Source organism: Squalius cephalus (assembly GCF_949319135.1).
Source record: "Squalius cephalus genome assembly, chromosome: 5".
Classification (NCBI taxonomy): Eukaryota; Metazoa; Chordata; class Actinopteri; order Cypriniformes; family Leuciscidae; genus Squalius; species Squalius cephalus.
Genome location: NC_137126.1, coordinates 49,162,985 through 49,451,342, shown reverse-complemented (window position 1 = coordinate 49,451,342; position 288,358 = coordinate 49,162,985). Strand labels below are relative to the sequence as shown.

The following is a 288,358-nucleotide window of genomic DNA, read 5'->3' as shown; positions in this document are numbered from 1 at the left end:
TGTCGATCGCTGTGTAGATGGGAAACGGGTCTTTACTCTTCTGGTCCCACTGATCTGAGAGTGTGTGTTCGTCTATCTGAAGAGAATAATTTCTTCAGTGACAAAAAAATTGTTTTTCTTTGTGGAAGCTTTGCATTTAATTAGCTAATATAATATTTTAAATCAATATTTTGTGTCCAATGCGCTTTATGCCCAGCTGCACTACTTCCTTAACTTCAGCCAGCTCCTTTGTTTCCTGTCTGCCATTATTGGACAAACTGATTAATCCAGGTGTGTCTGATTATTGTTACTGAGGTCAGACACACCTGGATTAATCAGTTTGTCCAATAATGGCAGACAGGAAACAAAGGAGCTGGCTGAAGTTCAGGAAGTAGTGCAGCTGGGCATAAAGCCAATTGTTTACTTTAAGGTGCTATTATGGTTTGCCCTGCTAATAATTACGAAAAAAGTTTCTCGTTATTATGTCTAACAAAATCATATTTTTTAATTTAGTCAGTCATACATATCAATAGCCTACTAAAAATATAGCACTTTTTTATACTGAATGTGAGCAGCTCATTAAGATCATACAGGGATTGTATTATGAATAGTTACAGACCTCTTTCACATAAACTGTAACGAACATCGCTGCCCAGACGTCAGTCAAGCTGAATATGTCTTTCTCCTTGTAATATTTCTTCAGTTTGTCATAAGCATCTCCCCAGCTGACTGCAGGACCGCTGAGTCTCTGGACGATCTTGTCTTTCACAGTCTCTAGTTTGGTGGACCAGTCTGACTCCTGATATAAGGAGGCCATGCACCTTCAGAGGAACAACATATGCTCTCATTTATGACATTCAACCTGTGTATGTGTGTGTGTGTGTGTGTGTGTGTGTGTGTGTGTGTGTGTGTGTGTGTGTGTTACCAGGTGGATCCAGAGACTCCGCTCAGATAAAGCATACAATCCAGAAGACCTGCTTTCTGGAGTTGATCCAGGGATCCCAGCAAACCCACCATGGCTCTTTCTCCTCCTCCAGATCCCAGTAATGCAATGTTTGGCATCTCATTCTGAAACACACACAGTTTGACTTTGGAAACATTTTATGTTTATCAGTTATGACATTTGTAAGAAAAAGGAATAGCCTGGCAGATATAAAGTAGCCTATACAATAAGGTTTTACCTCACTGCAGTGTATCTGAAGCTTCTTCAGGCTTTGCAGAACATCTTTTCTCCTTCTGGCTACAAACTCCTTCTCCTTCTTATTCAGAGAGTATTGGATTCTCACAGAACCACTGCAGCGACAGACAGACAGACCAGTGCTGAATTTAACACCACATACTGTTATTTCATATTTTGATTTTAGAATTTAAATACATTGAAGTCTTAATAAATAAAGAATAACTCTTATTTGCAGAATTATACAGTTTGTAGTTTATGTTAATTGTGTAAGTAATCTGAGCAGAATTACCTTTCCTGGGGTTTGGATCCACTCATCTATAAAACAATGGAGTCAACATTAAAGTTAAAATATATAATTCCAAAACTAATAGACCTTTTGAAAATCTTTTGATCATCTTATATAATTCTGTTGATCAAAATTTGTTTTACCTCAAATGTCAATTATTACGCATGTGTTTTTGTTTTTGTTTTTAATGTAAGTTGCTAACAGTGGAAGTTATAGTGTTTAATAGTTTGCATCAGGCCACTGGTTTTGACAAAGCTTTAATTAAGAATCAAAGCATTACAGTCTAAATTCATTCATACTACCTTTGTCACTTATAATAATATTAAGCCTATTAATTTCCCTGTTGTAAAAGCTTTAAAACATATACTCACTGTTCTTGTACAGTCTTGTAAAACCTATCTATCTATCTATTTGTCTGGGGACAAAAAAAAACATAAAATTACTGTATCTAATCTCTGCGATCTTCAGCGTTAGGCCACATGTTTTCATCAAGATCACATCTGATATCATCCAAGGCGATGCACCTGGGATAAAACTGCTTGGTATGTCGGATCCACCCTTGGAGCCAGCATCCATGGCTTCAAGGAGGGACATCTGCTCATGTGGCTGATGGTCATAAACCTTCCACCTCCACATTACATTTCGTCCAGGTCGACGCCTTTTGGCCAGATTGAATCCTGCCTCATCTATGTATATGAATTCATGAGGGGCCTGTTGGCCTCCAATTCCATAACTCTCAAAACAAAGTTTATGTAAATCATGTCATTACTGTATACTATACTGTACTGTGTAGGTTACCTACTTGCAAAGTGCAAAGCTTATAGAACTGGACATTGAATTGAATATACAGTAGGCTACACTATACCTGGACATATTGTCGTTGTAGCTCCTTGACTCTCTCACTGATATATTGTTTTTGAACTGATATCATTGCAGAAGCAGAGGTTTTTATAAACTTTCATATTGTAAAATATTAGTACAATTTGAAATAACTGATTTCTGTTTAAAAATATGTATGTCATGTAATAAATTGTGTAAAGTGTAATTTATTCCTGTGATGAAAAGCTGAATTTTCAGCATCATTACTCCAGGAAGATGCATATGGACTCGAAAAGCTTGTTTCTTCATGACATTGTTCAAAAGCAACACATTTTGCTAGCAATCAAAATCACATTTTGCAAAAATCATGAAGTTTACAAAAATGGTAAAAGTTTCATGTAAATGGTAAATACAGTAAATATATGCAGTCCATACTGTATCTAAGGTTTGGAATATTGTTTTTGCTATTGTGGGATGTTGTGTGTTAACATTTGTAAATACTACAAAAACAATCCATAATTTTGTTGAGAGGTATAGCTTGTCTGTTAAGAAAATGTAAGCATTATGGAAATGTGTTCACTGACTGCATATTGTGTGAAAACGACAAGAAATGTGTGAATGGTATGGCCACAAAAGACCGATGCTGTGCTAATTGTGTTTAGAGTTTTGAAAATGTGAACGCTGGCTGGACAAACGCTTGTTAGCGACTGAAAAAAACTGTAATGCATGAATGAATGCATAATTCATGCATGAATTTATACATGAATTCATGGTAATTCATGTACCCTTACCGTAAAGTGTTACCAAAGTTTTTTTGTATGAAAAAAAAGTATGAAAAGTGTCTATTTTAGAGAAGTCCACAGGTTCAAACATGCCCATATTGTTGAAGAAACACTTGTAAACTCATTCACATATAGACACACAATACATATAAAATACATATAATATTAATTTCATAATGATTTTACCTGCTTGTACATTCAAATGGATATTTTACAAGTAAGCTATATTGATTTTGATTTGATTTTGTTTGGTTCTGCTGTATACCACTCCTTTCTACAGTTTCAGATAAAGCCGGTTTTGTGTAATTTTCAGTTCCCATTAGAAACTATTCCAGTGGGTTGAGTATTCATTAATATTCATGATACTTCCCCGGTTGTGGGCTTGTCCTCGAGACAATGCGCAAATGAGTGGAACTGAAAGTATTAGTGCAGGAAAACTTGTAGTTCCCTTTCTGTCAGTCACGTTCGGCGTGGTGTCGAACTGACACTAAGGGCCCTATTTTAACGATCTAAGCACATGGTCTAAAGCGCACGGCACAAGTTCTCTTAGGGCATGTCCGAATCCACTTTTGCTAGTTTAACAACGGGAAAAATGGTCGGCGCTCCCAGCGCATGGTCTAAAAGGGTTGTAGGTTGAGTAATGGGTGTGTTTTGGGATTTATGTGCGTTAAACCAATCAGAGTCCAATCTCCCAATCCCTTTAAATGCCAGTTGCGCTCGCGCCATGGCAGATTTGCTATTTATGTGACGGAGTTTGATAGTGGAAAGACCGAACGCGTCTCCAGAGCGCAAACGGATCTGCTCGTGCGCGAGGTAAAAGTTTGCAAGCAGAACATCTACGGGACAAGCCGGATGTACACAATAATAATCTTTTACATTGTAATTCTTTTATTTTTAATATTTGTCATGTTTGTGTGCTGCTGTGCGTCCCTGTGTAATAAGTATACGCGCGTTGTGGACCTGCCTATAGGCGCACATTACTAACGCGCTCTTTAAATAACAAAACAAAAAATGCAGTCTATTTCTGTTGCCTCAAAATAGCAACACGCCAACAATGCGCCAGAACACACCTGGTTCTCAGACCAGCAGCCCATGGGCGCACAAATGGGCGCAAATGCATTTGCTATTTAAACAACGTGGTGCAGGACGTGAAAAAGATAACTGCGTCGGACTGAAACTAGCATAAAACACTTGCGTCACGCTTGGTGCTGCATTGCGCCGGGTGTAAGATAGGGCCCTAAGTGTTATGAATGGTGGTGCTCAGAAATACACACGATGAGGAATAATTTTGGAATGAAGAATTTACTGAACAAACACATTGGAACTAGGAGAAACTGGAGGAAAACACAACCAAACATCAACAAGAACCGACAGAGACTGAGGGAGTCTAACCCTAACATGGGACAGACAAAGGACCTTAACATGATAATTACACACAGCTGAACCAAATGAACTAATGATGACAGTGATGATGGAAACAAGGAGTGGCGGAAAACTGAACAAAGTCCAAAAACACACAGACATGTAACACTAAGGGGTCATTGAAATATGTGAAATTTTTAATTCAGTGAAAGTATTTCTATTTTCAAATCATGCAAACCAGCAATGAAATCAATTTCCTCTAAACTCTCAAACAAAACTAATTGACTATTTATTAACTAAGCTTTTTGATTTTTGTAAATCATTATCTGCAGTTTGAGTTAAAGGTTTGTGCGAATATTGTTATTCATGTGCTACTTAAAACACAAAGGCTATTCATGTTAAACACAATAAAGAATTAATGAAGCCCAGAACATGTGAGCTTGGTTAAGGTTGAAGTTCAGTTATTAACAGGCGATTATTAATGTTCTTGTGGCTGTTTCCACCATCACACAAAAATTTAGGTCACTGAATACATACTAATTATTGGCATTAGATTATTAAATAATACCCTGTATCAAAATTCATGGCATAGATAATCAAACATTCAATTGGAAACATACATAGTAAAATGTAAATATTGATATTTCTTTTTATTATAGGCTAAATAATACATTTATTTAACATTTATATTTAAACTGTTTTAATTTTTAAGATATATAGTCACACAAGGTTGAAGGGAAGGAGAACAAGAAGATGATGATGATCAATCTGTGTATTAAGTCCCCACCGGGATAGCTCACACACACACACACACACACACACACACACACTAGGAGATTCGACTTATTTATGATATCATTGTAATATCTTCCTCAGATTCGTAAGCCAAGTCTTCTGCATATTTATACAAGTTATATAGTGTAATTATTGGTTAAATTTGAGATACTTACCTTCCAGTAACAAAATTCGTCCTTACACCACAAATCCAGTGGAAAACTTTGAATTTAGGGTAGTTTGATGTAAAATGTTAACATTTACTTTCGTCTCACAGCAAGCAGTTCCCTGTTTTGAATTGTGTAAGACGTTAAATTCACCAACACAATGTGATTATGCACATGCTCAAAAACTCCCCTTTAAAGAGAAATCAGTGTCCATGAGAACAAATCTCAGCTCGCTTTAGCAGAGAGAACCTCCCAAACTAAATGAATGAAAGAAATGAATGATTGCAGCACAGCATCAGTCATTCAAAAGAATAAAACAAAATCAAAGCAAAATCCTTATAGTAGGCTATACTTTATGTGTATAGTGAATTAGTATACCAGGGTATCTTTCACTTTGTGCACATTTGGCCCTGTGGACTTGAAGAAAATAAACTCTCTTTTTTAAAACATTTCTTTCACTTTCACAAATTTTATTTTAGAATTAACTTTGTAATTTTTCTGAAAGTCGCATTTTAAATCATGAATTGTTTTTGACAGCATTCTCCACAAACTCCTAGAAAATAAACAATCCAAGGTTCTTGTTTAGTAAAGTGGCTAGATGAACAAATACACAGACATCACCTGAATTAAATATTCCATTACAGTTTAGTAGTAGCCTAATAACTTTATCAATTTATTCACTGAGAAAATTGAAGCATCAGAAATAAAATTGTAAATTTACAAATTTTGACAGCGCTTTATGATCCAGCCTCAATTATTGCCCCTCAAAAACAAAAAACAAATTATATCAGTTGCACCTTTTATTTTTTCACAGATTCTCGTCTTCATCAGCTAGAGCGCTGCCTCACAGAGCTGCAGAAAACACAGTTAATTGGGGGGGAAACAGCCTCTATTTTATTTTTTTACAGTGGAGACGGGTGGGACGTGTCCTCACCACTAAAGACCACCCATTGGCCCAATGACGGAGTCCAACGGCCTGGGCGAAGGGATAATGCGTGTATGTCCTTTCAGCGCTCCAGTGAAGTTCACTTAATTTATTGGAATTTAGTTTCAATATTACTTTAGCTCTAAGTCAACAGTTGGATGTGTCAAAACTTTCTTCAGTTAAACAAAGACAAAACTGAAGTCATTGCATTTAGAAACAAAGATGAAGCTCTCAAGGTGAACGCATACCTTCACTCTAGGGGTCAAACAACTAAAAATCAAGTTAGGAATCTTGGTGTGACACTAGAGTCAGACCTTAGTTTCAGTAGTCATGTCAAAGCAATAACTAAATCAGCATACTATCATCTGAAAAATATTGCAAGAATTAGATGCTTTGTTTCCAGACAAGACTGAGAGAAACTTGTGCATGCTTTCATCACCAGCAGGGTGGATTACTGTAATGGACTCCTCACTGGCCTTCCCAAAAAGACCATAAGACAGTTGCAGCTCATACAGAACGCTGAGCAGAACCAGAACATATGAACATATCACACCAGTCCTCAGGTCTTTACACTGGCTCCCAGTTAAATTTAGGATTGATTTTAAAGTATTATTACTGGTATATAAATCATTCAATGGCCTAGGACCTCAATACATTGCAGATATGCTCTTTTTATTATTTTAATTTCTTCTATGTAAAGCACTTTGAATTGCCATTGTGTATGAAATGTGCTATATAAATAAACTTGCCTTGCCTTGCCTTGCCTACGCTTAATCTGACACCAATTTCAAATGATAATCAAATTTAGATCTTATTTCTTATTAGGAAATAGTCATAAATATTGATTATGAATTCATTTAGATCTTTGATTATTCTGAGCATCCCATACTTTCAATTATTAATTCACTAAGGGACCCGATGCCGCACAGAGTCACACGCCCCGGGTTTACGTGGATCTCACGTGATCTTGGTCAGAGGGTGCAGGGTTTGCTAATTCCTCTTAAGTCGGTTGCTTACTGCTCACTCATACAAAAAGTGTAGTTTATTTAGCCACTTCAGTACAACTTGCCAAATCAGTGATAGACAGAAATCAAAAGGTCTTCAGATGACGTGCCTACCGCTCCGTTCATATGCACCTTTAGTTTGACCTATCCTGGACACAGAGCTGCGGTAGCACCAGCCTCCTCATAATCTACTAAAATAATGATTTCAGAAAACTTCAGAATAAATCAAGACGTAACATTTATTTGTCAGGTAAAAATGTATCATGCCAATTACACAAGTAAATGATTAAAAGCCAATTCAGAAATAATAAATACATAACATCAGTTACTCAAAGATGACTCTAAAAGTAAGCAATGCGTTCCTGACAGAGACACACAGTGGTGTGTGAGTGTTTTCCAATGGGAAAACACTGAAACAGCACTGTATACACAAATCCGCCGCGATCTCTATGGGCGCCGCCATCACTGCGTGCCTGCGAAGTGACGGCGGTGTGACACTTTCCGGTGCCCTCTAATGAATTTCAATGAAAGCAGATCCTGGGGCTTAAATATTGTGATTGTCAAAACATTTTAGTAACTAAACTGAATTTTATTAGGTTTAGTCACAACATGTTGCAATGTTTATATTATATGGTACAATTTTTGGTAAGCTACGTTTTTTTTATTATTGCTTGAAACAAATTTCAGGATTTCAATTCAGTTCACTTCTTGTGATTTGATTTAATATTGACTAATTTGGATAAATATTAGGTACACAAGATGGGCGTTAATTTTTCTCAAGAAAAAAAAATCTCACCTAATGCTGTAAACATACAGAGAGCCTTATCAGTATTAAGGTTAAAAAAAACTCAAATTAACTATAATGCGTTTTTTTTTTTTTTATAATAACAACTTATGATATAACATAATGATATGAGTAAAAATATAATAAATATGTAATATACATATTTAGCAAAATACTCTCTATAGCTCTTTTTTTCTAGCCAACTAACGTGCTATAGCCTATTATGGTCATTAAATGGCTTTCCTTAGGCAAATGTTATATGACATAATTGTTCTCTAGCTGTTTTATTGACCCCTTTCCGCGGTTAAAAAAACACTGATTGATCGATATTATGTATGAGGAATATACATTTCGGTAAGTTGTACTGTTTCTTTTAACATTGTTCATTCGTGTTTATTTAGCCTACTATTAGCTAGAGATGATCGGTTCACGTGCCGCTAGAGATCTGTCACTTCACATTTACAAACGCCAAAACGGTATTTATTGTTTGAATTTCGTAATAAAATTGACAGAATCTGAGAGCTGAGCTTTTTTTTATCTGTCGGTCTCCGTGTCCTCTTTGCCTCGCGATTTTTCTGTGCGTGAGAAAATGGATGTGTGGCGTGAGAGCGTGTGAAAAGTTGTGTGTGTCTCACGGTGAAAGCTTGAGATTTGGCAGCTTACAGGTATTCAAGATTATTTTATTAATCATCTGGCATGCGAGCTTCAGAACCTAAACTACAGGGCATTGATTGAAGGTCAGAATTACATGAGCTCAGGATTGATTGGCCAGATACTGCATACCTTCGCAGATGAGCTCATCACATTAAAAGGTGTCATGAGGTTTTCACAGGCAGTGAACTCGTACCATAATGTGTCAGTAACAATACAGAGAGAAAACTAAAGATGAATAGATAAAAATAACATTTCGTACAGCTATATCTGCTACAGCCGCCTACGGGACCAACACTCTACTTTAGCAGCAAGGCACGCAGTAATTTTTACTTCCGTGTTTCGCCGGATTTGTCTATGGGGGGTGTTCCAGGTTCCAGGCTTCCCCCCCAGACTGCTCTGTCACACGGGAGAAGAGAAGACCCAAGCGCGATATCAGGTACAATAGTCTTTTAATGAAACAAAGGCAATGAGCCGCAAATGGGTTTTCAAACAGAAAAGTTCTTCTTGATAAATGGCAACATAAACAGCAGTAGACCCTGGGCTGGGTAAGCAGGTCCGCGAGAGTTCACAGAGCGAAACCGGCAGCAACAGCAGATAGATGAGGCACCAGACCATCACAGCCTTCAACAGCAGGGTAGCTGGGCAAAGCACAGGTTAGCATACACATAACCAGAAAAGGTCGACGAGACAAGAACGCATCAAACAGGACAAGACAAGGAGAGAGTTAGGTAGAAAGCACTGATGCATACGTAACCATAGTTAATAATCTGGCAGAGGAAAAAGGAGAGAAGGGAACTAGAAGTAGTAATGCTAATCAGAGAGAAAAAGGGGACAGGTGTGTAAGAGATGAGTGTAATAGCAACAGGTAATGAGAAACAGCTGAGTAAGAATGAAGGCGCGTGTGGGTAAGTGTGTGTGTAATGGAGGATGTGTCTGCGGGAGTGTAACAGAGGGGGTGTGTGTGTGTGTGTGTGTGTGTGTGTGTGAGTGTGACTAGAAGAGGGAGGAAGAGATAGAGAAGGATACCAGTTCATGACATGCTCTGTTACCTACCCTTACATACCCAGACCAGAACAAAAGACACTTAAAATGATACCAAACATGAAATGGAAAAACAATAGATTAAAAAATACATCATATGTGATATATAGACATTCTTAGTGAACTTTTGGTGACTTGACTCAGGGGGAGAGGAAGGGTGGAGGGAGAGGGGGATGCAGAGATAAGGAAGAAGAAAAGTTTGGACATGTCCTGTGCTCTGTCTTTGCTATCTTCTGTCCAGGGTGCGTTTTATGGCTTTTTTTTGCAGGAAAATCAGTTCTTACAAGTGTGTGTGTGTGTGTGTGTGTGTGTGTGTGTGTGCGCGCGTGTGTGTGTACGTGTACCAGGTGGATCCAGAGACTCCGCTCAGATAAAGCACACAGTCCAGAAGACCTGCTTTCTGGAGTTGATTCAGGGATCCCAGCAAACCCACCATGGCTCTTGCTTGAAAGAATGCATCAAAATAATAATAAATAATAATAAAAAAGCATCAAAATGCATCAAAATAATATTAAAAACAAATACAATAAAAATACAGTAAAAATATAAACATATATAAATATATTAATTCCAATTAAATGTTCTGTGATTTATACCATTATAATAAAAAGTATTTTAAAGTTTCCATCAGGCACTGTATATTTTAAGGGTTCCATCATGGGATAATTTTATTAATTTAGTTTTAATTCGTTTTTTAATTTTAGTTACATTTTATGCAACTTATAAACAAACTATCATTTGAAAAAAATTAAATAACAGTTAAATATGAGAATATTATGCAATCATTTAAGACATTCATTCTTATATAGAACCTTTTTGGCACAAAGAGTCTTTAAAACGGAGTCAAGAACCCTAGCCTAGAGTTCTAAATAGAACCCAGTGAACCCTTTTCCTAAGACTGAGGTCATTTATTTTTTAATTTAATGGCAATAATATTCAAACATTCAGTGTAGACTTTTTTTTTCTTTTCCGTATACAATGAACTCATGGTAGTGTGTGTGATTTTTCTTCTGTGTGATTGAAACAGCCGCACTGGGAAGAACATTTTTAATTTGGCTGTTCATCATTCAATTTTGGACCATAAACCTGCAAAGATGAAACATTTCATGCTCTTCTGAGCACTTTTAGCAGGCTACTTGACATTAATTTAAACAGTTTATGGACTTTAATGATAAATATGGGAATATGAAAGGCGGGGTTGTTACAGATGTTGAAACGTGTATTACACTAAACACTATATCTCTCTATCTGATTTGCACGATCTGTTTTGTGCAGATGTGGTTATGTTACACAATGTCTTTTCTGCAGGGTTAAAGGTGTTATTGAAAACCACAAAATATCAGCCACAGCACTGCAAAAATACTGATCTATGCGCAAAGAAATGGATTTGAGGTCATTTGACATTAGAATTATGCAGCTAATAAGAGTTATGTACGTTTTGTTTAAGGTGATAAGCATGTGTGTTTGCTGTTTGATATTAAATGACCAGGACAAAACTGTATTTTTAGAGAAGAGTTTATTTAATTGGAACAGAAGCAAAGCTATATAATATTTTAATCGACAAACATGGTTCTAATCCAATCTGAGTTATTGTTGATTTGATTATTAATGATCCGCTATTTATGTGACGCTCAGAAATGAGGATGCAATAATGCAAGTAAAATGGATTTATTGGAAGTTCACAGAAAAGTCAGGTTTAAACAAACACAAAACACAGTGGCAGCAGAGTGGCGCAGGGACCTCGATGGACAGCACGGTGGTGATGGATGTGAGGCTGGAGAGGTGTCCTTGAAGTGCTGGGTGAGTGACGTAATCCAAATGGTGAACGATGAACACAATAAACAATCCAGACAGGAACGATGAATGCGGGGGAGAACATCCAGACAGGAAAAACCGACCACGAAGACGCCAGACAGAAACGGGAACGGGGAGGGGGCCCAAGATGGCGGCATGAGAAGTGGATGCTTTTGCTGATGCTCCTGCCTCACTCAATATAAAACTCATCATTTGTTCAGTTGAGTGCGTAATTTAATGCATTTTGGCAATGTAACCTGAGGTACTATGTCATTAGAAACTTTTTGGCCTGATTCTTTTGTGAAAATGCCGAAACCATCGAAGAAACTCGAGAAAAAGGATCTACCTGAGGGCGCAGCTAGCGAGGATTGCCACACGAGCGACGATGTTGGCCAACTTGATCCAGCGTTATCTAGGGCGCTACAGGAGATGACTGATAAAATCACAAAGGTGATTGACGAAAGGCTTGGGTCGCTTGCGCAGACTATTCAAGCCCATTCGCAACAACTTGAGCAAACGACGGGTAGACTTAATGAAGCCGAGAACAGAATTGCTGAGGCCGAGTCGTCGGTTGATACCGCGAACGCGCGGCTTCAGTCTCTCGCGCGCCAAGTTTCGTCACTCGCCGAACACCTGGATGATATAGAAAATCGAGGGCGGAGGAAAAATGTACGTATCATTGGCCTTCCTGAAAATGCTGAAGGAACTAATCCGACCGCATTTCTTCAGACCTGGATCCCAGAGTTCCTCGGCATTGAGACAAAGTCGGGGATGCTTAAGCTGGAGAGAGCCCATCGCATCTCTATGCTGAAAGCCGACGCCAAGGGTAGGCCTCGTCCGCTTATTGTTCGCTTCCACAACTTTCAAGATAAGCAGCGGGTTGTGGATGCCAGCAGACGCGAGGCACAAAAGGGAGATCTGATGTACAACAGCTGTAAAATATCGTTTTATCAGGATTTTTCCGCTGATGTTCAACGCAAGCGAAAGGAGTTTTATGCGGCGCGGCAAAAGCTACAGCAGATGGGAGCTCAGTATGTCATGCTTTACCCAGCCAAACTCCGAGTTACCATCGGTAAAGTTACTAAAGTTTGTGAGTCCCCTGATGAAGTTCTGGCCTTTATTGACTCGACAAAGTGATCATTTTGTCTTGAATGGAGGTGGACTGTACCTGATGGTTTTAGGTAGGCTTAAATAATTTTATGGATCGTTTTGTTTCCCGCCTGCCTTAGTGGTATGTCTAAAAAAGTAGGCCTATCCTAATTTTTGTTCTGCTTGATTTCGTACTCTCTAATCTGTCAATGAGTGAGACAGGTTGCGTTAAAGTGCATGGTTTCTTGAGTTGTTCAGTGTTTATCAAGTAGCCATATCTCTTTGAGGTTTGCAAGAGCCTTTTGCGCTGAACGGCGCTTTGTTGGTGCGCATCGTTCCCCTTGTTATGGGGGAAATACCCCTTGTAAAAGTATTGTTCACTGTTTTTTTTGTTTCTTTTTGTTTTTTGATGATATTTGTTATAATGTTCACTGTTGAAGCTTGGGCAGGCTCTTTTTCATTTGAGTACTTAATCTGTTACTTTATATACAGGGAGGAGCACTTCCATATATCTGCATTTGCTCTATACATTAAAATTTGCTCTATAGATTAATGTTGGGTAGTAAATTAAGAATATGCACTTGGAATGTTAGGGGTTTGCATGGAACACTAAAATTAAGGAGGGTTATGTCTGTTCTCATTAAGGAAAGGGTAGATATTGCTCTACTACAGGAAACACATCTGGATGATGAGGCACATTTAAAGTTAAAGCACAATTGGATTGGCCAAATCTTTTTTTCATCATTCACAACTAGTAGTAGAGGGGTTGCTATACTTATTAATAAGAACATCCCTTTTAATGTTGTAAAGAGTGACAAAGACCGATTTGGTAGATATGTTTATCTTAATGGGGTTCTTTATGGGGAAGAGGTATCGCTGCTAAATGTGTATTTTCCTCCAAATTTTTCCCCTGAATTTCTCATCTCAACCCTTGTTAAATTCTCTGTATATCCCTCTGAAACACTTATAATAGGAGGGGATTTTAACTGCCTGATGAACCCTTTGATGGACAAATGGCCTGTTAGAAATCCCTTTCATACTAAGCAGTCAAAGGCATTAGTAGCTATCTGTGAAGAACTAGACTATTTAGATGTTTGGCGAACTTTAAACCCGACACAAAGGGACTTTACCTTCTATTCTGCCCCGCACAAATGCCATACAAGAATTGACTATTTTCTAATTAATAAGCTGTTTTTGCAATCGGTCGCTTGCTGTGAGCTGGGTAACATTCTGGTATCAGATCATGCCGCTGTATATTTAGATTTATTAGTTCAGGGAGTCCCACAACGAACAAGAAGGTGGCGTTTCAACACTAGCTTACTTAAGGACTCGGCTTTTCTCTCTTTTTTTTGTACAGAACTCAAAATTTTTCTTTCAATTAACTCTACTGATTCAGTGAGCCCATCTTTAGTATGGGAAACTTGTAAAGCATATGTTAGAGGGCTGATTATTTCATATTTGTCTAGCAAGCGACACAGACAATTGGCAAAACAAAAACTTCTTGAAACTGAACTTGATAATGCTAAGAAGGAATTTAATGCAACTTCAGATTCTAAAATGCTTGAAAAAATATCTAACATTAGGACCTCTTTGGATTTGTTATTAACACAAAAAGCTAATACAAATTTTTTATTTTCGAAGCAGAAATTGTATGAGCATGGTAACAAACCAAGTAAATATCTTGCTCAGCTGACCAAGGTTAGGGCAAAACAACAATTAATTACCTCTGTGTTGGACACATCTGGCAAACGACATTTTGATAATCCTTCAATTAATGATGTATTCAGGGAATTTTATGCAGATTTATATAAATCTGAAAAATGTGTGGACAGTGCAGAGCGAATGTATTCATTTTTTTATAATTTACCCTTAAAAACTCTCCCACAAACTTATAAGGACCTTCTTGATGCCCCAATCAGTAGAGAAGAGGCTATGCAGGCACTTCAGAGTCTCCAGGCCGGTAAAGCACCTGGCCCGGATGGCATAAGTTCTGAATTATATAAGGAATTCCATTATGTCCTGCTGGATCCCTTTCTTGAGATGTTAAACCACTCTTTTGAAAAAGGATTGCTACCTGATTCACTAAGAGAGGCTGATATCTCACTAATTTTAAAAAAAGGGAAAGATCCAGAGGACTGTGGATCTTACAGGCCGATAGCACTGCTCAATTCGGATTTGAAACTGTTATCCAAAATACTTGCACTTAGATTAGAGCAGGTATTGCCAATATTAGTCTGTGAGGACCAGACTGGTTTTATTAAAGGAAGGAGTTCTAGCCACAATGTCAGAAGGCTTTTAAACATAATTAATATCTCACAAAATCAAAAACTTGATACTTTAGTTATTTCATTAGATGCCGAAAAGGCTTTTGATCGTGTTGAGTGGCCCTATTTAGTTTACACTTTGCAGAAATTTGGGTTTGGAGATACGTTTTTGAGGTGGGTGCAGCTGCTTTATAATAAACCCTCATCTGCCGTCATCACTAACAGCATTAGATCTAAAACATTTCTTCTGGGGAGAGGCACTAGGCAAGGCTGCCCACTTTCACCATTATTGTTTGCCCTTGCCATTGAACCCTTGGCAGAAGCAATAAGATATGATTCGGTGATTAGAGGGGTTACAATAAATGACAGACAACATAAGATTTCACTTTATGCAGACGACATTCTGCTATTTTTGTCGGATGCAAATACATCAGTTCCACGATTATTAGATGTTATACACTTCTTTGGAGAATTTTCTGGTTATAAGATTAATTTAACAAAATCTGTTGCTTTACCATTGGGCAGCCTTACCTCGGAAACACAAATGCTCTCCTCTTTCCCTGTTAAATATTCCATGTCAGGTTTTACCTATCTAGGGCTTCACATAACCCCAACATTCCAACTTTTATTTAAAAGTAATTTTGATCCTCTTTTGAAAAAAATTCATAGTGATTTGCAGAGGTGGAATGCTCTTCCCGTATCCTTTTTGGGAAGAATTGCTATAATCAAAATGAACATTTTACCTCGTTTAATGTACCCCTTAATGATGCTGCCTATTTTACTTTCTAGCAAAGTCATTAAGGAGCTTAATGGATGGCTTTCTTGTTTTATATGGAGTAAAAGGAAACCAAAGTTAAAAATGAGCAAACTACAGCTTCCTAGTCATAAGGGTGGTCTAGATGTTCCCAATATCAGACTGTATCAGCTGGCGTGTCAGCTTCGTTTTGTGGCGGATTGGTTGAAGAATGATCCAGGTTCTATTTGGCTTGATCTTGAAGCCTCACAATCTCTGTGCCCTCTTCAGAATCTTTTGTTTGTTGTCAACCCTAAAAAGTTAAAAGTTCTATATGATAGCCCAATCGTACGGAACACTCTTAAAGCTTGGGCGCAGTCGCGCAAGTTAGAGGGTAGGTTTAATTTGTCATCAGCTCTTACACCAATTCAAAATAATCCAGATTTTCCTCCTGGTACTGATGACTCTGGGTTCAACCTCTGGAATTCTTTAGGTATTGTGAGGCTGGAAGATACATTTGAGGGTTCATCACTTATGTCTTTTGAACAGTTGTCTGCTAAATTTAATCTGCCAAGACATCATTTTTTTAGGTACTTGCAGCTAAGGGACTTCATTGGTAAAAAGACCACTTTGGATACTGATAGTTCCAGGACCGAAATTGAGAAAATACTACTAGAAGACACGAGACAAAAAAAGATATCTCATATCTATGTTACATTGAGTTTGACTCTCCCAGGGGACACAGATAATCTTAGACAGATGTGGGAAAATGATTTGGTAGTAAATATCTCCAGAGAGGATTGGGATTTAGTCTGGGATCATGCTAAAAGAATATCAGTGTGTAACAGAGCACGTGCTATTCAATTCAAAATAATACGTCGGCTACATATCACCCCTTTTATCAGGAATAAAATGGACCCAAAACTTTCCCCCAATTGCTCAAAATGTAAAATATCAGTTGGTAATTATATTCATTGTATTTGGTCTTGTCACAAAATTCAGTTGTTTTGGAAGAAAATCGCAGACCACATTGGCAACATTCTGGGAATGACAATTGATGTTGATCCTTGTTCATTTATTCTAGGTCTGCCAGCTGGTATTGTTTTGAATAAATATCATAAAAGGCTTTTTAGTATTTTAACTTTTGCTGCAAGAAAAAACATTTTGATGTTCTGGATAAGTGAGAAGACTCCTTCAATTAAAAAATGGCATAGCCTTGTGAAAGAGCTCATCCCAATGGAATTTTTAACATGCATACTACATTCTTCTACAGACGTTTTCAAACGAATATGGACACCCTATTTAGACTATGTTTCTCTTACTTTGGACAATTGCTTATATTTTTCTTGAAAACTGTTGTAATGGCTCACGACAAGAAGCCTATTCCTGTGAGTATTGATGTATCTTCCCTTGTCACCTATTTATTTTATTAATAATTGATTTGAGAATTGTGTATTTAAGGTCTGCCTGAACTGTTGTTCATTTTTTTCTTTTTTTTTTTTTTTTTTTTTTTTTTTTTTTTTTGCCTTGTCTATTCTGTTGGGAAAAAAATGGAAAATTTCAATAAAAATATTTGAAAAAAAAAAAAAAAAGAAACGGGAACGGGAAACAACACCGGGAAACTCCACAATGATCTGACAACACAAGACAGCGTTCACTGAGCATATAAAGAGGCGTAGATAGGGATCAGCTGGTGCAGGTAATCAGTGGGTGCTGATGCGCGGCTGGCGCTGATGAACAGCGGTAACGGCAGGACACACCCACACACACACACACACACACATACACATACGAGACAAGGAAGAGACAGTGAATTCATGAACCGTGACAGTACCCCTCCTCCTAGGAACGCCTCCTAGCGTTCCCAGACACCCTTACCTGTCCATTGTAATCATCGATAAGGGAGTTATCCAGGATGTCTCTAGCAGGTACCCAACTTCTCTCCTCCGGACCGTAACTCTCCCAGTCCACCAGGTACTGGAATCCCTCCGTCTTGAGTCCAGAATACGATTGAACGAAAATGTAGGTTCCCCATCTACGAGTCGCGGCGGGGGGGTGGGGGGGAACTGGGGCCGGCAGATTAATGTGAGAGTAAAACACGGGTTTTAATTTGGAAAAAGGAAGATGGAATGAATTCTCCGGTACGCAGGAGGGAGTTTGAGGCGGACTGCCACCAGACTAAGGATCTTGGTGACAGTGAACGGGCCGATGAATTTGGGAGCAAGCTTGTTAGAGACGGAGCGGAGTGGAATGTTCTTGGTTGAAAGCCACACTTTTTGACCAACGACGTATACGGGAGGCTTTGACCGGTGGCGATCGGCCTTAGCCTTGGTGCGCGCCCTCACTTAGTCTTGCGGGCTCTGGTCCATGTGCGGTGACACCTCTGGACGAAAGCGTGGGCGTAGGGGACCGCGACTTCGGATTCCAGACTAGGAAAAACAGGTGGCTGGTAACCTACGCTACACTCAAACGGATATAGGCCCGTGGATGACACTGGTAACGAATTGTGAGCGTACTCCACCATTGAGAGCTGCTGACTCCAGGAGGAAGGATTCTTGGATACCAAACATTGCAGCACACTCTCCAAATCTTGGTTGGCTCTCTCGGTTTGGCCATTGCTTTGAGGATGAAACCCTGAAGACAGACTGACACTCGCTCCCAGTAATTTACTAAACTCTCGCCAAAATTTGGACACAAACTGGGGCCCCCTGTCAGAGACCACGTCCATCGGAAGGCCATGTAAGCAAAAAACGTGATCCACAACAGCTACCGCTGTCTCCTTGGCGGAGGGTAATTTAGGCAAGGGAATAAAGTGAGCCGCCTTCGAGAACCAGTCCACTACGGTCAAAACGACCGTCTTGCCCTGAGAGGGTGGGAGGGCGGTGATAAAATCTAGCGCGATGTGGGACCAGGGTCTCAAAGGGACAGACAGCGGTTGGAGTAACCCATCTGGGGGTCGATTGGAAGTCTTCCCAGTGGCACAAACCGAGTAAGCCAAAACAAAACTGTGAATGTCGCGAGCCATTAATGGCCACCAGAATCGTTGCTTGACCAAAAAACTGGTGCGATTGACTCCTGGATGACGAGCCACGTTAGAACAATGCCCCCACTGAATAACGTCAGACCATAATCCCTCCGTCACAAACAATCGATTCGGTGGGCAACCGGGCGGAGACGTTACCCCATCTAAGGCCGTCTTGACCTTCGATTCGACCTCCCATGTGAGAGTAGAGACAAATAAGGTCTCGGGTAAAATGCACTCGGGAGTAGACGGGCCTTCGGAATGGTCAAAAATGCACGATAAAGAATCGGGTTTGATGTTTTTAGAACCCGGGCGGTACGAGAGAGAAAAATCAAAATGACTGAAAAAAAATGCCCACCGAGCCTGCCTAGAGTTGAGTCTTTTGGCGGTTTTGATATATTCCAAGTTCTTGTGATCAGTCCAGATGATAAAAGGTACCCCCAACCCTTCTAACCAATGACGCCATTCCTCCAACACTAACTTGACTGCCAACAACTCTCTGTTACCAATGTTATAGTTGCGTTCGGCAGGTGACAAACAGTGTTGGGCAAGTTACTTTAAAAATGTAATTAGTTATAGTTACTAGTTACTTCTCACAAAACGTAGCTGAGTTAGTAACTGAGTTACATCATTACAAAAGTAACTAATTACCAGGAAAAGTAACTATTGCGTTACTTAAAAAAAAGTTAAATGAATTAAATGGACACTAAATAGAATAAATTATTATTATAAAATATTGTACACTAATTCACACTATTTTAATGTTAATTTGGTGTGGGACATTGTGAGAGACACCTATTACCTTAAATATTAAAATGTTATCTTTACTATAGAGGAACAACAAAACAATAGAAGGTTTAGAACTTTGAATATTTATTGCACAGTCAACAACTGGCCAAGAAATAAGTCTAAAAATAAATGATGCTTCTTAAGAAATGTACCAAAAATAAATAAACAGTAATAAAAAATATACATACACATACACTCTTTGTAGTGCAAATTAAAATGATAAAACTCACACACCTTTACAACTGGTAGACATACTGTAGGCATACTGAGGTTATTTAAGCCAAATTCTAGTCGTGTTTGCCGCACGTGTTCACAACCGGTCAGATGTGTTCTGGGAACGTTCTCTGCAGGTTATTTTGGAGTTTTGTTTCATATGTAAACTAATTAAAACGTTGCAGATGATACCAATATGCTACAGATATTATTCAAATGCTGAAGTGTGTAATTTATTTATAAACAAACTATAGGCTATTATGCTCGAACACATTCGGTCTCTCTCGCGCACTATCGAGCGCGCTCTCCAACACACCGGTCTCTCTCCAACACACCGGTCTCTCTCGGACACATCGGTCTCTCTCGCGCACTTTCGAGCGCGCTTTCGGACACATCGGTCTCTCTCGCGCACTTTCGAGCGCGCTCTCCAACAGTCTCTCTCGCGCACTTTCGAGCGCGCTCGCGTCGTTCGCCTCGCTTTTGTTCGCCTTGCTCTCGCCTTGACTCGCAATGACTGCCGCACATAATTAATTTTAAAAAGTAACGGACAACGCACCATATGGTAGCGGTAACGGAGTTAATTTATTTCAAAAGTAATGCGTTACAGTATTAGTTACTGTCAAAAGTAACTGAGTTACAGTAACGCGTTACTAGTAACGCGTTACTGCCCAACACTGGTGACAAACGATGGGACAAAAACGCACAAGGATGCATCTTGTCATCTGTGGAAGAGCGTTAGGAAAGTACCGCACCTACCCCCACCTCTGACGCGTCGAACTCCACCACGAACTGACGTGATGGATCAGGGGCTATAAGGATGGGAGCTGAAACAAAGTGGTTCTTGAGTTTGGTGAATACAGCCTCAGCTGTATCTGACCACCTGAACGTAGTTCTGGGGGAGGTCAAGGCAGTCAGAGGCGCGGCTAGTTGGCTGAAATTGCGAATGAAACGCAGATAGAAATTGGCGAACCCCAGAAACCTCTGTAGGGCCTTACAGGAATCTGGACTTGGCCAATCTACCACAGCCTTAACCTTCTCAGGATCCATACGCACTCCCTCAGACGAGACGATGTAACCTAAGAAAGGAACAGACTGTGCATGAAAAGCGCATTTCTCCACCTTGACAAAAAGCCCATTCTCTAGCAATTTCTGAAGCAATCGTCTGACGTGCTGAACGTGTTCCTGGAGAGAAGATGAAAAAATCAATATGTCATCCAGGTAGACATATATGAACTGATCAACCATATCTCGCAGCATGTCATTGACGAGAGCCTGGAAAACCGCTGGGGAGTTGGACAGCCCAAAAGGCATGACCAAATATTCAAAGTGCCCCCTGGGGGTGTTAAACACGGTCTTCCATTCATCCCCATTCCTTATAAGAACCAAATGATAAGCATTACGTAAATCCAGTTTTGTGAAGACCGATGCTCCCTATAACCTCTCGAAAGCTGAAGACATCAACGGCAAAGGATAAGTATTCTTTACCGTGATGTTGTTCAACCTTCGGTAATCAATACAAGGTCGCAGGGAACCATCCTTCTTCCCCACAAAAAAGAACCTCGTCCCCGCTGGAGAAGAGGAAGGACGGATGAATCCCGTTGTTAGAGAATCAGAAATATATTTCTCCATGGCCTCCCTTTCTGGAGCAGAAAGCGAATATAACTTGCCCTTAGGCGGAGACTCACCTGGCAGTAACTCTATAGCACAGTCATAGGGACGATGTGGAGGAAGAGAAGCAGCACAGGACTTACTGAACACCTCCTTCAGGTCGAGGTACTCTGCGGGCACGTTAGACAAATCCACTGCCTCCTCCTGAAACACAGAACCAGACACAGATGGACAAGCAGACACTAGACATGACTTATGACACTGATTACTCCATGTGGAAACGGAGCTCTGATGCCAGTTAGGGCTGAAACGATTCATCGAGTTACTCGATTAACTCTATTACAAAATTTCCTTGAGGCAAAAACTCTGCCTCGAAGCCTCGTTAAATTCCTATGACGTGCACTATACGCGCAGGGATCTGATTGTTTCACACGGACCATTGTTCAGTGTTCAGGAAGCACACCATAGCGCGTGATACATTTTGAATTTAGTGCGAAGAGTAACGGTGCGTGTCCACTACAGCGGCAAAACTCCGCTCAGTGCCGCTGGCAACGCTGTAACGTCTTCGCTTTGGGGTGTATCTGTTGCGAGTGTGTTTAATCTAAGTTTTTTTTTTTAACACATGGATAGTATAATCATCAGTGATGCACACGATTACATTTAGAAATAGACAAGCTTTGTTTCCAAATGCACCAAGCAAAGATATCCTTTCAATTTTATAAACTTTTATAAACCCAGCCAATATAATCACAATGAACACATCCAAAATAAAATCTTTAACATATATATAACAACTGCAAAGCGTCTAATTTATAAACAAAATGATTTACGCATTAAATCCAGCATAAACTCCAGCACAATTTAAACACAACACATATTTTTAAACTCTAAAAACAGACGTCACATCCCGAACCTCACAGCAATTGGATTTAGTGCGTAAATCATTTTGTTTACAAATTAGACGCTTTGCAGTTGTTATATATATGTTAAAGATTTTATTTTGGATGTGTTCATTGTGATTATATTGGATGGGTTTATAAAAGTTTATAAAAGTACATTTTGATGTTTGTTTTGAGATTACAGCTGAAAAAGTCTGATTCTTATTTATAATTGTTTTATTTACATTTATTTTTTTTATAAATTGTATACATTGTGTACCTGTTTGGCTTGATATTTTATATTCATTTATTTTTGTTCTCAGGTGGGTAATTTGCAGAAGGTGCAATCCTTTTTTTGTAATGTTGTATTAAGAAGACAAAACTAAGGCCAAATGACCTTTACTATTTAAGTTTGTATTCATAGTTTTACATGCTATACATGTTTTTCAGTAAGTTGACTTAACTGTATTGTTATATAATTGTTGGCACTGGCACTTATAAACACTAAATGGGTAAAAATTGCAATAAATAGGCTTAGTTTTGGAGCCAAATGTTAGAGTTGGAATAAATACCTCTGTTTTTTTTTTTTTTTTTTTTTTGAGAAATAAAAGCCAAATGCTTGATCATTTTACAGCCACATCATTTTCGTTATGCATTATTTGTTTTGGTTGTTTAAAAATACAAAAAAATTTTTTTAGCCGATTAATCGATCGATTAAGTGCTAGATTAATCGATTACAAAAAGAATCGATAGCTGCAGCCCTAATGCCGGTCCACTCTGGGATTGTGTTGGGTTAACCAGGGATGACCAAGGACAACGGGTGCAAGTGGGGAGTCCATGAGGAGAAATGACAATGTTTCGGTATGGTTGCCTGAAGTGATGAGTGTGAGGGGTCCGGTGGTGAATGAGATGTTGGGGAGCTCCTGACCATTAAGTGCGTTGACTGCTATCTTGTGGGTGAGGGGTGTGACAGGGATCTGAAGTCTGTGAGCGAAATTGAAGTCCATGAAGTTACATTCAGCTCCGGAATCCAAGAGTGCTTGGCAGTCGTGCGTGCGTGTTGCCCATCTCAGTCTTACCGGGAGGAGTGTGGATGATGATGAGGTCTTCCTGGCGGAGATCCCACCCGATAGTAGCCTCACTGTTACTATCGGACTTGTCCGCTACGTTTCATCTTGGATATGCGGGCGTCCACCCGCAAGGTCAGCTCAATAAGTCCGTTGAGACTTGTCGGAAGGTCCAGAACGTATATCTCCTTCTGGACACGGTCAGCCAGCCCACGCAGGAACATGTCCCACTGCGCCTCCTCGTTCCATTGGCACTCTGCCGCCAGGGTGTGGAACTCGATGGAATAGTCCGAGACCGAGCTGTCTCCTTGGCGCAGGTCAGCGAGTACCTCTCTACCCGCCACCGCCCGGTCAAACACTTGCCTCATCTCCTCGGAGAGTGCCTGGAATGAGGAACTCTTTAATGTGGTCAACTGTGGAGGCAAGTTATGATCTTACAATGTCCTGAATAAAACTGAAATCTCAACTGTATTCTGATTTAAGTGTGTTAATGTTTCATCAGATAAAATTGAGGAGTGGAGGAAGAAATATGCCACTTTTCAAGGTCCTTACAGCGCTGAGATGATCAGTAAACTGATGGAGGTTGCTGGAAAAAACATCACAAACAACAGAGTGAAACTTCTGGATCAGATCCGTGCGATCACTAAAGCTAAATACATCCAGGCAATGGCACGACAAAATCCAACACTGTGACTAAACTAAATACACACCCAATAAAGACTAAACGGAGTCATTTTACAATAAATAATACTTAATCATCACTTATCAGCATTATTAGTTTTTTTTGCAAAATCTGATTTGTGTGTCAACAATTTCTGTATGTTTTGATATGTTCCTTCATATTTGAATTTCATTAAGCCATAAATAGCAGATCATTAATAATCAACTCAACAATAACTCAGATTGGATTAGAACCATGCTTGCCGATTACTTTGCTTCTGTTCCAATTAAATAAACTCTTCTCTTAAAATACTGTTTTGTCCTGGCCATTTAATATCAAACAGCAAACAACACACATGCTTATCATCTTGAACAAAAGCGTACATAACTCTTATTAGCTGCATAATTCTAATATGTCAAATGACCTCAAATCTGTTTCTTTGCGCTTAGATCAGTATTTCTGCAGTGTTGTGGCTGTTATTTTGTGTTTTTCAATAACGCCTTTAACCCTGCAAAAAAGACATTGTGTAACATATCCACATCTGCAGAAAACAGATCGTGCAAATCAGATAAGCCTGTTATAATCACACAGATGGTGTTATAGAGTAACATGTTTCAACATCTTCCTTTCATATTCCCATTTTTATCTGATACAATTAAAGTCCGTAAACAGTTTAAATGTCAAGTACTAAAAGTGCTTAGAAGAGCAGCAAAAGTGTAAATCCTTCATTAGGAAACTAACATTAGATTTCTCCTCTGGCTGCTTCAGAGACAAATGTCTGTATGTCTGAGTGATTTGAGTTAAATATGTATGATTATGGTTATTCATGTGCTACTTTCATAAAAACAGCTATTCTCATCTCAGTGAAGCCGCCCAGATTATTTCTGCAGGTTTATGGTCCAAAATTAAACGATGAACAGACAAATTAAAAATGTTCTTCCCAGTGCGGCTGTTTCCACAATCACACAGAAGAAAAATCACACACACTACCATGAATTCACTGGAAAGGAAAGAAGGAAAAAAAAACATTGAATGTTTGAATATTATTGCTATTAAATTAAAAAATAAATGACCTCAGTCTTAGAAAAAGGGTTCACTGGGTTCTATTTAGAACTCTAGGGTTCTTGACTCCGTTTTAAAGACTCTTTGTGCCAAAAAGGTTCTATATAAGAATGTCTTAAATGATGCATAATACTTTCATGTTTAACAGTTATTTCATTTATTTTCAAGTGACAAAGTTTATTTATGAGCTGCATAAAATGTAACTAAAATTAAAATTAAAAATTAATTAAAACTAAATGAATAAAATTATCCCATGATGGAACCCCTAAAATATACAGTGCCTGACGGAAACCAAAAAAAATATATATATTCTAATGGTATATAAATAACAGAAAATTAAATTGGAATTAATATATTTATATTTATATATATTTATACTTTTACTGTATTTGTTTGTAATATTATTTTGATGCATTTTGTCTTTGTAGTTTTTTTAATATATTTTTAAATATTTTTTTATTATATTACATTTTTTATTTGATTTTAGTTTATTGAACATTGGCAAAATACTATGAACTGTCGACTAATAAGCGATGGCACCTTTTATAAAATGCACAAGAAAATGCAATGCACTTCTACAAGATTTGTAATGCCACATTTCTTGTGTTTATATTTAATTTTTACACTCTCTGCAATGATATGCAACAGGCCAATTGTTTGTTAATGCCATTATTTATTTGTAAAATAAAAATAAACTGGAAAGATTTATTGTTATAATTGTTTTACCTGTTTTGTGATCAGTTTTAATGTGACCTTCATTTAACAACGAGGCAAATTCTGAAATATGTTAGTTTAAATCAATATTAAACTAACGTGGCTTTAGGATAAATCTTTAAAAAATCACAATCTTGGATGAAATGTGACTTAACCTGTGCAACAGTTTACCATGTTTTACTACAAATGTGCATGAAGCCATAGAGAAAAGACCTTTGAACACGCTGAACAACACAAACTCTTCAGTTTTAACACAAACCTTTCACACCCATATGCATATCTGATGCTTGACTTGCATTCATTCTTCAACGAAACTGCATGGAAGAACATTTGCTCTCTCTATACGATTGTGTAAGTTCATGTTCATCACCTCCACCTCTCACGATGATATCTAGTCCTATAAAAGAGGCTCTTCTGTCTGATCTGAGAGTCGACGACTGCTGTGCTGATATTGCTGTAGCCTCACGATATTACAAGACTATCAAGAACAGTGAGTATATGTTCTAAAGCTTTTACAACAGGGCATTTAATAGGCTTAAAGTTATTATATTTATAAGTGACAACAATATATGAATGAATCCAATCTAAACTTGTCCGATACCAATAACCGTAACGAATGATCTGAGTGTAAAGTTATAGTCCTTATATAGCAACTTATGTTTAAAAACAGTAGCTTTAGAATTAACATTTGACTTTATTGAAGTTCAGTTTTGACTGAATGTAATAAACAATGCTGTGATATTATAATATTATTGTTATTTTTAGGTTTTCCCCTATCTTTCAAATGATAGATTTTAACTTTAATGTTGACTCTATTGTTTTATAGATGGGCGCAGTTGAATCCCGGCGAAGGTACGTAATCTGCTCTGGATAATTATGAGAATATCTGATCAAAAACTCTTACAAATAAAGGATTTTATTGGCATAGATGGTTCCACATTTACAACACACAAAATATTCACAAAAAGTAGAAACACTTTTTTCAGACACACCTTTTTTTTTCATGTTTTCACACTTTTTTTTAAAGAACTGATCACTGAAAGGTTCTGGGGAAATTAAGTTGGTTCTTCTATTGCATCACTGCAAAAACTAAAAAATTTGAAAACTTGAAAATGTGAAGTGAACCACAAAATATTCAAATCTAAAAAGTATTGAAATAGCTGTATATGATGTTAAAATCGGTCCGTCTCTGCAGTGGTTCGGTGAGAATCAAACACTCTCTGAATAAGGAGGAGGAGAAGTTTGTAGTCAGAAGGAGAAAGGATATTCGGAAAAGCCTGAAGAAACTTAAGATACCCTGCAGTGAGGTACTTCATTTATCTCTCTGGATATTAACAAACTGTGTTGTAGCGAATGAACATCAATTGCTTGCTAAATTAAACGGTGTGTGTTTCAGAACAAAGTTCCAAACATTGCATTACTGGGATCTGGAGGAGGTCAAAGAGCCATGGTGGGTTTGCTGGGATCCCTGGATCAACTCCAGAAAGCAGGTCTTCTGGACTGTGTGCTTTATCTGAGCGGAGTCTCTGGATCCACCTGGTACACACACACACACACACACACACACACACACACACACACACACACACACACACACACACACACACACACACACACACACACAGGTTGAATGTCATAAATGAGCGCATATGTTGTTCTTCTGAAGGTGCATGGCCTCCTTATATCAGGAGCCAGACTGGTCCACCAAACTAGAGACTGTGAAAAGAAAGATCGTCCAGAGACTCAACGGTCCTAAAGTCACCTGGGGAGATGCTTATGCCAAACTGAAGAAATATTGCTTTGACAAAGACGTATTCAGCTTGACTGACTTCTGGGCAACGATGATCGTCACGATATATGTGAAAGCGGTCTGTAAAAAGTATATTTGCTATTCATATCATCGTCTCGTAAGTCATAAGAATGACAATTATTATGAGATGATAAATCGAAATTATGACCTAAAAAGTCTCAACTGGAAAAAGTAAAAATTATGACATAAAAGTCATAATTATGTGATCAAAACTTTATAAACCCTTTATCTCATCATTATGACTTTTAAGTCATAATTTAGATTTAGTATGTCATAATTTTATCATTTTGATTTACCAGAGATTTTTTTTCTTCTTATGTTGTGGAAATTGGCTTCCAGGAAATTAAGTGACTTTAAAATAAGACAAATGCATTTTGATTCCTTGTTTATGTCCCAGGCAACTTAAAATAATTTCTCTTCAGATAGACGAACACACTCTCACAAAGCAGAAGAACCGGCACAAAAAAGACCCGTTTCCCATCTACACAGCGATCGACAAGCATTGCAGGCCGAACAACGACAACGATGGAGGTCTGTGTGTGTGTGTGTGTGTGTGTGTGTGTGTGTGTGTGTGTGTGTGTGTGTGTGTGAAATACAGACAGTGTTACTCTGTGTTTGTGTCAGCTGTTATATGGATGTGTTTCTGTCTGCAGACCCCTGGTTTGAGATCACTCCATATGAAGCCGGTTATTCCCTCACTGGAGCGTTTGTGGAAACATCCAAGTTTGGCAGCAAGTTTGAAAATGGCCGTAAGATCAAGAACCAGCCTGAGATTGACATGCTGTACCTGCAAGGTAACAAACTCTGTTACAGGAGAGTTTAATAACCTTTGAAATTAAACAGTTACGGTAGAAAAAAAGAACATTAAAAGGGGTCTGTTCTGATCTTATGAGTTAAACAGCTCATAAATATTCTTTATTACCTGAAACGTGAAAGTATTGTGCAATAATTTAAGACGTTTCTCCTTATGTAGAACCTTTGGGCATAAAGGGTACTTTAAAATGTATTCAAGAACCCTAGAGTTTTATATAGAACCACAGTGAACCCGTTTTTAGATTGAAATTATTCTGTTACATATTTTATTTCAAAATGCATACAATTTCGTTATTTATCTTAAAGGGGGGGTGAAATGCTCATTTTCACTCAATCTCCTGTTAATCTTGAGTACCTATAGAGTAGTACTGCATCCTTCATATCTCCAAAAAGTCTTTAGTTTTATTATATTTATAAAAGAAAGATAGGCTGTACCGAGTCTTTCCGGAAAAAAACGAGCGGCTGGGGGCGGGCCGTGTGGGCGAAGCTTAGCTGTGCTAACGCGCCAAGCTAGTGACAACACACAGAGACATGAAGCAGTTTTACTCACCGAACCTTTATCATTGTGACTGCTCGATCCTTAAGCATTAGACAATCTGCAAATCCGTCGATCTGGGCTTTGTTTATAAAACAATCATCGTCGAAATGCAGGGAACAACAGTCTTACACAACTCCGTTTATGCTCAGGAAAACAAACTCCATCCACGGGTTCCTTAACGCTGGGTTGTTTGGGAATCTGTGCAGGGTTGTCTTGCCCTGGCAACCAAAAACACACTTCTTTGGTGACATTGACTTCCCAAAAGCCGGGCAGGGCGCTTTGATGGCGAACTGCTTTCACTCTCTTGCTCTAGTCTACGAGTGCGCGCGCGGCCGCGATCTTACCGGAGAAGTGCCCTTAGGACCCATATAAGGAAATTCCGCCCTATCTTACGTAAGACAGAGCCATACTCGAAAAAAACTTTACGAAACTTGTGACAAACCGGAAGGAGTATTTTTGGAACAAAAATACTCCTTCAAACGTACAACTTAGTTTTTGAAACTTTGTCCATGTTTAGCATGGGAATCCAACTCTTTAACAGTGTAAAAAAACTCAGTATGCATGAAATAGCATTTCACCCCCCCTTTAATCTTCCTGATTGTGTCATGATTCTAGTCTGTGTTCCCCATTATGTTTAATGTTGATTAGTCTCCCCAGGTGTTTCCTATTAGCCACGCCCTCTTGTTATCTTGTTTATCTTGTCTGCCTCTGTATTTAAGCCCTGTGTCTAGCGTCAGCCTTTGTCAGTTCTTAATGTTGGTTCCGTTCCTGAGTCTATATTTGCGTAGTTTTGAGTGTGAAATAAAGAATGCTGCAGTGGATCCTGCTTCCACCCACCATGACAGATTGTTGCTGTGTTTTCTGCAGGTCTGTGTGGCAGTGCTTTTGCTGATATGCATAAGAACCTTGAAGTCATCATCTGGACAGCAGTAAAAGGTGCAATTGCATTTGTTCTGAAGACTCAGCCTAAAGCTGACAGTCATTTCATTACCATAAGTCTGATTCCATTTTATTTTCTCCAGGTTTAATTAGTTATTTATCGTCTGGGATTGAAACGGTGTTGTTTGAAGGAATGGAGGAAGGTAAAGCATTTCTTATTGCTTTTGTGAGTCAGAGCATCTTAAATGGGTTTTGGGTTTCTTCAGCGGGTCAGGCTGATGTGAGGCTCTGAAAATAATCAATCTGATGGGGGAAGAGATTTATCAAATCATTGCTTTGCAAACATTCAACAGTGGGGTTTGTTCAATGTGTGTCGTCTTCAACAGATCCAAACCCCACACGTGAAAATGATTGTCTCCAGGTGCTCAAGGATGTCGCGGACATGAATCTCTCGATTTTGAAAGGCATTGATCAGTCCGATCTCGATGAATCCATCAGAACAAAGCTGGATGGTAAAGATTTCAAATGGGCTGCGTTTACACCTGGTCTTTTCACGATCGGATAGCTATCCCATCACAGAAAATGTATGAAGTGGTCAGATGTAAATCGCCCCATTAAGTAGCCTCTGTATGTGGAAAAATTATCAGATTTCTGTTTCTTACATAATATTTAAATTAGGTCTGTGGCACAACACCAGATGCAGATTAAGAGTAGCCTAACGATGATACAAATTAAACAATGTCCCTTTTGCTTTCCCTCAATCTCCAGTCTTAGATCAAATTAAGTTTTTTGAGCGAATGAATACTTCCAGAGTTGATCATAAAAAAATAACTGGGTTGATCATGTTAAAGGGATAGTTCACTTTGAAAATACATTTTGGTATGTTTTAGCTTACCTCAAGGGCATCCAAGATGTAGGTGTCTTTTTTTTCCGCAGTAGTTTCAATTTGGATATTTTTAGGTCAAACCGTTCTTGTCTGTCAGTCATATAATGCAGGTCTATGGTCACTGTTTCAAAGAGCATGCACAAAGTCCAAATTAAAACAATTCCCCATCGTCCAAATGAAACAATTCCCCATCATAAGTACACATTGATGGCCTAAGACACGAAACGAGCGGTTTGTGTGAGAAAACGAACAGTATTTATATCGTTGTTATCTCTTGAACACAGCCGCGTCCAAATGATCTGAGGGCGCGCGCGGGTATAGATGTATACATAGATGTCGCCTTGGCTACGGTTTCGTTCCAATGAACTGCAGTAGCCAAGGCAACATCTATGTATACATCTATACCCGCCCGCGCCCTCAGATCATTTGGACGTGTGCTGTTTTCAAGAGATAACAACGATATAAATACTATTCGTTTTCTCACACAAACCGCTCGTTTCGTGTCTTATGCCATCAATGTGTACTTACGATGGGGAATTGTTTCATTTGGACGATGGGGAATTGTTTTAATTTGGACTTTGTGCATGCTCTTTGATACAGTGACCATAGACCTGCATTATATGACTGACAGACAAGAACGGTTTGACCTAAAAATATCCAAATTGAAACTACTGCGGAAAAAAAAGACACCTACATCTTGGATGCCCTTGAGGTAAGCTAAAACATACCAAAATTTTATTTCAAAGTGAACTATCCCTTTAAACAAGTCACATCATTGATCTCATCTGAGTTTAAGGTTATAGCGTGCAATGACTATATTGACCGAAATGGGAGATTGATGAACCTGCTGAAACAAAAACATTCAACATTTAAAACATTAAATTCCGATTATTCCTCTGGCAAAGCAGCGTGCAGCTCTTCATTAAGATATCATGACTGACTGTGATTGTATAGGGACGTCACGCCATTTGGAGCAGCCATTTGGAGCAGCCAATAATTTCACTTAAACGGCAATTAAAAGGTCATTTTCAATGCCATTTAAGTGAAATTACTGAACTTATATATATACAAGCTTCATAAAAATGATCATTCTAGGAGGAAATTTCAGATGGCATTTAGAGGTTTTTGCATCTGAACTCTTCATATCTATATCTATATCTATATCTATATCTATATCTATATCTATATATCTCTCTCTCAAATACAATAAAGTATACTTTTTTCACTAGGGTAGGAATGGGAACGTTACTTTTGAATGTTCTCTAAACATTGTGAAACAAGTAGCAACATTTTAAAAATGTTACAGGAATGTCCAACTAAGGAGTTTAATAAAAAAAAAAAATTGGCCTACATGAACACGTACGATTGGTGTTATTGTGCTAATGTTTTGAGAATTATTAAAGACCAGATAACTTTGAACAGACATTCATACCTGCTCATAACTTTGAGAGAACCTTGCCAGAACATTAGCTGAAGTTTTGAGAACATTCCCGGTTAGCAGGAAGCTTTGATTCTGAATGACCAAAGTAAAGATGCAGAGTCATTTGAATAAACATTAAACTCCGCCAGCCTATTCACTATTCACAACACCATTTGGCCAACATAATAAAACAATATATGCAATGTAGAGTTCCATGTTGTCGGATAAGAGCTCAATAGTGTTCCCTTCTTCCACAGAGATCTCTGGAGGCAATGTTCAGCTGACTTTTCAAATGGAAAATCTGAATTTCGCTGATAAAGAAGCTGCAAAACTGATTATGAGAAAATACACCTTGGATGTATGCAAATGTTTGGGTGAATTTGCAGATTCTTTCGATTTCCATTCACTCCGTAAGTTTGAATGGTCTCTAATATGCACTTCACATTTGATTTTCTAGCCATAAAACTTCCAGTCAGAATCATAAAGTGTTTTTCAGCCTTATGCCATACAAACCTTTTCACATTCCACCAACCTTCATTATTACAGATGTTTGCTTGAGCGTTTGCGAGTGTGCGGTTCGTTGGACCTGGGGCAGGAAATACAACTTTCTTCACAACATGAAAGGTGAAAACAGACCCTGGCAGATAACTGGCAATTCAATATGAATAATTAATAGCCTAATTTAAATGCTGTGATCGCTCACTCCAATGCTATCAGACAAAGCAGTGCCCTCCGCTCTTCAGGAAAGTGAGACGAGAGACTATATAGACGCTGCAGTGTTGCTTAACTCCCCCTACTTCTCAGTGCTGAGACAAGAGAGAGACATCGACCTCATCATTTCACTGGATTTCAGTGAGGATGATCCTTTCGAGGTATTACGCATTCTCTTATAGTGGTTAGGGGCTATATGTAAGAAGTTGCACTATTAATTGCTTTTTAATTGCCAATGTATGAACAGCTTGTAACAACTTAAATGACGTTTCCTGACTTCTTAGTTTGTCTCTAAAAGCCTGTCGACTGATTTTTATGTGAAGGACTCACAGATGTGATTTTGTTCTGTTCAATTACACATGAAACTAATGCTTATACAATGTTCAGGATGATGCTGAAAGAGCCGTTCTGGACTGTAATGTCAATGTGTCGTGCGAAGAAAAGAGATTCATTCAAACTACAGTCTCACAGAGTCAGATCTATATAGTCTATAGTCTCAGATATACTTTATAATCAAACTATCATAACAGTGTGATGTTAATGAGCTCATCTGTCAAGAACATCTCCACATCTCTATGATCAGATGCTTTCTGAACTGATGTTTCTCATTTCTGTTGTGTGTTTATTGTGTTATTGAGAGGAAAGAGCAGCACATTCACATTCATCTAAACGTTGCTCTCAGCAGTCGATGGCTTTGGGATGTTTGTTAACTGTAAATCACTGCAAAGAGAATATTGGGGCCTTGAATCACTTTGAATCTTGTGCAACCTTGAATGTTACTGGAATAATGTTTGTTCATAACTGAGAGAACCTTACCAGAATGTTAGCTAAAGTCCTGAGACAATCCCTGTTTGCTGGGTTGATATTTTTTCCTCATGACATTCACAGAGGTCGCACTGAGCAGAAAGTTTATGATGGGTGATTTCAAAAAGTTATTTTGTGAAGCTTTGAAACCTTTCCGACTCATTTGTTTTGAACCAGTGATTGTAATTGCTAATTCATGTGATTTCAGTAAACAAGTCTTTGTTACTGTATGAGGCCTGCAAAATTTGATAAAATAACACATTGTACAGACACTTCATATTTAATGACATCAGATCATTTGTTAATTGCATAGATTACACGTTGCATTACACTGTTTTGACCAGCAGGTGTCAGTAGCGTGTGACGTCTATTATACAATATATAATTTAATATTTTATATATATATAAAAAAAAAAAATTATAAGTCTATTATACCTATAGGGAACTATTCATTAGCATTCTCATTCATCTCATTTGGGGTTTCTTGGCTGGTGCATGAACTACACAACCTGACAGTCAATAACTTAAATTTGAACTTGAGATTTCAGTCTAACCATTTTTATCAAATGATGCTGTGCTGTTTTTCCACTGCAGACAGTGAAGATAGCTGCTGAAACATGCAGGAAAAAAAACATCCCTTTCCCTGAGGTCCGCATTCCCAATGGACACTCAGAGAAACCGAAGGACTTCTATGTGTTCAAAGGCAAAAACGCTCCAACTGTGATCCACATCCCTCTCTTTAATGTGGTCAACTGTGGAGGCAAGTTATGATCTTAATGTCCTGAATAAAACTGAAATATCAACTGTGTTCTGATTTAAGTGTGTTAATGTTTCTTCAGATAAACTTGAGGAGTGGAGGAAGAAATATAAGACCTTAAGAGTTTCTTCTTACAGCGCTGAGGAGATCACTGATCTAATGGAGGTCGCTGGAAAAAACATCACAAACAACCGAGTGAAACTTCTGGAGCAGATCCGTGCGGCCATTGGGCAAAAAGATCCAGAAGCCAACGTGAAGAAATCTAACAACAGAGTGAAACTTCTGGAGAAGATCCGTGCGGCCATTGGGCAAAAAGATCCAGACGCCAACATGAAGAAATTTAACGAAGACTGGGAATCTGAATACAAACTAATCTGATCTTCATATCAGTGATTTTTCAATTTTTCTTTTTTTTTTGTCTTAATCATCACTTAATATAAATCAGCATTTTTTTTCTTTTTTCTTTTTTCTACAAAGTGTGATTTGTGTGGCATTCGAAGAGCTTGAGATGCTGTTTTAATTATATTTCTGTTTAAATTGTTCAAAATGTTTCTGCTATTTCTTCATGCTCAACATTTATTCAATACCATAGTTTGGTAGACTGCTTATTAAACTATTATATTGCTTCTGTTGGAATTAATTAATAAACTGTTCCTCTAAAAAAAATATGATTTTATCCTAAAATGCAGAGTTCCAGTCTAAAACACACCAGCTACTGTGTATTATCTTTTATGAAATAAAATGTTTTACCTTTTGAAATGGTTGTTTTTTATGAACTATACACACGGGTTTCTTGTATACAAACAATACCGGATGCGCGCACATCCAGGAGGCAAAAAAAAAAACGCTAGCTGTTATGCCGAGTTCTGTAAAAGAACATTGTAATTAACGTAGATTTCGCATTGTTTGTAATTTCTTGTCTCAATAATAAACTACAATTTCAGAGTTGGATCTGTTTGTTTGTGTTTCATATTAATATAAGATTATGTAAAACGTCCAACTGTTTACGAATCAAAATCCGGACATACTGTGATACATGTATGAATTATCATGTTAGTTAGTAATGTAATAGCCAATGTTAGCAGTGCAGCATCTATAGAGCCCGAATTTGCTTTTATGTAAGTTAACCTTGTTTACGTTACTTTACGACCTGCAACATTTCATGACTGCACACATATAACGTTATTTTACTGTAAATCAAAAGATTTGACGATGGATTATGTGGGAAGCCTTAGTACCTCCGAACGTGGCGATTATATTAAAAATAATAAAATTTATAATAAAATTATATTTAAAAAACTTACTCTCAGCAATGGTGAGATCTTGCCGGATCCCTACGCAATACATGACGATCTTTGGATCTTTGGATTGTGGATGACAAGAAGTGGCCAGCAATTGTATGGCATGATATATATAATTATCTTATTCAGACACCAAGTGTGTATACAAAATAATTATTAGAGCGTACAAATCCCTTGATGCATACAACTGCGTGCTATGTGGTGATGCAGCTCGTCAAAATACTTTGATACTGCACCGGATTTTTGCGTGTTGAGGTTAGATGGTGTGCTTTTTATGGCTTGAAGCCATAACCTCCGACGGTTTTTGGCAAAACCATGCTTCCCCCTAGGAATGTTGAACATTAGGCACCCAGCAATGGCTCGGTTGGTGCCTCAAACGCCACAGAAAGAGGAAGTGTAAACAGCGCTACAAGACAAAGCTAATTTATCAGTAAAAATGGCAAGCAAACTTTTGTTATACATTATTTCGTTAGTTTGCGGTAATTAGCTGACATGGCCAACATATGGGAGCACACTATTTCTGTGCTGCGGTGGTCGGATGGTGTAAGTGCATTGCATCCTTCAAGGATCGCCATTGGCGACTGGGAGGATGACATGAGGAAGTGGTCAGAAATAATGTACGGGGATATATTCAATTATTTTGTGCTGTCCCTTGGAGTAGATGGTGCTGCTATGAAAAGCTACAAGAGCACTGAAGCCTACCAGTACCTTCACAGTGGTAAAGTGGGTTGTGTGTTACTCCACCAAGTATGTCTGAAAGACCTGGTGTTTTTGAAGTCTGATGTTCAGCCTAGTCAGTCCAGCAAACCAGCACACTCGGCCTGGGTACTGGTGACAAACCTGGGAGCTGTAGAGACAGCAAGGTGTTCTTGCATCGCTGGCCTCGGCAAGTCACGTAGCCATGCAGCTTCAATTTTATGGATATATATATATGGAGAAACTATTGGCCCACGTGATGTAACATGAATTGTGTGCAGCTTTACAAATTCATACCATTAGTATATCAGTACATTCATATTAATAGTATAAAATGTAGCCTTATGGGTAATGTGGATTATACTAACATGCTATTTGTGTATCACAGACTTGGAGAATTGTGGAGAATTTGTAAGTATCTAGTGAGTCAAATCTCATATTGGAGGAAGAAGGTAAGTACATAGTATGGAGTCAAGGTTAGCTACAGATCTAGTCTACACCAAAGCATGATACATTCAGTATATTTTACTCAAATCGTACATGGTGAAAAAATCAGCTCTTGGACTCATACAGCATAATCTGTAATATTTAATATCTACTGTTGTCACTTTTCAAAATGATAATAGTCTAATCAGTCGCTGTTTTGGTGTCAGTTTCTCCAGACATACAGTAATAGGCTGGATATGTCACAGTAAGTACAAGTCTAATCATATAACTTGGATCCAAAGTAAGTTTATTACTAGTATATTCAGATGTCTGCATTTTTAATCTTAAAGATGTATAATTGCTGTACAGTATATTGATCCAATTGCTCCATTTTTGCTTGAAATTAATATCTTTATGGGCCCTATCTTACACACAATTTTCTTTATATTATATATAAAATGTATATAATATATTTATATTATATATAAAAAAGTATATTATATATAAAATATATATATTTATATAAATATTTTTTAGACCATGTGCTTAGATTGTTAAAATAGGGCCCTACATCTTTATATATTTAATATTCTGACTGTAATTGTCTCTGTGTTAGGTTCAGAATACTGTGTCCCAGGGACTCACTGGTATAGCGTGCTGATGAATGCTACTGGAATGCTGGAACCCACAGGAACCTTGCCCCAAAGCGGTCAGTGGACATCAGGTTTGCACACCATAGAGACACTGACCAATATCAGCACATAGAAGCAAGGCCACAATGCCCACCTCTGCCTCCCACCCCTGCATTTCAATCCCATGAAAAGCTGAGGGAGAGCTTGAGCCACCTGAAGCTGCCTGTAGGAATGTCGTAATGCTCAACCAAATGAAGAGCCATCCCAGCCAGATTTCCTCCCACATGGGGTACATGATGTTCCAGCCACCTGCCAGAAATGTTTGTTATTTGACCTGGCCAAATCTGCATCACTAGAGCGCATCCCCAATGAGCAGAGTTCCTCACACAAATGGCATGAAGCTCGTAAGATTCGCATCACTGCTAGCTCTGCCAAGAGGGTTCCAGTCAGAGCCAGTCCTGAGAAGTTCCTTAATGAGCATCTCTACCCAAGGTTCCACAGAAATGCAGCTACACGCTATGGGAACGAGAGTGAGCTCAAAGCTTGCCAGTGGCTCAAAGGCTGCGGCTACTCTGTCATTCACAGAGTCACTGTGGTCAGCACAGAAGAGCCATGGCTGTCGGCAAGCCTTGATGGAGTGTTGGACACAGAAGAACTGTTAGAAATCAAATGTCCAGTTTTTTTAGTCTCTGGAAGACCTCTTCATCATCAAGACATCAGATGTGAAGATAGTGGATGGGGCACATCAACTTCAATGACATGGTCCACGTGGCTATTACATGCAGGTGCAGCTGGGCATGTTCTGTACTGGACTGACCACTTCGAAGCTGCTCATCTGGACCCCATCCCAGCAAGCCTTGATCAGTATTAAATATGATGCAGATTTCTGTGCTGACATTGTGCTAAGGCTTTTTATTTTAAAGGACTGAAGCATTGTACCACATATTGTTTCCTTTGGAAGCCAAGGAATGTATTCCCTCATATTCTCTTCCATGAGGTCAATCCAGTAGCTTAACACTCGGCTGACGATGCTCTGGGACACACTGAATCTTTCAGCCAAGTCATCCTGGAGCAGATTAAGCTTCAGCTTCATCAAAGCCAACAGAAGCTGGTCTGTTGGGTCGAGCTGGAAGTTACCTTTGTAGAGAGGTATGAGGTGTTCAGCCACTGAATAAAAGGCAGCACGTGACAAGCCCACATGGAGCAAAGAGAGAGCTTCGGTCCTAAGCAGTCTTGTGGAGAAGTTTGACACATTGTGTTCGCTGGTCAGTAATGGTGGACTTGAACAGGAGTTATGGTCACCAAGTTAGCGGTCCTCCCACTGGGTCCCAACATCTTTATGGGAGTCATCCAGTGGCACATCCACTAGATCAGTGGCCTCATTCTCCATGCTGAGTATTTCATTGTCATCTAGTAAAATAATAAAATGGCTCTTCATTTAGTATCACTCGGAGCTCAATTGTGAATGATTTGTATGTTGGTAAGCCATATTTTATTCAGTGTTTTCGCTATCTTCGGAGCGTGTGTGTGTCCCAGTTCTTTCACATAACGGTTTGATCCTAGTCTGTATTCCCATGTGATTGGCCACATAGTGTGCCCATCCAAATAAAGTCCCGCCCCAGCTGGCTCATTCGCGAATGACACATAACTACTACGTACCTGACTGCCTAACTAAAGGCCAATTTATACTTCTGAGTCGGGTGCGCGCAGTAGGTACGGCATAGCATACACATAGAAGTGTATCATACATCGTACCCTTCGCCGTACCCTGACGCGCACCTCCTCAAAAATGTAACTACACGTCGTGACGACGCGGACCGCAAGATCTGTGATTGGTCGGCTTGGTAGCATCGCATTTCCTCCTACGCATTTCCGGCGTGTTCTTCTGCACTGCCAACTAGCGTTTCGGCGGCGTAACTGCAGAGCAACACAGACATAACGCAGAAGTATAAATGTTCATGACGGTGTCGCCTACGTGCGTAGCCTACGACGTACACTCGACGCAGAAGCATAAATTGGCCTTAAGTTAGCACCCGACGTGGCTACTTCAACAGAGCTTCATAGCCAAGCCACTTTTCTGGGTAGGGATGTTCTTCAGTTGGCTTTCCATCCACAAAGTGGAAGAAACAAACAAAAGCACGTTTGGGTGGGGTTTTCAGGTACAAAGCCTTCCACCAGAGTCGCAGCGCTTCTTTCTCCTTCGGAGGTGGATAAAGGTTGTACGTGGCTCCACAGGTACAATCACATCGTAGTTGAGGTCGATGTTCAAAACATTCCTGCATCAAAAACTTCCCTCGTTTCTTCCAATTATTATGGCACCCTCTAACTGAACACATAACACTTGACATTGCCGAAATGAATAGTCAAGTCAAGTCAAGTCAAGTTTATTTATATAGCGCTTTTCACAACATGGGTTGTATCAAAGCAGCTTCACAGTAATAAATTAAAACAATATATCAATGTTTGTTTCTAGTGGAACGTCTACGTTTGGTAATGCTGATCAATAGTATCGTTGATTGATTAATTAAATTAAATATCCCCAAATATCCCCAACTGAGCAAGCCAAAGGCAACAGTGGCAAGGAACCGAAAAACTCCATCAGGTGACCTAATGGAGAAAAAAAAAAACCTTGGGAGAACCCGTGCTCAGTCGGGGGCCAGTTCTCCTCTGGCGTTTATGAACTAGAGGTCGGATTTAACTGTAAGATTAAAAATATTATATGAATGCCTGGCTGAAGAGATGCGTCTTTAATCTAGTTTTAAACTGGGAGAGCGAGTCTGAGCAACGAACAGTATCCGGAACACTATTCCAGAGTTTCGGTGCTAAATGTGAAAATGCTCTCCCTCCTTTGGTGGATCTGGATATCCTAGGTATGACCAAAAGCCTCGAATTTAGTGACCTTAAAGAGCGCGATGGATTATAGGGCGATAGAAGATCCGTTAAATAGACTGGAGCTAAGCCGTTTAGGGCCTTATAAGTCAGTAGCAATACCTTATAATTAATACGGAACTTTATAGGTAACCAATGTAGTGATGATAAAATCGGTGTTATATGGTCATATTTTCTTGATCTAGTTAGAACTCTAGCGGCGGCATTTTGGACTAACTGTAGCTTGTTTATTGAGGATGCAGGACAACCGGCTAACAACGCATTACAGTAATCTAGTCTCGAGGTCATGAACGCATGAACTAACTTTTCTGCATCAGAAACAGATAGCATATTACGTAGCTTAGCAATGTTTCTAAGGTGGAAAAAGGCTGTTCTTGTAACATATGAAATATGATTTTCAAAAGACAGGTTGCAGTCTAATATAACACCCAGGTCTTTTACTGTAGAGGATAAAGTAACAGGACACCCTACTATGTGAATAGCAAAATAAATCAATAAAACAGAACACTCGCATCTAACTAATCTATCTAACCTAATAACACATATTGTACAGACACTTCATATTTAATGACATCAGATCATTTGTTAATTGCATAGATTACACGTTACATTACACTGTTTTGACCAGCAGGTGTCAGTAGCGTGTGATGTTTATTATACAATATCCATCCATCCATCTTCTTCCGCTTATCCGGGGCCGGGTCGCGGGGGCAGCAGTCTAAGCAGAGAACCCCAGACTTCCCTCTCCCTAGACACTTCCTCCAGCTCTTCTGGGGGGACACCGAGGCGTTCCCAGGCCAGCCGGGAGACATAGTCTCTCCAGCGTGTCCTAGGTCTTCCCCGGGGTCTCCTCCCAGTGGGACGCGCCCGGAACACCTTCCCGGGAAGGCGTCCAGGAGGCATCCGGAACAGATGCCCAAGCCACCTCAGCTGACCCCTCTCAATGTGGAGGAGCAGCGGCTCTACTCTGAGCTCCTCCCGGGTGACTGAGCTTCTCACCCTATCTCTAAGGGATCGCCCAGCCACCCTGCGGAGAAAGCTTATTTCGGCCGCCTGTATCCGGGATCTTGTCCTTTCGGTCATGACCCAAAGCTCATGACCATAGGTGAGGGTAGGAACGTAGATTGACCGGTAAATCGAGAGCTTTGCCTTGCGGCTCAGCTCTTTCTTCACCACGACAGACCGGTACATCGACCGCATTACTGCAGAAGCTGCACCGATCCGTCTGTCGATCTCCCGTTCCATCCTTCCCTCACTCGTGAACAAGACCCCAAGATACTTAAACTCCTCCACTTGAGACAGGAACTCTCCACCAACCTGAAGTGGGCAAGCCACCCTTTTCCGACTGAGGACCATGGCCTCGGATTTGGAGGTGCTGATTCTCATCCCAGCCGCTTCACACTCGGCTGCAAACCGTCCCAGTGCATGCTGAAGGTCCTGGCTTGATGAGGCCAACACAACAACATCATCCGCAAAGAGCAGAGACGAAATCGTGTTGTCACCAAACCTGACCCCCTCCGGCCCCTGGCTGCGCCTAGAAATTCTGTCCATAAAAATCATGAACAGAACCGGCGACAAAGGGCAGCCCTGCCGGAGTCCAACACGCACCGGGAACAAGTCTGACTTACTGCTGGCAATACGAACCAAGCTCCTGCTCCGGTCGTACAGGGACCGGATAGCCCTTAGCAAAGGGCCCCGGACCCCATACTCCCGGAGCACCCTCCACAGGCCGCCGCGAGGGACACAGTCGAATGCCTTCTCCAAATCCACAAAGCACATGTGGACTGGTTGGGCAAACTCCCATGAGCCCTCCAGCACCCTGTAGAGGGTATAGAGCTGGTCCAGTGTTCCACGGCCCGGACGAAAACCACACTGTTCCTCCTATTATACAATATATAATTTAATATAATATATATAGTCTATTATACCTAAAGGGAACTATCCATTAGCATTCTCATTCATCTCTCTGTTACCAATGTCATAGTTACGTTCGGCAGGTGTTAATGATGGGACAAAAACGTGCAAGGCTGCATCTTGTCGTCTGTGGAAGAACGTTGGGAAAGAACTGCACCTACCCCCACCTCTGACGCATCAACCTCCACCACGAACTGAAATGATGGATCAGGGGCTATGAGTATGGGAGCCGAAACAAAGTGTTTCTTGAGTTTGGCGAATATAGCCTCAGCTGTATCCGGCCACCTGAATGTCGTTCTGGGGTAGGTCAAGGCGGTCAGAGGCGCGGCTAGTTGGCTGAAGTTGCGAATGAAACACCTGTAAAAATTGGCGAATCCTAGAAACCTCTGTAGGGCCTTACGGGAATCTGGACTATCACAGCCTTAACCTTGACAGGATCCATACGAACTCCCTCAGATGAGATGATGCATCCTAAGAAAGGAACAGACTATGCATGAAAAATGCATTTCTCCGCCTTGACAAAAAGCCCATTCTCTAGCAACCTCTGAAGCAATCGTCTGACGTGCTGAACGTGTTCCTGGAGAGAAGACGAAAAAATCAATATGTCATCCAGGTAGACATATATGAACTGATCAACCATATCTCTAAGCACGTCATTGACTAGTGCCTGGAAAGCCGTTGGGGAGTTAGACAGCCCGAACGGCATGACCAAATATTCAAAGTGTCCCCTGGGGGTGTTAAACGCGGTTTTACATTCATCCCCATTCCTTATGCGAACCAAATGATAGGCATTATGTAAATCCAATTTTGTGTACACGGATGCTCCCTATAACCTCTCGAAAGCTGAAGACATCAACGGCAAAGGATAAGTATTCTTTACAGTGATGTTGTTCAACCTTCGGTAATCAATGCAAGGTCGCAGAGACCCATCCTTCTTGCCCACAAAAAAGAACCCCGTCCCCGCTGGAGAAGAGGAAGGCCGGATGAACCCGGATGCCAGAGAATCAGAAATATATTTCACCTTAGCCTCCCTTTCTGGGACAGAAAGCGAATATAACTTGCCCTTAGGCGGAGACTCACCTGGCAGTAAATCTATAGCACAGTCATAGGGACAATGCGGAGGAAGAGAAGCAGCACAGGACTTACTGAACACCTCCTTCAGGTCGAGGTACTCTGCGGGCACGTTAGACAAATCCACTGCCTCCTCCTGAAACACAGAACCAGACACAGACAAACAAGCAGACACTAAACAGGACTCATGACATTTGTTACTCCATGTGGAAATGGAATTGTGACCCCAGTCGACTCTGGGGTTGTGTTGAGTGAGCCAGGGGTGACCAAGAACTACGGGTGCAAGTGGTGAGTCCATGAGGAGAAATGATATTGTCTCAGTGTGATTGCCAGATGTGATGAGTGTGATGGGTTCTGTGGTGTGAGAAATGTTGGGAAGTTCTTGACCATTGAGAGCGTTGACAAATATCTTGTGCATGAGTGAGGTGATAGGAATCTGGAGTCTGTGAGTGAGCTTGAAGTCCATGAAATTACTTTCTGCTCCAGAGGAGCATAAATGCAAATTCAAAAAGTCAGAAAGATGGAGAGACTCAAGAAGAAGTGACATGTAGAGGCAACAGGACTTCTGTCAGGACCACTATCGTTCAATACGATTGACAATTAGCATACAGTTTGGATTGGCGGTATGGTTCTGTTCTGGGCAAGAACTCCCTGCGCATCCATGCAGCCTAGCATAGATATGAACAGCAATAACCCCCCTTAAGGTAAACAGAACAGAACCAACATGAATGTATTGCAGATATCATTAATTCAAGATTTTAAAGTACAACATGATTAGAGAATTTATTCTGATTCAAGGGGAATCAGAATGCCAAATCCTGACTGACGAGAGGAGGAGCTGGGGAGGGAGGAGGGTAATTAGCTCCTGAGAAATGCGATAGCTGCTGATAATACTGAAGGAGCTTATATATGAATACAGTGATATAGGCGTCGTATTCCTATAGGTAGACGTGGATCAGCTGAGAGTCACTGATGCGAGCTTGACTAATGTGACCTGCCAGAACTGACGCTATACGCTTGATATTTATGAATGGTTAGTTGATGAATTTATGTAGATTATGTGTAGTTATCTTCTAGTCATTGATTAGCATATTCTGTCTTGATAATCTATAAATGGTGTTCACGGGGGGCGGGGTTTATGTAAATTCTAGGGTTGGTGATGTCACTAACCCGGGAGGAATGTGGTGTAGTCTCTACCAGCCATCTGTTGTAGTCCTTAAAAAGCGATTTCTTTAAAAGAAAATATCTCCCTTTGCTTTGAACTTTGAGCATCGTAACTTTGCAAACATTAGCCTACACACTAACTAAAGTTAGAAAAGTGAAATCATAATCAACCATATTCTCCTTTGCACTATTAATATGCCTCGCAAAATAAATTATAAATAAGAGCTGACTTGATTTGATTTATTCTATTGGGATTAGCATTGTTCTGAGTTTATATATGCTTAAATTGGACCCATAGAATTGATTGTGTTTAATTTATCCTTGGGGGAATAAATGTGCATCTGAAGACGGAATATGTGTTTTTAAATAATTTCTCATGGTGTGGTTATTCGAGGGAAATTACTGAATTAATATTTCAGTTAATGGCACGGCAGCCGGTGAATACACACCAAACCACGGTACATTTGAGCGTAATATTTCAAAGAGTCAGCAGTCTGAGTGGCCGAATAAGTTACCTTATTTCAGTTGTAGGTTATATAACAACAACTTGGAAAACAGACAAAACACAAAAGGTAAGAAACGTTATTTAAGAAAAGAGCATACTAGTATAATGTTTTATAGCGGAACTAACTTTACCCTGCGTGACATAGTTTATATTCCATGTGAAAAAGGCTAATTATTTTACTCAACGTTCAACCATCTAACATTAAAAGTAACCTAAATTTAGAAGTATAAAAGCATCAACAAAGTAGGCCTACTTTCAACAGAACATGAATAACCCCAAAAGTGTGATTCTTTCCACAGCAATATTAATAATTGATGACAGGCTGTTGAAAAAAAAGGTGCTTTATTCAGCATTATTATTAATTTATTCCGCTTGTACTACAGTTACCACACCTCAAAACATTGTTCAGATGATGTATTTCAAGACATTTGTCAGGTTGTTGTCCTTAAAACGCTCTTGTGTGTATAGGACTATATAGCTTATATATATTCTGCTTTTGGGCTTTTGGGGACTTTGGAGCTTTATGGAAGCACAGGACATTTTTGAAATCCGATGGAATTCCAGTTCTGAACCATTCTCAAATATCTATTTATTTTTATTTATTTAGAAAAGGGACAGTGTACATTAATAGTGTGATGTTATTTGGCCTAAATGTTCAGCATTAATGTTCACATTGTTTATTATGAAGAAGCCATTTCTTAAAATGATGCTTAAATGAGTTAAACGATGAGCATTCTCTAATTGAGTGTGGTCTGAATGAAAAAATAGCTTGACCAAAGGAAGTTCTCCTACGTGGAATCATACAATCCGCTCTAATTGCACCTCTTGTTACTCTGTACTGAAATCTGACTTATTGCATGCCGTTCTTCCGCCCAAAACTGTAGCAGTCTGCAGGTGCACGGCTTACTCAGCAGAGCGAGAAGTAACTGCAAAATCTGCAGCTTCTAAACCACTATATTGCTCTGTCCCCATGATAACCCTATAACCACTTCCCCTTCTGAATCTATTCTAGAGAAGCAGTCATTCTCCTCTACGGCAGAGAAGCAACAATGGAGAAAAGCAGGCTGTGCTTTAAAGAATGGCGTTTGGTGGGACCCTGCTGGCAAGCCCTGCCTTCCAAAACATTTTTTTCCAGCACTATGCTAAATTAATACATGCGGAAGACTATGAATCAAAACAGGGAATGATAATTGACATAACAAACATTGGTTCACTAAGGGGTTCACTACTTACGCTGACATTTTTTGCCGATCATGAATAATCTGTTCCACACTCAACGTTGGCAGGGGAATAGCCACACACCCACCACCAGAGAAACCATTTGATGATCGATTTCATTCGTTAACACCAAGTCTAGGGAAAAAAAAATCTGTCTTGTGTTGCAGTCAAAGTGTGGAGAGGCGTTCCCCACATCAAAACAAGACAGCGCAGCAGTGGCAAAGGCCCTGCTAACAGAAAAAGCTCACGATGGGAGGCTGTCCTTCTCTGCAGAAAAACTCTGTCTGTCTGTGAAAGACTATTCCTGCAAGAATAAAATACTTAAAGGCATTTCCTGAGTGATTTGGTTAATGTAGTCACCATCAAATAAATAATTTCCACAACAGAACTTTGTTACTGTTGCACTGCAATAAATTTCATCGAGATCTTTTACAATTGAAAGGGTCAAACAATATATAAATGTACAGTAGCAGAAATAAATTATGTGGGCATAAAGAGAAGACGTTTCTGTAAGTTAAAATCAAAATGATCCCCTGGGACTGTGACATAAAAGTGGCTGTTGATGGAGACTGTCCTCCTGCGAAAAACGACAGTATAAGTCGTTTGTACACACTGCGTATTACGACCTATAGTTACATTTTAAAATTAGGCAACATCTAGTGGTCTTATAAATAACGACAGTGCCGTTTATCAGGTGTATCGTCATCAAATGACCTTTGACCGTCGTTGCCAAAAAAAAAAAAAAATGCAGTGAGAGGAAAGAGTGACCCTGAACGTCAATCCAGGTGGGTTTTTATTTTATTTAATGTTCTTTTTAAGCTATCGTTCTGATTGTCGGTCATTCATGTGTAAGTAAGTGCAGTTTGATGTTTTCTTTACAAATCAGTTGCGAATGCCACTAAACGAATGTGATTTTACCATAGTAAATGAAGCTTCATCTTTTTGCAATTTTTTTCATCTTTGCATTGCAAATCAAGGTCAATGAAGTTACCATATGAGCACTTGCCTGTCTAGAGTAAAAGAAATTACCATATAAATTGCCCCATAAAGGATTATATAGTGTTATTTAAATAAACTCCTGAAGTACTCAAACTTCACAATGCCTCGTTTTATTAGTACAGAATCTATTTGTACTACTGTATAAGTTTGGTACCATCATGGGCATTATTAGTGGGGTAATTTACCAGATACAGCCTTGGATCCATTAGCGCCTACACAAAGATATCTGGCTGATATCTCAAAATAAGTTTTAACTGTAATAATGTTCGACCAAGGGAAAAAAAGCTTCTGGGGGGGTGTTTGGCTTGAGGTCATGGTGCAAAGGACCCTAGATTGAAATTACTCCGAACCATCCCTTTCAGATTTTGCAAAGCGATGCCTGGGAAAAGCTGTTAAGATATATTAAAAAAATCAAGTGGTGGTAAATCTGTGCCTTTTTTTGCAAATAAAATATGCAGTTAACACAAAAAAGCTGTGGCAGCTGCTACAAGGGCTTTTTAATTGAATGATTATTGTATAAATAGTTTTACATACATTTTTAAATTTCCATACAACCAGAACCACAATAAGTGTGAGTGTGTGACTGTGCACACATGGGGTGTCACGGTTCCGCACAAGGAAGAGAGCAAGATGGATCCAAAGTGCAGTAGAGTGAGGTTTATTAAAGGGTATCCAAAGTCGTGGTCAAAAACAGGCAGGGTTCAATATCCAGTCAGGCAGTACAAAAACAATAAACAGGCTCAGGTAGGAAACACAGGAAACAGACACGGTGTGACATTAACAACGATACACACAGAACATGGAACAAACAGGGAGGATCAGGGGGAGGGATGGGGGGCCAGGTCCATGAAGGGAAACAGAAACAGGGGGTAACAGACTCAAAGGAGGCCAGGGTGACACAGACAGTACATCGGGGAACAGGGCAAAGCAAACAGTCCATGCGGTGGCCGGGGCGAAACAAACAGTCCATCGGGCGGCCGGGGCGAAGCGAACAGTCCATCCGGAGACCAGGGGAAGCACCCAGTCCATCCGGCAGCCGGGGCGAAGCCAACAGACCATCGAGCGGCCGGGGCAAAGCGAACAGTCCATCCGGCGGCCAGGGCGAAGCAAACAGTCCATCCGGCGGCCGGGGTGGAGACTTTCCCTCGGGCGGCCAGGGCGGAGACCTTCCCTCGGGCGGCCAGGGCGGAGACCTTCCCTCGGGCGGCCAGGGCGGTGAAGACCCCTCGGGCGGCCACGGCGCAGGAACTGGAACAGACACCAATGGCTCAGGAACTGGAACTGGCACCAACGGCTCAGGCACGGGAACTGGTACCACCGGAACTGGCACTGGAACTGGCACCACCGACTCAGGCACTGGAACTGGCACCACCGGCTCAGGCACTGGAACTGGCACCACCGGCTCAGGCACTGGAACTGGCACCACCGGCTCAGGAACAGACACCACCGGCCCAGGAACAGACACCACCGGCCCAGGAACAGACACCACCGGCTCAGGCTCAGGAGCAGACACAGGCTCGACGGCGGCCATCTTGTCAGGGGACACAGGCTCGGCAGGCGTGACGTGAACAGGCTCGGCGGCGGCCATCTTGTCCGAAGACACAGGCTCGGCAGGCGTGACGTGAACAGGCTCGGCGGCGGCCTTCTTGTCGGAAGACACAGGCTCGGCAAGCGTGACGTGAACAGGCTTGGCGGCGGCCTTCTTGTCGGAAGACACAGGCTCGGCAGGCGTGACGTGAACAGGCTCGGCGGCGGCCTTCTTGTCGGAAGACACAGGCTCGGCAGGCGTGACGTGAACAGGCTCGGCGGCGGCCATCTTGTCCGAAGACACAGGCTCGGCAGGCGTGACGTGAACAGGCTCGGCGGCGGCCATCTTGTCTGAAGACACAGGCTCTGCAGGCTTGATGGTGAGGTGCAGGTTCAGGTCTGGATTGAATTAATGGCGGATGGAGCTCTGGGCTGGGCAGCAGCGATGCATTCTCTGGGCTGGGCAGCGGCGATGCATTCTCTCGGGTGGGCAGCGGCGATGCATTCTCTGAGAAGGACATGACAGCCATCTTGCTTGGAGACGCAGGCGAGGCTGGTGTATCCCATTGGCTACGATGGTGTAGATACGTAGTAAACCCCCAAAAGTCAAGGATCTCCAGTCCCTTCATCTCCCATTGCGGCAACGGGTCATCCAGGCAGTGATTAAAAAGGTCCTTCAGGGTTGCATCATTATAGTTCATGCCTCTCGATAAAGTCCAAAAGGTTTGAGACAAACAACTTACTGTCTGACCCTGCTGGCGTAGGGCCATTAAATTTTGGAGTCTTCCCCTCCTCTCCTTCTCAGTGGTAGGGGGAAGGATACGAAACCCCGTACTGCTGGATCCATACATGGTGTATCGTTCTGTCACGGTTCCGCACAAGGAAGAGAGCGAGATGGATCCAAAGTGCAGTAGAGTGAGGTTTATTATAGGGTATCCAAAGTCGTGGTTTAAATACCTAAGAGTGTCCCTGTTTTTATTTGTGTGTGTGTGCCATTTAACTATAATAAAAAAAAAACATACATTCATTAAGGCATATGTCTAAAAATGGACACTTGCTAGTCTTAGGTGAACGGGGCATATGATCAAATATGGTCCATTTAGTTTTCAGCCAAACATTAAGCTAATTTTTACAAATGCTATGCAAATAACAACAATGTTAATCTTTAACACAACTATTCAACCAAATAATTTGTGAGTTACATCAACTTACCATGTTTAGTTATGATGTTATTAGTATAGCCGTGGGAGAAGCCAGGTTCAAAAAAGCAATATTTATGATTTCTGCAAGATGGCTGTGTTAGAGGTGCTCCAAGCCACTGCTGATTGGTCAGATGCCTTGATGTCAATATCTGTCAGATAGCTTGATCTCACATGATTGACTGAGAGAAAACCACATGACTCTACAACTCCAAATGCAGGCAGGGGGAGGACATTTTGACTTACTTGCCCCATAAAGGGTTAATGTCCCTTATCTTATGTCTATATTTGGGAGTGGTTTCAGAGCACTTCCTCAGTCTGTTCTGAGAGTCGACGGCTGCTGTGCTGCTACCGGTGAAGTCTCAGGATTTACTCAACTATACAAGAACAGTGAGTATATGTTTTAAAGCTTTTACAACATCCTTAAAAGAAGCTTTTATGAAAAAGTGAAACTTTCATGAGTTCGAATCAAATTATTTATAAATTTTAACTAATGTCAATTGTTTTATAGATGGCTGGATCCAATTCAAGGTAATTCTGCTCAGATTCATAGAAGCAGTAAAATAAGTAGGCTACTGTACTGCAATACTTTATACTTACATGATTAAATGTCTCTTAAAGTTTATAGAAAAAAGTTTATATACAAAACTGGAAAAAAATCTCAGAATAACTGATGTAAATGAACTGCTGGCTAAATTGTATTTTTAATCTGAAATCAGAAATGTATGAAACAATAGAATGTGATGTTAAATTCAATATGTCTGTCTGTGTTGCTGCAGAAACCGTAAAGTGAGAATCGGACACTCTCTGAATAAGAAGGAGGAGGAGTTTGTAGCCATGAGGAGAAAAACTGTTCACCAAAGCCTGCAGAAGCTTCGGATAAACTCTGACTTGGTAAAAAATCGTATATTTCATATATCTGTCAGCATCTTCTCGAAATGACGTAACTGATGAACATCAAATGTTTGCAAAACAATCTGTGTGCGTTTCAGAGGACAGTGCCAAACATTGCAGTACTGGGATCTGGAGGAGGAGCAAGAGCCATGGTGGGTTTGCTGGGATCCCTGGATCAACTCCAGAAAGCAGGTCTTCTGGACTGTGTGCTTTATCTGAGCGGAGTCTCTGGATCCACCTGGTACACACACACACACACACACACACACAGACACACACACACACACACACACACACACACACACACACACTCTCTCACTCTCATACTCTCTTATTTTCACACACTCTCATACTCTTACTTTCTCTTTCTCTCTCTCACACACACACATGCACGCACGCACGCACACACACTCTCTCATATTCTCTTACTTTCACACACTCTCATACTCTTACTTTCTCTTTCTCTCTCTCTCTCACACACACACACACACACACACACACACACACACTCATACTCTCTTACTTTCACACACTCATACTCTCTATACTTTTTCTCTCTCTCTCTCTCTCTCTCACACACACACACACACACACACACACACACACATATTCTCTTACTTTCACACACTCTCATACTCTTACTTTCTCTTTCTCCCATACTCTTACTTTCTCTTTCTCTCTCTCTCTCACACACACACACACACACACACACACATTGGGAAAACATTTGAGAAATGTTTGCAAAGTGTTTTTGTCTTAGTGTCTTATATTTGGGGCGTGAGGTCAGAAAGTGCAGCTCTGTCTCTGCCTGTCCCCTGTCACACTGGGAGCAGAGTCTCTCTCTCTCTCTCTCTCTCTCTCACACACACACACACACACACACACACACACACACACACACACACACACACACAGCTCTGTCTCGACCTGTCCCCTGTCACACTGGGAGCAGAGTCTCTCCTCTTGTGGGAGCCAGCTCTGTCTGTGGCGACCCTTCTCTATGGCCAGGCTGTGTTCACTCAGTCTGTATGTTGTCAACATTTTTCTTAGTTTAGGACATTTTATTGTACTCAGGTAATTTGCCAGTGTCTCTTTTTAGGGTCTGATAACATTGATAAAATTTACTTTGTGTTTTGGTCGTTTCTTTCCAGTATTCAATATATTTTTCTTTCTGCTTGTTGATAATTTGGTTCCTCTGAAGGTGCATGGCCTCCTTATATCAGGATCCAGACTGGTCCACCAAACTAAAGACTGTGAAAGACAAGATCGTCCGGAGACTCAGCGGTCCTAGAGTCAGCTGGGGAGATGCTTATGCCAAACTGAAGAAATATTACAATGAGAAAGACAAATTCAGCTTAACTGACTTCTGGGCAGCGATGGTCGTCACAACATATGTGAAAGAGGTCTGTGACAATTAATTACACAGCTCTTCATGACTTTATGCCCTTTATGATCTTATTAAAATCTGAGATTTATAAACTTTTTTATCCTGGAAATAAACAATGTTTCAACTCATAGCCCCAACTATGACTAAAGATACTAAAAGTTGAGAGTTAAAAATTCCAAACTTTAGGCAGCAAAAGATAATACTTAAGGTCAAACAATCATATATCTTTTTCTCTATCTGGGAATGAAATGGTGATCAAATTAACTTGATTTTTGATTAGGAAAATTCTCTATATAAAATCTAACTGAATAAAAGTAAAATAGAGTAAAAATAAAATAATTTTTGGGTTCCTCAGATTGCCACAATGGTACTTTATAAAGAGAACATGTTAGGTTTTATGAGTAGGTTTTATCACTTGAAGTTGTTGATAGCTGAAGAAATTGAAGTTGTCTTACAATAAAATGATGCTACAAAAAATGTTTTCTTCAGATAAATGAACACACACTCTCAGGTCAGTGGAAACAGAAGAGTAAAGACCCGTTTCCAATCTACACAGTGATCGACAAGCAATGCAAACAGACCAGAGAAGGAGGTCTGTGTTTGTGTGAAAGAGACAGAAATTTAAATGACTTATGTTGTCAGTGTTTGTGTCAGCTGTCATATGGATGTGTTTCTGTCTGCAGACCCCTGGTTTGAGTTCACTCCATATGAAGCCGGTTATTCCCTCACTGGAGCGTTTGTGGAAACATCCAACTTTGGCAGTCAGTTTGAAAATGGCCATAAGATCAAGAACCAGCCTGAGATTGACATGCTGTACCTGCAAGGTAACAAACTCTGTTTTAAAGGAGAGTTAATTCCTATTATATTCTTATTCTCAATATTAGATTCTACAGATTCTCTAGTACACTGTACGTTGAACTGAATTAGAGAATATAAAATAGATCAATGGTCTCTGTGATGTATTGATCTGGAGATCTGGGGCCTCATTTATAAACGTTGCGCACGCACAAAAGAAGGCGTACGCCGCTCTCTACGCAATAATTGGTATTTATAAAAAGCAAACTTGACGGGAAAATGTGCGGTCCTTCACGCAAACTCTAACCCAGGCGTACGCACAAAAACGGGTGAAATGAGAAATGGCGACACCGTCGGCAGATGGAAGAAACTCGTGAAACTGTAGACCGTTGTGTAAAAGAAATGGCAATACTGCCTCTCATAAATAACATGAAGACTTCACAAAGCAAGTTTTACAATTAACAGCCTACACACACACCCGTTTGATCGATCTGCAGTGTAAAACAAACAAAATCAAACGAAGATTACAACAGAAATGCAAATTAACACATATTTGCAAAAAGAAAAGTGAAATATGTTCTGCAATAATATTGGCATGTTATGCAATTCATCCTCATAACACATCTGTAGCTTGTCAGATGCAATCAAATGTATGGTAATAAAATGCCATGATGCCGTCACAATGCGTAATGACGCACAATGGCTGATCTTGCGTTACGTTTCTTGGTTTTCCTCTCTGTGTTTGCCATGATTCCGCAATCGATGAATATTAACTTGTGGGCGTTTCCCGGACTATTTATGGGCAACTATGGGCGTGACATGAAGCCGCAAAAGCTGCGCTACATTTACAATTGATTGTGATTTATTAAGGGAAAACTGCGTATGATGTGCGTGCGCACGGTTTTATAAATCCAAATATTTTTGTGTGCGTACGCACGTCCTGTGTTTCATCCGTACGCCATTTCTGACGCAAATCCTACGCAAAGTTTTATAAATGAGGCCCCAGGTCTGTATTTTCTTATTTTCAAGTCAAAACTTAAATATAAACTAAAACATTACAATTAGAGATGTCCGAAATTCAGTTAAAAAAGCAATTATTCCTCCTGAAAATTAAAGGCTCAAATTACATAATTTATGCATCAGTCTGCTTCTCATTATGAGACAAACATAAATGAAATAAATGTCCAGTTCAAAGAATATGAGATTCCTCCTCAGTTCAAATCCATCCTTTTCTTGAGCTGTGTCATAAAAATAGTGGGGTCAAAATAAGCCATGGCGAAATGCGTTGAGGATATGTCCCACCCGTCTCCACTGACATTAGATTATATTAGCCTACATTTAAAAATTAGAGGCTGTTTTCCCCCCAATAATTTTAAACACTTAAATGTGTTTTCTGCAGCTCTGTGTGGCAGTGCTGTTGCTGACGGAGATGAGAATAAGAAATTCGTGTTGGAAACACTAAAAGGTGCAATTGCATTTGTTCTGAAGATTCAGTTCTGCCTAAAGTTGACAGTCATTACATTATCATGTGAACTCTGAAATTATTCATTTGATTTTTGTTTTCCAGATTTCTTCACTCAGCTTGGAGGTAAAATATTTCTTATTGCTTTTATTTACTGATAAATTGATCTGTCTTTTATGTTTAAGTAAGTCCAGTGTTGATGCATTTTTGTTGTAAAAAAAGTTATTAATTTAGTTCATGTATCTATACTCAGCTCAGAAGAAAAGATGGATGTCACCATTCTGCTCAGATCAGTGGTTGGGAAAAGATGGGGTTTCTTTAAAAGATCTTGCAGACGAATGTGATCAGGTGCTCATGAATCTTGTGGACCTTAATATTGCTGTGTTGAATGGCAAAGATCCTTCTGCTCTTGATGAATCCATCAGAACAAAGCTGAAAGGTAAGATTTTCTTAAAGTGTGCTAGACTTCATTTAGAGGTGTAAGGCTGGAAGCTTACGCTGGTATTTTGAACCAACAATCAGAACAAAAAGCAGTTGAAGGATGACGTGCATAATTCAGTTATTTATCTGACTCCAATATCATTAATCTGCCTCCATTTAAGCTGTTGTTATTCTTTAACCTCTTATTCTTTAAAGGTAAAAGTCTTTCTTAGAACGGATTGGAAAACGTAAGATTTTACCTGAACGTTTAGATAATGAAAGTTAAAAATCCCTTTAGCTTTCAAAATTAGGCAGGAACCCTAGTTCGAGTTGCAGGCCTCAGCCTCAGTGTACCACGGAGGAAGCGAGTTATCAGAGGGTCCCTTCCTAGGGATGCGTGAAAGCCACAATGGCCGCCATGTATACTTTCAGGGTAGAGGGATATAGCCCTGCTGAAAAGCGATCTTGCAGAAACTCAAGTACTGAACCAACTGGGCAGTTAACTGGATCCCACTGTCACCCATTGCACCAAGAAGTGAAGACCCTTCACTTCAAGGCGCATAGTTTTCTATACACTCTGGAGTGAAGTATGGTCTTTACAACCTCAGTTGAGAGTCCAGCATCTATGAGTTGAGCCCCCTGAGAGGCCAAACCCACAGGTTCCATATTTCTGGACCGGGGCGAAGGATTGTGCTCCCCGCCTGAGACAGAAGGTCCCTCCTGATCGGAATCTCCAGGGGAGAGCCGTCGAGGAGAGACACTAGGTCCGAGAACCAAATTTGGCTTGACCAGCGTGGTGCTACAAGCAGTAGACTTATTGGCAGGGGGCTGGATGTGTGAGGGAGAACCAAAGTGGACAGTGCATCGTGTACTGAGACGAAAACAGATCCACTTCCGCTTGGGCGTAAACTTCCCACATATGCTCCACCACCTCAGGGTGGAGTCTCCAATCCCCTGGTCTCAGCCCCTGCCTCAACAGGATGTCTGCTCCTATGTTTTGCATGGTACCCTGGGATGTACACTGCCCTCAGGAAGAGCATCTTCCCTATAGGGAACACAGGAGGATGTGGTGCACCAGTTTGCATAGTGGACGTGAACGCAGAACGATGTGTTGTCTGAGCAGCCGAGCACATGATGGGCCCTTAGGTCTGGGAGGAAGTGCTTCAGTGCCACGAAGACTGCCATCATCTCCACGTAATATATATGCCAAGAAAGATGATGACTCCTCCACAGAACCTAAGCTGTGGGGGCTTACATTACAGCTCCACAGCCTGTGAGCAAAGCATCTGTCGTGAGAGTAACTCAATGACACTGAACTCCTAACACAGGACCCTGGGACAGGAACCAAGGTTCCTTCATAAAACCTTTGGCAGTCTTCGTGGCACTGAAGGCAAGGCAAGGCAAGGCAAATTGTATTTGTATAGCGCATTTCAAACACAGCAGCAATACAATGCGCTTCACACAAAAATATAAAAATAAAAATAACACTAACAATATGGAACTACATACAATTTTATAATATATAAAACACCAACAAATAAATAAATATAACTGCAGAAAGCATCTGAAAAAAGCTTGGTCTTTAGTCTAGTTTTAAAAATTGTGATAGTTGGAGCGTTTTTAATGTTTTCTGGATGCTGGTTCCAGAGATGAACGCCAAAATAGTTAAAAGCAGCTTCCCCTTGTTTTGTTCTGACAATAGGTTTTAGTAGAAGCTGTTTATGTTGTGATCTAAGGGGTCTTGGTTGTGTATACTGTTGAAACATATCATGAAGGTATTTAGGTCCCATCCCCTTTATTGACTTAAAAACTAATAAGAGTGCCTTAAAATTAATCCTGTATATAATTGGTAGCCAGAGTAATATGATCTATTCTTTTTGGTTTTTGTAAGGATCCTGGCTGCACTATTCTGTACCATTTGGAGCGGTTTTAAAGTCTTTTTAGGGAGTCCTATTAAAAGCACATTACAATAATCAATCCTACTAGAAATAAAAGCATGTATGATCTTTTCAAGATCCTCCTTAGACATGAATCTTTGAAGTTTATTAATATTTTTAAGATGAAAATATGCTGATTTTGTGATTGTTTTTATGTGACTATTAAAATTTAGATTATTATCTATTAGGACACCAAGGCTTCTTACCACTTCCTTTGCTATTAAGCCCTTTGTTTCTAGCAGGGTAGAGATTTTACATCTTTCCTCATTTCTTCCAAAAACAATAACCTCAGTTTTATTTTTATTGAGCTGGAGAAAGTTCTGTGATATCCAATCTATTTCTTCAATGCACTGACAGAGTTTCAATGGGGGTATAGTCATTAGGCATTAGAGGTAAATAAATTTGCGTGTCATCAACATAACTATGGTAAGAGATTAAATTCTTCTTTATGAGTTTACCAAGTGGTAGCATATAAAGATTGAATAACAGTGGACCCAAAATTGAGCCCTGGGGAACTCCACAGCTCAAGGATGTTAATGTTGAGGAACAATTTCCAATTTTAACATTAAAACTCCTGTCACTAAGATACGATTTTAGCCAGCTGATCACAACACCGGTGAAGCCAACCCAATGTTCCAGTCGATGAAGCAATATGTAATAATAATAATAATAATAATTCATTACATTTATATAGCGCTTTTCTCGGCACTCAAAGCGCTTTACATAGAGGGGGGGATCTCCTCAACCACCACCAATGTGCAGCATCCACCTGGATGATGCGACGGCAGCCATATTGCGCCAGAACGCCCACCACACACCAGCTTAATGGTGGAGAGGAGACAGAGTGATGAAGCCAATCAGTATATGGGGATGATTAGGAGGCCATGATGGACAGAGGCCACTGTGCAAATTTGGCCAGGATGCCGGGGTTACACCCCTACTCTTTCGAAAGACATCCTGGGATTTTTAATGACCACAGAGTCAGGACCTCGGTTTTACGTCTCATCCGAAGGACGTTGTTCTTTGACAGTATAGTGTCCCCGTCACTATACTGGGGCATTAGGACCCACACCGACCACAGGGAGAGCACCCCCTGCTGGCCTCACTAACACCTCTTCCAGCAGCAACCTGGTTTTCCCTGGAGGTCTCCCATCCAGGTACTAACCAGGCTCAGCCCTGCTTAGCTTCAGTGGGCAACCAGTCTTGGGCTACAGGGTGACATGGCTGCTGACGTCTAATGTAGTAATTAGAGGCTAATGGTCAACAGTGTCGAAAGCCGCACTGAGATCCAGTAATAGTAAGATGGATGCCTTGCCTGCATCTGTATTTAGCCGGATGTCACTTGTGACTTTAGCAAGAGCTGTTTCTATACTATGGTGAGTCCGGAAACCTGACTGAAAATCGTCTAGGCAATTGTTTAGTGTTAAAAAAGATGTAAGTTGATTAAAAACTTCTTTTTTTTATATAATTTTGCCAATGAACGGTAGGTTTGAAATAGGCCTATAATTGCTTAATATGGATGTGTCTAAGTTATTCTTTTTGAGAAGTGGTTTTATAACAGCAGTCTTTAGGGATTTAGGAAATGATGAATTTAGATGAATTTATAATGTTAAGCAATTCTGGTGTTAGAATATGAAAAACATTGGTGTGATCATTAATAATAATTTTTTCTATCATCACAGAGCTGTTAGACTTATGAGGAGACATGGAAACATCAAAGAAAATGCAGGAATGATCAGACAATGCTAAATCCTTTACAGTCACAGAAATATCAATCCCCCTTGTGATCACCAGGTCAAGTGTGTGACCAAGGGAATGTGTTTTAACCTGTACATGTTGAGTTAGGTTAAATGTGTTAAGCAGTGAGAGTAGTTCACTGACATAGTTGTTATCTGGATTGTCGACGCCGTGCAAATTGAAATCCCCAGATATTAAAACACAGTCAAACTCTAAACAAATAAAAGAAAATAGTTCACCTAGTTCATCAAGAAAAACTCTAGGGGAATGCTTTGGTGGTCTGTAGATGATCAGTAATAGAATTTGAGGAGAACCCTTAATAATTCCACTCAAATACTCAAAAGAAACAAACTCGCCAAAAGATAACTGTTTGCATTCAAAAGATGAATTCAAAATTGTGGCTATTCCACCTCCTTTTTTGTTAGAACAAATGGCACTCATAAAATTATAATTAGGGGGGCGCTGATTCAATGAAGGTAGACACATTATTTGCCAGGTCTAATCACGTTTCAGTTAGAAATGAGAAATCAAGGTTATATGCACAAATGAGATCATTGATTAAAAAGGACTTATTAAGTAAAGATCTGATATTTAAAAGAGCAAATTTCACTATGGTGATCTGCTTTAGAAATCTGAGTTTGTTTAGTTACTCTTTGAAGATTTGCCAGATTTACCCCATAGGCTGGATGTAATCGATTTCTCCTATCACTTATTATTACTGGGATAGGCCAAACACTAGGCAGCTGGACGGCCGGGCCCCTATCTCACAGCGACCCGGGTCCTGTATTCATCCAACCCCTAGCAACCCCTAGCCGAAGCCTGGAAGGCTATCCCCGAAATATCGAAATGGGTGTTGAACATAATAAAATGAGGTTACTTGCTCCAGTTTGCTCGCAGACCTCCGCGCTTTCGAGCCAAGGTCGAGACAACGCTCAAAGAGGGCGTGGCCCACATTCTCCGTACCGAAGTGTCAAAACTGTTGGAAAAGGGGGCTGTCGAAACAGTTCCTATGTCACAGAGCGAGTCAAGCTTTTACAGCCACTCTGGCGGTCTCAGACCCATTCTAGATCTCAGACACCTGAACAAAGCGCTTATGATAAGCGTCCCTTCAGGATGTTGACAACCAAATAAATTCTCACGCATATTCGCCCGGGAGATTGTTTTTTCTCAGTGGATCTGAAAGACGCCTATTTTCATATCCAGATAGTGCCCCTTCACAGACCATTCCTGAGGTTTGCATTGGAAGGGCAGGCTTATCAGTACACAGTACTACCATTCGGCCTGTCTCTAGTGCCCCGTACCTTCACAAAGTGTATGGACGCGGCGCTCGTCCCCTTGAGACAGTGGGGCCCGTGTTCCCTTCAAGAGATTCCAGAAGATGCTGGGTCTCATGGCTTCGGCCTCATCAGTACTCCAACTAGGACTGCTGCGAATGCATCCTCTTCAGCGCTGGCTAAAACCACGGGTCCCAGCTCATTTGTGGCGATCTGGTCACTTACAAATCAGAGCGAGTCACGGCTGCATCAGAGCCCTGACCCCCTGGAAAGCGACCGACTGGTATCGGTCTGGCGTGATATTGGGTGTGATCTCAAGGAGAAAAACTATCTTGACAGATGCCTCCAGCTTAGGCTGGGGGCCCTTTACGAGGGCAGGCCCGTCTCTGGTCTGTGGTCAGACCCAGAGAAACACCTACATATAAACTGTCTAGAGATTAAGGCAGTAGCCTTAGTCCTTTCTCCCTTACTTAAGAGACCACCAAGTGAGAGACGGACGGAGGTCGACCTCTTCGCCTCAGAAGACAACACTCACTGCCAAATATTTTTTACAAAGAACAGGGACACGCTCACCCACGACTGGCCGAGCCACCCTCTGTACGCATTCTCCCCTGTCACGATGCTACCACAGGTTATCGAAAGGATCAGGGAGTGCAGATGTGCAGTGCTGTTAATAGCCCCCCTGGAGAACCCAGTTATGGTACCCAGAGCTGTTACAGCTGCTGAAAACAGCCCCATGGCCGATTCCACTGAGGAAGGACCTCCTCACACAGGCGAACAGAACGATTTCGCACCCCGTCCATTTCGGAACCGATAGCGCCCTCAACAAGGCGCCTGTACGCTCAGAATTGGGCAGTATTTTCTAGCTGGTGCGCTACACAAAATGTAGACCCTCATTCATGTGAAGTACCGAGTGTGCTCTCATTTTTACAAGAGCTACTGGATGCGGGTCACACCCCCTCCACGCTCAAAGTCTATGTGGCAGCCATAACAGCTTTTCACGCTCCGGTAGCCGACAAACCACTGGGAAGAAACAACCTCATTGTGCGTTTTCTCAAGGGCGCTAGGAGGTTAAACCCTCCGCGCCCCCTGTCTGTGCCTATCTGGGACCTCTCTAAAGTCCTGGAGGCCATGAAGGGTCCCCCATTCGAGCCGCTTCGGCCTGTGGACCTGAAGTCGCTCTTGCTCAAAACTGCTTTTCTGTTGGCACAAGCGCTATCTATGAACACCTCCTGCCTGGAATTTGGGTCAAACGACTCCAAGGTCATCCTTAAACCGAGGCACGGTTATGTTCCTAAAGTGCTCTCCACTCCATTTAGAGCACAGGTCATTTTACTGACGGCTCTCTCCTCGCCAGATGATGAGAGTGATGCGTATTTACTCTGCCCCGAAAGGGCTCTCAGGATTTATCTGGAGCATTCTGCCTCATTTAGGCAGTCAGAGCAGCTCCTTTTATGCCTTGGCGGCCACAATAAAAGTTTAGTACAGGCCAAGGTTCTCTCAGAGTAAAAGTGTTAAGCAGCTCTGCCTTAACTGGTTACTATGTATCCCTTATGACCATGAACTACAGTTACTAACGTAACCTCAGTTCCCTGAGATGAGGGAATGAGTATTGCGTAACCCGCCGTGCTACAGTGCTAGGGATCAGGGGATCGCTTCAGTTGTTTAAAATCTGGAGCACCTAGGCGAGGCACGCCAATATATAGCCTCTGACAACGCCCATACTGGCGGGCTCTGACGTGCCGGGGCACCACACGTCCTGATTGGTTCTCGTGTCAAATCCGCCTCGCCATAGGTTTGTGCAGTTGACGCAGCACAGCCAATGACCGCTCTCGCACTCAGTTGTGCTCGGTGTGCAGCTCCACTGCGTTTTATAAAGTTTGCTTCAATATTCTCGAGAAAAGAAGGTTTTCCCATAGCGTAAGCTAGCCTTACGCAATACTCGTTCCCTCATCTCAGGGAACTGAGGTTACGTTAGTAACCAAATAGTTGTTGGTTGTTAATTAATCCTGCCCCTGTTTCTGTTCAGGTTAATTATTATCTCTATGTATTTAAACCATTTAATAATTAAAGGCTGTTTGTTATTTTAATCTCTTTTGTGTAAGTTGTCACACTGGGAACCTGCTATTTATTGACACTGATTTGAGAAGAATACCTTTTTTTTTATATATATATATATAAAATATACTATCAAAGGCCATATTTCAGACCTATCTATATTTTAAAACGTACAACGCCTTTTCAACACGGTTTTAAGCAGTATAACAGTTGTGAAAAACTATTTAATGAAACAGAAAAATGGAGTTTTGGACAACAACAAAAATGAATAGAAAAACACAGACTATATTTCTTTGTTGTTGTATAAGAAGCACTTAATAATGTTTCCTTCTTTTACAGAGATCTCTGGAGGCAAAAGTCAGCTGAAAAAGCTGGATCTCTCTGATAAAGAAGCTACAGCTCTAAATTTGATGAGTTACAACACAGATGTACTCGACTCATGGTTTAGTACAGTCAAAAGTTGGGAGTCAGTTGGTAGGTTGAACTGTCTCTAATATAATACACACTGTACATTGTACTTCACTTTTGATTTAGTAAACCACTTTTACCAACCAATAATTTTTGTCTTCTAAGCAACTGAGGTGTACTTTAGTCTAAGTTTCCGTAAAACTGCTCCCGCAACTCACAATAGTAATTATTAAACAGATTACCAGGAACACAATACCTTCTGCTTAATTTTCAGTTGAAGTGAGACGAAGATCACTTAAAACTAGGGATGGCTGACGCAAAACCAAAGAGTATTCACCTTAGTCTGTTTCCGTAAAAGGAACACAATACCTTCTGCTTAATTTTCAGTTGAAGTGAGACCAAGATCAACACTTTCTGTTAACACAGGTCACTGCTAAACTCAGTTAATCACTGCTAACTCACAACTACTGTCTCTGAATGTCAGAAGCAAACAGATTCCACAATTGAGATTAATCTGGAGCAGAGGAGAAGTGTGTCTCACTGCTGCAAACACTGGACTGCCCCATTATACTCTCCATCTCAGGGCGCTTTCACACTAGCACTTTTGGTGCGCACCCTGACCCGAGTTCGAATGACGTCAGAGTTCAGTTTGTTTGGATGATGTGAAACAATCAAATCAGGGGCAGGGGCAGGGGCAGGGGCAGGGGCAGGGGCAGGGGCAGGGGCAGGGGGAGGGGGGAGCAATCGAACTCGGGTTCGGAACAGGCAGTCGAACCAAGTGTGAAATCGCCCTCAGGCACACTTTCACAAATGAGTTACAGGTGGTGATGATTTTGCCTGAGAGCAGACAAAAACACAGGGCACACAACCATACCCATAGAAGTTAAAAAGAAAATAATAATAATAATAAATAAGTCCTTGGACATAACAACATTCACCACAGTAATTTCGATGTGTGTGGAATGTTTAATAAGGGCTCTATACAAATTTCTGAATATCTCAAAAAATGTATACCATTGACTATATACAGTGGAACAAGCTTGTAAGCTGTCAGTCAGTAACTTGCGCACATGATGCGCAGTGTTGGCACGCGTTCCATAGGGTGCCGACCCCTGCATTAGGGATATCAAAATTAAAATATATTTCCTATTCAAATATGGATCTTACATAACCCGCCCTTAAACAGACACCCACAAGCACAACTCAGCTCTGTTTAAATAGGAATCACCAAGATTTATTGATGGCTTTACACAAAAGTATATGATATCAAGTCAAGTCAAGTCACCTTCATTTATTAAGCGCTTTTAACAGTATGGATTGTTTCAAAGCAGCTTTACGATTGGGTCGATGTGTGTGGAATAACTTAATAACGTTTCTTTCTTTTACAGAGTTCTCTGGAGACAAAAGTCAGCTGATAAAGCTGGATCTCTTTGATAAAGAAGCTACAGCTCCAAATATGAGTTACACCACAGATGGACTCGACTCATGGTTGAGTACAGTCAAAGGTTGCGAGCCATTTGCTAGGTTGAATTGTCTCTAATATAAAACACACTGTGCATTGTACTTCACTTTTGATTTAGTAAACCACTTTTACCAACCAATAATTTTTGTCTTCTAAGCAACTGAGGTGTACTTTAGTCTAAGTTTCCGTAAAACTGCTCCCGCAACTCACAATAGTAATTATTAAACAGATTACCAGGAACACAATACCTTCTGCTTAATTTTCAGTTGAAGTGAGACCAAGATCACTTAACACTAGGGATGGCTGACGCAAAACCAAAGAGTATTCACCTTATTTTAGAATGCGGAAGTAAATTTGGGTCCAATTTCCGTTTTTTTGTGCGGCACTTCCGTTTCCTCGCTTCCCTGGGCTAACTAACGATATCAATCGCGAAGGATTATGCAGAGTTGACAGAAAAATGTTACACAAGCCGTAGCAGATGAATACAAGAAAGAACTAAAGCCCCCCCTCACCCAGTTCGAGTACCGGACCTGGTTGAAAACACTCATGCATCTACCTGGCAGAGTGCCAAAACTTCGCCGCCTTTAAACACGGTCGAGCCAACGCTGGACTAATATATCTATAGAGGTATTTTGTCATGTCAAATGTATTTAATGCCATCAGAATGCAACCAAAGCACAGGATAGCAATAAGGAGATGGCTATAAATAATTGTTAATCATACTAAATAAATGCCATGATCATGATCATGCCATTATGCCATGATGACTAGATTTTATACAGGGGTTACTATAATGATTTTGTTTCTCCTTGGAGTTTTTATTGAGACTTCGTAGCCCGCCAGTTTTCTGGTATCGGGTGGTCTTCTGTAGGTCTTGTGTTCACGAAATGAAAAGAACAATACAGTCGTTTTGGTGGTTTCTTCAAATGTAAAGCTTTTAACCACAGGCGAAGGGATTCCTCAGGCCGGCGACACACTGGCTGCGTGGCGTGTCCGTTTTTATTTCGGCTCCCATGTTAACGCGCGTCTCAGGCTCGTGCCGCGCGGAAAACGCGTGCATGCTAGAAATAGAATCGATATGGCAAGCCAAGAGGCTCAGAAATACTCCATAGATTAATCGCGTTTTAAGCCAAACACCGTCAAATACGGCGTTTTATACCGTATTGGACGCCGTAAAATACGCCGTTGTAATTAAAAACGCTGTAAAAGATGCGCAAAATACGTCAATGACGCCGTATTTGACGGCGTTTTAGTGTGCATGGAAAGCGCCGCTTTTTACGCCGTTCATCTCGCCATATGACGCCGTAAAAAACACAGTTTCGGTTGAACAGAGCGCGCGCTATTTTACGGCGTTTTGCTTATAGTATAATAAGACACGCCCACTGATTTCCACAGCCAGTAAGTTTGAACTGTTCTCTCCCAATCAATGATGAACTGAGTCAGACCAGACCCAAATAGTGACCTTAACCCGACCATAACCCGAATATTGACAGCTTGTAAACATAGTCACTGACAAGTTATTGCTTCACATCAACAGCTTTTTTCAGGTTTCATTTTTTCACATTTCATAGCTGAACTTCAGAAGAAGATACAGATTTACCAATATTGACCATATTTCATCAATAAACAAAAAACAACTAGCCATACACAGTAACACATTGTGCAAGTGGAAAATAAGTGTAGTTTATAAAAAAAGTATACCTACCAATTTAACGTACTCCTAGGACTTTTATCTTCACGGCACTGTAGGAAGAAACGGCCAGAAAATGAACGCTGGCTCAGATATTCTTATGGAAACATGTTTTTCATTGTCATTAAGTACTGTATTTAGATTTACAGTAGGCTAATATTTTCCCAGAGTGCATTGAAACAACCTTAGTAACAGTACAGTACAGTAACAACAGTATACAGTATGTTACAGTAGGAAATTGTTAAGAATACAGTAATATTACTGTGAAAAAACAACAGAAATCATTTTGCATTTGTTGTAGCCTCTTTAGCACTTTGCTGGAACATTGTGAAGTGTATAAATCACTGGATCTGGGGCAGGAATAATAACTTTCTCTACAACATGAAAGGTGAGTTAACAGAACTATTAACTGGCAATTCAACATGAATAACAAATGGACTCATTTCACACTGTGATTGCTCACTCCAATGCTATCAGATAAAGCAGTGCCCTCCACTCTCCTGGAAAGTGAGACGAGAGACTATATAGACGCTGGACTGTTGCTGAACTCACCCTACTTATCAGTGCTGAGAAAAGAGAGAGACATCGACCTCATCATTTCCCTGGATTTCAGTGACGGTGATCCGTTCATGGTATTATATAATTCTCTCTATATATAATAATGCTCACATACTCTCATAAAAGCTCATAGCCTTTGGGATTGATTGACAAGCGCATTTGCTTACAGGTGAGTCTCAAAATGTCCTGTTCACACAACGAATTACAGTAGCGCCTCAAATACTTTTTGTATGAATGTGCAACAAGAGTCAAGCCCGTATTCTCTTACCAGAAACATAGAGACAGTGACCAAAGTAATATCAAAGTTGGCAATGTACATGAACCTGAGAAGTCTTGAGTTGTGCATAGAACACAAAACGGACGGGAGCAGCTCCGGTGGAAAATTGTCATCATATACTCACCCTGAAGTTTTTCCAAACCTGGATTTCTTTCTTCTGCTGAACACAAAGGAAGATATTGTGAAGAATATGACAGTTGTTGGACCCCATTCAAGTCCATAGTATGGGGTCCATCAACTGTTTGATGATGTTGTACTGTTTGACAACTTGTAATAATGTTCTTCAAAATATCTTATTTTGAGTTCAGCAGAAGAAAGAAATTGATACTGGTTTGGAGCAACATGAGGGTGAGTAAATGATGACAGATTTTTCATTTCTAGTGGATCCATTCCATTTAATGTTCACACTGTCTATTTTTTGGGATTGACAACCAGTTCACACAACTTTAATTTGAAGTGAAATCTTCCTCTAACCCTTTTAATGAACTTATACTGCAATATTCTCCCACTGCAGACAGTGAGGGAAGCTGCTAAGACGTGCGGGAAACTAAAGATCCCTTTTAAAGATCCCAACATTCCCAATGGACACTCAGAGAGACCGAAGGACTTCTATGTGTTCAAAGGCCAAAACACTCCAACCGTGATCCACATCCCTCTCTTTAATGTGGGCAACTGTGGAGGCAAGTTATGATCTTACAATGTCCTGAATAAAACTGAAATATCAACTGTGTTCTGATTTAAGTGTGTCAATGTTTCTTCAGATAAAATTGAGGAATTGAGGAAGAAATACAAGACCTTTCAAGGTTCTTATAGCGCTGAGATGATCACTGAACTGATGGAGGTCGCTGGAAACAACATCATAAACAACAAAGAGAAACTGCTGGAAGAGATTCGTGTGGTCGCTAAAGAAAAACAGTTAAAGGAGATGATTAATGTTTTAACTGAACTAGTAGTGAGAGTCGACAACGGCGTCAGCGGTAGTTTCTGTTCAGCTCAATAGCCATGGTTACTAATTTATACCTATTAGTGTTGATCAGTTCGGTAACTAACTAATTATCAATATGCCTCTTAAAGGTGCAGTATGTAAAGAATGACAGCTAGTAGGCAAGTTGAGTTGATTTATCAGCGTTTAAATATGCTCTCGTTCATTGAGAAAGTGAAGATTGAGTTATCAAAATGAATCAGTCACTCCTTGCTTATAGTTTGTATATCCGCAGTCCAAGTTCCAGTTCCTTTTGAGTGATGAATGCTATTGCCACCTGCTGGTGTTGACAGTTATTCCTCTCATGCAGGAGCAGATGTGCTTGCTTGTTGCTGTAGTCTTGTGCTAAACCTTCATCCGTGCAAATTGTCTTTTAATAATCTTTGCTTAAAATCTTTCCCCTGCAGTAGACAACTGCTGTGAGCTAGAGATGAGAGATTGAGGTTTTCTCTTCAATTATTCTCTTCATTTGGAAATACGTCACAATACTGAAGTAATGTCGGTTGGCAACTTCCGGTTCATGCAGACTTAAGCAACACATGCCATCAATAAAAGCTGGATGGTTTAATGCAACAAGCGTGATGCCGATACCTAGATATTTAGGCATGAATATGTAGATTTGCATGAATTCCAAATCACTAGACAAGTTATATTTGTTGACGTGTACTACGAACACTGTCGCCTGTCAATGACGTCATAATCCTTGTTATACTTGATTGTCGTTTTACTCCTGCAGAAACTGTAAGGACTGATTTTCCTGCTAAGACAAAACTCACCCTGCAATAAAGCCATAAAATGCACCCTGGACAGAAGATAGCAAAGACAGATCACTGGACATTGTCCTGCCCAAACGTATCTCCTTGTCTCCTTGTTTGACTTCAGCTCATCCCCCCTCTCCCTCCTCAAGTCACTGAAAGTTCACTAAGAATGTCTATATATCACATATGATGCATCTTGTGAATCTATTGTTTTTCCTTTTCATGTTTGCTATCATTTTAAGTGTCTCAGTGCGATTGGTAAAATGGTCTTAATTTCATTGCAGTCATTGGTTTAATGAGAAAGATTGAGAACTTAGGAGAATCCTGTTCTCCTCTCTGGGTGATGTCTCTTCAAGATATCTCCCGAGACCAGGTGCTATCCCCTGGGGTACATGAATTGACCCAAAACAACTCTAAACAATATTTGTATAACTCTTTTGTTCTGGTCTGGGTATTTAAGGGTAGGTGACAGAGCAGACTTTGGGACCCTTTACCAGGATCATCCCCATACAGTGTGGCTTCAGTGTTTTCCTGTTGGAAAACACTCACACACCACTGTGTGTCTCTGTCAGGAATACATTGCTTACTTTTAAAGTTCAGTATTAATTACAAGGTATTGCTACTGACTTATAAAGCCCTAAACGGCTTAGCTCCAGTCTATTTAACCGATCTTCTATCGCCCTATAATCCATCGCGCTCTTTAAGATCACTAAATTCAAGGCTTTTGGTCATACCTAGGATATCCAGATCCACCAAAGGAGGGAGAGCATTTTCACATTTAGCTCCAAAACTCTGGAATAGCCTTCCTGATACTGTTCGTTGCTCAGACTCGCTCTCCCAGTTTAAAACTAGATTAAAGACTCATCTCTTCAGCCAGGCATTTATATAATACTTTTAATCTTACAGTTAAATCCGGTCTCTAGTTCATAGACGCCAGAGGAGAACTGGCCCCCGACTGAGCCCGGGTTCTCCCAAGGTTTTTTTTTTTCTCCATTAGGTCACCTGATGGAGTTTTTCGGTTCCTTGCCACTGTTGCCTTTGGCTTGCTCAGTTGGGGATACTTAATTTAATTAATCAATCAACAACACTATTGATCAGCATTACCAAACGTGGACGTTTTACACTAGAAACAAACACTGATGTACTATTTTATTTAATACTGTGAAGCTGCTTTGATACAATCTGTATTGTGAAAAGCGCTATATAAATAAAGTTGACTTGACTTGACTTGACTTTTAGAGTCATCTTTGAGTAAATGATGTTATGTATTTATTATTTCTGAATTGGCTTTTAATCACTTGTGTAATTGGCATGATACATTTTACCTGACAAATAAATGTTACATCTTGATTTATTCTGCATTTTTCAGAAATCATTATTTCCTAGTAGATTAAAGTGTAGTCTGGTGATTCCACAAATCTCTGTCCAGGATAGATCAAACCGAAGGCACTATGAATGGAGCATGGGGCACATCATTAAGGAGACCTTCCGATTTCTGACTATCACTGACTTAGCACGTTGCATCTTGCGACTATTAAAAAAATTACACCTTTGTTATGAGTCAGCAATGAGCGGCCGCTTAGGGTAAAATAGTTGCACTGCACCCTCTGACTATTTCAGGACTGGCTAGTTTGTGATCATGAGCACACATTCGTGACGTGACGTCTCAAAGCGACACCGGGTCCCTTAATGAACGAATATTTGAAATTATGAGATGCTCAGAATAATCAAAGATCTAAATTAATTCATAATCAATATTTATGATTATTTTCTAATCAGAAACACGATCTAAATTTGATTATCATTTGAAATATAGGAGTCAGATTAGAGATGGTCCTCACTGCAGAACATGAAATCCACGGGGAGGAGTCGGATCCAGATCCAACTCCTCCCACCTTACATATTAGGCTTGTTCGACTTGAACCGGCGCTGCACAGACCAATCGGTGAATGACATCAAAGTACCGCGAGAGCGAATAGAAAGTAGACGGCTCCTTATGCTTTTGAATTGCTCTCGCGGTACTTTGATGTCATAAACCGATCGGTCTGTGCAGCGCCGGTTCAAGTCGAACAAGCCTATACCTAAACCTACCCATCTCCACCCCTTAATCCCTAAACCCACCCCTAAACCTACCCATCTCCACCCCTTAATCCCTAAACCCACCCCTTAATCCCTAAACCCACCCCTAAACCTACCAATCTCCACCCCTTATATCTGAATCCGCCCCCCCGGATCTCGTGTACTACATTGAGGTGCTACTGTCAGATTAAGCGCAGAGCTAAAGTAATATTGAAACTAGAGGGTGGATTACCTGTGTCTAGCAAAGCAATGAAGCTGTGAGTTTAATTACTCCTAAAACAGTGACCCTTAGAGAAAAATAAATATCCTACAATATTTCTGAAATTAATTTATTTTATGCTAGGTACACTACTAATACATTTACATATTTATGTACTTAATATAAATTGTACTTTAATATAACAAATTTTGTACTTAATTAGTTATCCAGAAATAGTGCTGAGGTCCAACTAAATATATACTTATATATACTAAGTATATTTGATTATGCTAAAATGGAACTATTGCACATATACTTTAGGTACACTTTAAAATATCCTGCATTTAAAGAGTAAACACTGATATTACACAGAAATCATACTATCCTTACTAATAATGATATTAAAACACAGTTTAGGCTTAAAGGTTGTCTAAGCGATCCCGGGAGACGTTTCTTCTTGTTGACATTCGAATTGTTGTCAAACAAAACGGAGGCTGGCTAGACCCTCCCTCCTCCTCATCCCGTCTCCTCCCTCCTCCCCTCCCTTCCGGCATAAAGGAAAGTCAAAATAGTCACTACAAAGTTAAGTTTTACTGATACTTCATTCAATGTGTAATGTCGCCAAGTTAGATAAATGCTTTTATATATTGCAGAACAGAATGCAGAAAAAGAGAAAAATTATCTTAAAATCGTTTTGCCACCTGAGGTTATAAATAGCTCCCATACAAGGACGCAATGATAGCAAGATAACGTTAGCTTCGCGTTTCCCAGTGAGCATAAACAACGGAGGCGTTGTAAACCAATTTAGTCAAAGTTGTCAATAGCCTATAAATGAACATTCAAATTCACGACAAACCGTGGGTGAAAACAACCCTCAACTTACACAAATTGTCGCCCTACTGTGAATTTGCCTGATCATTTACAATAGAGATTGGTCGCTGCTAGAAACATACATGTTGTATTCACCAAAGTTAACGCTGACAGCATAAATCTAGCTAATTACATCCTTGTGTTGGTTTGGCGAACATGACCGTCAGTTTAGAAAGAAAAGTGGATTTACCTGTTCTGCAAAAACAGAGCAACTGAATGTCGGATAGTAGCTAATCCCTTCTGCCGGCGGAGGTCTCGCCACATTTCAAAGGTTTTTCCGATGTAAATTCGGGACTTCGCGCGTTCCTTATCCTTGTCCCTCTTGCAAGTTGTTCTGTTCATCGGAACGTCGTCTCTTTGGTCGTGTGTCAGCCATAATTCAAACTTCCCTCTTCATCTCTCTCCTCCACACACCCACCTCATGTGCACGCGCACTAACCCCGCAAACGCGCAAACCCCACCCTCCAACACTTCTTGTCGGTGATTGGCTGGAGCTCTGTTTGTTATGTTTCGTGGTGCGGGTGAGCACAGTTTGTTTTTGTTGCCGTTTGTGGAGCCTGTGGTTTCTACAGAGACCGCGTTTTTTTACAGTGTGTTCAGGGGACAGGCAGCTAGCGGATAGTGAGGAGATGTTTGCTGTATGTGACAAAAAATGTTTTGGCCTCACATCGCTTAGACAACCTTTAATTTTAAGAAATGTGCAATATCGAAAGTACTCCAAATAAAGTTTAATTATAATATTTATAGCGATATGTCAGTAAATGTTAATGGATTTGTAGTATAATTATGAAATAAATGTATGTTAAATACATTTTGGCATAGGTTTTTTAGTACCACCTCCATAATCTAATGTAGCGATTCAGAAGTGCAGTAATTCATTAATATAGAACGGTGATTAAACTGACTTGGAACTATCTGTGCATTTTAAACCATGGTCTGTCTGAATACTCGATTCTGATTGGCTGGAAGGTGTGCAATAAAACTGTTCAATGCACAAGTCAGTTTAATCACTGAAAAAAAGGTAAGTAACAACTTTAATGTCCACTGAAATATATAACACTTTTAATAGAGTGATGCTGCTTTATGCTTTTCTACCACAGACAGTGAGGGAAACTGCCGAGACGTGCAGGAAACTAAAGATCCCTTTCCCTGAGGCCAACATAGCCAGTGAACTCTCAGAGAAACCGAAGGACTTCTATGTGTTCAAAGGCCAAAACACTTCAACCGTGATCCACATCCCTCTCTTTAATGTGGGCAACTGTGGAGGCAAGTTATGATCTTACAATGTCCTGAATAAAACTGAAATATCAACTGTGTTCTGATTTCAGTGTGTTAATGTTTCTTCAGATAAAATTGAGGAGTGGAGGAACAAATATGCCACTTTTCAAGGTCCTTACAGCGCTGAGATGATCAGTAAACTGATGGAGGTCGCTGGAAAAAACATCAGCAACAACAGAGTGAAACTTCTGGATCAGATCCGTGCGATCACTAAAGCTAAATTGATCCAGGCAGTAAATAGCTGATCATTAACAATCAAATCAACAATAACTCAGATTGGATTAGAACCATGCTTGCCGATTACTTTGCTTCTGTTCCAATTAAATAAACTCTTCTCTTAAAATACTGTTTTGTCCTGGTCATTTAATGTCAAACAGCAAACAACACACATGCTTATCATCTTGAACAAAACGTATAACTCTTATTAGCTGCATAATTCTAATGTCAAATGACCTAAAATCCGTTTCTTTGCACATGGATCAGTATTTTTGCAGTGCTGTGGCTGTTATTTTGTGTTTTTCAATAACACCTTTAACCTTGTGAACACAGATTCTACAGATTCTGCAGAAAGGACATTGTGTAACATAACCACATCTGCAGAAATCAGATAAACCTGTTATAATCACACAGATGGTGTTATAGTGTAACATGTTTCAACTTCTACCTTTCATATTCCCATTTTTATCTGATACAAATTAAAGTCTGTAAATGGTTTACAGTTTTTTACAATCACTTTGCTACTATTTTCAGAACCTGGATGTCATTTTTCAGAACTCTAGACACAAAACTCAAAACGGTTATCACTTGTAACACAGGCTGTCTAATGTTCAAAACATTGCATTATGCATTCACATCTTTAAAGAAATCTTGCACTTGCACAATCATTGGTTCAAAAAACAAATTTACTGTGAAATACCATTGAAACATAACTATAGATCACCCACACACAAGCAACTGATAGTTTCACTGTGTCATTGTTCGTACAATCATTAAATATTGTAGAACAAAATAGGTGATACAGGTTTCATTATAGTACTACATGTACAGTAAATACATCTCTGTAAAAGTACTGCAGTAGTAGAGAGAATACTACAGACACAGTGGAATCATTGAACAAAGTTTGTAATATTTTGATGCAAAACACTACAGTACAACCACAGCATAGGTTTATTTGAATCAAAGCAAAAATAATTAGCTATGAAATAGAAAAGAAAAGACAGTACTGTAAAACATCAAATGCAGTGTTCCTCAGCTTGCTTGCTTGTACTGTAAGAAACAGAACAGGAGTGATTATCTATACAGTGCAGTGCTGTCAATACTGTACATAGTCTGAAAAGGTGGTACAGTATTTGGGACCATACACTCTCAGAAATAGGGGTACAGTAGGAGTCCATTTCTGTTCCCCAAGGTACAATCTACACTAATGTACCCCATAGGGCTTATTTATTGGACCTCAAGGTACATATATGTAGCTTTTTGAGTGTCAAAAAGCATTAAAAGGTACATATATGTACCGTTTCTTTTAAAGCTTTTAAAGTTCTTTAAAAACAATATTGTACCCTTGAGGGTACAGCCCCAGTGACAAGCCATTGTACCCTAAAGGTACAATTATGTACTTTATTTTCTGAGAGTGTAGACACAGTGTCTGATGAAGCATTATGATAAAATATTAGGCTACATCTATGGATATTGTAATCTAATTAGTTCATGCTCCACGCTAATTAGTGACAATGAATCTCGTTATCTTGAAACTTTCATGATTTACAGTAAACATGGAAGATTGTTTGTCTGTTTCCATACAACTATGCATTAAGAGTAATGCAACAGTTACTTATCATTTTGAGCAGTTGTATCAGTTGATAGTTAGATCATTGTAAGGAAATGAATAGACACTCATCTGAAATGTAATGTGTGAATTGCCTTTTGAAATAGTAGTACTTTGATGTTAAGTTGTGTCATATTGAACAGGTGATTTTTGTTGAATGAACAAATGATCTAAGTTTTATGTGTATTGTATCCAAGCAATTGAGAAAAGGGTTAAAGTTTTGAAAAATGTGCATTTTGATCATTGGTTGTGAGTTTTGTGTCTAGAGTTGTGAAAAATGACATCAAGGTTCTGAAAATAGTAACAAAGTGATTGTAAAAAACTGTAAATGTCAAGTACTAAAAGTGCTCAGAAGAGCAGCAAAAGTGTAAATCCTTCATTAGGAAACTAACATTAGATTTCTCCTCTGGCTGCTTCAGAGACAAATGTCTGTATGTCTGAGTGATTTGAGTTAAATTATGGTTATTCATGTGCTACTTTCATAACAACAGCTATTTTCGTCTCAATGAAGCAGCCCAGATTATTTCTGCAGGTTTATGGTCCAAAATTCAACGATGAAAAGACAAAATCAAAAATGTTCTTCCCAGTGCGGCTGTTTCCACAATCACACAGAAGAAAAATCACACACACTACCATGAATTCACTAAAAAAAAAAAAAAAAAAAAAAAAAAAATCTACAATGAATGTTTGCATATTATTGCCATTAAATGAATAAATTAATTACCTATATAGAATAAATTCTATTTAGAACTTAGAAACGTCTTAAATGATTGCATAATTGTTTCATGTTTAACAGTTATTTCATTTCTTAGTGATAGAGTATGTTTATGAGCTGCATAAAATGTAACTAAAATTAAAAATGAATGAAAATAATTAATTAAAACTAAATTAATAAAATGGTCCCATGATGAAACCCCTAAAATATACAGTGCCTGACTGAAACTTTGAGGTTCTTTTTATTTTAATGGTATGAATCACTGAACATTAAACTGGATTTGATATATTTATAAATGCAGATGTTTACATTTTTACAGATTTTTTAAATATTTTTTTATGCATTTTATCTTTATATATATATTTCTGTTATTATATTCGTTTTTTTTTTTTTTTTTTTTGATTTTATAGTTTAGTGAACATTTAGATTCCAGTGTACAAACATTTTTCTACAAAATTGAGATTTGTGTGGCATTAGAAGAGCATGGGATATTATGTCTTCGTTATATTTCTGTTTATTATGTTCAAAATGTTTCTGCTGTTTCTTCATGCTTGACATTTACTCAATAACATAGTTTGGGAGACTTTTTATTAAAATTTTGTATTACTTTGCTTCTGTTCCAAGTCATTAATAAACTGTTCCTCTGAAGAATAAATGTTATCCTAAAATGCTGATTGTAATAGAACTGATAGTTTGGTTTTATGAACCATAGGGTCAAGAAATGTTATAATTTCCAAATAGAAATTTCTGACACACACTAAAAAGAGTTCAATAATATTGAGTAGATTCGAAAATACAGAAACACGTAGAGGGTCGAGCACCGGAGCTATCAATAAAACATTATGAGTTACAACAGCAAAAGATGGAAGCGGCTCAGGTGTGATAGGAGACAATCTTTCATTCACAAGTTAAACAAGAGGGCGCCAAAGCTCAATCTTCTCTGCTTGGATACCATTGAAATGAGATGAACTGTAGAATTAATATTTTAATTTATGTTTTTATGTTCAACCAATTATATAAAATAAAAATATAAAAATGTGATTTTTTTTTTTTTTTAAATGAATATTACATAAAAGGATAAAATGGAAAAGACAGGTCAATGTAAAATGTTATAGAATATAAAAAATATAAAAATTTAAATATATATCTATTAAAACATACTACCAATTTAATGTTTAGTGGTTTAAAAGTTTTGCCATGAATACTAATACTTGGTAATGCATTTATTAATCTAATGCCGATGATATACAAACATGGCATTTATTATAGACCTTTTACTTCAGTTTACAATTCAGCTTAAACATGCAGAAATATTCTGTACTTTATTAACACTTTGTTTGTAATGACAGTGGCCCTGTCCCTAATGGCTCACTTCATATGGATTTACGGTCGTGTGGACTTTCAATGGTTGCCGCGTGTGCGTGTCCTTTAAGTCCATGAGACCGTAGGGCACACGTAGGGTTCCCCTGCTTCTAAACAAACTATCAGCAGATGGATAGTAGAGGCTATTTCCTCAGCTAACGAGGCGCTACTTGCCCTCGCCTCTCCTGATAAGAGCCCACTCAACTAGAGGAGTGGCATCCTCTAAAGCCCTGCTAGCAGGTGTCTCCCTTCAAGAGGTCTGTGATACTGCTGGCTGGGCCTCTCCACACACCTTCATAAAACATTACAATACGAAAAAACGCATTTGAAAATGCCGGACGAATGCAAGGACCTTTAGTCTTTACTCTGGTTTTCATTCTCAGAGCAACGGCCAGATGGAGCAACCTAACCAGGACTTAGAGCGAGTGTTACAATGTTTGGTGTCCCAAAACTCTCATGGGTTGAGTATGCACATAACTCGATGCCAGTGTCGTCCACGGGCCTCTCGCCGCTTGAGTGTAGGTTACCAGCCACCCATTTTGCCTGTCTGGAATCCAAAGGTTCAGTCCACTCACGCCTTCATCCAGAGACTCTCCTCCACTTGGGAGTGCGCACCAAGGCTCAGGCCGATCGCCAAAATATCTAATTTTTTAATTTAATTTAATTTATTCTGATTTAAAATATCTTGAATGTAACTCGACACCCTTGCCTCATTTAGTATACGCAGTTCTATGAATATGCAAATGAGCCCCGCCTCCACTCACTCACTCAGCTCAGAGATCCACTGGTTGACGATCACACGTTGATCTGATTGGTTACAAGGTAGTTTGTGACGTCAGAAACACCAGCGATTTCAAAGCGTGTTTTTGAGACTGTCTTTGGTTCACTGCAGTTTTAAGGAGGAAATACTCAGCAATGCTGTCGACTTATGAACTTACACATGGTTTGTCTTAAAGCAGATTAAAAACACCACATAGACACATAAACAATATTAAAAGCTGGATTTTCAGCACAGGGGAATTTATGTACTTCATGAACTTTATTCATAATTTGAACTTTAATGTTTCTCAACTCGTGAATTTTTTTTCATTAAATTGGAACAGAACCAAAGTAATACAATATTTTATTCAGCAATCATAGGTGTAAATCAGTCTGTGTTACAGTCGATTTGATTATTAATGATCAGCAATTTATTACTTAATGAACAGACTGAAACATGCAGAAACATTTTTAACATATAAAACAGAAAAGTAACATGATTGGCCTATTGCTCCGTTCACACAATAAATCTCGCTTTTCGTTTTTTACTCACATTCTACGTGTGTCAAAAATGTGTCAACATTAAGTGCAACTGGAACATTAATTTACATATGAAAAAATCCCCATTAAAACAGGACTTTGGAAATGACTGCCTTTTTTCAGAACGCTGCACACCTCTGATATTTATCTTTCATTATTTGTGCTTTTTTATGGTGTGACGAACCTGCTCCAGCAGATTATCTGTGTTGTTTGTGATGTTTTTTCCAGCAACCTCCATTAGATCAGTGATCATCTCAGGCTTGTAAGGACCTTGATAGGTCTTATATTTGTTCCTCCATTCCTCAATTTTATCTGAAGAAACATTTACACACTGAAATCAGAACACAGTTGATATTTCAGTTTTATTCAGGACACTGTAAGATCATAACTTGCCTCCACAGTTGCCCACATTAAAGAGAGGGATGTGGATCACGGTTGGAGTGTTTTGGCCTTTGAACACATAGAAGTCCTTCGGTTTCTTTACGTCCTCATCAGGAATGTTGACCTCAGGGAAAGAGATCTTTAGTTTCTTGCACGTCTCAGCAACTTCCCTCACTGTCTGTGGTAGAAAAACAGCACATTATTGTTTGAAAGGGTTAGACCATTTAAATTTAGGTATAGTCATTCAATGAAATCATCAGGATGAGAACCCCCCCACCGCCAGCATTTTTAATTATCTGTTAATGTGTTTAAAATCCTGTACATTTTAGGTTAGTGTGAATTCTGGTGGTCAATAAGAATGAAAAAAGCAACAAGATTATTATAAAAAAAAAAAAAATCTCTTGTTGTGTTCTACAGAAGAAACAAGTCATGGGTTTGGAATGACATGATATGCGTATATATATTACAGTGAAAGGTTCAGTTCCACTGAAATCCAGTGAAATGATGAGGTTGATGTCTCTCTCTTCTCTCAGCACTGGGAAATAGGGCGAGTTCAGCAACAGTCCAGCGTCTTCATAGTCTCTCGTCTCACTTTCCAGAAGAGCAGGGGGCATTACTTTATCTGAGGGATCACAGCATTATTATATTATTCACAATGAATTTCCAGTTAGCATCTGTCTATGAGTTTCTGTTCTCACCTTTCATGTTGTGAAGAAAGTCATATTTCCTGCCCCAGATCCAATGAACCATGCAATCAAAAATACTCGTCCAAAGACCTGTAAAACATATAGTGGTTTTTAAATTCAGTAAATATTCTGATGTTGTTTTATATTCTGTATATATTTTTAGTTGACTATATGTTTCTTTGGAGAAAAAGCTTTTCATGTTTCTTCATTTTTAATCTTTAAAGTACCTTATTGGATGTCTAAAGGTTCTTCTGTGGCATCAGTCTGTTAAAACCTTTTTTATTAGTACTAATTAGGGATGCACCGATACCACTTTTTCCAGAACGAGTCCGTTACTTTCATTTTTTTGGCACTCGCCGATACCGTTACCGTAACCGAATACCTGTATTTTCACTGCATTTGTAATTTTTATTGTGGAGAAATATGTCTTTTTTTCCGCAGTAGTTTCAATTTTGATATTTTTAGGTCAAACCGTTCTTGTCTGTCAGTCATATAATGCAGGTCTATGGTCACTGTCTCAAAGAGCATGCACAGAGTCCAAATTAAAATAATTCCCCATCGTCCAAATTAAACAATTCCCCATCGTAAGTACACATTGATGGCCTAAGACACGAAACGAGCGGTTTGTGTGAGAAAACGAACAGTATTTATATCGTTTTTAGCTCTTATACACAGCCACGTCCAAGTGATCTGAGGGCGCGCGCGCATCCTGCTGTGTGACGTGTGCGCAGACTGGTGCATAGATATATATACACTAGATGTCGTATAAAAGACATTCGTTCCAATGAACTGCCGTAGACAAGGCGACATCTAGTGTATATATGTCTATGCACCAGTCTGCGCACACGTCACACACCAGGATGCGCGAGCGCCCTCAGATCACTTGGACGTGGCTGTGTACAAGAGTTAAAAAACGATATAAATACTGTTCGTTTTCTCACACAAACCGCTCGTTTCGTGTCTTAGGCCATCAATGTGTACTTACGATGGGGAATTGTTTAATTTGGACGATGGGGAATTGTTTAATTTGGACTCTGTGCATGCTCTTTGAGACAGTGACCACAGACCTGCATTAAATGACTGACAGACAAGAACGGTTTGACCTAAAAATATCAAAATTGAAACTACTGCGGAAAAAAAGACACCTACATCTTGGATGCCCTTGAGGTAAGCTAAAACATACCAAAATTTAATTTCAAAGTGAACTATCCCTTTATGCCTCTCGTCTATTTACTCAGGTATATGACTCTTCTGGTTCCTTAACTAAAATTCCATTGGATATCAATTATGTTTTTTCTCTTACTATTCCAATCTTTATAAATCAGAACCACCTAAAGATGATTCCATCATGGATAGTTTCTTAGATAGTTTTAATATTCCTCGTATTGATTCAGCAGTAGCAGATGATCTTGACAAGCCCCTAGAGTTAGATGCGATTCTGAAAGGTCTCCAGCTTATGCAAAGTGGTAAGGCAGCAGGTCCAGACGGCTTTCCGATTGATTTCTACAAAATGTTTGCCAAAAATCAGGCACCTTTGTTGTTAGATATGTATAATGATTCTTTAGCAAATGGCTCTCTTCCCTTAACTCTCACTCAGGCCTCTATTTCACTCATACTCAAGCAGGATAAGAATCCAGAAGAATGTGGCAATTGGAGGCCCATAAGTTTGTTAAATTCTGATGTCAAACTATTGGCTAAGGTGCTGGCTTGTCATCTGGATCCCTGTCTTCCTAAAATAATCTCTGAAGATCAGACCGGTTTCATTAAGGGGCGACAATTATCATCAAATATTCGACGGCTCTTAAATATTATTTTTTCTCCATCCACCTCTTTATCTAGTGAGATAATCATCTCATTAGATGCAGAAAAGGCCTTTGGCCGGGTTGAGTGGAATTACTTATTCAATATTTTAGATAGATTTGACTTTGGCCCCTTTTTCACGTCATGGATACACCTTCTGTACACTGCTCCTGTTGCTAGTGTGAGAACAAATTTTGTGTGTTCCCAATATTTCCCACTCTCAAGAGGTACTCATCAAGGCTGTCCTCTTTCCCCTCTATTGTTTGCTTTAGCAATAGAACCTCTTTCCATAGCTCTGATAAATTCCCCTCTTTTTTCAGGTATTGTTAGAGGAGGGATAGAACATCGTGTCTCGCTCTACGCTGACGACCTTTTGCTTTTTGTTACGAACCCTGTCGGCTCAGTCTCAGATCTTTTTAATATTTTTAACAATTTCGGTTCTTTTTCTGGTTATAAGCTTAATATAAACAAAAGTGAATGTTTTCCAGTAAACAGCATGGCTAAACAAATCCCAGTGGAGGCCCTGCCTTTTCATAAATCCTCCTCAAACTTTCGTTACTTGGTGGTAAATATTTCACACTCATTTGATCTACTGTATCAATATAATTTCTCCAAATTGCTTACTCAAGTCAAATTAGATTTGCAACGTTGGGATAAGCTACCTCTTACTTTATTTGGTAGAATTCAGACAATCAAAATGAATGGTTTTTGTTCCTTTTTCAGACCCTTCCAGTGTTTTTACCAAAGTCCTTCTTTAAACTGCTGGATGAGGCTATTTCTACTTATATATGGCAGGGCAGACCTCCAAGGCTAAGTAAGCATATCTTCAGAGACATAAAAAGATGGGGGTCTTGCTCAATGCTCTGCCTATTTTTTTTTATTTATTACTGGGAAGCAAATATCAGCAAAATTCACAGTTGGTATAATTCTTCCCATATAGATTGGTGTGTATTAGAAGCGCAGTCTTGCTCTTTGTCCTCGCTCTCTGCTTTGGTGTGTGCTCCTTTGTTCAATCGCCCCTCAAATTACACTTCAAGTCCAGTTGTCTGTTCTTCCCTTAGGATTTGGAGTCAATTCAGACAGCATTTTAAACTTGCGGCTGCTTCTCTTTATGGTCCTATTTGCAATAATCATTTATTTGTGCCCTCAACCTTAGATTTTGGTTATGTTTTATGGAAAAATAGAGGCCTCTCATATTTTTCTGATTTATTTATTGATGGAGTTTTCACAACTTTTTCTGATCTTGCAAAGAATATACCACAGTCTAACTTATTTCGTTTTTTTCAAGTACGCAATTTTGTTCATTCGCACTGTCCTTCCTTTCCAGACTTGTCTGAACCTTCTTTATACGAGAAGTGCTTAATACAGAAACATGGCTCTATATCCATTTTATACTATTAAATTCTTCCTTATGTCTTGCCTTCTTCTTCTCGTTTTACACATCAATGGGAGACAGAACTCAGACTTAGTTTGGATCAGGAATGGTGGGAAGTGGCTGCTGGCAGGGTTAATTCTTCCTCATCCTGTGCCAAACTGAGTCTGATTCAATTTAAGGTTTTCCATAGAACTCATTTTACAAACGTCAAACTAAGCAAGCTATTTCCAGGCGTGGATGTCGCATGCAATAGGTGTTCTCTGGCTCCTGCTGATCATACCCACATGTTTTTTACTTGTCCAAAGCTGGAAGATTTTGGCACTCCTTTTTTGATACTTTTTCTAAAATGCTTAAAGGAGAACTCCGGTCAATTTTAACATTGAGCTCATTTTTTTGTAAATTTGGAGTGCTGTCAGTACAGAGAACAACGACAAAAATCGGCATTGCCTACACCGTGTTATCCTCTTTTTAAAATTTGCACCCTGTTGACTTCAATGGGGCAAGTTTTAAACCTGCTTTTTGCCTCCTAACATCCTTGATGTGTCATTACAAGTGCACCAGCCATGTGAGTGATTCCTTCAGAGTGAACACAGTGAATCTGACTGCAGTAGATGTGAAAGATATGAATAAAAGTGATGTTAATTCAGCCAGCGCTCATACCTGTATTTACATCCTGTTTTCGGTCGAAGTCCACAGTAGTCGATTGTCCAGTTCACGCGCGTGATCATAGGTAACTAAACCTATGCGCGTGAACTCGACAATCGACTACTGTGGACTTCGACTTCATGACACATAAAGGATGTTAAGAGGCTAAAAGCAGGTTTAAAACTTGCCCCATTGAAGTCAACAGGGTGCAAATTCTAAAAAGAGGATAACACGGTGTAGGCAACACCGATTTTTGTCGTTGTTCTCTGTATTGACAGCACTCCAAATTTACAAAAAAATGAGCTCAATGTTAAAATTGACCGGAGTTCTCCTTTAATACTTCCATCGAAACATGCCCTCTGATTGCCATCTTTGGTGTCAAAAATATTTTTTTACGCAATTTAAAACACGCAGCGTATTCATTCAGCTGCATTTTCTTTCCCTGCTCTCCCTCCATCTCTCTGTCACTCACGCGTCTCTCTCACAAGCAATGTTTTGTCTCGCCAAAGCCTTATTTGATCGGTGAGTGATGTACATGACTGCTGCGCTTCATGGGCGGATCTACAGGGGGGCAAGAGGGGGCAGGTGCCTCCCTAACTTTGATGATCCAAAAACTGTACTTGTAAAAACAACCCGCCACTATGTCCACAAGCTTCTCAAAACAGCGAACTAAACAATACATTTACCAAAAGTGAACAATTTAATTTTTAATTTTAAATGTATTATAAGCCCTCCCCCCGCCCCTCAAATACTTAGCTACGTCCCTGATTCAAACGTGCAGAGCAGCGTTCGCTCAGTCTGGCTCACACACAGCGAGTCTGCTGCGGTGCGGTGGCCCTGCAACCCGACTGGAGAGACTGAGCTGCCCCAGAGCCTCTGATGGTGAATTCAGTTTCCCCAGGTGTAGTTTAATCACACGTTTAACTTAAAGTTACATTTGTAATGAATGTATTGTATGCTAAAGACGATTCAGCATCAGCAAAAACAGCGAGTCTATTACGTTAGCCAAAATCAGCGGTCAAATCACTCCCTCGTGATTTGTAAGAGCAATCTTCCCTTTGATTAGCCTAATTTTGATTTTAGTAAAGACAATAACAGCTTAATAAAAAATATAACATTTTGTTTGTATCCATAACTTTTAGTGATGGTCGCCGCGTTAAGCAGACGTATGTAACGTTACAACAATACAGTGCCAGTTAGGAGATCGATCATTTGATTAGCTAATCAGTCCTATTAAATCCAATTCCTCTCAGATATCACAGCAATGAAACCAGGTTACAACTGGATAAATAACAAATACAATAGGATTAAGTATGGGCGTTAATAGTTGGGAGAAAATATGATGCGTAATAATGATTAGATCTGCATTTGGTCTTAAAGAGGCAGCAGTCTAATAAACCTGCGCTGCCGTTTGCTCCATTAATGTGAATCAAACAACAAAAGGCAAAGAGAAAATCAGTCGCAGCTCTTGAATGATATAAGCTTTAATCTATCTATGATAAACTATGCAGTGTTATATTAAATCTGACTTTATTAGATGTCTTTTTAGCCCATATTACTCCTGAACAGTAATGTCAGTAGACATTTTTTGTTTGACCATGTGTTTGTACTTTGTTTTTGGTGTCCTATGTCTTCTGTATATAAAACACAAACGCCCCTTCTGCACCCTTCTGCATAACATAGCCTACATGTTTTATTTGTTTTGTTAAAGCATTGCTTTTTCTTTTGCAATAGATATTTATTTTACATTTCAAAATATAAAGAAATGCACTTGTGAAGTCGAACTGCCTCGGACATGGATCTACACAAAATAGTAGCTTTTTACTTTTATTTGGGCTTTCAACAAAAAGAAAATTCGAGGTGCCAATCTACCATCATGCATTACCATGGCGTTGCCTATATATAGACTATAGACGAGCACACAGACTCCGCCGGAGTAGGTTCACAATCTGATCGAAACTTTATGTGGCAGTGTTTTTGACGTGTTTTCGTGCTCGTCTATAATAGGCAACACTATGGGTCGAGAACACTTAACAGTAACTACACTGATTCCCTCTTCACCGTTCTGGATACATTTTAAGTGCATCATTCTGTATCCAATCATGTGGCCGGATCCCGTTGTTTCCTCAGATATAAAGCTGGCTACCTCCATCCAGTCTGAAAAGTGTTTTCGCCTAAAGTCTATTCCGGCGCAGTATATTTTGTAACGTCCTAAGACAAATGGTAATGCCATGTTGGTGGATTAGCACCTGTAGAATGTCCTTTTGTTGAAAGCCCAGATAAAAGTAAAAAGCTATGTTTAGATCCATGTCAGAAGCACTTCACGAGCGCAGGTCTTTACTAAAAAAAATTACGACTTTATTCTCGTAATGTTTCGACTTCAATCTCGAAACATTTCGACTTTAATCTCGAAACATTTCGACTTTATTCTCGAAACATTTTGACTTTAATCTCGAAATGATAGCATTTTTTTTTTTCAGATTTTTTTTTTTTTTTCAGATTTTTTTTTTTTTTACGTTGCGGTTCGACTTTAATCTCGAAACGTTTCGACTTTAATCTCGAAACGTTTCGACTTTAATCTCAATGATAGCATTTTTTTTTTTTTTTTCAGATTTATTTCTTTTTTTACAGATTTTTTTTTTTTTTTTACGTTGCGGTTCAGGGCTTCTGTAGGTATCAGTGATTTCAGGCCCAAAAATATATATATTTTTTTCCTAACGATCCTCTAGCTGCCCGTTTGCTGTTTGTTTGCTGGCTTAATGAATAGATGCTCAGCTTCTCATCTGCGGTGATGCGTGTTCCAGTAGCGTCGTCATATCTGGCTATAATATTACATAGCCTATTACACGCTCTCACACGTTTATTTTTTTAGCATTTTTGGGAGGACTACAATTTACATATGTGGTTTCAACAACCAGATGCATTTACACTTGTCCAGTTTCGTCTGGAATGCGGCCCAGACCTCCTCCTGAAGTGGTTTGAGCGATCGGATTCAAATCCGTCTCGAATGCGTTTCGAGGGCATTTACACCTGGTCTTTTCACGATAGGATAACTATCCCATCTGAGAAAACGCATGAAGTGGCCAGGTGTAAACAGCCTCCATCCATCCATCTTCCTCCGCTCATCCGGGGCCGGGTCGTGGGGGCAGCAGTCTAAGCAGAGATGCCCAGACTTTCCTCTCCCTAGACACTTCCTCCAGCTCTTCCGGGGGGACACCGAGGCGTTCCCAGGCCAGCCGGGAGACATAGTCTCTCCAGCATGTCCTAGGTCTTCCCCGGGGTCTCCTCCCAGTGGGACGCGCCCGGAACACCTTCCTGGGAAGGCGTCCAGGAGGCATCCGGAACAGATGCCCGAGCCACCTTAGCTGACCCCTCTCGAGGTGGAGGAGCAGCGGCTCTACTCTGAGCTCCTCCCGAGTGACCGAGCTTCTCACCCTATCTCTAAGGGATCGCCCAGCCACCCTGCGGAGAAATCTCATTTCGGCCGCCTGTATCCGGGATCTTGTTCTTTCGGTCATGACCCAAACTCATGACCATAGGTGAGAGTAGGAACGTAGATTGACCGGTAAATCGAGAGCTTCGCCTTGCGGCTCAGCTCTTTCTTCACCACGACAGACCGGTACATCGACCGCATTACTGCAGAAGCTGCACCGATCCATCTGTCAATCTCCCGTTCCATCCTTCCCTCACTCGTGAACAAAACCCCAAGATACTTAAACTCCTCCACTTGAGGCAGGAACTCTCCACCAACCTGAAGTGGGCATGCCACCCTTTTCCGACTGAGGACCATGGCCTCGGATTTGGAGGTGTTGATTCTCATCCCAGCCGCTTCACACTCGGCTGCAAACTGTCCCAGTGCATGCTGAAGGTCCCGGTTTGATGAAGCCATCACGACAACATCCGCAAAGAGCAGAGACGAAATCATGTTGTCACCAAACCTGACACCCTCCGGCCCCTGGCTGCGCCTAGAAACTCTGTCCATAAAAATTATGAACAGAACCGGCGACAAAGGGCAGCCCTGCCGGAGTCCAGCATGCACCGGGAACAAGTCTGACTTAAGCCGGTCGCACACCGGACGCGCAGCTCAGCGCCGCGCAGCGCAGCGCCACGTCTTTTAAATTCGAACACATTATTCTCTATGAGAGTACACACACCGGCGGCGTCTGTCCGCGGCGCCCAGCAACGGCTCAGGACCGTGTTCAAAACCCTGCCGCGCCACACAGCGCCATTTACATAGTTTTATATTAAATTTATATTTATGTGTCTCAAATCGTAGTTAATGTATATACGGACTTAACCCCGTGCTGCAATATACATTTAGTTTTAAATTTATTTACAGAAATCAGAAAATTGCTGATGCTAACGGATTTTCACGTGACAGTTGTCCTAGACGTGGCGTGGCACGGCGCTGAGCTGCGCGTCCGGTGTGCGGCCCACTTTACTGCCAGCAATGCGAACCAAGCTCCTGCTTTGGTCGTACAGGGACCGGACAGCCCTTAGTAAAGGTCCCCGGACCCCATACTCCCGGAGCACCCTCCACAGGCCGCCACGAGGGACACAGTCGAATGCCTTCTCCAAATCCACAAAGCACATGTGGACTGGTTGGGCAAACTCCCATGAACCCTCCAGCACCCTGTAGAGGGTATAGAGCTGGTCCAGTGTTCCACGGCCTGGACGAAAACCACACTGTTCCTCCTGAATCCGAGGTTCTACTATCGGCAGTATTCTCCCCTCCAGTACCCTGGCATAGACTTTCCCAGGGAGGCTGAGAAGTGTGATCCCCCTGTAGTTGGAACACACCCTCCGGTCCCCCTTCTTAAAAAGAGGGACCACCACCCCGGTCTGCCATCCCAGAGGCACTGTCCCCGACCGCCACGCGATGTTGCAGAGGCGTGTCAGCCAAGACAGCCCCACAACATCCAGAGACTTGAGGTACTCCGGGCGGATCTCATCCACCCCCGGTGCCTTGCCACCGAGGAGTTTCTTGACTACCTCGGTGACTTCAGCTTGGGTGATGGACGAGTCCACCTCTGAGCCCTCAGCCTCTGCTTCCTCAATGGAAGACGTGACGGCGGGATTGAGGAGATCCTCGAAGTATTCCTTCCACCGTCCAACAACATCCCCAGTTGAGGTCAACAGCTGCCCACCTCCACTGTAAACAGCGTTGGTAGGGCACTGCTTCCCCCTCCTGAGGCGCCGGACGGTTTGCCAGAATCTCTTCGAGGCCAGCCGATAGTCCTTCTTCATGGCCTCACCGAACTCCTCCCAGGCCCGAGTTTTTGCCTCCACAACCACCCGGTACCCGTCAGCTGCCTCAGGAGTCCCGCAAGCCAACCAGGCCCGATAGGACTCCTCCTTCAGCTTGACTGCATCCCTTACTTCCGGTGTCCACCACCGGGTTCGGGGATTGCCGCCTCGACAGGCACCGGAGACCTTACGGCCACAGCTCCGACAGGCCGCTTCGACAATGGAGGTGGAGAACTTGGTCCACTCGGACTCAATATCTCCAGCCTCCCTCGGGAACCGGTCGAAGCTCTGCCGGAGGTGAAGATCCCTCTGAGAGGAGACTCGGCCAAACGTTCCCAGCAGACCCTCACAATACGCTTGGGTCTGCCGAGTCTGTCCAGCTTCCTCCCCCGCCATCAGATCCAACTCACCACCAGGTGATGATCAGTTAAGAGCTCCGCCCCTCTCTTCACCCGAGTGTCCAAGACATACGGCCACAGGTTAGATGAAACGACCACAAAGTCGATCATCGACCTACGGCCTAGGGTGTCCTGGTGCCACGTGCATTGGTGGACACCCTTATGCTTGAACATGGTGTTCGTTATGGACAAACTGTAACTAGCACAGAAGTCCAATAACTGAACACCGCTCGGGTTCAGATTAGGGGGCCGTTCCTCCCAATCACGCCCCTCCAGGTATCACTGTCACTGCCCACGTGGGCATTGAAGTCCCCCAGTAGAACGACGGAGTCCCCAGTTGGAGCACTTTCCAGCGCCCCTCGCAGAGACCCCAAGAAGGCCGTGTACTCTGCACTGCCGTTTGGCCCGTAGGCACACACGACAGTGAGAGACCTATCCCCGACCCGTAGGAGCAGGTTAAACGACCCTCTCGTTCACCCGGGTGAACTCCAACACATGGCGGCTGAGCTGGGGGGCTATAAGCAAACCCACACCAGCCCGCCGCCTCTCACCATGGGCAACTCCAGAGTGGTGAAGAGTCCATCCTCTCTCGAGGAGTGTGGTTCCAGAGCCCAAGCCGTGCGTGGAGGGGATCCCGACTATCTCTAGTCGGAACCTTTCAACCTCACGCACAAGCTCAGGCTCCTTCCCGCCAGCAGGGTGATGTTCCACGTCCCTAAAGCTAGATTCCGTGTCCAGGGATCGGGTTGTCGAGGCCCCCGCCTTTGACTGCCGCCCGATCCTCTCAGCACCGGCCCCTTACGGTCCCTCCTGCAGGTGGTGAGCCCACAGGAAGGCGGCCCCACGTTGCTCCTTCGGGCTGAGCCCGGCCGGACCCCGTGGGGGGAGGCCCGGCCACCAGGCGCTCGCATACGAGCCCCAACCCTGGGCCTGGCTCCAGGGTGGGGACCCGGCTGCGCCATACCGGGCGACGTCACGGTCCTCGGTTTAATTTTTCTCATAAGGGGTTTTTGAACCGCTCTTAGTCTGACCCGTCGCCTAGGACCTGTTTGCCTTGGGAGTCCCTACCAGGGACATATAACCCCGGACAACATAGCTCCTAGGGTCATTCAGGTACTCAAACCCCTCCACCACGTTAAGGTGGCAGTTCAAGGAGGGGTGTAACAGGCTGTAAACAGCCTTTTAGTCATCATTTGGGTAGCACACATATTCTGAATGCCTTCGGCAGAATTCAAATGAGCCATTTTAATCTAGATTAATTCCAAGATTACAGTGAGATTAATCTAGATTAAAAAAATGAATCTATGCCCACCACTAATATATATATATATATATATATATATATATATATATATGTGTGTGTGTATATGTGTGTATGTGTATGTGTGTGTATTGAAGACTCAAATTTCGTCATTTAATGTTGTTTTTACTATTATTATTACTTTTTATTAATATTCATAATCATTTGTACTTATTGTATTTTGTGAAGATGTAAGAGAAAGGGAGACTTTGGACTTTGAATGTGTGCTGGACTGAAATGTATATGCAGTGTTTCACCAAGCATAGCATAAGGGTATACATTCCAACATTAATGGAAACCATATTATATTATATGTTTCTCTGGTAATGTACTGTATGTGTTCCTATGGTGAAGTAGTTTTTTCCTTGGTTAGAAGTATAAAGACTGAGCCCTTTGTCCGAAAGGCAGAGAAGATGATGAGAAACTAGAAAGAGGACTTTTGTTTGGTCCATTGCCTCTTCTCCCGATGACTTATATAATTAAATAAATAAGAGATCTCTTGGCAAAATCACTGGTGTCTGTTATATATATATATATATATATATATATATATATATATATATATATATATATATATGCCTACTTTTGGCAGGAAGGATTTGGCAGGAAGGATTGTGGGTGTTTACGTTTTATTCTTCCCCTTATTTATTCATTTTTATTATTATTGTATTATTATTATTGTATTATTTATTTATTATTATTTTTAGCGCAATTTTCCTACGGACAAAATTGCGATTGTTAACTCATGATTTCTGTTCTGTCTGTGCGCACCAATCTTGCACTTCTATCTCCTCCTCAACCAGACCACCTAGAGACTTCGGGTTTTCGGCATTATGTTAAGGAAGGTCTAATCTCGGGAACGCACAAAAAAAAAAAAAAAAACATAAAAAGATTTACTATCTCTTAGTGTTGTGATCCCATGACGTCAGAAAATTGCGCTAAAACACTCACTGAGTTTTTATTACTTGTTTTCGTGTGTAATTCTGTTTTATTTTCCTCCTCGGGGTGGGTGGGGTTGGGGGTTGGGTGGGACAAGGTTTACTGAGGGTTATAGATTGTTCATGTTTGTGTCCATCCTTAGTAGTTGGGGAAAAAAAGGAAAAAAGGAATGTATACATTTATTAAAATTGCTATACCCTATGTATATGAATAAAAAAAACTCACTTGCACACGTCAGTCGTCTTAGCTGCTCTGTTTTTTAATCGCTCTGTGCTCTGGCTGTGTAATTTCTCAGGAATTTTGCTAGCTGTATTTATCAACCTCCACCCTACAGAAGATAAAACTTTTCCCAGAAACATCTGTTATTCAGCTGCCTTTCTTTACTTCACACTCGATCACCTCTCTTCCTTATGGAAGACCATTTACACTGCATAAGAAAAGAAAAGTAAATCATAAAAAAAGACATAATTATTACACAATAAGTTGAATTTATGAGATATTAATTCTTATTTGTAAGATAAAGAGCCATAAATATGAAACAATATGCAGTGTTTCCCCTATTAATTTTTCCAGCAGCGGTGCTGTTACGTGGCGGAGGTTGTTACCGAAGCCCCTCGCGGGGGGTCCGGGGGCATGCACCCCCCTAAATTTTTTTTTTAATAACCCCTTAAAGATACATCATCATGTAACTAGTACTTTTATTTATTTGATCCTGTTGACATTTGGAACATTAAATCCAAATGAAACTTTTCATTAGTTTAAAAGGTGACTAGCTTGCATTGCCTATTTTACTTCACTAACCTCCAAGGACGTGCAAAGAGTTCATCTGGGGGGCAGGGGCTCAAATGTAAGAAAGGGGAATTAATCGCATTTCCCCCAAACTTGTAGAATCACTAATTAAATTAAACAACACACAAAAAAGGGGAAAAAAGAAAAATGTCCACACAAATTGGACAGAAAATAGCCCTATATTACAATATAAAACATCAGTATATTATTCTTCATTCAGTTCTATGCAACATAGGCTACTCAGATTTAACAGATTTATTTTTTGACAAATTATCAAAATAAAGTATAGTCATACAAAGCTCAATTATTACCAGAGCATGTGATCATAATTTTTCCATTCTTGCCCAGCATGGCTATACCAGCTCAGCAAACAGAAGTCAAAGAAATGTCACGTTATTTGAGCGGAATTTGCTTTTCCAGTGCATGATCGGTAGCCTAGATGATTGGAGCGTTTGGGCCATTAAGGAGCAGAACGCGCAGCGCAAACACGGAGCGGAACATTGAGCAGAGAGTGCAGTGCGCCGACACACACTCACACACACGGAACGGAGAGCACGGCGCAAACACGGAGCGGAAAAGACCCGCACGTGAAGTTACTACACAAGCTGCGCGAGAATGAAACCTGATCGCCGAACACGGAGGGGCGGGACGGCATATTTTCCATAGACAGTAAAAAAATGGACACAGCGACCCCATAAACTTCAACGAGAAAAGTTTTACTGCTTTCTCCTTTTCACGTTTCCCTTTCGTAAAGGGAACTCCCGCTGCATCGATACTCGATACTTTGGGGAATGCCTTCGGCATGAAGAGTCTGAAGTCAACTATGGAACTATTCCAATCTTGATTGGTGCAACGTCACCCGTGACGTCGCATGTGACGGTGATCCGGAAGCTACAAAAGATCAGATCAGATTCAACTTTATTGTCATTGCACAAGTACAACCTGTACAACGAAATGCGAAAAAGTACAACCTGTACAACGAAAAAGGGTCACAGGAACCAGGAAATGTTAGCTTCTGGTCTTCAGCAAGCGCTCTATGTCATCTTGCCTGTTCTATTTGGTGTTGTTTGTCCCGTGAAAAGAGTATTATTTATGGCAAATAAAGAGAAGCTATTCAGGCAGTGTGCGTCCCCTTGCCCACGTTATTAAAGCGAGGGTGACACACACTCGCTTTGTGTAGTTTGTCTGGGAGTGGAGCATGCACGGGCGGTGCTCGAGGGCGCTGTCTGTGCAAACTGTTTTCAATGAAAAAGCTCCGCTCCCGTTTGAGCTTGTTCGATCAATTAGATCAGGCTCGCGTTTCCAGTGGATCAGGTCCCGCGTCTGTTGAGGCAGCGCGCCGCTTGTGTGCATGGGATTCGCACGTGGGGCTGGCATATGATACTGAGACGGTTGCGACCCTTTCTCAGTGTTTATTAACCAGCTCCACTGGTCTCGCGCACGGTTCGGAAGCCCGCGCTGCGGCTTCTTCCGACCGTGTTAAAGACACAGCGTTTAATTTATCTGGCTCCGAGGAGTTAGATATTATCTATCAACACTGAATCACGTGGATATGGGGATTCGCCACCCCATATTCCCGTTAGTGAGGAGTTGCTGGAGGTTGTTGCAGGGCAGTGGTTAAATTAAATGTTAAATCACCATATAATAAGCAGGAAGCGACTAAGAAAAATAAAATGAATGAGCGCTTCCTGCAGACCCAGTCACAATCTTCGTGTCAGAGCCTTCCCTTTTTTCACTGATCTCCATACTGAGGTATCAAGATCGTGGAAAAATCCATTTTCATCTCAATTATTTTCCCCCATGTATATATTTACTCATCCATTAGGGAATCTAATGAAAATGGTTATGAGGTGATGGCTCTGGTTGAGGAATATTTTGCGAAATATTTTTTCCCCGACATTGCATCACCCCTGATAGCTCAGACACTTCCCTCCAAATCTCGTACATCGAATTTGTTAGGGAAAGCATATGGCGGTGGTCGAGCCGGTGCATGCCCACACACGATGGGGTTATTACAGGCATACCTGGCTGACCTCCTCAAGTATGTGGATGATAACTGGGAGGTCTCACTCAATGGTATTAATGAATTTCGTAGAGTAGCTGACTTATCTCTCCGTATTATTAAAGAGACGGCCCGTGCTATTGGCCGTTCTATGGCAGCACAGACATTTATGGCTTAATCGCTTGTGGATCATGGAGAAAGACAGGGCTTTCCTTCCCGATGCTCCCCTTTCACCTTCTGGCCTCTTTGGCGACGCGGAACAAGAACCGTTGTCGAGAGGCTTCAGAAGGCAGAGCGACAATCAGCTATCCCCAGTTGTCAGTCCAGGTCTCATGGGGTCGCTGCCAGGGGGCAGCCTTATGGGACAGCCGCCAGCTCCTCATATTTTGAGAAGGTTTCCTCTCGTGCCCCCCCCCCCCCCCCCCGTATAAGGCTTGGGGCCAGAAGAAACATTCTCGCACGAAGCTCTCCATACCGAAGACAGGTCTGAGGACCGTCTCTCAGGCTAAGAGGGCTTCAACTAAGAGGTCTTGTCGTAACACGCAGACCCTTATGGGCGTTCCCCCAGGAGAGCGAGTACAGGAGTCTCGCCCCCTTATGCAGCCCTTAGGAAATCGATGTTTGCTTCCCGCTGCTGATGGCACTTCGGGACACATCGGCTTCCAGCGAACACAAATCGCAGTATCTGCCCGAAGACGTTGCGGCCCTGTCGAGTTCGCCGCCTCTCAGGAGGTCTGTAGAGAGCATATTTCGGTTAGTTCCTGCCAGTTAGCTGCTTCAGGTCACTGAAGCCATTTGGAAATTTATAGCCGAGGCCAGTATCGAGGGACTGGTCCCCATAATGGCATATTTAGACACCCCGAGGGGGTCTTCAAAATATAGCCTAGGGGGTCCTGCTTACAGTGGAGCTAATATACAAATATTATCTACTAAGGGTGGTTCACATGTCAGCCAGCCCTGAGCAGGGTCGGTTTTTGGAACAGGAAGTCTAGTCCCTCTTAACACAGGAAACCTCAAAGTGGGCTCTTCCTTGGTTACGGGAGCCCGGGTTCTACAGCTGGCACTTCATAGTTCCTATGAGGGGGGGAGTTAGGCCTTATTTTGGATCTCAGGGTACTGGATCAACCTCCGAGGGGGTTCAGATTTAAGTTACCGACTGTTAGTCAGACCAGCTCCGAGGACTGGTCTGTCTTGATAGATCCACAAGCTCCCTAACTCCTCTTTCCCTTCTAACCCCATCACAGGAAGTTTCCGAGATCCGCTTTTTGGGGGAAGAGCGCATCAGTTCTGGACTCTTCCAGTCGGCCTAGCCTTATCCCCTCGCACCTTCACTAAATGTATGGACACGACCCTTGCTCCATTGAGACTTCAGGGGGTCCGTATCTTATAGATGACTGGCTCATTTTGGCTCAGTCGAAAGGAACTAGCAATTCAACATCAAGATGTTGTTTTGCGTCATCTGAGGGGCGTGGGGTTGAGACTCAAGGTGAAGAAAAGTTCCTTAACTCCTCTTCAGAGGACTACGTCCCTGGGAGTAGAGTGGGACTTAGTCACGATGCGGGCACAAGTGTCTCCTGCTCGTATAAATACTATCTTAAACACAATGAAGAGTATTAGGTTAGGCCAGGCTATCACTGTCAAACACTTTTAAAGAGTTTTGGGTCTTATGGCTGCAGCTTCCACGGTAGTACCCTTTGGTCTGCTCCATATGAGGGCCTTGCAGTGGTGGCTCAGGAACAAGGGATTTTCTCCTCTGGGAAACCCTTTTCGTATGATCAGAGTTACGCGCAGTTGCCTTCGTTCTCTTGTCATATGGAAGGAACCATGGTTCCTGTCTCAGGGCCCGGTTTTGGGAGCACCATGTGAGAGAAGGACTCTGACCACGGATGCGTCCCTCACGGGCTGGGGTGCGGTTATGGAGGGCCGTTACACCCGAGGTACTTGCAAGGACCATCATCTCACATTGCATATTAATCGCTTGGAGATGTTGGCCGTATTTTTTGCCCTGAGGCACTTCCTTCCTACCTCAGAGGCCATCATGTTCTTGTTAGGACAGATAATATGTCGGTGGTCTCTTATATCAACCGCCAAGGAGATTTGAGATCTCGCCCTCTTTGTAGACTGGCGCATAAAATTCTTCTTTGGTCCCAGGACAAATTTCTCTCTGTCAGATCTATTTATATTCCTGGGTTGAAAATATGGGAGCAGACATCCTGTCGAGGCAGGGGCTGAGGCCCGGGGAATGGCGGCTCCAGCCTGAAGTGGTTGAGCTTATATGGAGAGAGTTTGGCCGGGTGGAGGTTGACCTGTTCGCTTCTCATGAGAACTCTCATTGCCCGCTCTGGTACTCTCTCTCACATCCAGCTCCTTTGGGCTTGGATGCCATGGTACAGATGTGGCCGAGGTCACGTCTGTATGCTTTTCCCCCGATCGGGGTGCTCCCTGGGGTTCTAGAAAGGGTCAGGAGGTACGGAGTGAGACTACTCCTTTTAGCTCCGTATTGGCCGGCCCGAATTTGGTTTTCGGACCTTCTTAGTCTCTTGGAGAGTCCTCCATGGAAAATTCCTATTAGGAGAGATCTTCTGTCTCAGGCTGATGGTACATTATTTCATCCTCGACCAGAGTTATGGAGACTATGGGTCTGGCCCCTGAGGGGGTCCCACCCATAATTAGGTTGCCCTTTCCACCGAGGTGGTCAGGACATCCATACTAGAACCCCACTCTACTAGGAACTAAACAATTAAGTTAGGGAGGGCACTGAACCCAGTTTATTACTGCCCACTGGCTTCAGTACTGGTGTTCCATCCCGCTCTCTAACGGGATCTCCTGTTCATGCTTAGGGCCTCTGTGGCGGCCTCAGTGCCCTCTGCAAGCCTCTAAGGGTGTTCTCGAAAGGACGTTCCCACTGAAACTCCATGTTCCTGTAGATTGGAGGATGAATCCTTTTCATCCAGCCTATTGGCATCAGGCTGATGGGTTATCCCTGGCACCCATCATGTCCTGTGGGTGAGGTATACGAATATATATTTGAGATATATAAGTATATATAGGAGAATCTATTGAGTCTGCTTCCTGCTCGTCTTACTCCCTGGAAGAGTGGTGGTGCTGCCCGCTCTTACTTGCTAGTGTGGGAGCCACTCAATGTTATTTTTGTCCGGTACTGAGGTACCTGTAGGCAATGTTAAGATTCTTCGGGTATTCGTTCCTCCTTCGCATGTGTCGGATGGTCAAGGTCGTAGCCTTTGAGGTTCCTACATTAGGCCTCAGGCTGAGAGGAGTCAGTCCATCTAGTTATGCATCAAGGGTTAGGAGCTATTCCCTTTATTAAGAGTACAGTTGGTTATCTAAAACCACTCATATCTGAAGTACAAGGTGCGCTTTTGCCTTCACCTCTCATCTAATATTTTCTACTGTCTGGGGCTCCCATCCATGAGGTCAGTCGAGCCTCCAGCTCCAGACCTCCCCTTCTTGCACCAAATCTTATGACAAGCTAGTTTGGATCTGCCCTCTACTCATTCTATCGTCCGTGAGTGTACCAGATGCTTTATACCAGGGCGTTTTTTCTCTCAGTGTGGCGGCGTGGGTGTTCGTTCCCCAAAGTATCGATGCAGCGGGAGTTCCCTTTACGAAAGGGAACGTCTCGGGTTACGTATGTAACCCTCATTCCCTGAGTAGGGAACGAGACGCTGCATCCCTCGGCCACACTTGGCCCCTGAGAACGACTTGCTTTGACCAATTAGAAGCTAACATTTCCTGGTTCCTGTGACCCTTTTGTAGCTTCCGGATCACCGTCACATGCGACGTCACAGGTGACGTTGCACCAATCAAGATTGGAATAGTTCCATAGTTGACTTCAGACGCTTCATGCCGAAGGCATTCCCCAAAGTATCGAGTATCGATGCAGCGTCTCGTTCCCTACTCAGGGAACGAGGGTTACATACGTAACCCGAGACGTTTTTTTTTCTTTTTTTTTTTTTCCTTTCCACGCTTGCTCACTCTTCACTCTCCCGTGGCATCTGTCGTTGTGGTGCCGCGTCACTTTATGAGCCCGCTTGCCGCGAATGTGAATGGCCCCTTATGGCAACATGACATTAGCCTAATCAAAAATATTTCCATTTGTGGCTCTTTCCTCCTTTCTTGTCAACAATTGGATTCAGAGCCATCGCATTAGCAGCGCCGCCGGTCGCCATGTTTCAGTGTTTTTAGGTGTGCAAGTGAATGTCGTGATATTACTGATGAAGATTTTGCAGCGGCGCTGAAAGTCCAGCGGTGGCGCTGCGCCGCTGCTTAATACATTGTAGGGGAAACACTGATATGATGTTTTATTTAAAAAGTTCGGGAGGAGCACGTTCAGATAATTAACACAAGTGGAGAGCACTCAGCAATCAATGATAATAAGAGGTATATATAGATACAGCCGTCTCACCTCAATCCATTGACAGTTTAGCAGCATCCCTCCACCACCCCTTCTCCACACTTCTAGTCCTAACCTTCAGGAGAAGGCAGTGGATTTGTCTAATGTGCCCGTTGAGTACTTTGACCTGAAGGAAGTGTTTGATAAGTCCCATGCTGTGTCTCTTCCTCCGCATCGACCCTATGACTGTGCCATAGATTTACTGCCAGGTAAGTCTCCGCCTAAGGGCAAATTATACTCGCTTTCTGGCATTTTGAATACTTGGTCATTCCTTTCGGCCTGTCCAACTCCCCAGCAGTTTTCCAGGCACTCATCAATGATGTGTTGAGAGATATGGTTGATCAGTTCATATAATGTCTACCTGGACGACAATATAGATTTTTTAATCTTCTCTTCAGGAACACGTAAAGCATGTCGGACAAGTGCTTCAGAGGCTGCTAGAGAATGGGCTTTTTGTCAAGGCGGAGAAATGCGAGTTTCATGCACAGTCTGTTCCTTTCTTAGGGTACATCATCTCGTCTGAGGGAGTGCGTATGGATCCTGACAAGGTTAAGGCTGTGGTAGATTGGCCAAGTCCAGATTCCCATAAGGTTCTACAGAGGTTTCTGGGGTTTGCCAATTTCTATCGGTGTTTCATTCGCAATTTCAGCCAGCTAACCGCACCTCTGACTGCCTTGACCTCCCCCAAGACAATGTTCAGGTGGTTCGATACAGCTGAAGCTGTCAGGGTCCCCGCGGATCCTTAAAAAGTCTTGAAAGATCTTAAATTAGATTTTTTAAATTTAAGGCCATAAAAAGTCTTAAAAATGATTTTTTTTAAAAATTTCTTATTTTTACTTATGAAAGGTCTTAAATTTTAGATGACACTTGACTTAGACTTATCTAAATGCTTTCGAAATTAAAACTATCTAATAGCGTTGGCCTACGTATTATTTTTTTAATTCTATCTTGGTGGATTTGCTTGTTCACGTGACAATTCGCGTCACTTACGGCAGCATATTAGCCTACGTCTGTCTCCTGAGAGGAGAGAAGAAAACGAGTAAATGTCAGTTCAATTGTAAGTTCATTCTTTATGTGCTTAGGAGTGTGCGATATTGTCTATGAACTATGATGATATTGTAATCATTGTTTTAACTCTGTACAAGGCACTGCGAGGGCGAGCTGGCATTGCGTTTGTCTCATGCTTGCTTTCACTGCGTGATGTCAGTGCAGTTATAGATGTCCCCAAATGAGTTTTTGTCTTATATTTATATCATATTATGTTGTTATATTAGAATATCACATGAGCAAGAGTGCCGTTTTCCTGTGCACAATTGCAAATGTGCTATTTATTTTATACAACAGTTAAATTAACAATAAAGTTAACATTGTGAGTTACTTTTTGGACACAATATTGTCAATTTTCACTTTATATCGCCGATGAGAATTTCAAAATGAAGCCGTGGTCCAACAGACAGCGTTTTTTTTTTTTTTTTTTTTTTTTTTGAAATCCGCGTTTTGAACGAATCATTTTAAAGGAGTCATAATGTTGTTTTAACTTTGGTACCCAATGCTCTATTATAGTCTTTCAGGCACTTCTAAAAAAGAAAAGTGGAAAAAAAATCAACACAGAGCCCCTCAGACCCTTATTTCTAAAGGCATTATTGTCTCGCGAGATCTGATGCGATGTTTTGGCTGTCGTGGACGGTCATTATAATAATGCAAATGAGGAGCGCGTTGATTGGTTGCAGGAAGGAGGGGGGTTGACACCGCAGGTAACTCTTTAGCATATCATTACAAACTGACATGGCGCAAAGTGTCAATGAACCCGACCCGGCCGCGACATATGGGATTCAACCGTACATGTTTGAGCCGGACTCTGAACCAGAGCTGGAAAGTGAAGATGTAGAGTCGATGGAAGGACGTTCTACATCAAGATGTCTCTGAATGGTAAAGACAATCATTTTGACTGAGACATACATTAACATCAGTAACGAGCAAAAACGTGTGTTGCTATTTTCTCCCACATAAATTTACCTTTTATTTAATGTAGATTACATTAACGGAGATGTAGTTTTTTTTTGTTTTTTTTTATCAGCTTACAGTGGTTTTGAGATTTTTACTATCATGTGGTGTTTTTGCCTTGTTTCACGTTGTGGTTATTTAGACATTCAATATTTTTCTTCTTTAGACATGCAACGTGATGTTATACTTGCATTTAAACAGTTTTAGCCACTGAGCATGGACTCCTGTACCGTCACTACTGTAGATGCTAGTGTAAAACAAAGTGGAAAGATGTGGCTAGCATTCGTAGAGTCCATTCCCCGTGTTTATCTCGAAGGTAACGTTACATACAATAGCCGCATTAGCAGTTAGCTGCTATTTGTTAACCACAGTAGAGCAATACAAACACAGTCTTACCTTTTCAATTTCTGGCAAGTCCCTGATGGTTGGGATGGCACCTTTTCCCAAACGGAGCTTCGAGGCCAAGTTCGCCTGATTTTGCCCCAAATTTGTAAATGATTCCGGTGTAAAATGTTTATCACACACACCTAACGATACGCCACTTGAAAGAGTTGTTGGGACAGCGTCATTAAAAATGAATTTCCTCCACTGTTCCCTGATAGTTTCGTCCGTTTTTGGTAGATAAAACACATTTGCATGTTGTTTGTGGCAGTCACCCACAGAGCATCTCAGGTGTAGGCTACACTCGGTTTCTCCATCTTTCTCGAGTCGACTAAACTGAATCTGAGGGGGAGAGGGGCGGGCTTCCCGCGGCATAGGTTTGCGGTGTCCATATTTGGTATATCCTCCCCCGTCTTGACGTCAAGAGGGGGAAGAAATCAAAATCTCGTTTTTTCGTGCCCGTGCACGTGGCCTATTTTACAAACCCTGAGGTAAACAAACGCTTCACTTTTAAATATCGGCTTCCCGGCCAGTGTACAATCATTATGCAATCATAACATACATTGATTCTCGTGGAAAAGTGAAATTTCTACATTATGACTCCTTTAACGATTCAATGAACAATAACTTGTTTTTTGAATGAATCAGCCGTTTGAGCAAATCGGTTGAATAAATTACTCCAACGACTCGCTTATTAAGACAGTGACTTGCCGCCACCTACTGGTGGTTTTAGTTTCATATTTAAAGTATCCTTTAAAACGTTAAAATTATAAATAATTTCATATTTAAATATTGAATAGCTTTATTTGTGCAATTGTAAATGAAGTGTAAATATAGTAGGCTAATGCCAGTTCTGATGCCGCTTCTGTTCTGTGTCTCCTCTGCACTGCAAGGATGGATTTTGATTTAATGATTTATTTTGACATTGGTACTGTGCTATTCTAATATAATTTAATTTAAATGTTAGAATTTGACATAAAAGGTGATATACCTCTAAATACATTTAGAAACAATGTCCATATATAGGTGAAAATGCCCCTGGAAATCAATTTAAAGGGATACTCCACTTTTTTTGGAAATAGGCTCATTTTACAACTCCCCCAGAGTTAAACAGTTGAGTTGTATCATTGAAACAAAGAGTTTCGATATTTTTCCTATTTAAAACTTGACTCTTCTGTAGTTACATCATGTACTAAAACCGACGGAAAATGAAAATGCAGCAGGCGTAATGATATGAAGCAGCGCCTGATAATAGGCTACCGAGCTGGGGACTATTTTCAGGCACTGCGTCATATCATTACGCCTGCTGCACCCATGGTACGGCAGCAAAGTTTCTTGATTATTACGCAGGAATGAGAGTTTAGTTCCTAGCCATATCAGCCTAGAAAATCGCAACTTTTCATTTTCCGTTGGTTTTAGTACACAATGTAACTACAGAAGAGTCAAGTTTTAAATAGGAAAAATATCTAAACTCTTTGTTCATTTTTTTGAGAGAGATGCTAATGGTCCTGTCCGGTTCAATTCATTATGCTAAGCTATGCTAAAAGTGGTACCCCCAGACCCGGAGATCAGCTGAATGGATTCCAAAATGATAAAACTCAACAGTTTAACTCTGAGGAGTTGTAAAATTAGCCTATTTCCAAAAAAAGTGGAGTATCCCTTTAAGGAGGCAAATATTGCCCCTTAATAAAAATGTTAATTTCGGTCTCTACTGTGAACTGACCACTGCATAGAATATGAAAAATATGAATATCTTCGTGAGTCTGCTGTCAACAACAGGCCTAAACCAGCCAGGATACCAGTACAAAAACACAATCAGTAAAATATCATCTAATTATTAACAAAACTTTGAAAATATCTAGACATATTTTTGTCAATATTGTGCACCCCTAATGTACGGTATTAATTTTGATTTTGTCTTAAAAAGGTCTTAAAAAGCCTTAAATTTGACTTTAAAAATTGTGCAGATACCCTGGCTGTATTTGCCAAACTGAAAGGCCGCTTTGTTTCAGCTCCCATCCTGATAGCCCCTGATCCATCATGTCAGTTTGTGGTGGAGGTCGACGCGTCAGAGGTGGGGGTAGGTGCAGTTCTTTCCCAACGCTCTTCCACAGACGACAAGATGCACCCTTGTGCGTTTTTTTTCTCATCGTTTATCGCCGGCCAAACATAATTATGACATTGGTAACAGAGAGTTGTTGGCAGTCAAGTTAGCGTTGGAGGAATGGAGTCATTGGTTGGAAGGGTCGGGGTACCTTTCATCGTTTGGACCGATCACAAGAACCTTAAATATATATACAATCTGCTAAAAGACTCAACTCCAGGCAGGCTCGGTGGGCACTTTTTTTCGGTTGCTTTGACTTTACTCTCTCGTACCGCCCGGGCTCCAAGAACATCAAGCCCGATTCTTTATCACATATTTTTGATCAATCTGAACGCCCGTCCACTCCCGAGTGCATTTTACCTCACCCTGACCCGCCTCAGTGACTCACTTACACACGTCAGTCATCTTAGCCGCTCTGTTTTTTAATCGCTCTGTGCTCTGGCTGTGTAATTTCTCAGGAATTTTGCTAGCTGTATTTATCAACCTCCGCCCTACAGAAGATAAAACTTTTCCCAGAAACATCTGTTATTCAACAGCCTTTCTTTACTTCACACTCGATCACCTCTCTTCCTTATGGAAGACCATTTACACCGCATAAGAAAAGAAAAGTAAATCACGCTTTGGTAAATCATAATTATGTCACAAAAGTCTACTACTGTACTAGTCATAGTTATGAGATAAAAAGCCATAATTATGACACAATAAGTCAGAATTATGACGTACAATTAGTCAATTATGACATAAAAAGTCATAATTGTGGTAAAAAGTAGAAATTATGAGATAAGTCATAATTTTGAGATAAAAGACAATTATTACACAATAAGTTGAATTTATGAGATATTAATTCTTATTTATGAAATAAAAAGACATAATTATGAAACAATATGATGTTTTATTAAAAACGTTCGGGAGGAGCACGTTCAGATAATTAACAAGTGGAGAGCACTCAGCAATCAATGATAATAAGAGGTATATATAGATACAGCCGTCTCACCTCAATCCATTGACAGTTTAGCAGCATCCCTCCACCACCCCTTCTCCACACTTCTAGTCCTAACCATCAGGAGAAGGCAGTGGATTTGTCTAATGTGCCCGCTGAGTACCTCGACCTGAAGGAAGTGTTTGATAAGTCCCATGCTGCTTCTCTTCCTCCGCATCGACCCTATGACTGTGCCATAGATTTACTGCCAGGTAAGTCTCCGCCTAAGGGCAAATTATACTCGCTTTCTGTTCCCGAAAGGGAGGCCATGGAGAAATATATTTCTGATTCTCTAGTGGCTAGTTTCATCCACCCTTCCTCTTCTCCAGTGGGGACCGTAGTGGACCGGTTCTCGAAGACGGCTCATTTTATTCCCTTGCCCAAATTTCCATCTGCCAAGGAGACAGCAGTGACTGTCGTAGATCACTTCTTTCGTCTACATGGCCTCCTGATGGACGTGGTTTCCGACAGGGGGCCCCAATTTGTGTCCAAATTTTGGCAGGAGTTTTGTAAATTACTGGGAGCGACTGTCAGTCTGTCTTCGGGGTTTCACCCACAAAGCAATGGCCAAACCAAGAGAGCCAACAAAGATTTGGACCTGTTTGCTTCCAGTGTGTGCTGAGATTCTGTTTCGTGGATCACTTACCAGTCTCTGTTTCCTGTCTCAGTGAGTTCTCTTGTTTGGAGATTCTGTTCCTACTCTGAATTCTACTGACTCTTTACCTGCACATACCACGATCACCGGGTTGTCCATCGAAGTCCCTACTGTGACACTATATTGGGGTTAAGAGAAATACACAAATTTATTTTATTTTACCAATGTGAGGAAGAATATTGAACGTCAGACACTGTGTAAAATATGTATAGGGATGACTTAATTGGTTTCAGGCCCTAGTTGAATTTCTCTGTCTTTTTTGTATGTGGGACTTTTATGTGTGGGGGAGAAACATCTTGGGGTGAGCAAAATGGACTTTTATTTTGATAGGAGAGCACCTAGAGGAAGGAAGGCCTTCTTTAAGAGAAATGCCCAAGCAAGTGGGAAGGAGCGATGTAAGTTGATCCTGTTTGAATGAAATGGATTGGTAATTTTTAGCCTTCTCCTTTGAAGTTGCTTATGGATTAATTACCCATCGAGATTCAAGAGAAGACTTGTTTTTTGGGGGTGTTTTTGCTATTTCATCACATTTGGAGGATTATTATCATTTTTCTTGGACATTTTGATAAATTTTTTGGGGCTCAAGGACTACGGATTCACACATAAGGACAATACTTCTCAAGCATGGACTATTTGATCAAGGACTCTCGGATAAGTGTCATTTTTCTGATTTGACTATTGAATTATTAATATACCTTGTTGGTTAACCTGCTTATGACTATATTTGTCTGATTACAAGGGTTTATTCAGTTATTCCCCTTATTCATTAATGCAATGTGAGTACCCTGAACTTTTGAGTGACTAATGGTTTATTTAAATTACTAGTCCAGTTTGTTACACTACGTCACTGCTTGTAGACTACTGCTGCATTTTTGACTTTCTACTTGTTCATTATTTACACTCATTAAACTGCTTTTACTTTTCATTGTGTCCTCCACTAATTGAAACATGACAATTACAGTGAGCGTTCACCGACGAGACCACCTCCTCAGGCCCCTCACTCCTCTAGCGCATCGCAAGCATGTTGAGACTGTGTTCGTGGTTGGTTCATGTTCTCTCAGGAGAACATGGCCACGTCGGTGCGTTGAGGGCTGTGATACTTTGGAAATGATGATGCTGAGCAGTGATGCGCAGGTTGATCCAAAATGAGCGGGTGAAGCTCCGCAAATACACAAATAGAAAGAGCAAAGTGTGGGAGACATTTGCCGAAATAATGAAAGATGATGACCAAAGTGCTGGCTTTGTCATGTGTACTTGCGATGCTATTTACACATTTGATAGCCACAAAACTGGCACGACCAAACAGGCATGGCGCCAGGATTCCAGTTTTGGATGGGCCAGACCAATTGTGGGTGGGCCTTAAATTAAAAACCTCAAATAAAAAAAAGAGGTGCTGAGAGGCAGAGGCGCTGGCGCCCTCCTAGCAACAGCGTTGTTTTTGGTAAAACATGATTTTGAGGACTTCATTAAGTTTTGCTTTATAGAAAACTCTTTTTAAAAGATTTTTGTTTTGTATAAATTGTATCTTAATTTTGATCAATGTTTTATCAATCAATTGCCCCTATTTAATAAATAAGAAGCAAATATATAGCAGACAATGTGCACGATCACTTGCATTGCATGTGAACTGGAGGGCGCCGAAACTCTGCTTGTTCCTCACAGATTTGAGAAATATAGGCTATATCTACTAGTCAACTAGAAGAAAAAAAAATTAGTCGGAGGCTGCCCTTATTCCACATATTTGTTGTTTATACATTGACCCGTGCATAACTGATGCTGAGCTTCCCATTAGAGTGGTGTGTGCTCATGCCGAGTCTTACGCAACGCGTAAATCGCCTTGTCCGCCTCAGTGCTGTTTTCCTGGATGTGCGTGAAGAACTTTGGCAGTATGGGAGCATATTGGTGCCAATATGGCAAGCCAAACATGCCTAAATCTGCATAAAAAGTTTTTTCTCTCTCACTACCCTCGGTGGTGGGGTGGCAGTGCTAAGCACAGGCCACCTCTACCCTGCATGTGATGGCCACCCTGAAACTATGGAAGGCCAAAACACTCAATGCAGGAGGGTAGTTCTGGCGTCATGGCGTTCTGCCAATGGCGTTGTTCCGCTGCAAAAAAAAGGGTGGGTGGGTGGGGGGGGGGACTCCGCCACAGCTAGCTCTACTGTGACGTTGAGCCTCGCAGAGAAATGAAGCCATTCGTCTCAGCCACTGAGTGGTCAGTGAAAAATCACGAGCAATCCAGACCGGGATGAAGCTGCTCTTTCCCCGGAGGTGGGCCGGATGCAGAATTTAACAAAAAATTTCCACCTCTGCCGGATCAGCCAGCGGTACCCACACCACAATAAAGAGCAGTTTCTGAAATCTCTGGGTGCCACGAGAGGGTGGGGACGATAGCGTGCGCCGCCATTACTTGCCGCTCTCGTTCCCCTCTCCCCAAGAAGACCAGAATGACAGTGCACAACGCTATGCCTCGTCACTCTCGTTCCCCTCTTCACAAGAAGGCAAGGCAGACAGTGTGCGCCATTAAGAAACCTCGCCACTCTCATCCCCTTCTGCAACCGGCAGTGGACAGCAGCATGCGGTTCGAGAATGCAGTCAAGCCTTCCCACGTATCCTCTGTCCACCCGTTAGGCCAGGTGAGTGTTGCAACGCAGACCCCACTCTGAGCCGCCTCAGTGCCTCTCGGGTTGGGTCCCTGTCCTCCATCTCGCTGCCCCTCCGCGGTACATCTGTGGTTCCGTTGGTCTCGCTGGTATGGTCTCTCGGAGCCTTGCTAGTGCTCCCCAGACCATCCCACTGGCTCATCCACACCATCAGACTCGGCTATGGATTCAGTTCGCCCGGCGCCCTCCCAAGTTCAGGGGCAACCGGTTCACCACAGTGATGGCTACTGGTCCTCCTGTCTTACGGGCAGAGATCAAAGTCCGACCGGCGAAGGACGCGATCGAGCCAGTCCCTCCAGCCGATATGAAGTAAAAGTTCTAGAGGCCCTACTTCATTGTACCCAAGAAAGGCAGTGGTTTGCGGCCAATCTTGGACCTGCGAGTTTTGAATCGGACCCTGCACAACTTCCCATTCAAAATGCTCTTGCAGAAACGCATTTTCGAATGCATCCGTCTCCAACACTGGGTTGCAGCGATCGACCTCAAGGACGCGTACTTTCACATTCCGATTCTTCCTCAACACAGGCCCTTCCTGCGCTATGTTTTTGAGGGGCAGGCACATCAGTACAAAGTCCTTCCCTTTGGGCACCTCAGACTGTTTGGACTTCGGGTCAACTGGGACAAGAGCAAACTCTACTCTGCGCAGAGGATCTCTTATCTCGGTATGGAACTGGACCCGTTCAACCAGGCAGCATGCCTCACAGAGGAGCGCGTCCAGTCATTGTTGAACTGCTTGAATACGTTCAGACGCAGGACAACGGCCCCACTGAAACTTTTTCAGAGGCTCCTGGGACACATTGCATCCGCAGCCGCAGTAACGCTGCTTGGGTTGCTTTATATGAGGCCACTTCAATACTGGCTTCATGGCCGGGTCCCGAGATGGGCGTGGCAGAACGGTACGTACCTGGTTTCCATTACCCAGCACTGCCGCCAAACCTTTAGCCCGTCCACCGAGGGCTATCCAGCGGCACCGCCAGGTACCGCGGAGAAGATCGCCAGCTGGTGGAGGGCCAGCTGGTGGAGGGCCAGATGGCAGCGCGTTGTGGGAACCGGACCAAGATTTTTTTTCCCTCTCTCCCCTCTCTTGTCTCTGTCGCTCCTCATGCTTCCGTCTCCTTTTCTCTCACCTCGTCTGTCCATACCCCCAGGTACCGCAGCCTCTGTGTCTGGTCTCCCCGGAGGAGGGGGAGGGGGGGAGTAGAGCGCAGTCTCGTGGGTACCCCCTGATCTGCGTGGGGCGATGGGGGTATGTGGCAAGCAGGACGAGGCAGAGTTGCTGTGAGAGGGCGGCACAAGGCCGGTAGCGTGATTACTGAAGAGCGACACCTGCGCAACGCCTGCGCAGTTCCCTTTGAAAGGGAACGTCTTGGTTATGTATGGTAACGTTCGTCTCATCGCCATGTTGTTGTACCATTGCTGCAGATGGCCGGGTCCCTGGCTCGGCTCCTCAGCGAAAACCAAAGTTGCGTTGCACTTTCTGCTCATTATATACCCACGCTGCGTGATAGAATATCAATAGCAGCTGGTGCAATTATTGCATGTCAATGTGCATTGGCTCGTTTAGTTTCTCTCGAAGTAGATTGGTCTCTGCAAAGATCCCATTTCTGTTGGATCCCTCCAATGAGCGTCTCCGTTCCCTCTTTCAGGGAACGTGGGTTACCATACGTAACCGAAATGTTTGTGTTTGTGGTGGTAAAAAATGGCAAAGCAGCCACTGTGATTTTAGGGTCAAATCTCAAAATGTAAATTATAGTGAAATCACTGTATCATGCACATGCCTTCTGATGCTTAAATTTAGCATGTACACTTTAACCCTCTGGGGTCTGAGGTGTTTTCTGGGTCCTGGAGGTGTTCTGACATGCTCTGACATTTGTGCTTATTTCTGTTACTTGTGACATTTTCATGGTTAAAGTCTGATTACACTGTATTTAGCACAAACTATGCTACAATAATATGTCAGCAGCATGTATGTGAAAGTTTGTAGTTTTGAGATAATGACATTTATGCGTGGTTTGTGAAAAAAACAAAAAAAAACAATTGTCACTGAAATAAGGTCATGAAACCCATACTGATTATTTCATCACAAGACTTTTGAAAATTGTATCACGTAGCCTAGAATATTTGCTTCAAAACTATGTGAAAATCATCCTGACTACTCATTCAGATAAGACAATATATTGATTTAAAATTTGTAAGACGTGTTTTGTGTGAGAAAGCTTTATGCAGGGAGGCGTAAACGCATCCTGAATATGTATGGTTTTCACACCTGAGAAAGACAAAGACCCTCCCATAATAGCCCTATTAGGAGATATCAGGCCCTGTCATTCTGAGCAACCTTGCACAAAGAATGAGGTGATTTAAAAAAAGGGCTTTTTGGTTGTTTGGATTTATTTACAACACAACATAATCCAAAAATACACAACAAATGACAAAAAAGCACATTATTGAAAACAATGATCCAAAGACAGAGACCTTTGTGCCATTCCTAAAAACATTGTACATACCTTTCATTTCCAAGGTGTTAGATTTTCACTTTACCATGTTCATGTACAGAGAGTCATGTGAATGTTGAAGTCAGCAGGACTCTTCAGCTCCTCAGTGGGGCATCTGATCCCTGTAAAAACAAAACAAACAAAAAAACAACAACCTGTGAACATGCTGATATCAAGATAAACTATAGGGCTGCACAATTTTGGGAATAGATTTTAGATTTTTCTGGTAAAATTGCTTTTTAAAATACACACAAATGTTTCCAACAATAATGAACACCAGGTTTGTTGTGCCTTGTAGGCATAGGCTACGCGCAGTGCTGCATAAAATAATAATAATAACAATAACCTATAGCAGCCTATAAATCTTTCAAAGGAACACTTCAGTAACACTACACTAGAGAAAAATATATTGATTCAAATTTTACCATTCGTTATGATGTTATGAAATTAGATTGGAGTAAAAAAAAGCCTAATGTTTGGTACATTTTGCTTTTCAAACGCACAGCGCGTTTTGAATATGAAACATTCAAATGCACAGCGCTTTAAAATATGATACATTATGGTTACTATATTATAGCCTACATATCTACGTTTGAGTAGATATCCACAAACACAGTATTTAACTGTAAACACGGGTCTAAATATTATAATATTCACCATATATCTAGCAACAGTTCAACTGCAATGTAAAGATTATGCAACAATAACATTAAAGGTATAGCGGAGGATTTTCCCGAATTTTAGAAAAGAACCGCCCTCTCCACTTATTGAAAAAATGCACATGCACAACACTCTACCTGCTCCCGAGAGGGAACGCCTATTAAACGTGTGCACGAGAGAGCATGCACGAGCCTAGTTCTCCTCGTGCACGTTCTGTTTACAAGTTGCTGTTGGCATGGCTCATACAAGCCTACTTTCCTTTACCTGTCGAGTAGAAACTTCACGACTGAGGCATCAGTGGGAAGCCCAACCTGTGCTTTTAGCGCACGCCAGAGTGTTAAATATTCTCCCAAAAACACTCTGGTCTTGTTTATTTCTTCAGAGGCCTTTCTCTTCTTGTCATACAATTTGTAGACACTTTTTCTCTTGCGACCCTCAGACATTTAAAAAAACACGGTGAGAGCGGGCGAGCTTCAATGAATGGCTGAAACCATAGCTCACAACTCACATACACCCGAAAGTGCGCATGCGCAAAAAGCGAAAACTACCTAGGGACGAGCGCGTATGACGGCCTTATGTAAATGTAGCAGATCCCATTCTGCACATAACGAATTTCACACAGCAGACAACAGGATGGCTTCAAAACAGCTGAATTTATTGATCCGCCCTGGAAACATATGGGACAATTTGATCAATATTTTTCGTTGCGCCAACCTCTTCCCACATCACACACAACATTAAGTAGGAAGAGCGAGAGAAAATAAGTGCGTCTTTCCTCGCCAGCGTCCATCCGCAAACTGAGGATGACGTAACTCACGCACTCCAAACGCATAGTGCGCAACACTGATAAATGTCCCACACAACAAACATCCCAACCGATAGTTCCCAACCACAAAGAAAAATAGTTTTGGGAAGTTCATCATACAAACCCAAGACACAATCAATACTTTTCTCTTCCCAACTTGCTACATTCACCCCCCTGAACTTCACAAAACTAAGCTAATACTAGTGACTAATCGACATTGGGGATGTGATCACACTCTGAAAACCACAGTATCTGCACGCAACAACCCTGTTACCCAACTCACTGGGAGAGTGACAAAAGAAAGTTGGCCAGACTCTCAAGTGCCCACCCGCAAAAAGAAGTGCCATAAACACTACTCCAAAGATACTCAATGATCAACACATATATTTTACCCCAAATTAATTATTCTGACTGGAGAACTCAAATGCCACTTAAGAAGTTTTTGACCATAAAAGGCTAAGCGAAGGGCTACGGAAGAGGGTTTTCTGGGTCATAATTTGGATCAGTCTATCAACTGGTCTAATCAATCTGCCAGCCCTAGTTCTGACTGTGTGAGTCATATCAGATGAAGGCTGAACTACTTCTCCAGGAACTCCATCAGTTGGTTTTGACTCTTCCATGTCACGTTCAACTTCCTCAACATTCATATCATGAGGGTCAGATGCGGGACTCTGAACTTTTTCCCAACTCGCAATTTCATCATCTATTCCATCAAGGACATGCTCCGATCCTGATCTGAAATCTGAATCTCTGGTCTCCTCTTCCATTGAAGGGCTCAATTGACAAGGTGGAGAATGAACTGCTCCATCGGAAGGGTCAGATTCTGAACTCTGAACTTCTCCCTGACTCTCACTTTCAACGTCCGTTCCATCAAGGACATGCTTCGATACTGGTCCGAAACTTAGACCTCTGGTTTCCTCTGCATTTGATGGGGTCGACGGACAAGCTGGAGAATGAACTGCTCCATCAATCTTGTTTCCAACATCCTCTAATTCATTTATAGTTTTGTCAATCATAGAGTCATCTGTCTCAAAGTCCGACCCGGAGTCTTCGGAAGCCGGTTCAACACAATCCTTCCTCACGTCAACAGGTAAGAAATTTGCACGTAAAAGCAAGTTCCTGTGAACCACCTTCTCCTGATTGGTCCTGGTGTTCCTTACATGGTAAGTATGACACCTTGTATCCACAGATACCACAACATGCACAGTTGAGTCCCATTTGTCTGCCAGCTTGCGCCGTCCACGCTCTCCTTTATTGGCAAGCAACACATAGTCTCCTTCCTCTATATCTCGGCCTTTGACGTCTTTGTTGTAATGCTCAGATTGCCGTTGTTGACTCGCAGTGTTGTTGGCCTGAGCAAGTAACATAGCTTCCCTCAGATCATCCTTCATTTTTTTCACATACTGGTCATAGTCTGTGACGTTGTTATCCCGATCTACAGTCTGGAACATCAAATCAACGGGCAGCCTAGGAATTCGACCATACATGAGGAAAAAAGGGGCAAAGCCAGTCGACTCATGGGCAGTACAGTTATAAGCGAACGTCAGGGTTTGCAACATTTGTGGCCAGTCCTGTTTGGCTCTCGGAGGCAATGCTCTGATCATATTGCCGAAGGTGCGATTGAACCTCTCGACTTGGCCGTTACCCATCGGATGATATGCCGTGGTTCGTGACTTCTGTACGCCAGCAATCTGCAACAGTTCCTTGATCAACCGGCTTTCAAAGTTTGCTCCTTGGTCCGAGTGGATTCTTAGTGGAAATCCATAAACACAGAAGAACTTGTCCCATAATTGACGAGCGACTTGGGATGCTGACTGGTTCCTGCACGGAAACGCATTAGCCATTTTCGTGAAGTGGTCCGTTACCACAAGTACATCAACACTCTTGCCAGAAGAATCCTCAGCAGACCAGAAGTCTATACAGACTAATTCTAGTGGATGGATAGTTCGGATGCTCTCTAAAGGGGCCCTTCCCTCAGGTTCAGGGGTTTTGCTGACCACACAACGTTGACAGCGTCTCACATAATCACGGGTGTCACTCTCCATTCCAACCCAAGAAAACCTCTGTCTAGCCAAAGATAACGTCCTTCCTTGACCTTGATGGCCTGCCTCATCGTGGATGCCGCGCAAGACTTCACTGACCAGTGAATCAGGAACTATGAACTGGTAACGTGTAAACTTAGTCACTGGATCCTTGCAGATACGGTACAGGATGCCATCCAACAACTTCAATCTGTCCCATTGCTTCAACAGTTTCAAGGCCTTGAAAGGTTCCTTAGCTCTTTCTCTCCGAGACAGTCTCTTACCTCTGCATACATAGAAGAGAACTCTTGAGAGCACATGGTCACCTTTTTGCTTCTCCCGAAGCTCTTCTAGTGAGAAGACTGGTAAGGGGTTCTGACCAGCAGGCATAATTTGTTTGTTTTCTTGAGCAAGCCAAGAAAGGACTCTCCCCTCTGCTCCCACATCCCACTTTGCATGAGCTTCGAAGATAGCAGAGACCTGATCAGAAGACAAGGAACATTGTTCTGACGAATGTCCAACACTTTGGCTATTTGCGCTGAGCCTAAAGGAATCCTGCACTGTGCCTTTCCTTATTTGTTCAGACTGTTCAAGCAAAAGGTTGTAGGGTTCTGTCACTAATCTATGGCTCACAAGACTGGGAACAAACGGCTGACGGCTCAGAGCATCGGCAACCACATTCTTTGTGCCCGGTATGTACTGGATGTCAAAGGTGTACGGGGCCAACTTAGCTACCCACCTCTGTTCGCACGCGTCTAATTTCGGCTTTGTTAAAATGTAGGTCAACGGATTGTTGTCCGTCCAGACTGTGAAAGTATTTCCCTTTATTATTAAGAGCAGGCGCGCTCAACTCGCAAAATAGTTTATGGGTGCGAGTAATAAAAAACGTTTATCAAAAGTAAAGATGAAAAACCGCACTCTCAGGTTCTATTTTCATACATTTATTATTACCATGTCCTCACAGACGCGCATATGGGATGTTGTGTTATTCCTGGTGTTTCCACAATGTTGGTAACTTGATGCACCTGAAGGTGCTGATGATTTGCGGAATGAGGTTCACCTGCGATGTGTTTCTTTTTAAAAAACAATCTTTTCGGTGTTTCATAGTACACACTGATGATGGCTTAGGCCGAAACGCGTCTGTGAGGACATGGTAATAATAAATGTATGAAAATAGAACCTGAGAGTGCAGTATTTCCCTTTAGCCAATGGCTAAATTTATCGCAGACTGACCATTTTAATGCCAGAAACTCAAGACGGTGCGCAGGGTAGTTGGACTGAGCTCGTGTAAGAGCCTTACTTGCAAAGGCAATAGGTCGTGCCTTGGACTCTCCTTCAAGGACTTGTGACAATACTGCCCCTATACCATCCAAGGAGGCATCTGTAGAGAGGATAAATGGCCGGGCGAAATCGGGGTGCGCTAACACTACAGAGTCCACAAGAGCCGACTTAAGCTGTTCAAAGGATAAGGCACATTCTCTAGTCCAATCTGAAGAGCTGAGTTTCCTAAAAACAGCACGACCCCTTGAAAATCCCTTTTTCCCTTTGGTTGCAGCGGTTAGTGTGAAGAGCGGTTTGGCGATGCTGGAACAGTTGGGGATGAACCGTTGGTAATACATGACCATACCCAAAAAGGACTTGATCTTTCTTTGGGAAGGTGAGACCCCATCATCCATCATGAGATCCTTTTCAGTGACAGCCGTAATGGCAGCAACTTTGTCAGGATCAGTCGCGACTCCATTCTCATTCACAACATGGCCGAGGAACCTGACGCTCCTTCTAAGGAAGTAGCATTTCTTTGGCGCCAACTTCAACCCGTGAGCACTCAATCTCTCGAAGACCATCTCCAACCTTTCCAAGGCCTTTTCTTCAGTGGGAGCTACAACCAGAAGATCATCCAAATAACAAAGCAGGGTAAGGAAGTTTTGGTCGCCGAATATACTCATCATAAGCCGCATGAAACTCGCTGGGCTGTTGCATAGTCCCTGTGGAAGACGATTGAACTCATAGAGCCCTAGAGGTGTGGTAAAGGCTGTAAGTTTCTTGTCTTCCTCACACATGGAGATGTTGTAGAAGCCGGATGTAAGGTCCATTGCGCTGAACAATGCATTCCCTCCCAAAGCAGCGAGGCAGTCGGCTTGATGAGGAAGAGGGTGTGCATCCTTAATAGTGCGTGAATTTAGCCAACGGTAATCAACGCAGATACGTAGGTCTCCACTCTTCTTCCACACGAGAACCAAGGGGGAGGCCCACTCGCTGCTGGATTTACGAATGAGATCACGCTCTTCCATCTCTGACAGTACTTGCCGTAACTTCTGATAGTGCCCTGGCGGCACACGCCGATAGGGCAAACGGAAAGGCCGGTGGTCAGACAGATGGATGCGATGCACAAAGTCTCTAGCTCTCCCGCAGTCTAGCTTGTGTTTTGAGAATACATGTTCATACTTCTGGACCAAGCGCAATAGCTGAAATTTCCATTGAAGTGACGCTTCGCAAGAATCAATGTCCAAGTCACTCAATCCCATTTTCTCTAAGACATGCTGGAAGTCTGGGTTGTGTGATCCGTCATGCACAGTTTGACTCTGGACTTTAACAGTATCAAAGGGTTGTTCCCCATCCATTTCCAAATCTTCTAACGCCACACATGTAGAGACGTTGACTACTTTAGAATTCTTCCTCAAAGTGATTGGCTTGTCGGTTGGGTTAAGCATCCTAACTGGCACCCACCTGTCAGCAGTCATAGAAACCACCACACGTCCCATGATGACATCCTTCTTATGGGTTGGTGACTTAGTCGGTTCAATCAACACTGCACTACCCTCCGAAATAGGTGTTGTAGGAGGGAGCTTGGCCCACACCAGGTGCTCCTGCCTTGGCAGCAACGTGACAGCTTGAACCAGTTTGGCCGTGCCAATGATGTCAGGCATTTTATCACCTCTCCATCTGTTAAGACCAGAAAGTACATTAACCTGTTAAGCTTCACCAGTGCGTGGGCGCACTGAAGCGTTTTTTTATTTATATAGTTCAAAGTTACTATCAGATTTAATGTTATACCTTGACAAACTATACATCATTAAAAAGATATAATACTCAAGTTTCAGTATTTGACCACTATTGTATTCTGAGAAACTTATAGTGACAGTTATGTCTTAATTTGTGTCAGGAGTTATGAAATGAAAAAATGAGTCGATACCTTTAATATGAATTATGCGCGTCAGCCGCTTCCATTCATAAAAAACTCCCGTGCTGTCGTCATGACAGCGATACACAAAACAACGTCCTTCAGGGCTTTTAGCTCAAAAATGTGCAAACTTGGAGAAATATTGATACATTCTCATAGATTCACGTCATATTTCTAAAGACAGGAATAATATTTATTGAATTTATACCCAAATGCGTCGATGTAATCATTATGATCGCTTCTTACTGAGATGTGCAGTGTTTTCAATTCATACCAATAGCCTGAGGGCGCTATATGCACAAAAAATAATCCATATATGGGACATGAAGAAGAGCCATAATCATGTGACATTCCAGGACGTCACTGCTACACACAAAGCTACAGAGATCGCTGTAATATGCAGATAAAAGATGTTTTGAAGACAATAAACATGTTTGCTATGATATTTGATTTGCCTGTGTTCTTCAAGCCATGCCAGGTATTTTATATTTTATATTATATTTATAATGTAATGCTAATCGATATAGACTTTATCATCGTGCATAAAACTATAAATAATGTTTTCTGTCAGATTTTTTTTTTTATCTGAAGCCAAATTAGATCACAGAAGATTATTTAAAACACTCGATTGCGTTATGAAGTAAGTTTGGAGCACAAACATGGTTTTAATCTCATAAATGGTCGTGTATTGATGGTGTGCTAAGCTAACATGCTAGCTAGCCCAGGTGCACCTGCCACCAGGGGTTATTCTTTTATGAATTTTGTTCTAAATAAGAATGCTTACTGATATGTTTTAGTGCATTTGACCACTATTTAGTGCACTTCAAATGTGAAGTGAGAACTTTGATAAAAGAAATTAGGGATTAAAACCCTGTGAATAGCCAGTCGTTAGTAACTATAATGCAGACAAAAGAAATGCATATTTCGAGCCATAACCAGTCTGGAGAGGTGTGAATGTGTGCAGGGGGAGACTGAGACTGAATGGGGCTCGTTTGCACCACAAAACAATAGAGACAAAAGACTGAATGGATGCTTAGACGACGACTAAACATCAGTAGCATTTTTAGAGTAGCCTAATCAAAATAAAGTCATGACATGATCTTGAAAAACATTTAACTAAATACAGAGTTTTAGACTTATTATCTTCATATTTTAAATATAACATGGTCAGACATGTGGCTTTAGCTGTAGTGCATTTCTAGATTGCTCCAGTGCCAACTTCAATTTTATTTTCATTAATATGTTTCATAAAAAAAAAATTCTAATAACTTTACAAAACTTTGAAGCTATTTAAAAAAAAAAAAAAATCATTATGACAATAATTAATTCTACATTTACAATAAACTACCAGGTGTCAGCTTTCAAATGAGATCATACTTGTGCTTTTAGTGCAAAGGGTTCATGAACTGTATCTGTTTCAGTTTGGGTATGTCATTTCTGGGGATTTTTCAAAAGTGGGGTTGCAGCTTAACAGGTTAAGGAACTGCTCAACCTCAGCATCTTTCGTTGATTCAGGCCTATTTACGACACGCCAGTATGTGGGTCTCTGCTTAAACTGGCTCAAGATGAATTTAAGGACGTTGGTGCCCAGAATCAAATCATCCCACTGTCCTGTAACAACCAGCGTGGGTACACTGACTTCATACTCGTACACTCTCATCTTCAGCTGATATATACATTTCGGCGTAACCTGAACACCACCACATCCAATCAGCATAATGTTGGCCTGCATCTCACACTGATCCAGAGACATACCTGCGTCCAATAAGCGAGATTCTGCAACTTCACTGATGGTGCAAGCCATAGAGCCACTGTCTAACAATGCTCTCAAGGGAATGCTGTCATTGACTAGAACGTCGGTGTAGAAAAGGCTGTCTGCCCGTGCCAGCTGCGTCACATTCTGAAACAGGACCACATTATCACTAGTAACTGTCTTACAAGTCGACTCATATATGTTTGATGCATCATCTTGGAGGGTCTGAACTTCTTCACCCACACCATCCCCTCCCAAGTGCAGGTGTGTCAGTTTCCCTGAATCTGGGAGCGGCTCCCATACTCAGCACTTTTCTTAGGGCAATCCCTGCGCTGGTGACCGACTTCTAAGCAGTTTAGACATCTTTTCTCAGACATGCAGTGAGACCGTGTGGAATGGGTTCTCTCACCACAAACACAACATTTGGATGGACGAGACCAAGAAGGCATTTGTGGTCTATCAGAAGCAGCCTGTGCATTAGTGCGTTCAAGCACTCTTTCCAGCATGCTGAGCACTCGCTCTAATGTACCTGTGTCAGTCAAGGCCGTGTGTGGAGGCACTGTGGCGATCTCAGGCTTTGTGTTATGGGTACTGGGGATGCACGCTGCTGAGTTAACTGCAGTGTTGTCCACTGTAGAGGTTTCAGTGTGGCTGACGGCGGCAGTTGCTACTTGAAACGAATTGCCAGGGAGAGAGTAAGGATGTGGTTTCTTGGTTCTCAGCTCCCTTTGATGCTCGTCAATTGCTTCTTGCACCTCTGCTGATGACCACTTCGTGATAGGCTTGTACCTGAACATACTAGAAAGTTCAACATTAGGGCAGTTTCTAATGAACATCATTGCAATTTCCCGTGAAATGTTCTTCATTCGACTACCCTCTTTCTGCAGGTGATTATCAGCGATTTCGGCCGCATTATTGAGACGGACCCAATAGTCGACAGGGCTTTCTTTGGCATATGGCATTGTAGAATAGAAGTCTGCCAGTGGAAGACAAGATTCTGAGGTCTCACTGAAATAGCGTAAGAGCATTTTGTAAATGGTTTCAGGGGTAACAACCATGTCAGGTGAGTGATTACTTTTTAGCCCCACTTTTACAATGTTTTTAGCTCTACCCAAAAGGTGGTTCAAAATCTCAATGGAATGCTCTGCTTTCGAGCGATCACACTTCTGTAAGTAAACCTCCATTAACTCTATCCACTCATGAACAGTATGTTTATCCGTACCATCACCACGGAAAATAGGAGGGCTCCTATTGTCAGAACGTACAATCAGATTCAACCTGGATAAGTCAAGTGTAGTGCTAGCTAGATCGCTTTTAGCTGGTTCGGGGGCAGTCTGATGCCCCAGAGCAGAAGGACTACGATCAGCTAAGAGCCGGTCCAAAATACTATCGCCAATTTGGCTACCAAGCTCTTCAAGTAGCTCTGTTATCTGCAAACGAGAATCATCACAAATTGGGGCAGGTGTAAAAGATGAAGCACCAGCGTTGACTTTTCCTTCCATTTGTGAAGAGCCTAAATTAATATCGCGAATCTGATCATTTTCTTTACGTCTCACAACACCATCTGAGCTGATGAAACCTCTACCCCTCCCCAAGACTGGTGTAGACATATTGTACATCTCACTGTCCAAATTGGTCACTATCGTATAACAAAATAAATTGACTCAATGTCTTAATTCAATGTTCGAAAGTCAATGTTAAGAATGTAAGAGAACTGTATGAAACAAGGAAAGTTCATTAGCTGACAATGGAAGGCAGGACCCGATCCACGGCTTGACACCTGGCAGACGACTCAGGCCGGCTTTCTGAATCCAGGGAAGGCGCAGCAACAGTTCCACGTAACCGAACAACACCCGGCGATCGGCTGTGGCTGATCAGTTGTATCCAAGAAGGTCACGGCACCAGTTTTATGTAGCAGATCCCATTCTGCACATAACGAATTTCACACAGCAGACAACAGGATGGCTTCAAAACAACTGAATTTATTGATCCGCCCTGGAAACATATGCACTCTAAAATTGGCTGGGTTAAAAACAACCCAATTGGCAACCCAGTGCTGGGTAAATATTGGACAGAACACATGCTGGGTTAAATTAACCCAGTGACATTTTAACCCAGCAGGCTGGGTTGTCTAGAAACCCAAGATGTAGTAATTTTTTTACCATTAATGGATTTGCTATTCTGGGTTATTTTGCTATTCTGGCTTGGGAGAGAATTTAAACATCTCCAGGGCGGGAAGCTCGTGAAACAACCCAGCGTTGCGACCCAGCAGGTTTAACCCAAAAACTGGAAAATTAAAACTACCCATGTTGTGGTTAATTCTTTTCAGGGGAATGACTTCAAAGATATTTGACATCAGAAAAAATTAGACTTTATTAACAAAACAAAGCCGAGTGCCCCTCTGCAGAAAGACCCTCCAGAAAGACCCTTCAGCAAACATATATACCTACATCCTTCTCCCAAATATGGTAATGCATTCTATAGATTATTTTGAGAAATAGTTTGTACCATGTGACTTTACTGAAATAGAATTTTCTGCTGCAACAACACAGCTTTCAGGTTCCAAAGTCAAGCAAAAGTCACCCACAGACAAGGAAATAATAGTGTACAATGTGTAGTTAAATTACTTATTTTCTAAATAATAAAATCTTCAACATTCCCTCCTCTGGGGCTTATTTAAGCCCCACATTCGCTATCCTTTTCCAGAGTGTAGTTTCAAAATCCAGTCCCCTCAGTTATACTACCTTAGTGACTAAATTAAGTCACTCATTCTTATTTCCAATGACTGAAATTATGCCACCACACTCCTGGAGGAGCAATCAAGCCAAACATCTTTCTCCATACATTTTTCTTTCTTTCAGTTGTTTTTTCTTTTTCAATGGAGAAAGTAAAAGACTCGAATCCTCCCTAATCAAAAATCAAACATTGTTACAAGTGTGTTGATGAAATTGGTTCAGCATTGTCTGTTATTGTCCCAGTTATGTAGAACATGTCAAACACAAAAATCCCTTATACAATTAAAAGTTCTTCTTGCGGTGTAGATATCCTCTTCGACCCAGACACCCAGGATCTGGCTTATTCATTTTCTTCTTCATCCTTATTCGAGGTACTTCAATCAATGTCCAATGATTGTAAATCTTAATTTGGTTTATAAGCTCAATCTTAATAATATATGATTTATTTGCCCTCTAAAATTAGTTTTCATTATCTTCTTAATATGGGAAGTACACAACTGAATAATAACCCTCTTTTAATATTGCAACTCCAAAAAACATTTCTTATTTAGCAAACCATAACTCTCCAAAATCAGGTTTTCCTTAATTTTTTACTTAATCGTATTTGATCATTTTTCTCCCCTGTGCAGTATTTATTTTATTTATTAACTTTTAAAGTGCCCACTAATCTCCAAACATAAGTCATTCTACTTTTTTTCATGTAACTGTTTTCATTATAATAAAGGCAAATCATTATAATAAATCTCTGCTGATTATAGTAGAATAATTGATTCAGTTTGCGTTTTTATTTCGCATAATCCATAAGAATTTTGATTTAATATAGAAGTGGGTAAAAATAACTTTCTCTCTTTTTTATTCGCTTCTTATTTTTATGAAGGAATATCAATTCACTTATTTTTAAAGAATCAATCTTTTAGTCAGTCATTTTTTAGTTGATGAACAACCATAACACTGTAGTGCAGCTACATTAAATCACAATTTTCTTTGTTATAACGTTTTACATTTCAAATTCTGTCTACTTCATTATCAAATTTAAACAATAAATATCTCACGTGTTGCAGCTTTTTCTCATTATAGCTCCTCAGTTCAAGCATACCTTAACTGAATACCTTTTCCTTACTTTCTACTAATTTCTAAATGAACTATCATGAATTAACTTAATTATGTCACATGTAATCACTCAAACTAAGAAAGCTTTAAGAGCAATGTTACATTTACTTCATAAAAGTCATTCAATAAACTCATTAGACAATTAGAAAAAATACTCTCGAAAATAACTTTTTATACTATCTTACATATTCATTGTACGGTCATTTCTTTTTCTGTATATCTAAGTTTTTTCCTCAACCATTTCAAACATAAAGCATTATAACTTAATTATTGGTAAAACTTCCTTTCTGTAATTTACGTTTCTGCACACAATTAATTTTAATCTTCAATTTTTTCTGGAATGACCGCTGACCCATTATCTAAACTTATTTCTGATAGAATTTCAAATCTAAGGAATACTTCTCTGGTAATATTTAATTACTTCTCCTGACCCTCCTCTGTTGATCTCATTGCCTTTACCCATCTCTATCTTGTTCATATAATCCATTACCAAGTGTTTTATTAGTCCTTCTGGTACTGATATATGGCCTATTTGTGTCACTGTTCCTTTCCTACCTTTATTTTTGTCGCAAATTTCTCTTGTGTACAGTCAAAAATTGCAAAAAATGCCTTTTATTTTTCCTTATTCTTTTTCCTTATTCTTAATTTAGCCTTTTAATTATTCTCCTTCCTTATTCTTTAATCCCTCCTTACTCCCCCCTTGCGCAGGTGAATACCATGCGCATCTGGATTGAGAATATTCAAAAAGTATGTTTTTGTGCAATAACCTGTCATTCTTACCCTCCTCTGATACCATATAAATTGTTCATAGGGCCTGTTTGTTATTGAGTTCGAACAACTTACAATTGAGGTGGTCGTTCCATTAGCACCATTTAAAATACATTTAATTAGTCAATAGCATATTGAATCAAATCATAATTCAAATCATAAATGAAATCAAATATTTGTTAATAGCCATTGTTAATCTTTTCTTTAATTTTCAACTGTAGCCTTAAATTAATTATGTATACCCGTTTTATTGACAAATTGCGTCCGAGTACCCATTATGATCTGTTTTAAAATGTCATTTAGGTCGATTTGTATTTTCCTTCATGACTTGTCTTAATTCGCACTGTGCTATGACAGTTACTTGAATTAGTCGCTTTTCATTCATTACTTTTATTTCTTTTCTGATTTTTCATTATCGTTTCTACGTTGTTTTTGATATATTCTTTAATTCAATATTTTTTCCTTCCTGTGGGGTTATTATTAAGTTGCTACTAGTGTATTCAAGGGCTTTAACATTAAATTTAAAGAAGGTTTGGTTGATGTTGACTATTATTTGAACTTGTACTCATCTCTGTTGATTCTCTCTTCTTTGCACAACTCCTTGTGAGCTTTCCCACATTCTGCAACTTTTCATTTAAAGTTCTTCTTGTCATTTGCTTCTTTTTCCATTCATGTTGATCATTGTGAGTTGTTGTAATTGGCTTTTTCCTTTTTTCTCATTGGCAAGGGAAGGTCATTGCCAGCATGTCCTTGAACCCTCACTTACTGTTGTGGGGGGTTCCTGGAGTCGTTTAGTGTATTTTAAGTTGAGAGCCATGGACTCAAATGTCACTTTGCTGATCAAGGTTCAAGCCTTTTCTGAGATGACAAAGCACAGTCACTGGTTCTTTTTGTTTGAATCGTCCCAGAAACCTGAACTCTGCGAATGCAATCTTCATTATTTCTTTTAGTTCTGTTAGTTACAACCACATATATTAGATCATCTGCTCATCTGCTCCATTGTCCTTCTTGGTGTCACCTGTAAAATGATCATGTGGGCTGAGTGGTGTTCTGGCCTCTTTTGTGTGTTTTCTGCTCATTAGCAGTAGGGCTTTACCCCTATATTACTTTTTTACAATTAGTCAATTCAGCTCAGTTATCTCATTGTTTTGAGTCCCACTATCAGCATAGTTATCAGGCATCTTAGACAACACTCAACCCACTTTGCTAAAAGACAAAAGTTACAAGACTATTTCAGTCTTTTGACAAAGAGTCAGCTCCATCATGATATGCTGAAAAGAAATTCAAATGTGTTATTCTCCATCATGATATTCTGAAAGGAAAGTCAGATGCGTTATGCTCCTTCATATTCTGAAAGGAAAGTCAGATGTGTTAGGCGCTGCGCAAAATATAGTACTGTTTTGTTTTACAATTTTTTCCCATTTTCTTTTTCTATTGTCACTACAGTTTTGACCAGGAAATTAACCAAATCCATCTATGGTCATTATTGGGCAGAATATGCCCTGTGGGCCCACATATGAAATTTAGATACAGCTGTAGGCAAAATAATTGTTTTGCCTTGGTGTACACCATCTCTCACTCATTCATAATCAGTCACTCATCGGCCATCACACATTCTTCTTACGCAGGTTGTGCTCTAAATGCAGAACTTACAAATTTAGCTGTGGAATTCCAAAGGTCTGACAGACAACGTCACAACAGCTATACAAACACTATTCAGAAGTGTCAGTTATCTTAATGCTTAGTTTACCACTGTTGTTATAATCCCTTTTTTCTTTTTTTCAAACTCTAATAGATTAAATATTTCAGAATAATAGGCCTAAGCATGGTGCAGTTTGAGAGTAAGACAGCCAATTGTAATTTCTCAAATGCATTTTGTAATTTGTTTGGTCTACTTTTTTAATATTCTTTTGGTTTTTGCTCATGAGCTGCTTTAAGAAGAACATTGGAGATCTCTACTTAATCTTGGATCCATGGCCAATAACATTTCCATCTCATTATCCCAGTTTTGACATCATTGTTTATTTAATATTTTTGGACTTTTGGAGTTATTTATTCTTCTCCAATCTATCTCTATAAAAAAATATTAAAACAAGATGGAGTGACCAGTGTTTTTGTTTTGCAAGCAAAAATAATAATTCTTTGACATTTTGTGTCTTTTTCTTTGCCAGAGAATAATTCTATCATGCTTTTAGCCCTATAGACTAATATAATAGCCCTCACTATACCAAATCCAGCCTCAGTTTTAACTATTTTGTGAGTTGAGCACCCACTTCTCTGTATTTTCTTTTCTTATAGAGCTGGACTTGTACCTATTGAAAAAGCAGAGAGGGTTAGTTTAGCAGAGAATATAAAGAATTGCTATGAGACCAGTGAATAATCAGAATGAATTGAGTTAATAATAATGAACTAAATTTGAAACAGTCTCTAGAGTGTTCATAAGGTTTGTCACACCTGTGGTGCCTGTAAGGGTCAGTTCTTCTTTTTTTTTTTTTTTTTTAGATTAGTGTCTGTTGACATGTTTTTCAGCCTTGCTGTCACTCAAAGGCCATTGCAGAGTGGAATATAGGCTCTGTTGTTTCTCTGTCTCTTCTTAGTTTGGGCTTTTGATCGATCCTGCCAGTTTTACATCTCAGGATTTCTTTTTGTCCTCAGGAAAAGTCTCAAGTGAAAGATTCACCTTTTCCCGCATTAATTCAGTCTTTCTGAGTCTTTTTGAGTGGTCAACTTCAGGAGGGGAGCTGAGAACCCCTCATCCACTCTCTGTTCTTCTCTCTGCATTTGTGTCTCTGCATTCATGTCTTTGCCCTTTGCCCTCTTGTTGCTTCCACAGGACACTGAAGCCATCTGCAATTTTGAACACTCAGAGATCTGCATGAGTCAAATTGAACTTTTACATATAAGCTATTAGCTCTTTATATACATTCCACTTTTTAACCTGCATCTTTTCACTATTTCTTTTATATAAAAATCTCACTGGTTGACCATAGCATTTCCCTCATTCTATTAGTAAGCAGTTCTTCATTGCAGGAAAAAAGCAAGCTAGTTCTGTTTTTCTATATCAGCAATAATATAACTCTGAGATTATCTGAAAATAATACAATTAAATAATCTTCCCTATCATAAAATCAGACTTCAATCTTTCTTCTATATTTGCATGCTGTGTTCACAATAATCTAGTATGTTTCTCAACAAACATCAATTAATTCCTCTTATTTATTTACTCTCATCAACTTCTGTAAAGTATTTTTGACTTTTGAAACTTGGTCACTCAATCTTGCTAACCTTCAGCACACTGCACCAGTTATTTTTTTCTTAACACAAACTTATTTATCTGCAATGGAATACTTTTCCCACTCTGTCTTCAGGGATAACGAGATACAAATTTTAGACGTCTTCAGATATAATATATAATATATTAAGCACGTGCAATCTTATTTGTATTCACCTATTAATATTTATCATTACATTTATTGATTAAATATATATCTTATTATTTTAACTTATTTTATACTACAATATTCTTTATAGTTAATGTCTTGAAACAATTGTTTTCCCTTACTTTTCTTTTTTTTCTAATACACACCATTTCAGTCCCTTCATTCACACATTCTCTGTCCCTTCAAGCAACCAGGGTCAGAGGTCACTTATTTTCAACCACAGGCACAGTCACACAAGACACAGGATCCCACAAACACTTACACACACACACTATTCTGTACTCCCTGTCAGATCTGAACAATACATTAACAGATTCACTCATCAACACAGTGACACTTTTAACTATCCTATATAATTTTAGTAACCCGAGCAGTCCCTCGCATTCGAGGCGGTAACCGTTACTCTAAACCTATAGACTTTTAAAACCTTTATTTTTCCAGCTTCACCCGAGCAGTCCTTCGTTAAAACTTTGTTTAACAAAGCGGTAACCGTGAGCTAACCATCTGTGCACATGCTATACTTATCAAAGTAAACACAGATAAACCACTGATATCCTTATCAGTACACTTGCCATCCTCTAGGCCCTCTTGACAAGTAAATACAAATTAACTTATATCCTTATAAATCCCCTGTGTGCATGCTTTTTGCTCATCATCCTTCGAGGCCCTCTTGATGAACAAACACAGAACCTTACGTACGTACGTCAAAACTCTTTGCGCTAAATCAGCATCACCAGTAGTTATAGAATCCACTCAGGATTAAACAAGCACTAGCAAACACTATCGGGAGCTCCCCCGCGCTTTTACCAACTACTTGACATCTACAAAGACAATGCATGCAATTTTTCTGATATCAAACACTCCTTTTCACTTTTTAAGTTCTTTAAATTTGGAGAAGCTTGTCTTACCACATCCGGGCCACTGGTGACTTACACACACACCTTATTCAAAAGCAAAAACTGCTCACCTCAAAGTACAGCGGCCACTGTTGTCTGTGTCTGTGTCAGTCACCAGCGATCCCTTCGTGGCTCCTTCAGCTCCTAAGCCACGCCCCACGTTGGGCGCCATTTGTTGTGGTTAATTCTTTTCAGGGGAATGACTTCAAAGATATTTGACATCAGAAAAAATTAGACTTTATTAACAAAACAAAGCCGAGTGCCCCTCTGCAGAAAGACCCTCCAGAAAGACCCTTCAGCAAACATATATACCTACATCCTTCTCCCAAATATGGTAATGCATTCTATAGATTATTTTGAGAAATAGTTTGTACCATGTGACTTTACTGAAATAGAATTTTCTGCTGCAACAACACAGCTCTCAGGTTCCAAAGTCAAGCAAAAGTCACCCACAGACAAGGAAATAATAGTGTACAATGTGTAGTTAAATTACTTATTTTCTAAATAATAAAATCTTCAACACCCAAAGGTGTTTAAAATGTGATAAAATAACCCAACAAAATTACCCAACAGACTTGACCCAGCATTCTGGGTTAAAAAACAACCCAGCATTTTTTAGAGTGTGGGACAATTTGATCAATATTTTTCGTTGCGCCAACCTCTTCCCACATCACACACAACATTAAGTAGGAAGAGCGAGAGAAAATAAGTGCGTCTTTCCTCGCCAGCGTCCATCCGCAAACTGAGGATGACGTAACTCACACACTCCAAACGCATAGCGCGCAACACTGATAAATGTCCCACACAACAAACATCCCAACCGATAGTTCCCAACCACAAAGAAAAATAGTTTTGGGAAGTTCATCATACAAACCCAAGACACAATCAATACTTTTCTCTTCCCAACTTGCTACATAAACATATCACCAGAATGATTGACAATTAGTCTTGATGATCCACACGGAAAAAGAAAATCCTCTGCAATACCTTTAAATAATATAATTAAGAATTTCTTACCTTACATCTTTCTTGTCTTCAAATCGCGTTCTTCTTCTTCTTCTGAGGTAAATCCAGTGTAAGCTTACTGCGTGTCTTCCAAACTCGACGAAAAGCAGAGACTTATGAATTTTGGTGCTTTGTTTTTGAGGTAACGAGCGCGTTCGTGTGAGGCGTGGACGATTTGCATGTCAATCTCTTTTGCGCGTGTGGTCGTGGTCAAATTAAAAATAATGAGCAAGCGCTTGAGAAACTGGACATCTTGTTGGTTTTATACAAATGACTTAAGCAGAGAATATTTGTTTTCAGTTTGAATCCGATCATTTAAAAGTACACACTTAAATGTTTATAAAGATATATGGCTCATAAATGATTAGAGAGTCATTTGTCATTTGCTCATTGATTCCTTTCTGTCCTGTATTATTGTCTCTGTGTATGTGCATGTGCTTGATTTGTGTTACAGGTGGGCGGAATCTGGTGATAATTTGTTTGAGGCTGCGATTGACGCATGCGCAAAATTCATTTGCGCATGCATCACGACTAAGCGTTTGTCTGTGTTTGGACCTCCGTCGAATTGATTCCTAATCCTTGATTTTCTTCTTTCACATTTATTTATAAATCAAAATTTTCTAATTTTACAAGCGTGTGAACATATCTCCGATACTACTCTTTATAAAAAACAATCAGATTGCTTTGATATTGCTACTTATATCCAACTTTCCGAACTTCCTCTACTAGCCTTAGCCCGATAGCATTGCACGCGTGGTCTCGCCTATCGATCGTCTTATTTACACCCGTATCACTGAAAGCTATAATTCGGATATAATAATATATAATATATATAATATATAGGATGTGCGTCTAACGTTACCTTTGAGTGCAGGTGAGGATGCGTTCGAGCTGCATTCGGTGCAGTTAGAGCTTGAGTCCGTCGAGAAGCAGATCCGCGACCTACTAGAGAGGCAGGCCAAGCTGCGAGATCGGCGATCCGCGTTTGAAACATCACGCGCCGATGCTCACAAGTCAGTGGTTAGTATTTTTTTGACTTCGTCCTCATCTACTCCGTGTGTTTCTCTGCACAGGACCCGAGCACCGATTCATTTCATTCACTCCGGCACCGACACAACACCACAGACCCTGGGTGATTCCACAGCGGAAGACGCGAGCCAGGACCAGAGCAAGGACCTCTCCGCCCCTCCCGGTCTTCGAGATCTCCACCCGGAACCGCTTCTCCCCTCTACATGAGACGGAACGCAACGCTGTGATCATCGGCAGTTCCATCGTCCAGCATGTCCACGCTACCTCAGGTAAAGGTAAGGCGCGCACTCGATGTTCTCGATGTAGCTGTGCAGGTTCCCAAGATCCTAAGCGGTGACGAGCGCGTCGGAGCTGTCGTGCTGCACGCGGGAACGAACGACGACATCAGGCTGCGGCAGACGGAGGTTCTGAAGAAAAACTACAGGAGCCTAATCGAGACGGTACGCAGCACATCGCCAGAAACAACGATCATCGTGTCTGGACCGCTTCCCACATACCGACTAGAACATGAAAGGTTCAGTAGATTATTTGCTCTAAATGAATGGCTAATGACATGGTGTAATGAACAGAGTCTGCTCTTTGTAAATGATTGGAATCTGTTCTGGACCTAGGCTCTTCCGTGCTGATGGCCTTCACCCCAGCAGAATCGGAGCGGCTCTTCTGTTGGACAACATCTCCAAGGCGTTACACACCATATGACTAGTAAGTCAAAGTTCAAATCACAGTCTTTGCTGTCCCAACTTAATTGGTATAAGTACCAATGTAGAACATTATATAGAAACTGTGTCTATTCCTCGTTTAGTGAGGTCAAACATTAAATCTACTGTAGGATCTAGGAAAAATCTAATTGTGATTAAACCAGAAAATCTCAATATTAGTGAACAAAAACAATTTATAAAGCTAGGTCTTCTAAACATTAGATCGCTCACACCTAAGGCGGTTATTGTAAATGAAATGGTCACAGATAATAGTTTCGATGTACTTTGCCTTACTGAAACCTGGCTTAAACCAAATGATTATTTCGGTCTTAATGAGTCTACTCCACCAGGATACTGTTATAAGCATGAGCCCCGTCTGATTGGTCACGGTGGCGGTGTTGCAACAATCTATAGAGATATTCTTAATGTTACTCAGAAAACAGGTCACATGTTTAATTCGTTTGAAGTACTTGTGCTAAATATTACGCTCTTAGATGTAAGAAAGAAATCCCTATTATCTCTAGCCTTGGCTACTGTATATAGACCTCCAGAGCCCTATGCTGATTTCCTAAAAGAGTTTGCAGACTTTCTCTCAGATCTATTGTTTGATTGGCGTTAGGAGCTGCGTTTACAGATTTATTAAACTCCTTTTGGGTCAAGCAAAACGTCACTGGTCCCACTCATCGTCTTAATCATACGCTAGATTTAATTATATCACATGGAACCAATCCAACCGATATAGATATTATACCGCAAAGTGATGGTGTTACTGATCATTACATGGTAACTTGCATACTACGTACTGCTGAAATTTGTCATGTTGTGCCGCGTTATTGACCAGGCAGAACAATCCTTCCAACCACTATAGATAGATTCTCAAATAGCTTACCTGATCTAACTCAGCTGCTCAGTGAACCCAAACAAACAGATGAACTAGAGGAAATGACTAGCACTATGAGCACCATTTTCTCTAGTACTTTAGACATTGTTGCACCAATTAGATTAAAAACGGTTAGAGAGAAAACTAAAGCACCATGGTACAACAGTGCTACGCATGTTATCAAGAGAGAAACTCGTAATTTAGAGCGTAAATGGAAACATACTAATTTAGAGGTCTTTAGAATTGCGTGGAAAGACAGTATGTCACATTATAAAAAGGCCCTAAAAGCAGCCAGGGCTGAACATCTCCGCAAACTAATAGAAAATAACCAAAATAATCCAAGGTTTTTATTTAACAGCTGTCAGGATGCAGGCACGGAGACAGAGGTAAGTGAATCCAAACAGCTTTATTCAGGTAGACAATAGTGCAAGGTGAGTATTCAGAGAGTTCAAGTGCAGATTCAGTGAAGATCACTCGGTGCGGGGCAGACAACAGGTGAGCACGTTCTCTTCAGGTTAGTTAATGTCAAGCAGTCACAGTTCATTAATACTTGTCTCTTCAGATGCAGTCGCTAGCAAGCAAGCAAGCTCAGAGGAAACAGGAATCTCAAGAGGATGCAGGATCACAGGTAACATGGAATCGAACAGGAATTCTGGAGACAGCAGAACAAAGATACAGAGCTTAGTGTTTCACAGGTGAGTATACATTACTTCTTGGAATCTTGATGCATCAGAGACTCGGGAGACAATGGATCATGGACTGTTCCTGTTGGAGGCTTGACAAAGACTGAAATCACAGTGAGCGTTTTATGAGTTGGCTGATTTGTAACCTAAGAGTAAACGGTTAGTTTACATTTTAGTAAACTAAAATGTAACCTATAATTGATGATGAACAGGTGTGTGGGATTAATATTCTGGAGAGAGTGATCTTTGAGTGGTGGATTGAAACAAGCTTGATTGATCCCTGACAACAGCGTGGCTAGACTAACAAATAAACAGACATCACCTAAGCAAAATATTCCGTTACAGTGTAGTAGTAATGAGTTTATGAATTTCTTCACTGAGAAAATAGAAAGCATCAGAAACACAATTGTAAATGTACAATCTTTAATGGTGTCTTATGATTCAGCCTCAATTATCGCCCCTCAAGAACAACTACACTGCTTTACAACTATAGGACAGGAAGAGCTAAATAAACTTATCATCGCATCTAAACCAACAACAGGTTTATTAGATCCAATACCTACTAAACTACTGAAAGAAGTGTTACCTGTAGTGGAAGAGCCTCTTCTCAATATTATTAACTCGTCTTTATCTTTAGGTCATGTTCCAAGAATATTCAAGTTGGCAGTTATAAAACCTTTCATTAAGAAACCGCAATTAGATCATAATAACCTAGCAAATTACAGACCCATTTCAAATCTTCCATTCATGTCTAAAATACTAGAAAAAGTTGTGTCCGCTCAATTGTGCTCTTTCTTGCAAGAAAATGATATCTATGAAAAATTTCAGTCTGGATTCAGGCCGCACCATAGCACTGAAACTGCACTTGTTAAAATTACAAATTATTTACTTCTAGCTTCTGACCAAGGCTGTATCTCAATACTAGTTTTACTCGATCTTTGCGCTGCGTTCGACACTATAGATCACAAAATACTCTTAGATCGACTACAAAATTACACTGGTGTTCAAGGACAAGCATTAAGCTGGTTTAGATCGTACTTATCAGACCGCTACCATTTTGTCTGTTTAAATGGGGAAATATCGAAGATAACGTTAGTAAACTATGGAGTGCCGCAGGGATCTGTGTTGGGCCCTCTGTTATTCTCAATATATATGCTGCCACTTGGAAATATTATAAGAAAACATGGAATTAATTTCCACTGTTATGCTGATGACACTCAATTATATATTTCATCACGACCAGATGAAAACACTAAATTATCTAAATTGACAGAGTGTGTTAAAGATATAAAATACTGGATGACGTGTAATTTTCTGCTATTAAATTCAGATTACTGTAATGTTTTATTAGCTGGTTGTCCTGCATCCTCAATAAACAAGCTACAGTTAGTCCAAAATGCAGCTGCTAGAGTTCTTACTAGGTCAAGGAAATATGATCATATAACACCAATTCTATTATCTCTATACTGGTTACCTATTAAGTTCCGTATCAAGTACAAAGTATCACTACTGACCTATAAAGCCCTAAATGGTTTAGCTCCTGGGTATTTAACGGAACTTCTATCGCCCTACAATCCATTGCGCTCTTTAAGATCACTAAATTCGAGGCTTCTGGTCATTCCTAGGATATCTAAGTCCACTAAAGGAGGGAGGGCGTTTTCACATTTAGCTCCTAAACTCTGGAATGGCCTTCCTGATATTGTTCGAGGCTCAGACTTGCTGTCCCAGTTGAAAACTAGATTAAAGACGCATCTCTTTAGCCAAGTGTTTGCATAATACTACCTTTTATACTACAGTTGAATCATATCAAATGCATTAATATTATGAACAGCAGCTATGCTAATTATTTCCCATCTGCTTTTTTGTCGTTATCTCAGGACGCTAGTCCCGAGGTGAATAGAGTTTGTCAGTTCCAGTTTGTATCCAGCCTCACATGGAACCTTCAGATGCCCCAACACCCGTGAAGAGACGACTCGAAGCCTGTGAAGAGACGACTCAACACTGGCGATATATTATGCCCTAAATTAATACATGATTAACTAACTGTATTTTTCTATGTACATTTCTGAAATGCACTTTCTGTAAAGCTGCTTTGAGACAATATGTATTGTGAAAAGCGCTATACAAATAAATTTGAATTTAATTGAATTGATTGGTTCTCCTCCACACCTGATCCAGAGCTAAGGCCACTATTGTGCCATCGTTGATTGTAACCACTTCCCTATTGTTTTGTATCATCGTCTATTCTAGAGTGTCGTATCAGAGAGATTGTGAGTGTTTATTTGAGATTGTGCTGTGAGTGATATTTTGTGATTGTGATTTTGAACCTCTTGTTTATCCTTGTTAACTGACCCACACCTGTTTGACTACGATTTTGGATTCTGTTTTGCATTGTTTGCTACGGACTTGTACATTTATCTCCTGTAAATATTTTTTTATATATTTTTGCCAAATTAAGGGAGGTAGGGGGTTTGAGGCCATTTTATTTTGTATATCTTATCACATTGTTTTTGGTTTAGGGAGGTAGATAAGTTTAAATTATATTTAGTTTTTCTTTTGTTTTAGGAATTGTAGAGTTTAAACAAAAGATTGTTTTTGTTTGTTATTTTGGCCTTGTCTGCCCCTGAAGCTAAACACTTTTTGAAATAAACGCATGTATTTTTGATTATCAATTACCATTTTTGATATCTCTCTGGTAGTGAGATTCATTCCTTTTCCTGTTACGGCTGACCCCTAGTGGTTCTAACAATAGATGGGATTGCAGAGTGAGGCAGAGGCGAGGACAGCACAGGAGAGTAGGGAGAGGATGGACAGGCTGTTTTCTCTTCTTGAAAGAATGATTGAGAAATACAGTGAGGAAAATAAGTATTTGAACACCCTGCTATTTTGCAAGTTCTCCCACTTAGAAATCATGGAGGGGTCTGAAATGGTCATCGTAGGTGCATGTCCACTGTGAGAGACATAATCAAAAAAATAATTTCCAGAAATCACAATGTATGATTTTTTTTAACTATTTATTTGTATGATACAGCTGCAAATAAGTATTTGAACACCTGAGAAAATCAGTGTTAATATTTGTAGCCTTTGTTTGCAATTACAGAGGTCAAACGTTTCCTGTAGTTTTTCACCAGGTTTGCACACACTGCAGGAGGGATTTTGGCCCACTCCTCCACACAGATCTTCTCTAGATCAGTCAGGTTTCTGGGCTGTCGCTGAGAAACACGGAGTTTGAGCTCTCTCCAAAGATTCTCTATTGGGTTTAGGTCTGGAGACTGGCTAGGCCACGCCAGAACCTTGATATGCTTCTTACAGAGCCACTCCTTGGTTATCCTGGCTGTGTGCTTCGGGTCATTGTCATGTTGGAAGACCCAGCCTCGACCCATCTTCAATGCTCTAACTGAGGGAAGGAGGTTGTTCCCCAAAATCTCGCAATACATTGCCCTGGTCATCCTCTCCTTAATACAGTGCAGTCGCCCTGTCCCATGTGCAGAAAAACACCCCCAAAGCATGATGCTACCACCCCCATGCTTCACAGTAGGGATGGTGTTCTTGGGATGGTACTCATCATTCTTCTTCCTCCAAACACGTTTAGTGGAATTATGACCAAAAAGTTCCATTTTGGTCTCATCTGACCACATGACTTTCTCCCATGACTCCTCTGGATCATCCAAATGGTCATTGGCAAACTTAAGACGGGCCTTGACATGTGCTGGTTTAAGCAGGGGAACCTTCCGTGCCATGCATGATTTCAAACCATGACGTCTTAGTGTATTACCAACAGTAACCTTGGAAACGGTGGTCCCAGCTCTTTTCAGAATCAGAATCAGAATCAGAAAGAGCTTTATTGCCAAGTGTGCTTGCACCCACAAGGAATTTTTCTTGGTACTGAAGCTTCCAGTGCACATATACAAATACAAATACAACAAGAACCATAGTAATACAAATTCTAAGAATAAAAATATATAAAAAAATAAATAAAAATAGTATAAAAGTAAAAAAGTAGGGTCACAGTTGGGTTTAGTCCGAATAAACATTTACAGATTATGAACATATTTACAGTATTTTGAGTAGTATGAATAATATAAATATAAATATCACCTGAGTTTATTGCACTAGACAGTGGGAGTATTGCACTTACAGGCATATGCTTTGGGGGGCATGTTAAGTGTTTAGAAGGGAAATGGCCTGTGGAAAGAAACTGTTCCTGTGCCTGGATGTTCTTGTGGCCAGTGATCTGTGTCGCCGTCCTGATGGTAACAGTTCAAACAGGGGGTGTCCAGGGTGAGTGGAGTCTGTGATGATTTTACCTGCTCTCTTCCTCACTCTGGAAGAGTACAGGTCCTGGAGGGTTGGCAGGGGGGCACCAATAATCCTCTCTGCAGTCCAGACTGTCCGTTGTAGTCTCCTGATGTCCGATTTGGTAGCTGAACCAAACCAGACAGTGATGCAAGTGCTTAAAACAGACTCAGTGACGGCTGAGTAGAACTGGATCAGCAGCTCCTGTGGCAGATTGAACTTCTTCAGCTGGCGAAGGAAGTACAGTCTCTGCTGGGCCTTTTTCACAATGGAGTCAATGTGATTTGCCCACTTCAGGTCCTGGGAGATGGTAGAGCCCAGGAACCTGAATGACTCCACTGCTTCCACAGTGCTGTTCATGATGGTGAGACGGGGAGTGCTGGGGTGTTTCTCCTGAAGTCCACGATCATCTCCACTGTTTTGAGTGTGTTCAGCTCAAGGTTGTTATAACTGCACCAGACAGCCAGCTGTTCAACCCCCAGTCTGTAAGCAGACTCGTCACCATTTTGGATGAGACCGATGACAGTGGTGTCGTCTGCAAATTTCAGGAGCTTGACAGAGGGGTCTTTAGAAGTGCAGTCATTAGTGTACAGGGAGAAGAGCAGTGGGGAGAGAACGCACCCTTGGGGGGCGCCAGTGCTGATGGTGAGGGTCCTGGATGTGAGTTTCCCCAGTCTCACTAGCTGCTGCCGGTCCGTCAGGAAGCTGGATATCCACTGACAGATTGTGGATGGCATGGAGAGCTGAGTCAGTTTGGCTGTGAGAAGATCAGGGATGATGGTATTGAAGGCCGAACTGAAGTCCACAAATAAGATCCGTGCATAAGTCCCAGGTCTGTCAAGATGTTGCAGGATATAGTGCAGTCCCATGTTGACTGCATCATCCACAGACCTGTTTGCTCTGTAAGCAAACTGAAGGGGATCAAGCAGGGGTCCAGTGATGTCCTTCAGATAGGCCAACACCAGGTCTGTAGTCATTAAGTCCAGTGTTTTTAGTTTTTTTGGGAACCGGAATGATAGTGGAGCGTTTGAAGCAGCAGGGAACTTCACACTGCTCCAATGATCTGTTGAAGATCTGCGTGAAGACTGGGGCCAGTTGGTCAGCACAGGCTTTTAGACAAGCAGATGAGATGCCGTCTGGGCCTGAAGCTTTCCTAGTCTTCTGTTTTTTGAAGACTCTGCTCACGTCCTCCACACAGACCTTAAGCTCAGGTTGGATGGCAGAAGGGGGGAGGAGAGGGGTTGCAGGAGGTGATGGTGGATGTGTGAAGTGCACATCAGAGCGGGTGTGAGGTGTGAGTCTGGGCTTCTCAAACCTGCAATAGAATGCATTGAGAGTGTCAGCCAGTTGTTGATTCTCCACAGATGGGGGGGATGGTGATTTGTAGTTGGTGATGTTCCTCAGGCCTCTCCAGACTGATGCCGGGTCGTTGGCTGAAAACTGTTTTTTCAGCTTTTCAGAGTAGCTTCTTTTAGCAACTCTGATCTCCTTTGTCAGTTTGTTTCTGGCCTGGTTATACAAGATTTTATCCCCACTTCTGTAAGCATCCTCTTTGGCATGACGAAGCTGTTTGAGTTTCCCAGTAAACCATGGTTTATCATTAGTGAATGATAAGAATGTCCTGGTAGGAATGCATGTATCCTCACAGAAACTGATATATGATGTTACAGTATCTGTGAGCTCATCCAGATCGGTGGCTGCAGCTTCAAAAACAGTCCAATCAGTGCAATCGAAGCAGGCCTGTAGATCCTGCTCTGCTTCGTTCGTCCATCTTTTTACAGTCCTTAATACAGGTTTAGCTGATTTCAGTTTCTGCCTGTAGGTCGGTATAAGATGAACCAAACAGTGATCAGAGAGCCCCAAAGCTGCCCGTGGGACGGAGTGATACGCATTCTTTATCGTGGTGTAACAGTGGTCCAATATATTACTGTCTCTGGTAGGACATGTAACATGCTGTCTGTATTTTGGCAGTTCACGGGAGAGATTTGCTTTGTTAAAATCCCCAAGAATGATTAAAAGAGAGTCTGGGTACCTTTGTTCCATTTCAGCTATATGTTCAGCCAGCTGTTGTAGCGCCGCGCTCACACACGCGGAGAAGAAGTTCGTCCATTTTGTTAGGAAGAGATCGGAGATTTGCAAGATGAATACTGGGTAGTGCAGTGCGGAGTCCGCGCTCGTGGAGTTTAACCAGCGCGCCGGCGCGCTTCCCGCGTTTGCGTCTGACCGCGCGTTTTAACAACACCGCTGCCCCTCCAACGAGAATGTCCAGTAAAACGTCTGAGTAATCAAAATCTGTAAAAAACTTGTCTGGTGTGTGTTTCCTAATGTCCAGAAGTTCGTCTTTGGTGAAACTGATAGGAAAAGAATGACTAAACGCAGAACAAACGAACAAAAACAACACAATGACTGGAGAGCTCCACACCGAGGCAACCATCCGCGGCGCCATCTTGTTGTTTTATCAGGTCATTGACCAGCTCCTCCCGTGTAGTTCTGGGCTGATTTCTCACCTTTCTTAGGATCATTGAGACCCCACGAGGTGAGATCTTGCATGGAGCCCCAGTCCGAGGGAGATTGACAGTCATGTTTAGCTTCTTCCATTTTCTAATGATTGCTCCAACAGTGGACCTTTTTTCACCAAGCTGCTTGGCAATTTCCCCGTAGCCCTTTCCAGCCTTGTGGAGGTGTACAATTTTGTCTCTAGTGTCTTTGGACAGCTCTTTGGTCTTGGCCATGTTAGTAGTTGGATTCTTACTGATTGTATGGGGTGGACAGGTGTCTTTATGCAGCTAACAACCTCAAACAGGTGCATCTAATTTAGGATAATAAATGGAGTGGAGGTGGACATTTTAAAGGCAGACTAACAGGTCTTTGAGGGTCAGAATTCTAGCTGATAGACAGGTGTTCAAATACGTATTTGCAGCTGTATCATACAAATAAATAGTTAAAAAATCATATATTGTGATTTCTGGATTTTCTTTTTTAGATTATGTCTCTCACAGTGGACATGCACCTACGATGACAATTTCAGACCCCTCCATGATTTCCAAGTGGGAGAACTTGCAAAATAGCAGGGTGTTCAAATACTTATTTTCCTCACTATATATATATTCTTGTTTAACTCTTTTCACTTATATTTCTTAAAAGGAAAAAATTATAATTTCTGTACATTATTTTTATGCTACATTAAATGCATAAATAAAAGAGAATTCATTGCTCTGGACATTGTTTATTTTTGTAATGACAGTCATAATTTCTACATTAAACAAATTCTTCTATACCTTTTTTTTTTCCAATTCAAAATGGTGAAAATGAAGATAATTTGTTCTAGGTTACATAACAGTACTTTTCCAAACTATTTACAACATACATTAAACATCTCAAAATCAACATATGTAGACTTTTATTCAGCTGAGCAGGAGACCCTGGTGTGCTGCTGGACCGGGATGGGTTCCACAATACCCAGCCAGCACAGCCATGTGGGGCCCAAATGGGTTTGACCTGGGCTATCTAACTGGGACCCAGCCAGTTTTGTCCTCGGTTTCCATGTAGGCCCCACATGGGTTTGCCCAGATGAAATGAACACTGCTTAGTGTGCACAGTACAGCCTGCTAAATGTTACACTTAATCAGTGTTGGAGGTAATGAGATAATTAAGTGATTGAATAATGATTGTGCATTATTGATGAACACCTGCTGTTAACAAGCAGAATCACTGAAGGAAAGAGAAACACAAGAACTACTTCCAGCCACAACCTTGGATGAAATCAACTGAAGATAAAATACATTAAATCTCTCAAGATCTGATTAAACAACTCCACAAACAGCATTACCAGCTTCACTTATTTCTAACCAGACTGACTTTATTTATGTCAGACGTCTACAGAAAAGAATTAAGAAGAGGCTTAGATGTTGATTACTTATTTGAAAGTAATAGTTTGATTTGATGTTACCATTGTGGCGATCACTGTGTGCTTTAGTCAGGCTCTTGACTTTTTAACATTAGATATTCTCTGGCAGCTGTGTCTGTTTGTTATGGTGAGAACAGCAAGAGAAAATATAATCAGATGCTGTAAGCTGATTGATGATAAGAGTATAATCATCATGTAGTGGCTTAGCTCATTGATTATGTGTGAGGTTTATATGGGTAGTATGTTATTCATTTTGTTTTATTGTTGTGATTCTACAGCAATAGAATAATATAATTTAATCAGAACGTCAAATGATTTTTAACACACCATTTACATATTTTGGGCTCCTGTGAGACTTACTCGCACACAGACACCAAGAATCAGCATATGAATCTCAACAATGGTGACATGCTTCATGCTGCAATGCATTCTGGGTGCATCATACGAAACTTATCCATGGCTCCCAGAATGCATTGCAGCATGAAGCATGTCACCATTGTTGAGATTTATATGCTGATTCTTGATGTCTGTGTGCGAGTAAGTCTCACAGAAGCCCAAAATATGTAAATGGTGTGTTAAAAATCATTTGAATCACAACAATAAAACAAAATGAATAACATACTACCAGTATAAACCTCACACATAATCAATGAGCTAAGCCACTACATGATGATTACACTCTTATCATCAATCAGCTTACAGCATCTGATTATATTTTCTCTTGCTGTTCTCATAATAACAAACAGACACAGCTGCCAGAGAAAAGCTAATGTTAAAAAGTCAAGAGCCTGACTAAAGCACACACTGATCGCCACAATGGTAACATCAAATCAAACTATTACTTTCAAATAAGTAATCAACATCTAAACCTCTTCTTAATTCTTTTCTGTAGACGTCTGACATAAATAAAGTCAGTCTGGTTAGTAATAAGTGAAGCTGGTAATGCTGTTTGTGGAGTTGTTTAATCAGATCTTGAGAGATTTAATGTATTTTATCTTCAGTTGATTTCATCCAAGGTTGTGGCTGGAAGTAGTTCTTGTGTTTCTCTTTCCTTCAGTGATTATGCTTGTTAACAGCAGGTGTTCTTCACTAATACAAAATCATTATTCAATCACTTAATTATCTCATTACCTCCAACACTGATTCAGTGTTACATTTAACAGCCTGTACTGTGCACACTAAGCAGTGTTCATTTCATCTGGGCAAACCCATGTGGGGCCTACATGGAAACCGAGGACAAAACTGGCTGGGTCCCAGTTAGATAGCCCAGGTCAAACCCATTTGGGCCCCACATGGCTGTGCTGGCTGGGTAGAGACCCTGGTAAGGCCTCCTGCTGGTGGGACATCATCTGGGATGGTCTCCAGAGTGTTTGAGTGGATATTTCCACTATCCACTAAGTTGTCTATACCAACAGGTTTGCAGGGCTGACTCATGGAATAAACATTGAGATACTTTATTAGGTATTAAGTACTTTTAATAACCACTAATACCGCATTGGGGGAAAACTACTAGTCATATGTTTCAAACCTTAGTTAAGCAAAATTATCTTGCATACTCTAATGTACTTAAGTATCAAGAGTAAAAGTAAAGGTATGTATTCCGCAGGGAAAAAAAACTCCTTGTCAGGGTTTTTATGATGGTTTTGCATTTATATTACTGCATTACTGCGTACGTTGCATTTTACTTCTGAATATTTTCAAGGTTGATACATTTAATCTGTATACTTTTGTGTAGTTTAATGTAAAACAATGCATCATATATTGTAAAATAACATAATTTTGTAGTGTTGCTGTCCTGTGTGGGAAAAGTAGCCTACTTCACATTTGTACGTGAATATTAATGAAGTATGTAGTTCCTTACATTCCATCACTGGTTATATTCAAAAATTAAAGTAACAAAATGTAGGCCTATTGTCACAATATTAACAAATTGTTGCTAACAGCTGCGTCCCATATCAAAGGGCGCATCTGAAGCGCTCGGACCGGTCTAGCCTACGGACGATTGTTCTTGTCGCCTAGCAACATTTGCACTGGACTTTTTATATTCAACTGGGTTTTATTTTCAAATAGGGTTGAAAACCTGTGTAAATATGTAACCCTTTTCTTAACCCTAGTGGTTTATTTAAATGTTTCAATTTTTTCCCAAACAAGAAAACCTGGATTCCCGGCAGTTGAATGGTGAAGTGGCCGGAGTTTTTTTCCTCTTCTCAGACTAATAATAAGCGCACGGTGCCTCCACCAGGGAATAATAAAGTCGGCTACTGTAATAAATTTACTTATAATTTACTTCCCCAGACTTTTAAATTCTTGTTAGCTTTTCCCCCAATTAATTGAAATAATAAATCAGTACAGCAATTCCAAATGGGAAAATAATAACAATGATTTATTATTTAAACACTAATATGAAACACTTTTTGTTGGAAAAAATAAATACAATTAAAATAAAATAACAACTGGTGTTTCAAAGCGTAAAATAAGAAATGAAAAAAAAAATTTTGTTCAGTTGTATAAAAGTTTTTCACTCCTTACACCATTAGGTACTCAATAGCCTCAATCTCTCCGAGTATTCTAAATTATCACCCTAAACAAAAAAACAATATACACTCTCCCTTCTTATTTTAAGTGAAAAATAAAATACACCGGATAATTATTGAAAACTCACAATTACTCCTTTGAATCGATTTACACACTTCACAGAGTCAACACAAAATTAACTCAGTAACAACACAATAGATTAGTTTGGTCACAGTCTCTTATGAAAAAAAAAAAAAAAACACTCTTTTGGCTAGCCATTGGGGCCCAAAATCGTTGATGCACTTTCAAGGGAAATGAATTAAAGTAAACCTCAGTACATCCAGAGAATTTGTCGAAACAATTTCACTTACATTCCATCCAGGGAAATTACGAAGCAATGAATAGTGATCACTTACAGCACGAGCCGCGAATAGAACACTCACGCAGTTACGCAGCCTCAGAGCGGGGTGAAAGTCCAGTCCAACCGCAATGACAAAGCAACTTGCGATGAATCTCGTGAATCTTGAAATTATACTACAGTAAAATAAAAATAACACTTGAAACAAACAAAATCGAGTAGATGAAAGTCTTATCTGTCACTTTGGGCCTGTACTATAAGTAATGAAGTCTCCATGACGCTCACTTTCAGTAACACGAGGACATGTGCTGCAGTCTCTTCGCCATGTCGTCTCTATAATGTAACTTAACAACGTGCATCCGTAAACTTTAAACAATCTCAATGCTGATTGGTCAACATTCATACACTTCAATTCAACAGAACACCTTTGACTAAAGGAAAACAGTACAAATGATAAAGAAACAAAGAATGTTGGTACATTTTGTTACATCACATTGTCAAATAAACAAAAAACAAAATATCAAAAGTACATGTTTTAATACTCTACAATTTTCAAAATAAGGCGTATTTTTAAGGCATATTTTAAGGGGTCCCTACAAAAATATTTACTATGGTCCATTTATGTACGTAATAAAAGAATACACTAGCCTACAAAATTGCATCAAGGTAAGAAGGTAAGAAGAACTGATAAGAATGTAAAAACTGCGTACCTTGAAATGCAATGTAAGTCGCTATGGATAAAAGCGTCTGCCAAATGCACAAATGTAAATGCAAATATATAAAAATGACCTTGTAAGAATTGATAAATTAGGAAATTCTGGACAGTCTGTTTCGGGGGTGACCAGACCCTGAGAGGACAAAAGGACCTCTCTGGAAATTACCATTTGAACTGGCACTCGTGCACCATCGAGACGAAAGTCTCACCTCCAAATCAACTTCATCTACATCTCTTTCCCTCTCCCCTCACCCCCTCTCTCTCATGCTCAGATGATCACCTGAAGTCACTCAAGAAAATGTATAGTTTAATGTGAATGATTATCACAGAGTATTTTCATGTTTGGTATCATTTAAAATGTCACAGTGCGACTGGTACAAATGTCATATTTCCAAACAAGTAAAACAAAAGGTAATAAGGTTTTTGAAGGTTTATGGAACACTAGCATTCAAGGAGGGGTTGTCCTCTAGACAAATGGTCTCCCTACACCCAGAGGTGCTACCTCTGAATGCAAATTTCTTTTGATAGCACATGTTTCCATGTGAAAGAGGTCTGTCTATTTAATGAAATTCAGCAGGGAGTTCGGGGCCTTTTCTGTACTTCAGATTGGCCCGTGAGGCTGAGAGAGCGATCTCTTAGCCTCACGTATTTCTTAAAGTTGGGTTTGCATCTCCTCTCTATTGCAGAGCATTTGATGTTTTGTATCGATTATCTTTGAATTGATTATGAAATTGGCATGATACATTTACCTGACATAATAAATTGTTACATTTGATTATTCTAACTGACTAACTGACATTCACTCATGATTAATGATCCGCAGATATCATTAAAACCTTTCATTCATGGAGTCAGATGAATTAACGAGTAAATACATATGATTAATGTATTACAAATTTAACCAACCAATACTTTGCATGAGTGAGGACAGAACACGTGATACCTTCCCCGTGTATTGGCGAACTGGCAGATTGGACCAATATAGCGGGCCTTACAACCTCAAATCCGTTCCTTTGCACATGGATCTGTATTTTTACAGTGCTGTGGCTGTTATTTTGTATTTTGTAGTGCCTTTAACCATCTAATTCTGCAGAAAAGACATTGTGTAACATAACCATTTTTGTTCCTTAGGTGAAGCCGACTGAAGTGGTTCGAAGGGGGCCAGGGATAACCCTTCAAGAACCACCGCCAGATCCCAGGCAGGAACTCTGGTCCTGGTTATCAGTCTCATCCTCCATGTACCACGGAGAAAATGTATGACCAGCTGGTTCCTCCCCAGCGGCCCATCACTTAGTGGTGCATGGAGAGCCGCAATGGCAGCCACGTACACCTTAAGTGTGGAAGGGGTGAGACCAGCAGAGAAACGATCTTGGAGAAACTCCAGAACTGAAGCCACTGGGCAGTTAACTGGGTCTAACTCATGTTCTCTACACCAAGTGGAAAACACATTCCAGGGAGGAAGCTCCTCAGAGCCCTGAACACAGCCAACATCTCTAGGCAATTTATATGCCAAGAGTGATGATGGTCCTGCCACAGACTCCTGGCAAAGCAGCTGTCCATGACCGCGCCCCAGCCAGTGAGGGACTGTCGACATGACACTCCTAACACTGGCCTTTGGGACAGGAACCAAGGTTTCTTCCATATTAATTTCCATATTAATTTCTTCCATAGTAATAATGCGCGTGACCCTGATTGTACGAACGGATTTCCCCTCGGTGAAAACCCCTTGGCTTTCAACCACCACTGAAGGGGCCTCATGTGTAGAAGACCCAAAGCTATTATGTTGGATGCCGCTGCCATGATTAAATTATTAATTCGTTACATTTATATAGTGCTTTTCTAGGAACTCAAAGCGCTTTACATGGAAGGGGGGAATCTCCTCAACTACCACCAATGTGCAGCATCCACCTGGATGATGCGGCGGCAGCCATATTGCGCTAGAACGCCAACCACACACCAGCTTATTGGTGGAGAGGAGACAGTGATGAAGCCAATCAGTATATGGGGATGGTTAGGACAGTGGTTCTCAACTCCAGTCCTCGGGACCCACTGCTCTGCACATTTTGTATGTCTCTCTTATCTGACACACTCAGTTCAGTTCATGGAGTCTCTCCTAACGAGCTGATGATCTGATTCAGGTGTGTTAAATAAGGGAGACATACAAAATGTGCAGAGCAGCGGGTCCCGAGGACTGGAGTTGAGAACCACTGGGTTAGGAGGCCATGATGGACAGAGGCCAAGGGGCAAATTTGGCCAGGATGCCGGGGTTACACCCCTACTCTTTTTCGAAGGACATCATGGGATTTTTAATGACCACAGAGAGTCAGGACCTCGAGGCCCAGCAGTCTTTGAAATTGCTTTACAGTGATGGCCTGGCCTAGCTTTATCCCGGACACCATGGCCAGGATGGACTTGATATGCGTGGGAGACATTGTAACGCGAGCCTGGCCAACCTTGTCAAAGATAGCCAGGCGGGAGCGCAGCACTCTGATAGGGAGTGATTCATGTAAGGGTGGAATTCCTGCAGTGGTTCAGTCTGCAAGAAATGCCAAATGACTAAAGAAATGTTATTAGCAAGATGGTAGAAAACTGCACATTTCCTGTCTATTTCACCCACTGCCACTTATACGGAAATAAGCGCAGTTACAATAGCTTAATATTTGTGGGAGAGTGTTGCTATAGAGAGTGATGATATTGTATTGCAATATGTAGCACTTCAAAGTCAATACCAAATCAAAGCTAGTTAGCACATTAGTTGTAATTGAAATGGTTTAATGACAAAATATGGTTATGGTTACACTTAAAATAGTTACAAAATAGATGTATGAGATGATGATAACTTATATTATTAATTGTACCCAGCATATATGAAAAATGTTACCTGAGAGAGAGAGAGAGAGAGAGAGAGAGAGAGAGAAAGAAAAGAGGAGCCAAGAATAAGAAGAGAGCCCCAAGAATGGGACCCAGAGAAGAAGAGCCAGAGAAGAAGAGAGCCAGAGCAACAGTTTCCAACGTTCTTTTATCCTTTCCCTGACCATGTGACTAAAACCCAAATGTGAGACATTCAAACTGAACAATCAGATAATTACACTTCGCCCACTGTACTAAAGGTGTGACAATTCATCGACCCCCAAAGTACAAACATGTTACCCTACAGGCCTAGATCACTATCAGAAACCTCTGTGCCTTTAGGAACTCCAAATGGTCATTGTGGTAGGAAGAGGGGGTAGAAAAACAGTCAAGCAAATATCTTTGTTCATTTAAAATATCTTGGATTATTTTCAATTCTACATTCACAATGATCGCAAGCAGCTCCCTCGAGAGCTGCCCGGGTGTGCTGCACTTCCAAAGAATAACACACACGAACAAATAAGTCATGCGTGTAATGTAAGTTCATGTTTATCACCTCCTCCTCCCAAGATGCTATCTAGACCTTCAGAGTCCTATAAAAGAGCCTCTTCAGTCTGATCTGAGAGTCGACGGCTGCTGTGCTGATATTGGTGAAGCCTCAGGATTTTACAAGACTATACAAGAACAGTGAGTATATGTCTTAAAGCTTTTACAGGGAAATTAATATATTAAGCCTATAGGCTTAAATTTATTATATTGTGACAACAATATATGAATGAATCCAGCCTTTTTCAAATTCTAATTTAAACTTGTCTGATACCAATGACCTGCACACAATTAATTAACTAATGATGTGAGTGCAAAGTTGTAGGGGTGAGCGGGACACAAACTAACGCGGGGCTAGTTGTAACACATGGTTTTACTCATGCTAGCATGACGAAACTTAGTGTATTTACTAGTTGCCATATCAACACTATACAGAGAAAAAATGTAATGCCAAAATTAAAAAAATCTTTTGAAGATATCACTGAACATTTATTTAACCATAGCAAAAATAAATTTCTTACTGAAGTTAAGTTTTGTGTTTATTTAAAATTAGACAAACCTGATATTATTTTAATCTTATATCTGTTATTTAACAGTTGAGATAATTCATTAATGCTGATCTAATCAGCAGAAGACACTAGTCGGGTTTAAATCCCAGTTGTGCAGGCGGGGCATGTTGTCACACTGCGTTACAATGAGCCACTATTAGAACTATTGCTATTCTACTCTATACTTTTATGAATTCTATTGAGAAACCATGAGAAAAAGTGAATAAAGACTGAGAGTCAATGTTCAGAAATGATTAATTATTATTATGTTTTGAACTGTGCTGTATAGCTGTGTATTGTAGTGTTTGTTGTCAAACTCAAAAATCACTTTATTTTAATTATTAAAAAATGCCCTTATTTTATATGAAAAAGTTAATAATTCAATTTTATTGAGAAAATATTTTAATTTGTCTTGTTTTTTTATTAGAACATTTTAATCTGTCATGTTACAGTGTACCTCACCTATGGGGCATGTTGTCACATTTCACTTCCATTCTTTCTGGGTAAATCAAGAAAAAAATACACTGTATTAATGAAACACAATCACATAATTGTACTAGACTCAAACAGTGTTCTCCCTTACATAGCAACTTATGTTTAAAACCAGTGGCTTTATAATTAACATTTGACTTAATGGAAGTTCAGGATTGACTGAATGAAATAAACAATGTTATAATATCATTGTTATTTTTAGGTTTTCCCCTTTGTATCTTTCAAATGATAAATTTAAACTTTAATGTTGAATTTATTGTTTTAGATGCCCGCATGTGGATCCTGGGAAAGGTACGTAATCCTGCTCTGGATAATTCTGAGAATATCGGATCAAAAAAAGGATTTTATTGATGGTTCCGCCTTTAACATTCATAGAACCTTTATAACGCACAAAAAGTTCTTTAAAGTAGAACAATTTTCTTCAGATAATTAAAATGTTTTTCACACTAAGATTTTTAAAAAAGGTTCTTTAGGGAGCTAAAAATGGTTCTTCTGTTGCAGCGCTGCAAAAACTAAAACATTTGAAAGCTTTATTTTTAAGAGTGAAGTGAACCACAAAATATTCAAATCTAAAAAGTATATATAAGTAAATATCTGTATGTGATTGTTAAATTCTGTCTGTCGCTGCAGTGGTTCGGTGAGAATCGAACACTCTCTGAATAAGAAAGAGGAGAAGTTTGTTGTCAGAAGGAGAAAGAAAATTCAGGAAACCCTGAAGAACCTTAATATATTCTGCAGTGATGAGGTACTTTGTTTATTTGCCTGGATATTTACAAACTGATGAACATCAATTGCTTGCTAAATTAAACGGTGTGTGTTTCAGGATGAGGTGCCAAACATTGCATTACTTGGATCTGGAGGAGGAGAAAGAGCCATGGTGGGTTTGCTGGGATCCCTGGATCAACTCCAGAAAGCAGGTCTTCTGGACTGTGTGCTTTATCTGAGCGGCGTCTCTGGATCCACCTGGTACAACACACACACACACACACACACACACACACACACACACACACACTCACACTCACACACACAAACACACACACACACACACACACTGTCATAGGCTAGTAAGAGCTGTGTGTGTAAACCTCACTCCCCTGGGGCCTCATTTATAATAGATATATTATAAGATAATTTCTCAAATGTGCGTAGGTGTTATTCCGAAAAAATAAAAAAACGTGCGTACGCCTGTCTTACAGATGTGAAATCTATAAATCGCAAATGATCTTGGAACTGTGCGGAGCTGAATGGAAACTGGAAAGGGTTTTTGTATTTGTGTATACTCACAATAAAAACTAAATATGGTGCTTTACAGTTTTTTTTACAATTGCTAGGACACATTTATCAATACTTAGTTTAGTTACTTTTTTAATCTCTTCACAGTCAAGCAACGCTCAACTTGACACAGTTCATTTTACATTAAAAAACTATTAAAACACTTTAAAACACAGATCAACTTATCCTTCCTGCAAACACTAAAGGTTTCACCAAACAAACACACTCATAAAAAATACATTTAAAAAAAACATCAGTATATTTACATTTTCTTTACAAAACAAGAATGACACTCTCTACTGTTTAGGTCTATATGTTACGGTCAGGGGTTGCATTACAGTACAGCATTTCTTACAGTTCACAAGTTTCCCCCATTTGATAGATGGTTACATCTAATTGCTTTGGTAGTATTTGATTTTTTAGATTCAGAATATTTTTCAATATGGTATTACTGTAGAAATGGTGCAAATTATATCTTATTAATTTTTTTGTTGTGTTAGGTTTTGAACTTGTGCTGAACAGTTTTGAAGTATGTAATTATGTGCAAATTGGCCTGTACATAAAGTTTGCATCTAAGTGAGAAATTGAAAGATGTCAGCATTGAATGGCTTTTGTGCTTAAAGCAAAGATAAATGATCCACAGTTTAGCTCACATTGACTGCTGTTGTGATCACAGTTTTTTTTAAAAGTGACTTAAGTATTGAGAAATGTGTCCTAGCGATTGTAAAAAAAAAAAAAAAAAGTTATTTGTAAAATAAACAAACATGATGAACTTTCAGCCATCTCGGTTTCCTTTGAGTCATCACAAAAAACTGACCTAAACTCGTAACCTATACACTTGTCACAGTTTTTTTCTTTTGTTTCTTTTGTTAGTGTTAATTATTTAAGTGAAACATTTTGTGTAAGCTTATTTATTTTATAATTTTTCTAATAGTAAATTGTATGTGTCCATCCATCCATCCATCTTCTACCGCTTATCCGGGGCCGGGTCGCGGGGGCAGCAGTCTAAGCAGGGATGCCCAGACTTCCCTCTCCCTAGACACTTCCTCCAGCTCTTCCGGGGGGACACCGAGGCGTTCCCAGGCCAGCCGGGAGACATAGTCTCTCCAGCGTGTCCTAGGTCTTCCCCGGGGTCTCCTCCCGGTGGGACATGCCCGGAGCACCTTCCCGGGAAGGCGTCCAGGAGGCATCCGGAAAAGATGCCCGAGCCACCTCAACTGACCCCTCTCGATGTGGAGGAGCAGCGGCTCTACTCTGAGCTCCTCCCGAGTGACCGAGCTTCTCACCCTATCTCTAAGGGATCGCCCAGCCACCCTGCGGAGAAAGCTCATTTCGGCCGCTTGTATCCAGGATCTTGTCCTTTCGGTCATGACCCACAGCTCATGACCATAGGAGAGAGTAGGAACGTAGATTGACTGGTAAATCGAGAGCTTCGCCTTGCGGCTCAGCTCCTTCTTCACCACGACAGACCGGTACAGGGACCGCATTACTGCAGAAGCTGCACCGATCCGCCTGTCAATCTCCCGTTCCATCCTTCCCTCACTCGTGAACAAGACCCCAAGATACTTGAACTCCTCCACTTGAGGCAGGAGCTCTCCACCAACCTGAAGCGGGCAAACCACCCTTTTCCGACTGAGAACCATGGCCTCGGATTTGGAGGTGCTGATTTTCATCCCAGCCGCTTCACACTCGGCTGCAAACCGTCCCAGTGCATGCTGGAGGTCCTGGTTTGATGAGGCCAACACGACAACATCATCCGCAAAGAGCAGAGATGAAATCGTGTGGTCCCCAAACCTGACCCCCTCCGGCCCCTGGCTGCGCCTAGAAATTCTGTCCATAAAAATTATGAACAGAACCGGCGACAAAGGGCAGCCCTGCCGGAGTCCAACACGCACCGGGAACAAGTCTGACTTACTGCTGGCAATACGAACCAAGCTCCTGCTCCGGTCGTACAGGGACCGGATAGCCCTTAGCAAAGGGCCCCGGACCCCATACTCCCGGAGCACCCTCCACAGGCCGCCGCGAGGGACACAGTCGAATGCCTTCTCCAAATCCACAAAGCACATGTGGATTGGTTGGGCAAACTCCCATGAGCCCTCCAGCACCCTGTAGAGGGTATAGAGCTGGTCCAGTGTTCCACGACCGGGACGAAAACCACACTGTTCCTCCTGAATCCGAGGTTCTACTATCGGCCGGATTCTCCTCTCCAGTACCCTGGCATAGACTTTCCCAGGGAGGCTGAGAAGTGTGATCCCCCTATAGTTGGAGCACACCCTCCGATCCCCCTTCTTGAAAAGAGGGACCACCACCCCGGTCTGCCAGTCCAAAGGTACTGTCCCCGACCGCCACGCGATGTTGCAGAGGCGTGTCAGCCAAGACAGCCCCACAACATCCAGAGACTTGAGGTACTCAGGGCGGATCTCATCCACCCCCGGTGCCTTGCCACCGAGGAGTTTCTTGACTACCTCAGTGACTTCAGCTTGGGTAACAGACGAGTCCGCCTCCGAGCCCTCAGCCTCTGCTTCCTCAATGGAAGACGTGACGGCGGGATTGAGGAGATCCTCGAAGTATTCCTTCCACCGTCCGGTGATATCCCCAGTCGAGGTCAACAGCTGCCCACCTCCACTGTAAACAGCGTTGGTAGGGCACTGCTTCCCCCTCCTGAGGCGCCGGACGGTTTGCCAGAATCTCTTCGAGGCCGACCGATAGTCCTTCTCCATGGCCTCACCGAACTCCTCCCAGGCCCGAGTTTTTGCCTCCACAACCACCCGGGCTGCAGTCCGCTTGGCCCGTCGGTACCCATCAGCTGCCTCAGGAGTCCCACAAGCCAGCCAGGCCCGATAGGACTCCTTCTTCAGCTTGACGGCATCCCTTACTTCCGGTGTCCACCACCGGGTTCGGGGATTGCCGCCTCGACAGGCACCGGAGACCTTACGGCCACAGCTCCGAGTGGCCGCGTTGACAATGGAGGTGGAGAACATGGTCCACTCGGACTCAATATCTCCAGACTCCCTCGGGATCTGGTCGAAGCTCTGCCGGAGGTGGGAGTTGAAGATCTCTCTGACAGGAGATTCGGCCAAACGTTCCCAACAGACCCTCACAGTACGTTTGGGTCTGCCGAGTCTGTCCAGCTTCCTCCCCCGCCATCGGATCCAACTCACCACCAGGTGGTGATCAGTTGACAGCTCCGCCCCTCTCTTCACCCGAGTGTCCAAGACATACGGCCGGAGGTCGGATGAAACGACCACAAAGTCGATCATCGACCTCCGGCCTAGGGTGTCCTGGTGCCATGTGCACTGATGGACACCCTTATGCTTGAACATGGTGTTCGTTATGGACAAGCTGTAACTAGCACAGAAGTCCAATAACAGAACACCACTCGGGTTCAGATCAGGGGGGCCGTTCCTCCCAATCACGCCCCTCCAGGTGTCACTGTCGCTGCCCACGTGGGCGTTGAAGTCCCCCAGTAGAACGACGGAGTCCCCAGTCGGAGCACTTTCCAGCACCCCTCCCAGAGACTCCAAGAAGGCCGGGTACTCTGCACTGCCGTTCGGCCCGTAAGCACAAACGACAGTGAGAGACCTATCCCCGACCCGAAAATTGTATGTGTCTGATAGCCTATTCTGTTGTCTGATTTTTTCACATGTAAAACGTGTAATAATAATAATAATGGTTCACAGACATTTATCTATTTGAATTAGAATATATTTATCTGTCAGGAAAATTTACGTAAAAGACTGTTTTCAAAGACTGTGATCAAATCTGCACGTACGCACGTTTTATAAATGAGTTCCCTGATCTCAAGAGGCACTCTTGACTCATGACTGATGCTAGAGGCTGCGATCTTTAGCCTCCTTGTTAGCGCGCCCGCCTCACACGACGGAGACATGTTTCGAATCCCGCTCGGAGCAGGTCGAGTAGAACCGGTTACACACACTCTCTCTCTCTCACACACACACACACACACACACACACAGACTGAATGTCATAAATGAGAGCATATGTTGTTCCTCTGAAGGTGCATGGCCTCCTTATATCAGGAGCCAGGCTGGTCCACCAAACTAGAGACGGTGAAAGACAAGATCGTCCAGAGACTCAGCGGTCCTGCAGTCAGCTGGGGAGATGCTTTTGCCAAACTGACTCCGAAACTTTCTGACCCAAAAGAAATCAGTTTAACTGACCTCTGGGCAGTGATGGTCATCACATTTGTGAAAGAGGTCTGTAACAATTTATTACACAGCCCTTCATGACTTCATTGATTTATATGATATTATGTAAGATAATAATTTAATAATAATTTATTATTTTTAATAGATTGTTGATAACATGACTTGCCCTTGAAAGCTCAAGGGAAACATTACTGTAACACTACTGTAACATTGATCTAATAACAAACTGAAGATCAACCTTGCAGGAAACATACACAAATCTGAGATTTATAAATCTTTTTTTATCCTGGAAATAAACAATGTTTAAATTCACATCTACAACTGAAGATATCAGTGATAGTGTGAACAAAGTCAAGCATGTTCACTTTTAACCAACAACGTACCAAGAATTGAGAGTTTAAAATTTAGACAGCAGAAGATATACTTTAAAATAATTTTTGGGGGATTTTTTTTTTTCCTTTTATAAAATTCTCTATATAAAATCTCTCGAAAAATGAAGTGATACTTGAGGCTCATTTTGGGTTTCCCAGATTGCCATACTGCCACTTTATAAAGAGAACTTAGCAGTGAACAAGTTAGGTTTTATGAGTAGGTTTTATCACTTGAAGTTGTTGATAGTTGAAGAAATGTAATGTCTTACACCTGTCTTACAGTAACATGATGCTGCAAAAAATGTTTTCTTCAGATAGACGAACGCAAACTCTCAGATCAGTGGGACAAGCTGAGTAAAGACCCGTTTCCAATCTACACAGCGATCGACAAGCAATGCAAACAGAGCAAAGATGGAGGTTCACTCCATGTGAAGCCGGTTATTCCCTCACTGGAGCGTTTGTGGAAACATCCAACTTTGGCAGCAAGTTTAAAAATGGCCGTAAGATCAAGGACCAGCCCGAGATGGACATGCTGTACCTGCAAGGTAACAAACTCTGTTACAGGAGAGTTTAATTGATTCTTATTGTTAATATTAGATTCTACAGATTCTCTAGTACACTGTACGTTGAACTGAATTAGAGAATAGTCTAAAATTGATCAGTAGTCTCTGTGATGTATTGATCTGGAGATAAGGTCTGTAGTATTTGATAATTTTCAAAACTGAAATATTAACAATAAAATTAAAATTATAGATATTTAAAACTCAGTTAAAAAAAACAATTATTCCTGCTGAACATTTTAAGGGCTCAAATTACATAATTGTATGCATCAGACTGCTTCTCATTATGAGACAAACACAAATTAAATGAATGTCCAGTTCAAAAAAAAAAAAGAGATTCCTCCTCAGTTCAGATCCGGCCTTTTCTTGAGCTGTGTCATAAAAATAGTGGAGTCAAAATAAGTTGTAGCAAAATGTGGTGAGGACACGTCCCACCCGTCTCCACTGTAAAAAAATGACAGGCTGTTTTTACCCCAATTATTTTAAACACTTAACTGTGTTTTCTGCAGCTCTGTGTGGCAGCGCTCTAGCTGATGGAGACGAGAATTACAAATTCCTCTGGGAACTACTGAAAGGTGCAACTGATATAATTTGTTTAAACATAAAAGACAGATCAACTTATCAGTAGATAAAAGAAATTAGAAATGATAATAAGCAAAAACACAAACTATAATTCTATGTTTTCTGATAAGAAGCACTTAATAATGTTCTCTTCTTTTACAGAGTACTCTGGATATAAAGGTCTGCTGGATTCTCTGGATGGTTGTGCTTTACCGCTGATCTATCTCCTCAGAGAAAGAGTCTGCCATTGTTTGGGTCCATTAAAAGGTTTTGGCCCTAGTTTAATCTTCTGGCCATTCGATAGGTTGAACTGTCTCTAATATTATGACAGTACAGTAATATTATACTGTACATTGTACACTTTTGATTTTGTAAACCACTTTAACCAACAAATAACTTTCATCTTGTAAGCAACTGAGATGTACTTTATAAGTTTCCATAAAACATCTGACCGTGATCAGAACCAAAACCAGTTTTACAGCCTGATGCCAAAGAAGAACCTTTTACAGGCTCGTTTTTTTAACTGGCAATTCAGTGAAAATAATAAACAGACTCATTTTACACTGTGATCTCTCACTCCACTACTGTCAGATAAAGCAGTGCCCCCCACTCTTAAGAAAAGTGAGACGAGAGACTATATAGACGCTGGACTGTTGCTCAACTCCCCCTACTTCTCAGTGCTGAGAGAAGAGAGAGACATCGACCTCATCATTTCACTGGATTTCAGTGACGGTGATCCTTTCATGGTATTATATAATTCTCTCTATATAATAATGCTCATATACTCTCATAAAAGCTGATTTAAAGGAATGTATCCACTAGAAATGTAAATTCAATTATCCTTTATTTGTCCTCATGTTGTTCCAAACCTCCAAAAGTTGTTTCAAGAGTTTGAGGCAGAATTTTCATTTTCTGATGAACTATCCCTTTAAGCAGTGGTTTGCCAACCTGTACTGGGGACCCCTCCCTCACCAATGCACATTTTGCATGTCTTCCTCACCTAACACATCTGATTCAACTTATCAGCTCATTAGTACAGACTGCAAGACTTGAACTGAGTGTGTCTGATGAGGGAGACATACAAAAGGTGAAGCGGCGGGGAGTCCTCAGAACAGGTTTGAGAACCACTGCCTTTAAGGACTAAAATACAACCGTATAAATCTTATTCAGAGCGCCACCATGACAGGTATGAAAGAGAGGCTGTGAGGGATAGAGACCCTGATTACTTATAACTTTTCACCGTCTGTGTTGTCTGAAACTCATTGGCAAGATATTTTTGCTGTTTCGTCAGCAGGACAATCCAAAAATACATTAAATAACAGTACAACCCACCGAAGAGATGTATGTCAATCCCTCACAGCCTCGCTTTCATTACCATTAAAAATCAAAGATGGCGCTACAGTGAATAAGGTCTCTTCTGCTGCTGTGTGAACGTGGCCATTGCGAGAGAGCCGCTCTGCGCAGTGCAAACGCATGTCTACAATGTGTTGTGGGGTTTTGTGTGTGGTTTCGGTAACTTCAGATCCAGTTACTGTTCTTCACCGGAGCTGCTCCTTTTAGGTTTTTTTGTGCTCACTTAAATGCTGAAATGCTAAAATTTATGTTCACACTGTCCATTTATGGGATTGACAACCATATTGAAATGTTCCATTCACACAACTCCACTAACCCTTTAAGTTATACTGAAATATACATTTCAACCACAGACAGTGAGGGAAGCTGCTGAGATGTGCAAGAAACGAAAGATCCCTTTCCCTGAGGTCAACATTCCTGATGAAGACGCAGAGAAACCGAAGGACTTCTATGTGTTCAAAGGCCGAAACACTCCAACCGTGATCCACATCCCTCTCTTTAATGAGGTCAACTGTGGAGGCAAGTTATGATCTTACAATGTCCTGAATAAAACTGAAATATCAACTGTGTTCTGATTTAAGTGTGTTAATGTTTCTTTAGATAAACTTGAGGAGCGGAGAAAAACATATAAGACCTCTAAAGATTCTTACAGCGCTGAGATGATCACTGAACTGATGGAGGTCGCTGGACAAAACATCACAAACAACAAAGGCAATCTGCTGAAAGAGATTCGTCTGGCCACTGAAAAAAAAAAAACTGTAAATAGATTTAATTAAAAGATTTTAAAAGCTTTAGTTTAATAAAGAGGTTTTATTTAGAGACACCATTGTTAGTTCCCAGCATGCTTTGCATATGGCTGGAAATGGAGAGTAAATAGCACAACATTTTTTTACAGTGTAGTTTTTTATTGAACTAATGAGAATCTGAATATAGGCTAAACTGCTCTTCATATCAGTCATTTTCACATTTACATTTTTACATTTACATTTATGCATTTATTACATTGCAATGTAATGCATTTATTACATTCATTTACATTTATTTTGGCAGACGCTTTTATCCAAAGCAAGGTACACATTTACATTCTTATCAGTTTTATAATAAATAGTTTTATAATCAGTAGCCTACTTAACATGCGTTAGCACTATTACTTTCTTCTGCAAAATGTGATTTGTGTGGAAATATCAGATGTTAATCATTTCTGTTTAAACAATATGCTACATATGTTAAAAATATTTATGCATGCAATTTGGCCATTCTGTCTTTTCCCCCCGAAAGGCATCTGGAAACAAATTTAGCAGTTTTTAAAGTTTATTAGAACCTTTAGCAATTATTGAAAGGTTACTCAAATTCTAAAATTCACACATTTTTCCACTAAATTGCATAAAAACAACTTCTCTGTCACACAACACATGGTCATTCTGCCTGGCTGCAAAACTGCATTGTAAATGACGTCAGCAGAAAAATTTCAAGTCATGATCGCATGGTAACAACACACACACACACACACACACACACACACACACACACACACACACACACACACACACACACACATATATGTTACTAATTTATACCTATAAGTGTTGATCAGTTTGGTAGCATGTTAACTAATTTTCAATATGCCAATATATCAATGTATCCATAAGAAAATACATAAAATGTAGGCTAATTGTTCAATAATATGTTGTATTCAATAAATCGGACAACAAAAATGTTGATAATGCTTATTATTTTGCAACTTTTAGCAACAAATCTGCCAGCCTGTATTTGGAATACCATATTAATCTGCTTCTGTTACATTATATTAATAAACTGTAAAAACAAGGTTTTGTCCTCGTCATTTGATATTATACAGCAAACAGCAGAAATGCTCATTGTTATAAACTGATGGTTTTGGTCCTAGATGCTGATTGGACAATACAGAGTTTGTAATAAAACAGCTACTGTGTATAAGCTATTACTTATTATTATTGCTTATATTTATTTAAGCTATTTCCTATTGACATTTTGTTAGTATTTTGGACATACACTATTTTAAATATGTGGTCTTATTAGTTTCACAAGCATCAAGATGTTAATTCTTTAAATAGAGTGTAATATCCCATTATAAAAGTGTTCAATACACACACACACACATTTTTTTTTTTTTTATAATCATGTTTGCAAAATGCATTTATTCAAATTCCTTAGAATCAGCATAAATCTGTTCATTGTGAAAACGATTAAATCAGTTAAAAATATGAATGGTTTACATGTCTTGCTGTGGAACAAGCAAATGCATGAGACTTAATAAATAGATTTAATGATAAATATATAAACCTGTTGATTGTGTATTTAAAACATTCAGTTTATTAGTACTACTACATAAATCTCATTCTCATTTATATTTTGTATGACAAATTTGTATGACAAATTATGTTTATTATTAGTCTATTATACTATTTAATCCAAATGGATGAAAATTTTATGTGAAATTAAAATGCATCTTAAATACAGGCCTAATATGTTTGGAGGTAATAGAGTTCAGAAATTTGGAAGCAGTAAAGGGTTAAGTTGGAAAGATCTCATTGTACCTCAAATTACGTTTTGACCGTTACACAATGCATCCTCTTAAAGGCCCCCTGAAATCAAAATTTCTAATCTAATCAAAAGTTTTTTAGCTTTTAGTATGAAATGTTAGCATTAAGTTTATGAATTAGCTGGTGTGTTCAAAACCAATGACAAAATTCGTATTTAGCATTCAAAATTACAGTCCCTCACTTCCGCTAAAATGGATCATGGATTTTTATGACTTCCCCACGAGCTTCAGCTTCAGCTTGTTCATCCAGTAAACTACTTCATTTCATTCGTTTGTCAAATAAGAGGTGTTCACGCGTGTGTGTGTGTGTGTGTGTGTGTGTGTGTGTGTGTGTGTGTGTACCAGGTGGATCCAGAGACTCCGCTCAGATAAAGCACACAGAAGACCTGCTTTCTGGAGTTGATCCAGGGATCCCAGCAAACCCACCATGGCTCTTTCTCCTCCTCCAGATCCCAGTAATTCAATGTTTGGTACCTCATCCTGAAACATTAAGCATGTGTCATTTTCACAATCTAGAGCAGGGGTGTCCAAACTCGGCCCTGGAGTTAGGGTTAGCTCTAACCCTAACCCTAACACCATACCTAGAGATTGGCATGGGGTACTTTCCATAAGATCATCTCTCAATGCAAATCAAACTAGCTATTAGGCTAACTTAAATAAAACCATGCCAATCTCTAGGTATGGTGAAGGCTATGTGATGATGTGGGGCTATTTTAATTCCAAAGGCCAAGGGAACTTTATCAGGATGCATATCCTAAAAAAAAAATAAAAAAAAAATACTTAAAAATAAAAATCTGCCTGCCTCTATGGGAATTTAACATAGGGGTGTCCAAACTTATGCACCCTGTATTTTAAGGAAGAACATTTATTTATTTACGATACATTATTCATTCACAAAGAAAATTGGTGTCCTTAAAGGTTGGATTTTTCCTAACTTTTTAAATTAAGGCATTAAGTTCAGTTTCCAAAAGATGATTTTTTATTCCTCTTTTTAGTCAACTTTAGTATGGGTGTCTAAACTTATGCATAGCACTGTAATTAATCATAATTTGACAATAATAATAATTATTAGGGATGCACCGATACCGGTATCGATAGGGCTGGGTATTGTTCAAAATCTTTCGATCCGGTGCTGGGTAGGGATGGGTATCGAAAGCCGGTATTAAACGGGCCCCGGGGCTGAATTTTGAAAGACCGCTGTATCGATAAGCTCGGACGTTATCGGTTCTGCTGTCGCTACTTGGAAAAATACACGTAATGTTATTATTGCTATAAAGACGTTTTTATCTCGCCAGCCATTTATATATACCATAATATTAAACCATTTCGAGAGCCCTAATGAGTGACGATGGAGGACAGAACTAAACATTCAAACATAGCCTGGTTACACTCACTTCAGATTTGTGATTAGTCTGATTTTATTTTAGATTTTGGCTTCCAAAGATTATAATAATAATATATTTGAGGTAAAACCATTAAAAACTATAGCTGCATTCCCTTCGCAGCAGTAGGCTACGCTCTCATTTTTCCCTAAAACTCAAACGTAACGACAGAATCAAATTCAGCATTCAGTGATTGTTGTAAAATGCAGTCTAGCTACTGTTGCTAAATTGCGGGACGCGTTTAATAATAAAAGAGCTATTAATAGCACAAAAATATGCTCATGAGATGCTGTTCCCAAGGCGGCGCGCGCACTCCAAAACACACCGCAACGAGATGAGCAAATTATACTTTCGGTTTCATGTGCGCGTAACGATCAAATATACACATGTCTAAAATGGACATAGTTATGGAAATAGTTGGGAGAAAATATAGTGCATCAGTCGCCTATTAGATCTGCACTCGGTCTTAAAGAGGCAGTGTCTAATAAACATGCTGACGATTGCACCATTACTGCGAATTAAACAACAAAAGGCAAAGAGGAAATCACTCACAGCTCTTGAATGAATAACTTAAGCTTTAATAAGCATTAATCTATCTATGATAAACTATGCAGCGTTATTTTACATTTGATTACTAGAATTCTGTTTAGACCATACCTGAACAGTAGTAGACCTTCCTGAAATTAAAGCACTGTGTAGACCTATATAATGTGTATCTTTTTTAATTGTTTATCTTTTGTTATATATATATATATATATATATATATATATATATATATATATAGGCTATATATATATATATATATATATATATATATATCAGGGGTGCAAACAGCGCGCTTTTCGGCGCCTCACGCTTTTTTCACGTCAGTTTGGGTGACTTGTGTGAATCGTGCAGATCCGAAGAGTTTTTTTTGAGAGGGTCTGATTATAATTTAACCAACAGTAATTCTGGATTGCGTCCACCAACAAGTAAATAGGAAATAAGCGAATCAGAACACTGCGCGCCAAACCAGCAGTATGTGCGCAAGCGTGAACCACTAGTGTTTCACATTTCACATTTCTCTCTGCGTGGCGTGGAGTGTCCGTTTTTATGTCGGCTCTCATGTTAACTGGTTAGAGCTTGTGTTAGAGCACAATGCCTGCGTGACACACACACTACTGGAGCCGCGCCAAAACCGCGTGCTAGAAATAGAACCGCAACCGACGCCTATTTTTCACGCGACACGCAAGAGTGTTGGAAGTTTTCAGACAAAATAGAAGGCGCAAATAGCAATACAGGCTGCCTAAATTCACATTAGCCGTTTCAATAGGGAATGTTTAAAATAAATAGATTGAATATTTGCTCACAAGAATGTAAACGAATAAATCTAGCCTATATATTTTTTACATTTAGTCAAATTCATTGTCAATGTGAGTAAAAATAAGAGATCAAGACTCGACCTACATCTCTCTCTCTCTCTCTCTCTCTCTCTCTCTCTCTCTCTCTCTCTGTGTAATTAAAGGGAGGAATTAGCAATGAGACTTGATCTTACAGAAGCACGGGTGCAAGTAAGGGTTGGGGATGGGTGGCAATGTAGTATCTGGATATTTGCCGCGGGACGAGGGCTTCGATTACCTCTCTATTTGAGAGGTAATCCCTGATATATATGATATGATCCCTGATATATATATATATATATATATATATATATATATATATATATATATATATATATATATATATATATCAATCAAAAAGTACCGACAAGAATACCGTTAAAGTACCGGATCGATAAGCAGTATCGGTAAGAGTAGTAATACCATTAAAACCGTAACGATTCAGATGTTCCAATTCGATTTCGATTCGCAAGCTTTCGATTCTCGATTTTAAATTAATAAAGAAATTAAGAGCCACAAACCTGTATATTAAACTCTTTTTATTTTAGGTACACTTGGGTACATTAAAACAGAACCCAACTCTATATTTCAAATGAATAGACAGGATTTTTATGCAAGTCAGAACAGTCGCTTGCCTTGATCAAACATGATCAGGTTATTTTATGTTTAAGATTAAACATACATAAAATCTCACAGCATTAGCTGTGGAGGCTGCAAGCCTATGAACAGTGTAGGAAAACGTCTCGGGTTATGACTATAACCCTTGTTCCCTGAGAAGGGAACGAGACACTGCGTCGTTGAAAACGACTCTTTGGGGGACGCTCCCTTAGCGTGCGCCTCTGAAGTATGAATGAAACTAATCCAATCCTGATTGGTGTTGCGTCATGACGTAACATGTGACGGCATAACCGGATGCATAAAAGTGACGCTGGCACACACACACATTAGCCTCGCGATGAAGCAAGCCGCTCTCAGGCACTGAGGGGTGTGGCAGGACGACGCAGTGTCTCGTTCCCTTCTCAGGGAACAAGGGTTATAGTCATAACCCGAGACGTTCCCTTTCGAGGGAACTCGCACTGCGTCGTTGAAAACGACTCTTTGGGGAACGAATGCCCACTAGGCCACGCACCGAAAAAGGCCTGCCCTAGAGTGAAACTGATCTCAGACACTCAGCTAGGACTAGAGCATACGTGCGCCAGGCGTACTAGGGAGGTGCAGACTATAAAACCTGATAAAATGTGCGGGGTAGCCCAACCGGCTGCCTCACAGATCTCCTGGAGGGGCACTCCCGAGAGGAGGGGTCTAGAGGACACCATGCCTCTAGTAGAATGAGCCCTTACAGCCAAAGGTGAAGGCAAATTGCGCACCTTGTAGGCCCACTTATGGTTTGTTTAGCCGGGAGCCCCTATTAGGTGATCCAAAGCACACTGCAGTAAGTCCGACCTCCTCCAAGAAGAGGACCTCTCAAGGAAATACTTGGAACTCTGACTGGCAGAGCAAGGAACCTCTCTCCTCTTCTGCCGACACATGTGGTGGAGGATGAAATGTTTGCAGGACCATGGACCTAGCCATGTTAGATTGCACTTAAGGCACATAGCTGGGTCGCGGATGCAAGATGGCCTTAACTCCGCCGGGGGCAAACCCCAAGCAAGCTGGTACTAATGCCAGGGCTTGGAGATCTCCCAGTCTCTTTATAAGAAGTAGCTAAGAGAAAGGCTATCTTGAACGTGAGGTCCTAGGCAAAGCCAACTGAAGGGATTCGAAGGGAGCCAGGGATAGGCCTTCGAGAACCACCGCCAGATACCAGGAAGGAACCCTGGACCTGACTGTCAGTCTCATCCTCTATGTACCAAGGAGAAATAGTATGACCAGTTGGTGCCTCCCCAAAAGGCCCAATATTCAGTGGTGCATGGAACGCCGCAATGGCATCCATGTGCACCATACATGTGGACGGGGAGAGATTCGTAGAGAACGATCTTGGAGAAACTCAGAACTGAAGCCACTGGGCAGTTAACTGAGCCTAACTCATGTTCTCTATACCAAGCGGAAAAACATTTCCACTTAAGGTCATATAATCTCCTAGTAGACGGAACCCTAGAGATAAGTATGGTTCCGTGCACCCCAAATGATAGAACAGCATCTAGGTACTGAGCCCCCTCAGAGGCCAGACCCACAATTTCCACAGTTCTGGCGAGGATGGAATATAGTGCCCTCCGCCTGAGATAACAGATCCCTCCTCAGAGGAATCTGCCATGGCGGAGCTATCAGGAGTGAAATTAAGTCCGAAAACCATACTCGGGCCGGCCAAAACGGGGCTACCAGAAGTCGACTGATGCCCTCCTGACGGACCCTCTCCAGGACTCCCGGGAGCAGAGCAATCGGGGGGAAAACGTACAGGTGAAGCCTCGGCCAGGCCTGTACCATGGCATCTAACCCCAGCGGGGCTGGATGAGTGAGGGAGAACCAAAGTGGACAGTGGGACGTCCCTCGAGACGCAAACAGCTCCACTTCCACTGGTCCAAACCTCTGCCATATAAGCTCCACCACCTCTGGATGGAGTCTCAATTCCCCGGGCCTCAGCCCCTGCCTCGACAGGATGTCTGCTCCCTGATTCTGAACCCCCGGGACATATATTGCTCTTATAGATAATATTTTCCCTTGGGACCATAAAATAATTTGATGCGCCAATCTGGATAGAGGGCGCGATCTGAGTCCCCCTTGTCGGTTCAGATACACTACCACTGATGTATTGTCCGAACGTATCAAGACGTGGTAACCTTTGATGTCTGGGAGGAAGCTCCTCAGAGCCCTGAACACAGCCAACATTTCTAGGCAATTTATATGCCAAGAATGATGATGGTCCTGCCACAGACCCCTGGCAAAGCGGCCGTATAACCGCGCCCCAGTCAGTGATGGAAGCGTCTGTCGAAACGGTTTTCCGGCGACATGACGCCCTTAATACTGGCCCTTGGGACAAGAACCAAGGATTCTTCCATATTAATAGGAAACGAAGGCATCTGCGCGTAACCTTTATTATACGGAACGGATTCCCCTTGGGGGAAAAACCCCTTGGCTTTGAGCCACCACTGAAGGGACCTCATGTGAAGAAGGCCCAAAGGAATTATGTTGGATGCCACTGCCATGAGGCCCAGCAGTCTTTGAAACTGCTTTACAGTGATGGCAGGCCTAGCTTTATCCCTGACACCATGGTCAGGATGGATTCGATACGTGCGGGAAACATACGTGCCTGCATCGTAACCGAATTCCATACCACGCCCAGAAAAGTAGTTTTCTAAGCTGGTTCTAACACACTTTTCTTAGTGTTGAGTCTCAACCCCAAATTCTGAATGTGGCCAAGAACGACATCTCGATGCCGAACTTCCATTTCTCGATACTGGGCCAATATGAGCCAGTCATCGATATAATTCAGAATACGGATGCCCTGAAGCCTCAGTGGAGCCAGAGCTGCATCCATACACATAGTGAACGTGCGGGGAGAGAGTGCTAGGCCAAACGGAAGAACCCGATATTGGTACGCTTCGCCCCCGAAAGCGAACCTCAGGAACCTCCTGTGACATGGAAGGATGGAGACATGAAAATAGGCGTCTTTTAGATCTATCGTGACAAACCAATCCTCGGATCTGATTTGATTCACGATGATGGGAATAGTGAGCATCTTGAACCTGAATCTCCTCAGAGAACGATTCAACTGCCTCAAATCTAAAATCGGCCTCAGCCCGCCATCCTTCTTTGGAACTATAAAGTACCGGCTATAAAAACCCAGACCCCCTGTCTGGTAGGGGAACAATTTCTATGGCCCCTATGACCAGTAGAGTCTGTACCTCTTGTTCCATAACCCGAGCCTGTTCTGGAACCACTGCAGTCGGTACCACCCCAGCAAACTTGGGAGGTCGGTGACTGAACTGCAGTCTGTACCCATATTTTATAATATTCAGGACCCATATAGATATATTCGGAAGGCTTTGCCATTCTTCTACAACATCTACTAAGGGAACCAGCCCCTCGAGACTGACCTCGGGTGATTTCGAGCACTATTCTCGACCTCCTGAAGCGGAGGACCGACAGGAAAAAGTCGAGAAAGATTTTGTGACCACAGTTGGTGCCCTGTTCCAAGCTTTTGGGGCGAACGCCACGGTGTGCGTTCGCTGGAAAGCGATGTGGCCTGAAGCTCACTTTATGGCAGGATACAGACATCGATTTCCTGAGGGCTCCCCCAGAGGGGAGGCTCTTTCGGTTTCGTTCTCGACACCCTGAAGCGGAGGACCGGCAGGGAATAATCGAAAACAGTTTCCAATCTGCGGACAGGAACACTGCCTGGCCGCAAGCCTTTTTGGGCGGGCATTACAGCGTGCATTAGCTGAAAACCGATGCGTCCCGAAGCGCAGTTGACGCTGGATACAAACATCGATTTCCTGAGGGCTCCGCAGAGGAGCGATTCTCGCTCGTCCCTCCACAGGGGGGACAGCCATCTTCGTCTCGTTTTCGATACCCTGATGCGGAGGACCGGCAGGGAAAAAATAGAAAACGATTTTCGACGTTCGCTGCTCATCTTAATTCTTCAGAATTAAATGCAGCCAAAAACACTGGATAAGTGAAACACAGTCTAGATGGTAGGCTGAATTAAAATATCTAACTTCTTAAAGTGAGATAATATATTCCATCATTTCAATTCCATAATTTTAACTCATAGAATTAAATGCAGCCATAATCACCAGACAATATACTGTTTTTATATTTATTTACACGGTCTCGTAATCTACACGCTGCCTTGGCAAACGCGAGATTCGAGCCGTTATAATATTTGGCTTTCATCCCTCGAGAAGAAAGTCATCAGGTGCGAGGTTGAAACATCCAAAAGCGCACGGAATTTAGCACGCGTGCCCGAGATATTTCTCAATAAACACTGCCAGCACTCTCAGGAGCTGATTGTGAATGCCTCGCACCCAAACAGTATTATTTCACAGATCGCGTGTATCCCTTTTATTGCAGACTCGTAATCTACGCGCTGCCTCAGCAAACGCGAGATTCGAGTTGTTCACAATATATTTGGCTTTCATCTCTCGAGAAGAAAGTCAACGGGCGCGAGGCTGAAAAACCCCCGAAACGCACGGCTGTGTGCGTCGAGATATTTCTCAATGAACACGCAGCCAGCACCCTCAGGAGCTGACTGTGCATGCCTCGCACCCACACAAAATCTTGTTATTTATCTAATATAGATTCTGTATTGCAATGCAGTGGGACAATTCTTTATTTTTGGGTTACAAACAACACCGGCGAGTGTGACTCATGTTCCTCGATCCCAATGCTGAGCACCTCCACTCCCTCAGAAGCAGATAGCTCGAGCATCGGGCACTCGTCACGGGCAGAAGAAACCACATCGCGGGCTTCTGCGTCGTGAGCGAGCGTTATAGAATCTGCGGATGATGAACGAGAAAGTGCCTCGGCAGTCTCGTTCTCATCCGCGAGATCCTTCTGCGATCCCCACGATCTAAGCCGCCGCGCCGCCTCAACGGACGCGGGACCCGAACCGCGGGGATCGCGAGCCTGGCCTTTATCAGAAACCAAACGGGAGCGCAGCACTCTAATCGGAGTACTTTCACAATGTTCACAGGCAGCCCCCTCGAGAGCTGCCTGTGCGTGCTGCGCTCCTAAACAGTATACACACAACTGATGCGTGTCCCCACCCGTGAGAAATATAGGGCAGGGGTGCACACACTTAGTGTATCTTCCACTCGCATAATATAGTGGTTTTCAACAGACAAACAACACCAAATAAGACAGACAGTTTCACAGAGAACGCTTGCTGAAGAGCAAAAGCTAATGTGTGTGTGTGCCAGCGTCACTTTTATGCATCCGGTTATGCCGTCACATGTTACGTCATGACGCAACACCAATCAGGATTGGATTAGTTTCATTCATACTTCAGAGGCGCACGCTAAGGGAGCGTCCCCCAAAGAGTCGTTTTCAACGACGCAGTGCGAGTTCCCTCGAAAGGGAACTAATATCGGCTTTTGGGTGATAGATAAATATCAGGGCCTGAATTTCTGTGATATTTTTTTGGTTGATTTTAAAATGACTGATTTGGTTTTAGAATCTGTGGATTAATATACTCAACCTACAGGCTAAAGTGAATCAATGTTTGCAGGAATTTACCGCATTATAAGTGGGAGACCAACGGGAATGATTAAAATGATGCGCAAAATACCACGCCGAAATTAGAGCCTTGAATATGGAAAAAAAATCGATTCGTGGTCCCTAAGAATCGATTTTGAATCGACCACATTTTAAAAAACGATTAATCGAAAATCTAATTTTTTTGCCCAGCCCTATTAACATACAGCCGTAAAACTTGAAAATCAGTGTTTCCCACACATAGACTAATTTGTGGCGGTGCGCCACAGGATCAACACCGGCTGTCTGCCACATTGCGTTTCGTTATTCATTTAAAAAAAATTAAATAGTGTTAAAAGAAAATGAATAACTCTCCCTCCATTTCTCTCAGCCGCCAAAGCGAATTTTTGTCCCGCTAAAGCCATTTGAATGGTGTGATGTAGATGACTGCTGCACTTGTGACAGGGCGCATGTTACTGATAGAACGAGCAGAGAGAGAGAGAGCCCTGGCCGCGCGCGCACTCACCTTCTTTAAACTGTCTTGCTCTCTCTCGCTCCCTCAGGCATAATAATCAAAAGCAATTGAGAATTGACACAATGGTAAAAGATCGGAAGACCGAAGTTCATGTCGAGCATTCAGAGATTTGTTTATTTTTTTCCTGAATTACCGCTGGGTGTGAATTGTGCTAAAAAAACGTTGCCTCATGTACTCTGAAAATTGTTACGCATCAGCTGAAATAAAAACACTTTCAATAAACAAACAAAACTATCCAGTGATGAAATGTTTCCTGTGTTGACAAAAATCTTGTGCAATGTCCTAAACTCCCGGGATAATAAAACGCGTGCCATAGTCCGCTAATGACACGTCCGATTCTCAAACTAATACTCCTTTGAACCGATTACATTTAATGAATGGTTAAAACAACTGATCTGTCCAACACTGAACTCACGAGACGTCTGAATCGGTGTATAACAAATTGGTAACACTTTACAATAGGGTTCCATTTATTAAACTCTAGTTAACTACATTAGTTAACATTAACTATTAATAAACTGCACTTCTACAGCATTTATTAATCTTTCTAAATGTTAATTTCACCATTTACTAGTAGCCTACATTATTTAAATAAAAAGTTGTATTTGTTAAAAGAACCTTCCACTTTTTTTGGAAAATAGGCTCATTTTACAACTCCCCCAGAGTTAAACAGTTGAGTTTTACCGTTTTTGAAACCATTCAGCCGATCTAATGTGTTTTCTTTTTTAATTTCAGGGCTCCAACTAGGATTCTAGGTCTCCAAGGTCAGGGCATGCAAGAGGTCATAGACCTTTGTTAAGTGGCAGGGGAAGTTTATTTTCCTTTCTGTTTTAAATGTTAAAATGTTTTATTTTTTAATGTTTAATGTTTTATTTTATTTCAATATTGCCATAGTGTTATTTATTGCTCTTTAGAATGTGGTAATAATCAGTTATTTGGCCGTATTGTATCAATTTGCATTATTGTTCCGTCATAGCAACCAGTCAAGCGGAACTAGTGAATGACCTAGTAACAGTTTGCTCTGTAACTTTACAAAACTTGTAATGTAAGCCTCGTTTTGTAAAATTTTCTTCAGTCGAAAAGTAAATTTAGCAACAGTAGAATAAGCGGGATAATAGACTTAACGCCATTAGACTATCCAAAGTTAACACACTCTGCTGGGCGTTGTGGCTGCATTACAAACATAGAATGTGCATTAACTTTGGATGGTATAATGGCATGTTGTCCAATGTCCATTATCCCTTTATGTTGTACCTGTTTTGTCATTCCTGTTCACCAAATGTTTTTAAATAAATAACTATTAACAGTTTTCTTATTGTCTGCAGTTGATTGCAATGTTTTAGAATATGGGTGATTCTTTTAATGATGGTTAATATTAAATCAGAGTGATACAGTATTTAAATTGTACAGTGAGAAACTGAATTTACAGTGATTAACTGTTATCTACTGTTTATAGTACTGTATTGCATACAATACATAACAGTGCTTAACTGTTTTTTGTATGTAAATGCAATTGAAATCAGTTTATTTTTTTCTTCTACAGTAAAACAATCAATACTGTAAATACAACTAAAATCAGTGTTTAATTGTTTATTTTACAGTGAATACACAAAATACTGTAAATGTAAGTACAGTACCCTTACTGTAAAACGTAGTCACAGTAACTTACTGGCAACAACTAAAATCAGTGTTTAATTGTATTTTATTTTACAGTGAATACACAAAATACTGTAAATGGAAGTACAGTACCCTTACTGTAAAACGTATTCACAGTAACTTACTGGCAACAATTAGCCAGTAAGTTACTGTAAATACAACTAAAATCACAGTATTTAACTGTTTTTGATTTCACAGTGTATTCATAAAATACTGTAAATAGAAGTACAGTACCCTTACTGTAAAAAGTATTCACAGTAACTTACTGGCTAATTGTTGCCAGTAAGTTACTGTAAATTTTACGGTACATTTTTTACAGTGTATGCACACTGTACACTTTTGATTTTGTAAACCACTTTAACCAACAAATAATTTTCATCTTGTAAGCAACTGAGATGTACTTTATAAGTTTCCATAAAACGTCTGACCGTGATCAGAACCAAAACCAGTTTTACAGCCTGATGCCAAAGAAGAACCTTTTCACCGGAGGTGGCCTTTGCATTCGGAGGCCAGTTTTATCAGGCAATGACTTTGTAGGCCGTGTTTGCACACAAAGGTACTACCTCAAAACTGATTTCAGACAGGCTTCTGAGGCAGCACAATGCTTTAATGATCTACAACAAAATAGAGCAAGCAAATATTTACTTGCCACAATAGTAATTACTTGCTAGAAATAACATCAAAAGTGGAAAAAGTTGGTTAAACGCATACATTTACACGCAATCTCCGAGAGGAGGCCCCTTCGGTTTCCAGACATTTCAAGTGAAACACAAAGGCTGATACTGCTTTCCACCAAGATGTTTTTATGTTCTAATTCCTTAGAAACCAAACATGTAATTTCCAAAGAAACATATTGCCCATTGAGAAATATTATACAGCCGAAAATGGTTTTTAATTAGAACCTTAAAATAATCAAGAGATTATTCTTAGAATAATCTAAGAACCTTTAATCTGATGAGTGTATTTGTTGTCGGCATTACAGGTGTTGACCTGCAGAAACTGTGGACCTGGGGCAGGAAATATATCTTCCTTTACGGCATGAATGGTGAGAAGAGACTCGTTTGTTAACTGGCAATTCAGTGCAAATAATAAACAGACTCATTTCACACTGTGATCGCTCACTCCAATGCTATCAGATGCAGCAGTGCCCCCCGCTCTTAAGAAAAGTGAGACAAGAGATTATGAAGACGCTGCACTGTTGCTGAACTCACCCTACTTCTCAGTGCTGAGAGAAGAGAGAGACGTCGACCTCATCATTTCCCTGGATTTCAGTGGCGGTGAAGATCCTTTCGAGGTATTATATAATTCTCTCTATATAATAATGCTCACATACTCTCATAAAATCTGATTTAAAGGAATGGATCCACTATAAATGTAAATTCAATCATCCTTTATTTGCACTCATGTTGTTCCAAACCTGTATACATTTCTTCAGTGGGGCACAAAAAGATATTTTTTACATTGACAGGTTATTACAAACACTGTGCATGATTTACAGTAAAAACAAGAAAGAAAACCGGTTTCATTTTAGCCATTTTTATGTGGCATATCTTAATGAGTTCTAGGCCTAATACCTGGAGAGCTTATTTCCATTATGGAATAAAAAAAAAGTTTAAAATGTGGCCACATTCACACAGCAGAATAATACGATTGTCACTCAGTACTGTATGAGTCCTTAATACGGTTACATTCACACACATCTCAGTTATTTACAGGAGTGACAACTGCATTCTATGGCTATGTTCACTGTCATTTTTGACAACCACATTTACTACAGGTGTGTGAGCCTCAAAATTCCCTGATCTTATTACAGTAGCCTCTCAAATACTGTCTGTTTGGATCTAAAGACTGGATCTGAAACCTTTAGATGACACACAGCTCATATCTCCATCGCTGCAAGTTACCGAAACCACACATGAAAACCCGCGGCACATGGTAGACACGCGTTCCCTATCGCTCAGTAATGTTCGACATTACGTCAGAACGACTGATGAATTGGGATCTCACAATAACCTTCGAGTGGTAACAGAACAAGCCAATGCACATTGGTGAGAGAGATTTACATCGCAAGCCGCTCCCTCACTTCCGGGTATATAAGGCAGCGTGCAAACACTCACACCAAGCCTTCGCTTCGGAGCAGAGCAGAAGTTGTTTCGAGAGGTTGAGACAGAATTTTCATTTTCGGATGAACTATCCCTTTAAGCAGTGGTTTGCCAACCTGCACTGGGGACCCCTCCCTCACCAATGCACATTTTGCATGTCTTCCGCACCTAACACATCTGATTCAACTTATCAGCTCATTAGTACAGACTGCAAGACTTGAACTGAGTGTGTCTGATGAGAGAGACATACAAAAGGTAAAACGGCAGGGAGTCCCCAGGACAGGTTTGAGAACCACTGCCTTTAAGGACTAAAATACAACCGTATAAATCTTATTCAGAGCGCCACCATGACAGGTATGAAAGAGAGGCTGTGAGGGATAGAGTCCCTGTGATTACTTATAACTTTTCACCGTCTGTGTTGTCAAACTCATTGGCAAGAAATTTTTGCTGTTTCGTCAGCAGAACAATCCAAAAATACATTAAATAACAGTACAACCCACTGGAGAGATGTATGTCAATCCCTCACAGCCTCACTTTCATTACCATTAAAAATCAAAGATGGCGCTACAGTGAATAAGGTCTCTTCTGCTGCTGTGTGAACGTGGCCATTGCGAGAGAGCCGCTCTACGCAGTGCAAACGCATGTCTACAATGTGTTGTGGGGTTTTGTGTGTGGTTTCGGTCATAGATATCATATAAAGGCTAGATGGCTAGAGTCACTTCCGGCATTACCGGCGGCCATCTTACCACAGGGCTCTGTGAATTAAGGTGAGTGATCAGCACGCACATAAATCCTCTTATCTCGCTGAAATTTTGACGGATTTACAAACAGTTTGGTTTCTTTCAAACGTCATTAACGTTATAGTTCGAATTACAAAGGGACAGAAATATCAGTTTTGGGGGGGTCAGATAATTTTTCTGAGATTGTGAAAAAATATAATTACAGTTACAATACAAGTCAACTCCTATTTTCACTGTAGGAACATTTTAATGTAAAGCGATTTCAGACACCCCTATTGTGGACCGTACCATTTTTAACCACCGCGGCTAGAAGCAACGGAGATAGAGAACGACTTCAACTTCTCAAGCAAGTGTCAACGTTGAATGACAAAACGCTAGTTTCATAAAATATCATTCTTTTCAACATTCCTTATTTGTATATTCAAAAATATTTAAAATAATCTAATTTAATACAGTTATAATTTTTCAATGTAAATTATTTAATTTGATTGGTAACAGCCTAGTGTCTAATTTTTTTAATTGAATATATTTATAAATTTAAGTTTTGAAATGAAAGATGGAGCATACATTTAATAAAAGTAGGGGGAAATGCCCTTTATAAAGGTACAAAAAATTATTCTGAGTGTTTTCAAACAGTGATGTAATGAAACATTGACAATTTAAGCTTGAAGGGAGTAAAGCCTCTGTTTAGGCTATTAAGGAAATGTAATTTTGCCAAAAGAAGAACTTTTATTTTAAATAAATGTTCATTTTAAATCAGCCTACTTCAGTGTGATACCATATTATCATGCTTAACACTAAGAATTTGAATAATTGTAATGTGATGATCAGATGCAGATATATAAATCAGGGAATATGGGTGGTTTGCGGGTGGATTTATTTATTTTTAATAGTGGATTCGGGTGACTCAAAGTGCACCAAAATAATGAATTTATCTTTAAAATGTACAAAATTTTCTATCCCCTAGGGGTTCCAGGCTCCACCGACAAAAAAAAAAATGTGAGAAACACATTAGGCTATATGATGATCTACAAAAAAATACACATTTAATTATCTTATTATTAAAATACATTATTATGATTTTACCACCTCCGCCTCATTTTGAGCCAGGAGAAACCCTGAAATAGGCAATAGGCTTCTTGTAAAGGTATTACTTTTACCAGTAATTAGAATGGCATTTCAGTGCACTTAACTTCTAACTTTTGGGAGTTGATCAAAACAGTTCTCTTTTGGATATATAATAACAATGAGATATGCTGTAGCCTACTCATTATCAGTTTGTCGCATGTTTAGACCTTGTATGTGTGTTGCACAACACATGTTGCACTTGGCGATCACGGTGGAGATTGATATGGTAGTGGACCATGATGGTCATAGAAGAAGTGAAGCAGTAGTACCCCCCAATTATGGCGGGGTAATTCGCACTCTGATTAACGTGGCTATAATTCTTTCATATGGAAGTCCATTGTTATAATTATTAATATGTATGCAGTGTCATAGCTACATCTCTGACGTTTATAACAAACCAAACCGTTTGAAAATCGGTAGAAAATGTGTGCGGACGTCGACCTCCATTGGCCAGCAGCGCGGACAAGACATCTAGCCTTTATATGATATCTATGGTTTCGGTAACTTCAGATCCAGTTACTCTTCTTCACCGGAGCTGCTCCTGCTAGTTTTTTTTTTTTTTTTTGTGCTCACTTAAATGCTCAAATGCTTAAAGCTATGTACACAGTACACACTGTCCGTTTTTGGGATTGACAACCACTTTGAAATGTTCCATTCACACAACTCCTCTAACCCTTTAAGTTATACTGCAATATACATTTCAACCACAGACAGTGAGGGAAGCTGCTAAGATGTGCGGGAAACTAAAGATCCCTTTCCCTGAGGTCAACATTCCTGATGACAAAAAGAAACCGAAGGACTTCTATGTGTTCAAAGGCCCAAAAACTCCAACTGTGATCCACATCCCTCTCTTTAATGAGGTCAACTGTGGAGGCAAGTTATGATCTTACAGTGTCCTGAATAAAACAAATATCAACTGTGTTCTGATTTAAGTGTGTTAATGTTTCTTCAGGTGAAGATGATATTGAGGAGTGGTGGAAAACATATAAGACCTTTCGTGTCACTCCTTACAGCGCTGAGGAGATCACTGAACTGATGAAGGTCGCTGGAAAAAACATCACAAACAACAAAGAGAAACTGCTGGAGCAGATCCGTCTGACCACTGAAAAAAAAAACTGTAAATAGATTTAATTTTAAAGATTTTAAAAGATTTAGTTTAATTAAGAGGTTTTATTTAGAGACACCATTGTTAGTTCCCAGCATGCTTTGCATATGGCTGGAAATGGAGAGTAAATAGCACAACATTTTTACAGTGTATTTTTTTATTGAACAAATGAGAATCTGAATATAGGCTAAACTGCTCTTCATATCAGTCATTTTCACATTTACATTTATGCATTTATTACATTCATTTACATTTATTTTATTTTGGCAGACGCTTTTATCCAAAGCGACTTACATTGCATTTCAAGGTACACATTTACATTCTTATCAGTTTTATAATAAATAGTTTCATAATCAGTAGCCTACTTAACATACGTTAGCACTATTACTTTTTTCTGCAAAATGTGATTTGTGTGGAAATATCAGATGTTAATCATTTCTGTTTAAAAAAATATGCCTCATATGTTAAAAATATTTATGCATGCAATTTAGTCTTTTCCCCCCTAAAGGCATCTGGAAACAAATTTAGCAGTTTTAGAAGTTTATTAGAACCTTTAGCAATTATAGAAAGGTTACTCAAATGCTAAAATTCACACATTTTCCCACTAAATTGCATAAAAACAACTTCTCTGTCACACAACACATGGTCATTCTGCCTGGCTGCAAAACTGCATTGTAAATGACCTCAGCAGTAATTTCTGCTCAATAGCCTAGCACAAGTCATGATCACATGGTGACAACACACACACACACACACACACACACACACACACACACACACACACACACACATATATATGTTACTAATTTATCACTATAAGTGTTGATCAGTTAGGTGACATGTTAACTAATTTTCATATGCCAATATATCAATATATCCATAAGAAAACACATAAAATGTAGGCTAATTGTTCAATAATATGTTGTATTCAATAAATCGGATAACAAAAATGTTGATAATGCTTATTATTTTGCAACTTTTAGCAACAAATCTGCCAGTCTGTATTTGGAATACCGTATTAATCTGCTTCTGTTACATTATATTAATAAACTGTAAAAACAAGGTTTTGTCTTCGTCATTTGATATTATACAGCAAACAGCAGAAATGCTCATTGTTATAAACTGATGGTTTTGGTCCTAGATGCTGATTGGACAATCCAGAGTTTGTAATAAAACAGCTACTGTGTATAAGCTATTACTTATTATTATTGCTTATATTTATTTAAGCTATTTCCTATTGACATTTTGTTAGTATTTTGGACATACAATATTTTAAATATGTGGTCTTATTAGTTTCACAAGCATCAAGATTTTAATTCTTTAAATAGAGTGTAATATCCCATTATAAAAGTGTTCAATACACACACACACACACAAAAAAAAAAGATTTTAAATAATCATGTTTGCAAAATGCATTTATTCAAATTCCTTAGAATCAGCATAAATCTGTTCATTGTGAAAACAATTAAATCAGTTAAAAATATGAATGGTTTAAATATGTATTGCTGTGGAACAAGCAAATGCATGAGACTTGTTTAATAAATAGATTTAATGATAAATATATAAACCTGTTGATCGTGTATTTAAAACGTTCAGTTTATTAGTAATACTACATAAATCTCATTCTCATTTATATTTTGTATGACAAATTATGTTTATTAGTCTATTATACTATTTAATCCAAATGGATGAAAATTTTATATGAAATTAAAATGCATCTTAAATACAGGCCTAAATATTTTTGGAGGTAATAGAGTTCAGAAATTTGGAAGCAGTAAAGGGTTAAGTTGGAAAGATCTCATTGTGCCTCAAATTACCGTTGTCCGTTACACAATGCATCCTCTTAAAGGCCCCCTGAAATCAAAATGTACGTTTTTTAGCTTTTAGTATGAAATGTTAGCATTAAGTTTATGAATTAGCTGGTGTGTTCAAAACCAATGACAAAATTCGTATTTAGCATTCAAAATTACAGTCCCTCCCTTCACCTGGCCACAGTGTATCTGAAGCTTCTTCAGGCTTTGTTGAACAGCATTTCTCCTTCTGACCACAAACTATTCCTCGTTTTTATTCAGAGATTCTCACCTCACTGCAAAGACAGCCAGACAGACAGACCAGTAATGAAGTTAACATGACTTATTTGATATATTTAGATATCAGATTTTCTAGATTTGAATACAGTTTAGTCTGCAGTTCATTTTAAACAGTTATTGTCTGAATGTTATAGACTTTGTGCATTTTGTTGTATGGAAAATAGAAAACTGTATCACTCTGAAATACGAATCCCCCAAATAATTTTTCACCATAATGATTGTGTATTTATGCACTTTTAGTTTAACTCTTTTTATCGATGCTTTTCAATCAGAGAGTTAGCTTACTAAAAGAAAGACAATACAGCATTTGTTTCGACATATGGACTAAGAAATCAAGATGAGATTAAACAAAAGTATTCCTTCAGTTACAAAAGAGTCAGTTACAAAAAAAGAGAAAGAAAAGGATTATAAATGCAAGCTCCAAAATATACTACATTACAATACAATTAAAATAATATTTAATTACAATATATTCGTACTACATATATACAGTGTATTAACAATATAGACAAAATACAGCAAAAATTTAAACATTACCCCCCCCCCCATTTAAACATTTTGCTACTAAAATCTTTGAATGTTCGCCGGTTCCCGCCTCTTTCTTCCCATAACAACGAACCTTGTTACAATTATTTACGGCCACATTGATTTCCCAGTGTTATTTAGATTTAAACTAGGTAATGAGTTTAATTTCCTGAATTGAATCCTGAACTGATCAAATATAGGTCTATACCTTGAATGCAATATAAGATACTTTGGATAAATGCATGTAATGTAAATGTAAAAGTTGGTACTTGTTTACCAATCAGTGCAGTGAAGAGCCTGAGATGAAACATGAGATGTGAAGAAAACAAACTTGTGAACAAAATTTGTGTGTATAAATTCCAGTCAGTCTGCAAAAAGTGATTAAAAATTATGCAAAATGTGTGAAAGTGTATTTATGGAACACACAGTTATTGATTTTATCACCTTGAACAAAACGAAGAATCACAAACAAGTTTTTTTGCCAATTTGTAAATTGTAAACAATTTAATGCCACCAGCATGTCTTTGGATTGTTTGGGAAACTGAAGCGCCCGGAGAAAACCCACGCCAACATGTGGAGAACATGCAAACTCCAAGAAGAAAGGCCTCCGGGCTCAACCAGGACTCAAACCAGGGACCTTCTCGCTGTCAGGCGACTGTACATGTTTACATGTTACATCGAACTACCTTGAATTCAATGTTTTGCTCTGGATTGATGGTTCTAAGGACAAATTTTGTAAGTGGAAGGTAAGTATCTCAATTTTAACCAATAATTACACTACATAACTTGCAGAAGATTTGGCTAACGAATCTGAGGAAGTTTTTGCGATAGTTTCATTTGTAGATGTTCCTTGCCTGAAAGAACGCAGTTGTGTACATGTTTACAAAAACTGCCACAAAAAATATACTGAAATAATCTATTCTAATATAAGACCCATAATAATGCTTAAATGTCAAATTATTATCACTCAACAAGAACAGTGTATCATAGATATTTGGTAGTAGTTTAAAATCTCCTGGATCTTTTCCTAAGTTGCTTAAAAAGTGGAGGGGAAAAATTTGGAGGAAGATCTGAAGGCCAGAGCAGGGAAATTGGGGTGTTATTTAACATCAAATAAAATAAATAAAATAATTAATGTGTAAGTTATTTGTTCTGATTGGTCTTGCCACTGGCAGTTTCTTGGATGGCACACATGAACCCCTGGACGTTCTGAGTGAATAACAACTTTAATGTCCACTGAAATATCTAACACTTTTAATAGAGTGATGCTGCTTAATGCTTTTCCACCACAGACAGTGAGGGAAGCTGCCGAGACGTGCAAGAAACTAAAGATCCCTTTCCCTGAGGCCAACATAGCCAGTGAACTCTCAGAGAAACCGAAGGACTTCTATGTGTTCAAAGGCCAAAACACTCCAACCGTGATCCACATCCCTCTCTTTAATGTGGTCAACTGTGGAGGCAAGTTATGATCTTACAATGTCCTGAATAAAACTGAAATATCAACTGTATTCTGATAAGTGTGTTAATGTTTCTTCAGATACAATTGAGGAGTGGAGGAAGAAATATGCCACTTTTCAAGGTCCTTACAGCGCTGAGATGATCAGTAAACTGATGGAGGTCACTGGAAAAAACATCACAAACAACAGAGTGAAACTTCTGGATCAGATCCGTGCGATCACTAAAGCTAAATACATCCAGGCAATGGCACGACAAAATCCAACACTATGACTAAACATAATACACACCCAATAAAGACTAAACTGAGTCATTATACAATAAATAGTGTTTCATTTCTTTTTCTGTCTTAATCATCACTTAGCATTAATCAGCATTATTACTGCAAAATGTGATTTGTGTGTCATCATCAGAGGTTAGTTACGTTTGCGCTTCACAATTTCTGTATGTTTTGATATGTTCCTTCATGCTTGAATTTCATTAAGCCATAAATAGCAGATCATTAATAATCAACTCAACAATAACTCAGATTGGATTAGAACCATGCTTGCCGATTACTTTGCTTCTGTTCCAATTAAATAAACTCTTCTCTTAAAATACTGTTTTGTCCTGGTCATTTAATGTCAAACAGCAAACAACACACATGCTTATCACCTTGAACAAAACGCACATAACTCTTTAGCTGCATAATTCGAATATGTCAAATGACCTCAAATCCGTTCCTTTGCGCATGGATCAGTATTTTTGCAGTGATGTGGCTGTTATTTTGTGTTTTTCAGTTGTGCCTTTAACCGTGGGAACACTAATTCTGCAGAAAAGACATTGTGCAAATCAGATAAGAGATAAACCTGTTATAATCACACAGATGGTGTTATAGTATAACACACGTTTTAAGATCTGTAACACCCCGCCTTTCATCCCATATTTATCTGATACATATTAAAGTCCATAAACTGTTTAAATTAATGTCAAGTAGGCTACCAAAAGTGCTCAGAAGAGCAGCAAAAGTTTAAATCCTTTAACATTAGAGATAGAACCTCTGGCTGGTTCAGAGTCATGGAGAAATGTATTTTTTGACTCAAAGATTAGTAATCATTTATGATTATTGTTATTCATGTGCTACTTTAACCACAACAGCAAATGTAAGATTTGTCTCTCCAGAAAATGCAATGCACTTCTACAAGACTTATAATGCCACATTTCTTAGGTTTATAATTCACGTTTAGGCTCTCTGTGTAATGATTAGTCCACTGGAGGCAAGCTTGGAGAACCCAAATGCAGTTTATTCAAATAATTCTAAACAAAGGCATGGCATGGCACTCTAAATTTAACATAAGCAGACAACTCACCAAAAATTGGTTACAGGTAACAATACTTGACAAAGACACATGGCAAACATGAGGGCTTTAATACATAGACTACTAATGACAAGACAAGGGACACCTGTGCACAATCAAGACAATAACCCAATGAGAACATGACGACATAGAACACATGATGAGGGGAGCACATGGCAGGATCACATGATTTACAAAGTAGATGAAACATGAACATAAAACAAGGTAACTCATGTTACCGTAACATCATGTTCCCTCGAAAGGGCACGTCTCGGATTTCGACTGTAACCCTTTCTGAAACCCTGCCTTGTCAGAGCTCTCAATTTTTATGTTCAGAGGTCCTCTCAATGGCGGAAGTTGCCAGTGTGGACCATTTGCTGGTGTGTTTCGGGTCTTCCCGCATCCAAACAGACCATCAGCAACTGGATAGTTCAGGCTGTTTCTCTGGCCTATCAGTTGCACAGTTTGCCTTCACCTTTGGCCATGAGGGCTCACTCAACCTGAGGCATGGCGTCCTCTAGAGCCCTCCTCTCAGGGGCCCCTATCCAAGAAGTGTGTGATGCGCTGGATGGGCCACCCCTCATAATTTTACAAGATTCTATAGTCTGGACCTTCCTTCTACACCGGGTGCACGAGTGCTCTCGTCCTAAGTTGTGCATGTGACAGCTTCACACTAGGACTGGCGGGGTTCACTGTGGCATAGGGGGCATTCATTCCCCAAAGTGTCGTTACTCATGTTCCCTCGAAAGACAAGTTGTTGTCTAATAAAATGTTGTCTAGTACATCATTCCAAATGCAAATTGTATTTGCAAAAAAAAAAAAATGTTCCTGCATGCTTGAATTTCATTAAGCAATAAAAAGCTGCCATTAATAATCAAATCAACAATAACTCAGATTGGATTAGAATCATGCTTGTCGATTAAAATATTATATAACTTTGCTGCTGTTCCGAATAAAACTCTTTTCTAAAAATACAGTTTTGTCCTGGTCATTTAATATCAAACAGCAAACACACATGCTTATCACCTTGAACAAAACTTGCATAACTCTTATTAGCTGCATAATCCCATGACCTTGGCGTTGCACGCACCAACGCTCTACTGTTTGATTACCAGGAAAAGCAAGAACTGATAAGAATGTAAATGTGTACCTTGAAATGCAATGAAAGCCGCTTTGGATAAAAGCGTCTGCCAAATGCACAAATGTAAATGTAAATATATAAAATGAAATCCGTTCCTTTGCACATGGATCAGTATTTTTACAGTGCTGTGGCTGTTATTTTGTGTTTTTCAATAACGCCTTTAACCGTCTAATTCTGCAGAAAAGACACAGTGTTTCCCCTACAATGTATTAAGTAGCGGCGCAGCGCCGCCGCTGGATTTTCAGCGCCGCTGCAAAATATTCACATGATCAGTAATATCACGAGTCACGACATTCACTTACACACGTTGTCATAAGGGGCCGTTCACATGCAAATATTTCAAATGTGGTCGCGCGGAAAGCGCACTCATAATAGAAGCGACGCGGCGACAGACACAACGACAGACGCCACGGGAGAGTGAGCAAGCGTTTGTGGAAAGGAGAGAGCGGTACGAACTTTTCTCCGTTTAAGTCTATGGGGTCACTGTGTCCATTTTTTTACTGTCTATGGAAAATATATCGTCCCGCTCCCGCCCCTCCGTGTTCGGCGATCAGGTTTCATTCTCGCGCAGCTTGTTTCGTAACTTCACGTGCGGGTCTTTTCTGTTCCGTGTTTGCGCCGCGCTCTCCGTTTCGTGTGTGTGTGTGTGTGTGTGTGTGTGTGTCGGCGCACTGCGCTCTCTGCTCAAAGTTCCGCTCTGTGTTTGCGCTGCGCGTTCTGCTCCTTAACGGCCCAAACGCTCCGATCATGTAGGCTACCGATCATGCACTGGAAAAGCAAAGTCTGCTCAAATAACGTGAAATTTCTCAGTAGTAGACTTCTGTTTGCTGAGCAACAATGGTAAAATTACCTGCTCTGATCACATGCTCTGGTAATAATTGAGCTTTGTATGACTATACTTTATTTTGATAATTAGTCAAAAAATAAATCTGTTAAATCTGAGTATGTTGCATAGTCATAGAACTGAATGAAGAATAATATACTGATGCTTTATATTTTAATATAGGGCTATTTTCTGTCCAATTTGTGTGGACATTTTTCTTTTTTCCCCCTTTTTTTGTGTGTTTAATTTAATTAGTGATTCTATATTTAAATATTGATGATTACAAGTTTGGGGGAAATGCGATTAATTGAGATTAATCACAGCAAATTGTCTTTCTTACATTTGAGCCCCTGCCCCTGCTGAACTCTTTGCACGTCCCTGAGGTTAGTGAAGTAAAATAGGCTATGCAAGCTAGTCACCTTTTAAACTAATGAAAAGTTTCGGAGTTTTGGATTTTAATGTTCAAAATGTCTACAGGATAAAATAAATGAAAGTTCTGGTTACATGATGATGTATCTAAGTGCGAAAGTGTGTTACAGAAAAAAAGATCAGTAGTGCAGATGAGGGAGGAAAGAGTTTAATTTTTCCACTATAAATTTCTACCTTACATCTGAAAATTAACACAAAAGAAAAACATGAATAATCCTGTCCTAATCCTGTTTGTGACCAGTTCAAGGTACATGCTGCAATAATCATGCCTTCTGTTGATGGTATGTCTCAAAATGTCAATTTCTATCCACAAAACTTGCCAGAAGTCATGGTTTAAGGGGTTATTAAAAAAAAAAAAAAAAAAATCTTGCACCCCCGGACCCCCCCCCCCCAACTACAACCCCCCCCCACCCCCACCCCCACCCAACCTCCGGCACGTAACAGCACCGCTGCTGGAAAAATTTATAGGGGAAACACTGTGACATCATGTAAGATAACCATATCTGCAGAAAACAGATTGTGCAAATCAGATATAAACGTGTTATAATCACACAGATGGTGTTATAGTAATGTTTCAACATCTGTAACACCCCGCCTTTCATATTCCCATAATTATCTGATACAAATTAAAGTCCGTACTAAAAGTGCTCAGAAGCAAAAGTTGAAATCCTTTATTAGGTAACTAACATTAGATTTCTCCTCAGGCTGGTTCAGAGACATAAAAATGTCTGTATGTTTTAAGTCAAATATTTTTTATCATTTATGATTATTGTTATTAATGTGCTACTTTAATCACAACAGCTGTTGAATGAAACACACTACCATGAATTCACTGTAAAGGAAAGAAGAAAAATAAGTCTACATTGAATGTTTGAATATTATTGCCATTAAATGAACAAATAAATGACCTCAGTCTTAGAAAAAAAGGTTCACTGGGGTTCTATTTAGAACTCTAGGGTTCTTGACTCAGTTTAAAAGTCTCTTTATGCCAAAAAGATTCTATATAAGGAGAAACATTTTAACCCTCAAGCCGTGTTCGGGACAAATTGTACTTTCCTTAATCTGAGCAGTACAAGACTTGGCTACTTTTCCTAGTTTGTCACCTGAACAGACACAAAACATTTTTTTACTCAATTCTACAATGTTAAGTGGGTGGAAAAAAACCCTCCTTAATCTCGCCTTCGTGGACAAAAATGGGCACCCATAGGAATGAATGGGAAAACTGTAATTCAGAGCATTTTGTTTTTTATTTGTCAAATAAAAATCAATAGATCCAACACAATGCAGATCATACTACACACAATTGAAGGGATGATCCTGTACAACATTCTCAATGTGGCAAACACTCACATTCACACTCACACACACAAAACACTCTCAAACAAAGCATTCAATTAGCCTATAACAGAGCTGTTTTTTGTTTTGTCAAATAAAAAGTCACTCACACATACAAAAACAAAGAATTGTTTTTTCCAGTGCCCTGCGTAAGTCTGAGCTCCCTGTCGTAAGACTACCACGGACGAAGGAGTGCTATTAGTGCCTGCCCGAAGGGGGTTGGGGGTTGGGGGGGGGGGGGGGGTAGGCTTACAATACACATATGAGCCGGAGGGGGGTTCATATGGAAAAACACTGGGGTGTCCAGCCCGCAGGGTGGAATGTTTCAACCCCAGGGGTGGCAAGGTGGCCTGCCAAGGGAAAGACACATTCTCAGAGAGGGGGCACGGTCTACCTTGCTGCTGGTAGCCAAAGCAATGGTGTCAACTAACCAGTGAGACAACCTTTGCTTGGAAAGAGCCTTTCCCTTCAGCTTCCCACCATAACAGACAAAGAGCTGGTCAGAGGTCCTGAAACACTGCGTTCTGTCCACGTAAGCACGGAGGGCGCGTACTGGACAGGGCAGTGCCAAGGCTGGGTATGCCTCCTCCAAGGGCAGCGCTTGCAGGTTCACAACCTGATCTCGAAAGGGAGTGTTGGGAACCTTGGGCACATATCCATGCCGGGGTCTCAGGATCACGTGAGAATAGGCCGGCCTGAATTCCAGGCACGCTTCGTCAACGGAGAATGCCTGCAGGTCGCCTACCCTCTTAATGGAGGCCAATGCCACCAGGAGCTCTGTCTTCAATGACAGGAACTTAAGCTCAACTGATTGCAGAGGCTCAAAGGGAGGACTCTGCAGGGCAGTTAAAACCACTGAGAGGTCCCAAGAGGGAACGAGAGGAGGTGAGGAGGATTCAGTCTCGCTTCTCTCAGGAACCTTATGATCAGGTCCTGCTTTCCAACGGACTTACCTTCGACTGCGTCGTGATGTGCGGCGATAGCGGTAACATACACTTTCAGGGTGGAGGGAGACAGCCTTCGCTCCAACCCATCTTGCAGGAAGGAAAGCACGACACTGATCGGACATTTTCTGGGGTCTTCTTGGTGAGAAGAGCACCATTTGACGAAGAGGTTCCACTTCAATGCATAGGCATGTCTCGTGGACAATGCTCTAGCGGAAGTGATAGTAGCCACCACCAAAGATCGGGACGAGAGTGCCATAGGGTGCCCTGTCCCTGAGAAAGCAGGTCCTTCCTCAGAGGAATTGGCCAGGGAGGTGCTGTCGCGAGGAGTACTAGTTCGGAGAACCAGGTCCGGCTGGGCCAATGAGGCGCAACCAATATGACCTGCTCCTTGTCCTCCCTGATCTTGCACAGGGTCCGTGCAAGAAGGCTCACTGGGGGAAACGCCTACTTGCGGAGGCCCCGCGGCCAGCTGTGTGCCAGTGCGTCCGTGCCGAGCGTGCCCTCCGTCAGGGAATAAAACAGGTCGCAATGGGACGAGTCGTGGGAGGCAAATAGGTCTATCTGTGCGTCCCCAAATGTTGTGGTGTCAATCTTTTCAGGGAAATGACTTCAGAGATCTTTGATGCCAGAAATATTAGACTTTATTAACAAACAAAGCCGAACGCCTCCTCTGCAGAAAAGGCACTCTTGTTCTGTGTCCAGTTTTTACATATATACCTACATCCTTGTCTCAAATATGGTAATACATTCTATAGATTATTTTAGGGTGAGAGTTTGTACCATGTGACTTTACTGAAATAGCATTCTCTGCTGTGTCGGTATTCGGGCCTTAAAGGCTTCCAAAGTCAAACCAAAGACACACACACAGAGGAAATAAATAATAGTGTACAAATATATAGCTAAATTACTTATTTTCTAAATAATAAAATCTTCAACACGAACTGATCCCAAATCAGCTGAACTGACTGGGGATAGAGTTCAGTTGGAGATTACAGTTAAAGGAACACTCCACCGTTTTTTGAAATAGGGCTTAGTCACGTTCTTTCCTACATTTAGATATGTGGGCAAATGCATTTTTGTCTCACTGCATGCATTGTTTTAGTTTGACAGGGTCGGTGCAAGCTTAGCTTAATGAATGGAATCCTTTGTTGCCAGTTAGCATGTCCTGAGTAAAAGTGATCAAAAAAACACCTAATTACTTATTGTGGCCTGCGTATTCACAACAAGTACAAATAGTGATGCAGATTAACACTAGGTGATTTCCTAGGCAGATATTTACTTTGGACTATATTGGGGGAAGCACAGGCGAAGCACTGCTACTTGGGCGCAGAGATATCACGTAAAACATGAAATCCCACGACTTCTGTCAACATACCGCGTGAATAGTAGCAGGCTATTTTTCCTACAGTAACGTTACATGAATGGCGATGAACATGGCGGATTTTGTGAGAGTCAAAGAGGGTGACTTCTCATACAGTCAAGATCCAGAACCATACCTCTATGAACCAGAGTTTTCAGAAGAGGAGCTGCGTGCTTTGGAAATAGAATGACTGGATGAGGAGGTTGCGATCGCTCAACAGCCTGAGGACGTGAGGATGAGAGCCAACACGAACTGGTGGTGTGAATCTGGGGGAATATGCCAATCTATGCCGACTGAAATAGAGTGTCTGTGCTGTGGCGAGTGGGACAAGTTTCTGCCATCGATGACCAGGCTCAACGCATCAGACTGTCAAACTAAAACAATCCATGCACTGAGACAAAAATGCATTTGCCCACCTATCTAAATGTAGGAAAGAAGGTGAATAAGCCCTATTTCAAAAAACGGTGGAGTGTTCCTTTAAGGGAACGTCTGCCAAATCCACCAACTGCGGTAAACGTAGCCTATAATTTGTATAATTTAAAATTACTTTTAACATTTAAAGACAGACGTTTTCAAATTCCAAAGTTTGCAGAAGGCTCCTAATGGCAATACTGACTTAGGCTACAGCTTTCCTGGTAGCCTTGAGTAAATTAACTTGTCTAAGAAAATGATTCTGCTTGTGTTTTGTTGCCCAGGAAATTGTTAATCCGGCCCTGACTGGGTTTTATATTCAAATAGGGTTGAAAACCTGTGTAAATACACTCACCTAAAGGATTATTAGGAACACCATACTAATACTGTGTTTGACCCCCTTTCGCCTTCAGAACTGCCTTAATTCTACGTGGCATTGATTCAACAAGGTGCTGAAAGCATTCTTTAGAAATGTTGGCCCATATTGATAGGATAGCATCTTGCAGTTGATGGAGATTTGTGGGATGCACATCCAGGGCACGAAGCTCCTGTTCCACCACATCCCAAAGATGCTCTATTGGGTTGAGATCTGGTGACTGTGGGGGCCATTTTAGTACAGTGAACTCATTGTCATGTTCAAGAAACCAATTTGAAATGATTCGAGCTTTGTGACATGGTGCATTATCCTGCTGGAAGTAGCCATCAGAGGATGGGTACATGGTGGTCATAAAGGGATGGACATGGTCAGAAACAATGCTCAGGTAGGCCGTGGCATTTAAACGATGCCCAATTGGCACTAAGGGGCCTAAAGTGTGCCAAGAAAACATCCCCCACACCATTACACCACCACCACCAGCCTGCACAGTGGTAACAAGGCATGATGGATCCATGTTCTCATTCTGTTTACGCCAAATTCTGACTCTACCATCTGAATGTCTCAACAGAACATTTTTCCAGTCTTCAACTGTCCAATTTTGGTGAGCTCGTGCAAATTGTAGCCTCTTTTTCCTATTTGTAGTGGAGATGAGTGGTACCGGTGGGGTCTTCTGCTGTTGTAGCCCATCCGCCTCAAGGTTGTGTGTGTTGTGGCTTCACAAATGCTTTAGTGCAGTGATTCCCAACCCCCGGTCCCCGGACCGGTGCCGGTCCGTGGACCCGTTAGTACCGGGCCTTGAAATATTCCCAGAATAATGTTTCTTTATTTCTTTTTTCTTTTTTTATAATAATAATCATTTTCTTTTTTATATGCTTTTTTAAGTGCTATGACGTCATGTTATTTAATCCAAAACCTAAACAATAAATAGATTAAAATGTGTTTCTTTGAGCGCCTTCTTGCGATTGCTTAGCAACGCGTCATATCTGAACGGACTGCAAAAAAACGCGCTGCACCTGAAGTGACAGGGAAGTGGAGAGATGAGCGGGCCGCGATATTTTTTTCAATGGCTAATTTCATTGCGGACAGTTCTGGTAAAAGGAAAGGCGATGACCAACTCGAAAATAGCGAGAGAGAAAAAGTCACGCTTCATAAATACGATACCTCATACATTAGGTATGGATTTATGACAACAGGCGATTCCGTGGCGCCAAATCCGTTGTGTATTATTTGTGGTGAAAAACTGTAAGCTGGTTTTCGTTCATATTTGTAAAGCAGACCTTTTTAAATTTAGTTTTATTGTATCCTGGAATTTTTGTGCATTGTTTTGGATGCATATGTTTTTTAAGGATGCTCGGAAGAACAGCTTGTCTTGTGCACAGCTACAAATATAGTAATATCAATAAGCAGTTCATGCTCACATTAAAATAGTTTTGTTCTCATTGGTCTGATTTGGTATTTTTTGTTAAAGGTTAAAGTTTAATCTCTAATTTTATACTTTTAAAAATGATTGGCTGAAATCACTAAGTTATGTGTTTGCTATTGTATTCTGAAACTGTCTGATTGTTGAAACTGGCACTTATTTTCATACAATTAGCCTTTGTTGTCACCTGTTGGTGTGTGAAAACACTAAGTTGCTGTTGAAGTGATTGTCTTTAGTGGTTCTGGAGAGATTTGACAGGTGAAATGGACTGGTATTTTCATACAATTTGCCATTACTGCCACCTGCTAGTGAGTGAGTGCTGTGTGAGTTGCTTTTGAAGTAGACCTAATTGTATGGCAGTAAAGGGAAATATTTTGTGAACCGGTCTGAAAGTTTAAAAAGATTGGTATATTCATACAAGTAGCCTTTGGTGCCATCTAGTTCATTATGCAAATAAATGATAGGCTGTTACTGTTTTACACAGTGATATGTTCCAAACGATGCATCTTAAAATTGACAACTGGTCCCTGGAATTTTTTTTATGAATATGCTGGTCCCTGGCACAAAAAAGGTTGGGAACCCCTGCTTTAGTGCATACCTCGGTTGTAACGAGTGGTTATTTCAGTAAAAGTTGCTCTTCTATCAGCTTGAATCAGTCGGCCCATTCTCCTCTGACCTCTAGCATCAACAAGGCATTTTCGCCCACAGGACTGCCGCATACTGGATGTTTTTCCCTTTTCACACCATTCTTTGTAAACCCTAGAAATGGTTGTGCGTGAAAATCCCAGTAACTGAGCAGATTGTGAAATACTCAGACCGGCCCGTCTGGCACCAACAACCATGCCATGCTCAAAATTGCTTAAATCACCTTTCTTTCCCATTCTGACATTCAGTTTGGAGTTCAGGAGATTGTCTTGACCAGGACCACACCCCTAAATGCATTGAAGCAACTGCCATGTGATTGGTTGATTAGATAATTGCATTAATGAGAAATTGAACAGGTGTTCCTAATAATCCTTTAGGTGAGTGTATATTTACCATGGTCCATTTATGTACATAATAAAAATAATACACTAGCCTACAAAATCGCATCAAGGTAAGATAGCTAAAGCAAGAACTGATAAGAATGTAAAAACTGCGTACCTTGAAATGCTATGTAAGTCGCTTTGGATAAAAGCGTCTGCCAAATGCACAAATGTAAATGTAAATATATAAAATGACCTCAAATCTGTTCCTTTGCACATGGATCAGTATTTTTACAGTGCTGTGGCTGTTATTTTGTGTTTTTCAATAGTGCCTTTAACCGTCTAATTCTGCAGAAAAGACATCGTGTAACATAACCATATCTGCAGAAAACAGATTGTGCAAATCAGATATAAACGTGTTATAATCACACAGATGGTGTTATAGTAATGTTTCAACATCTGTAACACCCCGCCATTCATATTCCCATATTTATCTGATACAAATTAAAGTCCGTATACTAAAAGTGCTCAGAAGAGCAACAAAAGTTTAAATCCTTTATTAGGTAACTAACATTAGATTTATCCTCAGGCTGGTTCAGAGACATAAAAATGTCTGTATGTTTTAAGTCAAAAATTTGTTATCAATTATGATTATTGTTATTCATGTGCAAATGCAGAACCCAAATGCAGTTTATTCAAATAATTCTAAACAAAGGCATGGCATGGCACTCTAAATTTAACATAAGCAGACAACTCACCAAAAATTGGTTACAGGTAACAATACTTGACAAAGACACATGGCAAACATGAGGGCTTTAATACACAGACTACTAATGACAAGATTTGCTCTCTCTAAGTGATTAAATAAGTTCATGTTTATCACCTCCTCCTCACACGATGCTATCTAGACCTTCAGAGTCCTATAAAAGAGGCTCTTCTGTCTGATCTGAGAGTCGACGGCTGCTGTGCTGATATTGGTGAAGCATTAGGATTTTACAAGACTACACAAGAACAGTGAGTATATGTCTTAAAGCTTTTACAACAGAGCAATTAATAGGCTTTAATTTATTATATTGTGACAACAATATATGAATGAATCCAGCCTTTTTCAAAATTCTAATTTAAACTTGTCTGATACCAATGACCTGCACACAATTAATTAACTAATGATGTGAGTGCAAAGTTGTAGGGGTGAGCGGGACACAAACTAATGTGGGGCTAGTTGTAACACATGGTTTAAAAGTTTCCACTCATGCCAGCATGACAAAACTTAGTGTATTTACTAGTTGCCATATCAACACTATACAGAGAAAAAATGTAATGCCAAAATTAAAAAATCTTTTGAAGATATCACTGAACATTTATTTAACCATAGCAAATTAAAATTCCAAAGTAAATTTCTTACTGGTTAAGTTTTTCATCTCTTTACATCTTTTTTGTGTTTATTTTAGTGCTGGGCAAAGATTAATCGCGATTAATCGCATCCAAAATAAAAGTTTGTGTTTGCATAATATATGTGTGTGTACTGTGTATAATTATTTTGTATATATAAATACACACATATGCATGTATATATTTAAGATTTTTTTTAATTTATATATAAATAATTTATATTTATATATAATATAAATTATGTATAAATATATATACAGTATATACATGCAAATATTTCTTAAATAAATACATGCATATGTGTGTATTTATAGATACAAAATAATTATACACAGTACACACACATATATTATGCAAACACAAACTTTTATTTTGGATGCGATTAATCGCGATTAATCTTTGCCCAGCACTAAGACAAACCTGATATTATTTTATTATCTTATATCTGTTATTTAACAGTTGAGATCTTTCTTTAATGCTGATCTAACAGCAGAAGAACGCCAGGTTTAAATCCCAGTTGTGCAGGCGGGGCATGTTGTCACACTGCTTTACAATAAGCCCGTTAGAACTATGATATTCTATTCTATACTTGTATGAATTCTATTGAGAAACCATGAGAAAAAAGTGAATAAAGACTGACAGTCAATGTTCAGAAATTATTAATTATTATGTTTTGAACTGTGCTGTATAGCTGTGTTTTGTGGTGTTTGTTGTTTATTTTGTAAATATTTTAGTTTGTTTAGTTTAGAACATTTTAATGTTACAGTGTACCTCACCTATGGGGCATGTTGTCACATTTCACTTCCATTCTTTCTGGGTAAATCAAGAAAAAAGTATACACTGTATTAATGAAACACAATCACATAATTGTACTAGACATGTGTGAAATAGGGAAAAAAAGAAATACTCTGAACCCCAATTTTTGTGATTTTACACAAACTGAGAAAGTCAGAAAGTGTTCTCACCTAGTCCTTATATAACTTATGTTTAAAAACAGTGGCTTTATAATTAACATTTGACTTTATGGAAGTTCAGGATTGACTGAATGAAATAAACAATGTTACAATATTATTGTTATTTTTAGGTTTTCCCCTTTGTATCTTTCAAATGATAAATTTTATCTTTAATGTTGAAACTATTGTTTTAGATGGACGCATGTGGATCCCAGCCCTGGGAAAGGTACGTAATCCTGCTCTGGATAATTCTGAGAATATTGGATCAAAAAAAGGATTTTATTGGCATTGATGGTTCCGCCTTTAACATTCATAGAACCTTTATAACGCACAAAATGTTCTTTAAAGTAGAACAATTTTCTTCAGATAATTCAAATGTTTTTCACACTAAGATTTTTTAAAAAGAACTTAAAGGTACAATATGCAAGAATTTTGCATTAAAATATCCCATAATCTCCAGGCCAGTGTTATATATTTTGTTAAGTTGATTACTTACAATATCCCAAATGTTTCCAACTATTTTTAAATCGTGAGAAAATTGCGATTTTAACCAAGGAAACGGGGCGTTAGAGCAGGGGGGAGCTGGGACTCGCCAGTCAATTGCGTCATATCCGCGTTACCCTCGGTTTCCGCTCGTACTGCGTGGAGACCTGGACAAATGCGGAAGTTGTAGTTGTAGCGTCTATCAAGCAACAAACGTTAGCTTGTTTCGTGCAGTCGTTATGGAACACAATTATTCTTTACCGATTGCAGCTGGTTCTGTCGACAAAGTATGCTTAATTTTATATTTTCCAAATGTAGCATTCGGTAATAGTTATGTTTATGTAAGGGAAGTATTATTGCTTTAGGTTTGTGTTTAGTTTATTGACATCATTTATCACGTCTGGGGCCTATACCATGAAGCCGGTTTAGGTGGCTAGCCAGCTATGTTTCAGTTTAGTTTCCGCCAACCCTGGGTTTTAGGTACTATGAAAGTAGCTCGGCTTTAATCGGTGTTCGTTGCCAAGGTATCTTACACTGCACGGCTAACCTGCTCCGGGGCAGGTTATGTTCTGGATTCAAGATCTCAGACTGAAGTTTGACCAATCAGCTGAGAGCAAAGAAACATATAACCAGTGTCTGTTACAATGACTTCACCTTTTCTTCCAAATCCTGTGGACATCTCAGCGCAAATTGTTTGACGAGCACTTCGTAGAGAAAGAGTTTTTAGCCAGACAAAATCCCCTTGCCTTTCCTGATAGTTACTTGTATGAAAGATACAGATTTTCCGCGCAAGGAATGTCTTATCTTTGCGAACTTCTTGAGCCGCACATAAAGAATTTAACACATCGAATTCATGCACTTACTGTACCGCAATACCATTGCGTTGCATTTTTTTGCAAGTGGTACATACTTGCACGGTGGGTGACGCACAGAAGCTAGGGGAAAACACGGTTTGTCGAACCATTCACAAGGTGGTCCTCGCTCTGCAGAATAGTTTCATTAATAGTGTTCCCCGGACATTTATCGACCATGTCCATAAAAGAGGGCTTTTATAAAATTGCCGGTAAGATATATTGATAGGGTGACATCACATGAACACATTTCAAAGGAAAGCATATTTTGCAGCGATTTTTGTGTGAGCATATCAGTGGACACCCCTGACCACTCGGTGAGTTTCACGTCTTTGTAAACGAAAGTTTAATGTGTTTTAGGAAGGAGTGTTCGAGTGCACCTATACACCCAGTCTACTGGTGGGGGGGGGGGGGGGGGGGGAACGAAAGAAACCTAAAATTCTCGGGACAGCAGCATTTGTCCAAAATTAAATCTTAACCGTTCTATTTCATCAGAAACTATCTGTAAACAGGGCTTTAAGTGTAAAATACCAAACTTGTCCTTTAAAGACAGGTACACAATTCGTACAGAGCGGCAAACCGATGCTTTATTGCGCCGTGTTCTATTTGCGATGTGTGGGCTCAGTAATCTACAAATATATGCTATCCCTTCCCTCGAGAATCTATACCGCTCATGCAGGTAGTAGTCAGAAAAAGCCAACGGGTCTGCCCTGTCCCTGAAAGTACGTTCTCTTTGAAATGCCCTGCGTATGATTATCGCTCCCTCATCCACCACCTCATCAATGAAAGGACACGCCATGACTATGCGTCCTCCTACACATATGGGTGGAGCTCCCTATTTATAGACATTTAATTGATTCATTACAAAAATCACACCAACTAAACAAATAGGCCTACCTTTACTTCTTTACATTTGTTTCACTTTTTGTATGTTCGAATGTATTACATTTATTTTTAAAGTGCATTTGTTTTCATTGTTGGACTGATAGTGGTTACATGAAATAAAATGGCAGCATGCCAGAGAGTCCGATGTAATATGGTCAGTGTTAAAACGGTATTCTGGTTAAGCATCAACTCAGGCTTAGCCTGACAGTTAGCCTGCCCCGGACCAGGCTAGTTTCCCAGCATAAGTTTCCAGGGTAACTGAGTTTGAACTATTTTAAGTTTGCTTTATGAAACAGAATTCACCGACAATAAGTCTGACTAACCAAAATAAGCCTGGCTTATTTTCTAATCTTGTTTTATGGAACAACCCTCAGCTCCTTTAGTGAACAGTCTAGTTCAAGTCTCCTTTAGTGTGCAGTCTAGTTCAAGTCTCCTTTAGTGTGCAGTCTAGTTCCAGTCTCCTTTAGTATGTAGTCTAGTTCAAGTCTCCTTTAGTGTGCAGTCTAGTTCAAGTCTCCTTTAGTGTGCAGTCTAGTTCAAGTCTCCTTTAGTGTGCAGTCTAGTTCCAGTCTCCTTTAGTATGTAGTCTAGTTCAAGTCTCCTTTAGTGTGCAGTCTAGTTCAAGTCTCCTTTAGTGTGCAGTCTAGTTCAAGTCTCCTTTAGTGTGCAGTCTAGTTCAAGACTCCTTTAGTGTGCAGTCTAGTTCCAGTCTCCTTTAGTGTGCAGTCTAGTTCAAGACTCCTTTTTTACAGGGCCCTGACTGAGTCTGTTTCCACCTGAAACATAATTCCACCACAAACATGATCATTACAAGTTTTCTGGAGGCTCATCAAATCACAAAAAGTTCCTTGACTTCCTACAAACACAGGACTGACTGTAATTTATGTCAAGGGTTTTAAATCCTTACACATTTCTTCTGAAGGCCATTGAGGTAGAGGCCTCAGTTTCTGGGGCAGGTTGTGAAAAATCCTACAATAAAAGAGATGTGTAAGGGCCAGTCCCTTTTTTATGCCACACATTCAAATGTTTGCCATAATAAAAAGCCCAGTGCATTCACATCAGCAACTGTCTGAGAACACACAGACAGAGTGTCTTCATCATTTCCTCCACCCTAATAAATAAAAATAGGCCAATGTAAAGCATAACTGTTATAAAGCAGGTTATGTTTGGTGTTCTCTCTGCTGCATACTGACCTCTGTGTGGGAGTGTGTGTGTATGTATGCTGGCTTCAACAGGGACACTGTATTTCCCTCTACTGCAGAACATACAGTCAGCCATATTTAAAACTTAAAAAAGTAGTAGTGTATTGCACACGTTCCCAGTATTACTTGCTTAGAGGAGCCAGCACCAGGGTCAGATTGTACAGCACCTGTAATCACATCCGTAAGCGGCTGTCCATTATTGCTACTCAGAGCCAACTCCTCCGCCAGTGTTTTCTGAATTTAACTCTATTTCTGTTTGCTGCAAACAAGTGTTTGTGATAAAATGTTCACAAAAATAATAAAGGGTTGTGGTAAATACTCACCACTTTGAATTATATTTGTATATTTTGTCTTTATCTGCTGCCAAGAACATTTGGAGTTGGGGTTGCATCTAAAAAAAAATCAATGAATATTAATCTTTCTTAGTACATACATGCACATTTTTTATACATTATAAAAATAGGCTATATTACACATAGGCTACACATACATATACATAATTTTACATAAATATAGAACGTATTTGTTTAACTTACACATTAACAATCAGCAATCTTTCTCCAACAGTCTTCTCTTGCTTTGGCCGCAGAGACCGTATTGTTTCGAGCTTGAAATACATATTTAAATTCATCGTAATTCTGAATGATTATCTCTTGCTCCTCCGCGGAAAAATATATCGCTCTCGCTCTACCCGCGATTGGTTGTTCAGTGTCGACGTCACTCTTTTATGTGCACGCGCGCGTGGAGTAATCATAGCTTGAGGATCAAAGCCTGAGTTGACAGAGAAAGTTGATGAGCTGCATCATGGTACCAATAAAGCCTGATTGCATCGGTTTGGTTTTGTCAACTCAAAACTTATCCTGTAACCCCGAGTTTGTTCAGCTACCTTCATGGTACAGGCCCCTGGTGTTTATGGCCATGTAAATAAATATAGCATGTGTTATACATAAAGATTAATCAGTATTTTGGCAAATGAATAGGGTATGTTCGAATGTACTTTTACAACAATTGTTTAGAACACGTAAAACTGCACCGCATTATCACAACAATGAATTCGACATACAGTAACATCTATGATAACCAATTTAGTATTAAACCTTACTTTTCTTGCGGTTAATTCATTTGAATGAAATAAAAGTGTGATGAGGTTCAAGAGTCAGGAAGGAAGAAGACAGGGGTCGGCGTGACTGGGACTCGTACTTTATTAAAATAAAGCAAAACAAACAAAAGTCGTGCACAACGCGCATTCACCCTGGACACCGCGACGGCACAAAACAGTTCAAAAATGAGAGCTCGGATCCACCGGTTTTCTTTCTCTGCGTCCAATTTTCTCTTCAGTCTCTCTCTCGTTCCAGCGCGCGGCTTATAAGCGGTCTCTCCATGGGATCACAGCAATAAGACACAGGTGTTCGTCATTTGCACTTGACCTACTTGCGTCCCGCTCGTCTCTTCTCTCTCCCATTACAGACCGCGCTGAACCATGCCCCCCTCGCCACAAAAAGCATGTCATTATAAAAACAGAACTTAGCCTCATCCATGAACATGATTTTTCGATTCCCGTCTGACTGATTTACATCCACGGTGGAGTTTAAAACGACAGTTCCCATCATTCCACGCTCCTTCACATCGTCATCAAGCTACGCCGTTGTTGTTGTTTGGAATGTAGCGCCCTCTAGCGGCAGAAAATTCTTGCATATTGTAGCTTTAAAGGTTCTTTGGGGAACTAAAAATGGTTCTTCTTTTGCAGCGCTGCAAAAACTAAAACATTTGAAAGCTTTATTTTTAAGAGTGAAGTGAACCACAAAATATTCAAATCTAAAAAGTATATATAAGTAATCTGTATGTGATTGTTAAATTCTGTCTGTCGCAGCAGTGGTTCGGTGAGAATTGGACACTCTCTGAATAAGAATGAGGTGGAGTTTGTAGCCAGAAGGAGAAAAGATGTTCTGCAAAGCCTGAAGAAACTTAAGATAACCTGCAGTGAGGTACTTCATTTATCTGTCTGGATATTTACAAACTGATGAGCATCAATTGCTTGCTAAATTAAACTGTGTGTGTTTCAGGATGAGGTGCCAAACATTGCATTACTGGGATCTGGAGGAGGAGAAAGAGCCATGGTGGGTTTGCTGGGATCCCTGGATCAACTCAAGGAAGCAGGTCTTCTGGACTGTGTGCTTTATCTGAGCGGAGTCTCTGGATCCACCTGGTACAACACACACACACACGCACACACACACACACACACACACACACACTGTGAAATCTATAAATCGCAAATGATCTTGAAATTGTGCGGAGCTGAATGCAAACTGTAAAGGGTTTTTGTATTTGTGTATACTCACAATAAAAACTAAATATGGTGCTTTACAGTTTTTTTTTTTTTTTTACAATTGCTAGGACACATTTTTCAATACTTAGTTTAGTTACTTTTTTCTAAACTCTTCACAGTCAAGCAACGTTCAACTTGACACAGCAGTTCATTTTACATTCAAAAAACTATTAAAACACTTAATTTATGTCTCAAATCAACTTATCCTTCCTGCAAACACTAAAGGTTTCACCAAACAAACACACTCATAAAAAATACATTTAAAAAACATCAGTATATTTACATTTCATTTACAAAACAAGAATGACACTCTCTACTGTTTAGGTCTATATGTTACATGGTCAGGGGTTGCATTACAGTACAGTATTTCTTACAGTACAGAAGTTTCCATTTGATAGATGGTTACATCTAATTGCTTTGATAGTATTTGATTTTTTAGATTCAGAATATTTTTCAATATGGCATTACTGTAGAAATGGTGCAAATGATATCTTATTATTATTTTTTTGTTGTGTTAGGTTTTGAACTTAAAGGGTTAGTTCACCCAAAAATGAAAATTCTGTCAGTAATTACTCACCCTTATGTTGTTCCAACCCCATAAGACCTTCGTTCATCTTCGGAACATAAATTAAGATATTTTTTATTAAATCTGAGAACTGGATCACTCCTCCATAGGCTTCTAAGACATTATAACTTGCTGGCCCAGAAAATGCATGAAAGACATTGTTAATATAGTCCAAGTGACTACAGTGGCTCAATCTTAAGTTTATAAAGCGACGAGAATACTTTTTGTGCGCAAAAAACAAACAAAAATAACGACTTTATTCCACTATTCATTTCCTTCTCTCTGGGCCTCAAGTTTTTTCACGTAGTATAACTGCGTAGCGCTTCTGTGTTATACGTCACACGCACCACACACATGACCAGCGTCGGCCAATAGTGAGCCTACGTGTGACGTATAACCAGAGAATGTCTAATAAGGGGAGAGCTTCCACTCTCAGTAAACTTCCGGCTTCTGAACTGGTTGCAGTTCCACTCTGGCTCCACATGAGGGCGCTCACAGGACGAGTGCAGAATGAATGGAGGTCTGTGGTGCTGTACTCCTCAAAATCCACTTTACTCAGGATATAATTTTTTGTCTAGTAATTTGAATGTTGTATTCGAAAGGAGATGCAAAGAAATTACACATTTTTTAGAGTCACTTATTTGCTTTAAAAAGTCTTTTAAAGTGTCAATGACGTAATACATATCGTAGGACCAGAATTACTGCTTAACGGTAGGGCTGAACGATTAATTGCATTTGCGATAATATCGCGATATGATGAAACGCGATTTTCTAACCGCAAAAGCTGCGATTAAACTTTGGTCACGTGACACGCGAGAGTAAAGCAGTCTGCACTACGGAGGAAGCATCAACTTGGCACGCTACGCATAGACCTGGCATAGGCTACAGGAAAGAACAGTTTGTGTTTAATTTATGTGATATTGTGTTATAGATTCTCTCCAACGATTTTGTATCTATTCAGATAATTTCAGAATAGAGTCTGAGCTTAGTTTTAAACACAGATACGTGATGGCGCTGCGTGTGCTTTATAAACAACCATATTCTGCTTGCTTCTAATTCCTCTGTCTCACACACACACGCACACACGACACCACTCGAACCTTCCGAAAAATAATCTTTCATAAAGTTCGGAAAAGTTGAAGCGAATTACAAGGACATTCGTGGGCTGCATTGCACAAGATGCGCTATAAGATACGCGTGTTTTGCTTGATGTTACTCCTGTAGTCTCGCCCGCCGGTATTTTCCTTACAAATGCTCTAAGAAGGCATCATATGTCTTTTGGAATGCAGTTGGCTTATATATTAAAAATATGAAAATCACCGACAGAATAAGCTGCTTTCAATTTCAAATAGTCACACGCGCTTTGTGAAGAGCGCTTGAGCATGCGGCTGTGAGCGACTCCGTCTACGTGGCTAAATGTACTTGCATCTCAAAATGCTTTAATGACGCGAAATTAATGTAAACGCTGTCAGTTATTTTAACAGACAGGACAAACCACATCTTATATTTCAAAAGAGATGAAAACGTTAAGACAGCCTACCCTTAAATACTGAAAGCACTCTTTGTTTATTGCTTGTAATGTTTTTAATGTTTTTATTTTATTTGCTTTTATGTTTTGAAGCTATATTAGTTAAAATTCTTAACATGTAGTTGTATTTATTTTTAATGTGTAATTCTTTTTAAAAGTAGCTACTTATTAATAAAACTTAAAATATTTATAATTATAAGATTAATTAATAAGAAAAAATTTTGATCGGCTTCCCATCCTATTTTACAATGATGTATTGCTTGTTTTTGTTGAAATGATAGAAAAGATAAAGAGCTTACAAAATAATCGCATATTAAATCGCAATCGCAATATTGGTAAAACTAATCGCAATTAGATTATTTTCCAAAATCGTTCAGCCCTACTTAACGGCAATCCTTCAGTCACTTTGGTGCGTTCGCGCTCTGCACTTTCTTTTCACTCAAGGCATCGACAACACAGCTGACACAGGGAAACACGATGCCACGATGCCATCAAGCGGCATCTCTGGTCGTAATCAGTCCTTCACTGACCAATCAGCGTTCATTAGCAGAATGCTAGCGTGTTATGGGCAACAACAACTCAACTTGTAAGAAATCGAAAGGACATAAGTACTCGTTCATTCAACTATCGACCTATAACCCATGTTGAACTTGCAAAACCTACAATCAAATCTGAGATTTCTCAACGGCAATCGTGTGAAAGAGACAAATTTAGCCGTCTAGCCCCATAGACTCCCATTCATTCTGCACTCATGGGCCCCCAGTGGAGCTCTGGTGGAACTGCAACCAAAATTTGGTACAATAGGGCTTAATAGGGAGTGGGCAGGCTCTCTGTAGACGGGCTCTGGTATAACACAGAAGCGTTACGCAGTTATATTACGTGAAAAAACTCGAGGCCCAGAGAGAAGGAAATGAATAGTGGAATAAAGTCGTTATTTTTGTTTGTTTTTTGCGCACAAAAAGTATTCTCGTCGCTTTATAAACTTAAGATTGAGCCACTGTAGTCACTTGGACTATATTAACGATGTCTTGGACACTTGGACTATATTAACGATGTCTTTAATGCATTTTCTGGGCTAGCAAGTTATAATGTCTTAGAAGCCTATGGAGGAGTGATCCAGCTCTCAGATTTAATAAAAAATATCTTAAAGGTGCTGTATGTAACTTTTCTACTAAAATGAATCCTTTTTTATTGCCTGTGTGTGAAGGGGTTGTAATCTCACATTAAAATGATCCACTTTGCGGGTTTTGCTATAACCTCGGAAAGCAAGTATTCTTATTTTTATGTGAAGGTGCCGGGTCGGATTTACTGCGAAATCCAGTGACGTGACCTGCACGCGCGCTCCCGAGCCTCTCGCCTCGTCTACTGACTTTGCACTCAACAGCGACGAGACTGCAACTTATGACATGGACTTATGACTTATGCAACTTATGACATGTCTGATTACACTACGAAATGACCTGTGTCGTACAACACAGACTCCAACACAAAAAAAAATTCTGCTGAAGCTCGTAAGGCCAGACGTGAATCGGATCAACTTCTGGTGAAAAAACACGGCTCAACATCGGCAGGGCATTTGAATCATGGAGAAACATTATCTACAAATCTAGAATGTACATTTCCTGAAGAAAATGTGAAGTGGTGCTTGCAGTGGCAAAATTCGTCACGGTTGATAGGGTTCCATACTTATCATGGTACGAGCATGGAGCATTAGTTCAACGTCAAGCTGATAAAAGTAGCCTATTATTGTAACGTTGCAGTGGGAGTTTACCTGAGTTTCCAGCATGTTGTGTGATGCTTTCTCCGGTGTGTTGCGTCTCAGTCTGGAAGGTACCCACAGTGCTGTTTATATACTGTCTATGCACAGTGCTCGCTCATAAATTCGAGCATGTGCAAGAGCACGCGCTTGTAAACTTATTTGTTGCAATCTGAAACATCACCGCTAGAGGTCGCTGAAAACTACATACAGCACCTTTAATTTATGTTCCGAAGATGAACGAAGGTCTTACGGGGTTGGAACAACATAAGGGTGAGTAATTACTGACAGAATTTCATTTTTGGGTGAACTAACCCTTTAAGCATAAGTTCAAAACCTAAAAAAAAAGAAAAAAAAAAAAAGATATAATTTGCACCATTTCTACAGTAATACCATATTGAAAAATATTAGTTCTGAATATTAGAATACTATATTAGTGAAAAAATATTCTGAATCTAAAAAATCAAATACTATCAAAGCAATTAAATGTAACCATCTATCAAATGGAAACTTCTGTACTGTAAGAAATACTGTACTGTAATGCAACCCCTGACCATGTAACATATAGACCTAAACAGTAGAGAGTGTCATTCTTGTTTTGTAAAGGAAATGTAAATATACTGATGTTTCTTAAATGTATTTTTTATGAGTGTGTTTGTTTGGTGAAACCTTTAGTGTTTGCAGGAAGGATAAGTTGATTTGAGACATAAATTAAGTGTTTTAATCGTTTTTTTGAATGTAAAATGAACTGCTGTGTCAAGTTGAAAGTTTTTTTTTTTTCGTATTGTTTTGCGCACAAAAAGTATTCTCGTCGCTTTATAAACTTAAGATTGAGCCACTGTAGTCACTTGGACTATATTAACGATGTCTTTCATGCATTTTCTGGACCAGCAAGTTATAATGTCTTAGAAGCCTATGGAGGAGTGATCCAGTTCTCAGATTTAATAAAAAATATCTTAATTTGTGTTCCGAAGATGAACGAAGGTCTTATGGGGTTGGAACAACATGAGGGTCAGCAGGGTTCTCAAGTCTCACGCATTGGCCGTGAGACACACACGCAATTCAACCAGTTCACACGCTCACACGCCACACAATGTATTTCTCACGCTGAAAAGGCAATGCCAACCAAGTTGTCCTACTATGGAACGCCAAAAGGGTCAAATCTCGCCACTAACAAAACGCCTTTCATTCTCAAATGCCGGTTTACGGCGTTTAAGACGAAAAGATGGCGCAAAGTACGCGTTCTGTGGTACAAACGCCGCAAATTACGGCGTTTGCAAAGCAAAATCGTCGTCATTATCGCCGTTTTTTTGATCCAGTCAACAACGCCGTTTCTGACGCCGCAGGCCATCCATAATGCGCCGTAATTTGCGGCGCTTCTGTCTGACAAAGACGGCGTAAAAGCGGCGTTTTGTATAATATTATAATCAGCCCCTCCCTTTTCTTCAAAGTTCAGCCCATCTAATGAAGCAAATGGAAAGACATATGTAGTAGATTGGCGATCTGAATGATCGGGTTCTGTTTTTCTAACGTTGTTAGGACTAGTGTTTGGACTTTTATCGTGTCATATTTAGGCGCTTTATTATTAGGCGCGTGTATCCCCCTTTTTCCTTTATCATATGTGGGTAGATTTTAGCCTCTGTTTATATTCATGTCTGTGAAATACATTAGATTTCTCAGCAAACTTACTACCTTTAATAGGGCATTGGTCTGCGTGCACAGGCAGCGGTGTCGTTTTGCTCTATAGTGACAGGGGTTCGAATCCAAGGTCCGACCGTATTATTTTCTTTCCGTTTCGTTTATTGGTCTGTTGGTGTATGTCTTTTAAATTTCGGAAGACTACCCGATAGCTGACAACTGATCGAGTAGCTGGCGGTAGGCTACTTATACGGAAATGACAGACTGCAAGGCTTAGGTGTAGCAACTGTTTTAAGCTCATACTTTAAGCTCATTTTAAGCTCAACTGTTTTGTAGCAACGCTTTTTAAGATCATAAAGCTCTGGACTTTTAGCAGTTCCCAGGATAGCTAAGTCCACGAAAGGAGGTAGAGCCTTCCTAAACGATTGAACTATTAAAACAAGAGATGACGCCAGCCCAAGCGAGGACTACCGCTGCTCTTGACCATCATACAAGACTGTAATATATTTCACATATAAATTATTTATTATCACGCTGCCATTGCCTTAAAATGGACATTAATATTGCTAATGTAACCCTTATTACGAAGTAGTAGAAATAATGTACATAAGGTTTAATAGTCTAAAGTAGTCGTAGAGGCTATCATGAATATGATTTGGACCAGAATCAGAAGACGCTAAATTGTTAAGAGCCTGAGAATTGAATATCAATATAAAAAAAATGCCACACCAGAATGACAGTTTAGATAACCTGTATTAAATTCACAGGGTGGAACATACATACAAAGAAAGAAAACACATTTATGAAAAATAACAAACTAAAATAATAAAGTGCGCACGTAAACAAAACAAAACCCTCCTTTTCAGTATCTTTGAGCTCAGTTCGTCCTCGGTTCAACTTGCCTTGGTTGACAAGAGTTCAGTTTCACCGTTGGGGCCCTTTTTTTTAGTTTGAGTTAGTGTTTGTCCTACCACAACAAAGATGAAGAGGATGATCCGGGCAGTTCGTCTAAAGCAATTTGATTCGTTGTCAAGCACGATTGGCTCGCCACCCAGCCACCCGGACTGGGAATCGATGACTCTCTGGAAGAACGTCTGGAACGTCTGGATCTGTATCACTCCATGGAAAGGATCTCTGCACGATGTTCCCAACTCTTACCAAAACCTGACCTATAAAAGGCCAAATCATTTCTTTCAATTACCATTCAGTGAATAATTGGACTGCTACGGGATACTACAAAATAAAATGAGATAATATTTCAGTACACCCATAATGCAATATAAAAATATTTCTCTCGTTGTACAACAGCTCTTATGTTTCTTCTCAGGTATCAAAACTATATGAATTTCTCTCTAGTATCAAAAATAAATTTACATAAATTGCATCCTTCATAAAGACACATTTCAAATTCAAGTTTTATGAAACCTTACGGTAGTAACATTAACAGTATGAAGAATAAAACTGCATGAATTGCATGTAAACATTAATCAAATTGTATCACTTTAAATTAGAGGCATTAAGGCATTAGTGTGCTTATTTATCCCCCTCTGCACCGGTAACAGTGGAAAGAAAGCACTAAAAATTTACCTCTTTAAGCTTCAGTGACCACAATTAAATCCACAACCAGTATTTCGCTAGCCTATTGTGGCTAATTACCTCATTAACATATGCACACAGCAGGCTTCACACCTTTAGCTTTACACAATGAGCACCTTTGCATTGATTCACCCATTAACACAGATTAACATAGATGCTAGCGAACTCATAAACTCAGCAACTAGGTTAAATACAAAAATGGGCATCAAAAGCCTGGCCTGTTAGCATGAATATTAGCGAACTCAGATGCCTAGATAAACAACTCACCATTTTAACGGAATTCACTGCCTTTAGCTCCGTGACAACAGTGGATTCAGGCACAGCTTTCGTTTACACTCTATATTACAACAAGGTATAGTCAGTATAAGCAATAATGATTACAGAACTTGTTTAATTCACTCCATTTTGTTTTCTCATCTTACCAAGCAGATAACGCAGCCTCCTATGCTCAAGTGTGCAAGCGCCAAAAGAACGTGCAGTGACGCAAAACTAGAGGCGTAACTGTAACGGAGCCTAGCTGGCAGCTGATTGGTCAGCTCAGTGCCTCATAGAATTCCCCCATTGGCTCACTTACCAGTCCATCAAAGATACAAAATAAAAGTTAACTCTTTCATGACCGGGTTAGACAGCTAAATAGGGTTTCTCATTATTAAACCTGGCTACACTAATATGGAGGTAGATTTGTGTCTTTATTATTCAATCAAAAAAAAGGTTGCTTCAATCAAAAAATATATTTTCAATCAAAAAAACCCGTTTCAATCAAAGAAAAAAAGTGTTTGAATGCAAAAATATATTTGAGACTCAAAAAAATGCATTTGAACACTATTTTTTTTTGCTTGAAAATGTTTTTTTTGATAGAAGTGAAGGTTTTTTTGTTTGAAGCAACTTTTTTGATTGAAGTATTGTTGTTTTGTGTTTGGGCCATATTATGGGTAGGACATTTGTGTCTTTATAATTCAATCAAAAAAGAAGTTGCTTCAAACAAACAAAACATATTTTCAATAAAAAAATCACTTCAATCAAAAAATAAACCTTTTCAATCATAGAAAAAATGTTTTTGAATGCAAAAAAATATTTGAGATTCAAAAAATTGCACTTGAACACTTTTTTTTTTATTGAAAATGTTTTCTTTGATTGAAGTAATCTTTTTTGTGTTTGGACCATGTTATGGGTAGGACATTTGTGTCTTAATTATTCAATCCCAAAAAAGTTGCTTCAATCAAAAAAAAAACATTTTCAATCAAAAAAAAATAATTTCAATCAAAGAAAAAACTGTTTAAATGCAAAAAAAAAAAAAAATCATTTGAAGTGTTTTTTTTTTATTGAACTTTCTTTTTTTTTGAATGAAGTGAAAAAAGTTTTGAAGTCGTTTTTTTTTTAAATCATTTTGACACAAACGTACCGCAGTGGGGGCGGGTGCTTCCCCATTGGTCAGACATGCTTGAGTGACAAGTGTCTACACCAACGACGTCTTTCTGACAAGCAAGTCATGGTCGCCACTCGCCAGCGAGCCAGGAAGCAGTGGTGGAGTTGTTGGTAAGTAGATAAAACCGTATTAAAATGATTGGTGTCACGTTATTAGCCTACTCTGTTTGATATTTCGATTAAACATACAGCTTGCTAACTTAGCTCACGTTGACTAATTTGTGTGATGGTGTTAGATATCTGACGCCTCATATTGTCAGGCAGGCTAGCAGGGTGCGCTAACGGCTAATTGAATTGTTTATTTCACTTAAGTAACGTTACAGAGGCTTGCTATGTGCTAGTGCTATATTGTGTTATAATACGTAACGTCATTAGTGGTCAAACAACAGTCCACAGGCCAACTGTTGCCCACAGCGCTGCCTGTTTAGCAGCAACAGGTCATGCAGAGCCTGAGTCTATCTTCTCACACAGCCCACAGGATTACAGCTATTTGACCGTCCCGCTCTCTCTCTCGCTCACGGGTAGTGGTCTCCCCACCATCACAGTCAAATGCTCGCAGACACAGAGGCAGATGCTGTTATTTTGAGAGCGGGGCTTACATATGCCGTCCCGTACGGAAAATAATGTTGCATACCACCGGTAACATGAATATATATTCCGTTGCTCGGTGCGCAAACTAGCTGTGTCAGGCATTATTTATAAGTAGCCTAATGTCCTGCACAACTCCACATGGAAAACTGGCAGTTCAATGAAGTGATGCTTATTGTCTGACATAGTGTACAAGTAGTTACTAGCTTAAAGTATTGTGCCAATAATGATCCTTCTGGTAAATTTGGCATTCAGTTGAGACACAAAAGCTCTTAGTTTAATGAAAATCTTTGGAAAAGAAGACAAGATGGTTTGTTTAATTAGTATTCATTTATTTAGATTTCTAATATCATATAGTATTGTCCTGTCAACCCATTACAAGTCTTGCCTTATTCAGTGTTGATTTATTGACATGTTTATGTAAGATGTTTTATTAGAAGGTGTGTGAGTGAAAGTTGTCTGAAGTTGTATTTTTCTATTTTATTGCAATGCTGATTGATAATGTAGGACTCTGGTCCTGGCTTGGCCTAAGTTTTGGTGTCTCTAGGTGCTGTGCTCTGTAGGCATGACACATTAATTTCTTTATGTGATACTTTATTTTTTGCATCAAATTATTTGAAGTATTGATAAGCAGTATTGATATCGATACAGGTATTGCTGCACTCTCAATTATAACTGCTCAATAGTGTCGTATGGTTACTTTTATTATACAAGCCATCAATTTTGATGGCTTGTTAGTGTAACCGTTAAGCATAATGGCATTAATGCTATATATAGCGTACATTTAGCCAGATATTTTTTATTTTGTTTTGTTTTTTTTTTAAAGTAGCTAACTAGCTAAAGCCTTAAGTAGCTGAAATTAAGTTGTCTCGTGTCTCTGTCTGCAGCAACACACACACACACACACACACACACACACACACACACACACACACACACACACACACACACACACACACACACACACACAGACAACGATAGCTACCTACATTAACTGCAACATCTTTCCAGGCAGCAGATGGACTAATTGTTTTTCCTGTTGATCAAATTATGTTTTTTTAGGCCAAGAACTCCACTAAAACTTTTTGGAACAGGATTGCTTAATAAAGGTAAGAATGGATGGGTAGATTTTATTTATGGTTTTGCTCTTTTTATGTGTCCGGTGTATTGTAGGTCATAACCATTTTCACAACAGCCATCTTTTCTCCCTCCCATTTAGAAAGACCAATACTACACATCACCTCTTGTGCATGTCTTCATGGCAAGGCGATTATCACATACTCAGGTTACACTCCACTTGCTGTTAACTGGATTCACACTTTTTAATCTTTTTAAAAATATATATATATATATATTAGTCTTTTTAGACTCTACCTGCTTCATCTAAAGTGATTGATGGTGTTATTGTTGATAACAGTGGTTAACTTAGGATCTAATCTCTCATCCCAGTATGACGAGCAGGCAGCCACTGCCGCTGCGCAGACTTTTCTGTCAGTGCTTAATCGCACCATAGAAGAACCCAGGCAGAGGAGTCAGGACATGCCTACTCCTTCAACTGTACAAAACGAGATGTCCAGGTAGTGTAGCCAGCCAGCAGTAGTGCATTTATTTTTCAAGTCAGCCATGCGGTATCAGAGCTGAGGGTGTAGCAACAATAGTCTTGACTCAAATGCACGACTCAAACACAGCGTTAGGCAGGGTAACAGTCTTTACTGGAAAAACAGGTTCGGTACACAAGTAATCCATCAGCGGGGGCAAACAAACCAGACAGGGATCAGGCAAAGGCGAGGTCAACCAGAACACAGGCAGGGGTCAATACCAAGGAACTAGAAAATACTACAGAGCAATAAAGGCTATGAAGTAACGCACGGGGACAAAAAGACGAACTGGCAACGGACAGGGGAAACACAGGGACTATATATACACACACACAGAACAGGTGAAAGTATTGAGGGTGGGGACAGACAATCAAGGAGGAGGACGAAACCACACGAGGAGGGAAGGGGAATCTGAAACGAGAGGAGAAGTCAATACAACAAGATGACACAGGAAACAGAACTATAACATGGACCGAGTCATGACATGCAGGTTGTAGGGGATTTGTGAACTTGTAAGTGTAAGTGTATAAGTGTACTTGTATGAGATAGTCAGTGCATTACCTGCAATAGATAATGGGGAGCACAACCCCAAAATGGAGAATCAGCAGCAGAGGTGATGTGTAGTATTGGTCTTTCTAAATGGGAGGGAGAAAATATGGCTGTTGTGAAAATGGTTATGACCTACAATACACCAGACACATAAAAAGAGCAAAACCATAAATAAAATCTACCCATCCATTCTTACCTTTATTAAGCAATCCTGTTCCAAAAAGTTTTAGTGGAGTTCTTGGCCTAAAAAAACATAATTTGATCAACAGGAAAAACAATTAGTCCATCTGCTGCCTGGAAAGATGTTGCAGTTAATGTAGGTAGCTATCGTTGTCTGTGTGTGTGTGTGTGTGTGTGTGTGTGTGTGTGTGTGTGTGTGTGTGTGTGTTGCTGCAGACAGAGACATGAGACAACTTAATTTCAGCTACTTAAGGCTTTAGCTAGTTAGCTACTTTAAAAAAAAAAAAAAAAAATATCTGGCTAAATGTACGCTATATATAGCATTAATGCCATTATGCTTAACGGTTACACTAACAAGCCATCAAAATTGATGGCTTGTATAATAAAAGTAACCATACGACACTATTGAGCAGTTATAATTGAGAGTGCAGCAATACCTGTATCGATATCAATACTGCTTATCAATACTTCAAATAATTTGATGCAAAAAATAAAGTATCACATAAAGAAATTAATGTGTCATGCCTACAGAGCACAGCATTTAGAGACACCAAAACTTAGGCCAAGCCAGGACCAGAGTCCTACATTATCAATCAGCATTGCAATAAAATAGAAAAATACAACTTCAGACAACTTTCACTCACACACCTTCTAATAAAACATCTTACATAAACATGTCAATAAATCAACACTGAATAAGGCAAGACTTGTAATGGGTTGACAGGACAATACTATATGATATTAGAAATATAAATAAATGAATACTAATTAAACAAACCATCTTGTCTTCTTTTCCAAGGATTTTCATTAAACTAAGAGCTTTTGTGTCTCAACTGAATGCCAAATTTACCAGAAGGATCATTATTGGCACAATACTTTAAGCTAGTAACTACTTGTACACTATGTCAGACAATAAGCATCACTTCATTGAACTGCCAGTTTTCCATGTGGAGTTGTGCAGGACATTAGGCTACTTATAAATAATGCCTGACACAGCTAGTTTGCGCACCGAGCAACGGAATATATATTCATGTTACCGGTGGTATGCAACATTATTTTCCGTACGGGACGGCATATGTAAGCCCCGCTCTCAAAATAACAGCATCTGCCTCTGTGTCTGCGAGCATTTGACTGTGATGGTGGGGAGACCACTACCCGTGAGCGAGAGAGAGAGCGGGACGGTCAAATAGCTGTAATCCTGTGGGCTGTGTGAGAAGATAGACTCAGGCTCTGCATGACCTGTTGCTGCTAAACAGGCAGCGCTGTGGGCAACAGTTGGCCTGTGGACTGTTGTTTGACCACTAATGACGTTACGTATTATAACACAATATAGCACAAGCACATAGCAAGCCTCTGTAACGTTACTTAAGTGAAATAAACAATTCAATTAGCCGTTAGCGCACCCTGCTAGCCTGCCTGACAATATGAGGCGTCAGATATCTAACACCATCACACAAATTAGTCAACGTGAGCTAAGTTAGCAAGCTGTATGTTTAATCGAAATATCAAACAGAGTAGGCTAATAACGTGACACCAATCATTTTAATACGGTTTTATCTACTTACCAACAACTCCACCACTGCTTCCTGGCTCGCTGGCGAGTGGCGACCATGACTTGCTTGTCAGAAAGACGTCGTTGGTGTAGACACTTGTCACTCAAGCATGTCTGACCAATGGGGAAGCACCCGCCCCCACTGCGGTACGTTTGTGTCAAAATGATTTAAAAAAAAAACGACTTCAAAACTTTTTTCACTTCATTCAAAAAAAAAGAAAGTTCAATAAAAAAAAAACACTTCAAATGATTTTTTTTTTTTTTGCATTTAAACAGTTTTTTCTTTGATTGAAATTATTTTTTTTTGATTGAAAATGTTTTTTTTTTGATTGAAGCAACTTTTTTGGGATTGAATAATTAAGACACAAATGTCCTACCCATAACATGGTCCAAACACAAAAAAGATTACTTCAATCAAAGAAAACATTTTCAATCAAAAAAAAAGTGTTCAAGTGCAATTTTTTGAATCTCAAATATTTTTTTGCATTCAAAAACATTTTTTCTATGATTGAAAAGGTTTATTTTTTGATTGAAGTGATTTTTTTATTGAAAATATGTTTTGTTTGTTTGAAGCAACTTCTTTTTTGATTGAATTATAAAGACACAAATGTCCTACCCATAATATGGCCCAAACACAAAACAACAATACTTCAATCAAAAAAGTTGCTTCAAACAAAAAAACCTTCACTTCTATCAAAAAAAACATTTTCAAGCAAAAAAAAATAGTGTTCAAATGCATTTTTTTGAGTCTCAAATATATTTTTGCATTCAAACACTTTTTTTCTTTGATTGAAACGGGTTTTTTTGATTGAAAATATATTTTTTGATTGAAGCAACCTTTTTTTTGATTGAATAATAAAGACACAAATCTACCTCCATACCACTAACAGTGAATAATATATTTTGTACTACCTTTAACGGTTCATTCTGATGTCATATAATATAACGATTATAAGACTGTTTTTTTTTTGTTTGTTTTTTTGGTAGGCCTAACAATAAATTATTTGTTTTCTGTAGAATCAGAATCAGAAATTCTGGTGTTATTTTTAGGGGACCATTGTGGAAAAGGGTAGCCTGACTACGTCAGACTTCTTACTTCCGCTCAATTTCATTTCGCTTCTGTACTCAGTCTGAGACAGCGTAATAGCTTTCCGTTTTCCTCCGGCCTGAAAACAGCCGGCCAATCAACGAACAGAGGGCGGGCTGAGAGCCGTGACGTAGACGCTGATTGTACCGTGGATGCGTAGATTTACTTCACATAATCTGCAAAAGTCGTTCACAGCCATGTTCACTCCGGTATTTCGCTCGATGGTTTTGTTTTCGCATCATACATGTGTTTACAGTGGAAGTTAGATGCGGCTGAGCATGCGCATAACACACGCCATAACCAAACGTTATGTGATTGGCTTACGGGTAACCAATGATTTTAAACTTCAGACAAGCGCCCCCCGCGAGAAAGAAAACGCTTTTCAATTATGCCATGCCAGACTCTGACTACGAAGCAAAGCGAAGTAGCAGAGTTTGGTATTACCAGGCTAGGAAAAGGGGGCTAGAGATGGAAAATGTAATGGTCATTTTTGGCAACAGACTTTTTTCAGTAATTTTACGGAATTTTCCGTTAACCTTAAAACACAACACAATACAATGCCTCAGTAAAAATACATGGGAAAACTGTAAGAAATATCTTCTCGTATTATAGCCTAATAGGCCTATGCCCTATTTTTATGGACTGTAAATAATAAAGAGTTGTGCGATGTCTGTATTTCCATAATGGCTAATGCTACTTATTGTATTAGGTTTTTCTTTTAAATGTGTATTTAAAAAAAATAAATTGTATTGTATTTTTCTAAAATAAAATCTTAAATTTAATTGTTTTAGTCAAACTTGGACTCAACACATTTGGAATTGCCTATTTACTGGAGCAATTAAAAACTTTTTTTTATTAGGCTATTATTTAAATAGCCTATATATTATTCTGCGGACGTCTTGTTCAAGCCATACAAAAATTTAAAAAAAGTCTGGTCTGATCATATGATGTGGACCATCTCTGCAGTTCAGCACTCTAAAGCCTAGTCAAGTCGCACCACGTTTATTTATACCACTTTATACAATACAGCATATTGCTTTAAAGCCACAAATATCATAACTAGGCTTACAATAATTGAGACATGCAAGAAATTCATTAAAATCAGAAAGACAAATGCTATTGTTTCGGCCTCAAAGGCCCCGGAAACATGGTTTGTTTGTTACTTAGGCCTACTTTAATCCAAACCCGATCTTTTTGGTTTGCTTCTTATTTATTAAATCCAGGCCATTTGGTTGATGAAACATTAAATAAAATTAAGATAGAAATTATACAGAATGAAATTCACTTTAAAGAAAGTCTTTCAAAAAACAAACTCCTAATGCTGTACACTATTCATAATCAACATAATAAATGAAATAAAATAACAATAGCCTATAATAATATTTAAACATAAATATGAAACTAAATAAGAGTGGAGCGATCGCTTGGGCTGTGAGCGATTGAGTGTATAGTGCACTGGAAAAGAGTGGATATTGAGCGGAGAGTCATGGTGAAAAGTAACTTGAAACTTTTTTAAATGGGAAGCGTCTTGGTTCACCCTCCACATATCAGAAAATTCATATCTAACGCTTTATTACACAAAACATTATTATATTTATATCACTATCACCTGGAGAATAGCCGATAAAAAAAATTGTTACACATCAATATGCTACAGATGTAGGCTTCATATTTTATTGCTATTTGGTATGTATTGTTTTTTATCATTGTGTTGTTGGAGGAATTGAAAGTTTTTGTTCCTCGTTTTTACGAAGTAGGCTAGGCAATATGTAGCAGGCTAATACAATATTAGCAATGCTAGCAATATTAATGTCCATTTAAGGCAATGTCAGTGTAATAATAAATCATTTATATGTGAAATATGTTACAGTCTTGTATGTTGGTCAAGAGCAGTGGTAGTCCTTGCTTGGGTTAGCGTCATCTCAGTCTCCACTGGTAATGGTTCATCTTCATAAGAGGCTGGATCTCGACGGGCATCGTCGAGATCTGAAACTATCCCTGCAACAGTAACAGGGATACTTGCCTTATAGCAAGCTCACCGCCACTATCCTCTGGCCGGGCTGGGCCGGGCCCTTGATCAAGAATTGTTACAAAATGCAACACGTCATGTGTCATGCGCAGCATCTAACGCCATACTCCACTAGCACGCATCACACCGGGGCGGGATACTAGGCTTTAAAAATATATATTTTGTTTAAAAATGCTATTCTAAAACCTTGTTGAATTATATTAGAGTAGCCTAGTAGGCATACTCCGGCCATTCAAAGTTCATTCTTGTTCATTTTCTGCACCGTTCACGTTGTGTTTTTTTTTTTTTTTTTACGTTTCTTTATTCGGATCCATTTGCAATACATTCCATTCTGAATAAACAAATCAGTTTACATGCTTCGTCCTTGTTGCATTATTCATTAAGATATAATTAATAAATGGACGCACATTTATCCGTGCACTTGATAAATGTTGCAGATATGTTTTACTATGCACAAACAAATGCCTTTCAACTTATGTGTGCAAAATTCAGAAGTAAATGAATGTGCAGCAATTTGTACAAATAGAGAGTCTGTAGGCCTACTATAGCCATTCAATTAGCGCATTTAGTTTCATATTTGTTAAAATATTATAATGTTATTTTTTTCTATATGTTGATTATGAAAAGTGAACCGCACGAGCAAAATATGATGCGGAATATATCGGGAGACATAGAGTGGGTCAGACATGATTTTGACCACTTCATTAAGTTTTGTTTTGTAGAAAGCTTTTCTTTAAAGTGAATTTTGTTTTGTATAAATTGTATCTTAATTTTAATACATTTTTCATCAACCAATTGCCTTAAAGGAGAACTCGGCAACTCTAGCGAACTCTAGTCACTTCTTCGCTGATTTTTCCTTTTGTTGTCGCATGTTTTCCCCACGAGCTCCCCCTACAGCTGTGGGGGGGGGGCGTATATTTCACAACACGGTCGTAAAAAACTCACTTGCGGCGGCCTCCTCCCCCTCTCCACCGCTGCTCATGTGCGTTTGTTTTGATCGGAGCAAGCCAACTGTATCGTGTGGAGCTATGTCTACCGAGGTGGGTAATCTGGTAATACATCATACATGCATGTGTGTTTATGTCGAATTGCCGTAAAGCAATTCGTGTTTCGCGCTCGTTCTCGTTCTCGCTTCTCACGAGACTTCCAATTTCTATCTTACCGGGACGGTAGTCCCCAAGTTGCAAGGTTGGTTTTCCGCCTGGGAACGCTGGGGGGAGCGGGGAAAGTCACCAATATCACCAGAACAGGGGTGCGTTTCCCGAAAGCATCGTTGGCCAACTATGGTCGCAAGTTCATCGCAATGTCCATTGAACTCTATTGGTAACGACGGAACTTGCGACCATAGTTGGCCAACGATGCTTTCGGGAAACCCACCCCAGGTTGTTTAACCATCCAAATGATTTCTAGACAGTTTTATTAAGTTAAAAAAGTTACCAAGTTCTCCTTTAATAAATAAGAAGCAAAATATAGCAGCAGTCAGTATAATCCTGACTGAGGCGCCGGCGCGGTCATTGCATCTCATCATATAAATTAACCGAAACTCAGTGCATGCCCATACAGACATGAGAAATATATCTAAAAAAAAAAAGAAAATAAAAGCTTGAAATGTCTTAAAAAGACACAATTCAAAACGAAAAGAAATAGGCTACTCTCTGATCATGTAATCCATTATGTGCATTTATCTCTAGCCGGGTTCAGAGATGGCGATCGTCAACTTCATCTTTGCAGCCACTGACAGAAAACACTATTTATTAATCAAAATCAATGCATGCGTGTCAACGGATTTACAAATGCACATCTTGTTTATTTAGGGCTCGGAGCCTCGGACACAACGGGCTCGGGTAGGGTCGGGCACTCGGGCTTGATTTTATTGGGCCCGATCTAAGCTCTAAGATGGACTATATCGTGAAGCATCTACCTAGGCCAATCCAAATCATTATAATCAGCAATAGAAACGGACCCACAACGGCCACTGTAAGCAGGCTTAAAAAGTTGCGCATTTTATGATCTTTAAAAGCGAGATGGACTATATCGTGAAGCATCTAGGCCTATATAAATCATTATAATCAGCAATACAAACGGACCCACAAAGCAGGCAGTACAGTAACAGTTGCTGCACGCATTAAAGCCTTACTAGGCTATACCAGCTGTCATTTCCGTAAAAAGTAGCATATACCACCTGCTATTCAATCAGTTGTCAGCTACCGGGTAGTCTTCCAAAATTTAAAAGACATACAGCAACAGACCAATACAAAAGAAACGAAACGGAGAGAAAATAATATCGTCGGACCTTGGAGTCGAACCCCTGTCACTATAAGAGCAAAATGACACTGTTGCCCATGCACGCAGACCAATGCCCTACTGAAGTAAGTTTGCTGGGAAATCCAATGTATTTCACAGACATGAATGTAAACAGAGGCTAAAATCATTCTATATACCCATATGATAAAGGAAAAAGGTGGGTACAGTGAGGTCACCCAATGAAGAAATAAAAATATGACACGATCAAGTCCAAACACTAGTCCTAATAACGTTAGAAAAACAGAACCCGATCATTCAGATCGACAATCTACTACATATGTCTTTCCATTTGCTTCATTAGATGGGCTGAACTTTGAAGAAAAGGGAGGGGCTGATTATAATATTATACAAAACGCCGCTTTTTACGCCGTCTTTGTCAGACAGAAGCGCCGCAAATTACAGCGCATTATGGATGGCCTGCGGCGTCAGAAACGGCGTTGTTGACTGGATAAAAAAAACGGCGATAATGACGACGATTTTGCTTTGCAAACGCCGTAATTTGCGGCGTTTGTACCACAGAACGCGTACTTTGCGCCATCTTTTCGTCTTAAACGCCGTAAACACCAGCGTTTTGAGAATGAAAGGCGTTTCGTTAGTGGCGAAATTTGACTCTTTTGGCGTTCCATAGAGCGGAGCGAGCGTTTTCAATTCATTCCTATGGAAGTCGAGCTTCACGCTCGTGCAATGCATTTTGGGATTGACAGCGGACCGGCGAAAGCGTTGAGAGCGACCGAGAGCGTCAAAAGGTTGGGCAGTTCTCGACTTTATGCAAATATCAAGCGAAAAACGCGGTTGACAGCCAATTGCTGTGAGGTTCGGGATGTGACGTCTGTTTTGAGAGTTTAAAATATGCAAATTGTGCCGGAGTTTATGCTGGATTTAGTGCGTAAATCATTTTGTTTACAAATTACACTTTGCAGTTGTTATATATATGTTAACGATTTTATTTTGGATGTGTTCATTGTGATTATATTGGCTGCAGGTTTATAAAAGTTTGTAAAATTGAAAGGATATCTTTGCTTGGGGCATTTGGAAACAAGCTTGTCTATTTCTAAATGTAATCGCGTGCATCGCTGATGATTATACTGTCCGTGTGTTGAAAAAACTTAGATTAAACACACTCGCAACAGACACACCCCAAAGCGGAGACGTTACAGCGTTGCCAGCGGCACTGAGCGGACTTTTGTGCTGTAGTGGACACGCACCGTAACGCGCGTCAAAAACGTGCGTTTTCGGTGACCCAAAAGCGCACGTCCAGAACGTGTGTTTTAAATAGCAGATCACACGTCGAGGACGCGCGTTTTGATGCAAAAAATTTGACGTTAAGACCGCGCGCTTTTATGGCAAATCGCGCATTTGGCTGTCGAAACACACGCTTTTGACGTGCCAGTGTGCAATCAGACGCCTGACCAGGAGTTTATGAATACTTTGGCTTGCCATAGAGAAATGACACTTCGTGTCAATCGTCGGTGTACCTTGCCGTGACCAATGACGTATGATATTGTGGGTGTGGATAAACGTCTGGATAACGTGCGTGTGGATAAACGTGTGGATGAACGCCTGGATAACGTGTGGATAAACATGTGGATAAAGGCTGGATAACGTACGTGTGGATAAACGTCTGGATTAATACTTATATTCTATTATCTTTACTATTGTGCATTTTTAATTTTGGATATGATCATAACACACACGTTTTCATGTTTTTGTGGGTTGGGCAACAGTGTAGACACTATCAATATGATAATAATTAGTATAATTATATTTACGCAAGATTTAAGATTTTAATATAGTAGGACTGCAACAAGTGTTAACTATATGCCAGTTAGATAAAGGTAAATCAATTAATTAAATCTTGCAGTTGGTATTTGACAGATTTTACTGCCTACAGCAATTTTATACATTTAGTAAACATGTCTAAATGAAATGCCTAGTTTAAAAAAGGTGTTAAAGGGGATGGGATCTGTATCGGGGTGTTGGATTTTTAACAACATCCCAATAGTAACCAGCCCAAACAAACGACACTCATTTACAGATTATCATAAAAAATGAATGAGGGGATAGTTATATGTGAACACTTTTTGTATCACCCAATACATGGCAATTCATAGACTTTGCAAATATTATGCAATTTAATATTGATAACAAAATAACACTGTCACCTTTTGTGTTCCCGGTCAAAAATGAATAAATAAATTGTGGAATATTTTTTGTTAATTTCTCAGCTTATGTGAATTATTATTTAACCTTTACATTATTTGTTGAAACCATGGTATTAATAAAAACTAGGCTACACAATAGTAAGAGCTGAACTGTTGCTTCATTTATCCAATTTGGAAAAAGTGCTAATTTGGAATTCCACCATGGAAAAAGTGGGCCGGTTTTGGGCCTGAAAAGTGGCCCCACTCCGGCCCTCGTACATGTATCTATTTGAATTAGAATATATTTATCTGTCAGGAAAAATTTACTGAAATGCACATCCCTAATAATAATAATAATATTAATAATAACTATTATTATTGCTTCTATTTTCCAAATACCTGAAGTACTCTGACTCTACCACAAGGGAAAGTTTGTACACTGCTCAGTCCCTGTCGTGGCACTAAGCACTTTTCTACGTCAAAGACTGTTTTTATAAATATGAAAGTTGGTGTGGATTTTAGCGTACTCTGAGGTCAAATCTGCGCGTATGCACGTTTTATAAATGAGTTCCCTGATCTCAAGAGGCACTCTTGAGTCTTGACTCATGACTGATGCTAGAGGCTGCGGTCTTTAGCCTCCTTGTTAGCGCGCCTGCCTCCCACGCCGGAGACATGGTGGTCGAATCTCGCTCGGAGCAGGTCGAGTAGAACTGGTTACACACACACACTCACTCTCTCTCTCTCTCTCTCTCTCTCTCTCTCTCTCTCTCTCTCTCTCACACACACACACACACACACAATCTCACAGATGGGTTGAATGTTATAAATGAGAGCATATGTTGTTCCTCTGAAGGTGCATGGCCTCCTTATATCAGGAGCCAGACTGGTCAACCAAACTAGAGACTGTGAAAGGCAAGATCGTCCAGAGACTCAGCGGTCCTGCAGTCAGCTGGACAGATGCTTTTGCCAAACTGATGAAATATTACAATGAGAAAGACCTATTCAGCTTGACTGACGCCTGGGCAGTGATAGCCGTCACAGAAATTGTGAAAGAGGTCTGTAACTATTCATTACACAACCCTTCATCATTTATGTAAGATAATATTTTAATAATAATTTATTATTTTTAATAGATTGTTGATAGCAGGACTTGCCCTTGAAGCTCAAGGGAAATATTACTGTAACATTGATCTGATAACAAACTACTGAAGATCAACCTGGCAGGAAACATACACAAATCTGAGATTTCTAAATCTTTTTTTATCCTGGAAATAAACAATGTTTCAATTCACAGCTACAACTGAAGATATCAGTGATAGTGTGAACAAAGTCATGCATGTTCACTTTTAAAGGGGTCATATAATGGTACATGCACTTTTACAAGTTGATTGTACTGAAATGTGTGTTGGCAGTGCCTGTACACAACCATCATAAAATGATAAAAATCCATCCAGTGTTTTTTTTTTAATCTCCTTATATGTTTTCCCCTGTCTCAAATCAAGCCGTTCGATTTTGTGACGTCACAAAATCGACGCCCCTCCCACGATTGTTGATTGACAGCAGCGTTTCAACACAGACCCGCCCTTACTCGTGAGCGAGCTGTCAATCATAGTCCGCGCCAACCGGCGCGTTCATTGCTGATAGCTGGAGCACTGTCTATGAGCAGAATGGCGTCTAAGCGATTGTGGTGTTCTGTTCTTGGGTGTAATAAGGAACACAGCATCATTTTGATGTTCCTAAATCAGAACTGCTGAAGACGCAGTGGCTGAGTTTGTTTTCGAATGGAATATTCCCCACGATCAACGCCAATGCTTTCATGTTTGCGTGAATCATTTCACACACCAGGCTGCTTTACAAACGAGGGTCAGTAAAAAGTTGTTTTTGCTAAGAAGCTGCTCCTGAAAAAAGGATCAGTACCAACTATTTGTGTTCCTGCTGCACCTCCAGAAGAAGAAGTGAGTGTAACGTTTTATTAACCTTTATATTAATATTTATATTAATCTTTGCAAATCGCTAGCACGCTTCATGATGAATGCGGCTGTTTACACTCAGGGTACATTACGGCATGTTTTCTATGTACGACGTTCTCAATATAATTCATAATCCCACGTTTATAATGAACACCGCGTAATGTTTATTGTGTTATTGTGTTACAAACGGTGTCCGCACAGAACAGAGGGGCGGGGCGAGCAAAGCTCATTATCATTTAAAGACACATGCACTTGAACGGCGTGCTGAAAACAGAGCTGTTTTTGACCAGGTAAAATTAGTGTTTTCTTACAATACTAATGAGAATTTTTTATTAAAGTATATTACAAACTTTTAATTTAGACCCTAAAGAATCACATTAGCTTGTACAAAAATGGCATTATATGACCCATTTAACCAACAACGTACTGAAAATTGAGGGTTTAAAATTTAGACAGCAGAAGATATACTTTAAAATAATTTTGGGGGGATTTTTTTTTTCCTTTTATAAAATTCTCTATATATAATCTCTCATTGATACTTGAGGCTCCATTTTGGGTTTCCCAGATTGCCATACTGCCACTTTATAAAGAGAACTTAGCAGTGAACAAGTTAGGTTTTATCACTTGAAGTTGTTGATAATTGAAGAAATTTAATGTCTTACAGTAACATGATGCTGCAAAAAATGTTCTCTTCAGATAGACGAACACACACTCTCAGATCAGTGGGGCCAGAAGAGTAAAGACCCGTTTCCAATCTACACAGTGATCGACAAGCACAGCAAACAGAGCCAAGAAGCAGGTGTGGGTGGGTGTGTGTGTGTGTGTGTGTGTGTGTGTGTATGTTTGTTTGTTTGTGTGTATGTGTGTGTGTGTGTGTGTGTGTGTGTGTGTGTGTGTGTGTGTGTGTGTGTGTGTGTGTGTGAGACAGACAGAGTTAATGTGTTTGTGTCTGCTGTTATATGGACGTGTTTCTGTCTGCAGACCCCTGGTTGGAGATCACTCCATATGAAGCCGGTTATTCCCTTATTGGAGCGTTTGTGGAAACATCCAACTTTGGCAGCAAGTTTGAAAATGGCTGTAAGATCAAGGACCAGCCTGAGATGGACATGCTGTACCTGCAAGGTAACAAACTCTGTTACAGGAGAGTTTATTTGATTCGTATTGTTAATATTAGATTCTACAGATTCTCTAGTACACTGTACGTTGAACTGAATTAGAGAATAGTCTAAAATAGATCAATAGTCTCTGTGATGTATTGATCTAGAGATCAAGGCTGTAGTATTTGATAATTTTCAAAACTGAAATATTGACAATAAAATTAAAATTATAGATGTTTTAAACTCAGTTCAAAAAAGCAATTATTCCTACTGAACATTTTAAGGGCTCAAATTACATAATTTTATGCATCAGACTGCTTCTCATTATGAGAGAAACACAAATTAAATGAATGTCCAGTTAAAAAAATATTAGATTCCTCCTCAGTTCAGATCCGTCCTTTTCTTGAGCTGTGTCATATAAATAGTGGAGTCAAAATAAGTTGTAGCAAAATGTGTTGAGGACACGTCCCACCTGTATCCACTGTAAAAAAAATGTACAGGCTGTTTTTCCCCAAATTATTTTTAACACTTAACTGTGTTTTCTGCAGGTCTGTGTAGCAGCGCTTTTGCTGAAGGAGACGCGCATGAAAAATTCTTCTGGGAACAAATAAAAGGTGCAACTGATATAATTTATTTAAAGGTGATATCAGTGATTTCAGGCCCAAAAATATTTTTATCACATTCATCTAATCTTTCCTAACGATCTGCTAGCTTGCCCGCCCCATAAGCATGCCGTCAAAAAACCGCGTCTCTGCAGGCAGCCTAGGCTCTGAGATCTGCACACAAAAACAAATGGTTTAGCCAAACAATCAAAACCAAAACAAATAGTGTTCCAACCAATCACCGACAGGGGGAGGGTGTTGTGAGGTTTTGAGCCAGCTTTTTCTTCAGCTCTGACTTCGCGTGCAGCCGTTCACGAGCACAAAACCTCACAACACCCTCCCCCTGTCGGTGATTGGTTGGAACACTATTTGTTTTGGTTTTGATTGTTTGGCTAAACCATTTGTTTTTGTGTGCATATCTCAGAGCCTAGGCTGCCTACAGAGACGCGTTTTTTTGACGGCATGCTTATGGGGCGGGCAGCTAGCAGATCGTTAAGAAAGATTAGATGAATGTGATAAAAATATTTTTGGGCCTGAAATCACTGATACCACCTTTAAACATAAAAGACAGATCAACTTATCAGTGAATAAAAGAAATTAGAAATGCTAATAAGCAAAAACACAAACTAAAATTCTATGTTGTCTGATAAGAAGCACTTAATAATGTTCTCTTCTTTTACAGAGTTCTCTGGATCTAAAAGTCAGCTGGATAATCTGGATGGTTGTGCTTTACCGCTGATGAATTACCTCAGAGAAAGAGTCAGCCATTATTTTAGTCCATCAAAAGGTTTTGGCCCTAGTTTAATCTTCTGGCCATTCGATAGGTTGAACTGTCTCTAATATTATGCACACTGTACATTGTACACTTTTGATTTTGTAAACCACTTTAACCAACAAATAATTTTCATCTTGTAAGCAACTGAGATGTACTTTATAAGTTTCCATAAAACGTCTGACCGTGATCAGAACCAACACCAGATTTACAGCCTGATGCCAAAAGAAGAACGTTTCCACCAGAGGTTCCACCTTTGCATTCTGAGGCCAGTTCTATCAGGCAATGACTTTGTAGGCAGTGTTTGCACACAAAGGTACTACCTCAAAACTGATTTCAGACAGGCTTCTGAGGCAGCATAATGCTTTAATGATCTACAACAAAATAGAGCAAGCAAATATTTACTTACCATAGTAGTAATTACTTGCTAGAAATAACATCAAAAGTGGAAAAAGATGGTTAAACGCGTACATTTACACACAATTTCATTTACACGCAATCTCCAAGAGGATGCACCTTCGGTTGTGAGACGCATCAAGTGAAACATAGCAAAGGCTGATACTGCTTTCCACCAAGATGTTTTTATGTTCTAATTCCTTAGAAACCAAACATGTAATTTCCAAATAACCATATTGCCCGTTGAGAAAAAATATACAGCCGAAAATGGTATTTAATTAGAACCTTAAAATAATCAAGAGATTATTCTTAGAATAATCTAAGAACCTTTATTCTGATGAGTGTATTTGTTGTCGGCATTACAGATGTTGACCTGCAGAATCTGTTGACCTGGGGCAGGAACTATAACTTCCTTTACGGCATGAAAGGTGAGAACAGACTCGTTTGTTACTGGCAATTCAGTGCGAATAATAAACAGACTCATTTCAGACTGTGATCTCTCACTCCAATACTGTCAGATAAAGCAGTGCCCGCCGCTCTTCAGGAAAGTGAGACGAGAGACTATATAGACGCTGGACTGTTGCTCAACTCCCCCTACTTCTCAGTGCTGAGAGAAGAGAGAGACATCGACCTCATCATTTCACTGGATTTCAGTGAGGGGGATCCTTTCACGGTATTATATAATTCTCTCTGTATAATAATGCTCACATACTCTCATAAAAGCTGATTTAAAGGAATGGATCCACTATAAATGTAAATTCAATTATCCTTTATTTGCACTCATGTTGTTCCAAACCTGTAAAACTTTATTCAGTGGGGCACAAAAATAGATTTTTTACATTGACAGGTTATTACAAACACTGTGCATGATTTACAGTAAAAACAAGAAAGAAAACCATTTTCATTTTAGCCATTTATATGTGGCATATATCTTAATGAGTTCTAGGCCTAATGCCTGGAGAGCTTATTTCCATTATGGATTAAAAAAAGTTTAAAATGTGGCCACATTCACACAGCAGCATAATACGATTGTCACTCAGTACTGTATGAGTCCTTAATACGGTTACATTCACACACATCTCAGTTATTTACAGGAGTGATAACTGCATTCTATGGCTATGTTCACATTGTCATTTTTGACAACCGTATTTACTACAGGTGTGTGAGCCTCAAAATTCCCTGATCTTACAGTAGCGTCTCAAATACTGTCTGTTTGGATCTAAAGACTGGATCTGAAACCTTTAGATGACACACAGCTCAAATCTCCATCGCTGCAAGTTACCGAAACCACACATGAAAACCCGCGGCACATGGTAGACACGCGTTCCCTATCGCTCAGTAATGTTCGACATTACGTCAGAACGACTGATGAATTGGGATCTCACAATAACCTTCGAGTGGTAACAGAACAAGCCAATGCACATTGGTGAGAGAGATTTACATCGCAAGCCGCTCCCTCACTTCCGGGTGTATAAGGCAGCGTGCAAACACTCACACCAAGCCTTCGCTTCGGAGCAGAGCAGAAGTTGTTTCAAGAGGCAGAATTTTCATTTTCGGATGAACTATCCCTTTAAACAGTGGTTTGCCAACCTGCACTGGGGACCCCTCCCTCACCAATGCACATTTTTGCAGGTCTTCCTCACCTAACACACCTGATTCAACTTATCAGCTCATTAGTACAGACCGCAAGACTTGAACTGAGTGTGTCTGATGAGAGAGACATACAAAAGGTGAAGCGGCGGGGAGTCCCCAGGACAGGTTTGAGAACCACTGCCTTTAAGGACTAAAATACAACCGTATAAATCTTATTCAGAGCGCCACCATGACAGGTATGAAAGAGAGGCTGTGAGGGATAGAGTCCCTGTGATTACTTATCATTTTTCACCGTCTATATTGTCTGAAACTCATTGGCAAGAAATTTTTGCTGTTTCGTCAGCAGAACAATCCAAAAATACATTAAATAACAGTACAACCCACCGAAGAGATGTATGTCAATCCCTCACAGCCTCGCTTTCATTACCATTAAAAATCAAAGATGGCGCTACAGTGAATAAGGTCTCTTCTGCTGCTGTGTGAACGTGGCCATTGCGAGAGAGCCGCTCTGAGCAGTGCAAACGCATGTCTACAGTGTGTTGTGGGGTTTTTGTGTGTGGTTTCGGTAACTTCAGATCCAGTTACTTTTCTTCACCGGAGCTGCTCCCGCTAGTTTTTTGTGTGTTGACTTAAATGCTCAAATACTATTCCCAAAAGTTATGTTCACACTGTCCGCATTTGGGATTGATAACCACATTGAAATGTTCCATTCACACAACTCCTCTAACCCATTAAGTTATACTGCAATATACATTTCAACCACAGACAGTGACGGAAGCTGCTGAGATGTGCAAGGAAAGAAAGATCCCTTTCCCTGAGGTCAACATACCAAAGGAAGAAGTAAAGAAACCGAAGGACTTCTATGTGTTCAACGGCCAAAACACTCCAACCGTGATCCACATCCCTCTCTTTAATGTGGTCAACTGTGGAGGCAAGTTATAATCTTAATGTCCTGAACTGAAATATCAACTGTGTTCTGATTTAAGTGTGTTAATGTTTCTTCAGGTGAAGTTGGTATTAAGAAGTGGTGGGACACATATACGACCTTTCGTGTCACTCCTTACAGCGCTAAGGAGATCACTGATCTGATGGAGGTCGCTGGAAAAAACATCACAAACAACAAAGAGAAACTGCTGGAGCAGATCCGTCTGGCCACTGAAAAAAAACAACTGTAAATAGATTTAATTAAAGATTTTAAAAGATTTAGTTTAATTAAGAGGTTTTATTTAGAGACACCATTGTTAGTTCCCAGCATGCTTTGCATATGGCTGGAAATGGAGAGTAAATAGCACAACATTTTTTACAGTTTACTTTTTTATTGAACTAATGAGAATCTGAATATAGGCTAAACTGCTCTTCGTATCAGTCATTTTTACATTTACATTTTTACATTTATGCATTTATTACATTGCAATGTAATGCATTTATTACATTCATTTACATTTATTTGGCAGACGCTTTTATCCAAAGCGACTTGCATTACATTTCAAGGTACACATTACATTCTGATCAGTTTTATAATAAATAGTTTTATAATCAGTAGCCTACTTAACATATGTTAGCACTATTACTTTTTTCTGCAAAATGTGATTTGTGTGGAAATATCAGATGTTATTCATTTCTGTTTAAACAATATGCTACATATTTTAAATAATATTTATGCTTGCAATTTGGCCATTTTTGTCCACACACACACACACACACACACACACACACACACACACACACACACACACACACACGTTACTAATTTAAACCTATAAGTGTTGATCAGTTAGGTAGCATGTTAACTAATTTTCAATATCCCAATATATCAATATATCCATAAGAAAACACATAAAATGTAATTGTTCAATAATATGTTGTATTCAATAAACCGGATAATAAAAATGTTGATAATGCTTGTCATTTAGCAACTTTTAGCAACAAATCTGCCAGCCTGTATTTGGAATACTGTATTAATCTGCTTCTGTTACATTATATTAATAAACTGTAAAAACAAGGTTTTGTCCTCGTCATTTGATATTATACAGCAAACAGCAGAAATGCTCATTGTTATAAACTTATGGTTTTGGTCCTAGATGCTGATTGGACAATCCAGAGTTTGAGAGCTATTCTCAATCCAGAGCTATTACTTATTATTATTATTGCTTATATTTATTTAAGCTATTTCCTATTGACATTTTGTTAGTATTCTGGACATACAATATTTTAAATACGTGGTTTTATTAGTTTCACAAGCATCGCGATTTTAATTTTTGAAATAGAGTGTAATATCCCATTATAAAAGTGTTCAATACACTAAAAAAAGAATCATGGCATATATTTGCATGCATTTGATTTTACATAATCATGTTTGCAAAATGCATTTATTCAAATTCCTTAGAATCAGCATAAATCTGTTCATTGTGAAAACAATTAAATCAGTTAAAAATATGAATGGTTTAAATGTCTTGCTATGGAACAAGCAAATGCATGAGACTTGTTTAATAAATAGATTTAATGATAAATATATAAACCTGTTGATTGTGTATTTAAAACGTTCAGTTTATTAGTACTACTACATAAATCTCATTCTCATTTATATTTTGTATGACAAATTTGTATGATAAATTATGTTTATTAGTCTATTATACTATTTAATCCAAATGGATGAAAATTTTATATGAAATTAAAATGCACCTTAAATACAGGCCTAAATATTTTTGGAGGTAATAGAGTTCAGAAATTTGGAAGCAGTAAAGGGTTAAGTTGGAAAGATCTCATTGTACCTCAAATTACCGTTTTGACCGTTACACAATGCATCCTCTTAAAGGCCCCCTGAAATCAAAATGTACGTTTTTTAGCTTTTAGTATGAAATGTTAGCATTACGTTTATGAATAAGCTGGTGTGTTCAAAACCAATGACAAAATTCGTATTTAGGAGATATAAGCATTCAAAACTTACAGTCCCTCACTTCCACTAAAATGGATCATGGATTTTTATGACTTCCCCGCACGCTTCAGCTTCAGCTTGTTCATCCAGTAAACTACTTCATTTAGTTCGTTTGTCAAATAAGAGGTGTTCGTGTGTGTGTGTGTGCGTGCGTGTGTGTGTGTGTGTGTGTGTACCAGGTGGATCCAGAGACTCCGCTCAGATAAAGCACACAATCCAGAAGACCTGTTTTCTGGAGTTGATCCAGGGATCCCAGCAAACCCACCATGGCTCTTTCTGCTCCTCCAGATCCCAGTAATGCAATGTTTGGCACCTCATCCTGAAACATTAAGCATGAGCCATTTTTTACAATCTAGAGCAGGGGTGTCCAAACTCGGCCCTGGAGCATCACTGTCCTGCAGAGTTTAGCTCCAACTCGCCTCAACACACCTGTCTGGAAGTTTCTAGTAAAAGACCTTGTTTAGCTGGTTCAGGAGTGTTTACTTAGCTAAACTCGGCAAGACAGTGGCTGGCCCTCCACTGTTCTAGAGAGTGAAGCTGATGTTTAACATCTGGGGCCCTATCTACCCTATCTTTCACTTAAGCAATGACCGCATTTCTTTATATTTGAGTCCAAGTTCAAACACTATGGGCTCTATCTTGCACCCAGCGCAATTGACTTTGTACACCGACGCATGTGTCATTCCTATTTTGCACCAGCGCAAAGCGCGCTTTTCCCTCCACAGAAGCACGTCGCTAAACTAGGGAATGAACTTGCGCTCCCTGGACGGTTCAGCGCAAAAAAGGAGGCGTGTCCCGGCGCAAACGTTCCTTCATGCTATTTTGCAGGTTTAGAAAACAATTGCGCCACTAACCAGGAAAAAATAGTTTAAAGTCAGTGGCGTGTTGCGCATGTTATTCATATGCTATTTTAAGGGCGCATGCTTGGCCATAATCAATGTAGCGTGTGCACAACGCGCATACACTTTGATTCTCTCATCTACACAGTGTCATGATTCTGCACTCGTGTCCTTGATTTTCATTAGTCTTGAGGCAGAATCATGACAGACTCATGTTTTGTGTACAAGCACATGGCCATTTGTTTGGGCCATGTGCTTGTGTTGTCTCTTTCCCTTGACCCGCCCCCTTGTTATCCTTGTTTAGTCATCATTGCTTCACCCTTGTCACCTGTTTCCCTCATTAGTTTCTCCCTATTTAATCCCCTTGTGTTTGCTGTCCTGTGCTGGTTCATTGTCATTCATTGTATGAAACAATCTGTGAGTAACCTGTTGAAAGTCTTGTCTAGTAAGAAGAGTTTGATCCTGTCTTAGCTGTTAGTTTATTGTCTGAGTCTTAGTCTAGTCTTGTCTGTCTAATATCTACCCTGTCTTGTTTTGCCCCCTCGTGGGTTTTGTTTTCCCTGTTTTTCGGTAATAAATGTAGTTCACTTGCATACTGTCTGCTATTGGGTTCATCTCCTTTCATCATCATAACAGAATGAACCAGCCAAGACCGAACTCAGCAGACATTATGTCCTCTTTTGTCAAGCATAACCCAGATGATCTGAAGGATTGGTGGCACAGGACCATCGCTGACTCTAAGAGGGGCAAACTCCCGATTCCCTCCCAGGGAGAGCTATCATTGAGGGAGTATGCTCGGGTCGCGAATGAGAGGAGGTTTTTCCTGCCTGATGTCCTCCTAAACCGCTACCTCATTGCGGGTCTCAACTCTCTTCCACCCCTGGCTGAACGGGAGAAGCTGGTTGGCCATTCGTTCACTGATATGGTGGATTGTTTATCGAGGAGGGAGTCGCGGGGGTCCATTTTGTCTTCACCACCAGTCAAGCTGCCAGTGATTCCGGAGGGTTGTGTCCTAGGTGTTGTTTCCCAGGGGGATCAAGCTGGTCCCACTTCCACTCCTGAGACGTCATCCGGACCCGAAGGTCTTCTCGGCAAGCGAGGGAGACGGACCTCTTGGGAGTCGGCATCAGAGTCCTCTGCGACGGAATCAGCCCTCCTAGAGACTGATCTTCCAAAGCCAGACACAGATCCCGCCATGGTTCCCCAACCACTCACCAGTCCTCCAACGGCATCTGCACCGCGACCTAGGAGGAAGTGAGCCTCCCGTCCTTCATTTCTGCTTGGTCCTGAACCCGCTGCTGCAGAAAGCGCTGTCCCAGAGCCCACTACTGAAAGCGATGTTCCAGAGCCCGCTACTGCTACAGAAAGCGCTGTTCCAGAGCCCGCTACTGAAAGCGATGTTCCAGAGCCCGCTACTGCTACAGAAAGCGCTGTTCCAGAGCCCGCTACTGAACGCGCTGTCCCGGAGCCCGCTACTGAAAGCGCGTTTCCAGAGCCTGCTGCTGCTATTGAAAGCACTGCCCCAGAACCAGCAGCAGTGAAGGCTGTTTCTGAACCTGCAAAGAGCGCAGTACCTGAGTCTGCAGACGTGTGCACTGTTCCTGAGTTAGCTGCAGAGAAAGCTGTGGCCGATTTAGCTGCGGAAGCAGTTCTGCAGTCAGTGTCAGCACATCAAGAAATGCCTGTCGTCATTGCTGCTAAAACCCTGTCAGATTATTTATCACGTCTTGTCAAGATCCTAGAAGTCCCTGTCAGACCTGTCTTGTCCCCAGTCCCCGTGCCGAGACCTGCAGAGAGCGCTGATCCCAAGCCAGCTGCAGAGATCGCTGATCCCAAGCCGGCTGCAGAGAATGCTGATCCCAAGTCAGCTGCAGAGAGCTCTGTTCCCAGGCCAGCTACTGAGCGCCGTACCCCAGACGGCTGCGGAGAGCACCGTACACCAGACTGCTGCGGAGAACGCTGTTCTAGAGTCGGAGATGTTGAGTTTGGGATCTGAGTCATCCGTGAGCTCAGTCCCAGCTTCCCCTCTACGGTCTCCTTCTACATCCCCTGTCTTGAGTCCTGTTATGTCTTCGACTGTTTCCCCCGCCCGGATTCCTGTTTTACCTCCCGGTGTTTGCCCTGTCACCACCTCACCCCAGACAGTTTCCCCCAAGACTGTTCCTCGTTTGTCCCCGTCCCGGTCTCCCCGGACTCCTCGCCCTAAACCCTCACCCCGTCAACCAAGTACTCCTGTCTCACCCATTCATCCTGGTCCCATTCACCCTGGACTGCCCCCCAAGGACTTTGTGTTTCCTCCACCTCCTTTGCCTTGTTTATTGTTTTTGATTTTTCACCCTAACCCTGTTATTGTTTATTCATGTTTGCCTTTATTGTTATTTGTCATGTATTGTTGGTTCGTGTCTGTCTCAGTCCGTCATGTCCCGCGTTTGATGTTCCCTTGAGGAGCGTCTGGAAGCCGCTCCTTAAGGGAGGGGTTCTGTCATGATTCTGCACTCGTGTCCTTGATTTTCATTAGTCTTGAGGCAGAATCATGACAGACTCATGTTTTGTGTACAAGCACATGGCCATTTGTTTGGGCCATGTGCTTGTGTTGTCTCGTTCTCTTGCCCCGCCCCCTTGTTATCCTTGTTTAGTCATCATTGCTTCACCCTGGTCACCTGTTTCCCTCATTAGTTTCTCCCTATTTAATCCCCTTGTGTTTGCTGTCCTGTGCTGGTTCATTGTCATTCATTGTATGAAACAATCTGTGAGTAACCTGTTGAAAGTCTTGTCTAGTAAGAAGAGTTTGATCCTGTCTTAGCTGTTAGTTTATTGTCTGAGTCTTAGTCTAGTCTTGTCTGTCTAATATCTACCCTGTCTTGTTTTGCCCCCTCGTGGGTTTTGTTTTACCTGTTTTTCGGTAATAAATGTAGTTCACTTGCATACTGTCTGCTATTGGGTTCATCTCCTTTCATCATAACACACAGAAGCAGTAGTTCTCATTTTTGCAAATCATACATTATTACGATAGATAGATAGATAATTTATTATAAAAGCATACATCTAGCTTACACATTTACCCAAATTATCATACGCCTTTTTAACTGAAGTTAATTTGGGTGGGTTTCTCCATCCCCAATGTCCCTGACAAGAGCGTTGCTCTCCTCGGCTGTGAACCGATCCTGGCAAATCCGCCGTTATAATAGGAATCCGATTTAGAACAAGCGTGCCTGCTCTTAAAGGGAATGTGAGATGTCGCTCTGATTGGTTTATTTCACGTTACGCCCAAACCACACCTATGAGTAATGAAGCTACTTCAGACCAACACATTTTAGATTTGCGCCGGGCGCAAGTGTCATTTATCCCGCCGGGAAAATAGCAACAGCGCCGAGATCTGCCCACAAAGTTACTTGCGTTTTGCGCTTTGACACTTGCGTTTCAGATCGTTAAAATAGGGCCCCTGATGTTCATTAGCCAGTCAGAAATATGTAACAGAAAATGTTTCACCTGGCCACAGTGTATCTGAAGCTTCTTCAGGCTTTGTTGAACAGCATTTCTCCTTCTGACCACAAACTATTCCTCGTTTTTATTCAGAGATTCTCACCTCACTGCAAAGACAGCCAGACAGACAGACCAGTAATGAAGTTAACATGACTTATTTGATATATTTAGATATCAGATATTCTAGATTTGAATACAGTTTAGTCTGCAGTTCATTTTAAACAGTTATTGTCTGAATGTTATAGACTTTGTGCATTTTGTTGTATGGAAAATAGAAAACTGTATCACTCTGAAATACGAATCCCCCAAATAATTTTTCACCATAATGATTGTGTATTTATGCACTTTTAGTTTAACTCATTTTATCGATGCTTTTCAATCAGAGAGTTAGCTTACTAAAAGAAAGACAATACAGCATTTGTTTCGACATATGGACTAAAAAATCAGGATGAGATTAAACAAAAGTATTCCTTCAGTTACAAAAGAGTCAGTTACAAAAAAAGAGAAAGAAAAGGATTATAAATGCAAGCTCCAAAATATAGTACATTACAATACAATTAAAATAATATTTAATTACAATATATGCGTACTACATATATACAGTGTATTAACAATATAGACAAAATACAGCAAAAATTTAAACATTACCCCCCCCCCCCCCATTTAAACATTTTGCTACTAAAATCTTTGAATGTTCGCCGGTTCCCGCCTCTTTCTTCCCATAACAACGAACCTTGTTACAATTATTTACGGCCACATTGATTTCCCAGTGTTATTTAGATTTAAACTAGGTAATGAGTTTAATTTCCTGAATTGAATCCTGAACTGATCAAATATAGGTCTATACCTTGAATGCAATATAAGATACTTTGGATAAATGCATGTAATGTAAATGTAAAAGTTGGTACTTGTTTACCAATCAGTGCAGTGAAGAGCCTGAGATGAAACATGAGATGTGAAGAAAACAAACTTGTGAACAAAATTTGTGTGTATAAATTCCAGTCAGTCTGCAAAAAGTGGTTAAAAATTATTCAAAATGTGTGAAAGTGTATTTATGGAACACACAGTTATTGATTTTATCACCTTGAACAAAACGAAAAATCACAAACAAGTTTTTGTGCCAATTTGTAAATTGTAAACAATTTAATGCCACCAGTTTGACTTTGGATTGTTGGGGAAACTGGAGCGCCCAGAGAAAACCCACGCCAACATGGGGAGAACATGCAAACTCCAAGAAGAAAGGCCTCCGGGCTCAACCGGGACTCAAACCAGGGACCTTCTCGCTGTCAGGCGACTGTACATGTTTACATGTTACATTGAACTACCTTGAATTCAATGTTTTGCTCTGGATTGATGGTTCTAAGGACAAATTTTGTAAGTGGAAGGTAAGTATCTCAAATTTAACCAATAATTACACTACATAACTTGCAGAAGACTTGGCCAACGAATCTGAGGAAGTTTTTGTGATAGTTTCATTTGTAGATGTTCCTTGCCTGAAAGAACGCAGCTGTGTACATGTTTACAAAAACTGCCACAAAAAATATACTGAAATAATCTATTCTAATATAAGACCCATAATAATGCTTAAATGTCAAATTATTATCACTCAACAAGAACAGTGTATCATAGATATTTGGTAGTTTAAAATCTCCTGGATCTTTTCCTACGTTGCTTAAAAAGTGGAGGGGAAAAATTTGGAGGAAGATCTGAAGGCCAGAGCAGGGGTGTTATTTAACATCAAATAAAATAAATAAAATAATTAATGTGTAAGTTATTTGTTCTGATTGGTCTTGCCACTGGCAGTTTCTTGGATGACACACATGAACCCCTGGACATTCTGAGTGAATAACAACTTTAATGTCCACTGAAATATCTAACACTTTTAATAGAGTGATGCTGCTTAATGCTTTTCCACCACAGACAGTGAGGGAAACTGCCGAGACGTGCAATAAACTAAAGATCCCTTTCCCTGAGGCCAACATAGCCAGTGAACTCTCAGAGAAACCGAAAGACTTCTATGTGTTCAAAGGCCAAAACACTCCAACCGTGATCCACATCCCTCTCTTTAAAGGTGCCATGTGTCATGTCTGGCAAAAAAAATCAAGTCATACTCCACATTCCATACCAGATGGGGGCAGTATACCTCCAGAAAGTGAATTGGTCTACTCTAGAGTAACAAACGAGAAACGGCATAGTCTCTATGCTCCGCCCCTACCTTCTTAGCTGCACATATACAAGTGAAAATAGGGACAACATCTATTTAGAGTGTTACGTATGCTGCCCGCCTGAAGCTAATTTAGCAGCATATATCTAGTTTGATTTTCATTAGCAATACCACTTCTAGCTAAGTTATCATTAGTCACCAAAAAACATTCGGTCTCATTACACATTGCAATGTTTTCCGTTACGTTTCGTGCGTCCAGGGTGTGTAAAGCAGAAGCAGCCTGGCCAGCGGCGGAGTATGCGCGATCCGTGAGTGCTGAAGACGTTCTGCACGGCTTTGATGGGTGCGCAGGAAGACACAAATGGGCGGCGACAGCTTCTTCCAGTGGCGGGAGCTTTTTCCTCAGCGCCGTCAACAGATAGAGCGTTACTAAAACTGTATACACCGCCGCCAACTTGAGCTGCAAAGAAGCTCTGGCCGCCCTGTCAAGGACGCTTGTCAAAAAGTACAGGGAAACTTGACCGCTCTGAATATAGTGAGTGAGTGCGCGCGCGCGCGCGGCCGGGGCTCGCTCTCGCTCTCTCTCTGCTAGTTCTTAGAGGCAGAAGAGCGCGTGCGCGCTTAAAATGTCATATTTTGGTATGAACGTTCACCCGCCAGTGTGGCGGATAGCCTTTTGAGATTTTATTTGTGCTTCAGAGCGCGGTTTTTTCCCTGCAGCGGGTGGTGGTAGGGGTCTCTTGCCAAGGGCTTCAGCCATCCTTCCGCTCTCTTCCCTGAACTGAAATGTAGTAGTGGGCTGTACTTTCCACACAATAGGCCTATTTCACAAAAATGGCCGCCGAGACCGGAAGTAGGGTAAACTCTTTTCCGGTGAGAGCGCTAGCAGTAGCAGTCGGAGAACAATGGCGGAGACAAAAAGCAGTCAGACTTGTTGCGCACCTTTTTGTTTCAATTCAAAAAAGAAACAACCTTATTTATCGTTCCACAGCTTTCCTTGCGACGATATGTTGAAGAGGCGTTGGATTTGGGCTATACGAAGAGAGGAGGGGCCGACGTTTATAGTCAGGAAAGGCAGCACTTTTTTGTGTTCTAAGCACTTCACGGAGGATGAAGTCCGTGTTAGAGAGTCCGGTCGTAATTATCTTACACCGCAGGCCGTGCCTTCCCGGTTTACATGGAACAACTGGGGAGAAGTTAAATTACGCCAGACACGGACGGCAAAAAGAGGTGTCTGCTGTGTACAGGAGGAAGCAGAAATGGAGAGTGCTGATGTCGCGCTGCTGGTGCAGGAGCACGATTACGACAGTCGCCCTCCCCCGGGTGAGTGTAACATGTTGTTATCCAAAAATTATTGTAGCATATAGTAGCAGTTTTGCTAACAGTGGAGCATGTTAGTAAGATGAATGTGTTTTATGTAATTATTTGCAGGGTCTGCTGCGGAGTCCAACCCAATACCGCGATTTAAAATATAGCTATTAACTTACTGGTAATTTTATGCTGCCTTTACGTTCTATCGGAAACGTCCTAACTTACTTCCCTCTTCTGAAGTCGTGACTTTGAGCTCATCGTGTTCAAATTTTAACTCTTCGTGTGTTTATTTAAGGAGTCATGCAAAATGTGCAGAATTGGGGGACATTGACAGGGGACATACATGAGCAAAGATAATTCTAGTTATTAATAAATGTGCAACAATGGAGACAATATGAACAATTGATTAAACAGAACTAAAAAATAAATAAAAAATGGTATGTGAGGCTGTTGGGGTGAATAAAGAATAGTGATGTTCTAACTGTTCTATAACTGCATAAACATGTAATAGCAATTTACCAAATTAATACGATTTTTTTTTTTCCTCTATTGATAAAGTGTCATGTTTAACACCAAAAAAAAAAAAAAAAGTTTTCTTTTGTTCTTTTTAATTAGGTGCTCTTGATGAGGCACTAGAAAAAATAAAGGAGCTGGAAGAACTGGTGTCAAGGCTTACCATCTCCCGACCTTTGCTGGATAGATGGTGTGTATCTGATGAAGACTTCAGGTATTTCACAAGGTTCTCATCCAAAAACATATTTATGGTTTTCTGGAGATCTATTGAGCCCTCTGCATCCAAGATCGTGTACTGGTCCAAAGCCAAGAGGATTGGAATTTCCACTGCAGAGAAAGAGGTCGTGAAGCCAAGCCCCCAGCGTAAGATGCAACTCATTGATGAGTTCTTCATGTTTTGCTTGCGGGTCGCTGTTGGCCTTAGAGAGAGAGTATTAGCTGAGCTATTTGGAGTGAGCACTTCTACCGTGAGTCGCATTGTTATCACATGGGCAAACTACTTGTACCTTGTGTTGGGATCCATTCAAATATGGATGACCCGTGAACAAGTGAATCGAACAATGCCTGTGAAATTTCAGCAGTACTGCCCAAATGTGAGGGTCATTATTGACTGCACAGAGTTCAGATGTGAGAGCCCAGAGGCAATTACCCTTCACTCTGAAACATTCTCAACCTACAAGAGCCATACCACCTTCAAAGTTTTGATTGGAGTTGCACCCTGTGGTGCAATCACATTTGCATCAAAGTTGTTCACTGGCTCTATCTCTGATAAGGAGTTGACAAGGCAGTCAGGAATCTTGGACTTGCTGGAGCCAGGTGATGAGGTTATGGCAGACAAGGGCTTTCTCATTGGAAAGCTATTGGAGGTTGTTGGGGCAAAACTAATCATTCCCCCTTTCAAGCACAGAGACCAGTTCAGCAGAGAGGAAACAGAGAGAACCCAGGCCATAGCCAGACTCCGCATCCTTGTGGAACGCGTAATAAGGCGGGTAAAAGAGTACCACATTTGGGATTGCCCAATTCCCCTCACCTTGGCAGGCACAGTGAATCAGATGTGGTCCTGCTGTTGCATGATGGCAAATTACCAGGGTCCTTTAGATTTTGAAGGTGAGGTAAAATACTGGAAAGAGTGAACATGCCAGCCAGGAACATCATCCAAATTTGGTGACGCTGACACATCGGTGATGTGGACACATCGACGATGTGAACACTCTCACACTCACACACACACACACACACACACACACACACACACACACACACACACAGTTACTGCTTTATTTGCTCATTTGTAATGCTGTTCAGTTCATTGCATTTTGATGTTTATGTGTCATGTTTTTGTTCTCAATATATAGTATAACTGTACATATCTGTTGTAAAACCATGTAAAATTATCCATGTTATCCCCATAAATGAAATTTAGAAATTTGAGTCTTTTATAAAGTAAATTTTACATAAACTGTTTTTGTATAAAAACCTATTTAAAAAACATTTTTAATTATTTATATATAATATATATCATAGATCCTCCAAAAACTGCACAAATATGGAGTAAAACCATTAATAAATAGAGTAAAATTACTTTTTGTAAAAAAAAAAAAAAAAAAAATTATTCTGTTATAAAAATACATGTTGCCTGGGGACTCTGGAGACCCCAAAGATCACTAGTGTCACCCCAAATGAAAAATGTCAGAGTGTTAAGTTCACATGGCTTCAGACTTTGAGGTTAGCAGCACCAGAGCCACTGAGTTCTACATAAAGTATCTGGCAGCAGTTTGGGGCTGATGATAAAGTACTTAGCTTAATTTGTGGTGTAGATAAAATTAACTGAAATCATTATGAATGATAATAATTAAATATTAATTCAAATTTGTGTGTATGGTTGTGTGTATGGTCGTGTTGAGGTGAGATTGTGGTGTGTATGGTGTAGGTGTTATGCCACTGAGCTACCAGGAAAGTACAGCAGCAGCCTCAGCAGCAGGAAGGACGTAGGAGTGACACAAACAGCGAGAGCAGCAGCGGCAGTAAGACATAAAAGACAGCAAGGTAAAGTGAGTAGTAATAAGAATGAATGCAGAGTGAATGTCCTTTCCAAGGATCGCCACCTTGACGTGGTGGAAAGGCTTGTGTGTTCCTGATCCCAAGAGTAAGTCATTCTGGTGCTTTTTCCACGGGTTTGGCATGCTCAAGGGTGAGGTTCCAGACTAAGTGCGATCCAAATGGGCAATAACTGACTGAAGGTATATTTTAAATATAATTACTTGATTTTGTCTGTCTTGGTCATTTTATAATAAAATATTGTGTGGCTGTCACATGCAAAACGATCCATTATCAATTTCTGTCAGGCTTGGGAAACATTTTTAAAATAACATTTATCATAAAGCTTAGAAACATACAACATGCATAACTGTGAATAATATAAACGTCTTTGGTTGGTCACTTTCTTGACTATTTTCGCCCTAGCAAAACATGGATGTATGTACCAAAGTAGAATTCATCAGCTTTAGCCTTGATTTCTTGGATCAGCTCATCATCCCTCCATACTCTCTCCACGGTGAAGTCACTCCTTGTATCAGTCACCAGATCACACCAAGCTAAGCCAGTGACCATCAGCTGACCCTGGATTTGCCAGTGGTAGGTGTGTTTTTTTTTTAGTTTTGCTTGACCCCCAATAATATTGGTGTGTGATGCCTCTCCAATGTCGTTCACATCAGGGCACTTAACCTCAACTAGGCCATAGGGAGGTTCTTCGTTTGGGTCCACCACTTTACCATCTGGACTGGCACCGAGGTGTGGAGCATCGGGGTGGATGATGAGACCGCATGGAAGAACGTTAACTTCAAACGTCTCAGCATAGCGGCGAAGAACCTCTGGCTCAAGCTCCATTCCTCTACGCATTGCTTTGGTCTGGGGGGCACCTTTAATGATCCGGCCAGCAAGTGTCTTTGCTGTGGACTCTGATCTGACATGAGCAGCTTCATGGAACTTGCTTGCTGTAAGACGGAGGTGACGCATGCTAAACCAGAGTGGGCTTTTGGATTGACCCCTTGTTCCCTCCTCAACGATCCCTGATATCTCAGGGGTCACCTCCAGACTCTGCATATGCAGGAGTTCAGCCCAGCTACCAGGGACAAAATTAAATTGTGGAAGTGTGTATTGTCGGACAGGTAATGGGGGGAATTGTGGAGCATATGGATGAATAAACACATCCTTTGGTGTCACAGCTGGACACTGATAAGACAGCAGTGAACCTTTTGGGACCTCTCCAAATTTAGAGGACACCATGCTTACAGCAGACATTCCATCAATAATTTTGGCTATAAGCGGTTGTGGTCGAAGGGAGATGAGGGATGCTGCTCCAGCAATCATGTCTTTGTCAGGCAAAGGTCCTTAAACAAAAATGTTCATGCTTCAGTGTGTTAATTCTTATCTAATGTGAAGATGTATTGTATTAGTATTTGGAGATTACCTCCATATGCTCTGTACAGAGTAGACTGCACACAGCTCCTACCAGAGGCTTTTGGCTTGCGCACTACAAGCTCATCCACTGGTTCAGGAGTGATGCCCTGACAAAACATGTGTATATTGCACTTGATTGTAATCTGATTTGCACATCATGCACTTTACATACATTTTTATTTATTATTAACTGTTGTCAAAATTAAAACTGTTTAGTTTTTTGTTTTTTTTTGTTTTGTTACCTGGGAGCGTGGCCTATGCCAGGTCTGCTGTTTGCTTGTGCAAGCAAGGGCAGCTGGAACATTTTTGGTTCCTAATGTACTGTAATGTGCTGTCTGGTAAAGTAGTGCTACCAGGTGGTTGCACAAACTTCTTCCAGCAGCACAAGTACAAGTATAAGCTGCCATTTGAGGTGGATAGTTGGATTCAAGCGTGATCTGAAGAAAGTGATAGAAAGACTCATATATTTCACATCTTCATTTAACCTTTGTGTGTTGTTCATTTAGGGTGTACATTGTTTTTTGGGGGGTCTCTAGAGACACTAAAATATGTTTTTGCAACATGATTTTTTTTTTAAACGTAATATCACTTACTGCATTGATGTTTTTAGTCTAAAATTTGTTTATTATTATTTATTTGCATTCATTTAATTATTTTCATGTTTAGATAAACAGCGAAGTTAAATTAAATTCACTGGAAAGATGTACAATTCTTAGTTTCATTCATGGTGGTAACATGAAAATGAGCCATAATCTAGTGTAATTCATTATGAATTCTGCACTCTCCTGGATTAAATAACATTGAATAAAAAAAAATAAAAAAAAAGATACTAGAAATCACACATACAATCAGACATCATTTCAATTTATTTATTTATTTTGTGGGTAAAGATATAGTAAGTGTGAGATTAGTCATCAAGTTTAATGCAATTTTAATGAATGGAATGGTTTTTCAACAGTGTCTATAGCTGCTGTTGCTATTGATACTGAGACAAGTAATTCATTAGAATTTATCTGGTTATCAGAAAATATACCATTCATCATTAGCTAAATCCAGTAAGTTATGTATTTACCTCAAGCTGATGTGGTTCCTCACGCTTTCTTAATGACCTATAACATCTGGCCCTAATTACCACTGTCCCTGCAATAATATTTGAGACTGAAGTGTCCAAATACACACATACACACATGGTTAAAACTGATTTTGTTTTATTACACCGCTTTGAAATGATCCATTAAATCAACAAAAGATAAATTGTAAATTGGCTATCGTAAATATAACATACCTTGGTAATCAAAAATAAATTGCTCAAAAAAGAATTTGTACCCTTTGTCCAATTTTGATCTTTTCACATCTCCCTGAAAACTGTCAACAAAACGGACAACATCTGATATATGTACTTTTGGCAAATACATGAATGACTGAGAGAAAACGCGCTGTTCACAGTCCATTTTAAAAACGAATGGCGATCGTAGCGGGCGCATAGACAGTATGAGCGGGTGGTGGCGCGACCGGAAGTATCGCTACCCTACTTCCGATCACGGCCGCCATCTTGTGAAATAGGCCTATAGAGAGCCTAAGTCCCGCCCCTCCGCTTCCGGCTCATGGGACCTTATTTCGGAAAAAATATGTATGGAAGTCAATGGCGAGAGATAACTTATCTTTTTATTCCGTCTGAACTGTGCCCTGAACTACACATATGATGTTTGCCAATTTAAAAGGTAATTATGAAAGTAAAGAAAGTCGCAGTTTGTCATAAAACAGAAGAGTAACGTTTAGTTTTATGTGAAAATTGCTCAATGAACTACATCTCTCGTCTCGCACTATGTGCGTCACAAGATCCGTTGCTCGTATGTGTGTATTCTGGCTCAAAACACTAAGGCATGACGGTGTAACGTTACCATTATAATGTAAGACTATAGAAACAATGACTGACGTTAGCTTCAGTAAAGTTAGCTTCATTCATTGAGAGAAAAGGTATGACGTCGCGTGTGCGCCTTCTGGGTTTGTAGTCTTTGTAATTACGTGTTTTCACAGTCTTATACCTCAGCAGTTTTATATCAAGCTGCGACTTTCTTGACTTTAAAATGTATCTTTTAAATTGACAAACATCATATGTGTAAATCAGGGCACAATTCAAACGAGATCAAAATATTTGTTGTCTCTCGCCATTGACTACCATACAATGTTTTTCCGAAATAAGGTCCCATGGTGGTCGACCGGAAGGGGAGGGACTTAGGCTCTCTATAGACATCAGGTTCAAGTACGCCCACAAGCCGTGCGAGTTATTCGTGTATTGCATGTTTGGCTGGTGGTTATGTTGCCCGTATACCGCCTCCCATGGCCGAAACTGGTATTACAACAACTGTCGGGCCGTGGCTAGTAATGCTAATGCTAATTAAGGTTGATATCTCTGCAGCTCTATAACTTGACATTTTTTTAATGACATCATCGCCCTTATTTCTTCTCATTCTTTTGATGCATGTAGCTAATTTTTGGGATATTTTTACCTCAATTTTTACACATGGCATCTTTAATGTGGGCAACTGTGGAGGCAAGTTATGATCTTACAATGTCCTGAATAAAACTGAAATATCAACTGTGTTCTGATTTAAGTGTGTTAATGTTTCTTCAGATAAAATTGAGGAGTGGAGGAACAAATATAAGACCTTTCAAGATCCTTACAGCGCTGGAGGTCGCTGGAAAAAACATCAGAAACAACAGAGTGAAACTTCTGGAGCAGATCCGTGTGGTCACTAAAGCTAAATACATCCAGGCAATGGCACGACAAAATCCAACACTATGACTAAACATAATACACACCCAATAAAGACTAAACTGAGTCATTATACAATAAATAGTGTTTCATTTCTTTTTCTGTCTTAATCATCACTTAGCATTAATCAGCATTATTACTGCAAAATGTGATTTGTGTGTCATCATCAGAGGTTAGTTATGTTTGCGCTTCACAATTTCTGTATGTTTTGATATGTTCCTTCATGCTTGAATTTCATTAAGCCATAAATAGCAGGGGTGCGTTCTCCGAAACTACCTTAACGCTACGTCGTTCTTAAGTTGTACCTTAAGAAGTACCTTATCGTTAATACGTGGTTTCCGAAACCTTCTTAGTTAAGTATACCTTCTGTAAGTCATACGTTCGTAAGGTTGGTCTGGAGCGCTCTTAGCTATACCTTATCGCTGCTGACGGTTCATACCGCTAGTGGCCACTACGCAAAAAGCTTTTTTACATCGCAGTTTAATTACACATAGAAAATTTTATATGAACATTTAATATAAAATCTGATTTAGTATTACAATTACATTTTTACTTTACTTTAAAATTTTACACATAAAATACTTAAGTTGTTATAGCCTACACCCAGTGTATGGAAGTGTTTTCATTAATAAAGTTTCCATACACTAATGGTTGTTAGCTTTTTTAATTACTATCCTAAGGCACATCAGCTGGCGAACCATTTGACAGAAAAGGCTTAGGAGTCTATATAAAGAAAGATGAGTTTACACAAATTTTATAGCTATGGCAGCGAGACAGCGAGTACTTGTTTTAAATCAAAGACGGCGCCGTCCGCGGAGCCAGTTAGTGTATGTCAACTACATGGCTGGTGGATAATCAGCATACGTTGTGGAGAACATTTACACACTTATGGCCGTGAGGGTTTGGGATTGCACACTTGCTAAATTATAAACACATACTCATATTTATTTCTGCATGTTTCAATGAGCCCCGATAAATGCAGTTTGTACTATTTCTAAAACGCTTCTTTATAAAGAACATTGTTTTCTCAATATACTTTACCTATACCGCTGTGAAGGAAAGAGCGCACAATCGATCATCGAGGCATCGATATCAACGTATTCAGCGCCTCCACCATGGACAGCGCCTGCTAAGGTCGAACTTAAGAAGGTTTACCTTAAGCAACATCCTAAGGTATAGTTCGGAGAACACACGTAGGAAAGGTATACCTGTAGTTAAGGTGTACCTTTTGAGTCTTCGTAGCGCGCTAAGAGACAACGTTATCGGAGAACGCACCCCTGATCATTAATAATCAACTCAACAATAACTCAGATTGGATTAGAACCATGCTTGCCGATTACTTTGCTTCTGTTCCAATTAAATAAACTCTTCTCTTAAAATACTGTTTTGTCCTGGGGTGCGTTCTCCGATAACGTTGTCTCTTAGCGCGCTACGAAGACTCAAAAGGTACACCTTAACTACAGGTATACCTTTCCTACGTGTGTTCTCCGAACTATACCTTAGGATGTTGCTTAAGGTAAACCTTCTTAAGTTCGACCTTAGCAGGCGCTGTCCATGGTGGAGGCGCTGAATAGGTTGATATCGATGCCTCGATGATCGATTGTGCGCTCTTTCCTTCACAGCGGTATAGGTAAAGTATTGAGAAAACAATGTTCTTTATAAAGAAGCGTTTTAGAAATAGTACAAACTGCATTTATCGGGGCTCATTGAAATATGTACATGCAGAAATAAATATGAGTATGTGTTTATAATTTAGCAAGTGTGCAATCCCAAACCCTCACGGCCATAAGTGTGTTAATGTTCTCCACAACGTATGCTGATTATCCACCAGCCATGTAGTTGACATAGCCTACACTAACTGGCTCCGCGGACGGCGCCGTCTTTGATTTAAAACAAGTACTCGCTGTCTCGCTGCCATAGCTATAAAGTTTGTGCAATTCATCTTTCTTTATAGACTCCTAAGCCTTTTCTGTCAAATGGTTCGCCAGCTGATGTGCCTTAGGATTAAAAAAGCTAACAACCATTAGTGTATGGGAACTTTATTAATGAAAACACTTCCATATGTAGGCTATAACAACTTAAGTATTTTATGTGTAAAATTTTAAAGTAAAGTAAAAATGTAATTTTAAAACTAAATCAGATTTTATATTAAATGTTCATATAAAATGTTCTATGTGTAATTAAACTGCGATGTAAAAAAGCTTTTTGCGTAGTGGCCACTAGCGGTATGAACCGTCAGCAGCGATAAGGTATAGCTAAGAGCGCTCCAGACCAACCTTACGAACGTATGACTTACAGAAGGTATACTTAACTAAGAAGGTTTCGGAAACCACGTATTAACGATAAGGTACTTCTTAAGGTACAACTTAAGAACGACGTAGCGTTAAGGTAGTTTCGGAGAACGCACCCCTGGTCATTTAATGTCAAACAGCAAACAACACACATGCTTATCACCTTGAACAAAACGTACATAACTCTTTAGCTGCATAATTCGAATATGTCAAATGACCTCAAATCCGTTCCTTTGCGCATGGATCAGTATTTTTGCAGTGATGTGGCTGTTATTTTGTGTTTTTCAGTTGTGCCTTTAACCGTGGGAACACTAATTCTGCAGAAAAGACATTGTGCAAATCAGATAAGAGATAAACCTGTTATAATCACACAGATGGTGTTATAGTATAACACACGTTTTAAGACCTGTAACACCCCGCCTTTCATATTCCCATATTTATCTGATACATATTAAAGTCAATAAACTGTTTAAATTAATGTCAAGTACCAAAAGTGCTCAGAAGAGCAGCAAAAGTTTAAATCCATTAGAGATAGAACCTCTGGCTGGTTCAGAGTCATGGAGAAATTTATTTTTTGACTCAAAGATTAGTAATCATTTATGATTATTGTTATTCATGTGCTAACCACAACAGCAAATGTAAGATTTGTCTCTCCAGAAAATGCAATGCACTTCTACAAGACTTATAATGCCACAATTCTTAGGTTTATAATTCACGTTTAGGCTCTCTGTGTAATGATTAGTCCACTGGAGGCAAGCTTGGAGAACCCAAATGCAGTTTATTCAAATAATTCTAAACAAAGGCATGGCATGGCACTCTAAATTTAACATAAGCAGACAACTCACCAAAAATTGGTTACAGGTAACAATACTTGACAAAGACACATGGCAAACATGAGGGCTTTAATACATAGACTACTAATGACAAGACAAGGGACACCTGTGCACAATCAAGACAATAACCCAATGAGAACATGACGACATAGAACACATGATGAGGGGAGCACATGGCAGGATCACATGATTTACAAAGTAGATGAAACATGAACATAAAACAAGGTAACTCATGTTACCGTAACATCATGTTCCCTCGAAAGGGCACGTCTCGGATTTCGACTGTAACCCTTTCTGAAACCCTGCCTTGTCAGAGCTCTCAATTTTTATGTTCAGAGGTCCTCTCAATGGCGGAAGTTGCCAGTGTGGACCATTTGCTGGTGTGTTTCGGGTCTTCCCGCATCCAAACAGACCATCAGCAACTGGATAGTTCAGGCTGTTTCTCTGGCCTATCAGTTGCACAGTTTGCCTTCACCTTTGGCCATGAGGGCTCACTCAACCTGAGGCATGGCGTCCTCTAGAGCCCTCCTCTCAGGGGCCCCTATCCAAGAAGTGTGTGATGCGCTGGATGGGCCACCCCTCATAATTTTACAAGATTCTATAGTCTGGACCTTCCTTCTACACCGGGTGCACGAGTGCTCTCGTCCTAAGTTGTGCATGTGACAGCTTCACACTAGGACTGGCGGGGTTCACTGTGGCATAGGGGGCATTCATTCCCCAAAGTGTCGTTACTCATGTTCCCTCGAAAGACAAGTTGTTGTCTAATAGAACTCCCAGGTCTTTAACGAAGAAGTTACAGTACATCATTCCAAATGCAAATTGTATTTGCAAAAAAAAATATGTTCCTTCATGCTTGAATTTCATAAAGCAATAAAAAGCTGCCATTAATAATCAAATCAACAATAGCTCAGATTGGATTAGAATCATGCTTGTCGATTAAAATATTATATAACTTTGCTGCTGTTCCGAATAAAACTCTTTTCTAAAAATACAGTTTTGTCCTGGTCATTTAATATCAAACAGCAAACACACATGCTTATCACCTTGAACAAAACTTGCATAACTCTTATTAGCTGCATAATCCCATGACCTTGGCGTTGCACGCACCAACGCTCTACTGTTTGATTACCAGGAAAAGCAAGAACTGATAAGAATGTAAATGTGTACCTTGAAATGCAATGAAAGTCGCTTTGGATAAAAGCGTCTGCCAAATGCACAAATGTAAATGTAAATATATAAAATGAAATCCGTTCCTTTGCACATGGATCAGTATTTTTACAGTGCTGTGGCTGTTATTTTGTGTTTTTCAATAGTGCCTTTAACCGTCTAATTCTGCAGAAAAGACATCGTGTAACATAACCATATCTGCAGAAAACAGATTGTGCAAATCAGATATAAACGTGTTATAATCACACAGGTGGTGTTATAGTAATGTTTCAACATCTGTAACACCCCGCCTTTCATATTCCCATAATTATCTGATACAAATTGAAGTCCGTACTAAAAGTGCTCAGAAGCAAAAGTTGAAATCCTTTATTAGGTAACTAACATTAGATTTCTCCTCAGGCCGGTTCAGAGACATAAAAATGTCTGTATGTTTTAAGTCAAATATTTGTTATCATTTATGATTATTGTTATTAATGTACATTTACATTTACATTTATTCATTTAGCAGACGCTTTTATTCAAAGCGACTTACAAATGAGAACAATAGAAGCAGTTAAACTAGCAGTAGGACAACAAAATGCAAGTGCTATGACCCTTCTCAGTTTAATTCAACGCAATTTTTTTTTTTTTTTTTTTTTTTTTTTAAGTTATAGAACAGAATAGAATAGAGTAGTAGAGAGAAAGTGTTAGTATTACTGGATCAAGTGCTGTCGAAAAAGAAGTGTCTTCAGCCGTTTCTTAAAAGTGGCTATGGACTCAGCCGCTCTGGTTGAGTTCGGCAGATCATTCCACCAGCAGGGAACAGTCATGGTAAAGGTCCGAGAAAGAGATTTTGTGCCTCTTTGAGATGGCACCACAAGACGCCGTTCACTTGCAGAGCGCAAGTTCCTGGATGGCACGTAAGTCTGAAGTAAAGAGTTAAAGTAAAAGGGAGCAGAACCAGTGGTTGTTCTGTAGGCAAACGTCAGTGACTTGAATTTGATGCGAGCGGCAACTGGCAACCAGTGCAATTTTGTGAGGAGAGGAGTGACGTGTGCCCTTTTGCTCGTTAAAGACCACTCTAGCTGCGGCGTTCTGGATCAGTTGCAGAGGTTTGACTGTGCAAGCTGGAAGACCAGCCAGGAGAGAGTTACAATAGTCAAGTCTGGATAAAACAAGCGCTTGGACAAGGAGTTGAGTAGCATGTTCTGATAGGAAGGGTCTGATCCTCCTAATGTTGTACAAGGCAAATCTACATGACCGGGCAGTTCTTGCAATGTGGTCTGTGAAGTTCAATTGATCATCAATTACCACACCAAGGTTCCTGGCTGACCTAGATGGAGTTATTGATGACGAGTCTAGCTGAATGGTAAAGTTGTGGTGAAGTGTTGGGTTGGCCGGGACCACGAGTAGCTCTGTCTTCGCAAGGTTTAGTTGAAGGTGGTGGTCCTTCATCCAGCCAGAAATGTCTGTCAGGCAGGCTGAGATGCGAGCAGCTACCGTCGGATCGTCAGGCTGGAATGAGAGGTAGAGTTGTGTGTCATCAGCGTAGCAGTGATAGGAAAAACCATGTTTCTGAATCACAGATCCTAGTGATGTCATGTAGATGGAGAAGAGAAGCGGTCCCAGCACTGAGCCCTGAGGCACTCCAGTAGCTAGATGTTGTGTCTTAGATACCTCACCCCTCCATGAAACCCTAAAGGACCTACCTGAGAGGTAAGACTTGAACCATTGGAGTGCGGTTCCCGAGATGCCCTTCGTCTTTAGGATTGATAGGAGGATCTGGTGGTTAACTGTGTCAAAGGCAGCAGACAGATCCAGCAGGATGAGAACTGAGGATTTGGAGGTTGCTCTTGCCAGTCTCAGAGCTTCAATTACTGAGAGCAGGGCAGTCTCAGTTGAGTGTCCACTTTTGAAACCAGATTGATTGTTGTCCAAGAGGTTGTTCTGTGTAAGGAAGGAAGAGATCTGGTTGAAAACAACTCGTTCAAGTGTTTTCGCGACGAATGGAAGGAGAGATACCGGTCTGTAATTCTCCAGATGTGCTGGATTTAGAGTGGGTTTCTTAAGCAGTGGGGTTACACGAGCCTGCTTAAATGCTGTGGGAAAGGTATCAGTGTGAAGAGAGGTGTTTATGATGTGTGTGAGTGTGGGTACAACTGAGGATGAAATGGCTTGAAGTAGGTTAGTGGGAATAGGATCAAGCGGACAGGTGGTAGGGCGATTGGAAAGGAGGAGATTGGAGACTTCTGTCTTTGAGAGTAGAGAATGTGCTACTTTAATCACAACAGCTGTTGAATGAAACACACTACCATGAATTCACTGTAAAGGAAAGAAGAAAAATAAGTCTACATTGAATGTTTGAATATTATTGCCATTAAATGAACAAATAAATGACCTCAGTCTAAGAAAAAAAGGTTCACTGGGGTTCTATTTAGAACTCTAGGGTTCTTGACTCAGTTTTAAAGTCTCTTTATGCCAAAAAGATTCTATATAAGGAGAAACATTTTAACCCTCAAGCCTGAGCAGTACAAGACTTGGCTACTTTTCCTAGTTTGTCACCTGAACAGACACAAAACATTTTTTTACTCGATTCTACAATGTTAAGTGGGTGGAAAAAAACCCTCCTTAATCTCGCCTTCGTGGACAAAAATGGGCACCCATAGGAATGAATGGGAAAACTGTAATTCAGAGCATTTTGTTTTTTATTTGTCAATACACATATGAGCCGGAGGGGGGTTCATATGGAAAAACACTGGGGTGTCCAGCCCGCAGGGTGGAATGTTTCAACCCCAGGGATGGCAAGGTGGCCTGCCAAGGGAAAGACACATTCTCAGATAGGGGGCACGGTCTACCTTGCTGCTGGTAGCCAAAGCAATGGTGTCCACTAACCAGTGAGACAACCTTTGCTTGGAAAGAGCCTTTCCCTTCAGCTTCCCACCATAACAGACAAAGAGCTGGTCAGAGGTCCTGAAACACTGCGTTCTGTCCACGTAAGCACGGAGGGCGCGTACTGGACAGGGCAGTGCCAAGGCTGGGTCTGCCTCCTCCAAGGGCAGCGCTTGCAGGTTCACAACCTGATCTCGAAAGGGAGTGTTGGGAACCTTGGGCACATATCCATGCCGGGGTCTCAGGATCACGTGAGAATAGGCCGGCCTGAATTCCAGGCACGCTTCGTCAACGGAGAATGCCTGCAGGTCCCCTACCCTCTTAATGGAGGCCAATGCCACCAGGAGCGCTGTCTTCAATGACAGGAATTTAAGCTCAACTGATTGCAGAGGCTCAAAGGGAGGACTCTGCAGGGCAGTTAAAACCACTGAGAGGTCCCAAGAGGCAACGAGAGGAGGTGAGGAGGATTCAGTCTCCTCGCTCCTCTCAGGAACCTCATGATCAGGTCGTGCTTTCCAACGGACTTACCTTCGACTGCGTCGTGATGTGCGGCGATAGCGGTAACATACACTTTCAGGGTGGAGGGAGACAGCCTTCGCTCCAACCCATCTTGCAGGAAGGAAAGCACGACACTGATCGGACATTTTCTGGGGTCTTCTTGGTGAGAAGAGCACCAGTTGACGAAGAGGTTCCACTTCAATGCATAGGCATGTCTCGTGGACAATGCTCTAGCGGAAGTGATGGTAGCCACCACCAAAGATTGGGACGAGAGTGCCATAGGGTGCCCTGTCCCTGAGAAAGCAGGTCCTTCCTCAGAGGAATTGGCCAGGGAGGTGCTGTCGCGAGGAGTACTAGTTCGGAGAATCAGGTCCGGCTGGGCCAATGAGGCGCAACCAATATGACCTGCTCCTTGTCCTCCCTGATCTTGCACAGGGTCCGTGCAAGAAGGCTCACTGGGGGAAACGCATACTTGCGGAGGCCCCGCGGCCAGCTGTGCGCCAGTGCATCCGTGCGTCCGTGCCGAGCATGCCCTCCGTCAGGGAATAAAACAGGTCGCAATGGGACGAGTCGTGGGAGGCAAATAGGTCTATCTGTGCGTCCCCAAATGTTGTGGTGTCAATCTTTTCAGGGAAATGACTTCAGAGATCTTTGATGCCAGAAATATTAGACTTTATTAACAAACAAAGCCGAACGCCTCCTCTGCAGAAAAGGCACTCTTGTTCTTTGTCCAGTTTTTACATATATACCTACATCCTTGTCTCAAATATGGTAATACATTCCATAGATTATTTTAGGGTGAGAGTTTGTACCATGTGACTTTACTGAAATAGCATTCTCTGCTGTGTCGGTATTCGGGCCTTAAAGGCTTCCAAAGTCAAACCAAAGACACACACACAGAGGAAATAAATAATAGTGTACAAATATATAGCTAAATTACTTATTTTCTAAATAATAAAATCTTCAACACGAACTGATCCCAAATCAGCTGAACTGACTGGGGATAGAGTTCAGTTGGAGATTACAGTTAAAGGAACACTCCACCGTTTTTTGAAATAGGGCTTAGTCACGTTCTTTCCTACATTTAGATATGTGGGCAAATGCATTTTTGTCTCAGTGCATGCATTGTTTTAGTTTGACAGGGTCGGTGCAAGCTTAGCTTAATGAATGGAATCCTTTGTTGCCAGTTAGCATGTCCTGAGTAAAAGTGATAAAAAAAACACCTAATTACTTATTGTGGCCTGCGTATTCACAACAAGTACAAATACTGCAGATTAACACTAGGTGATTTCCTAGGCAGATATTTACTTTGGACTATATTGGGGGAAGCACAGGCGAAGCACTGCTACTTGGGCGCAGAGATATCACGTAAAACATGAAATCCCACGACTTCTGTCAACATACCGCGTGAATAGTAGCAGGCTATTTTTCCTACAGTAACGTTACATGAATGGCGATGAACATGGCGGATTTTGTGAGAGGCGAAGAGGGTGACTTCTCATACAGTCAAGATCCAGAACCATACCTCTATGAACCAGAGTTTTCAGAAGAGGAGCTGCGTGCTTTGGAAATAGAATGACAGGATGAGGAGGTTGCGATCGCTCAACAGCCTGAGGACGTGAGGATGAGAGCCAACACGAACTGGTGGTGTGAATCTGGGGGAATATGCCAGTCTATGCCGACTGAAATAGAGTGTCTGTGCTGTGGCGAGTGGGACAAGTTTCTGCCATCGATGACCAGGCTCAACGCGTCAGATCAAGATGAGCGTGCCCACAGTTGTGTCACAGCTACCGAGGATTTCATGTGTTGCGTGATATCTCTGCGCCCAAGTAGCAGTGCTTCGCCTGTGCTTCCCCCTAATATAGTCCCAAGTCAATATCTGCCTAGGAAATCGCCTAGTGTTAATCTGCATCGCTATTTGTACTCGTTGTGAATACGCAGGCCACAAGAACTAATTAGGTGTTTTTTTTATCACTTTTACTCAGGCCATGCTAGCTGGCAACAAAGGATTCCATTCATTAAGCTAAGCTAAGCTCGCGTCGACCCTGTCAAACTAAAACAATCCATGCACTGAGACAAAAATGCATTTGCCCACCTATCTAAATGTAGGAAAGAAGGTGAATAAGCCCTATTTCAAAAAAACGGTGGAGTGTTCCTTTAAGGGAACGTCTGCCAATTCCACCAACTGCGGTAAACGTAGCCTATAATTTGTATAATTTAAAATGGCTTTTAACATTTAAAGACAGACGTTTTCAAATTCCAAAGCTTGCAGAAGGCTCCTAATGGCAATACTGACTTAGGCTACAGCTTTCCTGGTAGCCTTGAGTAAATTAACTTGTCTAAGAAAATGATTCTGCTTGTGTTTTGTTGCCCAGGAAATTGTTAATCTGGCCCTGACTGGGTTTTATATTCAAATAGGGTTGAAAACCTGTGTAAATATATTTATATATATATATATATATATATATATATATATATATATATAAACCTTGAAATGCTATGTAAGTCGCTTTGGATAAAAGCGTCTGCCAAATGCACAAATGTAAATGTAAATATATAAAATGACCTCAAATCCGTTCCTTTGCACATGGATCAGTATTTTTACAGTGCTGTGGCTGTTATTTTGTGTTTTTCAATAACGCCTTTAACCGTCTAATTCTGCAGAAAAGACATCGTGTAACATAACCATATCTGCAAAAAACAGATCGTGCAAATCAGATATAAACGTGTTATAATCACACAGATGGTGTTATAGTAATGTTTCAACATCTGTAACACCCCGCCATTCATATTCCCATATTTATCTCAGAAGAGCAGCAAAAGTTTAAATCCTTTATTAGGTAACTAACATTAGATTTCTCCTCAGGCTGGTTCAGAGACATAAAAATGTCTGTATGTTTTAAGTCAAAAATTTGTTATCATTTATGATTACTGTTATTCATGTGCAAATGCAGAACCTAAATGCAGTTTATTCAAATAATTCTAAACAAAGGCATGGCATGGCACTCTAAATTTATCATAAGCAGACAACTCACCAAAAAGTGGTTACAGATAACAATACTTGACAAAGACACATGGCAAACATGAGGGCTTTAATACATAGACTACTAATGACAAGATTTGCTCTCTCTAAGTGATTAAATAAGTTCATGTTTATCACCTCCTCCTCACACGATGCTATCTAGACCTTCAGAGTCCTATAAAAGAGGCTCTTCTGTCTGATCTGAGAGTCGACGGCTGCTGTGATGATATTGGTGAAGCATCAGGATTTTACAAGACTACACAAGAACAGTGAGTATATGTCTTAAAGCTTTTACAACAGAGCAATTAATAGACTTAAAGTTATTATATTGTGACAACAATATATGAATGAATCCAGCCTTTTTCAAATTCTAATTTAAACTTGTCTGATACCAATGACCTGCACACAATTAATTAACTAATGATGTGAGTGCAAAGTTGTAGGGGTGAGCGGGACACAAACTAATGTGGGGCTAGTTGTAACACATAGTTTAAAAGTTTCCACTCATGCCAGCATGACAAAACTTAGTGTATTTACTAGTTGCCATATCAACACTATACAGAGAAAAAATGTAATGCCAAAATTAAAAAATCTTTTGAAGATATCACTGAACATTTATTTAACCATTGCAAAAGTAAATTTCTTACTGAAGTTAAGTTTTGTGTTTATTTAAAATTAGACAAACCTGATATTATTTTAATCTTATATCTGTTATTTAGCAGTTGAGATCGTTATTTAATGCTGATCTAACAGCAGAAGACACTAGCCGGGTTTAAATCCCAGTTGTGCAGGCGGGGCATATTGTCACACTGCGTTACAATGAGCCACTATTAGAACTATGATATTCTACTCTATACTTTTATGAATTCTATTGAGAAACCATGAGAAAAAGTGAATAAAGACTGAGAGTCAATGTTCAGAAATGATTAATTATTATTATGTTTTGAACTGTGCTGTATAGCTGTGTATTGTGGTGTTTGTTGTCAAACTCAAAAATCACTTTTTTTTTATTATTAAAAAATGGCCTTATTTTATATGAAAAAGTTAATAATTAAATTTAATTGAGAAAATATTTTAGTTTGTCTTGTACACTTATTTTTTATTAGAACATTTTAATCTGTCATGTTACAGTGTACCTCACCTATGGGGCATGTTGTCACATTTCACTTCCATTCTTTCTGGGTAAATCAAGAAAAAAGTATACACTGTATTAATGAAACAAAATTACATAATTGTACTAGACGTGTGAAATTGGGAAAAAATAAATACTCTGAACCCCAATTTTACACAAACTGAGAAAGTCAAACAGTCTTCTCCCTTATATGGCAACTTATGTTTAAAAACAGTGGCTTTATAATTAACATTTGACTTTATGGAAGTTCAGGATTGACTGAATGAAATAAACAATGTTATAATATCATTGTTATTTTTAGGTTTTCCCCTTTGTATCTTTCAAATGATAAATTTGATCTTTAATGTTGAATCTATTGTTTTAGATGACCGCATGTGGATCCTGGGAAAGGTACGTAATCCTGCTCTGGATAATTCTGAGAATATCGGATCAAAAAAAGGATTTTATTGGCATTGATGGTTCCGCCTTTAACATTCATAAAACCTTTATAACGCACAAAATGTTCTTTAAAGTAGAACAAATTTCTTCAGATAATTAAAATGTTTTTCACACTAAGATTTTTAAAAAAGGTTCTTTGGGGAACTAAAAATGGTTCTTCTGTTGCAGCGCTGCAAAAACTAAAACATTTGAAAGCTTTATTTTTAAGAGTGAAGTAAACCACAAAATATTCAAATCTAAAAAGTATATATAAGTAAATATCTGTATGTGATTGTTAAATTCTGTCTGTCGCTGCAGTGGTTCGGTGAGAATCGGACACTCTCTGAATAAGAAAGAGGAGAAATTTGTAGCCAGAAGGAGAAAGAAAATTCAGAAAAGCCTGAAGAAACTTAATATAACCTGCAGTGATGAGGTACTTCGTTTATTTGCCTGGATATTTACAAACTGATGAACATCAATTGCTTACTAAATTAAACTGTGTGTGTTTCAGACTGAAGTGCCAAACATTGCATTACTGGGATCTGGAGGAGGAGCAAGAGCCATGGTGGGTTTGCTGGGATCCCTGGATCAACTCAAGGAAGCAGGTCTTCTGGACTGTGTGCTTTATCTGAGCGGAGTCTCTGGATCCACCTGGTACAACACACACACACACACACACACACACACACACACACACACACACACACACACACACACACACACACACACACACACACACACACACACCCACTGTCGTAGGCTAGTAAGAGCTGTGTGTGTAAACCTCACTCCCCTGGGGCCTCATTTATAATAGATATATTATAAGATCATTTCTCAAATGTGCGTAGGTGTTATTCCGAAAAAACGAAAATAAAAAAACGTGCGTACGCCTGTCTTACAGATGTGAAATCTATAAATCGCAAATGATCTTGGAATGGTGCGGAGCTGAATGCAAACTGTAAAGGGTTTTTGTATTTGTGTATACTCACAATAAAAACTAAATATGGTGCTTTACAGTTTTTTTTTACAATTGCTAGGACACATTTATCAATACTTAGTTTAGTTACTTTTTTAATCTCTTCACAGTCAAGCAACACTCAACTTGACACAGAAGTTCATTTTACATTAAAAAACTATTAAAACACTTTAAAACACAGATCAACTTATCCTTCCTGCAAACACTAAAGGTTTCACCAAACAAACACACTCATAAAAAATACATTTAAAAAAACATCAGTATATTTACATTTTCTTTACAAAACAAGAATGACACTCTCTACTGTTTAGGTCTATATGTTACGGTCAGGGGTTGCATTACAGTACAGTATGTCTTACAGTACACAAGTTTCCATTTGATAGATGGTTACATCTAATTGCTTTGATAGTATTTGATTTTTTAGATTCAGAATATTTTTCAATATGGTATTACTGTAGAAATGGTGCAAATTATATCTTATTAATTTTTTTGTTGTGTTAGGTTTTGAACTTGTGCTGAACAGTTTTGAAGTATGTAATTATGTGCAAATTGGCCTGTACATAAAGTTTGCGTCTAAGTGAGAAATTGAAAGATTGAATGCCTTTTGTGCTTAAAGCAAAGATAAATGATCCACAGTTTAGCTCACATTGACTGCTGTTGTGATCACAGTTTTTTTAAGTGACCTAAGTATTGAGAAATGTGTCCTAGCGATTGTAAAAAAAAAAAAAAAAAAAATTGTAAAATTAACAAACATGATGAACTTTCAGCCATCTCGGTTTCCTTTGATTCGTCACAAAAACTGACCTAAACTCGTAACCTATACACTTGTCACAGTTTTTTTCTTTCGTTTTGTTAGTGTTAATTATTTGAGTGAAACATTTTGTGTAAGCTTATTATATTTTATTCTTTTTATAATAGTAAATTGTATGTGTCTGATAGCCTATTCTGTTGTCTGATTTTTTCACATGTAAAACGTGTAATAATAATAATAATGGTTCACAGACATTTATCTATTTGAATTAGAATATATTTATCTGTCAGGAAAATTTACGTAAAAGACTGTTTTTATAAATATGAAAGTTGGTGTGGATTTTAGCGTACTCTGAGATCAAATCTGCGTGTACGCACGTTATATAAATGAGTTCCCTGATCTCAAGAGGCACTCTTGAGTCTTGACTAATGACTGATGCTTGAGGCTGCGGTCTTTAGCCTCCTTGTTAGCGCGCCCGCCTCCCACGCCGGAGACAAGTTTCGAATCCCGCTCGGAGCAGGTCGAGTAGAACCGGTTACACACTCACTCTCTCTCTCTCTCTCTCTCTCTCTCACACACACACACACACACAGAGACTGAATGTCATAAATGAGAGCATATGTTGTTCTTCTGAAGGTGCATGGCCTCCTTATATCAGGAGCCAGACTGGTCCACCAAACTAGAGACTGTGAAAAACAAGATCGTCCAGAGACTCAGCGGTTCTGCAGTCAGCTGGGGAGATGCTTATGACAAACTGATGAAGTATTTAGATCAGAAACTTTCTGACCCAAAAGAAATTAGTTTAACTGATCTCTGGGCAGCGATGGTCATCACATTTGTGAAAGAGGTCTGTAACAATTTATTACACAGCCCTTCATGACTTCATTGATTTATATGATATTATGTAAGATAATAATTTAATAATAATTTATTATTTTTAATAGATTGTTGATAACAGGACTTGCCCTTGAAAATGGAAATATTACTGTAACACTACTGTAACATTGATCTAATAACAAACTGAAGATCAACCTTGCAGGAAACATACACAAATCTGAGATTTATAAATCTTTTTTTATCCTGGAAATAAACAATGTTTCAATCCACAGCTAGTCAAGTCAAGTCAAGTCAACTTTATTTATATAGCGCTTTTCACAATACAGATTGGTTCAAAGCAGCTTCACAGTATTAAATAAAATAGTACATCAGTGTTAGTTTCTAGTGTAAAACGTCCACGTTTGGTAATGCTGATCAATAGTATTGTTGATTGATTAATTAAATTAAGTATCCCCAAATATCCCCAACTGAGCAAGCCAAAGGCAACAGTGGCAAGGAACCGAAAAACTCCATCAGGAGACCTAATGGAGAAAAAAAAAAACCTTGGGAGAACCCAGGCTCAGTCGGGGGCCAGTTCTCCTCTGGCGTTTATGAACTAGAGGTCGGATTTAACTGTAAGAATAAAAGTATTATATGAATGCCTGGCTGAAGAGATGCGTCTTTAATCTAGTTTTAAACTGGGAGAGCGAGTCTGAGCAACGAACAGTATCAGGAAGACTATTCCAGAGTTTAGGAGCTAAATGTGAAAATGCTCTCCCTCCTTTGGTTGATCTGGATATCCTAGGTATGACCAAAAGCCTCGAATTTAGTGATCTTAAAGAGCGCGATGGATTATAAGGCGATAGAAGATCCGTTAAATAGACTGGAGCTAAGCCGTTTAGGGCTTTATAAGTCAGTAGCAATACCTTGTAATTAATACGGAACTTTATAGGTAACCAATGTAGTGATGATAAAATTGGTGTTATATGATCATATTTTCTTGATCTAGTAAGAACTCTAGCGGCGGCATTTTGGACTAACTATAGCTTGTTTATTGAGGATGCAGGACAGCCGGCTAATAAAGCATTACAGTAATCTAGTCTCGAGGTCATGAACGCATGAACTAACTTTTCTGCATCAGAAACTGATAGCATATTACGTAGCTTAGCAATGTTTCTAAGGTGGAAAAAGGCTGTTTTTGTAACATATGAAATATGATTTTCAAAAGACAGGTTGCAGTCTAATATAACACCCAGGTCTTTTACTGTAGAGGATGAAGTAACAGGACATCCTACTATGTTAAAGTTGTATTGTGAGAGGTTTTGTGGGCGGTTTTTTGAACCGATAAGTATTACCTCTGTCTTGTCTGTATTTAATAAAAGAAAATTGCGCGTCATCCAATCTTTTATATCTTTAACACACTCTGTCAATTTGGATAATTTAGCGTTTTCATCCGGCCGTGATGAAATATATATTTGAGTGTCATCAGCATAACAATGGAAACTAATTCCATGTTTCCTTATAATATTTCCAAGTGGCAGCATATATATTGAGAATAATAGAGGGCCTAACACAGATCCCTGCGGCACTCCGTAGTTTACTGGAGTTATGATCGATTTTTCTCCATTTAAATAGACATAATGGTAGCAGTCAGATAAGTATGTTCTGAACCAGCTTAATGCTTGTCCTTGAACACCAGTATAATTTTGTAGTCGATCTAAGAGTATTGTGTGATCTATAGTATCGAACGCAGCACTAAGATCAAGTAAAACTAGTATTGAGATACAGCCTTGGTCAGAAGCTAAGAGTAAATCATTTGTGATTTTAATGAGCGCAGTTTCAGTGCTATGATGCGGCCTGAATCCAGACTGAAACTTTTCATAGATATCATTTTCTTGCAAGAAAGAGCCTAGTTGGGCAGACACAACTTTTTCTAGTATTTTAGACATAAAAGGAAGATTTGAAATGGGTCTATAATTTGCTAGGTTATTTGGGTCTAATTGTGGTTTCTTAATGTGTGGTTTTATAACTGCCAGTTTAAATGTTCTTGGAACATGACCTAAAGTTAAAGACGAGTTAATAATATTGAGGAGAGGCTCTTCCACTATAGGTAACACTTCTTTCAGTAGTTTAGTTGGTATAGGATCTAATAAACATGTTGTTGTTTTAGATGAAGTGATAAGTTTATTTAACTCTTTTTGTTCTATAGTTGTAAAGCACTGTAATTGTTCTTGCGGGGTGATAATTTAGGCTGAATTATAAGGCGTGATTGAGGATTGAACGTTTACAATTGTGGTTCTGATATTTTCTATTTTCTCAGTGAAGAACTTCATGAAATCATTACTACTAAACTGTAACGGAATATTTTGTTCAGGTGACGCTTGTTTATTTGTTAGTCTAGCCACGGTGTTAAATAAAAACCTAGGATTGTTTTGGTTATTTTCTATTAGTTTGCGGAGGTGCTCAGCCCTGGCTACTTTTAGGGCCTTTTTATAACGTGACGTACTGTCTTTCCTGGCGATTCTAAAAACCTCTAAATTAGTTTGTTTCCATTTACGCTCTAAATTACGGGTTTCTCTCTTTAGAACATGCGTAGTATTGTTGTACCATGGTGCTTTAATTTTCTCTCTGACCTTTTTTAGTCTAATAGGTGCAACAATATCCAATTTTCCAGAGAGAATGGTGCTCATAGTGCTGGTTAGTTCCTCTAGTTCATCTGTTTGTTTGGGTTCACTGAGCAGCTGAGACAGATCCGATAAGCAATTTGAAAAATTATCTATGGTGGATGGAAGGATTGTTCTGCCTAATCGATAACGCGGCGCAGCATGATATATTACAGAGGTACGTAATATGCAAGTTACCATGTAATGGTCAGTTACATCATCACTTTGTGGAATGATATCTATATCGGTTGGATCGGTTCCATGTGATATAATTAAATCGAGTGTATGATTAAAACGATGAGTTGGTCCGGTAACGTTTTGCTTAACCCCAAAGGAGTTAAATAAATCTATAAATGCAGCCCCTAACGCATCATTTTGATTATCTACGTGTATGTTAAAATCTCCAACAATTAATGCTTTATCGACATTGACCAATAGGTCTGAGAGAAAATCTGCAAATTCTTTTATGAAATCAGCGTAAGGCCCTGGCGGTCTATACGGTTGCCAAGGCTAAAGATAATAGGGATGTTTTTCTAGCATCTAAGAGCGTAACATTTAGTACAAGTACTTCAAATGAAATAAACTTATAACCCGTTTTCTGAGTAACACTAAGAAAATCTCTATAGATTGTTGCAATACCGCCGCCACGACCAATCAGACGGGGCTCATGCTTATAGGAGTATCCTGATGGAGTAGACTCATTTAGACCGAAATAATCATTTGGTTTAAGCCAGGTTTCAGTAAGGCAAAGTACATCGATGCTATTATCTGTGACTATTTCATTTACAATAACTGCCTTAGGTGTGAGTGATCTAATGTTTAAAAGACCTAGCTTTAGAATTTTTTTTGTTTACTAATAGTAACATTTTCCTGCAGTATATTTATTATTTGATCGCACTAAACGAGGAATAGACACAATTTCTATGCAATGTTCTACACTAGTTCTACACTAGCTACAACTGAAGATATCAGTGATAGTGTGAACAAAGTCAAGCATGTTCACTTTTAACCAACAACGTACTGAGAATTGAGAGTTTAAAATTTAGACAGCAGAAGATATACTTTAAAATAATTTTTTGGGGATTTTTTTTTTCCTTTTATAAAATTCTCTATATAAAATCTCTCGAAAAATGAAGTGATACTTGAGGCTCATTTTGGGTTTCCCAGATTGCCATACTGCCACTTTATAAAGAGAACTTAGCAGTGAACAAGTTAGGTTTTATGAGTAGGTTTTATCACTTGAAGTTGTTGATAGTTGAAGAAATGTCTTACAGCTGTCTTACATTAACATGATGCTACAAAAAATGTTTTCTTCAGATAGACGAACACACACTCTCAGATCAGCGGGACAAGCTGAGTAAAGACCCGTTTCCAATCTATACAGCGATCGACAAGCAATACAAACAGAACAATGATGCAGGTGTGTGTGTGTGTGTGTGTGTGTGTGTGTGTGTGTGTGTGTGTGTGTGTGTGTGTGTGTGTGTGTATGTTTGTGTGTGTGTGTGTGTGTGTGTGTGTGTGTGTGTGTGTGTGTGTGTGTGTGTTTGTCTGTGTGTGTGTGTGTGTGTGTGTGTGTGTGTGTGTGTGTGTGTGTGTGTGTGTTTGTCTGTGTGTGTGTGTGTGTGTGTGTGTGTGTGTGTGTGTGTGTGTGTGTGTGTGTGTGTGTGTGTGTGCGTTTGGTTTATATTACATTGTGGGAACCAAATGTCCCCACAAGGATAGTAAAACCTGAGATCACCTCCATTTTTGAAAATGTAAAAATGCAGAAAGTGTTCTGTGATGGGTAGGTTTAGGGGTAGGGTTAGTGTAAGGGGATAGAATATACAATTTGTACAGTATAAAAACCATTAAGTCTATGGAGAATCCCCGCAAAGATAGTGAACCAGTCATGTGTGTGTGTGTGTGTGTGTGTGTGTGTGTGTGTGTGTGTGTGTGTGTGTGTGTGTGTGTGTGTGTGTGTGTATGTGTGGACATGTTTTTCTACACCGGTGGGGACTTAAACCTGAATGCACACAGACTCATGGGGAGTCGTGTCACCGTGGGGACCTAAATTGAGGTCCCCATGGGTACAAAAGCTTAGAAATCATACAGAATTCGTTTTTTTTGAAAATGTAAAAATGCAGAATGTTTCCTGTGATGGGCAGGTTTAGGGGCAGGGTTAGTGTAAGGGGATAGAATGTACAGTTTGTACAGTATAAAAACCATTACGTCTATGGAGAGTCCTCACAAAGATAGTGCACCAGACATGTGTGTGTGTGTGTGTGTGTGTGTGTGTGTGTGTGTGTGTGTGTGTGTGTGTGTGTGTGCGTGTGTGTGTGTGTGTGTGTGCGTGTGTGTGTGTGTGTGTGTGTGTGTGTGTGTGTGTGTGTGAAAGACAGACAGAGTTACTGTGTTTGTGTCAGCTGTTATATGGACGTGTCTCTGTCTGCAGACCCCTGGTTTGAGTTCACTCCATATGAAGCCGGTTATTCCCTCACTGGAGCGTTTGTGGAAACATCCAACTTTGGCAGCAAGTTTAAAAATGGCCGTAAGATCAAGGACCAGCCTGAGATGGACATGCTGTACCTGCAAGGTAACAAACTCTGTTACAGGAGAGTTTAATTGATTCTTATTGTTAATATTAGATTCTACAGATTCTCTAGTACACTGTACGTTGAACTGAATTAGAGAATAGTCTAAAATTGATCAGTAGTCTCTGTATTGTGTATTGATCTGGAGATAAGGTCTGTAGTATTTGATAATTTTCAAAACTGAAATATTAACAATAAAATTAAAATTATAGATGTTTAAAACTCAGTTAAAAAAAACTATTATTCCTGCTGAACATTTTAAGGGCTCAAATTACATAATTTTATGCATCAGACTGCTTCTCATTATGAGACAAACACAAATTAAATGAATGTCCAGTTCAAAAAAAAATATGAGATTCCTCCTCAGTTCAGATCCGGCCTTTTCTTGAGCTGTGTCATATAAATAGTGGAGTCAAAATAAGTTTTGGCAAAATGTGTTGAGGACACGTCCCACCCGTCTCCACTGTAAAAAAATGACAGGCTGTTTTTACCCCAATTATTTTAAACACTTAACTGTGTTTTCTGCAGCTCTGTGTGGCAGCGCTCTAGCTGATGGAGACGCGAATAACAAATTCCTCTGGGAACAAATAAAAGGTACAATTGATATAATTTGTTTAAACATAAAAAAAGATCAACTTATCAGTAGATAAAAGAAATTAGAAATGATAATAAGCAAAAACACAAACTATAATTCTATGTTTTCTGACAAGAAGTACTTAATAATGTTCTCTTCTTTTACAGCGTACTCTGGATATAAAGGTCTGCTGGATTCTCTGGATGGTTGTGCTTTACCGCTGATGTATCTCCTCAGAGAAAGATTCAGCCATTCTTTTAGTCCATCAACAGGTTTCTGAGGCAGCACAATGCTTTAATGATCTACAACAAAATAGAGCAAGCAAATATTTACTTACCATAGTAGTAATTACTTGCTAGAAATAACATCAAAAGTTGAAAAAGTTGGTTAAACGCGTACATTTACACACAACTTCATTTATCCGAGAGGAGACCCCTTCGGTTTCCAGACATTTCAAGTGAAACATAAAGGCTGATACTGCTTTCCACCAAGATGTTTTTATGTTCTAATTCCTTAGAAACCAAACATGTAATTTCCAAAGAAACATATTGTCCGTTGAGTAAAAATATACAGCCGAAAATGGTATTTAATTAGAACCTTAAAATAATCAAGAGATTATTCTTAGAATAATCTAAGAACCTTTAATCTGAATAGTGTATTTGTTGTCGGCATTACAGATGTTGACCTGCAGAATCTGTGGATCTGGGGCAGGAACTATAACTTCCTTTACGGCATGAAAGGTGAGAACAGACTCGTTTGTTACTGGCAATTCAGTGAAAATAATAACAGACTCATTTCACACTGTGATCTCTCACTCCAATACTGTCAGATAAAGCAGTGCCCGCCGCTCTTATGAAAAGTAAGATGAGAGACTATATAGACGCTGGAGTGTTGCTGAACTCCCCCTACTTCTCAGTGCTGAGAGAAGAGAGAGACATCGACCTCATCATTTCACTGGATTTCAGTGAGGATGATCCTTTCGAGGTATTATATAATTCTCTCTATATAATTCTCTCTATATAATAATGCTCATATACTCTCATAAAAGCTGATTTAAAGGAATGGATCCACTATAAATGTAAATTCAATTATCCTTTATTTGCACTCATGTTGTTCCAAACCTCCAAAAGTTGTTTCAAAAGTTTGAGACAGAATTTTCATTTTCGGATGAACTATCCCTTTAAACAGTGGTTTGCCAACCTGTACTGGGGACCCCTCCCTCACCAATGCACATTTTGCATGTCTTCCTCACCTAACACATCTGATTCAACTTATCATCTCATTAGTACAGACTGCAAGACTTGAACTGAGTGTGTCTGATGAGAGAGACATACAAAAGGTGAAGCGGCGGGGAGTCCCCAGGACAGGTTTGAGAACCACTGCCTTTAAGGACTAAAATACAACCGTATAGATCTTATTCAGAGCGCCACCATGACAGGTATGAAAGAGAGGCTGTGAGGGATAGACTCCCTGTGATTACTTATAACTTTTCACCGTCTGTGTTGTCTGAAACTCATTGGCAAGAAATTTTTGCTGTTTCGTCAGCAGAACAATCCAAAAATACATTAAATAACAGTACAACCCACTGGAGAGATGTATGTCAATCCCTCACAGCCTCACTTTCATTACCATTAAAAATCAAAGATGGCGCTACAGTGAATAAGGTCTCTTCTGCTGCTGTGTGAACGTGGCCATCGTGAGAGAGCCGCTCTACGCAGTGCAAATGCATGTCTACAGTGTGTTGTGGGGTTTTTGTGTTTTGTTTCGGTAGCTTCAGATCCAGTTACTGTTCTTCACCGGATATGCTCCCGATAGGTTTTTTTTGTGTTGACTTAAATGCTCAAATGCTATTCCCAAAAGTTATGTTCACACTGTCCATTTTTGGGATTGATAACCACATTGAAATGTTCCATTCACACAACTCCTCTAACCCATTAAGTTATACTGCAATATACATTTCAACCACAGACAGTGAGGGAAGCTGCTAAGATGTGCAAGAAACGAAAGATCCCTTTCCCTGAGGTCAACATTCCTGATGACAAAAATAAACCGAAGGACTTCTATGTGTTCAAAGGCCGAAACACTCCAACCGTGATCCACATCCCTCTCTTTAATGAGGTCAACTGTGGAGGCAAGTTATGATCTTACAATGTCCTGAATAAAACTGAAATATCAACTGTGTTCTGATTTAAGTGTGTTAATGTTTCTTCAGGTGAAGTTGGTATTAAGAAGTGGTGGGACACATATATGACCTTTCGTGTCACTCCTTACAAGCCTAAGGAGATCACTGATCTGATGGAGGTCGCTGGACAAAACATCAAAAACAACAAAGACAATCTACTGGAGCAGATCCGTCTGGCCACTGAAAAAAAACAACTGTAAATAGATTTAATTAAAAGATTTTAAAAGATTTAGTTTAATTAAGAGGTTTTATTTTAGAGATACCATTGTTAGTTCCCAGCATGCTTTGCATATGGCTGGAAATGGAGAGTAAATAGCACAACATTTTTACAGTGTACTTTTTATTGAACTAATGAGAATCTGAATATAGGCTAAACTGCTCTTCGTATCAGTCATTTTCACATTTACATTTTTTACATTTACATTTATGCATTTATTACATTCATTTACATTTATTTGGCAGACGCTTTTATCCAAAGTGACTTACATTGTATTTCAAGGTACACATTTACATTCTTATCTGTTTTATAATAAATAGTTTTATAATCAGTAGCCTACTTAACATACGTTAGCACTATTACGTTTTTCTGCAAAATGTGATTTGTGTGGAAATATCAGATGTTAATCATTTCTGTTTAAACAATATGCCTCATATGTTAAAAATATTTATGCTTGCAATTTGGCCATTTTGTCTTTCCCCGAAAGGCATCTGGAAACAAATTTAGCAGTTTTGAAAGTTTATTTAGAACCTTTAGCAATTATTGAAAGGTTACTCAAATGCTAAAATTCACACATTTTTCCACTAAATTGCATAAAAACAACTTCTCTGTCACACAACACATGGTCATTCTGCCTGGCTGCAAAACTGCACTGTAAATGATATCAGCAGTAGTTTCTGCTCAATAGCCTATAGCACAGGGGTTCTCAATCCTGGTCCTCGAGGGTTTAGCTCCAACCTTGATCTAACTCACCTGCCTTTAGCTCTCTAGTAATCCTGAAGAGCTTAATTAGCTGGTTCAGGTGTGTTTGATTAGGGTTGGAGCTAAACTCTGCAGGAGAGTGGCCCTCAAGGACCAGGATTGAGAACCCCTGGCCTAGCACAAGTCATGATCGCATGGTAACAACACACACAGACACACACACACACACACACACACACACACACACACACACACACACACGTTACTAATTTAAACCTATAAGTGTTGATCAGTTAGGTAGCATGTTTACTAATTTTCAATATGCCAATATATCCATAAGAAAACACATAAAATGTAATTGTTCAATAATATGTTGTATTCAATAAACGGGATAACAAAAATGTTTATAATGCTTATTATTTAGCAACTTTTAACAACAAATCTGCCAGCCTGTATTTGGAATACAGTATTAATCTGCTTCTGTTACATTATATTAAAAAACTGTAAAAACAAGGTTTTGTCCTCGTCATTTGATATTATACAGCAAACAGCAGAAATACTCATTGTTATAAACTGATGGTTTTGGTTTTGAGTTTGAGAGCTATTCTCAATCCAGAGCTATTACTTATTATTATTAATAAAGGAAATTAATAATTAATTAAATTAAATTAAACTCATTACCTAGTTTATTTGAATGTAACTCGACACCCTTGCCTCATTTAGTATATGTGGTCCTATGAATATGCTAATAAGCCCCGCCTCCACTCACTCACTCAGCTCAGAGATCCACTGGTTGACGATCACACGTTGATCTGATTGGTTACAAGGTAGTTTGTGACGTCAGAAACACCAGCGATTTCAAAGCGTGTTTTTGAGACTGTCTTTGGTTCACTGCAGTTTTAAGGAGGAAATACTCAGCAATGCTGTCGACTTATGAATTTACACATGGTTTGTCTTAAAGCAGATTAAAAACACCACATAGACACATAAACTACATTAAACGCTGGATTTTCAGCACAGGGGAATTTATTTACTTCATGAACTTTATTCATAATTTGAACTTTAATGTTTCTCAACTCGTGAATTTTTATTCATTAAATTGGAACAGAAGCAAAGTAATACAATATTTTATTCAGCAATCATAGGTGTAAATCAGTCTGTGTTACAGTCGATTTGATTATTAATGATCAGCAATTTATTACTTAATGAACAGACTGAAACATGCAGAAACATTTTTAACATATAAAGCAGAAAAGTAACATGATTGGCCTATTGCTCCGTTCACACAATAAATCTCGCTTTTCGTTTTCACTCACATTCTACGTGTGTCAAAAATGTGTCAACATTAAGTGCAACTGGAACATTAATTTACATATGAAAAAATCCCCATTAAAACAGGACTTTGGAAATGACTGCCTTTTTTCAGATCGCTGCACACCACTGATATTTATCTTTCATTATTTGTGCTTTTTTATGGTGTGACGAATCTGCTCCAGCAGATTATCTGTGTTGTTTGTGATGTTTTTTCCAGCGACCTCCATCAGTTCAGTGATCATCTCAGGCTTGTAAGGACCTTGATAGGTCTTATATTTGTTCCTCCATTCCTCAATTTTATCTGAAGAAACATTTACACACTGAAATCAGAACACAGTTGATATTTCAGTTTTATTCAGGACACTGTAAGATCATAACTTGCCTCCACAGTTGGCCTCATTAAAGAGAGGGATGTGGATCACGGTTGGAGTGTTTTGGCCTTTGAACACATAGAAGTCCTTCGGTTTCTTTACGTCCTCATCAGGAATGTTGACCTCAGGGAAAGAGATCTTTAGTTTATTGCACGTCTCAGCAACTTCCCTCACTGTCTGTGGTAGAAAAACAGCACATTATTGTTTGAAAGGGTTAGACCATTTAAATTTAGGTATAGTCATTCAATGAAATCATCAGGATGAGAACCCCCCCACCGCCAGCATTTTTAATTATCTGTTAATGTGTTTAAAATCCTGTACATTTTAGGTTAGTGTGAATTCTGGTGGTCAATAAGAATGAAAAAAGCAACAAGATTATTATTAAAAAAAAAAAATCTCTTGTTGTGTTCTACAGAAGAAACAAGTCATGGGTTTGGAATGACATGATATGCGTATATATATTACAGTGAAAGGTTCAGTTCCACTGAAATCCAGTGAAATGATGAGGTTGATGTCTCTCTCTTCTCTCAGCACTGGGAAATAGGGCGAGTTCAGCAACAGTCCAGCGTCTTCATAGTCTCTCGTCTCACTTTTCAGAAGAGCAGGGGGCATTACTTTATCTGAGGGATCACAGCATTATTATATTATTCACAATGAATTTCCAGTTAGCATCTGTCTATGAGTTTCTGTTCTCACCTTTCATGTTGTGAAGAAAGTCATATTTCCTGCCCCAGATCCAATGAACCATGCAATCAAAAATACTCGTCCAAAGACCTGTAAAACATATAGTGGTTTTTAAATTCAGTAAATATTCTGATGTTGTTTTATATTCTGTATATATTTTTAGTTGACTATATGTTTCTTTGGAGAAAAAGCTTTTCATGTTTCTTCATTTTTAATCTTTAAAGTACCTTATTGGATGTCTAAAGGTTCTTCTGTGGCATCAGTCTGTTAAAACCTTTTTTATTAGTACTAATTAGGGATGCACCGATACCACTTTTTCCAGAACGAGTCCGTTACTTTCATTTTTGGCACTCACCGATACTGTTACCGTAACCGTATACCTGTATTTTCACTGCATTTGTAATTTTTATTGTGGAGAAATGTGTATTGGTAGTGAAACCAAAAGTATACAAATCATATTAGTTGGCTCAATTTGTTCATCGAATATATATTTGCTTCAGTTATTTTCATACTTAATTAAGCCTGCTAAAATGCATGGTATGAGCTTCTGTTACTTTTGCTGTTCATTCTATTGCTCTATCATATTTTATCTTTAATTAAATAGTACAGCACATATTTATAGCAGCTCCAGCAGGGCTCAGCGCTGAGGATTGGGTCAGTGGTTCAAATGTTTAGACACCAGTGAAATATAAAATTTTTATTCCAATTTTGATACTACAACAAAAACTACAGTAATCAATCAAATGTGAAAAGCACTGCATAAATTAAATATAGATGGATCTTTTTGTAAAGTTACAAAAGGTAGCCTATTCAGTCAAGAGCAGCGAGTAATTTATTTGTCTTTTGTTTGATTAAAATTAACAGGCGTTTTTATAGCCTGGATGCCAGCCGAACTTAGCCCCGCCCACAAAATTTTTAGGTCGGGAAGTTCGGTCTGGACTCGATCCGTTGAGGAGCTATTATGCCTGAACAAAAATTGTTCGGACCAATCAAATTGTCAGGGCGGGCTTTATACGATGATGGACAGATGAGCAACGGTAACGTAATCATCCACGTCATCAAAGAGCGCTTGGGTTGAATTCGTTTACAACAAAGATGACTGCCGCTGGAGAATTGAGATTTCACTAGTTCACACTTACAAATAAGTCAGATAGAATAAATGCATATTTGGCGTGCTGTCCAAGGAGAGGCTCCGGGCTCTGTATTCAGCCCGAACCCAAAGCACTCCCCCCGTATTCCAGGCTGTGGAAGAACAAGCCAAGAGTGAGTGGAGGGGTGCTGAAAACTCTCAAGGAATGTTAGGTGAGTTGACAGAGTGAATAAATATATGCTTCCTCTCATGCTGATAGGATAGACATGGCAATTGTTTGATGACAGGTTATTTAGATTGATTATCTGAACATGCTCCTCCCGAACTTTATGAAACATCATGTGTAGATTCCGCTATCGCGTCTGTTATAGAAGATATCGACAGCGCATTAATTTTAAAAGAGGAACAGAGAACCGCGATCAAGGCATTTGTCGATTGGAAACATGAATGAAAAACATACGTCACTTACTCCGTTGCTCTGATTTGGTTGTAGGTCTATCCAATAGAGTGGAGGGGCATTTTCCTTCCTGGTTCGGTTGAAACACACCCCATAATCGCAGCCCAATGGAGCAGTATCAGACTCACATTCTGACTAGAATCTGAGTATGACGACGTCAGGCTAGCGTTTTTACATAATTTTGTGTGAATTCGTCCGTACAAGCTCAAGACGTGAAAGACAATTCAATTCAGTATTCACGCGCTGTCTGAGATGCTGGTTTTCCATTTTTATCCCCATTATACTCTCTGTTGTAGTGTTTCTTTGTCTGGACACAAACACTGTACACACGCTGCCTGGTATCGGAGCATTTTTACGCGTACGAGTACATGAGCTCAGTATCGGGCCTTTAAAGGAGAACTTGGTAACTTTTTTAACTTAATAAAACTGTCTAGAATTCATTTGGATGGTTAAACAACCTGTTCTGGTGATATTGGTGACTTTCCCCGCTCCCCCCAGCGTTCCCAGGCGGAAAACCAACCTTGCAACTTGGGGACTACCGTCCCGGCAAGATAGAAATTGGAAGTCTCGTGAGAAGCGAGAACGAGAGCGAGCGCGAAACACGAATTGCTTTACGGCAATTCGACATAAACACACACGCATGTATGATGTATTACCAGATTACCCACCTCGGTAGACATATCTCCACACGATACAGTTGGCTTGCTCCGATCAAAACAAACGCACGAGCAACGGTAGAGAGGGGGAGGAGGCCGCCGCAAGTGAGTTTTTTACGACCGTGTTGTGAAATATACGCCCCCCCCACAGCTGTAGGGGGAGCTCGTGGGGAAAACATGCGACAACAAAAGGAAAAATCAGCGAAGAAGTGACTAGAGTTCGCTAGAGTTGCCGAGTTCTCCTTTAATGCATCCCTAGTACTAATGTTAGCACTTTGTTAAAGTCCCACTGTGGGGAAAATCAAGCTTTTAATGTTGTTTATATGTCTAAGCTGCGTTTTTAATATGCTTTAAGACAGACCATGAGCAAATTCATAACACCATTCATTGTCATAACACAAAAAGTCAAACACCATTGCTGAGTATTTTCTCCTTAAAACTGCAGTGAAATAGCCTAGAAATCTAGACGCACCCTAGCGGCAGCAAAATGTATTTTGCAGCCAGGGCAGTCTAGCAACTCTCCATTGACTTTCGAGATGCAAAAACCTCAATTGGGTCAGGCCAATCACGTCGTGTATAGAGTAGGTGGGGCGGGCTTAACATAATGACGACAGAGTTGCGACGGTTACCTGCTACTTGAAAACAAGAACTGCTGCTGCTGGAGAACAGTCTTTCGAATCGGCTTTGGCCGCGACTCTGGACGACTTGGAGTTAAGTTTTTCTTTGAGAAAAGAGCATAGAACAGCACTTAAGTCATTCTTAAAAAAAGGAAGATGTGTTTGTAGTTTTGCCAGCCAGATATGGCAAAAGTTGAATCTATCAACTAGCTCCGCTGTTGGGAAAACGCTCTGGTTGGTTGAAGCGCTGTCCTATTGCGTGCAGAGGGAATTTGAAAGACAGCCGTTTATCCCGCCCCTCGGATTGAGCCGCGTCTATGGTGAGTTGCCAGACCCAACATCTTGATGTAGGTCTGGCTTGCCAGGCTAGCAGTGAACCAAAGACAGTCTCAAAAACACGCTTTGAAATCGCTGGTGTTTCTGACGTCACAAACTACCTTGTAACCAATCAGATCAACGTGTGATCGTCAACCAGTGGATCTCTGAGCTGAGTGAGTGAGTGGAGGCGGGGCTCATCTGCATATTCATAGAACCGCGTATACTAAATGAGGCAAGGGTGTCGAGTTACATTCAAGCTATTTAAAGGCATGACAATATATTTTTTTAAAGAAAAAACGCTTAAATATCATTTTGGTGATCAAAGATGAGTTTTAAGAGATAGCCTACAATTATTGACTACAGCGGGACTTTAAGGACACATTTCGGTTTATGCATTAATCTGGCTTGAAAATCAAAAAAGTAAGTACATTATACAAATCAACATTGTAAAGACAATTCAACCTACCTTTATGTTGCTTGAAACTGAAGCAATGATTCAAACCATTACACACATCCTCAGTGTATTGTTTCATATACTGTTTTGCAGCTTCTTTATCAGTGAGACTCAGTTTTCTCTCCAGAAAAATCAGCTGATGTTTGCCTCCAAAGATCTCTGTGAAAAAAGTGTAAAGTGCAGATTGAGTTATTTTTGTCTGACGCAGGTAAAACTAGTTTGTGTGTCTTGTGTTAATTACAGTTTTTGTTGGACAAAACAGATGTTTTTGCATGTTATTGTATCCATACAGTTGTTTCATCAATTAATTTGTAGTTTGTCTTACTGTTTAAATGTTGCTGAAAAGCCATTAAAGATATATTTTCTAGCACACTTTAGGAAAATCTTACCGTTCAGCTTTGTTCTGATGGATTTATCATGAGCAGACGGATCTTTGCCATTCAAAACCGAGAGATTCATGTCCACGAGATCCATGAGCACCTGGTGACATTCGTCTACAGGTGGGGAGTGTGGATCTTCTGAAAACACACATTGAACACAGGGCAAAATGTCTTGAATGCGAATGCTTTCCATCCCCAGATTTATGACATTCAGATACCAGGTGTTTTCAGGTGATAATCATTATTATAGCTCACTTTTTATTTTTCATCATTAAAGAGTTTAGCTTTTTATTCATCAGCAGGTAGCATGAACAGATCATTAAACACAAGACTGATCAACTTGTCAATAAATAAAAGCTGTAAAAAATGCTTTACCTTTCCTCAACTCCAATTCGATTAGTAGTAAATGTTTTAATAACTCTGGTGGAAAAATCAAATGTAAGTAAAGTTCACATGATAATGACTCTCAGCTTTAGACAGAACTGCATCTTGAGAACAATATAGTTGCACCTTTTATTCGTTTCCAGATGAATTTACGGATCTCGACTCCATCAGCTAAAGCGCTGCCACACAGAGCTGCAGAAAACACATTTAAGTTTAAAAGTGTCAATTCACCGCATGACAACGATCACGTGTGTTTCGTGTTTATTCTCACACCTTTAGTTCCACTAAAGCTCACAAATCAGGTTTTTATAACAGTAAACACTCTTTTCATGTAGTCGCAATGTTGTATTGTGTCATGTTTATCAAAATAAAACTGATTAAAAAAATGTCGACTCCACTTCATGGCAACTTGGAAAAAGACACTGCATGTCAATTTTCCAAGTAAATTGGACTAAAGGTTGTGTAGTTATAGCTGTTTTTACGGGGAGTTTCTTTTTTTCATATTATAGCGCCAACAAGTGGTGAATCGCCACAGGATTTTTTTTGTGTGTGTGACCACAGAATGAGCTCGTACATGAGAATAACAAGTTTGGTGAAAATAACTGATTGCGTTGAAGAGTTATAGCCATTTCAGTGAAAGTGGTCCTGCCTACATCGAACGTTTTGGCGTCCTGTCGCGAGCATGATTCACTGATCTAAATTATTTTGGCAACATTTTGCCAGGAGGGTCTCTGGATAATGCATGTGAAGTTTCAAAATAATCAGACAAACGGCCTATGAGGAGTTTGAAAAAGAAAAATTTTCGGACAATTCAAAATGGCAGAAAAATTGCGGAAAATTTTAATGATGGAAATGAAATCAGAGATATATATGTTCGTCTTGAGATGAGGATTCCAATCGGTCCTAGAGATAAAATTGCTCAGAATGAGGAGTTCCACCATACGAATGTTGTGGGCATCAAAAAAACCCTGCGTGATATCCAGTCTTTTACGCAAGTGAAAAACGCGAAGGCCTATTTCTTTTGAATTTCTCACAGGCCTCAAGGGCCATGAGTCAAACAGGCCCAGCGAGTTTCATTCCGATCGGCCTCCTTTAACCTTGTCTGATAGCTGCTCGAACTTCATTTACCGTCTATTTCAAGATATGTGAATGTCCTCATAGACTTGCCAGTTTTCAAGTCAATCGTTTTCTTGTTTTATTCGTTTTATAGTGCCACCAAGTGGCCAGTCGCCACGTCCTTTTTCTCGCGACCACAGACCGAGCCCGTACAGAGGTGTAATTTTTGGTGAAATTATCTGATTCCGTACAAGAGGGCTAGCCATTTTAGTAAAAGTGGCTCCGCCCACTTCAAACGTTTTGGCATCTCGTCACAGACGTTTATCGAAATTTTTAATTTTTTTTTGTGATAATTATTGACAATCAGGCTCCAGATAATCTTTCTGCACTGGTTTGGTTCCGATAGGGCGAAAAACCTAAGATTCAAAAATCTAAAATACACTAAAATTTTGCAGATAACGATCGAATCTGAGACATGTGTTTTGTTCGTCTTGAGCCAAGGATTCCTATGATATAAGACACGAGCCTGCGACAAACGGAGTTAAGAGTTATGAGCCATTACGTACTTTTGACTGCTGTGGCGCAACCGTCAGGCCGATTGCCGTTGTAGACTGTGTGAGTACTGCCGTCCCTGAAAGTTTCAAGTCTCTACAACATACAGTTTGGTCTGCCCAATTACTTTTAGGGGAGAATGCTGATCCTTGGAAATTCTAACAATTACAATACGGATTTTGCGCTACATGCCTGAACCCCTAAATTAAAAAAAACTTTCCTTTAAAACAGAGTTTGTTACCTTGCAGGTACAGCATGTCCATCTCAGGCTGGTTCTTGATCTTACGGCCATTTTCAAACTTGCTGCCAAAGTTGGATGTTTCCACAAACGCTCCAGTGAGGGAATAACCGGCTTCATATGGAGTCAACTCAAACCAGGGGTCTGCAGACAGAAACACATCCATATAACAGCTGACACAAACACAGTAACCGTCTATCTTTCTTTCTCTCTCTCACACACACACACACACACACACACACACACACACACACACACACACACACACAGACCTGCATCTTTGTGCTGTTTGCTGTGCTTGTCGATCACGGTATAGATGGGAAACGGATCTTTACTCTGCTGGTCCCACTGATCTGTGAGTTTTTGTTCATCTATCTGAAGAGAAAAAAATATTTTGCAGCTGTTGTTTATTATGTTAGTGTAGGGGAGACCTGGGTATTCCAGAAAGCAGGATATGTGACATACCCAGGTATGTTTAAGGGTAAGTAAGCAGATAACCTCAACTTTCGGGTCCAAAAACGGGGTTACTTTCAGGGTGTGTAAGTATGCTAATAATTACAAGAACGTTTCCCATTATTCCGATATAGTTTCTTTTATTACGAGAAAATAACAGATTACACGAGAAAGTTTCTCATTATTATGAGGAAGTTTCTCAATATAATCAGAAACTCAAAGTCTATAATGAGATACTAAACTAGGGCAGTCATGTGAAGGTTGTGTGTTTGATTCTTAACCCTTATGTGCTGTTGGGGATGTTTTCATCCACTATGGGGTATTTTTGAGTCTAAATTTGGCCATAACTTTTTCTGTGTTTCAGCAAATGGAATGATTTTTGGTGACAAATCTTATTTTGACACATATTTTGGGAAAATGCTTTGAAATTTTTCAAAAACTCAACAGTACACTGTGGGCAAATTTACTACCCTTTCGTTATGTTTCGTGGCTGAAAACAGCCACTACTTTAAACTGCTGTAAAAATGTATCAGATAAATATTTTTTTCAAATTGTTTTGCATAAATCTATTAATCAACCTCAGTCCTGCTCAAAAATACTAAATGTTTAAAAAAAATTCAGGATTTTAACTCTTTAATTGCCAAATTCGTAAATGATGTCACTGATTTGGGAAAAAAACACACACAAAATGACTCATTTTCAATATAAAATGTGATTGTGGACTGGATTTTTTTTTACCTTTTATCACAGTCTTGGACATGTCAAAGATTAGAAACAACATTGGTTTTGATGCATTGTTAGTTTTTGTGCAGCATCAGATTTTAACTTTTTCTCCCTCATTTACTGTTCGTGGCTGTTTTTGCCCCATTGACTTCCATTATAACCACATTTTTTGATTGCAAAGTCATGACACCATATAATCATGCATTTTTGATTGTTGGTGGTTTTCCCTGTTGGGAAGAGGTAAAATTTGTAATTTTTACTGTTGATAACCAGGTGGCACCATTAACCCTTTAGATAGGCCTGTGCAAAAAAAAGCTTAGTTTCTGGCTTTTACATGGAGTTATATGGAGTATAATAGCATAATCAAGTGTGTGTTTGTGTGTGTGTGTGTGTGTGTGTGTGTGTGTGTGTGTGTGTGTGTGTGTGTGTGTGTGTGTGTGTGTGTGTGTGAACTCACCTTGATGCGTCTGAGAAAATCTAAATATGCACCTCAGCTCTCAGAACTACATGGAGTAAACAAAAACAAAGTAAGTGTATTTATGCATCTGCTGCCTTTTGATGGTGAGAAATGCAGACTAAACAAAAACAAAGCAAGTGGATTTAAACGCGTGCATGCAAGCCTGCTGGTCATTTGATGGTGAGAAGAGCAGCAAGCAACATGAGAAAGGGCTTGACTTGTAGTGAAGTTTTAGAAATGATTATGCAGCCTGACCCTTCCAGCGAGCTGCAGGATGTATCGTCTTCTCCCTCTGACACCACAGACTCAGGAGAGTCAGATCCTGATTTGGATGTGGCACCCTCATCATCCTCTCTAGCTTCCACTGAAGGCGAGGAGGATTCGGAGGATCCTGGATCTGGGTGGACTGGGAGAAACGGCGAAGTGTGGTTTTCCACTAACGCGGAGACAACTCCCTTTCTTCAGCCTGCCAGAGGCGTGACTCCAGGGCCGACGCCTTCGCAAGGGTCCAGAACATGGATTCCGTGTTCAATCTGTTTTTTACGGAGGAGATGATTGACCTCATTGTCAGCATGTCTTGCGTCAACACATACATGGCAGGCTGAAGAAAGGGAGTTGTCTCCGCGTTAGTGGAAAACAACACTTCGCCGTTTCTCCCAATCCACCCAGATCCAGGATCCTCCGAATCCTCCTCGCCTTTAGTGGAAGCTAGAGAGGATGATGAGGGTGCCACATCCAAATCAGGATCTGACTCTCCTGAGTCTGTGGTGTCAGAGGGAGAAGACGATACATCCTGCAGCTCGCTGGAAGGGTCAGGCTGCATAATCATTTCTAAAACTTCACTACAAGTCAAGCCCTTTCTCATGTTGCTTGCTGTTCTTCTCACCATCAAATGACCAGCAGGCTTGCATGCACGCGTTTAAATCCACTTGCTTTGTTTTTGTTTAGTCTGCATTTCTCACCATCAAAAGGCAGCAGATGCATAAATACACTTACTTTGTTTTTGTTTACTCCATGTAGTTCTGAGAGTTGAGGTGCATATTTTGATTTTCTCAGACGCATCAAGGTGAGTTCACACACACACACACACACACACACACACACACACACACACACACACACACACACACACACACACACACACACACACACACACTTTATTATGCTATTATACTCCATATAAACTCCATATAACTCCATGTAAAAGCCAGAAACTAAGCTTTTTTTGGCACAGGCCTATCTAAAGGGTTAATGGTGCCACCTGGTTATCAACAGTAAAAATTACAAATTTTACCTCTTCCCAACAGGGAAAACCACCAACAATAAAAAATGCATGATTATATGGTGTCATGGCTTTGCAATCAAAAAATGTGGTTATAATGGAAGTCAATGGGGCAAAAACAGCCACGAACAGTAAATGAGGGAGAAAAAGTTCAAATCTGATGCTGCACAAAAACTAACAATGCATCAAAACCAATGTTGTTTCTAATCTTTGACATGTCCAAGACTGTGATAAAAGGTTAAAAAAAATCCAGTCCACAATCACATTTTATATTGAAAATGAGTAATTTTGTGTTTTTTTCCCCCCCAAATCAGTGACATCATTTACGAATTTGGCAATTAAAGAGTTAAAATCCTGAATTTTTTTTAAACATTTAATATTTTTGAGCAGGACTGAGGTTGATTAATAGATTAATGCAAAAAAAATGGAAAAAAATATTTATCTGATACATTTTTACAGCAGTTTAAAGTAGTGGCTGTTTTCAGCCACGAAACATAACGAAAGGATGTAAATTTAAACAATGCACAACACCTGCAGGAAATGACCGAGGTGCCCTTGAGCAAGGCACCTAACCTCCCCGGGCGTCGAGGTGAATGGCTGTGTGTGTGTATGTGTGTGTGCCCACAGTTTGCAATTGCAGTTCCACTACTCACTGCTCCTAATGTGTGTGCACTAATTTGAATGAGTTAAATGCAGATGAAAAAAACAAAACAAGTATGGGTTGAAAACACTTCACCTCATAATTATGAGAAAGTTTCTTATTATTATGACTTACAAAATCCTATTTTTTAACCAAGTGTGGCGTACATATCAATATACCACTAAAAATATAGCACTTTCTAAGACTGTGAGCACTTCATTAAGATTGTATACATCATTGAGGGGTTGTTGTGGTCTGTGGTACAGACCTCTTTCACATAATCCGTCACAAACATCGCTGCCCAGATGTCAGTCAAGCTGAATATGTCTTTCTCATAGTAATATTTCTTCAGTTTGGCAAATGCATCTTTCAAGCTGACTCCAGGATTGTTGAGTTTCTTGATGATCTTTTTTTCCACAGTCTCTAGTTTGGTGGACCAGTCTGGCTCCTGATATAAGGAGGCCATACACCTTCAGAGGAACAACATATGCTCTCATTTATGACATTCAACCCATCTCTCTCTCTCTCTCTGTGTGTGTGTGTGTGTGTGTGTGTGTGTGTGTGTGTGTGTGTGTGTGTGTGTGTGTGTGTGTGTGTGTGTGTACCAGGTGGATCCAGAGACTCCGCTCAGATAAAGCACACAGTCCAGAAGACCTGTTTTCTGGAGTTGATCCAGGGATCCCATCAAACCCACCATGGCTCTTTCTCCTCCTCCAGATCCCAGTAATGCAATGTTTGGCACTTCAGTCTGAAACACACACAGTTTGATTTTGCAAACATTTGATGCTCAACATTTGACCCCCCGCTTCAGGGGCATGGTCAACACATCGGAAAGGAGCAATGTTGCTCACCTCCTCCGCATTTCGCATTCAAGGGGGTGATCTACCAGTATATACTGTCCTTCCATTCGGACTGTCTCTGGCACCGTGCACTTTCACCAAGTGCATGGATGCAGCCTTCTGAGACAGAAGGGAGTGCGCATCCTGGATTACCTCAACAACTGGCACGTCTTAGCCCAGTCAGAGGCCGAGTTAAATACTCACAGATCCATTCTCCTCAGCCATCATGGCCTCTGCATCATCAGTACTCCCGCTGGGTCTGCTACACATGCAGTCCCTGAAGTACTGGCTGAAACCCCAGGTCCCAGCTCATGCTTGGCACTCAGGTCGTCTCCATGTCAAGGTGGATCATGGCCATGTCAAAGCCCTTGGAAGGCCAGGGCAATTTGGTACCAGTGGGAGTCCTAAAGCTGGGGTCCTAAACACTGTATCTGAGGCTAGAGCCCCATCCATGAGACGCCTCTACACTCTTAAGTGGTCTGTTTTCTCCAACTGGTGTACAGTTCGGAACCAAGGCCCAACCTCCTGTGACGTACCGCTGGTACTGTCTTTTCTGCAAGAGATAATGGACACGGGTCGCACCCCTTTGGCAGGAACAACCTGGTTGTTCGCTTTCTAAAAGGGGCTAGGAGGCTCAGAGTGAGCTCAACCCGCTGATATCTCCCTGGAGGCTCCGACCCAGGGTCTGAGCCCCTTCTCTGTTGGGTGAATAGTCTTCAAGGCCCAAGGCTCAAGTTTCTGCAATCATAGCACAGCGTGATTGAATTGTATCCCAATCACACTAGGTAAGCAATACAGTATCGATAAGGAACGTACTCATTACTAATGTAACCTCGGTTCCCTGAGATAACGGGAACAAGTATTGCGTAGCTTGCCGTGCTATTATGCTACACGACTAGGCGTTTGTTGCTTCAGTCGAGTTATGGCGAGATGAGCCCTGTTTTATAGAGGGATGCTCCGCCCATTCTTGCGGGCAGACTGTCGATTGGTTCGCACGCATACACTATATAAAAAGGCTTCAATATTCGAGGAAAAAGGAGTTTTTCCCCATCGTGTCTAGCGACGAAATTCTAGTTCCCATTATCATTAGTAACCGGCTACGTTTTACCTCACAGCAGTGTATCTGAAGATTCTTCAGGCTTTGTAGAACATCTTTTCTCCTTTTGACTACAAACTCCTTCTCCTTCTTATTCAGAGAGTGTTCGATTCTCACCTCACTGCGGAGACAGACAGACAGACAGACCAGTGATGAAGTTAACATCACATACTGCTATTTCATATATTTTGTTTGTTCATAGATTTAAATGAGTCTTAAGTGCATTTTGAACATTATTTTCAGAATCATCCAGTTTGTAATAGACATTACATAATGCAGTACAGTACTTATGGGCGATATAATGAAGTGCACAGCTTTCATAGGAATCTGAGCAGAATTACCTTTCCTGGGGTTTGGATGCACTCATCTATAAAACAATAGAGTCGACATTAAAGTTAAAATCTATCATTCCAAAACTAATGGAGAACATCATTATAAAATCTTTTGATAAAAATGTGTTATTGGCTACTACCTCAAATGTCAATTATTAAGCCATTGTTTTTGTTTTTTAATGCAAGTTGCTAACAGTGGAAGTTATAATGTTTACTAGTTTGCATCTGGTCATTGGTTTTGGTGAAGTTTTAATTAAGAATTAAAGCTCTTTACTGAACAATTCTGGATTCATTCATATACTGTTGTCACTTATAAATATAATAACTTTGCCCTGTTGCAAAAGGTTTAAAACATATACTCACTGTTCTTGTATAGTTTTGAAAAATCCTGAGACTTCACCAATATCAGCACAGCAGCCGTCGTCTCTCAGATCGGACAGAAGAGCCTCTTTTATAGGACTCTGAAAGTTTACATATCAACGTGGGAGGTGGAGGCGATGAACCTGAACTCCAGAGGATGGAAAATGTTTTTTTTCCAGTAATTTCCTGGTACAGATAATATTTTCCCATCTAATATTTCCCCCTCCCTCGTCTGTTTGACTATTATGGCTTGAGGACACATAATGTAACGATTCGCCCAAGGCTTGCAGCCTCTCCCCCTCATTTCTAGAGAGGAAGTCAGCTACAGCCATCTCGCCCCCTATCTGTGGACCACCTTCAACTTAAACGGCTGTAAAGCTAAATACCAATGGGGGATCCACACGTTGGTATCCTTCATAAGGTGAAGCCACTGAGGGGCCCATGATCCGAACAGAGATTGAATTCCAATCCCAGGAGGTAATAACAGAGGGAAAGAACAACCCTTGTTCAAAGGTGTTGTATCTGGCTTCTCTGTTTTAAATTACAGTTTAAATCAAAGTTAGGAGAGTGCCACCGCACAGGGCAGCCTTTACTTTGGTATTGGCCTGTTGGCACAGCTCCATCCACTGGACCAGATCTGCTGCTTCCTTGCTTTTAGTGAGATCAGTAAGCGGGCTGGTGAGCTTCGAATTATTAGGAATAAACCTCATACAATATCCTGCCAGCCCCAGGAACTGTCTCACCTACTTTTTGGTCTTGGCACTTGGGCAGGCTGCAATCGCAGCTGTCTTATCAATTTGGGGACGCACCTGCCCATGTCCCAAGTGGAAACACAGATATTGTACCTCCACATGCCCAATTGCACACCTGCAGGTTTGCCGTGAGTCCAGCCATCCTCAGCGAACTCAGGACAGTGCACACATGTTCCAGATGCCGTTGCCAATCATTACTGTAGTAGATAATGATGTCGTTGAGGTAGGCAGCGTCATTTGCGGAAGTGGGCCGGTAGATTTTGTCTATGAGACGCTGAAAAGTGGCGGAAGCCCAGAACAACCCAAAACGAAAGTGTAATAAATTGGTATAATCCGAACGCCGTTGTAAAGGTTGTTTTTTCTTTTGATAATGCAGATAAGGATATCTGACAATAATTTAAGCATGGATACAGGTTTGATAGATATATGGTGACAGTTGAATCCTAGAGTGAGAGACTACACGTTTTACTCACACCTGCATAATTCATATTCTAGGCTCGACTATTTTTTTATTCCAAAACAATTTGTGCATGCAGTTTAGTCTTGCCGAAAGAAGTCACTAGGCTAGAGCAAATACACAATATACAGTAGTTTCAAAATCTTGGTTAATGCAAGGTCCAAATTGAAAATGGATCACACTGGCCATATTCAACAGCTATTGCTTTTCACCAAACAAAAATATCCAGTTGATTGCTTGCTCCCCAGCTAAAGAATCAAAATAATGATTGTTCAATTAATATGACTTGGAATGCAGGTGGTGACATCTCAAGTGACCCTTTGATTATAAATAGTATTTTCAGAGATTTTTATAAATCTCTTTATAGCTCAAAAGCATTGTATTTGAATATTACTGCCTATTTGAATGATATTTCATTACCTTTTATTACAGAAGAGGATCATTCTAGCTTAAATGCACCATTTACAATAGAGGAGGTTTGGGCGGCAATTCAGACCATGCTGAACTGGAAGTGTCCAGGCCCAGATGGTTTTCCATTGGAAAGATTCTGGTCGAAAATCCATCCAGTTCTTATGCCGGCTATTAATAACATATGGAAAGACAATCCTAGACATGCTTCTATTAGTTTGCTTTTAAAAAAAGATAAAAATCCTTTGGAGTGTTCGTCTTATAGATCCATTAACCATCTCAATGCAGACTATGAAATAGTCGCAAAAGTTCTGGCCTGCAGACTTGAAATGGTCCTTTCCAAAGTTATGAATTCCGATTAGGCAGGTTTCATGAAATCTCTGCAGGTGTGGTGTGAATTATGTACGTCATGCTCTCAATGCTATACATTACTTCAATATTTAAAAAACAAAACAGCGATGATTTTATCTTTGGATGCCAAAAAGGCTTTTGACAGTGTAGAATGTTTTTTTTAGTTTTCAATGTTAGAAAAATTTGGGGTTACACTTTATTTCGATAGTCCACTTTAGACATTCTACTAACTATAAGTAACTTTTCAACTACATGTCAACTAACTGTCATTAGAATATTAGTAGAGTGTAGTGGACTGTCAGTAGACTGTTAGGTTATGGTTAGGTGTTAGGGTTCTGGTTAGGAGAATAAGTTGACTTGTAGTTGCCAAGTTACTTATAGTCAAAGCAGACAGTCTACTAATAATCTAATGACAGTTAGTTGACATGTAGCTGCAAAGTTACTAGAATGTCTAAAGTGGACTATCGAAATAAAGTGTTACCAAATTCGAGTTAGTTTTCAGCTTTATTAGTGTGATTAAACATCTTTATGCAGATCCAGTACCCAACTTCAATATAAATGGCCTGATGTCCGAGTGTTTTCCAGTATGTAGAGGTTGTAGACAGGGGTCTCCTCTATCACCGTTATTGTATACTGTATTTATTGAAAAAAAATGTATCTCTTTGTTCGCAGATGATGATGTTCTCTTGTACTTGGAGAACCCACAGACGTCTATCCAAAAATCTTTCTCTATGCCTTTTAATATTTGTAATCTGTCTATACAATCTCCCTTTCAGGTTTCAGAAAGAGGTCTTAAATATTTGGCTATTTTTATCAGTCACAATTTGAATAACTTATTTGATACCAATTATTCTCCTCTAATTAATTTTTTTTAAACAATCCTGAAAAGTGGACCTCTTTGCCAACTTCCCTTCTTGGAAGAGTTAATGTTATAAAAATAAATATTCTCCTTAGATTAAATTATCTGTTTCAGAATTGTCCATGTTATTTAAGTCCAGCCTTTTCTAAAACATTTAATTTCTAAGATAAGCTTTCCTGTAGCTCAAACAGTAGAGCGCTGGCGCTTGCAACACCAAGGTCATGGGTTTGATTCCCAGGGAAAGCAAAAACTGATAAGAATGTAAATGTGTACCTTGAACTGCAATGTAAGTCACTTTGGATAAAAGCGTCTGCCAAATGCATAAATGTAATTCCCAGTTTAAACTGGCAGTGCTTATTTTACATTGCTATTTCAATTGAAAAGAATTGATCTGAATTATCCAAAGATTCCAAAGAAGAAGAAAAAATTATTCAGTGATAGAAGTTTTTCTGTCTTCAAATCATGCAAATCAGCAATGAAATTAATTTCCTCTGAACTCTCACACAAGTCTCATTGACTATTTATTAACTCACCTTTTGATTTTTGTAAACCATTATATGCAGTTTTAGTTAAAGATTTGTAAGAGTTTAGAATTGGTTTTCCTACTAAGACAGAACATGAGATCAAGCACCCTGCAATAAAACAATAAAACTCAATAATCTGGGGAAAAGATCTCAGAGAAAGAACATAGGACACCGCCGTGGCCAAACCTCTCTCCTCGCACATCTAGGCATCTTCCTCTTCCTACTCCCCTCCTTTCACCCTACTCAACTCACTGAAAGTTCACTAAGAATATACCACATTTGATGTATCATGTGAATCTACTGTTTTTTCCCTTTCATGTTTGACATAATTTTAAATGGCATAAGTTTAAATTGGAATAACTGTAACACTGGAATTGTCCAGCAGTTTCAAGTTACACAATTCATGTGTGACTGTGCTGAATTTGTTTGTCTCGTACATGGAGTATGTATATGATGTAGCTGCAGTAAAATCATGTACAGGAGCACAGAATTACCAGGTGGCTACAAAGTGATTCACAATTGCATTATCATTTTTTAATTGGAATGTTATATTTGATTATTACATGGCTTGGTTGAATTCCAATGTAGAATGCGGTGTGTTATTTCTTGATATCAGACCGCTGCGAAGTATAACGTCTCAGGTTACGACTGTAACCTATGTTCCCTGAGAACAGGGAACGAGACACTACGTCAGAATGACGCTATGGGGAACGCCTCAGGCGTGACAGGTGTCTGAAATAAATATCAACTCACGTCAATTATGTTGACCGGCGACAGCCCGTGCATCATCAGCTTGAATGATGAGCGCGCGACCTGGATGTATAAAGGGGAGCCTTGCACACATGACAACATCCTATCGTCTGAAGGGACTGTTGCAGGCAGGCCCCGAGGCATGGCAGGAAGACGTAGTGTCTCGTTCCCTGTTCTCAGGGAACATAGGTTACAGTCGTAACCTGAGACGTTCCCTTTCGAAAGGGAACTCTACACTACGTCAGAATGACGCTATGGGGAACGATATACCAACGCCACCATGCTGAGGGGAGTGCATGCCCAAAGGCAGTGACAACTGTCCGAACCAGTAATTCAGAAAACACTGGAACCACTCACCCTTAGGTCACATCGGGCTGTCAGTGACAGCACTCCCTACCGGTCATCACCCAAGCTAATGAACCAAGAAACCGCCAGAACATAGTTAATGGGGGGAATATCTGGGCCAGCTCAAAGGCTTAGGACCACAGCTTCCAAAAGAAGGGGTCCCTTCTAGGGAGTGTGGCTAGGGGGCCCAGGGGACTCCCAGCCAGTCACTATTCAGGGGAGCGTGCCACCTGAAATGCCACCAGGCAGGCCTGACCTGGTGTCACTACATAAGACACTACAGTCTGGCCACCCAGCGAGGGGAGTTTCTCTACTCGATCCATGGATCTACCCAGTGTTTGTGTTTCAAAACACTGAGGAGGCCTGTGAGGGCCTAAAGGGAGCTTACCTCCAGGAAGGCCTGGTAGGACCTCTAACCTGGCGACCACAACATGGGGGAGCTCATATTCAACCAAAATATGTGGAAGCTCTCATTCAGGAAGGCCTGGTGAGGCCTCTGACCTGATAACCATAGAATGTGGAGGCTCATATTCAAGAAGGCCTGGTGAGGCCTAAAACTTGATAACCACAGAATGTGGGAGCTCATATTCAACCACAGTATGTGAGAGCTATACTCAGGAAGGCCTAGTGAGGCCTATGACCTGATAACCACAGTATGTGGGAGCTCATATTCAAGAAGGCCTGGTGAGGCCTATAACTTGATAACCACAATAAGTGGAAGCTCACAGTATGTAGGAGCTCACATTCAGGAAGGCCGGCGAGGCCCGAAACCTGACATGTGAAAACTCCTAACCAAGAAGGCCTGGTGAGGCCTATAACCTGGCGACTACAGTATGTGGGAGCTCATGTACAACCACAGTATGAGGGAGCTCACATTCAGGAAGGCCGGCGAGGCCCGAAACCTGACATGTGAAGGCTCCTAACCAAGAAGGCCTGGTGAGGCCTATAACCTGGCGACTACAGTATGTGGGAGCTCATATACAACCACAGTATGTGGGAGCTCATACTCAGGAAGGCCTGGTGAGGCCTCTGACCTGATAACCACAGAATGTGGGAGCTCATAACCAGGAAGGCCAGATGAGGCCTGTAACCTGATGACCACAGTATGTAGGAGCTCACATTCAGGAAGGCCGGTGAAGCCTGTAACCTGACATGTGGAGGCTCGTAACCAGGAAGGCCTGGTGAGGCCTATAACCTGGCGACTACAGTATGTGGGAGCTCATAACCAGGAAGGCCGGTGAGGCCTGTAACCTGGCGCCACAGTATGTGGGAGCTCATAACCAGGAAGGCCTGGCGAGGCCTGTAACGTGGCGACCACCGTGTATGGGAGCTCATATTCAGGAAGGCCTAGTAAGGCCTGTAACCTGATATCCCAGTATGTGGGAGCTCATAACCAGGAAGGCCGGATGAGGCCTGTAACCTGGCGACCACAGAATGTGGGAGCTCACATTCAGGAAGGCCAGTGAGGCCTGTAACCTGACATGTGGAAGCTCATAACCAGGAAGGCCTCCACAGTGTGTGGGAGCTCATACTCAGGAAGGCCTAGTGGGGCCTCTGACCTGCTAACCACAATATATGGGAGTTCAACCACAATATAAATTTTTTTTTTTTTTTTTAAGAAGACTGTCTGGTCAAGGAGGCCTGCAAAGGCCTACTACCTGCCATACAGCACCTCCAAAAATCTTATTTTTACCTTCTTACCAAACACATGCCCCCAAACTCTATACAGGATACTCGGTCTGTAAGAGAAACAGAAATATGTTATTTGCGCACAAAAAACATTATACAAAAGAAGACCAGACAGTACACCTGCGGCGTGTAAAGTAAAGACACGTCAGGAACTCTCTCTTTTCCAAAAGAGTACCTGGGTTAACCACTTACATGCCTGAAAGAGGCGCTTCTACTAACCAGGCTGAAAGGGGGGCCATCAGACATGATATTCATCATAGACCCAGCCCCAGGCCTGATGTAAGAGACGCCTGGGGAACATCAGAAGAAGGCATCCGGGGGGATCATCCCTAGCGCCGCTGAGTGCGCTTTTGCTGGATGACCTCCCTCAGATCCTTCTTCCTGCGGGAACTGCGTCTCCTCTGTGACCTACTCCGGACCGGAGGAGGCGCACGAGAAGAGACGCTGGCCCTCTGGGCCTGTCTATGGCCCTCAGACCCAGACTGGCCAGGCCTGCCCGCCTGTTTGGGCGCGGACTCGGATCTCAGCGGTATGCAGCTCTTGAATGCAGCTGAGCGCGCCCTCGCCTCCCTGAACTTTTCAACCACCGTCTGAACGGAGGGGCCAAAAAGTTCAGCGGGCGAAACCGGCGAATCGAGAAGAAAGGTCTTCTCTTTCTCCCCGATGTCGGCCAGGTTAAGCCACAGATGTCTCTCCGTGGCCACCATAGCCGCCATTGACCGGCCAATGGCGGCAGCAGATTGTTTGGTAGCCCGGAGAGCCAGATCCGTGGTACGGCGCAGCTCAATAACCGCCTCAGGGGACAGTCCTGCCCCCTGGTCGAGATCCCGCAGCAGGTCGGCCTGGTATGCCTGTAACACAGCGAGTGTGTGCAGAGCAGCACCGGCCTGACCTGCTGCAGTGTATGCTCTGCCATTCAAGCGCGAAGTTATTTTAAGCGGCTTGGATGGCAGGGTAGGAGCTCTTAGTGTCGATGCCTGCCCAGAGACGAGATAGTTAGCCAACGTCTCGTCAACGGGCGGCATCGACACATACCCATGCTCCGCAGCTCCATCCACAGCAGCGAAACTACCCCACTGATGTGGATGAATACGAGCGGAGTACGGGTTCTTCCATGCCTTCTTGATCTCAGCATGGAGATCTGGAAGGAATGGAAGGCTCACCTGAGCTGGTGGCCTATGGCTGGAAAGAAACCGATCGTCGAGACGACCACGAGCGGTTTCTTCCCTGACGCGCCTCCACGGCAGCTGCAAACTGTCGGTGGCGCGCCCCATAACATCCACCAGCTCCGCATACACAGGGCAGGATGGTTGAGATGGCTCAGTATCTGCCAGACTGACGACATCAATCATTTCCTGCCCGTCCGGAAGAGCAGCAGCTGCAGACGCATTTGGTGATAGTGATAACACGTCATCATCTACCTGCAGCTCATTCTCGTCAGTGGACGAGCTGTCTGAGAGGTGAACCTCCCTCTCAAGACGCTCGGCCAGCTCCTTCTGAGACCCCCATGATGAGAGTCGCCGCTGAGCCTCAGCCCGAGCGGGACCCGCACCACGCGGCTCAGAAGCTGAACCCTCTTCCCTCGAGAAAAGGGTCAGACGAGAGCGGAGAGTCTTCAAAGAAAAACTCTCACAGTTCGCACAAAAAGCTCTCTCGAGAGCCTCTCGTGCATGCTCTTCACCCAAACAAACAACGCACAGATCGTGTGTGTCACCCGGCGTCAAAAACCTTGGGCACGGGTCTGCACACTTACGGAAGCCCTGCTTCTTCTCTGTACGTTTCATTTTAATATTCACTGTAAGCGATATTCTTACCAGACAAAAACAGTCCCTGAAGACGAAAAGATGTTGTCATGTGTGCAAGGCTCCCCTTTATACATCCAGGTCGCGCGCTCATCATTCAAGCTGATGATGCACGGGCTGTCGCCGGTCAACATAATTGACGTGAGTTGATATTTATTTCAGACACCTGTCACGCCTGAGGCGTTCCCCATAGCGTCATTCTGACGTAGTGTAGAGTTCCCTTTCGAAAGGGAACAGACCGTTGCCATGAAAAACAGAGCGTTGCTATGGATGCAGAACGGACTATTTTCTTTAGCGGAAGCAATGCAATCGTTTTTAAATCAATAAACTCCTTTTTAAATAAATATTTTGTGTCAAATTATTTATTTATTTTGTAGGTAGCCATGTAATAAGCGGGATAATGTAGAGCGAGGCGGGTGTTATAGCGAATAACAACCCCTAGGCCGATTCAAGCTCTGCATCGCGTCTGGGTCCTGATCAGCCTGTCGGGGTTGTTATTCGCTATAACAACCGCCTCGCTCTACATTATCCCTTACTTAATTCTGTATTCTTCTGAAATCATTATGACAAGATTACAGTTTTTCTGAATTGCTAAAACACTAAATCACATCTCAATAGCCTAACCCAATTCAAAACACTAAACACAGGCAGGCAAAAGTTAAACAACTACAACACAGTTGTCATTGTTTACACACAATGACTCAAAATTGTTCACACTTATTTCAAATGATGTGACCAAACCAACAGTACATAATACAAGTCTGACTCAAAACAATACCAAAACTGACTCAAAATGTTTCACTGAATGTTGATACCAATAATGGATGGAAACAATATAAGAGGGAGAGGAGGAAGAGTATGTGTATAAGAGGTGGTGAACAAGGATAAAGAGGATGAGGAAGAGCAAGGTGAATGTTGTCAAAGCTGGATCTGCTTTAGGGTTCTCTAATATTGTGTTTGAGATCCACCTATGGGAAGGGAATCCGCACCTGACCTCTGCAGAAGCATCCAATTGCACCAAGTCTGGCCTGACAGACAGAAGCGCGCAGCCAATGCCAGGTAAGGGACCCGCCCCTTACCAAGTGTATAAAACACCTGCACGCGCTCTCTTTCCTCAGTTGATA

The 288,358-nt window shown here is 40.3% G+C and overlaps 7 protein-coding genes and 3 long non-coding RNA genes across 12 annotated transcripts in view; 6 read left to right on the top strand and 4 right to left on the bottom strand.

Moving 5' to 3' along the window:
- The window catches only part of LOC307159171 (cytosolic phospholipase A2 gamma-like), a gene marked incomplete at its 3' end in the record, with an annotated part of 9,724 nt that extends 4,229 nt beyond the window's left edge, over positions 1–5,495 (bottom strand). The window contains exons 1-7 of the mRNA XM_079872383.1: positions 5,359–5,495; positions 1,817–1,840; positions 1,449–1,474; positions 1,161–1,272; positions 905–1,047; positions 599–800; positions 1–76 (exon numbers count right to left, since the gene is read on the bottom strand). The exon at positions 1–76 is cut by the window's left edge and continues 27 nt beyond it. Of these exons, the coding sequence (XP_079728509.1) occupies positions 1–76; positions 599–800; positions 905–1,047; positions 1,161–1,272; positions 1,449–1,474 (559 nt within the window). The 5' untranslated portion in view covers positions 1,817–1,840; positions 5,359–5,495. The remainder of the gene's footprint in view (positions 77–598; positions 801–904; positions 1,048–1,160; positions 1,273–1,448; positions 1,475–1,816; positions 1,841–5,358) is intronic.
- A 20,564-nt stretch (positions 5,496–26,059) lies between these two features.
- On the top strand, positions 26,060–35,219 carry LOC307158878 (cytosolic phospholipase A2 gamma-like). Its single transcript, XM_079871852.1, has 15 exons — positions 26,060–26,141; positions 26,478–26,503; positions 26,847–26,958; positions 27,048–27,190; positions 27,318–27,519; positions 27,884–27,992; positions 28,115–28,255; positions 29,680–29,748; positions 29,835–29,894; positions 30,078–30,203; positions 32,255–32,407; positions 32,544–32,621; positions 32,715–32,869; positions 34,107–34,272; positions 34,352–35,219. Exons 2-15 carry the CDS (start codon positions 26,478–26,480, stop codon positions 34,645–34,647), a joined length of 1,836 nt encoding a protein of 611 aa, XP_079727978.1. The 5' UTR covers positions 26,060–26,141; the 3' UTR covers positions 34,648–35,219.
- Positions 35,220–47,914: 12,695 nt separating this feature from the next.
- On the top strand, positions 47,915–69,262 carry LOC307159170 (cytosolic phospholipase A2 gamma-like; the record flags this gene model as incomplete). Its single annotated transcript, XM_079872382.1, has 16 exons — positions 47,915–48,215; positions 49,417–49,516; positions 50,590–50,704; positions 50,803–50,945; positions 51,906–52,107; positions 52,581–52,683; positions 52,775–52,915; positions 54,286–54,351; positions 54,454–54,474; positions 54,602–54,787; positions 62,114–62,248; positions 63,571–63,687; positions 65,636–65,722; positions 65,812–65,966; positions 66,684–66,849; positions 66,931–69,262. The coding sequence occupies 16 exons, from the start codon at positions 47,915–47,917 to the stop codon at positions 67,167–67,169; spliced, it is 2,277 nt and encodes a 758-aa protein (XP_079728508.1). The 3' UTR covers positions 67,170–69,262.
- Positions 69,263–77,690: 8,428 nt separating this feature from the next.
- On the bottom strand, positions 77,691–279,740 carry LOC307159169 (cytosolic phospholipase A2 gamma-like; the record flags this gene model as incomplete). The annotated part of the gene is made up of 13 exons (XM_079872381.1): positions 77,691–77,848; positions 77,930–78,095; positions 266,695–266,849; positions 266,926–267,003; positions 270,895–271,023; positions 271,396–271,461; positions 273,119–273,259; positions 273,388–273,490; positions 276,939–277,140; positions 277,276–277,418; positions 278,618–278,726; positions 279,301–279,398; positions 279,684–279,740. The coding sequence occupies 13 exons, from the start codon at positions 279,738–279,740 to the stop codon at positions 77,691–77,693; spliced, it is 1,605 nt and encodes a 534-aa protein (XP_079728507.1).
- Positions 145,685–156,682, top strand: LOC307158898 (cytosolic phospholipase A2 gamma-like). Its single transcript, XM_079871878.1, has 11 exons — positions 145,685–145,781; positions 146,946–146,971; positions 147,311–147,425; positions 147,504–147,646; positions 151,974–152,172; positions 152,810–153,040; positions 153,565–153,630; positions 153,779–153,883; positions 154,208–154,362; positions 155,323–155,488; positions 155,570–156,682. Exons 6-11 carry the CDS (start codon positions 152,890–152,892, stop codon positions 155,743–155,745), a joined length of 819 nt encoding a protein of 272 aa, XP_079728004.1. The 5' UTR covers positions 145,685–145,781; positions 146,946–146,971; positions 147,311–147,425; positions 147,504–147,646; positions 151,974–152,172; positions 152,810–152,889; the 3' UTR covers positions 155,746–156,682.
- Positions 189,242–225,379, top strand: LOC307158889 (cytosolic phospholipase A2 gamma-like). The gene is made up of 13 exons (XM_079871864.1): positions 189,242–189,338; positions 190,864–190,895; positions 195,964–196,075; positions 196,154–196,296; positions 217,809–218,010; positions 219,622–219,724; positions 219,907–220,047; positions 220,571–220,636; positions 221,307–221,411; positions 222,158–222,220; positions 222,311–222,465; positions 224,151–224,316; positions 224,391–225,379. Exons 2-13 carry the CDS (start codon positions 190,864–190,866, stop codon positions 224,558–224,560), a joined length of 1,458 nt encoding a protein of 485 aa, XP_079727990.1. The 5' UTR covers positions 189,242–189,338; the 3' UTR covers positions 224,561–225,379.
- LOC307158906 lies at positions 192,931–203,977 on the bottom strand. 2 transcript variants are annotated; one of them, XR_013821292.1, is made up of 5 exons: positions 203,925–203,964; positions 203,770–203,839; positions 202,878–203,075; positions 194,414–196,293; positions 192,931–194,257 (listed from the first exon to the last, which is right to left on the bottom strand). It is a non-coding gene; the product is annotated as an uncharacterized lncRNA (long non-coding RNA). The 2 variants fall into 2 exon arrangements; XR_013821291.1 differs by having other exon boundaries at positions 192,937–195,848; positions 196,179–196,293; positions 203,925–203,977.
- Positions 207,674–209,468, bottom strand: LOC307158908. Its single transcript, XR_013821294.1, has 3 exons — positions 209,408–209,468; positions 207,859–207,905; positions 207,674–207,748 (listed from the first exon to the last, which is right to left on the bottom strand). It is a non-coding gene; the product is annotated as an uncharacterized lncRNA (long non-coding RNA).
- Positions 236,501–237,862, top strand: LOC307158150. 2 transcript variants are annotated; one of them, XR_013821190.1, is made up of 3 exons: positions 236,501–236,676; positions 237,157–237,264; positions 237,345–237,862. It is a non-coding gene; the product is annotated as an uncharacterized lncRNA (long non-coding RNA). The 2 variants fall into 2 exon arrangements; XR_013821191.1 differs by having other exon boundaries at positions 236,501–236,681.
- Positions 251,717–265,049, top strand: LOC307158888 (cytosolic phospholipase A2 gamma-like). Its single transcript, XM_079871863.1, has 13 exons — positions 251,717–251,813; positions 253,041–253,066; positions 253,412–253,526; positions 253,605–253,747; positions 255,457–255,667; positions 259,617–259,719; positions 260,731–260,871; positions 261,398–261,463; positions 261,611–261,715; positions 262,121–262,183; positions 262,273–262,427; positions 263,412–263,574; positions 263,656–265,049. Exons 2-13 carry the CDS (start codon positions 253,041–253,043, stop codon positions 263,823–263,825), a joined length of 1,461 nt encoding a protein of 486 aa, XP_079727989.1. The 5' UTR covers positions 251,717–251,813; the 3' UTR covers positions 263,826–265,049.
- Positions 279,741–288,358: the final 8,618 nt, after the last annotated feature.

What these genes read in the sequence shown, in the direction of transcription:
- LOC307158878 (XM_079871852.1), top strand. Translation starts at nt 26,478, where the DNA reads ATGGGCGCAGTTGAATCCCGGCGAAG. An exon ending in TGACATGCTGTACCTGCAAG is followed by an intron (nt 28,256 to 29,679) that starts GTAACAAACTCT and finishes TGTTTTCTGCAG; the next exon opens with GTCTGTGTGGCAGTGCTTTT. An exon ending in CTTTCTTCACAACATGAAAG is followed by an intron (nt 32,622 to 32,714) that starts GTGAAAACAGAC and finishes CAATGCTATCAG; the next exon opens with ACAAAGCAGTGCCCTCCGCT.
- LOC307158898 (XM_079871878.1), top strand. Translation starts at nt 152,890, where the DNA reads ATGCAAACAGAGCAAAGATGGAGGTTCACTCCATGTGAAGCCGGTTAT. An exon ending in CCTCTGGGAACTACTGAAAG is followed by an intron (nt 153,631 to 153,778) that starts GTGCAACTGATA and finishes CTTCTTTTACAG; the next exon opens with AGTACTCTGGATATAAAGGT. An exon ending in GTGACGGTGATCCTTTCATG is followed by an intron (nt 154,363 to 155,322) that starts GTATTATATAAT and finishes TTTCAACCACAG; the next exon opens with ACAGTGAGGGAAGCTGCTGA.
- LOC307158889 (XM_079871864.1), top strand. Translation starts at nt 190,864, where the DNA reads ATGGACGCATGTGGATCCCAGCCCTGGGAAAG. An exon ending in GGACATGCTGTACCTGCAAG is followed by an intron (nt 220,048 to 220,570) that starts GTAACAAACTCT and finishes TGTTTTCTGCAG; the next exon opens with GTCTGTGTAGCAGCGCTTTT. An exon ending in TAATGTGGTCAACTGTGGAG is followed by an intron (nt 224,317 to 224,390) that starts GCAAGTTATAAT and finishes ATGTTTCTTCAG; the next exon opens with GTGAAGTTGGTATTAAGAAG.
- LOC307158888 (XM_079871863.1), top strand. Translation starts at nt 253,041, where the DNA reads ATGACCGCATGTGGATCCTGGGAAAG. An exon ending in CAAACAGAACAATGATGCAG is followed by an intron (nt 259,720 to 260,730) that starts GTGTGTGTGTGT and finishes CTCTGTCTGCAG; the next exon opens with ACCCCTGGTTTGAGTTCACT. An exon ending in TTCTTTTAGTCCATCAACAG is followed by an intron (nt 261,716 to 262,120) that starts GTTTCTGAGGCA and finishes TCGGCATTACAG; the next exon opens with ATGTTGACCTGCAGAATCTG.